This window comes from Hydra viridissima, unplaced genomic scaffold, assembly GCF_058129835.1.
Source record: "Hydra viridissima isolate aposymbiotic clone 2 unplaced genomic scaffold, HvirCarnegie_v1 scaffold_12, whole genome shotgun sequence".
Classification (NCBI taxonomy): domain Eukaryota; kingdom Metazoa; phylum Cnidaria; class Hydrozoa; order Anthoathecata; family Hydridae; genus Hydra; species Hydra viridissima.
This window is the reverse complement of record NW_028324311.1, coordinates 10,879,627-11,114,674: the sequence shown is the minus strand read 5'-3', so window position 1 is coordinate 11,114,674 and position 235,048 is coordinate 10,879,627. Positions and strand designations below refer to the sequence as shown.

General features: G+C 29.1%; 19 protein-coding genes, 5 long non-coding RNA genes, 3 other non-coding genes and 3 pseudogenes across 75 annotated transcripts; 15 read left to right on the top strand and 15 right to left on the bottom strand.

The window, feature by feature from the left end:
- The first annotated feature begins 1,315 nt into the window (after positions 1 to 1,315).
- On the top strand, positions 1,316 to 4,776 carry LOC145193931 (mismatch repair endonuclease PMS2-like). Its single transcript, XM_080071483.2, has one exon. The coding sequence runs from the start codon at positions 1,955 to 1,957 to the stop codon at positions 4,439 to 4,441; it is 2,487 nt and encodes an 828-aa protein (XP_079927609.2). The 5' UTR covers positions 1,316 to 1,954; the 3' UTR covers positions 4,442 to 4,776.
- A 48-nt stretch (positions 4,777 to 4,824) lies between these two features.
- Positions 4,825 to 12,894, top strand: LOC145193963 (uncharacterized). Its single transcript, XM_090068316.1, has 11 exons — positions 4,825 to 5,226; positions 6,111 to 6,286; positions 8,568 to 8,731; positions 8,885 to 8,990; positions 9,337 to 9,529; positions 10,482 to 10,577; positions 10,757 to 10,861; positions 10,971 to 11,051; positions 11,446 to 12,433; positions 12,512 to 12,560; positions 12,706 to 12,894. Exons 1-11 carry the CDS (start codon positions 4,900 to 4,902, stop codon positions 12,848 to 12,850), a joined length of 2,430 nt encoding a protein of 809 aa, XP_089924442.1. The 5' UTR covers positions 4,825 to 4,899; the 3' UTR covers positions 12,851 to 12,894.
- Positions 12,895 to 13,107: 213 nt separating this feature from the next.
- Positions 13,108 to 16,451, top strand: LOC145202033 (uncharacterized). Its single transcript, XM_090068318.1, has 3 exons — positions 13,108 to 13,863; positions 14,142 to 14,214; positions 14,538 to 16,451. The coding sequence occupies exons 1-3, from the start codon at positions 13,454 to 13,456 to the stop codon at positions 16,221 to 16,223; spliced, it is 2,169 nt and encodes a 722-aa protein (XP_089924444.1). The 5' UTR covers positions 13,108 to 13,453; the 3' UTR covers positions 16,224 to 16,451.
- A 2,149-nt stretch (positions 16,452 to 18,600) lies between these two features.
- Positions 18,601 to 19,402, bottom strand: LOC149881257 (uncharacterized). The gene is made up of 2 exons (XR_016445461.1): positions 19,281 to 19,402; positions 18,601 to 18,784 (listed from the first exon to the last, which is right to left on the bottom strand). It is a non-coding gene; the product is annotated as an uncharacterized LOC149881257 (long non-coding RNA).
- Positions 19,403 to 20,503: 1,101 nt separating this feature from the next.
- On the top strand, positions 20,504 to 22,418 carry LOC145194190 (skeletal aspartic acid-rich protein 2-like). The gene is made up of 5 exons (XM_080071819.2): positions 20,504 to 20,878; positions 20,961 to 21,199; positions 21,309 to 21,394; positions 21,516 to 21,646; positions 21,909 to 22,418. The coding sequence occupies exons 1-5, from the start codon at positions 20,588 to 20,590 to the stop codon at positions 22,272 to 22,274; spliced, it is 1,113 nt and encodes a 370-aa protein (XP_079927945.2). The 5' UTR covers positions 20,504 to 20,587; the 3' UTR covers positions 22,275 to 22,418.
- A 1,173-nt stretch (positions 22,419 to 23,591) lies between these two features.
- Positions 23,592 to 38,335, top strand: LOC145194221 (uncharacterized; annotated as a pseudogene). Its single transcript, XR_016445598.1, has 12 exons — positions 23,592 to 24,126; positions 30,742 to 30,886; positions 31,226 to 31,491; positions 31,574 to 31,814; positions 31,922 to 32,013; positions 32,171 to 32,286; positions 32,357 to 32,740; positions 32,828 to 33,069; positions 33,247 to 33,326; positions 33,477 to 33,607; positions 33,680 to 33,983; positions 38,097 to 38,335. The product of XR_016445598.1 is annotated as an uncharacterized LOC145194221 (transcript).
- On the top strand, positions 38,297 to 43,783 carry LOC149881256 (skeletal aspartic acid-rich protein 2-like). The gene is made up of 5 exons (XM_090067956.1): positions 38,297 to 38,335; positions 38,421 to 38,662; positions 40,559 to 40,641; positions 42,092 to 42,228; positions 43,514 to 43,783. Exons 1-5 carry the CDS (start codon positions 38,297 to 38,299, stop codon positions 43,781 to 43,783), a joined length of 771 nt encoding a protein of 256 aa, XP_089924082.1.
- A 6,448-nt stretch (positions 43,784 to 50,231) lies between these two features.
- Positions 50,232 to 52,073, bottom strand: LOC145194372 (solute carrier family 68 member 1-like). Its single transcript, XM_080072005.2, has one exon. It carries the CDS (start codon positions 52,029 to 52,031, stop codon positions 50,562 to 50,564), a length of 1,470 nt encoding a protein of 489 aa, XP_079928131.2. The 5' UTR covers positions 52,032 to 52,073; the 3' UTR covers positions 50,232 to 50,561.
- Positions 52,074 to 52,512: 439 nt separating this feature from the next.
- On the top strand, positions 52,513 to 54,185 carry LOC149881255 (uncharacterized). Of its 3 annotated transcripts, XR_016445772.1 has the most exons (4): positions 52,513 to 52,599; positions 53,237 to 53,278; positions 53,414 to 53,583; positions 53,929 to 54,185. It is a non-coding gene; the product is annotated as an uncharacterized LOC149881255 (long non-coding RNA). The 3 variants fall into 3 exon arrangements; XR_016445770.1 differs by having other exon boundaries at positions 53,414 to 54,185; XR_016445771.1 differs by having other exon boundaries at positions 52,587 to 52,774; positions 53,414 to 54,185.
- Positions 54,186 to 57,241: 3,056 nt separating this feature from the next.
- On the top strand, positions 57,242 to 71,552 carry LOC145193650 (uncharacterized). 7 transcript variants are annotated; one of them, XM_090068575.1, is made up of 16 exons: positions 57,242 to 57,266; positions 61,328 to 61,427; positions 61,629 to 61,685; positions 63,866 to 63,893; positions 64,923 to 64,977; positions 65,083 to 65,234; positions 65,467 to 65,589; positions 65,801 to 65,848; positions 65,990 to 66,095; positions 68,796 to 69,002; positions 69,130 to 69,236; positions 69,383 to 69,474; positions 69,621 to 69,647; positions 69,850 to 69,923; positions 70,165 to 70,323; positions 71,130 to 71,552. In XM_090068575.1, exons 2-16 carry the CDS (start codon positions 61,335 to 61,337, stop codon positions 71,329 to 71,331), a joined length of 1,530 nt encoding a protein of 509 aa, XP_089924701.1. In that variant the 5' UTR covers positions 57,242 to 57,266; positions 61,328 to 61,334; the 3' UTR covers positions 71,332 to 71,552. The 7 variants fall into 7 exon arrangements, with proteins under 7 accessions (XP_089924701.1, XP_089924702.1, XP_089924700.1 ...); XM_090068576.1 differs by lacking the exon at positions 57,242 to 57,266 and adding an exon at positions 59,776 to 59,798; XM_090068574.1 differs by lacking the exon at positions 57,242 to 57,266 and adding an exon at positions 60,394 to 60,475.
- Positions 71,553 to 79,538: 7,986 nt separating this feature from the next.
- On the top strand, positions 79,539 to 84,887 carry LOC145194116 (calcium channel flower-like). The gene is made up of 5 exons (XM_090069531.1): positions 79,539 to 80,664; positions 80,842 to 80,914; positions 83,140 to 83,268; positions 83,399 to 83,506; positions 84,463 to 84,887. The coding sequence occupies exons 1-5, from the start codon at positions 80,577 to 80,579 to the stop codon at positions 84,575 to 84,577; spliced, it is 513 nt and encodes a 170-aa protein (XP_089925657.1). The 5' UTR covers positions 79,539 to 80,576; the 3' UTR covers positions 84,578 to 84,887.
- A 4,852-nt stretch (positions 84,888 to 89,739) lies between these two features.
- On the bottom strand, positions 89,740 to 90,409 carry LOC149881254 (uncharacterized; annotated as a pseudogene).
- A 1,071-nt stretch (positions 90,410 to 91,480) lies between these two features.
- Trnas-cga (transfer RNA serine (anticodon CGA)) lies at positions 91,481 to 91,562 on the top strand. Its single transcript has one exon. It is a non-coding gene; the product is annotated as a tRNA-Ser (tRNA).
- Positions 91,563 to 97,138: 5,576 nt separating this feature from the next.
- Positions 97,139 to 99,913, top strand: LOC145194461 (MIF4G domain-containing protein B-like). Of its 3 annotated transcripts, none has more exons than XM_090069796.1 (3): positions 97,139 to 97,357; positions 98,915 to 99,561; positions 99,674 to 99,913. In XM_090069796.1, the coding sequence occupies exons 1-3, from the start codon at positions 97,315 to 97,317 to the stop codon at positions 99,845 to 99,847; spliced, it is 864 nt and encodes a 287-aa protein (XP_089925922.1). In that variant the 5' UTR covers positions 97,139 to 97,314; the 3' UTR covers positions 99,848 to 99,913. The 3 variants fall into 3 exon arrangements, with proteins under 3 accessions (XP_089925922.1, XP_089925923.1, XP_089925924.1); XM_090069797.1 differs by having other exon boundaries at positions 97,203 to 97,351; XM_090069798.1 differs by lacking the exon at positions 97,139 to 97,357 and adding an exon at positions 98,619 to 98,719.
- Positions 99,914 to 105,684: 5,771 nt separating this feature from the next.
- Positions 105,685 to 108,272, bottom strand: LOC149881253 (uncharacterized). The gene is made up of 2 exons (XM_090068624.1): positions 108,072 to 108,272; positions 105,685 to 107,279 (listed from the first exon to the last, which is right to left on the bottom strand). Exon 2 carries the CDS (start codon positions 107,274 to 107,276, stop codon positions 106,326 to 106,328), a length of 951 nt encoding a protein of 316 aa, XP_089924750.1. The 5' UTR covers positions 107,277 to 107,279; positions 108,072 to 108,272; the 3' UTR covers positions 105,685 to 106,325.
- Positions 108,273 to 116,762: 8,490 nt separating this feature from the next.
- Positions 116,763 to 129,182, bottom strand: LOC145193768 (RNA-binding protein cabeza-like). 3 transcript variants are annotated; one of them, XM_090068621.1, is made up of 15 exons: positions 128,329 to 129,182; positions 128,169 to 128,217; positions 127,235 to 127,296; positions 126,656 to 126,708; positions 124,801 to 125,075; positions 120,990 to 121,048; positions 119,754 to 119,774; positions 118,324 to 118,424; positions 118,187 to 118,249; positions 117,901 to 118,096; positions 117,771 to 117,824; positions 117,603 to 117,636; positions 117,409 to 117,515; positions 117,268 to 117,304; positions 116,763 to 117,180 (listed from the first exon to the last, which is right to left on the bottom strand). In XM_090068621.1, exons 1-15 carry the CDS (start codon positions 128,339 to 128,341, stop codon positions 117,144 to 117,146), a joined length of 1,161 nt encoding a protein of 386 aa, XP_089924747.1. In that variant the 5' UTR covers positions 128,342 to 129,182; the 3' UTR covers positions 116,763 to 117,143. The 3 variants fall into 3 exon arrangements, with proteins under 3 accessions (XP_089924747.1, XP_089924748.1, XP_089924749.1); XM_090068622.1 differs by having other exon boundaries at positions 121,002 to 121,048; XM_090068623.1 differs by lacking the exon at positions 120,990 to 121,048 and having other exon boundaries at positions 117,268 to 117,306; positions 117,408 to 117,515; positions 128,329 to 128,441.
- A 733-nt stretch (positions 129,183 to 129,915) lies between these two features.
- Positions 129,916 to 157,213, bottom strand: LOC145195854 (DNA repair protein RAD51 homolog 3-like). Of its 7 annotated transcripts, XM_090068627.1 has the most exons (11): positions 157,090 to 157,191; positions 151,126 to 151,286; positions 150,814 to 151,022; positions 148,471 to 148,541; positions 147,996 to 148,085; positions 146,112 to 146,245; positions 145,512 to 145,643; positions 138,241 to 138,310; positions 135,722 to 135,782; positions 135,087 to 135,147; positions 129,916 to 130,599 (listed from the first exon to the last, which is right to left on the bottom strand). In XM_090068627.1, exons 3-11 carry the CDS (start codon positions 150,993 to 150,995, stop codon positions 130,570 to 130,572), a joined length of 831 nt encoding a protein of 276 aa, XP_089924753.1. In that variant the 5' UTR covers positions 150,996 to 151,022; positions 151,126 to 151,286; positions 157,090 to 157,191; the 3' UTR covers positions 129,916 to 130,569. The 7 variants fall into 7 exon arrangements, with proteins under 7 accessions (XP_089924753.1, XP_089924752.1, XP_089924758.1 ...); XM_090068626.1 differs by lacking the exon at positions 151,126 to 151,286 and having other exon boundaries at positions 157,090 to 157,194; XM_090068632.1 differs by lacking the exons at positions 150,814 to 151,022; positions 151,126 to 151,286 and having other exon boundaries at positions 157,090 to 157,213.
- Trnat-agu (transfer RNA threonine (anticodon AGU)) lies at positions 130,746 to 130,818 on the bottom strand. The gene has a single exon. It is a non-coding gene; the product is annotated as a tRNA-Thr (tRNA).
- Positions 157,214 to 158,622: 1,409 nt separating the features above from the next.
- Positions 158,623 to 168,947, top strand: LOC149881252 (uncharacterized). The gene is made up of 8 exons (XM_090068619.1): positions 158,623 to 159,042; positions 159,200 to 160,115; positions 160,681 to 164,109; positions 165,448 to 165,605; positions 165,882 to 166,026; positions 166,243 to 166,356; positions 166,564 to 166,836; positions 167,115 to 168,947. Exons 3-8 carry the CDS (start codon positions 160,702 to 160,704, stop codon positions 168,765 to 168,767), a joined length of 5,751 nt encoding a protein of 1,916 aa, XP_089924745.1. The 5' UTR covers positions 158,623 to 159,042; positions 159,200 to 160,115; positions 160,681 to 160,701; the 3' UTR covers positions 168,768 to 168,947.
- A 1,264-nt stretch (positions 168,948 to 170,211) lies between these two features.
- LOC145194038 (uncharacterized) lies at positions 170,212 to 175,743 on the bottom strand. The gene is made up of 10 exons (XM_080071616.2): positions 174,899 to 175,743; positions 173,961 to 174,226; positions 173,177 to 173,242; positions 172,778 to 172,977; positions 172,354 to 172,390; positions 171,954 to 172,232; positions 171,394 to 171,734; positions 171,056 to 171,244; positions 170,532 to 170,691; positions 170,212 to 170,443 (listed from the first exon to the last, which is right to left on the bottom strand). Exons 1-10 carry the CDS (start codon positions 175,144 to 175,146, stop codon positions 170,331 to 170,333), a joined length of 1,899 nt encoding a protein of 632 aa, XP_079927742.2. The 5' UTR covers positions 175,147 to 175,743; the 3' UTR covers positions 170,212 to 170,330.
- A 3,496-nt stretch (positions 175,744 to 179,239) lies between these two features.
- On the top strand, positions 179,240 to 181,518 carry LOC149881251 (uncharacterized). Of its 3 annotated transcripts, XR_016445337.1 has the most exons (4): positions 179,240 to 180,344; positions 180,839 to 180,897; positions 181,055 to 181,123; positions 181,214 to 181,509. It is a non-coding gene; the product is annotated as an uncharacterized LOC149881251 (long non-coding RNA). The 3 variants fall into 3 exon arrangements; XR_016445338.1 differs by lacking the exon at positions 179,240 to 180,344 and having other exon boundaries at positions 180,608 to 180,897; positions 181,217 to 181,518; XR_016445336.1 differs by lacking the exon at positions 179,240 to 180,344 and having other exon boundaries at positions 180,608 to 180,897; positions 181,214 to 181,503.
- Positions 181,519 to 184,193: 2,675 nt separating this feature from the next.
- Trnae-cuc (transfer RNA glutamic acid (anticodon CUC)) lies at positions 184,194 to 184,265 on the bottom strand. The gene has a single exon. It is a non-coding gene; the product is annotated as a tRNA-Glu (tRNA).
- Positions 184,266 to 186,607: 2,342 nt separating this feature from the next.
- Positions 186,608 to 194,193, bottom strand: LOC145194498 (uncharacterized). 2 transcript variants are annotated; one of them, XM_090068646.1, is made up of 3 exons: positions 192,443 to 194,193; positions 192,126 to 192,317; positions 186,608 to 186,781 (listed from the first exon to the last, which is right to left on the bottom strand). In XM_090068646.1, the coding sequence occupies exons 1-3, from the start codon at positions 194,062 to 194,064 to the stop codon at positions 186,742 to 186,744; spliced, it is 1,854 nt and encodes a 617-aa protein (XP_089924772.1). In that variant the 5' UTR covers positions 194,065 to 194,193; the 3' UTR covers positions 186,608 to 186,741. The 2 variants fall into 2 exon arrangements, with proteins under 2 accessions (XP_089924772.1, XP_089924773.1); XM_090068647.1 differs by having other exon boundaries at positions 186,652 to 186,781; positions 192,131 to 192,317.
- Positions 194,194 to 194,492: 299 nt separating this feature from the next.
- LOC145193646 (uncharacterized) lies at positions 194,493 to 204,133 on the bottom strand. Of its 3 annotated transcripts, XM_090068644.1 has the most exons (21): positions 203,947 to 204,133; positions 203,685 to 203,798; positions 203,406 to 203,517; positions 203,036 to 203,229; positions 202,733 to 202,878; positions 200,419 to 200,628; positions 199,911 to 200,055; positions 199,763 to 199,833; positions 199,546 to 199,599; positions 199,283 to 199,435; positions 199,025 to 199,168; positions 198,880 to 198,935; positions 198,696 to 198,783; positions 198,343 to 198,426; positions 198,169 to 198,245; positions 197,955 to 198,048; positions 197,134 to 197,203; positions 196,994 to 197,056; positions 196,680 to 196,833; positions 196,476 to 196,603; positions 194,493 to 194,934 (listed from the first exon to the last, which is right to left on the bottom strand). In XM_090068644.1, exons 1-20 carry the CDS (start codon positions 204,131 to 204,133, stop codon positions 196,495 to 196,497), a joined length of 2,325 nt encoding a protein of 774 aa, XP_089924770.1. In that variant the 3' UTR covers positions 194,493 to 194,934; positions 196,476 to 196,494. The 3 variants fall into 3 exon arrangements, 2 of the variants coding, with proteins under 2 accessions (XP_089924770.1, XP_089924771.1); XR_016445582.1 differs by lacking the exon at positions 194,493 to 194,934 and having other exon boundaries at positions 196,418 to 196,603; positions 198,343 to 198,477; XM_090068645.1 differs by lacking the exons at positions 194,493 to 194,934; positions 203,406 to 203,517; positions 203,685 to 203,798; positions 203,947 to 204,133 and having other exon boundaries at positions 196,418 to 196,603; positions 203,019 to 203,120.
- LOC145194482 (protein XNDC1N-like) lies at positions 203,965 to 234,505 on the bottom strand. Of its 25 annotated transcripts, none has more exons than XM_090068656.1 (11): positions 232,473 to 232,573; positions 232,049 to 232,192; positions 228,375 to 228,527; positions 223,718 to 223,904; positions 223,507 to 223,616; positions 223,137 to 223,189; positions 222,830 to 222,908; positions 220,205 to 220,275; positions 211,705 to 211,833; positions 211,510 to 211,571; positions 203,965 to 204,159 (listed from the first exon to the last, which is right to left on the bottom strand). In XM_090068656.1, exons 1-11 carry the CDS (start codon positions 232,483 to 232,485, stop codon positions 204,153 to 204,155), a joined length of 1,008 nt encoding a protein of 335 aa, XP_089924782.1. In that variant the 5' UTR covers positions 232,486 to 232,573; the 3' UTR covers positions 203,965 to 204,152. The 25 variants fall into 25 exon arrangements, 13 of the variants coding, with proteins under 13 accessions (XP_089924782.1, XP_089924783.1, XP_089924776.1 ...); XM_090068650.1 differs by lacking the exon at positions 203,965 to 204,159 and adding an exon at positions 209,059 to 209,885 and having other exon boundaries at positions 232,106 to 232,192; XM_090068648.1 differs by lacking the exon at positions 203,965 to 204,159 and adding an exon at positions 209,062 to 209,885.
- On the bottom strand, positions 205,234 to 206,909 carry LOC149881250 (E3 SUMO-protein ligase ZBED1-like). The gene is made up of 3 exons (XM_090068661.1): positions 206,575 to 206,909; positions 206,008 to 206,416; positions 205,234 to 205,831 (listed from the first exon to the last, which is right to left on the bottom strand). Exons 1-3 carry the CDS (start codon positions 206,907 to 206,909, stop codon positions 205,274 to 205,276), a joined length of 1,302 nt encoding a protein of 433 aa, XP_089924787.1. The 3' UTR covers positions 205,234 to 205,273.
- Positions 206,801 to 208,154, bottom strand: LOC149881249 (uncharacterized). The gene is made up of 4 exons (XM_090068662.1): positions 207,715 to 208,154; positions 207,327 to 207,571; positions 207,151 to 207,224; positions 206,801 to 206,935 (listed from the first exon to the last, which is right to left on the bottom strand). Exons 1-3 carry the CDS (start codon positions 208,072 to 208,074, stop codon positions 207,167 to 207,169), a joined length of 663 nt encoding a protein of 220 aa, XP_089924788.1. The 5' UTR covers positions 208,075 to 208,154; the 3' UTR covers positions 206,801 to 206,935; positions 207,151 to 207,166.
- Positions 212,323 to 212,795, top strand: LOC149881248 (uncharacterized). Its single transcript, XR_016445729.1, has 2 exons — positions 212,323 to 212,556; positions 212,698 to 212,795. It is a non-coding gene; the product is annotated as an uncharacterized LOC149881248 (long non-coding RNA).
- Positions 217,348 to 218,246, bottom strand: LOC149881247 (uncharacterized; annotated as a pseudogene).
- Positions 229,130 to 232,551, top strand: LOC149881246 (uncharacterized). The gene is made up of 2 exons (XR_016445597.1): positions 229,130 to 230,521; positions 230,669 to 232,551. It is a non-coding gene; the product is annotated as an uncharacterized LOC149881246 (long non-coding RNA).
- Positions 234,506 to 235,048: the final 543 nt, after the last annotated feature.

The following is a 235,048-nucleotide window of genomic DNA, read 5'->3' as shown; positions in this document are numbered from 1 at the left end:
TTTGAATGAATTTTTCTTTTTAAAAAGACATTTTACAGTCCTTTTTCGGAACCAACCATATTTTATTTTAAGCTTTTAGCTGCAATTAATTTTTTAAGGTGCGCCCCTCAATATATCAAACACTTTGTAAAAGTTGGGTATCATATTGGAGCAACATTTCTACCTCAAGTTTCCTTAGCTTTGATAACCTTGAGTCTCCTCTATTGATTATTTTTGGTACAGTACTAAATGATAATAACAAAATAAATTTACAATAGATTTCGGAGCGCTTTTTTAATTTAAGAAGTTTTTATCCGTGTTTTTTTTTTACCATCCAACTAGGTATAATTACAACAGGGTTAACTTTGGACAAAAAATCTAAATTTAGTTCTAACAAGTTTGACAGTTACCTCTGTTGTCCCAAATATAGCCGGTTTTACGGCAATTTGGTAGGTTTGGCTTTATGGTGACCTTGTTCTAACCGCAATTTTATAGATAGTAATGCATCCCAATTTATTATTATGAAATAGTAAATGTTTTGAATCAATAAAAAGTTTATATTTTTAGTAGATTCATTGTTCATCACAGTAAATTCTCATTCAACTTCAGCTGAACTAATTTAATTAACTTTACAAATTTTCATAGCTTCTTGAATTGTTTCAGGATTTAGAAAGTGTCTGTAATCAACAAATGCTTAAAATTTATTTTTGTGATAATTAAACAGTTTTAATAAGTTTATTTATTAATGTCTTCTACTCAACTCAAATGGGACATACAGTAAGATTCAATAATTGTATTCAATAAAACTTGATACTTGTAAATAACTTTCAGCATTTTATCAGAATGCTCTTCATGTTGCATAAAAAAACATACCTCTCCATAAACAAATACTAATAAAAATTTTTATTTAAATCCAGGTGGGCTGTATAGTCCTGGAAAATGCTGATTAATTGCTGGATAAGCTTTTCAGACAACCTTTGTTGCTCGTACACTGCATGCAACCTATTAAAAGACCAAATCTTCAATTTTCTGTTCTCGGGCAATATTTTTTAATGCCATACAATTTTTTATTTAATTGATGACAAATAAGGAAACACTTTGCTATAAAAGTTTGAAAATAATTTACATGAGACTTTTATCGCATCTGCTAACTGCATTGTTACATAAACAGTGCCAAATAATGACTCCTGGAAAAGTTTATAGAAAAGACCTAAAACTCGTGATTTACAGTAAAATTATTTCCTTTCAGTGAATAAATATATATTACGAAGTTCTATATTCTTCTTGATATTAAAATGTAAAGAAATAGACAAAAAAAAACTTGATTTTTGTTGCTAGCCGGCCGAATACCAACACTAGTCATAATTTTACGGTACAGATTAATAATTCCAAGGCATCTAAGCTACATTAGAACTATTACTCAATACTTTTAGACGACTTATTTTCCTTGTCTGACTACTTAGAAACGTGGTACGAGTCGTCTTAAAAAGTATAAATCTCTTAAAAAATCACGGTCGACGTAAGCCCACATTAACTTTCAAATTAAATCCCCATTAGTTCGAGGTCATAATTTCATGGTAAAAAATTATATCCAGGCATCTGATCTGCGACCAACTTACGTAAAAGCTTGCTGACTTAATGATCTTAAAAAGCATCAAGTTTGTTATCAAAACTGTTTAACATTATTTCAAAAAAAATTATCATTATCCGTAAAAAGAAAAAAAAGAAAAAAACTATGACAACACATATTTTTTATAAAAATTAAAATTATTTTAATACGATTCATATGAGCTTTCATATGAGCCTCCTCCGTTAGTAATTATCATCTACTAGTTTGATCTCCAGAAATGTTCTGTTATTAGTATAAGTTATTTTCAGGAATTAATATATGTATCCAATTGATATATGTATCCAGGTATATATTTTATTTACGTATAAGTATTATGGTGTTAATTTACTCTGAAAACATTTAGACATGAAGACTAATTGTTCGAATACTCCTTCAATTAAAGCTATTGATAAAGGTTCAGTTCATCAAATATGCTCTGGACAAGTAGTACTTGATCTTGCAACTGCTGTTAAGGAACTAATTGAAAACAGTCTTGATGCTAATGGAAAAATTATAGAAGTCCGCCTTAAAGAGTATGGCAAGGAGTATATAGAGGTCTCAGATAATGGTGATGGAATAGAACAGAATGACTTTGATTCTTTATGCTTAAAGCACTACACATCTAAATTGAGGGAATTTTCAGATTTATCTTCTGTCAACACATTTGGATTTCGTGGAGAAGCACTGAGTTCTTTATCAGCACTGGGTGATGTTGTAGTATTGACTCAATCTAAAACCTCTGCTGTTGGCTCTAAGCTTGAATTTGATCACAGTGGTAAACTTATAAAAAATATATCTGTAGCTCGTGCTACAGGAACCACAGTCACTATTTCTAACCTTTTCTATCCTTTGCCAGTTCGATACAAAGAGTTTCATCGTAACATTAAAAAAGAATTTTCTAAAGTAGTTCATGTTTTATATGCATATAGTTTGATCAACAATGGAGTTCGCTTTTCATGCATAAATCAAGTGGGTAGTAAGAAAAAAACTTTACTTTCAACTGATGGAAACAACAATGTACTGAATATTATTGGTAGTATTTTTGGAGAAACACAAACTAGACAATTGATTAAATTTAAGCCAAATAACAAGTTTGATGATTCAGTGCTGGAAGAATACAATCTCTCTGCTCATTTTGTAGCTCAATTTGATGGGCATTTTTCATTTGATGGTTATATATCAGCAGTTGAACAAGGTTCAGGAAGGAACTTGCCTGATAGACAATTTATTTTTATAAACAATAGACCATGTGATTTTCCAAAATTACTCCGTGTTATAAATGAAATTTATCACACATTTAACAGACATCAATATCCTTTTGTGTTTCTAAATATTTTAGTCAGAAAAGATTATGTTGATGTTAATATTACTCCAAATAAAAGGCAAATAATGGTACATGAAGAAAAGGTTTTGCTTGCATTTTTAAAGTCAACTTTAAAATTTATGTTTAATAGTTCAGCAGGACATTTTGAAGATAATGCTATTTCTACAAAATCTAGTCATGATTTAAAATTTGAAATTTTTGATTTTAAAAGTCCACTAGATTCATTTGATTCTGTGAAATGTGATAAACAGACTGTTTTTAGTCCTTTAGAACGATTCCGAAGTAAGTTTGATAATAGTTCAAACTTACCAGATCAAGTTCAACAAGAAACAATTACGATGCTTTTTAAGAAAGCTTCAAAAATGAAAAGATGTCAAACTGATGAACAATTAGCATCCAATGAAAGTAAAAAATTTAAGTTTAATGAAAATTTGCTTTCAAAAGATTTCAAGCTTCATCTAGAAAACCATGAAGAGATAAACTGTGAATTAAATTTTGAGAATGGTGATGAAAAGCATTTAGGTATTATTCCTTTTCTAAACTTGCCACCTGTGAATGATACAACTAAATTTAATTGTTGCTCTGAAGATATGATTTTAAAACCCATTATAGTTGAAAGAAAACCTATAAGTAATATAGTTACTGAAAATACAAAAGAACACAACATAATATCTATTGAAGAGTTTTTGGACCCTTCTTTTGTAGATGAAAGTGTAGATAAAAATGAGGTAGTTAAAGAGAATAATTCTAATGATTTTAACAAAAAAAGAGAAGATTTTGATAAAGGAAGAGTGGTTGCTTTGTTCAGTTTTGATATGGTAAAAGAACATTTTCAAAATTATACAGATAACAATTTACAAAAAGATATTTGTACTTCGTTCCGTGCAAAAATTATGCCAGGAGATAACTTAGCTGCAGAAGAAGAGCTTATTAAACATGTTTCAAAAGACATGTTTGAGAAAATGGAAATAGTTGGGCAATTCAATTTAGGATTTATTGTTACAAAATTTGAAGAAAATTTGTTTATTGTTGACCAACATGCCACAGATGAAAAATACAATTTTGAGATTTTGCAGCAAAACTTTATCTTAAGAGGACAGCGCTTGATTGAACCAATTTCAATGGAACTGACATTAGTAAATGAGTCTACTCTTGTTGATAATATTGGTATTTTTAAAAAAAATGGATTTGAATTTAAAATTGACAATGACAAGTCTGAGAATCATAGCAGAATTAAGTTATTAACTGTTCCAACAACTCTCAATGGCAATTTAAGTGTGTCTGATGTTGAGGAGTTAATATTTTTGTTAAATGATTCCCCTGGTGTGATGTGTCGCCCATCAAGAGTTAGACAAATGTTTGCCAGCAAAGCTTGTCGATCATCAGTTATGGTAGGAACTGCATTAGACCACTCACGCATGAAACGGCTTATTCAGCATATGGGAGAAATAGAGCAACCTTGGAATTGTCCCCATGGTAGACCAACAATGAGACATCTCATTTGCTTAGGAAGAATCAACTCTAATTGAGTTATAGATTTTAGTTCTTAAAATCTTTCATCTTTTTTATACAAACTGATTAGCAAGTTTTGTTATATCATTATTTTGTTCTTGCATTATAATTTTATAGCCTCATTTTTATAGTAATTTAATTTTTCTGTTATTTGCATTAAACTTAAATAACAATTTTTAAGATATTTTTAACTATTTTTTGTTACAATTATTAAAAGTTTACTACTTACAAGTAGCATATTCAATTTACGTCTTATCTTACATTTCATATATATTTATTTCTGTCTTAAAATCTCTAAAATATTTTATTTGTATGACAAACAAGATTTACTAAGATAGATTGATGTTGTTGATGTGATTGATTTACTAAGATAGACAGAGCGTTGTTTTAAAATTTATTTTAAAATAATTCTCTGATCTTTGGTTGTTGTTTTTTTTAGTTTAAAAACTAAAATGCTTATTGTCAAAATTTTTTGATGTCTGAAAATTCTTTTAATGAAGATAATTGTCTTAATGAAATTTCTGGCTTTTTAAAACAAAAATTACTACCGCAACATGAAGAAAGAAATCCTCCTCCTGATATAAAGTTATCAGTCAGTATGAAAAACGATTCAGAAATATCTCAAGAAAAGTCAACAGACATGCTTAATGGTGTTTGTGCTATATCACAGTTAGAGATTGAAATTAATCAAGACACAGCATGTGCAGGTAGTACAAATGTTGAGCAAGAATGGACTGTTGAAAAAAAGTTGCATGATTTTTTACAATGGTGTAAAAAAAATGGTCTCAACCTTTCACCTAAGGTATATTTATCTTTTCTATTTATATTTTCATCGGGCTAATCAGAAAAGTGTGTTAAGTCTCTTTAAATTATAAGTAGTTGTTGGGTCAGATAATTACTTTTCAACCAATTTCAACAAAACTTTGTGGGACACCTTCTGATTTTCCTGATTTTTACATATCATTACCTACATTATATAAATAGGTTAAATTTTAAATTTCAGAGTTCAAAGTAAGGAAGTTTAGAAATTATAGCCTTGTAAACACTATCAGGTGGCACCCCTGGATTTCTTAGGCCTAACTCTATAAAAGTTTAAACATAAACCTGTCATGTTTAAAACAAAAATGGCAGTTTTTTTTAATAACCCTATTTTTCAATTCTCAGGGTTTAATAGCGTTGTTGGAAACTATTCCCCCTTTAACCTGCCTCCTGGCCCATGTGATGTAACCTATTATAAGTCATTTCTTAAAAAAAAAAGATATATTTGATTGCTTTCTCCTTGATCTGGTCTTTATACTGAATAGGGGCACAATTATTAATAATAATCACCAATTTTAAGACAGAAATATCCAGAAAACAGTTCTAGAAAAAATAAGTCACTTGTTGAAAGTTAGAAAAATGTCATTAGGCCTCTGTTTTTACCATTTAAGAAATTGAGGGATGCCACCTGGTGATGTTTATAAGGCTATAATTTCTTAACTGATGCACTTGAAACACTTAAATTTAAAATTTAACTTATCTACATAATGTAGATAATGATATGTAAAAATCAGGAAAAACCGAAATGGTAATCCACAGGCCATTGGTTGAAATATAATGATCTAACCCTGTTCCTGCAATACTTAATTATTGATTTGTATAAATACTATTAGTCGTTTTTTTTACATATATATCTTTAATTTCCAGGTGAAGGTTGATTTCAAGGGCACTTGCCACCGTTATGGTATGATTGCTACTGAAGATATAAAAAAAGGTGAACTACTTTTTACAGTACCTCGTCATCTTTTACTTAACCAAGAAACAGCTTCTTTGAAAAACCGACTGAAGGAGTTTGAAAAATGGCTAGATTCTCATGGGAAAAGGTAAAATGGGAACAATTGTTTGAATTTTTAATGCCAGTAAATTTAAAAATACCAAAAATATTGCTTTAGTATTTGCATAATTGTTATTACAGACTATAGCATTAGAATATATTATAATAAATTGTTAAATTAATGTATTGATGGAATCTAAATTCTAAATCTAAAAGAATAGAAAAAATCAAATAGATTCTTCTAATTCTTGTTATTTCTTAGATTTTTTTTTTTTCTTCAAACTTTATTCAACTCTTCTAATTGTAATATAAAGTTTAAGGTGTATTTAGTTTGGATTGCATAATTCCATAGAAGGTCAGCCTAATTGATTTCAAGATTGACAGTGGGCTGAAAAAAACACAACTAGCAGTTAGACCAGATTTCCCCTCTTTAAACACTGGTGTATTTCTCTCTCTCTCTCTCTCTCTCTCTCTCTCTCTCTCTCTCTCTCTATATATATATATATATATATATATATATATATATATATATATATATATATATATATATATATATATATATATATATATATATATATATATATATATATTTATATATATATATATATATATATATATATATTTATATATATATATATATATATATATATATATATATATATATATATATATAAAATTATAGTATAGTATATATATAATTTTTAGAAAACAAATATTACAAAATTAATTAGCAAAGTGGTGAGTCTACATATTTTCAAAAATAATTCCTGATATTAATCTTGAAGAAGAACTAGTTCACTCTTTGCAAAATCAAAGTAATTATATTTGGCACTTTTCAAGAAATAGCAACTGCTGAGAATTTAGTGTTCTCAGTATGAACTATTAGGAATTATTATTATAGAAACTATTATTATATGAACTATTAGGGAAGTAATTGAAGAATTGGAAACCACAGTTCACAATCAGAGTTTGTTCAGTAATGTGGTTTGAGATTAACCAATGAGATAAATTTTAAAAATTTAATGCATAAACAGCTAGTTAAGCCAAAATACTGTTAAACAAAGTTTAAATGAAGAAGAAAAAGACTTCTTGGATATTTTAAAATAAATAATATTTATTTAAACTTATTATTTGTAATCATATGTTTATAAAAATGCAGAAACATTTTCAAAATTAATTTACAGAATATGAAAATTCTTACAAACATTTATGCAAAAGTTTAGTAGTAATAAAATTGCCTTATATGGACTGATTCTTATGCTTAAAGTATCTAGTTGAGAAGTATATGGACTGATTCCTATGCTTAAAGTATCTAGTTGAGGGGTACATGGGGACAACAAACCAACCTAGAATGTTTTTAGAATGATTAATGATTAGACTTTCCAGTTGCCACTCTTTCTGCTAATTTTTTTAGGCTGATGGGCTATTACTTTTTATTGCTTTCCCTGTCTCTTGATAGGTCTGGTGTTATCTTTTCAAAATAAGAATATTTTTTTCTGAAAACTAATAAAAGTTGTCTGGGCAAGGTTGGCTACAAAAATTTATTTCCCTGAAAAAAATTGACAAATTTATAGGTTTGATACAATAATACAATGATATTTTTGATAAGGTTTAATAATAATATCTTTGATAATTCATAGGTTTGATACAATAATATCTTTGTTAAGGTTTGTTAAAAGGTTGTTAGACTTGAACTAGAAATATAAAAAACCCTTCAACACCATGGCTTCAGTTCACTATGGGCTTCAGCTTAACAAATTCTAGAAATTCTTCTTTCATCATCACTATTGATGTGACCTAATGAACTAATACTAATATTTATATTATATTTCTAGTATTTAAGGTTTATTTTATTTGTCAGTTGATTCATCCAGAGGGGGCAGGGGGGCAGGACAGTTTTCTAAGTCATTCAATATCAAAAATATTCTGTTTTATAATTTCTTCATCAGTATAAGGATACTTTGCTCTTGCAATATTTCATGCTCTGAGGAAACTTGCTTCTGTCGTAGTACAAAAACCAACGATAACATCAAATATAGAAAGGAAATATAATAAATATAGAAAATTGTAATGACATAAATAGATAAAAAAGAAATTACATTAATGACTAACATTTATTACTTAAAAAAGATTTTTTTAAAAATTATTTGCCTTTTATGACTATGGCAATATTAACAATAAAAAGATTTTTTTTTAAATTAATTGCCTTTTATGACTATGACAATATTAACAATAAAAAAATGTTATCCTCTGTTGAAAGTTATATTTTCTGAATATGGCTGTGTTTTTTAATATGACTGTATTTTGTTAAAATTTGTATATTCATTTAGTCTCAACGACAGCAGTGGCTGGCTTCCTCTCTTGATTACATTAATGTGGGAGTACAAACTAAAAAATTCATTTTGGGCATCATACTTACGTTTGATACCTGAAGTTAGTGAGTTTGGGCATCCTCTTTTCTGGGAAGAAGAGGAGTATACTTCAGAGTTTAAAGGTTCTTTAGTTTTACTTTACTTTAAAAAAAAAGAAAGTCAATTCACTAAAAGTGTTTTGAAAATTTCTTTCAATTTTAAAGGCCTTTGTTAAATTTTATGCCTTTGTTAAATGATATCATTGCTGACCGTGAAAATTTATTTCAATTTTAAAGGTATGCCTTTGTTAAATGATATCATTGCTGACCGTGAAAACATTGAAACAGAGTATGCGGAATTTGTCCTCTTATTTCTCAGAAAAAACAAAGATTTATGTGGAAGGTTTGTGTATTTTTTATTTTTAAATTTATTCAAGGATTCAAAAGTTTTATAAGTTTTATATATTATGATCACATAGAAGTCAGATATTACATGTGTGTGTGTGTGTGTGTGTGTGTGTGTATATATGTGTGTGTGTGTGTATATTTATATATATATATATATATATATATATATATATACATACATACATACATACATACATACATACATACATACATACATACATACATACATACATACATACATACATACATACATACATACATACATACATATATACATACATACATATTTAAAGTATTTTTACAAAATTTAACTTTTTTAATTCTTCATTGTTCTATGACAGTATTGAAGGTTACAGCTTGGATTTTTTTAAACGCATGGTTGCCTTTGTAATGGCATACAGCTTTACAGAGGATGAGGAGTCACCATCTATGGTACCCATGGCAGATATTTTAAATCACCATAGCAATAATAATGCACACTTAGTGTTTCACAAGTCCAATTTGAAAATGATAAGTTTACGAAAGATAAAAAAGGTTTTTATACTTTTCTCCTACTTCTTGATCTGAGCTTGTGAACTTTCATATGTTATATATAGTACAATCTCTCCAATTTTATGGGGAAAAATAAAAGTTTGAGTTAGAGAGATTAAACTGTAGTATTGTGATATTTTCCCAAAAAATCTTATGCATTTTGTTATACTGTATATATGTTATTTTTAATTGTGTTTGCTTTTCATTGATTTGTTATAAAAAATGATAAAATATTGTTAGGATTTTTTTCGAGTTGATAGTTTCATGGAATGAGGGTTTAAAATGAGCCACTATGTTTGAGTTGCTAATTATTTTTTGATTAAGTGTTCAATGCCTCATCTCCTTTTTTTGTAATCGTAATAACCTTCAACTAATCATAAACACCAAAGTTTTCTTTTTAAATTAAAGTTTTAAAAACAATGTGTAATTATATTTCTCCAATTTTTGTTGTAAGAACTAAAAAGTTAAAGTTTACATTATTTATTTATACAAAAATTTAAAGATGAACATAAGGATTTTTTTGTTTTGTTATGATTTAACTTAAAAATTGCAAAAAAATTTGTTTTTGCTTAACTCATTCAGCATTTTTAGGCTAAACATTTGTTATAATAGAAAAATAAGACCATTACTTAAAGGGTAAATATTGAAAGAGACCATTGTAGATGCTACCTTCATCATTTTATTTGAATTTTTTTATCACAAAAGTCTAAAAAAGGCGCCATGGAAAGCTTTTAGTCAGATAATATCAACGTTAGATGAACGACGAAGAGAAGTGGTCGCATTTGAGGCGTTTTCGGAGAGTGCCGTGCGAATGCCATGAGAAAGAGAGAGTGCCATGAGATCCATGCGAAAAAATGACGCTCTAATAGAATAAAAATGTTTAAAAAATTTTAAGTTAAAAAAATGCTTTGTAAAGCCGTTTGGCTAAAATTGATTTGAACTATTTAAAATAAAGGGAGAAGAGATCTTCAACACGTTTGGAAAGCTCGGAAATACTGAATTGCTTCAAATGTACGGATATGTTGAAATGCCATCCAATCAGTATGATTCTGTAAGTGGTATTTTTAAATGCAACTCTCTGAAAGCCATAATGTAACGATAACATCAACTAAATGAGTTAAGTTGATGTTATCGTTAAATTATGGCTTCCAGAGTCCCTTAAGCCCCTCGCACCTCGTACCTCGCCCCTCGTACCTTGTATTTAAATGAATTGTCTTACTGTTTTTTCAGTTGTTGCTTCCTGTGAAAGATTTTTATAAAATTATGACATCAAAGTATGGAACAGCAAACGATGACCCTTATTTGCTCGCTAAAATCAATCTTCTCAATCGCACTGTAGGGCATTTATAAAAAAACTTGTGTACTTCTTGTTAAATTACTTCATTTTCAGATCAATATTCCGTTAGCCGCGTGTGTATTTTAAATGGCTTGTTTTATTATTTAGGGGATCGCTCAAGTTGATACCTTCTTCATGTTTGATAAAAATGGATTGCGCAGCGGTCCTGACTTAATTCAGTTTCTGAAGGTTTGTGAAAGTAAAAATATTTAGATAAAAGTTCTTTTATAAACAAGCACAATAAAATGTTAATACTCTTTGCTATAAGCTATAAATGTATACAAATATATATAAATACAAGCTTGAAGTACCTATAAACATATACATATAAATATAGCTTCAAATAAGAAACATCTATTAATATAGATAATGTAAGTATAAACAAAAATACAAGGCAAACGACGTCGAGTAAATATTTCCTAGGGCGATATTTATTATTATACAATACTATAGTTCCACAATATATGCTATTAATACCTTGGTTCTTAAAAATAAAGAACTTTCCTAGGTGGTTTGTACAAATTGCTACGAAAACTAATGTTTGATCATATTTGCTTTATCCAATTTGTTATTGCGTTTTTAGATATTCCACGCTAGCGATCGTGACTTAGAAAAAATATTAAAAACTCGTGCTGGTAACCGTCCAGATTCTTTTTATCATAAACTTTTGAGAAAACTACGTTTGTCAAAAAAAACAGATGTCTCTTCGGGTGTGGCTGTCATTGATATTACAGAAGATGATGTTGAAAACGAGGGTGATCATCATAATAAGCGCAAATATATTGAACTTGAAGATAGTGAAGGTAGCAGTAAGCGACTTTGCCATAGTAATTTTTGCGGCGAAACGTTGAGCTTAGACACGTCTAGTCAGCAAACTGGTTTATCTTATGACTACTCGGTTGCTGAGTTCGACGCTGGAAACAGTACATCAAACGCCATCGAAATTATCGATGAATCAGATGAAGATAGTAAAGATAAAAGCTTAAATGGAAAAACTTTTAATTATCTAAGATGTGAAAATATTTTGGATTCAGCAAATACTAAACAAGCTGAACTTTCTGCTTGCACAATAAGTACATCGTTTGTTCATCAATATGCACAACAGACGAATGAATCAGAAAATCCTTATTGTGACAATACAGTAGACAAAGTAAAATGCGAAAAGAACGAAATTCCCCAATCGTTAATTTTTTCGAATAACCAGAAGCACGTTTCTGCTTCGAGCGAATCTGACAACATTGACAATATAAGAACACTCTCTAACAAGAAGAGACAAATTGATCACTCAAAAGATCACAATGTAGATAAGAATAATCCTGACCTTGTTGCTGGGGTTTTAATAGAAAATCATTCTTGTGAGAAAAGTGAAAATGATCGAGTTATAGTTGAAGTTGGTTCTTCTGTTATTCCTAATAGTACTTTGCAAACTTCGTCATCTGTTTCTGTTGAAGGGAATTCAGATGATTGCTTTACACCTCATGAGCAGACTACTTTTGATGTGCCAAGTACAGATGAATCAGAAGAAGATATAGAGTTTGTAAATGAAAACATTCCTTGCACGATGTCATACAGTAAGTATTTTACCTTTGTCATTCCAAATTATCTAGGGAATTTATTTTGGACAAATTTATAATAGCTTTTTTTTCTAGATAAACTAAAAGAACTTATTCTACCAGAATGGAAGGAAACAATTTTATTGTGAGTGCGAGAGATTTTATATCCTCTTCATTTTTTCCCAATCTTTTCCGTTATTTCTCCTAATTTTTTCCTAACTCGTACTGCGAGTTGTAATTTTTTAACTGTTAACTTAGTGCGCTGTTACTTTATTATTTCCTGATTTTAGTGTACTCGATGTACTGGCTAAAAACATGAAAAATGATGAAGATGTCACTTGTCCCAGCGAGTTACCTCGAAACTTACAAAACGCTTTTTACGTCAGACAGGGACAGCGTGCCATTATAAATTTGTTTAGATCTTTTATGACGTAATGGATTTTCTAAACGAAGTAAATAAAAAAATCGTAAGACACAGAGATGCACATGTTTTTAGATTTTTTTTAAAAAGCTTTAAATACTTTTTATAAAAAGATTATAAGAATTTATTTTTAAAAAAATTGATTTATATAAAAAGTGGTGTGCAAAAGTTTAAAATTCAAGTCAAAGTAAGTTTACTTGTGGTTAACAGATCTCAACTGAAAATTAATGCAGTTTTATACATGTAACTTAGTTTACATAAACATAATCAATAGGCCACTGCCAGGATTAAGATTTAATAAGAGTCACCCTGGAAAATGTTCTTATGCTATAAATAAAAAAATTCCAATAAATATAAATTTAAAAAAATTAATGACTATTTAGGGATTTGAGTTCAAATAAATATTGACTCATCTGTTTTAGGGATGAGGGGCGCTAGCAATTTTGATAAACAAATAGTTTCATATTTAGAATTCCGAAGTCATAATTAAAACACTTTAAGCTGGAATTTTTGTTTTTAGTATTTATGTCATTATTTTACACTATTTCTAATGTAGTATTAAATAAATGTGTGTGTGAATATATATAACATATATATACACACACACTTGAAGGGAAATGCCTAAAATAATAAAAAACCTAAGAACTCGTAATGAAAGCAAGAGATATGCTGGTTTGCCATCAGAGCTTCCAATAAATGATCTTCCAACCTACAGACAAGTGATTCAATATTCATATCTTATTTGTAAAAATATGTATGAAGTTACAAGTATTAGTTCTCCAGAGATAATTTCAAAAGTTACAAATGAGTTGATCAGTCTTTGGAGTAGAGTAAATCCTAAGCTTCCTCTGATCCATGAGAAGTCAGTAGCCAAAAAAATTTCTAGACTTCTTAAGAGAGTTTTATCTGCTGAAGGAAAATGCAAAAATGCAAACAAAAACAAGGAATATCTTGATTGCAACTTTGAGCATTTGTTTGATTTGTCTTCTTGTGGTTGTGGACTTCCAGTAGTAGCTTGCAATAATAGGTTAGAAAAATTGTTAATTTCATTTTTATATGCAATACTTATTTTTAGCTTGTGCTAAACTTTATACAAATAATTTTTTATAACTTGATATGATATTTTTTATAAGTTAAATGCTAAATTAAATAGATTGCATTGGATAGTTTTACATAATTTTATAATTTTAATGAGATGTTTTTGTTTTCAGTTTTTCTGTAATACTTTTTTATAAAAATGATATTAAAATTATTCTAATAGATTTTAAATATTTTTATAATGCATGCAATTTTTCTTATGCATAGATCTGTTAAGTGTAAGAATCCTTTGAATTGCAAAACAACACACTTTGCTTGTCTCTGTGAAAGTGGGAAAAAGGTAAATAATTTTAATTTTAAAAATTAGACTTTATTTAACTCTTTAATCTGTAGTAATTTGGAGAGCTTTGAATCTGGTAGTAACAATCAAATACACGTCAGAGTGAAAAAATAGTATACTTTTCTTCCATTTTGTCAGCTAAATACTTTATTTTGTTTTATTATTAATAAAAAAAAAGCCTATGTGATTTTCTTAAGTGTTTAGGATATTGTAAAATATATTTGAAACTATTTTATTGTATTTATTCTATTCTAGAGTTAGTTTAACATGTTTGTTATTGAACTGAGTAAACACCTTGTTAAAAAAGTTTAAAATTGTTTTAGGTACCACTATTGGATAGAGAATATTTAAAAGATCAAAAATTGAAAATTGGAATAACAGGAAGATTTCAAATTGGTACAGTAGATAAAATAACAGTTGCCAGAGAAAAAAGGAAGCAAGAGAGAGAAACTAACAAGCAGATAAAAAGATGTATTAAGTTGCCTGCTGTGGAAATTCAATGTGATTCCCAATCTGATTATACTGAGTTATTTGATAACAATAATAAGTTTGAATCTGATCCAGACTTTTCTATAACCATGCCAGTTGAAAAAAATTATACTCATTTAATAAATTTGGCAAAAGCTGCTATACGATTTGAAATAAGTGATGTTGCAACAGCTGCATTAGTAACAGCTGTATTAATAGACTATGGTATTGTAAAAAAATTTAATAAATCACAAATAATAACTGAAAAAAAGGTTTTTGGAGAAAAAAAACGAATCAGCACTATCATAAGTTCTAAACACTTATCTGATGTTAAAGAATTAAAGGTTATTGGAATTGATGGAAAAATTGACAAGTCTACATTAGTACATTCTGTCAGTTATAACACTGATGAAGATCCTATTATTGTTGCTTCAACCAAAGAAGAACATCATCTTACATTTACAGCAGAATATGGACCAACAGCACAAAATTATTTGACTCATGTAGTTATACCTAATGGAACTGGCGCTACCATGGCAAATGCTACTGCAGATGTTTTAACAGAATATAATAGTGTTCAGAGCTTAGTCGCTGTTATTGTAGATAACACAACTTCTAATACAGGTGCAGATAACGGTTTGGTTGTAAAACTGGAAAAAATTCTTAAAAGAAGTTTGCACCTATTAGGATGTTTGCTTCATCAAGTTGAACTTCCACTGCGACACATCATATGTGAATTAGATGGAAAAACAAATGGTCCTAAGTCTTATAAGGGGCCTATTGGAGATGCTGCATCTCATCAAACTCTTCATGAACAGGTATTGGTTGAGTTTGTTCCCATATATTCGGAAATAGAGTTGTTTGTTAGCAGTGAGGTTATAAGCAATCTTAGTACAGACCAGCGAATGCTTTATGAGTACTGTGTGGGTATCTCAAAAGGTTTTATATGTAAAAAATTTCTTGCAAAAAAACCTGGACCAATTTTTCATGCTAGATGGCTAACTCTAGCCTTAAGAATAATGATGGTTTATGTTAGGACTGATAAACCATCTCCTGAATTATTAGTAATGACTAAATATATTGTCCAAGTCTATTGTGTAATGTGGTTTGCTATTAAGCGCTCTGGAAAATACAAAGATGCTTGTCAACTTCTGTATAAAACCATTCAGTTAGTCAAGCTTCAAGACAGCAGGATTCAGAGCATTGTTTTTAAGAACTTACAAGGAAATTCATATTGTTGTTTGCAAGAAAATTTCCTGTACTGCATGCTGCTGGATGAAAATCTGAATATAAGAAATCAAGCCCTCAACCAAATCCTTAAAATAAGAGCATTGAAAGAAGACACTACTTTTAAACCAAAGCTTAAGTCGAAATCCATAATGAAAATAAATTTTGATGCTGAGTCTTGGGATTATCTTGTTTCTGTTGATGATATTCAGGTTGAGCCCCCAACAACTCTTTGCATAACATCAGAAATTCTGAGAGAGGCTATTAAATCAAACCTAAAACTTTGTGTAATAGAAATGCCTAACAATTCTTAATCTGTGGAGAGAGCAGTCAAATTAACCTCAGAGGCATCTAAACAGGTTTATGGTTACGAAAAGAGACACAAATTCATTTTGACTAAAACCCTAAGTCGAAGAGAGAATAAAAGAAACGTAAAAAAGTGTGACTATTTTATAAAATGAATGTCTAGTATGTTAGTTATACTTTTTGTTTATTTGTTTGTTTCTTTAACTGCTGAATGAAATATTTACTGTAGTCAATTATCTAAGTATAGTTCTATTGATATTAATGTCCTAATTACATCGACTTCCAGGGGCGGTTTTCTAGGGAGGGGGGCAGTTGCTGAAAAGGAAACAGGCTTCACGATTTAGGGGCCCCCAAATGCTAATGAACTTCCTATTGAAACTTTTTTTTTTATAATTAATTTAACAACTATTCAAAATAACTAAAAATACACATAAAATTATTGTAATTATTAAAAATTTGGTTTAATCTTAGTTTTCGATAGTTTTTCTGTTTTTTATCTTTGAAACCTTTTTTTTCAACCAACTGCAAAAATTTAAGAAGGCTGTTAGTATAAAATTATATTTTTATCTGTGAGCTCCTAAAATTATTATTGCACCCGGGCACCAGAAGTAGTAAACCGGGCTTTTAGACCACTAAAAAATAGGCTTTAAAACATATCAAAATGGCTAAAAAGTGTGATTATTAAATCCAATTTCCCGAAGTGAAAATAACTTTTAAAAAAGTAAATCTTATTGTTTTGTGTTATTAACATTGCAATAAACAAATGCCAGGGTGACTCTTTATGATTTAAAAAAAAAACACCTAGTAGGCAGTGGCCTAATAATCAATTTCTCTATAATTACGTAAACTAAATTACGCAATTATTATCATCCACTATTATTTAATAGTAGATAGTAATAACCGTTACTATCTGCTAACTGTAATTATTAATAACCATAACTATTACGTAGACATAACTCAATCGTTTTCTCTCTATAATATAGCAAGCTATTGTGACTGTGTTCTCCGAATAAAAAATTGAAAATTGGATTTTGTCCGATATTTTTGTGTGTCATGAGTAAAATGAAAGTCTTCTGAAAGTAGGTGTTTGTAAAAAAAAAGCCAATTCAATTTAGTGCAGCACTGGTCATTCTTTTAATTTTATTGCAAGTACTATTAGTGTAAATAGCTCAATAATGTCCAGAATCAATGAGCGTGGTAATTATTAAATTGCAAGCAAAGAAAGGAAAAGAATACTTCAAACTAATTGCCATAATCACTGATATAAAGTGCACAAGCCATTTACAACTTCAAAAGAGATAATTATTCGGTCGCCGGTTAAGTTTTGTCAAAGAAGAATGTTAATGACAGGTTATCTTCTTGTAAGCGATAAAACTGGACAGTTGATGATCGGCGTAACTTAATAATCTCTTATGAGTCAACGTTTTAGTAAATTTGAAATTTGTTGGGGCGTCATTGAAAATTGTTGGGGCTGTATGAAGGACAGAGTAATGGTGAGTCTGCCAGACCTCGGTATCAAGCATGTTGACTATCAGAAGCTGTTTAATTCAATGCCTCGTTGTATTGTTTCTTGCTTTGAAAATAAAGGCTCACAAAATACGAACTTTTCATCTGATTTTTTATATTTAAGCTAAAAGTAGTTGATTTTGTACATTATGCAGAAATAAATTCATATTTATGGAGAAATAAATTCATTATTATGGAGAAATAGATACATTATTATGGAGAAGGATACTTTTCTTACTGAAGTTTAACTAAACTTTTGCACAGCACTTAAAATAAAGCTAAATTGAGTATATTCTTTTGATGAGAGTTTTAATGAAAGGTTTTAAGAGCAGGACCCTACGCAAAAGAAATTTGTTGTTAATAATATCGGTAATCAAATAAGGTAGCGTAAAAGCGGGTAACTTTAGCTTAGTATAGTCTTTTGGGTCTTTTAAAGCGCATTGAGTGGTATTGAGGCGCATCGCTTAAAAGTTGATTAAAGCGTCTTTTCAATGAAATATTATTTCACTGAAAAAAGAAGTCTCATAGGAAAAATGTGTTGACCTCTTCCTAAGTAAAATTCTAGACCAATTCTGAGTTCTCTTTTTAAATAATTTTTTAAATAAACGCAACTTTATAATTCATAAGATGTTCATAAAGTGCTCCTATTTCAAAACTTCAAAAATGTAAGGAAGAATTGTAAAATTCAAAATTGCTCAAAGATAGCTCTTTAATTTAAAGAATGAAGTGGCAAACGCTTTTAGAGCTATCATCAGATTTCTTACAGTCATCACAGGGAAAGATTTTCTTGATATAAACTCCACAAAGAGTAGCGTATGTTTTTTACCAGCATCTACAGGATTTGGGGTTCATCCATCTTTTAAAAAAAAATCACACGAATCTACCTATCCAGATTTGACATCATATACAAAGCTGTTTATCAAACACATGTCTATCGTTTCAGCCAACATTTTGGGAAGTTCTGCTGTGTCTTGCTTGTACACCATCGTTTTTTAACAGCTTTGGTATTAAGTTTTAATCGATGTTCGGCGGTCTTGTTTTCTCAGCATTCAATTCCTAATATCTAATGTTGTAAAAGTTGTATAATTGATATCCAATAAACATAGATTTGTCTTTACACCACTCTTTAAGCATCTTCAAATAATATTTGAAGAGCGTTGTAAAAACAATTAACTACTCCACATTTATATATATATATATATATATATATATATATATATATATATATATATATATATATATATATATATATATATATATATATATATATATATATACCCAAAGTTTGTTTAAGTTAATGCCAAAATGCCTAGCTAGATAGAAAACGCTACCATTACACCCTATTAACGCGCCATCACATATATATCACCAAAGATACATTACATAAATAAACAAATCACAAACCCCCTCCCCCCTCACAATATGTTGATTCAATCGCTAAATTGCTTCAGCAAAACCTTTTACTGATTATCTTTTTTAAAACATTAACCACCTTTTCAAATTTCTCTTACTTTGGTAAATGAAGAAAACTCATTTTGTTTCACAATCGCATCACTTACTTTGAATACGAGTTCTTTCTTTCAGAAGTAATACGTAAGCACAAGGATAAAATGAAAAGTAGGCAAACGCGAAGAAATGTGGTTTTTCCTGTATCTTGATATAATTATAAAAATATATAACTATAAAAAAAAAACAAATATTAAAATAGTTTTTAAACATATTTAATGTTAAACAAGTCAACGAAGCAAGAATTCATATATAAAAAGTTCTAATTAACTTCAAAAAAACGATTCTAATTTTCAAAATGTCTTTTTGATTTTATTTATAGAGTTTAAACCTAGTAAAATATTGTTTAACATCAAAAAATATATATATATTGAAGAAAAAATGAAGAGGTTTTTGAAACCAAATCAATTATATATTTATGTTTTTTGTATGGAATCTAACAATGTTATGTGTTATTTTTATGCGAAATAAGTTTTTTTTTTATTCATTTTCCTATTAAACCACACCCACCCATCCACCTACCAAGATTAAATTGTTGGTTCACCTCTGATAATAACCATAAATGTTTCATCAAAAAGAGTATGATTTAATGAAATAATAGAGTTCAGTGACCTTCCCACATAATTAGTCTAGCATAATTAATCTCGCATAAATTAAAATCAATTTACTTTTATGAACTTTCTTTTTTTAAATATTCTCTCTAACACAACTTTTGGTTTTTATTTGAGTTTATAAAAGCATTTTAAATTATCTTGTCAAATGAAATACCAGATTGTTTTAAAATTTGCAAAATTTAGTGAACTCACTGTAGAAACACGCTAAAAATATTTCATCAAAGGTAACAATGAAAGAAACAACTAAAATCTCCTTGTTGTAGTCGTCTCGTCGTGAAAATATTTTTGTTTACAATAAACTTTGTCCTCTGGGTGATGGGCGTCTTAGTGTATTATATAATTGCCACATTTATAAGATAAAGTTAGTAAAAGGTTTTCTACCAATCGAAAAGCTGGAAAGACTTCTATTGTCAGGAAATAACGAATTTAAGTTTTATTTTTATGATGAGCAACTTAAACATTTAACAGATCGAATAAACTTACAAATGATTAACAAAATTTTTAATTACCAAATCATTAGTTAAATGATTTGTATTCTACGATATACCCCTATTTATCTGTTATCCTTTAAAGTTCTAATGAGCTTTAAAAACAAATAACTTCCGAATATATTGACATTTTGAAATTAATTGCTTTTTACTATTAACACATATCCTATAAAAAAGGAAGCACACATAGCATTTAAAGCAGTTCGAAGGACGAAAATTTAAATCAAGTTTAAGTTTTCAGCGAACGCACTTCACAAGATGAAACCTACCTTGTTAATAGTAACAGTCATAGTATGCTGTTGCCAAATTGTGAGTTCTTTAAACAGCGTTGGATTGGTAATAAATTCTACGAGCTCCATGACGAATTCAACGATCACAGCAAACACATCCAGGCCCGACATCGAAGTTACTTTTAATGAGTTTTTTGTGCAAGTCAGACGACAATCTGGATTGATCTCAATGCTGAGAATGAATAAAAATAAAACCCAAGAAAGAGTACTAAATATCAAACTGGATGCAATCTATGAAGTGGATAGTGCAGGGAAAAAGGTGAAGCTCTTTTTTAGTTTTCGTTACTTTATGTCAATTTTTCTATTTCGGAATTTTTCATATTATCTGGAAACATTTTTAGATCAGCGAGAAAGACCATTTTGTCACTGCATTTGACAATCAGTACTTCAATATCTCTGTAAGTTCAACAACCATCAGATATGGTTTATCAGTTAAACTCTTTAACTTTACATCATTTTTGGGTTTTGCGTCAGTGACTGTGGAGTTCATGATTTTTACTACATCTGGCAACATCACGGTAGAATCTGGCGAATCGTTTTACATAAAAGCTGGCACAATGAAGTTTAATGTTGTTGTCAAGTAATACTGTCAATGATAATTTTTTCCAAATATACCTCCACCATTATTTATTTTTGTAATAATAATAGTAAAAATATTTATTTATATGTAATTGTCTTTTTTATTAAAGGGATTGGATATTTTGTGGGATGGCCTCTGCTTCTTGTAAAAAAGGCGTCGTCGGAAGTTATCTGGATGTTCAACTTGAAGTTAAAGGTTCGAGTTATATTTATTCTTTATTTAAAAAATTATTAAACAATTTACGTTTATAAAACTTTTAATACGAAGTTAACTAATTTAAAAAGTTTTCATTGATTTTTTTATTTTATATTTAAAGCTGAAAGCGATGGCCAAGAAGCTAAAGAACCGAAGATCTCTGGAGAAATCAAAGGAAGGAAATCTCCCAGAAGTAAATACAATCAAACATCTTATGATATAGGTGTATCATCTGCCACTTTTTCAACGATGGTATGAACTTAATTGTAAATAGTTCATTTGTAATTGGTTAGTTACTAGCCTTAAAAAGTTGCTAATATTAGGCAAGCATAAGTAATCGTTATTTCATCAAAATAGTTTATTTAATGTATGAATATAGTTCTGGAAAATAATCACAATTAAATATCATTAAAACTATTTCATAAAAGTAATAAGAATGAATTATTTGTAAAAAAAATAGTAACAACTAATTGTTTTAAAAAATAATTTGAATAAAATACTTCTATTTCTAAAGGTTTTAACAAATGGTAACTGGACAGACATGCCAGCTGGTTTTCCCCGGTATGAACTTCAAGAATCTAAAAATATTTTTATCATACGTTTTCTACAATCGACATCTGAAATGAAATACGATCCTATTATCGAACTTCAACCATCAAGTGAAAATAACTCATCCCTTGTTTTGGAGGCTCAGCCAACAAATGCATCTACCATATTCTTTAACTCAACAAATACCACTCCACAATATCCAACAACTACGCTCTCTGGAGTCACATTAAACAATAATTCAAAGCTATCAAACGCGCCTGCAAACTTGAAAAGCAATTTAGCTATAATGGCTCTTTCTTTAGGAGTCTTTTACATCAGCAAAATGTGCTAAATTTTATCTGTAATTGTATAAATATAATTTTAACGCAGACGTTATTCGTCGAATTTTATCAACTTATGTATCATTTTTATAGAATTCTAATAAAGATATTTGTTTGTAATTCACCAATAGAATGAATTATAAATACTTAATTGGTATTGTTTTATTTTAAGTTTTATTACCAATTCGGTATGAACACAAAATTAAACCTTTCGAAAAATAATATTTAAATAATTTATAAAGGTGAAAGTGAAAAAATGAATTTCTTACACAAATAATTTATAAAGTTAGATTATAGTACATTGTACCAATAATTTAGGTACCCGTTTAAAAAGTCTAAATGGTATTAGGACGTTAAAAAAACAATATTAGTAATAACATTTGAATCTGTTCTATTGAGCGATGTTGTTTTTATACTAGTAGTTTAACATTAGAGCACGAATATCTTATGACGTCATTTGGGATAGTATCATGGTTGTTGATAACTTCTAGTTACTAACAACCACAACTTTAGTAAGTTCGTGACATATTACACATCCATATTACACATCCAAATTAGCATTTTACGTAAACTTTAACTCTAATCCACTATTCTTTGTTTTCTGAGGAACAAAAACAATAGTTTAGTTGTAGATTTTTAATCCGCAATTTTGAATTTTCGAATTTTTAAAAGGAATCCCTTACCCAAGGAATTATTTTCTGTTGATCGGACATCTTGTAGCTTCTTGTTTCATTTAAAATGTCTGATCTTTCATGCTCAGTAGAAATGTTACAATCTTTTACAATGTGATATGAAAGAATTGTAGACTGTAGAAAACTGTTTACTCTGATCTCACAGGATGCCATTCTATGCCTATTGATATTAAAATTCGGGCTAAAGATTTGTAAAGCGAAAATAGAACACGCTGGACTTGTACTGTTTTTGAATCACTAATTCTAATTCGAAGCATTGAAATTGTAATGACCAGAAATATCTATACGTCAGTAAATTAAAAACGGAACATAAAAACTTAATGTCTTTTTTGCACCGGGACATAAAAAATGATTAAGTCTTTTTAATTTAACAAAAGTATTCAAAGAACCAGAAAGGAACTATTGTTTTTTTAAATAAATTTCATCAGGGTGTTCCAAAAATTCAAAATTCTAAAATTACTAATGCTCTGTCCTGTATGTGGTACATATGTTTGTTGAACTTTGTTAGATTTTTAGCATATTTACTAATCTGTCGTGTTACTTTAGTCTTACAGGAAAGGCCGGATGGGGTGGGGGTTAAAAATGGGTTTAAACCTTCGAAAATAGAAAAACGTCCCATAAATTCCGATTTTAGAAAGTTTATAAAATTGATAAATTTTGTGATTTTTCGAAGTTAAATACTTAATAAGACGCATTAAATATTGCGTACACTTGCACTTTGTTCTCTTAAAAACAAAACAATGAAGCAAAATAATGTGGAAAGCTCTCCAAAAAGCTTACTACAACAAAGCCTACTACAATAAAGGCTACTACAACAAAGGCTACTACAACAAAGCCTACTACAACAAAGCCTACTACAACAAAGCCTACTACAACAAAGCCTACTGCAACAAAGCCTACTGCAACAAAGCCTACTACAACAAAGCCTACTACAACAAAGCCTCCTACAACAAAGCCTACTACAACAAAGCGCAAGTATATCAAATCAATTATGGATCAATTTATACAGTTTAAATGCAGGAAATTATATAGTGGATTCAATATGATGTGGAAACTGAAAAAGGTTGATAGCAGCGCCGCACTACACTAAGAGAAAGCTTCTAGTTGTATCTTCACTGGCTGATAAAAAGCGTAGATAAAAAAACCTAAAGAAACACAAGCAAGTTTTCCAGTAAGTAAAAAAAATGAGTTGTTGAAGAATGCATCAAGGATTTATTGTTTGATACTACTGCCTCCAACGGCCTTAACAAGGGAGCAATAATATAAAGTATTGATGATTTTAATGAAAGCGCCGCTTTTCTTTCTAGCCTCTAGGAATCAAGTATCTGAGATCATTTTTATAGATGCTTAGTATCAGTTGTTTTAAACTGATCTTAGACCAGAATGTAATTTTTTTGCCAACGTAAAGGATTCTTGGGGAAGCTTTACTACTAATGGCAACTGCAGAAACCACTATGTCTGATGATGTTGATGTAAGTGAAGAAGTTCTTGATTTCTAAAGAAAACTAGTTATTAAGAAATATAAGAGATGACTACAGAGACTTAGCAGAGTGTGGGTTGAAAAATAGTGCGGTGGAAACCTGGAGCTCCAGGTTGTCACAACCCCAGATTTTGTGCTTTTGGAACATAGGTAGTCAAAAGAAACTCTGCATATTCCTCTGCATTATTTATATTCCTCACTTTCTCTCTGCTTCCGTTGGCTGTGATGCAACTCTTAATGATCTGAACTTGTTAAAGAAGCTGTTCAGCTATAGGAACTTAGATCCTCTAGTTGTTGAAGCTGTATTGACTGTACTGAGAAAATACAATTGGTATTTAACACCAGAGATAATTGTGTTCTGTCTATTTTCTGCCAAGCTTTTTTCTCACCAACCGAATATACCTTAATTCTACAAACTTAAGAAACCTGTATCACTGGTTGTTTCAGAAGCAACTGAATTGCTTGACCTAATTTCTTCTCATTCATTCATTTTCTTCACCATCCTTGAAAGGGATTTCAAATGCCTTGAAGTTGATCCTGAACTTTGAGACTGTGATCAGAGCTTTAAGGCAGCAAGGGATTTTATTAAGATAGTCAAAGTTATAAACGATGTGACAGAGAGAACCCCAAAGATTGCACAGGACTGTTACAAAAGTCTGATAAGGGATGACAGAGTGAGATCCGAGATCCTCCAGGGCCAAGAGAGCAATATAAAACTGCATCCTGATTTCAAAAAGAATTCACTGAGTTCTTAAGTTATTGATTTTTTTTCAAGTCATCACGCGATTAATTGAATAGTTTTGATTTACAAACATTTTTTCACTCATGTTTCTTTTATAAGTTAAGTGTATTACAGTAAAATTTATCATTCTGTTAAAAATTTAATACTCTGCCCAGTGGGCAAAGCGACGTCGGAACAACGTCGGATCGACGTCGGAGCTGACGTCGGATCGATGTCGGATTTACGTTGGAAATGGAAAGGTTAGGCGACGTCGAAAAAAAGACATCGGGCGACGTCAGAATTCCGATGTTAAACCAACGTCGAGCGATGTTAAACCAACGTCGAGCGATGTTAAACCAACGTTGGAACGAGGTCAAAATACTGACGTAAAGACGATGTCATTATGTGGTAGAGCAATGTTAAACCAACATAATAAATACAATTAAAGAATAGCACATATTTTCTGGCGTAAAAGAATTCATTACAAAAAACAACTTTCTATTTTGCATCAGTATCTTTCTAGAGACGCCCACCATTCCTGCCAACAACTTTGCTAGAGCCTACCGCAATACCTTGTGAACTTCCGCTTTGATATCGACTACCATAACTTCGCTTCTTTTCGTCATGACACAAGCTAAATAAAAGTTGAAAGTATAAAGGCATAAATATATAAAAACCAACTTTAATTAATTTAGAATTTCAAATCATGTAAGTAAAGTTATTTCGGTTACAAAAACAAGCAACTAATGAAACTTCAAAAACATAATCCATTAACTACCCGACAAGAACAGCTTAAACTGACTGAAAACGTTAAAAACTTTCAGAAAAGTTAACCAATTTACCATCCTTACAGGTAAATAAAAAAAAAACTTTTTATATTAAGTCTGTTTTGTTACTTCAGGTTTTCGTCAATGTCGATATCAGCTAAATTGTTGTCAACTTTAGTGCAGTAGTAGAATAGTTGTAAGAGCGCTCACCTTGTATTCATGAGGTTTGCAGTTCAACCCTTTCCTACTTCTCTGAAAGTACCGCACATAATTCTTTTTTCTGCGTAGAGACCAATTCATATTTCTAAGTTAAGAGTTGAACAAAATGACACAACTCTCATAAGTGGCCACACATCTCTCATGAGATGTTGTCATTTCTCACAGATACAACAAAATCAACAAAATTTCTGTTCCCTAATAATTATAGCCACTAAAACTGTTAACTCCCTAAAATTAGAAAAATGAAATCAACAATTTCCTCTTATTGACTTTTATGGAGACTAAAAAGATGCTGAGAAATTTTGAAGTATATTTTAATGTTTTACAAATAGTTTTTTTTTTGAACTTTGCATCAGCAGATGTCATTTTTTTTTACAAAGTTTGAAACTCTTAGTGGTTATCAAATATCTGGAGACATGAGTGTGCTACAGACAAGTATATGACATATTTGGTAATTGATCATGTCAATGTGATGTGTAAAAAAATTTGAGTACCTATTTCTCTTTCATCACCTTGTGCCAAATACTTTTTAAACTTTAGTCAAAAAAACTCAGCTCAATCAATCAATCCTTAAAAAGTGCAAATTTTGGTGCAAAGTGTTGCGACTGCCATAGAGGCCTAAAAAATTTTTTAGGCCTCTATGGCAGTCATTTTTTGGGTTGTATCCATTTCATCATCAAAATATATCAATAAATAAATATTCTTAATTATCAAATATGCATGGAAACTTACATCAGTTCTCATGGTTTACCCAATATCTTCTTTAATAATTTTTTAGTCTGCATAAAAGAAATTGTTAAAAAAATTAACACCATGAACTACAATAGCATAGACAAATAAAACTTATAAACTTAAAAGTTACTCTACCTTTAATACGCTTTGAAAAATTTTTGTGTTTGTTATTATGTTGCACATTTAGTGTTTACTCAGTGCTATCGGTCCCCACAAAAGCATCACAATATTACCTTTCTAACATGTTAATATTTTCTTTTAATTTAATCCCACCATCTCTTGAAAGACGGGCAACCTAAAAGAAAAGCATTAAGATACTATTGATATTATGTTTTACTTTTTATCTTAATGCTTGTTTTACTGTAAATAGTATAAAAACAGATATTTTTATTGTACAATTTGTTAATAACTTTAAATTATACTACCAAGACAGAGTTTTTATGTCTATTCACCCTAATTTTTAAACCCTAGTTTTTATGGTTGTTGTGATGTTGATTTGATATGATTTGAGGATGTATTGAACTATTTTTTTATTAGGATGACTAATAACTTAACAAAACAAAATTAATAACACGCAACATAATTCTTAAATATTTTAATATGTATTCTAAAGTCTACCCTCTTTACAAAGTCATTCACAAACTTAGATCCCTCAACTGTACAAACTGGTTATTATTTTATCATTATTATTGTATTAGGGTGAGTGACCCTAATACAATAATAATGATATTTATTAACAATGATAAATAATGATCAATTACTGCTTTTAGCTGACTCAGAACGAAGAGATTCAACTTCATTGTTAATAAATTATAGATTGTCATCAGAATCATTTTGCAGAGCATCATTAATTAGATTATTGATTTCTTGATTCTGTGCTCTCCAAGTATTAATGTAAGACATCTAAAGAATAATGTTAAAAAGCTGTTGAAAAAGTTTTAGATTGTGATACCAATCCATTTAATTGCATTTTTGAATATTAATGATTATCCCACTATGTGCCTATCCGAAAAGATTAACATGGAAACAAGAAAGTGGGACAAGATCATGGAAACAACAGAGACAAGATCTGTAAAGCATGATGAAACAGTTAACACATCTAACAAAGTGTATATTGGCATAACCACAAACATTTATTCACAAAAAGCTCAAATACTCAACAACTCTAAGTATTTGTAGAAAATAAAAGAAAAATTCACCACATTCCATTATGAAACAAGTTCCCTCATTTAACTATTTAGAAATAGTTTTTAACAGAAAAGCATAACATACTTTTTACCTGATGATTGCAATAAGCATGAAACTTAAAGTAGTAAAAATTATGTAGTTTTATTTTAAATTTATCACATAAAATAAAATATATTACTCTGATTTTATTTATTGAGCACTCTTGTTGAATTTACATACAGAAATAAACTTAAAAACATTGCAGTAATGAATTAACAAAATAAGTCAGATAAATATTTTTTACTAATTTACATACATACATACATACACACACACACACACACACACACACACACACACACACACACACACACACACGCACACACACACACACATACATACATACATATATATATATATATATATATATATATATATATATATATATATATATATATATATATATATATATATATATATATATATATATATGTATGTATGTATGTGTGTGTGTGTGTGCGTGTGTGTGTGTGTGTGTGTGTGTGTGTGTGTGTGTGTGTGTGTGTGTGTATGTATGTATGTATGTAAATTAGTAAAAAATATTTATCTGACTTATTTTGTTAATTCATTACTGCAATGTTTTTAAGTTTATTTCTGTATGTAAATTCAACAAGAGTGCTCAATAAATAAAATCAGAGTAATATATTTTATTTTATGTGATAAATTTAAAATAAAACTACATAATTTTTACTACTTTAAGTTTCATGCTTATTGCAATCATCAGGTAAAAAGTATGTTATGCTTTTCTGTTAAAAACTATTTCTAAATAGTTAAATGAGGGAACTTGTTTCATAATGGAATGTGGTGAATTTTTCTTTTATTTTCTACAAATACTTAGAGTTGTTGAGTATTTGAGCTTTTTGTGAATAAATGTTTGTGGTTATGCCAATATACACTTTGTTAGATGTGTTAACTGTTTCATCATGCTTTACAGATCTTGTCTCTGTTGTTTCCATGATCTTGTCCCACTTTCTTGTTTCCATGTTAATTTTTTCGGATAGGCACATAGTGGGATAATCATTAATATTCAAAAATGCAATTAAATGGATTGGTATCACAATCTAAAACTTTTTCAACAGCTTTTTAACATTATTCTTTAGATGTCTTACATTAATACTTGGAGAGCACAGAATCAAGAAATCAATAATCTAATTAATGATGCTCTGCAAAATGATTCTGATGACAATCTATAATTTATTAACAATGAAGTTGAATCTCTTCGTTCTGAGTCAGCTAAAAGCAGTAATTGATCATTATTTATCATTGTTAATAAATATCATTATTATTGTATTAGGGTCACTCACCCTAATACAATAATAATGATAAAATAATAACCAGTTTGTACAGTTGAGGGATCTAAGTTTGTGAATGACTTTGTAAAGAGGGTAGACTTTAGAATACATATTAAAATATTTAAGAATTATGTTGCGTGTTATTAATTTTGTTTTGTTAAGTTATTAGTCATCCTAATAAAAAAATAGTTCAATACATCCCTCAAATCATATCAAATCAACATCACAACAATATATATATATATATATATATATATATATATATATATATATATATATATATATATATATATATATATATATATATATATATATATATATATATATATATATATATATATATATATATATATATATAGCAGACTATTTGTTAATGGCTCTCAATAAAGTCTTATGTATTAAATTCAAATCTTCCCGATAAATATACTTTTTCAATAATAATAATTTTTATTATTATTAAATAACTTTTTTTTTTCCAGTAAGATGTTTATTTTCCGGTATTCAAACTTCCAGTTAAAAAAAAATATTATAAAATTACCGTGGTGTGACCTACCGTGGTATGTAAATTTTATTTATTAATAAATAAAATTGTCGATTTACGTCGTATTTATGTCGAAAGACATCGCACGATGTCAGAACAACGTTGGTAAAATGACGTCATTTTGACGTCGTTTCACGACGTTATAACAACGTCGTAATAAGTCGGTTGACATCGCCGATGAAAACCCAACGTAAACCCGACGTCGGATTGACATCGCGTGCCCACTGGGTGTTCTATTTCTCTCTTCTGTTCAAATTTATTGATTCCCGCCATTAAAGTACCTATGTAATAGTCTTGTCAAAAAATGCAAAAAAAATTCACCAAATTTATCTGATAAATTGTCTAAAATCTGTATTTACGGAACGTTTTTCTATTTTTGAAGTAAAGGGGTACCACGAGTCGTTTAAACCCATTTTCAAAACCTCTCCGGCTCTCCTGTTAGAAAAAAGTAACACAACAAATATTTGTAAAAGTCCAACAAATTCAACAAACTTCAACCTTCAAACTTCAACTTTTGGGGGTATTTAAGAAACTTTCAATTAAATTAACTATTAAACTTTTATCATCTTATATACGTATTATATATATATATATATATATATATATATATATATATATATATATATATATATATATATATATATATATATATATATATATATATATATATATATATATATATATATATATATATATATATATATATATCATTAATGTATATAGGTAGCACCTCCAGGTTAGAATTTTTTTTAAAAAATATTTTTTTGGGACACCCTAATATTTCATGCTATTTTTTTTTTTTTTCAGTGCAACATCAAATTCTCACAATTTTTTCATTGCAGAAGTATACTCTTACGAATAATAAAGTTTATTCTGTAAAATGTTTGCTACATTATGTATATGTTATGGGGAACATCATTATCAAAAAACATTAGAAAGAGATAACAAAGCAGTTACGTCATTTATTTTTAAAGATTTTTTGATTGTATTGATATTTCTCCCTCGGGAGCAAGTTTTAAGTACTTAAACAAAATAATAACTTGTTTTGTTTTTTTAGCTTGTTATCTTTAGCACCTTTTTGAAATTATGAAGTAACAATTACCATAGTCTTGAATTTAACAAGAAGTTGTTAAGTTCTGCATTAGACATAATTTACAACATTCAAATTATGCCAGGAAATGCATTAAATAATTGTTATTTTTTAAAAGCATAAAATAAGGACAAAGGTTCCAACTAAGGTTGTTGAGCATCAAAAAAAGAAAGCCAAAATTATCTTTATCTTTTCTTACAGAAACATGTCTTTGCTAATTTTACTGGTGGTTATGGCATTCGCAATTTATTGTCGAACTACAAATGCCACATTTAATCGATCAAATTTGGAAAAAATGGAAAACAAGACTGAGTCACCATTTGTTACTTCTGTTGACGACTATTCTTTGGAAATGGCAAAGGGTTTTGGGAAATTCAAGCTTATTAAAGGAACGAAAAGGGAGAAAGTCATGCTAATGCAGATTGCAATTGCAGAATTAGGTGAAGTAGATAAAAACGGGGTAAAGAAATGCAATAATTTTGTTTTTTAATAATTAAATCATAAACTGTTGCACTTTCTAATTACTTTATTTACCTCGTTATTTATAGATAGACTCAAATGGGCATTTTTACAAAACATTTGCTAATGTTAGCTTTAATGTGTCGAACGAAACTGTCGTAGAAAGATACGGATTACCAGCTCTATATAGATCTATTTCACTATCATTAAATGATAATGCTACTTTAGAGATAGGTTGCCTGTTATTTAAACTAGCTGGAACTATTAAGACACCATCTGGAGAAGAATTTCCAGTCAAGAAAGGAAGTTTTAAGTTTGATATATCAGTTAAGTAAGTAGCTGTATACAATTTATACAAAAAAATTTTCTGAAATTTCTTTGGACTTTGTTTGATTTGTTACTCTAAATAAACATTGTTATATATTCGTTTTTGAGCAGAAGCTGGAAATTTTGCGGACCAGATACAACTTGCATGATAAAAAATCAAAATCTAACAGCAAGTTTTTTGGATATTGGATTAGAAGTCACGGGTAAATGTTTTTAAAAGTTTGCTTTGTTATAAAAAAATCTTTTAATTGCAAGAACTTCCTATAAATTTTTGATAAAAGTTGTTTTTTTGTCTGTTTATTATCAATTTATATTTAGAACTTATATTTATTATAAAATTTTTTGTGATTGAAAATTTAGGCAGAAATTTAGTGAACCCTGTATTAGCGCGTAATCAAAAAGGAAAGAAGCCGAAAAATGGTGGACCTTTGCAAACATTTCAAATTGAGGACGGGGAACTTATATTTCCTTCCATGGTAAGTGGGATTTTAAATAATTTACTTATTGACTTCTATATTAAGCTAACTTTTATTTGGTTGGTTTTAGTATCGCAATGGGAGTGGCCATTGGGTAAATTTGGATGCAGAATACCCAAAAATGGTTCCGAACGGACAAAAGAATATTTTTTTGGTTCGTTTTCCAGCCTACCAATCAGAATATTACTATGAGCCAGTTGCCGCAGAAATCAATAATAATAAAGTCAATAACTCAAACGTTAGTTTTTTAAATAGTATTAGCAACGTCATTAAGACGAGCAGTCAGACACTGACACCGCCTGATATTGAAACTTCATTTAATAACGTTTCTGTGCAAATCAGAAAGCAATCTGGCTCTATGTCAATGATGAGGATGAGACAAAATGGTGTAAAAGAAAAAGTACTTGATATCAAATTTAATTCTATTTATGAAGTGGACAATGCGGGAAACAAAGTAAGAATGTTGCTTGTGCATATAGCTTTGGTTTATAAGTTTGGTTTTCATGTTGCTATACCAAAAACATATTTACCATTTGTTTAGATCAAGGAAAATGGACACTTCATTAATAATTTTACAGATCAACCCTTCGTCGTTTCTCAACAAGTCACAAAAATAATAAAATATGGATTAAACGCCAACGTTTTTATTTTTGCATTGTTTTTGGGAAACGCATCGGTGACCGTGGAGTTCATTACTTTCACCACGTCGGGCAACATCACAGTAGAATCCGGAGAGTTGTTTTACATAAATGCTGGCACCATGAAGTTCAACATCATCATCAGGTAATGATTTTTTTTTTTTGAGGTGAATAACAATTGGTTTCCGGTATTCGATATACTTTAAAAAATGTAAAGGCAAATGACAACCTTTTTAAATTTTGACCACCTAACAAAAAACCAAATTAATGTAATTAACACCTATGCAAAAGTAAAAAGAATTACTTTTTTCTGTTTCTGAAGAGATTGGATGTTTTGTGGAATGCATAATGTATCGTGCACAAAAAACATCAATGGAGCTTAAACATCAATAGAGATGCGAGGTTTTTTTTTTATACACATTTTTGTACAATTAAGCTATTATATAACTTTTTATTTAATATATTTTCTTAAAGTACACAAATAATCTAAAAATGTTTTTCAAAATCTAAAGATATTTTTCATATTTTTATGCTATAAATATTCGTTTACAGCTGAAAAAAATGGCCAAGAAGGTAAAGAGCCAAAACTCTCGAACAAAGTTAGAGGGAGGAAGGCTCTGAAGAGCAAGTATTCTCCTTCAACTTATGATGTTGATCAGTCGACAGCTACATTCTCAAAAATGGTAAATTAAAGTAATTGAAATATTAAATTTATAGACAGAACAAATATTAAAGCTGTGTATTTTTGTTTACAGGTTTTAACAAACGGAAATTGGACAGATATGCCAGATGGCTATCCGCGTTACGAGATACAAGATAAAAAAAAGATATTCGTCATACGCTTTATTTCATCGAAATCTGAAATGGTATACGATCCTCTAATTGATGTATTACCCGATAGTGGTGCGAGTTCATCTGCAAAGCTTATGTCAGGAACTTTAATAGCTTTCACGTCATTTACGTTTGGTTATTTTTGTAAATTATAAATTTTTTTTGCGATATCGTTGTGCATAAACGATATAAAAGACGGAAATCAAAGGAAGGAAAAATAACGCTGTAGTTAGTATTTTAATAATAATTATTAACATTTTAGTAAAGCACTAGTTTTTATTTTTGTTTTATTGCATGTAATTTAAATAAAATGCATCATATCTGCTGCTGTGGGTCATTTTCTTCAATAAGAATGAAAAAGAATATCAGAACTTGACTGTCAAATATTTGAAATATTTGAACTCGCAAAACTTGAAGAAAGAAATTGACTGATTCCTAAAAATTCGATAAGTTTGATTCTCTAGCATATAAAATTCGATTAGTTTGATTCTCTAGCTTATAAAATTCGATTAGTTTGATTCTCTAGCATATAAAATTATTTGATATTTTTTAAAATCAAGTTTAACGAGTTTTTTTTTATGTTTTCTTGCTAAAAAGTTTTCTTCTTTTTCATTTTTACATTTCTCTTACAAGAATAATTTAGTTTACAGTTTTATTTTATATATATATATATATATATATATATATATATATATATATATATATATATATATATATATATATATATATATATATATATATATATATTAAAACAATAACAAGATTACCTCAAAAAATTTTATTACTATTACCGTAGTGTGACCTAACAAAGTCCTACGCATTATGAAAGTCCTACTTTAAGAAATGACAAATTTCGTATGCATAAATAAACGTTTGGGGAAGGTAGCTTAGTTACTTTAACTAGATATCTAGTTTAAGTTAAGATAGATTGAAATTGACTGTTTCGAAAATTTCTATTTCTTGGTATGAATTTACAAAAACTGAGAAATCATAAATTTGTTGTTAAAAAAGAAAAGTTTTCAATTTGTTTAGATTTTTCGTAACAAAAACTCAAGTTAACAGTTTTCTGTTTACCCCCTGTCAGCTCTGCGCAACCTTTCACGACGGTATTTCCACCTGTCAGCTCTGCGCAACCTTTCACGACCCCAGAAAGCACACAAATAACGTTGATTAACGTCGATCAACGTTATTTCAACGTTGTTTCAACGTTGTGTGCTTACTGGGACGGTATTTCCCTTTTGGTATCAAATACTTTTTTTACTCTACAACAAAATGAGTTTTTTCTTAAAATTTCTCTTTTCACTACAAGCTAGAACTACAAAGAAATAAACAAAAATAATATTTCATAACCAAGTAAAATGCGTTAAAAGTATAAAACAACATCATCTCAAACAATCCAGAAAATTTTGTGCACTTATCTCTCCATTCTCATCCAGGTCATCTTAGTCTATTATAGTAGCTTTTTTTTCAGGTTTTTCAAAGTTCAAACAAAAAAACAGAGGAAATACTTCACCCTGCACAGCTCGAAAGACTCCTTTTTTTTCTTTCTTTAATAATAATAATGATATTAAATAATAATAGTAATAATAATAATAATAATAATAAAATAATAATACAACAAAAATAACAAAAAATTAAATATTGATTGTTTTCATACACAATAAAAACTTCGACATTATTTTATCTCTCACAATTCAATTTTGATGCTTTTTTGATGCTTTTATGAGAATTTGTCGCTTAAAACATTTCTCTTTGATCAAAGAAGTATTTATAATATACTTATCTTTTAAAGGATTGTTAACTTACAGCTAACTTGCAATTAACTTGCTACTAACCTATTTCCTATACAATCAATCGGAAAAAAGAGATGAAACTCAGCGGTTATTTTTAATGTACGAAACAAGAAAAGCGTACTTTGTTAAACAATTCCATTTTTTTGCAGCTTGATGTTCTTAATAGCGACACATTTCATTCAACGAAATTCATTATTGAATAATAGAGATTTAAAAAATTCATCATTTTTCATTTATTTCAATACTTCGTCGAGTTTAGACGAAATATTAATATGGCTTATTTTAATATTTTGTTGAGTAATAGTTTATTTTTGGGAAAATGAGAAATTTTTTAATTCATTTCCTTCGCTAAAGTTTTAATTTGATTATTTGCGTTTTCGCTTTTGACCAATCGCTAGTTTTTGCGTGATTTCTTGCGAGATTAATTGCTTTTTAAATCAGTGAAAAAAAAAAATCAAAGAAAAAAAAAAAAAAAACAGAAGAAGAAAAGTTTATGAAAACGACAAATCCGGTAAGTGATAACTTACAAAAACAAATATAATTTACAATGTTTTAAATAAAAATATTTTAGAGTTTAAATTTTTTTTTTTTTTTTTTTATTAATAAAAAATTTTAATACACAACTGCCATATAAATTTTTTTACAGCAGCCTGGAAACCTTTTACATATAACACAGCTAGAAAAGAAAAATAGAATTTAAAGTGAAAAACTCCTACTACTTTCATAAATTTTGTTGTTTTACAAAGAATTCCTAAATCAAAACAGCTAGTAGCTCCTCAGAGTGATTAGTAATACATCGCAAATCTTTTGCTTACGTCAAAGCAGATTCTTTTCTCATGATTAGATAACATTGAGTGGAAAGAAACAAATCTTGATTTCATTAAGATTAAATCGAGATTTGTTACGTAATTAAGCAGTGATTAAAATCAACATTGACTAATGCCGTCGGTCAAAACGAAGAGCTAATTATATCATGATTTCGTAAGAGTTCATTTTCCAAGATAAAACTGAACAGACAACAAAAATAAGATACTATACTGAGTGAGCGAGCAAAAAAAGCAATACTAGAAGAAAGGGAGAATAAGAAAAATAAAGTTAAAAAAAACTTCAAGCAGTTGGAAAAACCACAGGTAGACTCTCAGCTGAAACTCAATCATTTCGAACTCAATCCCCCCACCACCACCACCACCCCCACCACCACCACCACCCCCACCACTTCCACATAACGTGAACATGATTTTGGATTGAACCAAATCTTGATTGTTACTTAAAATATATCCAGTTATCGCAAAAAAAGTGTTTGAATCTGTTTAACATACTTGTTGCCGAACTTTTTTTAATAAAGTGGTCCACCACGCCCACTAACTTTTACATATTAACTTAAATGTAAAAATATTTATTAGTAATATATTTAGTCTACAAAATTCTTTTTCAATAAATTCAAGGAACATAAATATACTAGGATTTTAATCGTATTGTGACGTAAATAACAATAGAACTTTCATACAATATAACCCGTAGTCGGTAACAGAGGTGTTAAAATGCTTTAAATAATTTTCACTCTTTAGAGGAATCTACAAAGGACAAAACTGAAAGCTACGGAAAAAATGGGTGTTTTTTTTGTTAAAAACGATGTTTTCTATTTAAACAAAAATAGCTATATAAAATAATTCCTACATAAAGTAATACATATATAAATTAATATCAATATGATATATTACTTATACAATATAATACATATACAAAATCATTAAAATGGATCATCGTATTTCACGTCTATAAAAGTAGTTTATAAAGTTGCATTAGCCAATCAGCTCGTAAGTTTTATTCTACAATACATGTGTGTTCTTTCAACACTTCCGTTTTTATTGAGTATATTTTTACAATTTTTGATGATATCAGAGTTTCTTTTAAAAAACAAGCACATTAAAAAAAAATTTAAAAGAGTGGTGATTATAAAATATTGAAAAGAAAAGGATGTTATGTAATTAGCGAAAGAGCTTTTTTTAAGACAAAAAAAAATTTTTTAATCATCATTACAAAGAAAGTTTCAAAAAGTATATTTAATCACGAATCACGAGTTGGAGATTCGTTGCAATAGTTTTACATAGTTAAAAAGATTCTCTTTTCAACTCTTTTTTTTGTTTGAAGTCTCTCTACCTAATTAAACAATTGACAATTTATCCTTAAAAATCCGAACACTAACGAACACTTACGAGTTTTTTTCATTATCTTAAGTAATCCACCTTCTCTCTTTTTACATTTGTCAGTTTCAAGTAATTATAAACAATGGTATTCTACGCTGTGCAAGTAAGTACCTCTACATCCATTAGAGTAACAGTAGAATTACATTTGAATTAATCCATGGAATCATTTTGAATAAATCCATGGAATCATTTTGAAATAATCCATGGAATCATTTCAAAATGATGTACTAAAGACTTAAAGATAGCTTAAATAATTTTTGTTTTTTTTCAATTTTTATTTTAAAAAGTTGTTTTCCTCCCGTGTATTACATAAATTTATTGCATAATTTTTTTACATTTAGTTTGGATTTTAAAAATGTTTAATAAAAATATTTTTGTCGGGCTGTTGCTATCTGCTGTCGTGATAAGCAAAGTGGTTTCTGATGATCCTGAAGTGAACGTCACAGTAAACAACATATACCTTAATGTGAAGGGGAAGTCGGGCGCAATCGCAATGTTTAGAAGGGATAAGGGAATGAGAGAAAAAATCATCGACATAAAAATGGACTCGATATATGAAGTCGATGGCTCGGGAAATAAGGTATTGCATAATAACTTAACACATCTAAATTTTAGATATTTTTATTATTAACTATTTGTAATTACTTTTATTTCTTTAAACTTAGATTAATGAAAAAGGTCACTCATTTAACAATTTCGCTAAAACAAATTTTACCGTATCACAATTAACTTCTTTAAAAAAGTACGGATTATCCGCGCAAGTATTCAGCTGCAAAAGCTCTCTGGATAATGGTGCAAGTTTGGAAGCGGAGTTCATTATGTTTGGAGAATCCAATAACATTACAGTCGAATCCGGTGAGACATTTGAAGTAGCCACCGGCACTGTAAAATTCAATGTCATTATTAGGTAAAATTTAAGTTTGTTTGTAATCTGTATGAATTTTATTATTACCAAACTAAGTTTTTTCTCTAGAGCAGGAGTTGAAGACTCATATAAAAAAACGGCCAATTAAACTGGACCAAAATATACACTGCAAAAAATATAAAAAATGAAAAAAAGATAAATTTCTTTTTGTTTATTATTTACTGCTTTGAACTGCTTCCTGGATAGCGTTTTTTTTTTTTTTTTTTTTTTTGAATTTGTTTAAGTCTGGTTTGAAAAAAAATTCAAGTTTAGGGTGTATATGAAGTTTCAATGGAAAATCCTGCACCGGTTTGTGTCATTTGAAAATAGAGAGATTTGAAAATTTTCCTGCTTCTTTAATGTTCATTTTCTGAGCGAATCGCTATTCACTATCAAAATGCCGAGTTTTATTTTGCAAATTTTACTCCTAATAATTGAATATCTATGTTAATACTACATGGCTATGTTAAAAATCCATAGCAATGTTAATAATGTTTTTGAAATAATCACTCTAATACGTACTGTTTGTATTTAAACTGCTGTGGTTTTTAATTCAAAAGCTGACCATAACCGGCATTTAAGATGGTAGTCGCAAATTGATTCGAATCCTCATTTGGGAGTTAGCTTAATGGAGACTTTGCCATCGAAGAATTCATCAAAAAAGATAAGAAAGTTGTTTCATTCACTGCGTCATCAACGGAATGAAGGCGACCTTCAAAACCCTTTTTGGACAGAAGAAAAAAAGGGAAACGTGTAATACTGCCCCGCGTATGGACGGTGTGAAAATGCTACGTCCCTTCAAACGAACTCATTGAACAAACCGTGTTGAAAATAAAAGTAAAATTGCAGGCACTTTTGAAAAGTACAAAGTACAGTAGAACAAATCGTTAAAATGATTTATGCAGAGGTACCGGTTGAACACGATGAAATTCAGCACCCTTTAATTGTTAATTTCTCGAAAGCTAGAAATTAAAAAAGGAAAGATTTTTTTTGTTTAGTGTAAAAAACAATGGTCAAGTATTTACAGTTCAGCATTATCTATTAAAAGCTATAGAAGAAGAAAAAGTGTGCAATTCTCTTTCTTTGAATAAAACTACTTAAGATCTTTACTAATGTAAAGCCTCTTCTTCTCAGCTCAATGACATTGAAGAATTCCAATCAAGATCTTATAATCCAAATTTAAACCTTGGGTTTTCATCGTTACCTATATATCAACTCATAATGTTTTTACATACGGCAAGGGTCGAAATTGAAAAGCTTTTATTACCAATTGGTATGATGGGAGAAGATGCACAGGAAAGTTGCTGCAAATATGTGAGGTATTACAGGGAGCATAACAATTAGACCATTATCTGTAAAACAGAAGTATGAATTGCCAACTGAAATCTTTAATCCCTTAGAGATCCCCAAGGGAAGCTAAATGTAATATCAGATGAGGATAAAAATAGTGCATCAAAAAAAGACAATTTCAGTTCATAGACAGTGTTTTTTACTATTTTACATTAGAACTACAATCCTCAATTTCTAAATTGTTTCTCTAAATATCAAAAAATTTTCACTGTGCGCTGAGTACCAAATGTGTTATTTACATGAGAAACCAATTTTGGCTTAAAAGTGAAACAAACAATAATAAAAATGATTCCAAAACTTCAAAATATGAGAGTATAACAATTTACAAAAAATTGCATATTTGTACAACAATTTTTTAAAAGATGTAAAATATTTTAATACTGCAAGACTCTTTTAGGTCAACAAAATTGGTCTTGCAGTTTGATACCCCCTCCTGCTCTAGAGATGCTAGCACTCGAACTTTTTGAATTTAGAAAAATTTTTGTATGAGCTTTCATTTGTAATGTGGCGTAATTACAATTTCTTATAAATAATTGTTTCTTTGAATAGCGGTTGGAAATTTTGCGGAATGCAAGATACAACATGCAAAAATAATGGAAGCTACCTTGATCTATTATTGGACATCAAATCAGGTTTTTACCTTATCTTTTTTTAACAAAAGGTTTAAAATATACTTTTAGGTGTTTGTGACTGCTAAACGTATTTCTTACGTTCATCGTGTTAACACAGTCGTATTTTGTTAAGAATAATACAAATCTGAACCTCGATAATTTTAGCAGTATTAATCAGCTTTGATAACTTTTCAACTTTGATAAACTGCCTCTCTCAAATTCATTAACCTTTCGGACTACTCCATTTAGCATTTTTCAACTAATTATTAAAACTTCATTTGTATTTTCAGTGAGAAACATTGTTAGAAACTAAATTTATCAAAAACACGTCGAAAGACGTGTTTTTGATAAATTTAGTTTCTAACAATGTATTCACTGCACACCAAGGTTTCACGCAATCAAACTTTTTATAAAACTTTTGATTTACGCGGTAGTCTTTTAAATTGCAAAAATGGAGCCACCACTTCCTTTTATCCTATCTAGTATTAATAAAGTTTGCATATACAAAAGTTATAAAAATATTGTTTTTATGTACTACACGAGGAACACATTTAATGTACTCTTTGTGAAGTTATTACACGAGCAAAACATTCAAACTATAATTAGTTTAAAAATATTTAAATCCACAATTCTCTTCCCCTTTTTTAAAAGAGGTTTCGGTACCTGTTTCTTTTTCTTTTTTCTTTCCTTTTTTTTATTTTGTTGTAAATTCCGTTGCATCCAGGTGCAGAACATTTAAGCAAATTGTTAAATAACAGACGAAGCAGGTATAAGTCACAAAGAAGGTATAAACTTAAATACAACATTACATCAGGTATTCCCAGAAGATTAAAAACTCCTATCTCCAGACAAAAAAAAGAGAGTTGGTGCTATTAGAGAGAGGCATATAATAACACTGTCGACGAAAAATGTAAGAAAGAGCTGACAAACTAACGTCAGACAAAATATGCAGGAGAAATCTCTTTTCTAATTAAGAATTTTAAGCTCTTCATTCAACAATTTTATTTTAAACTTTTCTAGTATTATTCAAACCAAAAGAAAGCTAAAAAAAGTTATGTATTGGATTATTTTTTGTTTCGCCGTTGATTTTTTAATTTCGATTTAAAAAAACTTAAATTAACTGTAAAAGTTAGCTCATTAATTTCTCAATTTGATTTTGGAAAAGGTTATAGATTTTGGAAAAGGTTAATTTGTAATTAATGAATAGTTTTTGAAAAGTTTTTGTTCATGGGATGTTTTTTAGTACGCAGTTTTGCGGGATGCTTCATCCTTTAGTACTTTTGTAGAATGTTTTTTTGTGGTTTGTAGTACTTCAAGATTAGTTTCTTGATCAGTAGTTTAGCTTTTCTTCCGGAGATTTTTTTCTTAAAAAAGACTGGAATAGAACCATATGTATTGTCAAAAATTGTTAAAATGCTTAATTCTGGAAATTAGATGCTGATATTGAGGTTGTATATTTTTTTATATTAAGGTGATTACATTAATGCTACGAACGATCGGTTACCGAAAAAATCTCCCAAAAGTAAGGGAAAGAAATCAGCTAATGCTTCGAATGTGCCTGTCACCTATATTGTTAGCAATGAATCTTTCGCTACATTCTCTACAATGGTAAGTTGAAAGTGCAGTTCATGCATCTTTTAGTATGTTAAATGAGGATTATTGAGAAAACAGGTTACATATTTTAGAAAAGTTTATTTTTTAATTTAAACAAGTTTAAAAATTGTTTTTCTTTTTAACACGCCGATATATACAGGCTAACGTTTCCGGTCACTATCTATGAGATTGCAATGCGCCAAGTAATCGATCAACCATAATTTTAAGAGCATTTTACGCTCATTTTAACATTTAAAAAAATTAAAGTTACTTATGGAAAAAGGATACTCTATATTTTATTATAAATGCTTGCAGCCGCTGTGGTGTTTTTTGAACTGAGAAAAATTTGCGTAACTTCTGTTGGAGTGTTGTTTCATTCTTTTTCGATGATGTAAATTTTTTTTTTTTATCTCAATTGACTAATCTAAATAATGTTCACTTGGATCTCATAGGTGTTCAACTGAATATTGAGGCGGCCATTGAATAACTTCTTTGATGCTTTCTAATAATGATTGCTTAACATTTCGTGCAATGTGTACTTAGAGTCATCATTATGCAGAAAAAAAAAATTTGGATTAAATGTTGAATTGTTATAGATTTTATTCGAAGATGTCTTCGTCGGCATTAAAATTATTTTTCCATCAACGAAAACTAGTTTTTTCACAGAAGTAGTTATACAAGTCCACACCATTATGTAACCCCTTTGTTCAATTGTTTCTGTTAAATTTTTTAGCTAAAGTGTTGTGCCTGACTTTTGCCACACTTTGACTCGGTATAGCGAATATCTCGAAACTTTCATCTCATTAAATAAAATTATTTAAATGATTTCGGATTATTTCAAAATGATTTCGGATTGTTTGCATGAATTAAGCATAACAAGCCGGAGTTGCTATATGATTTAGTTAGGAAAGTCAAATAATGTACAAGCTGCCATCAATAGAATTGATAGTATGGATTAGGTGATAAAGTATTCAGCCGACGTTTCTACTTCTGTTTTACAATTCTGACGAGTGGCATACTTTGTTAAAATATTCTGAATTATTTTGCTTCATCTTTCTCAAGCAATTTTTTGTTATCATAGGTTACACCATATGTTACATGATATGTTACATCTTATATTGCAAGTTCAAATTTTTTTTATAGGTTACCATTTTATTATTATGAAATAATTCTATTTTCTCTATTTTATTATTATGAAATAATTGCTATCTCTATTTTCTGTATAAACAGTACAGCTGCTTTTGAACAACTCTAATTACAGAATGTGGTATGAAGATTTTCTGATACCATTTTCTTTTAGGTATTAAAAAATGACAATTGGACTGAGATGCCATCTGGATATCCGAAGTTTGAAATACAAGACGGAAAACCAATATACACTTGTCGATTCTTTGCGTCAAATTCTCTAATAAAGTACGATCCATTGATTGAAGTAGTACCTTCAACTGAACCAGACGCTCCTGAGCCAGAAATGAGCAATGCATCTGTAAACTTAAACGTTAACTCTGCTACTCTAGTTCTTTCAATTACAATCTTACTTATTTTCAAGTATATATTTAATGCTGATTGATAATTATATTTTAGCGGCACCACATCATACTACTTATCAACTCACTTTTATGTAACCATACTTTAATTTACTATAAATATTAGATTTTTTTTTTCGTAACAATTCACACATTAATTTTAAGATATGGTACACATCTTACTATTAAAACTAAAACTTGAAAAAATTTTATTTTTAATGGTTAAAAAAAGTTGTTCGAATTCAAATTCAAACTAAGATTAAAGTTATCTGAGTTTTGATGATTTATTTGCAAAACTAATGTAAGTAGTGCTTTATAGTATTTGACTCGTAAGTACTTTTAGTACTTTTGGCTTATGAATTTTACTTTTGCTGAACTTATGGAGTATATTCTATTTATTATTGCTACTAAAAAATGTCTTTCTTCCTTTTCACCTAACTTCATTAATTATAAAACTTCAAACCAAAGTTTTTCAGCATCTTAAATGTATGCTATTTTGATAAACTTTATTTTGAATTGTTGTATGTTAACTGCACTTTATTCAATTGAATTTTTTATAATTGTAGTTAGTATATAGCTCTGTTCTTAAGTTTATAAAAAATTTGAAAGTAATTTTGATGTATTTATTTCAACTCTGTTATTTAATAAATGTCCTTTTCTTGAGAGAGTTTATACCGACCATTCTTTGTATTAGAAACATTTTTTTTGAAAAAAAATGTCTACCAGAAACGGTTTGCATTCTCGAAACTACCATACCATATACAGCTGTAATTTTGATTTTGAAAATGTTCTGTCGGTGTTTAAAAAAAATAAAAAAAGTTTAAAAAGTGGGTCTAGGGTTTTTGGTTCAAATTTTACAATTTTGTTATATAAGAATAACTTACAAAAAAATTACGGTAATCAAAGCCTGTGAAAATTAACCAGAAAATTTAGGTCCCCCTGTCCTAAATGTAGAATAAAAATTAAACTTAAAACCAAACTCTCGCATACACAAACACAAAGATTTGAACCTATTTATCCTAATTTTTCCGGTATTATTCTTCCGGTATTACTTTTCCGGTGATTTTTTGTAAAACATCTTTATATACATCAGTATGAATATACAAAAGTTTAAAGTTTGCACCATTTCTGGAGGTTACCTATCTTGAACAACGGAAAATCATTGAATAGGTCTTATGGTATATATTCTTATTTTATTGAGCAAGTCCGCATAACAAAATTTAAAAATTTAACAAATTACATTGTCGTATTTATGTCTAAACAATAATGCAAATTCCAACTTGTGAGTTAAAATAGGAAATGTCAATAAAATTAAATACGCAGAAACACACTATAAAATGCAATTAAAAGAAAATATTATGAGGTGTCTTATTTCTATGATCAACACTGTATAAAAGTTTACATATATATTTATTTAGATTTGAAATCAATAGAAGTTTCCAAAAGATACTCATACATATTACAATACTTTATTTTATGTTTGGCTTAAGCTATTTTGAAGAAGGTCGGGAGTTGAACGTAAAAATGACTTTAAGCAAGTTTGCGGATAATCTTCAAGGCTACTAGAAACTTTGTATCTACTCTTCATCATAATGAAAAAACTAATCAGATCAAAAACTAAATCCTATATTTGGATAGAACTTTGACTTAAGTGACTTCACATGGATGGTTGACTAGAGCATGCACTTTTGCAGTGTGTCCAGAAAGTTTATACAAGGACAGATTTTTTATTGCACTGGTCTAGTTTTTTGATGATAAAATTGTAAAAGTAAAAGTTTTTTTTTAAATCTTTTTTTGGTAGTTATTTTCATTAACTACAGTAAGAGCCCCTCTATTTATTGAGACCTTTTTTGCTAACGTGCGGTACTTCCTTCTCTTCTATTTATAATTGATCAATTAGTTACCAACTTTTTTCCCTGAAATAAATGGCCATTAAGTTTAAAGGAATCATGTTACATTTGATTTTGTTTAATCTATCTGACTTCCTTTTCCTCTGAAAATGATAATACTTGTTATTTATTAATTAGATAATACTCTACCAAAAAATATATCATGAAGTATTAAACAATTTTTAAAATAATCAATGCCAAATCCGGTCTGATAAAGTAGTGACCAAATGTATAAGAGAAGTATTTTTGAGAGCGTTAAATGACAATTGTTGGTTTAAATAAACAAGGAAATAAATTTAATATTGCTATAGCAAAATTAGTCGGTGTTTCAAAAGGCTGCGTTCGAAATACATTAAAAATGTGTAAAGAAACTGAGACTGTCAAATATTATCCAAGATCCGGTAGGCCTTCAAAGGTAACTGAAAGAGACAAAAATGTCATTTATCGTAGGGTTCGATCAAACCCTAGGATGAGCATTTAGCCAGAGAATTCAATTCTCCCTTAAAGAATTCTCCTCTAAAGAATGTTACAATCGGCCAAGAAACAGTAAGAAAGGTGTTCTCAACAAAGGCATAAAATCAAATAACCCCTATAAAAAAAACCACCTTTGACTGTAAAAGACCGCCTAAAACGATTGAAATGACACCGAGAAAGAATTAACTGGTCTGTTGAAGAATGGTCTTGGGTAGTTTTTATTGATGAGGCTAATTTTGAGGTAATAAATCACAAAGGAAAGGTGTATGTTATAAGATGCAACCATAAAAAGTATCCATCTCGCTATTTTATACCAAGGTTATAAGGAGGTGGAAGCACGGCTGGAATATGGGAATGCATACCTCATAAAGGTTCGGGTCTTGGTAATATATATACCGGAAGAATCAACAATATAGCGACAAAGATACTCTAGAAAAGGTTTCAAACAGTTGGCAAAATTGTTTTATGGAAGAAGCAAAAGTTGGATATTTCAGCGGGATGGCGCCACACCTCATGTTGCGCATTTAAATTAAGGTTGGTTCAATCAGAAAGGCTTCAAAGTTATTCCTTGGTGTGCTCGGTCGCCTGATTTAAATTTGGGCAGAATTACCAAAGATTATTGCACGAGATTGTTTGAATCCATGCCTCGTCGCATCCAATAATGCATAAAACCAAAAGAAGGCTACTTTAAATGTTAATTTATTATTTTTTTAATAAAGTTTTTTTTTTATTCATATTGTTTAAATTTAATTGTCGTGAAACTAATTTAATAGTTATATATTGTTCTTGTGTTTTACATGATAGGTGACAAGTGCCATTTTGCAGCGGACAAAACAAGTGCAACTTTTTTGGTTTGTTTCATTTTCTTAAGTCTAGTCCGTGTCAACGTCACGGAAGTTTTTTAATAATTAAAGGAAGTATCCAGAAGTTTCCAGAAGCATGCAGAAGCTTCCAGAAGTTTCCAGAAGAAGCATCTGGAAGCATCCAGTAGCATTCAGAAATATTTATTATTTTTATGACTTCAAGTGCAAAAATGGCTCCCGACAGTCTTGGATTGGAACTAAGAAAGAAAACTATTGGCGATTACGTAAGTGGAACGTCACAAAAAACTATTTCTGATAAATATCGCGTGAAAAAATGGACCGTATCAAGACTATGTTCCAAATGTCGTTCTATGACGAAGTTGGCAGCAGATAACAAAGGTGGAAGACCGCGTTCCACCACTTCTAGAGAGGATTCTATGATCGTCAGATCCGTCAAGAAGGATCCCTGGATATCATCAGTCGAGATACAAAAGCAATTAGAGCTGCCTGTATCGGACCGAACAATCAGACGACGTGCTGTTGAAGCCGGATTGTTTTCTCGACGCCCTGCAAAGAAACCGCTGATTTCACTAAAAAACCAGAAGAAAAGATTCTTGTTTGCTACATCTCATATTGACTGGAATGTGCAGAAATGGCGAACTGCCCTGTTCAGTAATGAATCGAAGTTCAACATGATTGGGAGCGATGGCATTTACCGTGTACGTCGACCAGCCGGAAAACGCCTCGATTTACGTTACTGCCAAAAGACCGTGAAGCATAGTGGAGGCAATGTAATGGTCTGGGGGTGTTTTTCTGCTAACGGTCTAGGTCCAATACATCGAAACGATGGAATAATGGGCCGTTTCATGTATAAAAATTTCCTGAAAGATGTTATGTTACCTCATACTGAATGGAATATGCCAATAAAATGGGTTTTTCAGCAAGACAACGATCCGAAACACACTGCAAAAATAGTCAAGTAGTGGTTTCAAGACAACCACCTATCGGTGATGGATTGGCTGCCTCAATCTCCGGATCTCAACCCTATCGAGAACCTGAGGGAGATCGTCAACCGCAGAATTAATCGTGAAGGTGTTCGTAATAAGGATCAACTGTTTAAACAAATCCAAAAGGCCTGGGCAGCGATTCCACAAAGTTTCATTGATCACCTAATCGAATCTATGCCTCGAAGATGCAAGGCTGTGATCGACAACAAAGGATTCGCCACGAAACATTGATAGCGAAATACAGCTTGGTCAACATTTTGTCGAGTTGCACTTGTTTTGTCCAGAAGGAAATCAACTTTTTTTAATACTTTTGATTAATTTATTAATTTTCGTGTACAAATAATGAACTTTGTGATGAATGAAACTTGAAGAACTTTGTCTCTAAACAGTTACATAGTTATTTCTCTAAATTGAAAAAATGCAGCACTTTTATATAAAGAAACTAAATTAGCATTATTTGGTTGCAAATGTTTTGTCCAATACTGTATATATAAGTTTATAAAATTCTATTGTAACAGTTTTTTGTTTTTTTATCTAAAGGTTAGTAAAGATTACTTAAAAATATATCTTTTTTAATCTTTTATTTAAACAATTTTATCATCAAAAAACTAGACTGGTATCACAAAAAAGTTTGCTCCAGTATAAACTTTCTGGACACATTATGGGAATCTTTAACCAAGTTTGACGTAGATCTCTTTGTAATCGTTAAAGCTTGATGCATATTCAGGTAAGAAGCTAGATTTAAGGCATGCAACTTTAACAGATTTTAAAGATTTAAGGGAATCAACTTTAGAATTGGAATGTTCATCTTCTTCCAGGTTCGATGAATTTAATAGATCTTCTAACAAACGAATATTTTTCAGCAGTTTGAACATTTTTCGCTAAAATTTGCATCTTCAGACTCCAAATGTTTTTCAAGATTGTTGTAAATTCTATTTTTATTTCCACTAAGTAGATGAAGCTCCATTGGAATAAGAATTTCAAAAACAATTGCGTCATCAGGCCAATCAACTAGTGGAAGGTTTACGCAATTAAGATAAGATGCAATATCTTTTGCATGTCTTATTTTTGATTGTCTATTCCTTCCTCATAGCTAAACGATCTCCACCTTCAGAATCCTTTGATAGTTTGATTTTACTTTCATCGGTCCAGGTGATGGACCGATGAAAGTAAAATCAAACGCCAATAGGAAAATGTTCATTGTTTAGATCAAATGATTTAAAAAAGAACCTGCATATTCTGTTCACTGTCGCAGTTCCTTCTTTAATTTCTGTTATTCCTAATCTTTTTGGAAAAAAAGAAAAAGAAGAAGAAAAAAAAAACAAAACAGACCAAGGTTGTATTATGGTCGTGATATTTTTTAACGTTTGGCATTTTGAAACGAGCTGAGAAATACTAAACTATTTGTGAAATGTTTTAAGTTTTTAAAGTTACCTATCTTTAACACCAATATGGACGTCGACAGAATATTTTCATAATCTAAGTTACAACTGTACATATTGGTTTCAAAAATGCAAACCATTTCTGATTGATATTTTCTTTTTTTTTTTTTTATAAATTATTTCCATTACGGTGTGACTACTTTTTTAGAGCAATCCTAATTTTATAATCATAAAGTTAAAATACTTTATAAATATTAGTTAATACAGCCATCAAAGTTTTATTTCAAAGTTAATATGAACTTAAATACGTTGAAAACGTTGAATAATTTAAGATAACGTAAAGTATGGGTTCATGAAATTTTTTTTAAGTGCTCACCAAAATTAATTTGCATAATTTTTATCTTTTACAAAATAATGGTCTACAGAAGAGAGTGGTCTACTTCACCACATCATTCCATCACAATAAACGTAATAAACTTCATAGGATCTTATAATAGAGTCAAAACTAAATTATTTTTGTTCTCACAGTAAAATAAGAATGCTGATTATGAACGCCAGGATAAAGACGAAAAAGCTGTCACATTAATATGGATAGCAGGACTGTTTGCAGGTTCTAAAGCAGGTTCTAAAATTTGATAGGGGTTTTTTTTTTTTTTGTACAGTAACAATCTAAAGTGTCAGCATCAGGACAAATTCTAGCAACTAATTTCACTAACGGACAGAATAATTGGTCACTACAGGAATAAGAACTAAAATTTTTTTTTTTAAATTAGATTGATGTCTAATACTGGAAAACTTCTCTTTTTTACATTACTTATCCAAGTCATTAAATCTTTTTCTTGAGCAGTTTAAGATGATTTCTGTACTTATCAATAAGCGCTTATTCCGTTAATGGCGAATTGGATCTTATTGTTACTTTAAGCAATAGGATATTGAATATTCTGATCTCACCTTTTTTTTCAAACTTATTTTGATAGCAAATTACATATCTATATTTTTAATACAAATAGTATAATGTTTCAAAAAATTTATATATAAACTACATGTATGCACTCAATCAAATATTTTTCATACTATAATATAAATATCTCTTCCAAAAGTAAAAATACTCAGTGTAATTTGAAAAACTTTAAGGAGAATTTTAATGATTGCTCAAAATATAAATGTCTTTAAAATAATAGAGCCTTTTTAAAATATAGCCAATTAGTATTTATTTAATTAGTATTAATATAAAATTTTACGAGGGAGGAATTTACAACTCGTTAACTTAGACTAAATTTAACTCACTATAACCACTCTCAAACAGTTCTCGATCAAGTTTTATCTTTATCAAATATTGTCCATGTAAGGTGAAGAAGTGCCATGCAAATAACTGAAGTAAAGCAACTGTAATCGGAACAAAAACTATTAGTGAAAAAAAACCATCTCGAAATGTTTCAAAACCGATGCTTCCTATACTATTGTAAGATAATTTTGAAATGGTTTCTGATGTTGTACCTTCAGATATAAATATTGATTTCCCTGTTTTAAGATAAAGTAAATACATGCCCAGCAGAGGTGCTAAAGTTTGCCCTGGTTTTGAGAGTAATGCAGATGTTCCAAATACAAGAGCAGAAACTGGTGACTTTCGTCTGAATTTTACAAAATCTTCATCAACAAGATCTGATATGACAATATTTAAAAGCTTGCAAGTACCCTCTGTAAATACACGATTACTTACAATAAAAATACATAAAAAGTACCAAGAGCTTGTACCAAGATACCATGCAAATACAGCAAGAGCTAATTTTACAAAAAAAAGGGTTTGAATCACTATATATGAACCATATTGCTTACACAGTTGTAAAAAATAAAGATTATTGATATGAGGAGCTAAAAATGATAAACCAAGCAACATAGCACCACCACTTGAGCTGAGAGTATGTCCTAGTAAATATTGGATAAATAAAGGGAAAAAATTGCTGTTAAAATGACAATGAAACACTTGAAGCAAATTCATTATTGTAAAAACCAAAAAATTTTTGTGTCGAAGTATTTGATGAATATAGGTCTTTGCAGCTATAATAGAGCTATCTTGATCTTTGGTTTTTGATGATTCAACAAGCATCTGTTTTGGGAAACTCTTATAATGGTAATCCATAGATTTACAACATATATGAAACCCAATGTAAGCAATTATAGACAGTGTCACACAGAATATTTGGAAGTTTGTAATATCTTCATCTTCCCATAACGCAAAAGCAACAAATACAGAAAAAGAACCAGCTGCACTAAAAACTGAACAAAACAAATTCAATCTAACTCGATCATTAGCTTTTACTGCTAAGTCAGCAAGTAAAGCTTGATGATTTAAATCCACCATAGTGAGAAACCCATCATATAAACAGAGGGCTAATGAGAACTGCAATCCAACAGGAAAAATATGAAACCAAAATAGCAAAAAGGAACAAGCAAACAAAGGTCCATGACGTTTTAGTGCCCTAATACGCATCAATACAACATCATTGTGGGATACTTTTTTGCCAGCAAGAGTACTTCCATCACTGATCCAACCAAAAATGGGATCATTGATAGAATTCCAAATAAGAAATATTGTTTCTCCTATACAGAATGATGTACTGTCTATTTTAAAAACCTTTGTGAAAGTTGTAACATAAAAAAGTATGAACACATTGTTTAGCAGCGAAATAAGCAATGATAATGCACCATATGCAATATGAACAGATAGCAGTACCATCACTTTTTTGTAATACTTGTGAATAAAAAGGTAAATTATATACAGTAAACACAAATGGCTCTTTAACTTTTACATAATATTTTATATTGTATAATATTATTACATTATTAACATTAACAATAATACAATAATAACCATTATAATAACTAATAATAGCTAATATAAATATATATTAGATATTATTAGTTGTAACTAATAATAACAACTAATAATAATAATAATTCTTATAATATTATTAATTTACATATTTTATAATACTTTGTAACATTGTTAGTATATAAACAGCTGTGATAACCACAATATATTACCCTAACTAATACTACCCTTAGAGTAGCTATATAGCTATTAAGGATGCTTTAATATTATATTCGAAATCTATGTAGTATATAGATAGTTAATTATGCACTAAAAACCAAACTAAATATAGTTCATAATAAATTATCACTAAATATAACAGAATGTTTCTATGGAGATGATAATCAGAAAACGCTGTAAAAAGAATGTTGTTTAATCGGTTGGTTAAATGGAAACTAAACCAATGTATAAACAAAGCGAACATTTAACATGGGTAGTTTTTACAAAAGTATTTTTTCTTCCTTTTATCTTCTAGTTTCTAAGTGCTTTAAAAAAATCACAGAGAAGTAAGCGATCGCTATTTTAACTTTAATCATTGATCTATTGAATTTTCCCAGCAGAAGTGATTTTGTAACAGCGCGCAATGCCTCAAAATCCTTAAAGCATGGGTAAAAAAGAAATTAAAGAAAAGGCTTTTAGATGCTGACGAATTTTAACTCATTTTACACAGTATTAATCCAATTTGTTAATTGACACTTTTTTAATGTCTGTTTGAAAAGTAGTAGGAACCCTGAAAGCCACTCCGTAAACAATTTATGTTGTTTACCTTTGGCTCTTGAACAAATTACAAAACAAGTGGCATCTCTAGGGTCACTATTACAAGATACTATGTTAAATGAGCATTGTTTGGAGAGAATTAGCATTTAAAATCAGCATTATTTTTTAAAAAAAAGATCTCTGTACCTTTAAACTAATACAAAACATTTATAAAAATTATCAAACTATTTTTTGATTAATGAAATTTTTAAATTACAACAAATATATTATTATAATTTTATATAACTTTATTGTTATTATACTATATATATATTGTTATATTAAATATATTGCATTTATTATTTTTTTCACAGGAATTAAACTAAAAGTTGGTTACGTAAAAGATCGAGGATGAAGTAAGTTTCTAAATAATAATCAAGATAATAGAAAATATTAAACTTACGTATTGGTTAGTATGGCTTTACAATATTCTTTATCAAGAATTGACATCCAACGATACATAGATTGAACGTTGTCTAATTTACTTTTAGGCATTTTGTTTTTTCAATACCTTTGGAATGGATGAAGTGTAGTGTCTTGATAATGTCTTATCATCTTTTGTGTTATGTTAACTGTATTAACAACCCTACTGCATGTAAGCAGTTAAAAATGAGTTCAAATATGGATTTGTTGAAGTAAAGAACGCATGCTTTTATAAATGGTATCCATTTGTTCTTCAACCCAGACAATATCTTGAAGTTAAAAAAATCTTTGTCACTTATTTGTTTGATTCGATATGGCCTAGCAACACCTACAAGTAACAGTAATCTTATAAGAGAGATTGAGGACAACTATTCGCGTCTGGAAAGTACTTTATCAATGCAAATATGAAATTAGATATTTTATCACTTTCATAGTGATAAAATATCTAATTACGCGGGTTATTTTTCTATTAGGGTTTTGTGGAAGAAAATTATCATTTTACATAATGAGATTCGTGAGTTGTAAATTCAGAAATTTAAATGACGTAGTTTACCTTTTAATTAATAGAGAGATTTGTTTTCAGGTTGAATGTAGCGAACTTACTGTTATAGAAGAAGTTATTCACTTCAGTTTTTGATCAAAAACTCTCCATATTGAAGGACAAATTTGGAACCTGTCCTTTTCTGCCAATCTCCCGTGATACCCGCCAAGCTTGCTTTTCAATGTTGTGTTTTTTAGTTGTTTTTTTTTTAGTTTCAAAAAATTCCAATGTTACTTAGCTTTTTTGGAGTTAATTACCATCACTTTGCTCAAACCACAACATTAAACTCGCTTTGCTCAAACCACAAATTTCAACTTGCTCAAACAATTGGTAATTTTTCTTTTGTAGATAAAAATCAATTTGGTTCAAATACTATTTGTGGCATTCAATTGTAACAAGACGATCTATTTTTTGAATGACGATTTTATTTTGTAAAAGAATAAAACGCTTGCTCATCAAAACATTTTCTTTTTTTGCAATAACGAAACTGAATCCTATGAAACTGAATCCTATGAAGCTGAATCTTATTAAACTGAATCCTATGAAACTTAATTGCTCATGAAACTAATGCACACAGCATCAATCGATAAGGTTATAAGTTGAATATTGTAGTTATGCAAAAAACGTTTCTCAAATTATTGCGAGGTTAGAATTATTTTGTTCTATCTCCAAGTTTAAACTTTGGGAGAAAGTTTTTGATTTTTTTCTTAAAGCAAAAATTATTTAAAATTTTAGCTTTATTTTTTAAAAGAAACAATACCTTATGCTTTAAATAATTTATGTTTAAATAAGATATATAGAAAAAAATTGTAAAATAGAGCATATTTTTAAAGCAATCATTATTTACTAAAATTAATAACTCATTTTCTCCCAACTATTAAAATAGGAGATAGAACAAAATAATTTTAACCTCGCGTTATGTCAACCTGAAAAGAAACAGCTGAAATCAAGTTAAAATCTTCCAGTGAGTTAGTACAGAATTTACATGAAACAAAGTGTTTACAATGTGTATATACAGGGTGTATACAATGGTATATTGTCAATACAAAATTCATTTCAAAGACCTTAATTAGTAGAAAATTAATCTTAATTGGTAGAAAAAAAATCGATCTTAATTAGTAGAAAAAAAATCGTTTTAAGGCTTTTCCTTAACACCCAAAAATACTGGCTTCTTCTTACGCCTAAATCAATTTCTAAGGAAAGAATCATCAAATAGCATAATTGCTCCTAACCCGTAAACCTAGATAGTCCTTAATGATAGCCAATTTGTTAAATCTCTTGTCTTCAGACTCGGAAACGGGTGGTTTAAGATAAATTCGATGTGAAACACACACTTCACGAAAAATTGAATGCAGGGTCTCCACATGAACCTTGTTTAAAAGTTCAAGAGACTTTTCACTATTATATTTCTTCTTATTGAAGAAAATTGCAATTTCTTTTTTAACTCTTGTCTATTGGTTAAAGATCATCAAGATATTTGGCTTTTGTACGTAGTTAAAGTTCTGTTAAAGATTTTGGTGAAAAACAAAGGAAATAAAATCTTTTACTCTTTAATTACTTTAAACTCTCGTTTGACCAGTAAGATCGTGTGCTACATTGAACACATTGCATTCAAAGCTTTTTTTTTGCAATTTCTTGACAGTAAACATGATTTCATTAAATTTATAGTTCTGTGCAACTTCTAATGTTGTATTCCCTGTGGAAATATGCCCAAAAATGCATGAGGCCAAACTCGCCACAAACGTAGTGAAATGCGTTGGGCATCATATATTTAACCAAAATGACAAGCTCAAAAGAATTCAAACATTTTAACAGAAAATCGTCGCTAAATTGTTCTAAATAAAAAAGCGTTCATAAAGTTTCTATTTTATTGCATTTATGGTATTACTACCACGGATGTTTCGGAATAGAGAAATCACCGAGTCAATGAAGGAGTTTTTGACAGAGATGTGCTGCTTAGAAAAGTATCTTAAGAATGATACAAATCACTCTATCAACCTTCCACCTTGTATAAGCATCTCTTGCTTCTTTTATTGAAAGGAAGCAGAGATCCTTGGGTGTTTTTAGTGAAAAAACTCTTTACAGAAAAACAAAAACAAATCAAGAAGTTTGTAAGGTCAGAATAAATTACATATAAAAAAGTTATATGATATAAAAATGGTAGACACATGTTTAGATCCTCAAACTCATGTATGAGGATCTAAACATGTGACAACAGTGCTGATTTTAAACACTTAGTAGTTTCTCTGTGTGACGCAATTAATGACTTTTAGCTGGAAATCTTTGTAAATGTAATATGGGCCGTTTTTTTTATATGGCGGTATATGACAGTATAAATTGAATACTACAACAAAAATTTAAAGGGAAGAGTTCTTTTCATGGAAGAGAAAATTTTCGCTTTCTCGCAGCGAGCACAACGTTTCTCGCAGCGAGCACAACGTTGCTCGCTGCGAGAAAGAAACTTGTTAAGCAATTTTAGACCAGATATCATCTTTTGTTAGTTTTGAGACAACTGAAATAAAATATATAAAATATCAATAAAAACCAACAAGTGATTCCATTGTCACATTTACCTACTATATTAAATTCTACTTGCTGACTTTCACTTATTATTATTATGTTAAATTCTTGCTTACTACAAATCTTTTTGACTGGATGGAATAATAATGCAGCTTCATACAAAAACTTGACAAAACTCTCAGTCTAAATTTTCCTGTTTTTGTTGTACTGTTGAACCAAAACAAACAACTGTGTCCAATTTTCAGAACTTTTTTTTAAACCTCCACTTCTGACACTAAAATATTCAAATACTATTTTTAATATCAAAACCAAAAAAATACACTAGTGTACTTTTTTTCTTATGTTGTATTATTTGCACTATAAAATTTTGTTTGTCGTAACCTTCCATCGGATAACTGAACAACTTACTTGTTTATATCAAAAATCTATAAATAGGAACTTGTTATTTGTGTATTTATACAATAAAGTTAGTTGTAAGGTTTTTAGTAAAATCAGTAGCAATTAGTAAAAAAGCAGCCATAAAACATTGAAGTAGTTTCACTGTATTTGTGAAGTTTAGTTCATTAACAATCATTAAAAGCTTTTTGTTATGTTTAGACTACTTCTTACTACTTGATATATAGGGGAACATGACGTAAGATGACGAATCTTTATCTTCAAAGCTCAACTAAATATAAAAGCTGATTGTAGCTGAGAGGGAAGAAGATTCTATCTACTAGATTTATTTACGCTTTCTTAAAAAATATTATTTTTAGGATAAAAGATAAGTATTAACAAGGTTTTTCGAAATATTACAAAAAAAAAAAAAAAGTTTATCAACTTATACTTGATTTATCTCATCACTACATCACCAGCTGAAGGTAAGCAAGAATTTCTCATTCAGTTTGTTCCTTTTGGAAGCCATACAAGTAGTATTAAGCTATGATAACTTATTTATGCAGATTCTAAATCATTTTGAAGATTGTGTAGCCGATGGGAAAGATGAAGGGGGCAAGATGACTTTTTTGTCTTTCGCCAAAGTACATATTTACTATAAACTTGTTCTGTAATAACTTTTGTGCAGCTTAGTCATTATTACAATGCTTTATCATGCATTAAAATATTTTGTGTGATATTTGATATTTGATTTCGATGAGCTGGAATTTGCAATGAACTAACTAATGGGCTTTTTTTGGCATAGCTCTAAATAATTATAAAGTTTAATTATTTTAAAAACTACATAATCATTTACATTCCCTATTTTATTAACTAGAATTTATATTGTGTTATTTAAGAAGGTAATGGTATCATGGAATTTTCTTTTTTTAAAGTCGCCATCTTGCCCCGAACATGGGGCAAGATGACGATTTGAGTTAACACTGGCTAATGAGTTTTTCCAGGCTATTTTCAGTTTTTATAAGGTTTTTTTTGATACATCAGTGAGGCATATTAACATTTTTTACTTCTTGATAAAGTTTTATTGAAACAGTTATTGACTAAGATATAAGTGCTTTTCAAAACGTTCGTCATCTTGCTCCATGTCAAAAAAATGAAAGTATGGTTTCCGCGACCTATGCTGAGTCATGCAAGTATCTCAGCTAAGGCGTTACGAAAGTTTTGTGAATGCCCATCCAGGAGCCCTGGGACTGTTGGAAAGGTAGTGGGAAGGCTTTTCAGTCGCCAGCTCTCTTGAAATCTTCTTCAGAAAAAGTTTATAAAAGTGATTTAATTTAAAATAAGTTATTCAAATTTAATTTTAAAAAATTACGTAGTAATTTCCCATTAACCAGTGAAAAAAATTGTTTGAAAAAAAGCTTTTTTTTTCATCACTCAATTTTGTTGACCAACTCTCAGTGTAAGGCGCAAGACAAAATCACCACCCCTTCCCTGGCCACTTCCCCCTTTTGACGGGCATGACTTAAAGTATAACAAAAAGTTGTGTTTCTTTCATGTTGTACTTTTAAAAATTTCACACCCACCATTTTCTACTAAAGGGTAGGGCGGGGCTAGTTGAGCATACGGGCAAGTTGGGCAACTAAAATATCTCAAAAACTACGCATCAAATGACAAAACATGTAATGAATGAAAGATAGGTATATATAATGGTGATACAATGCATATCAAATGGTTGCTGGACCGCGGACAATTGAGATGCACGGGCACTTTTTCGATTTTATACCAAAAAAGTAAAAAAAAAAATTTTGCTATTTTACTCTTAGATTCTTAAAAAACATTTATTTGGCAGACTTAAATGTTGAGAGTATACCCATTTATTTGACTTTCGATTATACTTATGCATTTTTCCCTTAGTATTATAGCTCTTTTTATAAGCTAATTTTTGTGTCAAAACACCATATTCTGTTATTAGAGCATCCCGCCATCGGAAATTGCGTAAATGCGTAAATTCCGATGTGAGAAATAGTTTATAAAGGTGACTCCGATGTGATTTAATCATTTTATTTTCCGATATTTTTCGATGGTTTGTGGTGGCTTGCAAAATTTTGCTGTAATTTTGCGAAAACTTCGTAAATATAGACAAATACATCGTAAATACCACAATATTACGAGTTTACACTTTAAATACGATTTATTGTGAAATTACGCGAAAATATCGTACGATAATGCATAAATCTCGAAATATATCGGAGAGTGCATGCAATTCTCCCCATCGGCCTCGGACTACATCGCACCCTCGATGTGATACTATTCCTCACCATCGCATCACATCGGAGTCACCTTTATAAACTATTTCTCACATCTGAATTTACCCATTTACGCAATTTCCGATGGCGGGATGCTCTATCTGTTATTAGTTGAATAAAATATAACCGAGGCAAAGTAATGCGCTAAAAATTAAACAATGAAGTTCTATTATAAAACCACCGTAAGCCGAACGCTAATTTTTTAAGTTGGTTGCAGTTTTCTTAAGCATTCCTTATAATGATTTTTTGTCACTTAAATGGGCATAACTTTTTGTAGAATCAATTTTCACCATTGTAATATTGATTTAAAGCTCTTTACAATGATGTATAATAATTATTTGAATAGTTTAAAAATTTTGCACATGTACCTACATTATCGGATACGGAGAAACAAATTTCGTTAGGTAAACATTTTAAGGTCCATAAACACATTTAAATTAATCATTATTAAATACTCTAATGAATTTAAAGTAATATCTGAAATCCATTTTTTTTTTTTTTAAATACGTTAATGTGATTTTAAACTATTAAGTTTTTGCTTCTATTAAAAATATTTTTACTTAAATATTACTTAGTCGATAAAATATGTAAGTCAAAAGTTCAGAAAAAAGAGTTTTAGCTTACCTTAATTATATATATATATAACTAAACGAAGTTCAAGAGATCACGTTGCAGTAGTATCGTTTGCATTAATTATGCTTATGAGATTCGGTGCGTTTTATTGCATTTTTTTTGCGTTTTTTTTTGTTTTCAATAAAAAAAAGTAAAAGATATAACGCCAAAAAAACTCGCTTAATTACCAATAAAATCGTAGTTATCAAAGGTCGATGAGCATGTTTGTATGTAATTTATATAATAATTAGCGTTTTGTAAAAATATAGTTTTAGAGGAGATATCAATTTTGAAAAGGCGCATTCCATTTAAATACATTTTTTTACCAGAAGTTTTTCAAACGTTGCACAAAAAACTCGTTTAAAATATAAATGATCGAATCGAATAGCATCTTAAATAATAAATTTGAAATGAATTTTGGTGGCAAACGTAAGTGATAAACTTGTTTAAACGTAAGTCTCGATATCAACAATTTCAATAGCTAAAGATTTTTTGCGTGGAGAATCTTGTTGTTTTTGACAAAGAAAATAAAATAAACTTTGTTTTTGGAACTATAAACCGGAGTTTATATAACAGTTATTACCAATACCATCAAAATAATAATCAATAAAAATTGACATAATGATAAATAAAAGATTATTTAAGTTAAATATTATTACAACATAATGAAACAGTTTGAATTTTTCAAGCGTTTATTAAGTGAAAAAATAACATGTCAACTGCATAACTTGTGGCTGATTTTATTTCGGCGAAATATTTTTAAGCGACATTATAAAGTAATATATTTATATTATGCTTTGATTTTTTGCTATTTTCTCGTTACTCTGCTGTTTTTTTTTATTATTGTAAACAAATTTAAAAATAAAAACCAAATTAAAATAAAAAACCCAAAAGGAAAAACCAAAAGATTTTATATTCAATTTGCGTTTCATCGTATTCTATTTTTTTTTTTTTTTTTTTTTTTTTCTAAATAAATAGCTATGGCTATTTAATCTTTTCTATATATTTTTTAAAAATGTTTGTTTTTTTTATTTTTCTACTTACGTCATGTTACTTCCAGTTCTGCTGGGTAAGCACAAAATTTATCACACGATAGAAAAAACCGGTTTCTACTAGATTTTAGATAATACCTGCAGATATTTTTTTCATTATCGCGATTGTGTTCAAGTCTTTTTGCAATCGTCATCAGGATTAAATATTAATCAATTGGTTAAATTTTTGTGTACTATAAAACTAAAGGAAGAAAATAATTGTTGTTTTAATGAGTTCCTGATAGCTTTAGTGAAAAAAGCTTTCATGAGTTTTTGAGACTTAGGTGTCCTTTAAGAAGACTAGATTAAGACTAAATCCTCATTTTTAATCAATTATTAAATGTTAACTTTAGTGAGTTGTTTTACCAATGATAAAAAAGGTACATAATTGGTTAAATTTTATTGGATTTTTCTTTAAACATATTGTAAAAAAAAAAAAACACGACAAGCACAAGTAGTGAGTGGAGTTTGTAGTTGAAAAAAAACAACTGGAAAATTGCAAAACTGCCTTAGTGTTGAGGGAAGAAACGCTTTTTAAAATTTTCGAGCTTTTTTTAAATAGTTAATAAGTTTAAATGGTTTGGAATTTTAATTTAGTTACAAAATGAAATTAACTCAAGCATTGAAAAATGCCATATATGGTAGTGGTGTAACTCCTTTGCCAATAGGAATCTGCGTTGTGACCTACTCGCTTATGGTAAGCAGGTGGAAATTTATAAAAAAAATAATTTAAACAGTTTAAACTAATTTTTTCATAATAATTTAAAGTACCTTAATAAACTCCGAACTCTCCTTTTTTTTTTTAACTTTATTTTCATTACGATGTTTCTTTTAAAACCAAGAAGAGAGCTTTGTTTGCAAATTAATTTATGCTGGTTGAGAATTCTCTTTTAATTAGTTATTTAACGGAATGGTGACGACAAATCTTTCGTCATATTTACCTCATCTTGTTAAGGTAAGAACTTTTCCAATAATGTACTAACAAATAATGTGCTATCAAATCGTATTCTATCAAAATAAGAATCCTTTTCTGAAATAAAAGTATAAATGTATTCTAAAAGAGTGATCTTTTTTAGTAATTACATTATCAATTTACACTTGAATAGATTTTTATTGAATTACACATATTTTGATTAGCTTAAATTACTTTTATCTTAGTAAAAAAAATTATCATACCATGTTGATACTTTTAGTTCACCTCACTTCCTTTAACACCATGTTTATTCTTTTTGGGATACTATTGAACAGTTTTTTTACAGTCTCAATTTTTAATCACTCATTTGGTAATTTTTGTAATGTCTATTCTATAAAGAAGTCAGTTAAAGACCTCTTTAGTAGGTCAGTGAAAACTGTCCCTCTTTTAAGTAATGGGTTCCATTTGCGTTGAACGCAATTCTATATTTTACAAATATACAGTAACTGTTTAATATAAAAGGAATGGTTTCATGAACCACTTTCAATAACTCTTTTTTAAGTAAGCCGAATTGAACGATTTGATTTAAATCTCTTAAAAGAAGAATTTGTTCTGCTTGCATCACGAATGAAGAAGATTATTACTCCTACTCGGCACAAAAGTAACTTATCGTAGGAGGAAAAAGTTTTTTTACAACAAGTTAGAGTTGACAATAATATTATTTAATTGTCATGACAAATCAGGTTTGCTGATTAGGAAAAAAACACTATAATTGTTTCATATGAGATTTACTCATTTTCAATGTTAAACTATTTAGTCAACAAAACGGATATTAAGTTATGTCTTTGTGCTAAACTTTAAATGCAACTTTCTAGGCATTTGTTAATGATGCGGAAAATTGACTTAACGAAGTGCCAAGGTGAAAATAGTGACTTATTCGGAAGCTGTTTCTTTTTAGCTTTTAATCAAAGTTAGAAAAGCTTAGAGAGTTTAGGCTATTACCTCTTTTAGGACCTAGTTTAGAAATCAAATGTATGGCCTTATGTTCAACAATAACACTTACTACACAGTTTGGCTCGATAACTTTCAAAACCTGTCCAGCTAAATATTACAGAAATCGTCACATTAGTTGTAATGCTAAAAGCATTTGTAAAAAAAACTTTTTTTATAACTAATGTACAAAACCGCAAATAAACAAAACACCTTTACGTTTTGTACATACGGGAACAATTCAAGAGCCCAATGACGTGAGTTAAATATTGGAGATTCAAAAATAAACAAACAGTAAAGAATCATTTTCCTCTGCGCATCAAATTAGGTGTAATAAAGCACTATGTTAAACCTCTCAACATAGAAACTGATTGTTTAAGTACATATTTCCCAGACTTATATCTAAAGAAATAAAAGTAAAAGCTTATGGCATGTTTATAGCTAAATATTAGAAAGCTGCTTAAAGATCACATTTTTACAAACTCTATGATTAAAAGAAAAATCATGGAGCTTTTTTAGGACTTCAACATTCAGTACTAATAAAGCTATTGAAAATTTTGCAAAGATTGAAAAGAAAATATAATTAGTTCTTATTTTCTTTACAACAAAATGAATGTCTATGATGATCAATGAACCATAATGAAAGAAAATAGTTTTTTTTTTGAGGATTTGACACACTACTAGTAAGTATCTTCATTTCATCTAATTTTTTATCCAATTTTTAATGAAAAGAATTTTTAGATTTAAAGTTGAAATACTTTTAAGTACAAAATATACACCTAAAGGATAATATTTAAATTTAAATTAAATTGCCATGTGAATAATCTCAGATATGAATCATTAAAAAATTTTAAGTATAAAAAACTACATTAGGTTGTTGCAAAGTATTGAAGTTAGAACAAAAATCATGAATCTGGCTTTAAAACGTTTTGCCAAACATTTATTGTAAGTTTTTTTAAAAAAACTTAAAATGCACAGCTGACATACATACACACATACATACATACATACATACATACATACATACATACATACATACATACATACATACATACATACATACATACATACATACATACATACATACATACATACATACATACATACATACATACATACATACATACATACATGCTTGCACACATGCATGCATGCATGCATGCATACATACATACATGGTATACAATAGCATTCACTGTATGTTATTTGTAATATATTTATTTATTTTATAGGAATTTAATGTCACTGAGGAAAATGCAGGTTTGTATTAAATATAGTGAAACATGATACAATATGTAAAAGCATTGGATCTAGTCACAGAAAATCTTGATTGATTTTAAATGTCAAATAATTTTAGTTTTTTTGGAATTATTTCTGAGGGATGATTTCTGTATTTAGGTTATAGATCAAATAAATTAAGTTTGTTTTTTATTTCTTTTGCTCCAAGTATTTCTTTATTTACAATTATTTTGTGGTATGTTTCTTCTTGTTCCATTATTTGTTATTTCATAACATATAGAAAAACAGCACATTCTCCATATAAAAGTTAATGTATTAAAAGCTGTTTGTGTTATGAAAAGTAAAGATAAAGAAAATTAGCTTAAGTTTAAAATAAAATTTTATATACGAATAAAATTTTATTAAGTCATTAAAGTATGTAAGAAGAAATTAAATTGTCTTTTTTTGAAAGTCATTTTTGGGGGATTGGTTAGTCTTTTTGCTAGCAGTTATTTTGTTCGCAGTAATTTTTAAAAGCATCAATAGTCACAGACCAATGTGTGTGTGTATGTATGTATGTATGTATGTATGTATGTATGTATGTATGTATGTATGTATGTATGTATGTATGTATGTATGTATGTATGTATCTATGTATGTATATCTTTGCCATTATAGTTTTGTGATTATTTTTTATCAGCAATATAGATATGTAGGAATTAGTATTTAATTTTTTATTTCAATTTTTTAATTTAAAAATACATTTAATTAAATGTATATTTACTGGTAATTTATCATATTTACTTTTATTATATTTGCTACAACTTGTTTGTATCCTTATTTAACCATAACACTCTAAAAAGTTTGTTTTATGAATGTCAGGCAAAAGTACTTATTGTCTAAATATAATTGCTATTATTGTCATTTCGCATTCTTACATTTTAAATTTCAACATTATGGATGAAGTATAGTGTTCTTTATATTTTCATATGATATTTATATTATTTGTGGAATGTTTGGAAGCAAACTATTTGATATAAGTTATAAAAAATGTTTTGTTTTTTTTTGTAGGTAAGTATGCAGGGATTGTATCATCTGCAATGTCTGTTACCAGAATTGTGAGCAGGTTGTTAATTATGTATTTATGATTCAAATTTTTTTTACCATTAATTTTTTACTGTGTATTTTATTTATCAAAGGTTTTTTAAATTTCAAAAAACATTTTATTTAGTATAATGTGGGGCTACATTTGTGACAACTATGGAAGAAAGCAATCTCTTCTTTTAGCTGGATCAAATCTTGCAGCTACAACATTTTTGTTTGGTTTTAGTTACAACTATGTGTGGACAGTGGTTTCAAGGTCTTTACAAGGTTTTTGCATGGGTTAGTAACATAAGGTTTCATTTTTGTTATATTTATAATATTAGTATTTAGAGCAGAAAATAGTATTAACTTAGAAAAAACTCTTTACCCTGATGCTATAATACACGCATTTAAGTTTAACCAAATATGTAGGTTTTTTTACACAGCATAATTTCATTAAAATTATTCCACATGCTATAGTAGCTAAGTTAGCCAGTTGTATAATTTGGAAAAGGGTACTCTTTTTTATTAGGTTTGATTGTTATCACAAAATCCGTGATTTCTGACATTGCTGATGATTCTAATCTTGCTGTTGGATTAAGTTTAATATTCTCAGCTAATAATTTGGGATATATAATTGGACCAAGCATGGCTGGTAAGTTAAAGTTTGTTAATATTTTTTTATTTATTAAAACGTATTTTAAAGTGTTTTAAAAATTTTTAAATGAATTTAATCTTGAAAAGTTTTTTTCTAAGAATTTAGTAAATATTTAAAAATATGATTTTTTAAAAACTTTTTTATGTTATTTAAATATTATGTGTAACTTATTTTATCCACATATTTATATATATATTTTATACTACAGGGTTTTTGGTATTTCCAACCCACAAGTATCCAAAGACTTTTTCTAAAGGTTGTTTTTATGACTTCTGTTCATAAAGATATCTTTACAGTATCCTCATTAACCTTACCTATAAACTTAATTCCTTTCAATTTAACTTAACACCTATAAGTTTCACTTACCTATATACTTAATTACTGTGTAATAATTTAGGTGGATTTTTTGATACGTTCAAGGTGTTTCTTCCAAACTTCATTATTGCTTTGGGAATGTCAGTTGCACTTATCATTGCATTTGTTATACTTTCGAAAAAATTCAGGTAAATTGTTTTACTTATTTTGCTAACTGTTATTACATTAAATTAGTTTGTTTTTTTTTTGAATTTTGTCATATTAAATTTATTTTATTAATTGCTATTATGTTAAATTTTACTAAAAGAAATCTTTTGTTAAATCATAATGAAAAATACTGAGCACACAATATGATATTCACTAATACCTATGTTATTAATGCAGGAATGAAAATAGCTAATACTTTTTTTAGGTTTAAAATATTAACTTTAATTTTTTTTTTAAGTTCAAATCAACAGAAATAAATGTCTTACTGCTATGCTTAAAATAGTTTTTTTTTAAGTTCAAATCAACAGAAATAAATGTCTTACTGCTTAAAATAGTTTTTTTTTAAGTTCAAACCAACAGAAATAAATGTCTTACTGCTTAAAATAGTTTTTTTTTAAGTTCAAACCAACAGAAATAAATGTTTAATTTACATAATAACAACATTTCCTTTGCGATTTAGTACCTCAAAATTAACTTCGTCACTAAAAATTACCTGCGACCATTCTTCAACAGACCAATTGATTCTTTCTCGGCACCATTTCAATTGTTTTAGGCGGTCTTTTACAGTCATTACATTATAGTATATGAAATTGTATTATATTATATATGACTATGCTTTATATCATATTATATTATTGCGTATTATATATTATAAATTAATATATTATATATATTATATTGTACGTTATATAAAAACAAATTTTATATAAATTTTATATAAATTTTTATTTTTAACATGGCCATACTCCTGCCTGATGAGAAATAGTCCTTTGCTTTGCATTGAGAAAAAAGCACCCCCAAAAAGCAGATAGAAATATTTTAATAGAAGCGCTATTAGAGAAACGTATAGATTTTAATTGTATACTCAAAGTAAATGATTTTTGGAGTAAAATAAATACTTTTAATATAATTTAAATTAATATAATTTAAAATAAAAAAAATAAGTAATGACTTATTTTGTTTATGTTAAATTAATTTTTTTTGTTTTTACATAGTAAAAAAAAAAATAGTTATGAATTAGTTTAGCATATCTTAAAACACTCAAAAGACAAGAAGTTGCATCTAGAAGATGTATGAATTAGTTTAGCATATCTTAAAACACTCAAAAGACAAGAAGTTGCATCTAGAAGATGTATGAATTAGTTTAGCATATCTTAAAACACTCAAAAGACAAGAAGTTGCATCTAGAAGATGTATCAATTAGTTTAGCTCATTTCACTTTTTCAATTGTAAAACCACTTGTGTCAGAATATCAACGAATTTATGCACGTCAACAAAACTGTTATAAAGAGGGGTGGGCGCAACACGCATAACATTTGGCTGATGAAAGTCACACTAAGAAAAAAAGCATAAAAATATTGTGGCTTCTTTTTATAAATCTGTATATTTATTGTGTTAATAGCATAAATAGAGATAAATTAAGATATGCTAAACTAATTCATACATCTTCTAGATGCAACTTCTTGTCTTTTAGTTGTAGCATTTTCACACTCATAAATATTTTGATTATTCAAAGAATGGGGTTTTCAGTCAAGGTGTTTAGTACAGTACAGTATCCTTTAGTACATATCCTTTAGTATCTTATGTAGTATGTATCCTTTAGTACGGTATTGTTTATTTTCAATTACAGCAGGACAATGATACTGTGTCGAGCCTACTAGTTGTGCACATCTTTCAGATTGTATGGCATATCAAGCCAATCTGATAACCTTCCATAGTTCCATTACTGTAATGGGTTTCTTTTTAAAAACTGCTTTTTTAATATCATTCTGTAAGATTTCTATACAATTTAATTCTGGTGACTGGACAGGCCAGTTCATAACTTGAATCTTATTTGAAAACAATTTTTTGCAGTTTTGCTTGTCCTACAGATATTGTAATAGTATTTTTAGAGTTTTAGAGTATTGGGTAGCAACATCTGTAAGGTATTCATAGTATTTTTAATCCAAAATATATCTCTAATTCTATAATGCAAGAAACAGCCCCAAATATATATTTTTGCTTTATCATGCTTCACAGGCTGCAAAGTATTCTGGAGCTTGTAAGCTGTTTGTGGCAGATTAGTATTGGCCTTTGAAAATGGTACAGTTTAATTTTAGCCTGACAAAACCAAAAATGACAGTTTTGCATTTTTCAGACTGAAATAAATTTTGCCATTTTTCAAAGGCCTATACTTATTTCTTTTCAACGTTTTTTTTCTCAGAAATAGTGCTTTCCTACAATCAACAACCTCAATACGAGAATCCTTGTTCTTATTGCCAGAGTACTAGCAGTCAAATTCAAATTCTAATTGATCTTTTTTTTTTTTTTTTTGATGATGATTTTGTTGAAATAACTTTTGGGTTCTGTTTGGCTAAATGTACAATGAAATGAAATTTTGATCTTGTCTAGCAGTTCCTTTTGTTTCACATTTTAATTTCAATTGTTGGCAACCATGGTACAAAATTAAACAATACCTTGAATTTCTTTATAGGTTTTACCTTGTTTACTTAGGTTTCTGAATAATAAATGTTTTTTTGGACTGCAATTCTTTCCACAGCCCATTTTAAAAGAAATTTTTTCTTACTTTAAATGTATCTTCTTATAAAAGTATGTTCATTAGCAAAATGCTATTTATAACAGTACACATTTATTTAGTTATTTTTTCTGGTTTTGAATTTTATTTCATGATTAATTTTAAGGAAAGAAGGTATGAAAGAAGAAATGAATGTAATGAGTGAAAACCAATCTGCAGAATGTATCAATACAGGTTTGCAAGATAATTCTAGTTTAAATGATGAGGTTGCTTTAATTAATGATGAAACAGATGTGGAAATAATGTCAAAGCCTTCTAATGCTTCGCTGCTCTGCTGTGTATCAGAAAAATCAAAATACAAGAGATTATTTAAGTAAATAATTTTATTAAAAGACTGTTATAAAAATAATTTTTAATATACATATCTATAATTAACTAATTTGTGCTTGTTTGTGTGTGTTTGTGCGTTAGCCTAATATATGCATCAAAATATTTTTTAGGAATAAATGTTTTTTGCTATCGATCAGTTTGTATGGGTTGTATTCTATGATAACTGTTGGTTATGAAGATTTGTTTCCTGTGTTTGCATCAACCTCTGTTCTATACAGTAAGTTTTTATTCTACACAGTTGTAATTTTACTGCATAGTTGTAATCTGTATAACAACCTATTTTATATTTTCCTAAGTACTATGCAGTGACTGAAGATAAAATTTCCAAAGTTGCTAAATGATCATTGATTTTTTTTTTTTTAGATGGATTGGGTATGTCAACATCAGATATCGGTTTGTTATATTTAGTCACTGGTGTTACAACAACAATCCTACAATTTTTAGTGATTAACAAGGTATTCTAAAGTTTCTTTTTTTTAAGTTGAAAATCTTGTTGTTCTTTTTATAATCATGGGGATTTATTCTTGCTATCATGGAAATGTATGACAAAAATTAATTGTGATTAACTTTTATCTGACGTTTTTTGTATTCTTTCTTACAGTTGGTCAACAGATTTGGGGCAAAAAAGGTGTTTTGTGTTTTTTGCTTAATTTCTTAAGTTAAATTGCTTTGAATTTTATTTATCATAAAATTTCTATATTAAATTTTAATATTTTTAACTGTTTTGAATTAAAATAAATGATTGTGCAGTTAATTAGTCAGCTAAGGCTGATATTAGTAATGAAGACTGATCTCATATCAGTTAATGATGACTTATCTTAAATAATTAGATGTTTTGTGGAACAACGTTGCTGTTCAGTTTACTTGTTTTCTTGCTGCCAACTGATGCACTCATAAAAAATAGGTAGCGTTTTCATTTTTTTAGTTATGGTATCCTAATTAAATTATTAGAATTAACATCTTTAGGTTTAGTAAGTGTTTTTTCTCTGCTTATAGTCAGCATCTGTTTATGACACCAATTTAGTTTAAATACGCGGTTTTAAGATTGCTTTGCAGAACAATTCTGTTAAAAAAAAATTGTAGTTTGGGTTAAAAAATTAATCAGTATGTTTATTTTATTTTTATTTATTTCTTTTTTTTTTTAGAACGAGTTTGTGGGTTGCATTATGGATAACTCAATGTCTAATGAGATCATTGTACAGCTCTGGAATTTTGTGTGTTAATGTTTTTATAAATAACTCTGTTGAGTCCGATCTTCTAGGACTGGCAAATGGTATAGGCTTGTCTCTGGCTTCAGCTGGAAGGTAATAGATAAATCATAGTCAAAGTTTTTAATTGCGCGATATTCAAAAGTAATAAAATTGTATGCTGAACCACGATCGTCGCTTGCCTTACACTGTAGGCTTAGTATGTAGTTTTGCAATGTAGGCGTCGATGCTTGTGAGGTTAAACACAGAATTATTAGATTTTTTAAGTTTGCTGTGAAGAAAAGTCATAATGATATAAAAATGTCTGCCATCCAATGCTATTACAACCATGCACTTGGTGATCTCTACCCAAATGTCGCCCTATGACTGTTAGTAGCATTACTAGTTGTTGTTACTTCTTGTGAGGAATATTTTTCAAAGCTAAAGATAAGTTTGTTAGGATAAGTTATGGTAATAAGGCCCCCAATTCATTTTTCCCAGAAGAGCTGCACTGTCTGCTCAAGTACTTCATCTCTCTGTTTGCTTTAGCTTCAGTATTTGCCTCATAATCACCGATAGTGTTGTAGAACTGATTGCTTGGTACCTAAGATGGATCAACTGGGCAATAAATTTCATCGTCCATATTTGAACGTCGCGCAACTAAACAATATGTTTGATTAGTTGTATAAAATTTTTTTTTTCTTACAAGAATAACTTTTGTTAAAGCATTTACGTTCGTCTAAGGTATGATTGCTATTCTTGATATTTATGATTTTATAAATGCTGATTCAAACAATGTGCATTTGCACAGTCATAGATTATCTCTAATCGAACTTTGTTATTCAAATTAAAAAGTGTACTTTCAGAAAAAAAAAGTATTTTTCTATTCAATTTATTTTTACATCAAGTTTCTTCTGTTGTAGGTCTATTGGTTCAGTAGGCTTTGGTATGTTCTACGCGTGGTCAATGGGAAACATAAAGATCTCCAAGGTTGAAAATAAAACTGTAAGTTTTCCGCTGAACGAATATTTTGCTTTCACGCTAATAGCATTCAGTGGGTTAATTGTTGTGATTGTTGCCCTTTGTCTACCGCAGAGCATAAACAAGAAGAAAAATTCAACCTAACTAATCTATCTTTGTGATGTGATGTTATTACATCAGTGACATTTTTAACTTTAAGCACGATGTTACATACACATTTGTTGTAAAGAAATCTTTTTTTGACGATGGAAAACCCATTATAGTTTTTTTTGAAGACAAATTTATAACGTCTATTTATTATTTGACAATAGTGCAACATAATTTTCGTTATTTTAACATTTTAAATATATATTTACATATAAAAATCACGCTGTGTTATGTTTTTTCACGGTTGGTATCACTGATCTCAAAATAATAACTGGATAGCAGATTCTATTGTTTTGTGTAAAAAAAAAACAATAGAATCTGCTATTCCGTTATTATTTGTACATTTGCATTATCTATCTACACTAATTTTATATTGCAGTCATGTTTTTAATATTTTGGTGTTAGTATTTATGTGTTTTTACTAAGAAATATTTTCACGAATGAATTCGATGAACTTTTTGGTGAAAATCTTTATTAACGTCAGAAACATGCTTCAATATTTTAAAAACAAATCTCTTCATGCCCAACCCTTAAGTAGCTTCTTCATGGTTAATTAAAAACTAGTATTAGTTACATCTTGCTTATAAAAACACACACTGAAAATAACACAAATAGATATGGCAAAAGATCGGCTGGGGTTATTCCATATGAAGTGGTTGAGAAGTCTCCATACGACATTTACAATTCATGATCCAGTGTCTTCATGTGAACGCTTGTATCTAAATAGAATTCTTTGTTTTTCAAATGATGAAGGAGCTCTTTTGTAGAAAATCTTTTACACATTTTATCCACTATTGATCCACTTACTATCGATAGTATAACTATTTTGAATCGTAAAATCGTAAAACTGATTATCAAGCTAAATGCAACAAATATCACGAGGTTTGAATTTATAATTGCTTTTATTTAAAGTTAGTGTCAATAAAATTATACCAACATAAAAATATGGTGATGATATGGAGCCAAAATTAGCTCTTAAAAATATCCAAGTTGTTTTAAATAAATATAGCGCCAAAAGTGAAATACCCTAAAATGGCATTTGCGGTAACCCCTAGAACCTTATGTGGGCAGATTTTTTAAATTTATTTTTAATTGTATTATTTAAAAAACATTTTTCTACTTTTTAGATTTCCAGAAACAATAAAAATCATTTTGGTGAGATTAGTTCTATAAATGAAAAAAATTGTCAATTAATAGATCCTTTGCGATTTAATTCTAAACTTAAAGATTTATCATATTAAATCAAAAATTCTAAGCTTGTTTTACCCAAAAACAAAACACTTTGATGTACAAACTAGTATTTTAATATTTGCTTTAGTTATTTTATAAAACATTTTCGGAAAAGTAAAAAAATCGACAAAAAATGTGTAGCACAATATTTAAATAACCAGGTTCCAATCACATATTTCAAATAGTTTCAAATTCGGAATTGATTTCTCAAATAACAACTGATGTTAAATTGTAATATAAACCTATTGCAGAACCCAGATGACTGAATCTAGGATAACTGCAGTAATTTGCTGTTCCATTATCCAACAAGTATCCATGCTGCATTACCAATAAAATGACTGAGCCATACCATGAGGATGCATAAAATCAATGAAAAGATTTTCGTGTTCTTCTGAAATTTCACGAATTTCACCTATTAGCCGACATGCAGCGTTAATATATGCAACAAATTTTCTAGGATTAATATGGAATAGTGAAAAAAATTTAATTGAGTTGCTGTTGTTCAATTTAAGTTGTTATTGTAGTTGTTGTAACTGTTGTAAGTTGCTGTTGGTCCATTATTGTTTGCAATAAAAGAGGTGTTGTCATTGCAAAAGGTAATCAAGAGATTCGTTTTAGTACAGTGTTTCCAGTACTAAACCATTTCTCTTGATTGCCTATACACTTTCCATTTCATCACAAGCAACATGAATAAATGTAATACCCGACAGACTTTCTTTGTAAAAATCATATAAATTTGGTTATTGATTGGCCGTTGAAGACTAGCACGTGCTGCTAAACGCTTCGCAGTTCCTCCAACTCTATCACAGGCAAATTTTCCATGACAATTTCCAAAGAAATTCTACTCTGCACAAATGCTACAGCCTGTTTGATGGTAGCATAAATTCACAAAATTTTTATTTGCGCAGCTAACTAAATAATGAATCAGTTCAAAAGACAAACAAACTTTAAGTTCAGCAATCTTCAAAATTTATCAAGATACACATAAACAAAATATTCATCATGATGCATGCAATCAAAGTAACATTTATTTTGAAGTACGTCATTCAGTTTGCAATAAACAACGGAAGGACACATCAAATAAAAAATTTTTCAGAAAAATCGAATTATTTTAACTTAGTTCACTTATTGATGATCGCAAATAATTTCTTTGGTTTTTGACAATAAAATAATACTTAGATAAAACTGATATTTTTGAAATAAATCCTTACAATTTCCAGCAGAGGATATTTTACAATTGCTAATGGATTTTTGAAAAAATCTATGAAGTCCTCTGCTGGCAATTGTAGTTCACTACGTTGTTATTTTCGATCAACTGTCTCTAGAGTAAGAAATAAAATTAATGCATTTTTTTTCACGTGACTCTTCACATTTTATCCTTCAATTCTAATATCAAATTTGAATAGTGAATTCTCAACGTTTGCACTTATTGAGTTTTTACATTTTACATAACCAGCATGATCTCTCTTATGAATACGTTTTACATAACCAGCAGTATCTCTCTTATTATCTCTTTTATTAACACGTTTTACTCTTAAAAGTGAAATTCCAATTTAAGAAAAACTACTGTTAAGAGTGTCAATTGAACATTTTATATCATTTACATCATCAATATTGTCGATTTTTTCAATTGATTTATTTGCAGTGTTTGTGGATAAATGAGCTATGCGGCAACTTGAACACAATTTTTGACCAAGGCAAACGATTTTATTTTTCAGCTTTCACAGATAGTCTGCAGCCTCTAGATCAATATTTTGCAAACCTTTAAATGAGCAATGATTGACCATTGCAAAAGGATATGAAAAATAGCGCTCCAAACACGTGTATTTAACAAACAACGATGAATTGTGGTAAAAAGAAATTGAATTAATATTTTTAATCAAATTATAAGTTCGTCTAACTATCCAATTCTATTCCTCATTCGAAAGAAGACCAAAAGTTTTGTTCAGCAGACATTTCAGGATGTAAATAAATTTAAAGTAATTCTTGTTCTAAATTTTATACTTATGTGTAACTTAAAACCTTTAGATTAAACTTACAAAATTAATTTAAAAAGGCTCTTAGTTACGAAAATTAGTTCTGCATGCCATTAGTTATTTTACTGACCCACATAACGTTTAATTATAAAGGGCATTGTAGTTTCACTCATGTAAACTCAATTTTTTTCGTTTAAAGGATAAATCTCTTCAAGATTGAAAATGTTCCTTGAAATTTGAAATAAGTTTTTTCCAATTATGCAGTTAAAAAAAAAAATCTGCTTACATAAGGTTTTAGGGGTTTACATACATGCCATTTTAGGGTATTTTACTTTTGGCGCCATATTTCTTTTGAAATAACTCAACATGGGCATTTATAAAAAATCTAAATAATACCAAATCTGAGATGGTTGAGAACGGCTGGTTTCTGAAATCGGACCGTTTGGCGTGGAATGACCCACTGTTAACTTTATTATACCGTTGTAATGACTTTCCCGATTTTCAACCTCATCGTGGCCTCTATATATACAAAAATGAAAAATGTATCGCTTACGAGTATTAGTATCGCTTAAAGATTTTGCTCTGAATATAACTTACTTAATGGAATATAAACAATTATATGGATATGCTTTAACTTTTGAATTATTTTATGATAAACATATTTTTGTATACGACGAGTTTCCTATAACTGCATAATTTATAAGGTAAGTATGGGTATTAAGGCCCACCTTTGTCGAATGCGCGGTAAAGAAATGCTGATTTTTTTTTGCTGCCAGTGATAAAACCAGATAACTCTAATATTTTAATGTCGAAAAAAAGTTTCACAATTTATTTTTTCCCTAACTTTGGATTAGTGGGCCTTATTACCCGCCGGGCCTTAATACCCATACTTACCTTATATGCAAATAATTATATTCATCTACCAATAAAATATAAAATATGAAATATTAAACATTTACAAATTCATAATTTACATTTTATTGATAAAAGAAATAACAATTAATTGCTCATTTAAGTTTACATTCCGTTTTCTGTTATTTCATTTGAATTTTAACAGTAAAGTTATAAAGATAGTTTATTACTAAGAAACGTTTTAAAAGCGTTTAAAAAATATAAATGCTAAAAAATAAAATGAACTGCGTGAATAAGGACCGTTAAAGTTAAATCTAGAAAACTAGATTTAACTTAAACGAAGTATAGGCAAAAGATCAATGAGGAAACCATGGCAGAATTCTTTAACTTAAAAAAAATCATAAAAAACAATAATGCATGCTACAGTCTAGGCTTTTATTTGGTTTCCATTGATTCGCTATATTCACTTGTTTTGCTTTTTCATAAACTATAATTCTCAGTTCAGATCTAATAGTAGGTTCTAATATCAATATCCCAGGGGGGATCCTTCATGACTAATGAAATCCTTAATGTGATAGAAGACGGTGTGAATTTTAGTTGTTACGCTTGCACCAGTTATCATTAAACAACACCTTTTGAAAGTCCGGCTGTAGGATGAATCCAAAGCAAACTTTGACAACTAAATTTAAAGTTTTAAATGCTTCAATTATGTGAAAGAGATTGGGAACCAAGTTTGTATCAGCAAGTTGCCGCAGCACATCCACATTTTTAAGAAACTTTCTGCATTCGTTTTCGTCGAACTGGCCCCCATTATATGGGCTAAGTTGAATGTGGAGGGCAGCTGGTTACTTAAAAGCTTCTATCCAAGCAGTTTTAAGGATCTTGAAAAGATGATTGACAACTCCTAAGAGGAGATGGAATTTCATCGGTATGATGATTTCCAAAATAAGAACATTGTTAGGCCGGCTGATGATTGGCTTTCGAATGACATTTCAGAACAGCTTTGAATTAGCAACATCCCCGCCAGATTGCTGAAAAGACTCAAGGCTAGATTTGATTGAGCCCAGTGTTCGCAAGTTTCCAGAATCGGTAAAACACTTGGATTTGAAGTAACACCATGTACAAGGGTGCATACTTGAATGGGTTTGAAGACCACAAATTAAATTTGTAACTTTCATATTACAAGCCAAAATTAGCTGATACCGCAACAAGAATTTGTCTCTTGACTCCAGTGTCTTTACCAGTCCTTTGAGTAAGAGGCTGTTTTTGTGGCGGTAAGCTGGTTTCATCCCTGAACGCAGTATCGACAATGCTTAGACAAAACTTGAGAAAACATTTGCCACCATCAAATCCAAGTTTAACAAAATAGCCACCAGGAAATTTATGAGATTGAATAACATGATTCACAAGACGTGATAAATCATTGCAGTGAGCAACAATCCGAACTGTACCAGAATCTCCTTTTCCGTCGGTGATTTTTAAGTCACTGCAAGTGAAGAAATCAAATAACTGTTGAGCTGCACTTAGGGAAATTCTTATAAAAATTTGGATCTACCACTTGCAGCTTGATGTTTGGTTTATAGTTTTGACCAGTTCTTTTAATCCGTTGTTTGACAGGCCCATATTTAATTTTACATTTACAAGTGCTGGAGTGGTCAACTTTGGAGCGCTTGATGGTGACAGGGCACTACTTTAACCTGAAACCAAAATATGGATATTTTATGTTTATAATAAACTTTGTTTAGGGAGTTTGGTAGAGCTTTTAAATCATTCATTTTTAAAGAGATTAGAAGCTTGTAAAAAATATAATTCTTGAAATCTATCTAGTCTCACTTATTAATCGTCAAGACTTTCTTTCAATATATGCATGTAAAAATTGAAAGTGGAGGCCCGCCATATGCTTTAGCAAGTCGAATAGTTTCTTCCGGGGATAATTTTTTATTGGAAATAACTCAAGATGCAATTTATTCGGCTGCTTTGGTATTATTTGCTGCTAAAGATTGAAGGTTTTCCTTGTACTTTATTTGAGAGTATTGGTGTGGCAAACGTTTTCCTAAAGGGCTGAGGCATGTGCTGTAGCGCACACTTGGTTCTTTCTCAATGATGGTTTACTCTTCAAAAGGATGTTTTTCTTGCAGCTTAGAATGACCAATTTAGCAGATTAGGCAATGACACATCCTGCCTCTTGCTTCAAATCTCACTTGTATTGACTTGAAATCAAATAAAGGAGGGCGTGCAACTTCTTTCCCCTCTCTTTTCCTGCGCAAAGTAGTTCTGCACGATTATGGTACCCGAGAATCACTGATATTGATCTTGGTCTTGTACAGCTGGCATATTCGATCTACTTGAAAAACAGTAAGCTGACTTAAACATTTTTTCAGACAGAGCAAGCACACAAACTTTCGATTTTCATCATGAATCTTTGCTTGATTTGACATTGTGTTAATTCACCAATTCTAACTTTACTAAATCAAACTCTGCCTTTTACAAAATTTAATTAAATTTATATTGGATAACAATCCACTTAACACACTTACAATTATTAACATACCTGTAATTATTTTAATTAGTAATACTTCTTAACAACTATTACTTTTAACATACTTATAACTATTTAAATCAATGGTGCTTGTCACACTTAATGACAATTTAGAAGATCTTATCCGATGAGACAGTCCTTCAAACGATTTTTACTGCTCTTCAAATAACTATTCTGCCCATTTCTTTCTTCAAAAATTATTACACTTTTAGAAAACTTTTGATAGAGCTTTTCTCTTTTTGTGCCTCTGCAACTATTTTTATAAAGTCAATATAACAAATATTTGGTTTTTTTCACAGTTTTTCTGTTTTAACAGAAATAAAATTTTTTTATTTTTAATGTAGGTATCCTTAGAAAAGCTTTTCAATCATTTTTTAGCATTTTTATGCATTTAGGCAGTAGTTTATACCTTAGGAAATGCCGAGATATTCACGCTGTGCATAAGCCAAGTCAAATCACGCTTTAAATAGCAAAACAATATTTTGGTCTATAAAATGAAAATGGTACACGTAGCAATTAAACAGTTATAATCAAAAATTGTTGGTATTACATAATAGAACACTCGTGTAACCATAATTTTGAAAATAGTGACCGAATATCACCGTAATCGGTTACGTTTTGAGATATATTTAGCAAAAAACTAACAAAGTTTAAATTAAAACTGCCATAAATCCGTAACCCGTGAACCAATCCGACTGAAATTTTATGCAAAGTTTGGTGTGGCTATAGGCAACATTTGCACCAAATGTTATCAAATTGTATAGAGTGGTTCTCATTCTACAGGTGTTTTTATTGGTGCACTATGATGTCAAAATTTCACTCAATTTGATCATTCAAATGAAGTTATTTTCCGCGGACAAAATAAAATGGTTTCAAAGTTTACACCACAGGGTACTTTGATGTGTACGCTATCAATTCCATATAAGTAGCGTTCTTGGGTCAGTTAGGTTGGCATTATCGTGATCCATAATAACCGTGAATGGCTAAGAACTTGTTACCATGGTGTAATCATTAGGACCCATGGTGAAACTATTGGGACCTATAGGAAAGATATTTCACAGGTAGTTTTTGGACCATGAGATAACAACTGGGACCCATGAGATAACAAAAAGACGCATGGTGCAATCTTAAAGCCCTTAGTGTGCAACAATACGCATCTTCAAAGGTAACCTAAACGCTATTATGAGATTCTTATTCAATCTTCTCACAGTTGAAAACAAAAAGAAAATGCTCGACAGTCATATTTTAGCAAACGATGCCCCACACAGTTGAAAAACAGTTGAAGAAATTCTTCAAAAAAAAAAAATCCTTTAATCTATATGCATGTGGGGTTACCTCAAAGACCGTGTATACTCGCTTACCAATCGATTGAAGATTGAGCACTTTTGTGTTCAATCTTCAATCGATTGGTAAGCGAGTATACGCGAGAGTTCACCTGTTTCTGAGGTATTTATTCATATCTCCGCTGACATGTTGCACTCTTTCAAGTAAAGATCTCATTCTACACCGGTTGCAAATAAAACTTCCTGTATAACGAAAAAATATTAAAGACCAGATTTAGTTTTTTCTCAACACGCTTCAACGAGTAAGTTCAATACCAAGCATGTGAAAAGTAAATGTGTTACCGAACCGTGCCTAACGTAATTTTCAAGAAATATTTAGCTAATATTTATGATTTTAAATCCTCACAAATATCTTAGATATTTGCGAGAATTAAAAGCTTAGGCTATGACACGATTAGATACTCTTCTAACTTAATCTGTTAAGACTAATTGTAACATGCAAAAAAGATAAAATCACTTGCATGAAACCCAAAAACCACGACAGTTCGAAAATATTTTTGGAATAACCCTAAGAACGATTGTAATTGTCAATTCTCGCGCACAATTTATCCATGAAAGTTCATTGAACGTAACAACTGTTCTGATATTATCTGAACCTTTTGCAAGTTTTATTTTATATTGTAACAGGGTTCACCTGCATATGCAGTGATTTCGCGCAACTATGTTATAATAAAGCATCTTAATGTCGAGTTTGCTATCTGTACTATCATGATATAACAAAAAACTGTTTTTTTAGAAAAAACTATTGTTGTTAATTTAATAATTATTTACAATTGGTATTGTATGAGGATTACTCAGAGAAAGAATAGAGATTTTATTTACACTGATTCGCTTTAGACTCCCTTATATTAAATAAATTGCAAAAATATTTTATTTATCCAACGTAGCTAGGTTAAAGCGTTAACATTTTTGTTTCAAGTAGGTGATAAGTTTATGTCAAATTTCCAAAATTATTATTTAGAATAAACTGCAAAGATAATTTGATTACTTATATATGAGATAATTGCATTAAAAATATAAATATTATCTGATTTGGATTTTGAAATAGAAAATTTTTTCTATTTCATTTTTTGAAAGCTTTGTTTGTATGTTTTGTAATTTTAAGATTTGTATTTAAAAGTATATATGTTTTTATTAAAAACATTTTTTTATTGTATAACAGCATTTGAAAGATATGACATGCAATTTTAAGTTATATTTTCAATATATGTAGTTTATGCATGCATATATATAACATAATTATTTTTACTTTTTTAAATGAAAGTCATAACTATAAAAATCTTTTTAATGTAATGAAAAACTATGGCTGAAGAAAATTATCAAAATAAAGAGAATGTTTCTAAAACCCTCCGTTTTTTAGTGCGATTATGGGGTTTAGTTGCTGCTATCTGTAAGTGTGTATTCATAGTTTTAAGAAGTCATACCACTAATATTTAAATTTTGACATAATGTTTGTACTAAATATAAGCTATATTTTGTGACCTACCAATCTTAATTCATTAATAATGTTAAGATGTAAGTAAGAGAAAAATAATTTTAAATATTTGTGATATATGGTTTTTTTTAGCATCAGTTTCTACAGGATTATTTGTATTGCTGACAATTAGTGGAAAGTGCATGATAGCAGGAATTGTTCAAATGTAAGTTGTTTTTGTTTTGCTTTTTATTTTCTTTTAAGAGATAAATAACTTTCATATGATAAAATTGTGCATAAATTGAAATAACAAACTTTGTATATTCAACATATTCCTTAACTTTTTTGATTTGATTTTGTTTATTTATTTATTTATTTTTATTTGTAAATTGTTTTAGTTTGTAAAATAATGACCAAGTTTTTTTTTTTTACTTTTTTTCAAGAACATTTTAATGGTTTAAAATGATGTTTTTTAGTGTAATAAATAGCCTAAAATTTTACTGTTTCTTCAAATCTGATGGGTAAATACAAGTAAGCCCCTTAATACATAAAGTTTTTGCATAAAAAATTAGGAAAGTTATTCTGGCTGAAGCAACTTAAATTGGTATACTTTTACATCATGATTAGAAAGCAGAATTTTATAAGAAATCAAAAATTGAATGTACTGCAAGTTCATTGAGTTTTTGTTTTTTTTAAATAGTGAAGATATGATTCAAGCAATTTTAATGATATTAAGATTACAGATGTATAAAGTGTAAAGGTTGCATTTTTCCCCTGTATATACAGGGTTGGAAAAAATGGGTTTTAATGGGTTTATTTGTTGTTTTTTTTTTATTTGTGCCTCTGGAAAAATATAAGACAAGGCCATTCTTGTTTTACATTTTTCTAAATGTGCAATAATCATAAACTGGAATATAATGTTGAAAACTCAATGACCAGTAGCAGTGTTGCTACTAATGTTTCAGATATATCGATTGTGTTGTTTTCTGAAAGTTCAATATCCATCCCAACTTAAGCAAGTAAACTAAAACCTATTCTAGATAATTTTGTTATCAGAACATCTAGCTATCAGGAGAATTCTTTAGAGAAGCAGGTTCACTTTTTCTTTAGCTCTAACCTATCATTCAACTCAGTTAAGGGGCCAAATTTTCAAAAGCTTTGCTTACTTCTACAGTCTGGGTATATTTCCTAAATTGTGAGGAATTAAGAAAACAATTGCTTGATGATGTGTACAATTATCTCTATTAAGATTTACAAGGAACTTTAGAATAAAACTACACTTGGTTCATCTGCAAAATGAGTAAACAAGCATTCAGAATGATCATATAGATGCAGTGTTCCTTTTATGAGTTTGCTAAAAAAAGGTATTGGCAATACTGCCATCTTGAAGTAGATAGTAAAATTCAAAATTATTTCAAAAATGTTTTCCTTGCCTATGGACTGTTAAAGCATAATTACTTGAATTTATCCAGAATGTCTATCAAATTAATATCAAAGTAATGTGAATACGAATTTTCCAAAAAATAGATTAACACAATCATAGATATCAATTTTTTTGAATCTGAGACACTTTAAAAAAATCTGGGTGTCTTAGTCTTTGATGATTCAAAACTTTTGAATAAAGAGCTCTGATCACCTGAATTAATCTAGAATGTTTATGCAGTATAGTTAGATAAACTCCAATATGGTTTGTAGCATTTCAAAATTTAGATTTCAAGAATGAACTCTTTGAAATCACAAAAGTCTGGTAAGGAAAATTTTAAGCTTAGTCTGTCATTATGGAAAATTTTTTAACTAACCTGTTTCTTAAGAACCAATTAAATATTAAGATGTATTTTTAAGATTTGCTTGTCTCACCTATAAACACCATCCCAACAAGTTTCTTCAAAATCTGAAGTGGTTATGTAATACCATTATGTAAGGCTCACTTGGCATAAAAAGACCTATTTGAAAAAAAAAAAAATCATGCTTGAGTTTGTAATTTATTCTGTCAGGTTAAACTCCTATATATTTGATTGTGCTGTCTGTTCTAGATCTTGCTTTGAGTTATTTTTTTGAAGCTACCATGCTTTCCTAAAAATTTCATCGTCTAAAGCTAGATCCTTGCTTTTCAAAAAAAAAATAATAATAATAAGATTTTTTTTTGTAATAAACAAATAAATTTCAATGACTCACTGTTTAAGACATTTTGGAGGATTTCCTTCCTTAGGTTTCAATTGGAAACTTTCATTCTGTTAAGATTAGCTGTATTTAAATTTTCTTGCAAGGTTTCTTTTGCAAGAAAATTTAAATGCAGTTTTTTTATTTCGACTAAAGAAATGAAAAGTTAACATCCTGTAAGGAATTTCATATTTTCAAACCAAAGATGATGTATACAATTTGTCTGCAGTTGTTGATTAAGCAGGTTACACCCTATTAAAAAAAATTTTTTTATACTTTTTTTCCTTATAGATCATTAGGAGTGTTAGTTTTGGCTTTAGAAGTACCTGTTTGTTGTGCTTACTTTGATACTTTAGTTAAAGTGAGTAATTGGGTTGAAAATCATTTCAAGTTTTGGATGAGAGGACTTTTGTATTTAAGGTATGTTTTGTTAAATTGCTTTAGTTGGCTCAATGCTTAATTAATTGTTAGCATGAAATAAGTTATAGTTTTAACAAGTATGTTTCAAAATTTATACAACATTATGTGTAATTAAATATTATTTTTTCAGTGGAGCGCTTCCTCCAATTATTCTATGTCTAGAACTTTCTACTATTCTTGGTTCTGGAAGTCTACTAGTTTTAGCATCACTCTATGGTGTACTTTTTATTGGTAAAAAGTGAGTCACTTGTTTAGATTTACATATTTTATTATGTTTAATCAATTGGAAAATCATACAGTCATCATGTTTAATCAATTGGAACATTTTACAGACCAGCTTCATATGCAATCATTGTTTCTCTATTCCAGTACTCCCACTTTCGGAAACGTTCTTTCACGATTATCATAAAAATGTATTTTCCCTGTTCCAAAATACTGTTCCGATTTCAACAAAGACTTAGAATAGAAATTGAACATTATTTTGAGACAGGTAGTATTAATCTTTATGGTATTTATATAAGGAAGTCAGCGGTTATTATGAACTTTCTTTAAAAATTGCTAATTGCTTAAAGATTTGTTTCTACTTTCATCTTCTCTTCATATTATATATTCAATATTTATGAGATGAATTCAGGGTACTCACTGACTTATAAAACTAACAGAATATTTATAGATAATCTGCAAGCATGCTTTAACAAATGTTTTGTATACATGCAATAATCAAGTTAATATTTGATAGAAAAGTGCGCAAATAGACGTTTACTATGAGAAATATACCGAATGTAGGACTAGGTCCAGTTTGTATTCAAGTACACTATTAAAGCCTTTTTTTTTGTAATAAATATTTTTGTTGTAATTTTATTTTTTGAATAGAAATTGAATAACAGTTTCAAAACTGGAAAAAAATTGTTTCCTTATCCTTATAAAATACTCACAACCTTTTGGTTATTAATAAGTGAACATTCCTAAAATGTTACTTTTTATTCTCAAGGAATTTTTCCGCATAGTTCTAAATTAACATCACCACAACAACTTTTCGTGCAGTTCATTAAGCACGAAAAGTTATTGTGGTGATTACGCACGAAAAGTTATTGTATGATGTTAACTTTAAATTACTTCTATCGTGTATATGTAAATGTAAATGTTCGATTTTTGAACTGTCAAATATTAATTCATTAGAGTTTTTGTTTTCAGAGGTGCCGACAAAGATAAACCAATCGCAAAGAAAAACAACAAGTCAAACGACATCGAAGCTAAAGCATTACTGAAATCGAAAGATAAGGAGCGCGTGGACTTGAACACTTATTGATTGCGTATATTTTTTACTTTTAAACAGACGATCAAAGGAGTTGTATTTGGCTTTGTAATTGAAAAAGTGATGTTAATATTACATTAATTTAATTATGCAAACTTATTTATATATTTATAGGCGAAATAAATTAAAGAAATATACCTGATAATTTTGTAGTGATTATTTTTAATTGTTTTTTTTTATAAATACTCTTAATGTTGAAAATCCATTTTTAACATTAATTTTTTTGTATTTTTCAATATTCAAAGATCGATTTGTATTCACAGACTATTTACAAATGCACCAATTGATTTTCAGTTGTCAAAAAGTGTTTGTTTTTTCAGCAATATAGTTTTCCAGCGTTAGTAATATCTAATCTTTTATGTTTGAGCTTTAGTTCTATTGAAACGAAACTGCCTTAAACGTGTCTTCAAACGTCTCTACAATATTTATAATTATATTTGACAATATTAATCAATTTTTATAACTTCTTGGATCACCTGCGTATTTCTATATTACACCTACTAAAGCTCACATTTTAATGGTCGTCAATTACCCCGAACAATTTTTCCCTCATTCTAACTTGAATTGTAATTTGCCACAGAGTTTTCCGAAGCTATTTACATTTCTCCGAAGTTTTAATTCTCTTTAGCCATTTCAATGCACTAGTAAATGTCCTTTTTGGTAGAATTCCAAGATTTTGCATTCTCCATTCTGTGACTATGTCGGTCCAAATGTCTTTTGCAACATGAAAACATAAACAGAAAAATACTAGGTCTTATATTTGTGCAAAATAGGTGCAGTTACAAACAAATGATGACGAAAATGTCCCAGCTATAAGGTCAAACGTGGTTTGTGGCTGTCCAAAAAAAGAATTATCAGCAATGGGAAATGTTCTTAAAAAAAAAATTTAGTGAAAGGTCCTATGTAATCATAAAATTTTTGGGACATCTGGTAACCTTTAGCCAAAATTACCCATATCTTTTGGAAAGTCAGGTGCATTTTCTAGTGGAATTGGCCAATCGTATGGATACAAAACCAAAGGTGGTGCAGATAAATTACTTGCATTTACCGTTATCATAACTGAGAAATTTTCTTTATCACAATTTATGGTTATGTCATACAATCGCTTGTTTTTTTTCCAATTGCATTTTTATTTGATGGACGCAAGTCGAAAGATTACTCGTCAAGGTTCTGATTTCGAAAAGGATTCTCAAACACAAACATTTTTATCCATATACTCCGCTATTTAACATCTTGTTTGTAAGCAAGTGTTCTGTATTTTTTATCCATATACTCCGTTAATTAACATTTTGTTTGTAAACAAGTGTTCTGTGTTTTGGAAATGTCAGAGCCTTTCGAATCTAAAGTGTTGAATGTCTCTTTAAAAAATTGCGTGCCTAACGGAAGCCAATTACTTTTTAGTCAAAATTCATTTTATGTGCTAAAACCGATATACTTTTAAGAAGAAGTTTTATTGTGACTGGCATACCGACATTGGCCATATCAAGTAGCCAATTTTTAATTTTAAACTCTACGGGTTTATTAAAAATTGTCTGACGTTGACTCGCTTTACAAGGGTTGTCTTCGGTATTTAATTAAATTTAGATGCTGCATAAACTTTCATGGTTTTTTTTTTTATTTATCCAATCCTTAATCCATGTCTTGTTGTTAATATGGCTTGTAAGATCTTTTTGGGCCTAATACAATAATATAAAAGGTTTTTTTAAGGCTAGGACTTTCTTTTGTATGTGGTAAAAAAAAGAAAAAAAGAAAGTCATATCAAATTTTTCGTAAAAATATTCTTTTTTACATGTAGTTAGATGCAAGTTCTAAACTTATCACGTTCATGCGCCATTTTATAAATCAAAATGATTTTTAACAATAAGATTTTCACAATAAAAAGCCTAATTCTTCACCATACAAGTTTTAACGAAATGTTCAAAAGGCACCAGCATAAATTGACTATATACATCTCAATAAAACAAACACTCTGGCCGAATCCTCCACTAATCCGGTCAATTTTTTTATGGAAAATTTTCTATAAAAATATCTAGTTAAAATAACAAAATCATTTTCTCCGAATATTTATTTTAAAATATACAAAATTTATTATTTGTTACATCAGGACTTTCGGCATTGGACTTTGTTCGGTCACACCACGGCACACAGTGAGTTAAAATTCAAAAAAATTGGCAAAAAGCCCCAAAAAAACAATTGCTATGAATTAATAAATTGAGTTATAATGTAACTAATACCACCAGAAAACTGAAACTAATTGCTTTTAATTTTTAAGGATTTGCCAACTTTTGCCCGTCTTCCTTAGTCACATTTTATTTATTTTTCATTGCGAAACTTGCGCACAAAATGTTCGCTTTAGTGTCACTCTTTAAAAGTTGATACGGGTAAAAACAGTTCAAAATTTAATTTTTATACATTTTTCACTCTACATTAGAACTACAGAGGAAATTTGTCAAAACTCAAAAGCCAACATTCAAAAACTTAGCTTAAACACATTATGCTAATTTTTAAACCTCAAAAGCCAAAATTTGCATGATTTGACGTCTACTTCCTGAATTAAACGTTTAAAAACAAGACTTGCATACAAAATAAAGAATAACAGTTCATTACTTACATTCATCATGGACCTTCTCTGCGCTTCTGGAACATGAACGAACCTGGTTGGATAAAGAATTTACAGTTAATAGAAAAGACGTTGAAGCAGGTCCAGGTAGAAAGAACAAGGACTAGGAAGTGAGAGAAGCGAAAGATCTAAGGGAGCAATAAATTAATTAAATTCAAATTAATTCAAAAAGTAATTTACTTACTTAAATGTAATCTTGTTTAAGGTTGCCAAGTTGGCTAAACATCCTGCTGAAGCATTGGCATTAGCTTCAATAAGAAAAGCCTCCGAAGATCCTACTATGAAAGATTTTGTTGCTATCATGAAAAATGCTATAAATCCTGGAAAAGTTAAAAGCATGGAAGTTAGTTTTCCGATAAAAATGAAGATTGAAGATGCTTTGAGCTTAAAAATTCAGTGTGATCTTTCTGATGAACAGTATTAAATAATCAGAAATTCATCCATAATACAGAATGTAGATATTTATCCATCACTTAATGAAATTAAGAATGAAAGGCAGAAATATTGCCCTAAGGGTGTAGAAATGTTGCCCTAAGGGTGCCCTAAAGTTGTGACGGAAACATTTGCTTCAACTTCTCTATGTTTAATCATACTCTGGCTATGATACTAACTTTTACTAAATTTTTAAAAAATTTTTTTAACATTTTTTTAAAATTTTTTTGTGTTTTTTTAAAAATCTAAGTTATTCTAACTACTACATGTCTGCGTTTTAGTTTTAGGAACCCAATTTTTTTTATTTAAATCAATTTTTGTGCGCGTAAAAAATTCTGACACGCATACGAGAGTGTAATGCGCGCTTTAGGTACACGTAAAGTTTACTTTAAAAATACGTTATATAAAGTTTATGTGGTACTATATCGTCGATTGACAAGTAAAACTCATTAAGTGCAATTAGCTGCAGTGTCACGAGCTTTACTCGCCAATAGACCATATGATATTTGGGATAGATTCAAATTTTTTTATTTAAATCATAATTTTTTATTTAAACCATAATTTTTTATTTAAATCATAATTTTTTATTTAAATCATAATTTTTTATTTAAATCATAATTTTTTATTTAAATCATAATTTTTTATTTAAATCATAATTTTTTATTTAAATCATAATTTTTTATTTAAATCATAATTTTTTATTTAAATCATAATTTTTTATTTAAATCATAATTTGCACGGATAAAATTTATTTCTAATAACAAATTTAAATTTTCTGACCCAAAAATACTGGAATTGATGCATCACATTTTCATATTTGATATCATTTTTGCCGTATTTTCACCTTTCTGATTCACTGTGAGGCATTCGGTTTTTATTGTTCAGTACCGTAAAAGTGCCTAACTTTGCACAACCGTTGGTAACTTTGCGCAACAGTATGTCAAAGATGTTTTACTCTCTAGCAAATAAAAATTTGAAATACAAATGCAAGTCACTTTAGAATCCGACGGTTTGTTTTAGTGTCAATATGAAAGTCATGTAAAATAGTTTTATAAACGCGATTTCTCACAACACGAGTCGTTTTGTGTAAACAGAAGTAGAATACAAAAATTATGTCTTAAAACTTTTATCTGTGCAGCAGATCAGAATTGAACTCAAAAGTGAATAAACTGCTTAAAGTGTTTATTATGGTATTGATTTGAAGTATACTAAGTGTTTAAACTAATATCAATAAAAAAAAAATTAAAATTTAACAGTCTTGTAAATAAAGTACTTTTTCGGCAGAATTTGGGGTAACTTTTCACAATTTACAAAGTTCACCTTAAATGTCGTTGGTCATCCAAAAGCAATACTTTCTAAATCTTCATGCAAATATTTTATATAATAGAGTTATTTCATACTTTTTTATAGCTTTAAATAAATTCTTGGGTAACTCAAGGTCAAACTACCCGAGAAAAAAAAACCGGCTAATCCTGTTAAGTACTTAATAAGTTTCCTTCTAAAACTTAGTAAGTTCCTAACGAGTACTTACTAGGAACTTAAAAGGATTAGCAAGTTTTAGTAGGAAACTTAGTAGGATTAGCAAGTTTTCGTAGGAAACGAAAAAATATATTTACGAAATAACGAAATTTAAAAAAATATTAACGTAATTCAACAATTTAATAACATATTTTCCAATAAAAACGCATTTTTAACTCACCATAATTTTAGAATGATGAAAAGGTTTCATTATCATTTCTCCATAGCTATAAAAATTAAAAATATAAGTGTGTGTGTATATATATATATATATATATATATATATATATATATATATATATATATATAATTTATTTTATAAATAAGCGTCCTCATTGCTAAGGCAACTAGTTAAATTAGATTTGTTGGGTTATTTTTTCAAGAATTCTATGTTTAAGTAAAATCTGAAAAATAATTATATTTATATTTTTACTAAAACATACATATTTCTTGAAAAATAACCCTGGTAATATAAATATGAAATCTTTACTCAAATAATTCAATAAAACCTAAATAAAATATGAAATTAACTAAAAAAACTATTAACTAATCTATTAACTAAAAGTATAGTTTTAGTTAATAGATTTTAGTTAATAGTTAAGTTAATAGTTTTTTTAGTTAATTTTATATTAGGATAAGCAAGTTTTAGTAGGACCTTAAAGCTGTCTTCTAGAAATTCTTTATCATAAGATTCTCTTTCTCTAAATTTTGTAAGAAGTTCATTGACATTTACTGGATAGGCACCGCACTTTCTAAAACCTGATTGTAAATTGCTAGCCTGATTTGGCTCTACATCAGACATTAACTTATTAAAAAGTTCTGGGAAATGTTGTTTGTCAAGAGATGTCTTTGTGCAGCCAACAGGTGAATCTTTATACTCTGTGATAATTTTACGCCAAGCTGTTTTCAAAGGTTTAAAGAAAGCTACATCTTGAGGTTGAGTTATATGTGTACTATTAGGTGGTAGACAAATAAACTTTATTTCATTTTCTTCACAGTCTTCAATAATTTTTGGAGAGATGTGAAAGGATAGGTTATCGCCTAAGAGAACTTTAACTCCTAACTTCTTTTTCAAAGGAGGTAAAACTATAGAAAAAAAACCACTCTTCGAAAGCTACTCCATCAAACCACCCACTTTTAGTACTGAAGTATCTGGCTCCTTTAGGACCTCCTACACACCAAGTTGACCACAGATTAGTAGCCTTATAAACCACAAAAGCTGGTAAAATTTCACCTGCTGCAGTACCTGATATCATTATAGAAATACTTGTCTAAGAAGTGTTTCTTATATTTGTGGGGTATTTATTGCCTCTTTTTACCAAGCACTTTTTAAGCCAGGGTCATCAATTAGATTTGTTTCATCATAGTTGTATATGTTGCCTGGAGGAACATCTTGTATGGTTTTGGTAAGATGTTGAATATATTCTTTTAGAATTTCTTCATTAACATTTGCTCATAATTTTTTTATGTTTTGGCACAAATTTATTTGTTAGTTCTGGATGTCTTTGTAAAAATGATTTGATTAAATCAGGTGTTAAGTTACCCGAGAAAAAAAACCCAGCTAATCCTGTTAAGTACTTAATAAGTTTCCTTCTAAAACTTAGTAAGTTCCTAACGAGTACTTACTAGGAACTTAATAGGATAAGGTTTTCTTACAAAACAAATTTAAATCTTTGGAATCTGTAGGAACTAATAAATGAAAAAAGAAACTTTCTGTTCCTGCAGGCAAAAGTGTTAGCATTAAAGATCTAGAAAAATTTAACGAGGGTTGTGATTTTGCCTCAAAGAAAATTGCAAAGAGGAAAAACTAAGCAAAACTAGGAAACTTTTCAAAGTACCAGAATCAGGCTTTCAGTAGGGCTTTTGAACTGTGTTTTGTTAATTTTGATTTTTTATTCAAAAAAAGGGAAATCTTTAATTATTTTAGTTTATCTAAAAGTAATCTTTAATTATCTAAGTTTACCAAGATACAACTGAGCTTTTTTGTGTTTTTAATGAGGTTGTGTTCAGTTTTATTTTATCGTAGCATGTTATATTCTTTATTAAGCATAATAATGCTAAAATTAATCTTTTGTTGTTTTTTTTGTTAAACTACCCTTTGAATTATTTTTCCTTCAGAAAGTATGAAAAAAGAGGTCACTTTGCACCAATCCCATACATCATAAAGCTATTCTAATTTTTTTTTTAAGTTGTGCAAAGTTACCCAGACCCCTGGTTAACTTTGCACATTTTTTAAACAATCTTGAAAAACACTTTTACGGTAATCAGTTTGCACAGATTTTCTTTTAAATTTTAAAATTAATAGTTTAATCTCTCCTGGGGCGAAGGCTGCGATGGCCGAGTGGTTAAGGCGTTTGACTCGAAATCAAATGGGATATTCCCGCGTAGGTTCAAATCCTACTCGTAGCGAATCTATTTTATTCAAATGAGAATAAAATTATTAAATATAATTGTTTGATTATTATATTTATATTATAATTAAATGTTAATACGTATTACGAAATAATGTTAAATAACTTTATCTTGGAAAAAAATATTTGGTTTTAAACATCCGAAAATCTCGGATTCCTGGAAAATCTCGGATTCCTGGAAAATCTCGGATTCCTGGAAAATAAGGGGCCAATCTTATAAAGCTGAAATTGCGTAAATTACGCATTTTTCAGCTTTATAGGATTGGCCCAAGGTCAACTGTAGTTCATGAAACTGTTTGTCAAATCTTTTTGAATTTTAACTTCATAAAATGATAAAACAAAACAATCTCTGATAAACATTTAAATTTGATGCTGATTTAATTAACTCCTCTATAATATCAGAGATGAAATCAGCAGACAGTTTCATTATTGTATGCCCAAGTAGCAGCGCTCGTATGGGCCAGTGTCGGCTACGCCAATTCTGGCGATCCATTTACGGGACATTAAAGTTCCATGAATGGCATGCCGGAGCCGATATGAACCATTGTTGTACCGTAAAAGATTCACCAGAGCTAGTTTGCCAGATAGCAACTGTCATGTGGTCCTTTTGCGGCATCCCAGTCCTGGATATCCAGTAACGGGTCTGTATGTATACACAAATGGCACGCCAGAGCCGGTTAGCTGGACTACTGTACTACTGCTCAAAACATAACTGAATAGCGTTTACGGCAATTTTTTTGAAGAAAGTTTTGGACTCCCAAGATGGCGACGGAGTAAATGAACGCCTATATGAAAAATATAAAGCTGATTGTAATGAAGTTTTATATCTTGAGTTCAAATATTGATAAATATATAAGTTTCAAATAAAAACCTGTTTTTTTTGTTTAACAGAACGTTTTTTTTCGCAGTTTTAAATTTAGACCAAAGAAACCTGTTAGAAAGAAAGCTGTTATATAGGTCTAAAATGATAATTGCTAACCAACTTACAGCTGTTAGGAGCTGCCAACATAGTAATTTATTAATTGCTTGTGTATAAACCTTAAATTTCAAATAATAGTAAGTATAACAGTATATAATATCAATAAAAAAGTATAGTAGATGATTTAAATATTTCTTTATTCAAAAATTTATAATATAATACATTATGAAAAAAATTAAGGTCTTCTTACATCCATTTATATCTTTATAATATTAGTAATTAAATACTTTATTTCAACAGTTAAACCGTAAAATTTGCATAAAATAGGACGAATATTTATTAAATAAACTTGCATTTCTTTTGTACTTCTTATATTCTATAGGCTTAGTTTAGTAGACCGAATAAGCTCTCGAATCTATTCATCAGGATTTCAATTAGTTTTGGCGAATGAGCAAAGTTGGAGAGCACAGCGCAAGCTATATAGAAGCGCTAAAAAACGGGGTTGTTGCTTACAACTACAAGCACTTTTAAAGTAGCTTTCTATTTGCAAGATTGCAGTTTGTAAAAAGTAAAATTATAAAGCTCCTATGAACAAACGTTAAGTATGATTTTGAAATGTAAAATATCAACCATAATTTTAAATGTAATAAATAATTGTAGCAAACCCTACTCGACCCCTAGTAGCCCTCCCCTAGGGTATGGTTCCTAAAAAAACCTTTTCAATTTTTTGCAATTGTTTTATATCAGACTAGATCAAAATTCATCGACAGATTTCAAACCACATCAAAAAAAAAATTTAAAAAGACCATTTAAAGTTATTTCAAGGGGTAATTAGAGGTCATCTTAAGCTTTGCATGATTATAAATCTTAAGCGAAAAGAGATTTTTTGATGAAATTTGAAATCTGTCGATGAATTTCGATCTTGTTTATGATAGAACAAAAAACAAATTTTACGATTAAAGGAGACGTAGTTCTAGGAAGGGGGCAGTTAGGGATCGGGGCGGGGTTGGTTTAGCCCCAATTACCTTAATTTTCCTCATTTGCTACCAGTATTAGTCATCCTCATTTGCTACCAGTATCAACATACTAAAAACTTGAGTATGCCCCATGCCTCTTAGTTACCTATCTTGAACAACAAAATTCCTGGGCATTCCCCTCAAATATTTGATTTCTCCCTGTAGCATATAGATTTTGCTACAATATTTGCAGTCATAAACAGTTTTTTTTATGCGTTGATTGTTCTTTATTTTAAAAAAAAATCTGTATATATAACTTCTTTTTCACCTGATAGCATTTTAGAAAAAATTGAATATAAAACAATGATAATTTTTCGAATGTATATTAATAATGTAAACTTTAATCTTTAAATTAAAATTTTAATTTAAAAATTAAAGTTTGCAAAAATGAAACAACACTGCGCTTAACGGTATAAAATCCCGTCAATTATTATTATTGTTTTATGCGATAAGATTTTTTAATCTAAATATAATTTTTTTATCATTTAATTATTAAAATAAGTTTAAAGATTAAAATATTGTTATTATTATTATCATTTATAATATCATTATTCTTATTTTTTAGTAAATATAATATTACTGTAAATGTGATTATATATGTTACTTATGGTTGTATTGAGTACAATACTATATCATTTACTGGGTGTGCTTAGTACATGCTTATATACACACATAAATATATATTATATGTGTGTGTGTGTATGAGTGTGTGTAATTTGATGCAACTAATTTATTTTCAGAACTTATAGTAAAATAAATAATAGCGCTTTTAAAAAATTTTTATTCTTCTAAACACACACAAAAAGTTATAACGAAGTTAGTTTCTGAAGAAGCTTTTGTCATAGATTTTGACGATAGTGATGTTGATAGCGATAATAATAGTGATCTTGAGAAAAGAAATATAGAAAAGGATTTGTGCATGTACAGTGATTTTACTTGCTCAGAATCAGAGTTTAGTGTAGATGAAAATTCTGATGATGAAAGTATCAATAATAAAATGACTTCAGCAAATAAATTTCTTAATCATGTACATTACACAAACAAAGTCGTTGTAGGCAGTGTGGAAATGATTTTACTTTTATTCAATGTATGAAATGGTAGATAAGCCTGTATTTTTTAAAATAAAGAAATTTCTTTAATGAGCTTCATGGAGTCAACCAATAGTTTTTAATGTTTTAATCCACTACCAGGGGCCAATGCTATAAACAATTCGAAGTTTTTTTCGAGAAAAAAAATCTTTCGTAAAAACGCAATTTTTCACGTACGAAAAAAAGTTCGAAGAATTTATCGCTGTTTGTATTTTTTTCGGCCATTCCTATAAAGCATAAAACGTAAACGTCACTAAAATTCACGAACTTTTTTTATCCGTAATATATAGTAGTAATATAATAGTAATTTTTATTGTAACTTTTATTTATTAGGCCTACTTAATGAATTTAATTAGTCATTAAGTATGCTGTGCTGTCTATTCTATTTTTATGAATATTTTTTAATTCTAGTATTTGGTGTTTAAAAAAACTGTGTAAAATTAAAGTAGAAACATGAATTTACTTTTTTCGGATGAAGACTTAGATTTCGAAGTTGCAGAAAATGAGCTTCGCCTCCGATTGCCTCGAGAGGTTGGTGTTTAAAACATTACTTAAAATTACTATATATATATATATATATTTTTTAATGATTTTTTATCGAACAAAATCAGAAATCATACTAAATAGGCGCAGAAATTATATTTTTGTTTTGTTTTTCAACATCATTTTAGTTTAATAGTCGCTTTTTTAACGAAGATGTTTCTGACAACGTTTTTCGAGAGCAGTATCGAGTCCCAAGAGCTGTATTAGATTTTTTAGAAACTAGGCTTAAAGATGATTTGCAACATTATACTAAGCGAAATAAAAGCATTTCAGTACTTTTCCAAATAATGGTATTTCTTCATTTTATTGGCACAAATATTTTTTTTCATGTTCTCAGAGACTGTCATGGAACCTTTACCAACACAATTTATAGTATTATACAGTGTAGGAGAAGCTATTTTCAATGTTAGTGTATTAAGTTAATAAAACTATTGGAAGTATATATATACTTACATATATATATATATATATATATATATGTATATATATATATATATATATATATATATATATATATATATATATATATATAAAATTGATATATACTATACATTACATCATGTTATCATTGTTAATTTTATATACTGTAATATCTCTGCTGTTTTTGAATAGAATGATTAAATTGCCATTATTAGTACCCTTGTTATATATCATTAGCACTGTTAGTAGTTTACTTTACATTAGTTTATAACTATTTGTATATAAACTTGAATGTAAAATCTTTATTTAGAAATATGATTGATTGATTACATACTTATACTATGTTAATATATACTATATATTACATACTTATACTATAACATTTGTAAATATATATATATATATATATATATATATATATATATATATATATATATATATATATATATATATATATATATATATATATATATATATATATATATATATATGTATGTATGTATATATATATATATACATATATATACATATATATAAAATATAATGTAGCAATACATTTTTTTATTTAAATAGTTTGCTAATTAAAACATACTAAGCTTCCCAAGACGAACCTCTTTGTTTTCTCTGATTTATATTGCTAGTAACATTTTAAGTTCTTTAAACAGCATTTTATTTTGTTGTGTATTTGTGTATTATTTTGTTGTGTATTTGTGTATTATATGGCATATTTATCGACTATTTATACTTTTCTTTAGTCAAACACTATGAAAAATTTGTTTAACCAGAATTACTATCGAAAACCTTCATAAATAAGTATCGAATTTTAAATTCATGCATGCATTGTTAACGAAGCACAACAAGGAACTGAATAATCGATTAAATGCAGATTTTAAGTAATTAGTTAATTATGAAGTTACCAAAATCCTTTCAAGTTTTATCTATAAAATATCTGCATAAAAACACAAACAAAGAATGTTCAATGATTTTTAAGCGCTAACGTTGTTCCAACAATGGCCGCCAAAAATCACGAAGAAAATATCTAAAATTGAGATCAAAAATCTTTCTGAAGTTTTTTTTCGAAAAAACGCATTTTTTATCTGAAAAGGCGATTCCCTTGTTCGTTTATAGCATTGGATTTAATAGCGAAGTTTTTATCTTAAAAACGGAATTTTTTTGAATATTTATAGCAATGGACTTTTTTTTTCTTCGCTTTTTACGGTAAAAACTTCGTGTTTTACGGAAAAAACTTCGTTTTTTATGTTTATAGCATTGGCCCCAGTTATTTTTTTTGTTGTTTGTCAGCATCCCTCTTTGACTGTTGTTAACATCCCTCTTTGACTGTTTTTTTATTTTAATTTTATTACTGTTTTAACAAATGTTGTGTAGAATTAACATTGCTAAAACTCAAAAATGTTTGTTTGTTAAAAATACACATTGGCGGGCAGTGTTGTTTTAATAACAACAAATTCAAATGACATCTTCACATAATTTTTTCCTTTTTTTATGTCTAATTGGCATAAATGAGGTTTAAAAAAACAAAGTTTTGATTTTTTTAAGTTATGGGAAAATAATTGGAGCATGAAAGGGTTAAAAAACCGTTTTGTTTAGCAGGTCACGGTTTTTTTTTAAATAAAAAACTTGTATTTTTCAAAATAACAACCGGCTAATTATGAGAACGCATAGTGTCAACCACTATTTATCGAATTCGCAAGTTTAGTGACTTGAATTCGCTGTAAAAGAGTGGAACTGCCACTTCAGTGTGAGATGTCTGTTACTGGTCGTGGAAGAGGCAGGGGAAGAGGTCTAAGTAAGCTTAAGTTTTAATAAACATATCCGATTAAACGAAAGTAAGCTTAAGTTTTAATAAACACATCCGATTAAACAAAAGTAAGCTATCTAAGATTTTGAATAAAGTAAAGAAAAATATAGCTTATTATAAAAATGTTGAGAATTTAGGTTTTCGTTTCGACAGTTTTATTCACTTTTTCCCAATTTAATTTGTCTGTATCTGTAGCTCAGTGTTTTTAAAAAAAATAGTTTTATCAAATTAAAAAAAACTGTTTTTTGTTTAATTCTTGTTTAATTGAAACTATTTAAACTATTAAAAATTGCTAGAAAGGTAACTTTGAATTTTAAAAAATGAGCCATGCATTGGGCAAGTTTGGCATAAAGAAAAGCCTTTATGCCTAACCTACCTACTGCATGGGTTAGTTTTTCTCAAATTCTCTTGATATTTGTATATTACTTAACTTTAAAAACTAACTTACCTACAAATAAATGGTATGGTTAATGTTACAAATAAATAAAAATATCCATATTCTACGCAGGATTAAAGGTAGTTAAATAATTATTTAAATAGTAAAATATTTAAAGTTAATATTTTTTAAGAATCAAATCTTTCGCATATTATTTCAATAAAAACAGCCTTTTAAAGAATGCCAAGTTGTAATTCTTAAGAATAGAAAAAAAAAAAAAAAAAAAAAAATCTAAAGCATAAACTATTTATCAAAGATTAATAAAACCTCCATAGGAATACTATTTATTTAGCAGCATAAAAGTAACTGATACTTCTGCTGTTGACTTTGGTTGAAAAAACCGAGTGTTTGGTAGACTGCAGAATCAACCCTTAAATTGGTTCAATTAATCTCTAAGTTGCCTATAGCATCTTGTAGTAATTCAATAAGTTTGTACTTAAAACTCAGTTTTTTAAACAAAAAAATAGCTATATTAAAAACTTAAATTTTTTTCTGAAAAAATATTTGTTTTTGTTTTTGTAAAAATTATCACAAGAAAGTTACTTTAAACTAGTTTTAAAAAAAACCTAAATTAACTGATTTTAGACTGTTATAAAACTTGTATAATTATCTATAGAATTTGAGGAGTAACTTGAAATGAAACATAAATCAAAGCAAAAACCATTTAGAATTGCTAAGAAATAACTGCAAATATTTTGTGAGAACCTATGGCATTCTTTACATCATTGTAACCCTTGGCATCCTTGGTGTTATTTTATTTTATTTTTTTGCGCTAAAAAGTAATTTTGAAAACTTACAATGATTATTTGTTTAATTCATTTTTTAGCTTATGAAAACTGTGTTTTTATAAAATTCACAGGCAGAGAAAAAACTTAACGCCAGGTTTGTTTTGGCTTTTGAACTCTTTGAAGAAAGTAAGTTTCTTACCAAGAAACAATACACTGTTTGTAGTATGTTTCTAATAAAGAAATGTATTTAAACAATAAGCTTTTTAAATCATGAATAATTGGTTTTTCAATAATTTGTATTTCAGATTTATGAACTTTTATGTTTTTAAACTTTTTAAAAAAGTTGTTTTCTGTATAAAATGTTCTTTTTCTACAATTTAGGTTTTGAAAGCCAACCTGGATCAATAAATAATGCACATCAAACTGGACCAGCTCAGGAATATCCTTTGCCAAATTCAGTTCTTTCTCAGAAAAGTATATCAGAAAACTCCCCAACTAAATCTCCATCAGTCAACACAACCCCAAAACACCTTAATTCTTCGATATCTATATTCAGCTTGGTCGAAAATATGGATAAGTTAACTGAAGCAGAAATACTGTTAACATACCCTAGCCAAATAGATGCAATAAAATCAGAAAAATCCATAGAGGAACTTGTTAATTTGCTGTGTAAAAAGGCATTGCTTCAACCTGACTCTGGACCTGGTATTGCAAAGCTTTTAAATTCAATCTGGGTTTCTGAGTCTATGCATAGTTTAGTACGAAAGTCACTACTAAAAACAATACAAGATAAATATATTCAAAGAAATCCTAAAAACCGTGATGTCTTCTATGGGCTTTGCGTGCTTTTATGTGAACTTTACAAATTACTTCGTCTAAAAAACCTTCCCCTTAAACCGCTTACAAATCCTATATGCCAAATGCTTGAAGAACTTTTAGGAGAATCAAAAACTCCTTCACCAGAAGATGTTTTTTATTTCTATCAAGAGCTTGAGAGCATAGGTGATATCATTGAAAAGGATTCCCCTGTGAGTAACTTTTTATTACATCTTATTTATGCGTTTGCGAGTTACTTCACCAAATTAATGTTAAGTATTAACATAAATTTCATTTGTAATAAGGATAAGGTTTTTGAAATAGGAAAAGATGGATAGCATTATTAACATGGCGCGTCATGTAGCAATATCTTCTTCTGTTTCTCCGTCTGCAAGATGTCGCCTCTTACAGCTAATCGAACTTCGTGCTGGATCTTGGAAAATGAGTGAAGATACTAAAGCCATTTACGAAGATATCTTTATGGATCTCATAGAGTAAAATATTTTTATGGATCTCATTTAGTAAAGTATTTATTATTAAAAAAAAAAAAGTTCATCTTCAAAAGTCTCTGCAATGGACGGTATAGTAGCTTTTATGCTATCTATAAACCTATTTGTAAATAGTTTGCATGATTCGTTTTTCCCTAAGGGGAAAACTTCGCACAGCGAGTCAGAAAGAAGAAAAAACGGAAAAAATTACATAACCATCAAATGTAAACATGTGGTACATCAATACTAGTAATTTTGGGTCAGAAAATTTAAGTTTGTTAACAGAAAGAAGTTTTACGCATGTCTAAGACGCGTATAACGCGCGCGTACGCATCTCAGTATCATTTACGTGTGCAAATAATCATTTTAAAAATTTTGGATTCCTCGATCCCAAATATCATATAATACCACGTATAAAATATGAGCCACGTATTTTTTAAATAAACTTTACATTTATCTAAGACGCTTACGACACGCGTATGCTTGTTAGTGTCTTATGTTCACAAAGGTTAGTTTAAAAAAATTGTATTCGGCATTTTGGTTTTCTGAATCTAAGTTTTTTATTTTAATTAGTGTGCGTTTTGTTTGAGGAATTCTCTTACTAGTAAGAGAATTCCTCAAACCAAAACACGTCATAGAAGAGTTAAAATTAGCAAAAACAGCTTTATTTTGTTATTACATCATTAAAAAGCCAAAACATCAGGGGAAGTGGCTTATGAAACTAATGCGGTTAATGAAACCAATATTTTCAGGGGTTGCCTTCTGCTACTTCTAACTTTGCCTCAAACTTGACTCGACTTTTTAATTCTGAACTTATCAAAAAGGAGCCAGAAAAGAACTGAAAAAATAATTTCGCAACTATTTTCTTTGAAACTGTTTTTGGCAAACAATTCTCTAAAATGCACAATACCAGGCAAAAGTTGTTAACACGTTGACGCACAGTAGGAACTAATAAAGTTCGAAAATTAACACCATATGTTTTTGTAATTTTTAGAATATTAGAAGTATAGTTTTACTTTTTCTGCTTAAATAAACTAAATTTTGATTAATTCAGCACCTTTAATTAACTTGTGGCTTAATTAAGTCGATTCATTACAGATTTAAGATGTTCATCTTCATTTCTGATCAACTCTTTCGTTTCTTTTTGATGTTGGAGATGTATATAATAATGATGTGTACTAGAGGGCTTCTTATTTAACCATACTGTTTCCTTTACGATGGTTAATTTAAGTGGAACAATAGTCTGAAAAAGACTTGGTTCGTTAATTTGGGCCTCACCATTATTTGTATCAGCATATTTTTGTTTATGCAGACTTAGAAGACACCATCATAATCCCCTTTAAAGTAACACCTTCAAACTTTCCCCGCTCTCAGCAAATACTCTCATAGAGTCTTGGCATTCAGTAAGTGTTAGTATCCTTGTCAGAGGATGATTAAACATAGTCTGTAGAAGAGTTGAAGCAGATATTTCTGTGAGAACTACACCCTCGGGCTAACGTTTCTGCCTTTTATTCTTAATTTCATGAAGTAAAGGGAAAACATGTGCATTCTGTATTATGGATGAATTTCTGATAACTTGATATAAAAATGAAGATTGAAGATTCCTTAAGCTTTAAATTCAGTGTGATCTCTCCAATGAACAGTATCAAGTTATCATCTCAGTGTGATCTCTCCAATTAACAGCATCAAGTTATCATCTCTTGAAGTTTTTCTTATTGAAGCTGCCAATGCTTCAGCAGGATGTTCATCCATCTTGACAACCTCAAACAAAACGGTACTTAACATTTAAGTAAATAATTTTTTGAATTCCATTAATTTTATACTTTCAAAATGAATGTAAGCAATGAACTATTATTCGTTATTTTGTATGAAAGTTTTGTTTTTAAACGATTAATTAAACGATAATAGGCAATCAGATCATCTCAATTTTTGTTTATGAGCTTTGAAATCTACCATGATTTGTTTGAGCATGAGTTTTTGAATGTTGACTTTTGAGTTGTGTAATATTACCTCTGTAGTGCTAATGTCGTGTGAAAAATGTGTGAAAAACAATTAGCATGAAATTTTACATTTGAGTTTTTTTAAAAGGTTGAATATTAAATTGGGGCAAGTTCGGGCAACTGATTTTTTTTTGTCCTGCTTTCATATAACCTATCATTCGGAAAATGTTAAAACTACCAAGGAATCTGGTGGAATCACTTAGTTTTTCAACTAAACTCTTGATTAAACAAACAAACAAAAAAGTCAATTTGGGCTTTTTTTTAAAGATCTTAGGAATGAGAATCTAAAATCAAAATGCAGTGTCAAAAATATTATTTATAGTTACCAAACATCTGAAACGTATGCCTTCAAATTAAATTTTAAACTGTTTTTACCCGAATCAACCTTAAAAGAGTGACACTAAAACGAACATTTTGTGCACGTTTTTTATGCGCACTCACAGTGCTTCGGCAGCTTGCGAACATAGTTAGTAGAAGCAAGTTCTAGAAATTTCAAATTTTCCAGACCCAGCAGTAATAGATAAACAACGGAAAAAATATAAACTAAACTGGGGGGTAACTTTGACATATTTTTAAAAATGTTATCGTACAAAAAAATCTTAGAAAATCATTATGTTGGTTTTTTTTTCTATTGTTTAGAATCTTTTTTTTCTATTGTTTAAAATCTTAGAAAATCATTATGTTGGTTTTTTTTCTATTGTTTAGAATCTTTTTTTTCTATTGTTTAAAATCTTAGAAAATCATTATGTTGGTTTTTTTTCTATTGTTTAGAATCTTTTTTTTTCTATTGTTTAAAATCTTAGAAAATCATTATGTTGGTTTTTTTTCTATTGTTTAGAATCTTTTTTTTCTATTGTTTAAAATCTTAGAAAATCATTGTTGGTTTTTTTTCTATTGTTTAGAATCTTTTTTTTCTATTGTTTAAAATCTTAGAAAATCATTATGTTGGTTTTTTTTCTATTATTTAGAATCTTCCGATTGCAATTACATACCGATTCTAAATTTTTTAAAGCGATAATTAGTATCATATTAACCTGCTCAATGTGTATATGTTCCCCCAGGCATTAGAAGAATAATGAGATCAAAATTTTTATAGCTGTACCATTTGAGAGATCATATAAAATAGCAATTATTTGCTAATTTACATGATCTTCAGATAACAACAAGTAACAATAACAGGATGATATAGGGTAATGTTCCTTACGTCGTACATCTTTTGAAAGAATTCGATTAAAATTTTGGATTTGTTAAATAAAATGTGTTACTTAAAACTTGTATTGTTGTTATGTTGTTAAGGATATTAAAAAATTTAAAAACTTACATAGGAAAATCTAAAAACTTACTAAAGGAGCCTGTATCCTAGTCAGACCGCCTATAGCCTAAACCATACCTAAGAATTCTATTAAACAACAATAAAAATTATAGAGCTTTTTTATTAATCTGTTAACATAAAACAATTTTTTTTTTTTGTTCTTTTGTCAGCTTCGGAGCATAAATCGTTGCGCCCATGATTTGACATTCATGCATTGAGTTATGTTTTCCTGCTAATCTTCTCTACAAATAAAAAAAAAACCAATCGCTTTTTTTTTATCTTACTTTTCAATGCCGATTCCTTTTTGTTCATCACTGCGTTTCTTTTATTGGGGGCATTTTTTATGTTTTCTTTATTCTGCGTTGACGTTATTTCAACTGACGAGGGAGCGTCAACAGAATGCTTTTCTTTGGTTATCTTTGGAATAGGATATAAAACATTCAGTAGCTGTTTTTTAAATTTACAGACGCATCCGCTTCTTCCTCATTGATTTCTTTACTTCTTTGTGTAACCACTGCAGGATGCTCTTCTTGATTATTAATGTCTAAAGAAGGAATGAATAAAAAGTCAAAATCATCATCAAATTCATGCCTGTTGAAAGGCCAGATACCAAAATCCCCATTAGTTTTTACACAGTAGTTTTTTTAATTGTGCTTCCGGGATTTCTTCTTAACCCAGAAGAAATCATGGAAGCACAGTTAAATAAACTACTGTGTAAAAACTATTGAATATACTACCACTAGTGCTTCTTTCTTTAAACAGACCTTCATTCGACTACGTTTAAATATCATCTGAGGAGATTTGATTCTTTCTTTAAACAGAACTTCATTCGACCACGTTTAAATATCATCTGAGGAGATTTGAATTCACCCGAAGCATTCAAACAGTAGTGATACAAGCATTCATACTAGTAGTGATGAAATCTCTTTCACTACTTTTAAGTGCACCAGTTTGATGTTTGTCATTCCGAGCAATTCTTTTAGAAGGTTTGAGAACAGAATTTTTTTTTACGTAGTATCGATGAGCAAAATTCAACGATCAAGAATTTAATATATTTAATAACATAAAATTCATTAATTGTCTAGTTCGGTGTTTCATGCAATATATGATTGTTAATTTTAAAGCCAGAAGTTTTTTAAATAATGCTCCAAAGACATTTTCGATCAAACTTAATGATCTCTAACTGTAATTGATATCTCAAAGACGTGTTTGTAGAATATGGCATCCGAATTTTCCAACGCATAAAAAATCATTTGTTTTTGATTTAATGTGAAAAATAAGTGAGGGGTATTTTTTGACAAATTTTGTAGGTTTTTACCTTACAACCATATTTTTTTATTTATGTGGATCTCGACCATAAAAATCAGATGACGGTTGCCTTACAAACATAGGTGATTCTCAACCATAAACTTAAACGATGCGATGACGGTTCATTGATATTAAAATTCAATTTAAACGTAACATTTTTTTGCGAGATTTTTTTAAAACATTTAAAAATTAGCTCAGGTTAAAAAAAGATGGTTGAAACCATTACAGTTAAAGTTTTAGTTAGTTGTATTTTAAAAATTTATAGATAAATAAGAAAAATTGCATTCAAATATATTTTTAAAAAACTTTCTTTAAGGTTTTTATATAAAAGCCTCTTAGAATTTTTTAAGTTTATTTTACACTCCTGGCCTTAATTATATAACTTCGTTACGTTTACTTTTTGAATTTTGTGTGCTGCTTCTCTTACGACACACGCAGGAGCTCCCCTTTTTTTTATCGCTCCCGCCATATTCCAATTTAAATCTTGGGAAATAATTAAAAAATTACGAAAGTTTTAAAAAATAGATTTTCTATATACCAGTTTCATCTTTTTCTATTGAAGCTGCTGATAAATTTGAAAAGCCCTTAGAGTCGATAGATTTGAATTGCACTTTTTATTGAGAACGGAGCAGCGTTTCCAGTAAGATGACTGCACACATTTCTGTTAAAAAAAAAAAGCGTTCCGCTAAAAGATCTATTTATCGTTTATAATAAGACTTCTTCAATTTATTTTTTTTTTTTCAAATTTATTATTACTTTTTTAGTTTTGCTTTGCTTCAAAAAATTTCTTTACAGTTTGTTTTCTAATTAACAAAAAATGTTCTGTGGGAAGCTGCAAAGTGCGATACGACAAGAACGTGTCGTGGGCCACTCACTTTTCTTAATGGAACTCACTTTTACTTCAAATAACTAAAATGCTTAAAACTTTTTTTCTTACAGATTATTCAAAGTACTTCAGAATGAGAACCAATAAAAATGAAGAACTTAAAATGAAAACCAATATAAACGAAGGACTTAGAATGAGAACCATTAAAAATGTTTTGAGTGATTAAATTTAATTAATATGTAAACTGTTTAAGATTGTCTTATGTAATCTTAATAAACTCAAAAGATGCTCTATTACATCTATTAATAAACTCAAAAGATGCTCTATTACATCTATTAAAAAATTTACTGACCAAAATACCTATCGACATAAAACAAATGACTGCCTAAATAAAAAAAAGAGGGTAGAAGAAGACGGTAAGAGGATAGAAGAAGCGGTAAGAGGGTAGAAAGAGATGGTCAGAAGGTAAAAAGGATAGGTAAATAAAAAGGTAAACTACAAATTTTTTCTTTAGAAAGTCTATTCATGAAGTTTTTATGCAGATGAAAATGAGACAATAGACATTTCAAATGTCCGCTTTTTTGTGGGCGGACTAAACTTTGTCATTTGACAATGTAGACAAGTCGATCCTGTAATTTGAGAATTCTTAAACAGGATAGAAAGCCGAGGATTATTTTCTTTGTCTTAAAGAAAAAAAAATTAAAAAAATTGAAATAGTGCGTTTAAAAATAACAAAAAATTTTTGTTAAAATGACAAATTTTCATAATTTTCATAATTTTAATAATTTTCATCACATGAATATATTTTAGTTAAGTTTTATATACATTATAATAAAAATAAATGTAATAAATAATCAAAACTTGTAACACCGAGTAATGAGGTGTAACAGCGAGACCACCATTATGAACAACAATATATCCACAAACTTTATTCAATATTTTCTTTCTCAAAGGCAACATGCAGTTTCTCATAAACCTCATGTTCATTTTTTGTTGTTGTTGTTGTTACAGCAACGTTATTACTTTTTTTTTTTTTGTCCTATTAGCAAATTGCCATTAACAGCGTAACCCAAATCAAATATGAATCGTTCTCGAAAGCTACGGTTAAACACTCGTCCCTGCCAAATATTTTTTGACATTTTACTGATACGTTAAGACTTTCGTTAGCTTGACAATTTATGATACGAGTTGCAATGTAAGTTGTGACAACCACTTTTTTACAGTCTTTTGTCATTTTTTGTAACCTGTCTCTTAAAGAATTTGAAATTTCTGCACATGAATCGGACAAAGAAATCTTATTGTTGACTCGGTTATCCAAAAATTCGAAAATAATTTTTTCTGTTACATCTCTTACTTGATTTCTTATGCTATTGTTCTTTTCAAAGAAAATGTTTGGTATTTGAAGGTTTTCTTTAGAAAAATCCCGCTCCGAATTTGATGTAACCACTCCTTTGTAACAACTTTTGTTTAATGGAACGGCTTCAACTTTTATGTTAATCACATTATTGCCAAGATCGTCCTTCACGGTACTTATTTCAATGTTTTTGTTTTGAGTGGGGTTTTTTCCACCGGATTCTACTGAATTGATACCATTTACAACTAGGTATTGGTTCTTACTCTCGTTTTTTTCTTTATTTTTGTTAACCTCATCTTTCTTGCCCTCAGTTGCACTTCTCTGTCGTAAAATAAACTGAAGCTCTTTATCGACGTCGTCACCGATGACTGGTGATGTAGGGGTTGACGAGGAACTGTTAGCTTTGTTTAAGTCAAATGGATTGGCCCCATTATCATTATCGTTCCTTAGACGCACAATGAGGCTATGGAGCTTATTTTTTTTTAACGCGTGAGGAAAATTGGATCGCTCTTTTTCTCCTGTACGATTACTTTGTTTTTCCAACGGCATTTTTTTAAAAGCAATTGAACCGTCGAAGCTAACATAAATTGGCTGAGTTAACTTTTTGTCTCTCGATACTGATATGTTTGGCTTAAACATCTCCTGTTAAAAAACCCTTCAACAGTGTAAACAATAACAATACAGAATTTCATAAATTTGAATTTTGAGACAAATTTGCTAAAAGCTATGCTTTGCAGCTCTCGCTCTCAACGTTGGATTTTTAAAAATCAGTCAAAATAAGGTTAACCAAACACATTGAATCTTTGCACAAAGCATCTGGCGTCATTGAAAGCATGCGTTTTAAGTTTTCATGCGCGCTTAAGATGTTATTGTTAAGAGTGTGTTTACGTTTAAGATATATTACTCTTATATTGGTTCAAAAACAGCTCAATTGTCTTTGAAAACATTATTTTTTGTTTCATTAGTGAATAAAAACAATTACCAATGAAGTTTAAACAACAGCCGAAGCCACAAGAAATAAAATCAGAATTCAAATTCATAACTTTGCGCCAATTTGGAACGCTTTTTGTTTTTTCTTTCTTTGGATGTTTAAATAATTTTAATTTTGAAAATCATTAAAATTTTTCTGTCTCTAAAATTCAACATAGTTTTTAAACCCTAAAATAAAATTGGATGTTGGATCAATCTAAAAAATATTCGAACAACATAAAAAATATCCGAAAAATATAAAAACGGATATCATGAGGGACCTGAACTTCAGTTTAATCAAAATAAACGTTATGCACTTTAATGTATAACATTTGATTTGAATCCGTGAAAAGTTTTTTGTTTGGACGGATTACGAATAATCAAATGATTCTAAATATGAAGTGTTTACTACGCGTGCGGTAAAACAGTTGATAAAAGGAAAAAATATTAGAAGCAGCGTCTTACTGTCACGTTTTGTCCGATGTAAAGTTTTACTATCCAAATGGAATGATGAGAATCACAGGCTTAAAACAAAAATCTAAGCTCAAACTTATGACCAGTCATCAATTAGTAAAATAGGGGAGAAGACAAACCAGTAATCAGCGAAGTTCTACCAGAGGATATCATCTTGGTGGGATACTTACAGCCCTATTTAAACCGACGAATTAGAGTGCCAAAACTCAAAAAATAAGTAAATAAATAAAAATTTAAAAACTTTAAAAAATTTCGTCGACTGTTTTAGTTGTTTAGATAAACGGAAATATTTTAAACGAAAAAGTAAACACTCCGTAACTATGAGTAATAAGCAAAATAAATCTCAAAGTAAAATTAACATTCAAAATAATCTTGACGTAATCATCGAACTATTTTTGTTCAATCTTTTTTCATTTAAAAGCAAATTTTTTTTTTTTAATAAAAAAAGATTAAACTAGGACTGAATGAAGTTTAGTCTTTAACAACAAGAAGTCATTGTTTGATTAAGGCTTGGTGAAGGTATGCGATGATGAGTGAGTATTATAATTGATTTAAGATTAAGCCCTAGTTAACAATTTCATCAAATCTTTTCATTTATTGAAAACTTTTTATTATTGTCACTGTAATTGAACTTTATTCCATTTACTCAGGCTAAATTTTTTTTTTTTTCTCAGGCTGAGTTCTTAATTTTAATTCAATACAATTCGTAATTTCTTTTTTGTGGACTGTTAATGCTGTATCTCTATATAGAATATGTATATAGAATATGTATATAGAATACGTATATAGAATATGTATATAGAATACGTATATAGAATATGTATATAGAATACGTATATAGAATATGTATATAGAATATGTATGTACATTGTCTGTAAAAAAAAGCTTTGTCGTTGTTTAAAAAAAAAGGATAAATCTTAACTTCATACATTAGTTTTTAAAATAAATATAAATATCAGTATAATTTTAAAAAAAATATTTGACTGGGTAATAAAAATATATGGAACATGTTTTAAAAAGTTGTATCTGATGAATAAACAGAGTATTACGTTTGGAACTTTGTTAGTAACTTTGCAAAGAACAATGCTAAGAAATATGCAATATACGAATAGACGGAAATTTCTGATCAATTGCAGTGTTGATAAGTCATGCGCTTGAAAAAACAATCGCCCGAAAAAAAAACATTTGATAATTAAGTCTAGACTGGCTAGTAGTACTATGCAAAGGATATTAACAAATTTTGAAGCTGAAAATAAATTCCCTAAGCATTATGCAAACACATTTTGTTATTTATTCAATATATAGTTTGTTCGATCCTGAACAAATTGCAAAACCTGTTTTCGAATTGTTTTCCAAAGTTTAAACAACTCCCACAAAATTGTTATTGAGAGTTATCATTCGTCGCGAGAATAAAAAATAATATAAAGTTGTTAAGATAAGCCATATTATTTTATATTTCACGTATTTCAAATCTTAAACGACAGTAAATTTAAAGAAATTCAGCTCTTGACTTCATGTGTTATTTTAACATTCGGTGCCATCATTTGTGTTCAAAGAACTTTAAAGTTATGTTTTTTGTACAACGGTTATCTGTTTGCGAGCGACAAGAATAACTTTTAAGTGATTTAAGCTTCATTTGTTCATTTGAAAGATTGAGCAGTAGTGATAGCTGTTATTCAAATAATACTCGGCAAATTTGACTTTTTAAAGGCATATTCAATTGCACCCTTATTTACTTCGAAATCATTCTACCAATCGATTTAAAGTTTACTATAGATAAAATTTTGGATCGAAATTTAATCCCATCGAACTAAAAGAACTTGCTGTCACCCGCTATCAACAACAGACATGTACTTCCTAAAAGGAACTGTTTACTCCGTTTGCACAGAATTTTAGCAGTTCAAAATTTAAATAGCCTTTCTACACCTTCTTCTAAGATTTGGATTACTCTACTGAACTTTGATAAAGTAATGGTTGATTTTTTAAAAAATAAAAGTTCATTATAGGTACTGAATTTATTAGTTTTGATTCACGAGTTACTTAAAGCAGCTTCTGCCCCATTTATTTGTTTTATCACAAACTGCTATAGCAATATTTTGTCATTTTTTTTTCGTAGCATTTTAACTTCTTTGCCGAGTTTTTTTGCAAACATCTTACTTGTGGTTTACTGATCGAATCCAGAACTGAAATCCAAAACTAAATAACTTTTTAAGCCTAGAGAACTTTTCATGATGACCATTTTTTGTCATCGTGAAAAATTCTTTAGGCGCAAAATTTGGAAAAGAGTTTTTAGTAAATGTAAATTTTCTTGTTATGTATATACCAAATTATTTATTTGCAACAGGTCTTTTTATGTGAATCACTTAACTGTTTCTGTTAAAATACTTTCTTTATTGTAGAGTTCTTAGAATGTCATTTGCTGCAAGTGCTGCCCTTTCATGGACAATAATATGTATACATAATATTACTTTAGTTTTCAAATAACCGTCATATTGGACACCCAGTGTCTATATACATTTAGTTAAAACAGGTATAAGGCCCAAGTTGTGCTAAGGAACGGATTCATACCAAATCGTCGAAATTACAGTATCAAATACCCTATATATTCTGATACTATAGGGGAAGAATGGGGCAAGATGATGACTTACTCATATCTGCGAAACTGAGCAAATAATAAAATCTTGCTGTCATTGGTTGTAAAACAGACTATAAATGCTATATTAGCTAATGCTCCCGTTTTGTATGTCAATGGTGTAAATAAAAATTAACTTGGTTTTATTTCATCGTACATCGTACCAACTGAGACAAAGCCATTATTTCTCATTAAGGTTTTGAAACATGAAACATTTTTTTTAACAATAACTTTATAATAGATTTTTAGTAAAAAGTAGCAATTAAAAAAAAAGGCTTGAACAAGAAGACGGGGGCAAGTTGACAATTTGTCATCTTGCTTCGGTTGAGATGCTAATAGTTTAGCTGATTCTTTAAACAAACTTAAGTTTCTTATTAAATCACTTAGATGTTCTTGGTTTAATTGTACTGGTTAATAAGAAGCACACATGTCCTTCATCGTCCTTCATCGTCCTTCATCGTCCTTCATCGTCTTTCATCTTCCCTCATCGTCCGTAACTTCATCGCTTTGAAATGTCTTTTATTCTAAAGTTCAGCAGGGATATCAGGTTCCTTGAACATTTTCCTTAAAGGTCAATCTGCAAGACACAGATGGAATTGCTAATGGGAGATTTGGTTCCCTCAGTATTGCAAATCTCTTTGCATTTCTAGAAAAGTGTACCCATTACTGCAAATGTTTCACACAGATTTTAAATACATAATAACTTATCTTTATCTTCGAGTTTAATTTTAAAAACTTTTTCGAAGAAGAATTTTAAAATACGTCACAATTTAACAAAACGATGTAATCGCACAGTGTAATCGCACAATGTAATCGCCACAAATGTAACAAACAGGAGATTGCTTTTATTAAAAATAGAATCATGAATATAACATATGGTTTAAATTTAAAAGATTTCTTTAAAAACTTTTAAGTACTACGTTATATCAGACTGGTTGTATGTTAAAAAAAAGGAATACAAATAACTCGAGAAATACTTAACGAATTAATTCCAAATTTTTTTTATATTTAAGTTCATTGTATCATTTAAAGTTCACACTTGTCCGAAAATGAGAATAATTACTCTGAAAAGTACCAGAAAAACCCTTTGGTGGGAACAATATACACACCTTCCTGATAAGAAAAATCTAAAAATTGAAATCTTTTTGACCGTCAGAGAAAAAAAATTCAATTTGAAATTTTCGGCATTGTCCAAAAAGTTTGCAAAATGGTACAATGTGTATCTTTGGAATAAAAATCGTAAAAATAAGTCAGAAATTATATTAAAAACATTTTGTTATTATTACAAAGCCCTAGTGAGTAATATTTAATTCTAAACAATTTTTGTAATTCCAGGAAAAAGCAGTTTTTGTCAAGTGTTAAATTCTGCATGACAACTTTTTTTAACTTCAAAGCAAAAATGCCAAATTCTGTTAATAAACATGATGACTGTAGGAAAACAGTTTGTTTCCTATGTTTGAACAAATGTACTAGAAAATTGACAAGTTTTTTGATTGAACAAATCAAGAAATCAGTTTCATTCACACTTCACTTTTCTGACTCACGAGTTCCAAGTGGAATATGCAATATCTGCAGGGTTCTTTTAGGAAAAAAGTGCAAAGGTGAAAATGGGGCTCTCCCAAAACTTCATGATTTCAAAGAAGTCCTGGTAAGACAAGAGACACGTGGTCAGCTTTGTGATTGCATTATTTGTCGAATTGGTCATTTGAAAGCACTTCAAAAGCACCCTTTGGACAAATCAGAATCTTCAGGAGCTTCACAAAATCAAAACCTTGTTGCAAGAGGAGTGGCACATCAGCGCAATCAATACACCTTTAGAGAAAATCTTAAAAAACTTGCTTCAAAGGATCCAAAAGCCAGTGAACAGATTGCATCGACTGTTCAAATTTCTTTCCTAAATGTCCTTCAAAACCCAAGAGGCTGTTTGGTGACGTGCCACTTCTACGAGCTCAAGATCTTGTCTGCATACAAAACAACACTGGACTGTCAAACAACAACATCAAAAAACTTGCGTCTACATTAAACCAAATCACAAATAGAAAAGTTGTCGAGCCAAGATTTAAAGAAAAGTTTCTTGACATTGGAAAGCAATTGGCAGACCACTTCTCACACACATATATATCTATTTCAAATGACAAGCAGCAGTCCAGAAATCAACTTGTGGTTCACTGCAAAAATTTGTCTGAGCTACTGAATGATGTCTTGTTGCAACGTCATGTTCAAGGTGACTACTTGGTAAAGTTGGGCATCGATGGTGGAGATGGTTTCCTTAAGGTAAGTCTTGGCATTCAAGAAGAAGAAACAAGACTTCCATCCATTTCATCACCAGGCAAAAAGGCTGTTTTATTTCAAACACTCAGAGACAGTGGAGTTAAGCGCCAACTTCTCGTTGCAGTTGCTGAGGATGTTCCTGAAAATTATGATAACCTCAAAAGCATCTTATCTTTAATTTGTCCAAGTGGAGTAGATTTTTCTTTGTCCCGTGACATGAAGTTAGCAAACCTTGTTTGCGGGCTTCAATCACATGCCAGCTCTCATCCATGTACTTGGTGTGATGCGGATCACCGTAACTTGTCACAATGTGGAAAACGTCGCAATTTTGGCCCAATAAGAAAGTGCTTTGCTGCATTTCAAGATTCAGGTCTGGACCACAAAAAGGCCAAGCAGTTTCAAAATGTTGTTCATGATCCACTCTTAGATGTGCATGACTCTACTTTTGTTCTTGACAAGATCCCACCCATGAAACTTCATCTCTTACTTGGTGTGGTGAACCATTTGTTTAAAAAACTGAAAGAAACCTGGGATAAAGCTGATGAATGGCCAAAAGCACTTCACAGCAAGCTTCAGCCATTTTATGGAGGCCAGTTTGCTGGCAATGAGTGCCGAAAACTTTTGAAACATGTTGATCTTCTTCAAAGACTTGCTGAAGAAGACTCAGTATTCCAAGTTTTTCCATGGATTAATACACTCAGAAAGTTTGATGTAGTTGTGTCCTCTTGATTTGGAAATCAGTTGCAGAGTAACTATGCTGAAAAAATCATACAGTTCAAATATTCCTTCCTTTCTTTGCCAAAGGCAAGTGTGACCCCTAAAGTCCACGCCGTTTTCTTTCATGTCAAGGAATTCATTGATTACAGGAAGGAATCTCTTGGCAAGTACAGTGAGCAGGCCACAGAGGCATTGCATCACAACTTCAGAACACATTGGGAAAGATACAAGAGGCCAAAGAACCATCCAGAATATTTTCTACAAAATTGTCTTGTTGATTTCAACAGCAAGAACTTGTGAAAGCATTGGCTCCTCTTGAAAACCTGTTGAAATTTTTCAACAAAATCATCATTGAATTTAAAATTCTGATTAAAATTTAAGGAATACACTGTTTGTTTTTTCAATTTAATTTGTGGAAAGTGCTGTGAAGAAATTTTTGATTACATAAGAAAAAATAACCTTGTATTTATTGAGAATAAAATGTTCAGAAAAGCAAAAATTGTTATATTATGATTCTCAAAGCAGTCAACATATAATTCCTGACTTATTTTTATGTTTTTTTATTACAAACATAAAAAATGTTACATTTCCAGCATTTTTCAACTTTTTGGACAATCCCGAAAACTTCAAAGTGAATTTTTTTCTCGGACGGTCATAAAAGATTTCAATTTTTGGATTTTTCATATCAGGAAGGTGTGTATATTGTTCCCACCAAAAGGTTTTTCCGGTACTTTTCAGAATAATTATTCTCATTTTCGGACAAGTGTTAGTTTTTAATCAGCTTTTTACAGATTTCAAAGGTCGCTTAGAAAGTAATTGAATTTTTTTTGAGAGTAGGTGCCATCATGGCCTGGATCTTGCTTTTAGTGACCTTTTTCGATGCTGCTGACCATTTTTGCTTAAACTCTCATTCATCTTTCGCTGATTCGGTGCTTTTCAATAAAATTCCTTTTACAAGTGCCTGGTAACTCTCGATAACACTCTGATCAGGTCAATTTGGAGGATTCGCATTTTTCGGGACGATTTCAATGCCATTTTGATTACATCTCTCCTTTGTCTTCTTGGAGTTGTGGATTGTTGCTAAATCCAGCCAAAGATAACTGCCTTGCTCTGTTTGTTAATAAATGGCAAAAGACGTTTCTCAACAGAGAATATACTTAAACATTTTGCTGACATAGATACCTTTTGACTAATAATAATATTGATGGCTGGGGAACAGCGAGAAACTCTATTTGCAGAACGTTTCGGTTGAAAAGTTTGATGAGCTCCCTTGCGCGACGAATCACTTTTAATTCTCCACCCGCTTCGGAATTTTTTTCTTGGTGTAAACCTTCAAACCCTTGAGTGCTCTTGAGTGCTTTTCTGACAAGGGAACGACAGCATTCGAACTTTTTGGCGAGATCTCTTTGGGGTTGGCATGGATTTCTTGTAATTGACCGGATGATTGAATTCACTTTATTTTTGTCAACAAAACCTTTCTTTCTTCTATCGCCCCTTTTTTCTCTCGATAGTTTGAGTTTCCTTGTATCTGCTCAATATGTTTTCAACTAAAGATTTAGCGGCTTTTAACAATTTTTCAATTTTTAAATGTGAGGTTAGATTTTGAAGAAAAATTTCCAAAACCTTTTTCCGATTCAATTGTTTACTCATTTTGGGCTGATAAACTGATGGCATGAGTAAAACACCAATACAATGAAATAAACTGATGGCATGAGTAAAACACCAATACAACGAAATAAACTGATGGCATGAGTAAAACACCAATACAATTAAATAAACTGATGAACTAACTGATAAACTAAAGGACAGTTGTGAAAAAAAAAAAAAAAAAAAAAAAAAAAGGATTTAAAGAGAAATTTAAAGCAAGATCATTTGCTCCTTAAAAAAATTTAAATGCAGCCGAGCTTTAATAGGAAAATCTGAAGAATATAAAGCACATCATAAAAAAGAAAACTCAAATCGATCTTTTTATGGAGAATTTTGAGCAATTCGTTGTTCAAAAAATTTGAGCATAACTGAAAAAGATGAAATCTATTGCAAAAAAGACTTTTCTCAGTTTTCAACAATATTTTTATCAGGTTTTTTTGGAGATGCCATTAGCAAGTTTAGGTTCAAATAGAGAAATTTGCTCCTTAGTTATTTCTATGGCAAGAAATCTGCTACGGTGGTTTGAAAAGTGCATTGTAACTCGTAAGACTTTCAGCTAAATTAGTATTCATGTATGCAGATTTTCCATATTGTCCTGAGCAGCGAGTTATTGGTCAATTACAAAAGGAATCCTATTGAAAAGCAAATTAGTTTCAGATAAAAAAAAGACCTAAAGAATTTTCTTTGTGGATATGAGCTTCAAAAAAAGTAACTCAAAGCAAGATCCTGGAGATGATGTCAAGTACTTGTAAAAATGTTCGGTGTCTGTCTAAGCGTCCAATTAAAAGTGTAAAAAATGATTGAAATAAGCATAGTAAGTTTTGTTGTGTTAGAAAAATAAGTCCTTTTCGATTAATTAACGACTAAAGGCTAAAAAAAAGCAACAACTGAATTCGTGTACAATGCAGTCATGTAGAAAGTTTGTAAACACTTTATTTTTTTTATTTCCTGCAGCAAAACGTGTTGACCAGTGTAATCTAACGCGACGATGAAGCTTTGTGTAGGGCCAAGGGTTGTAAGTTGCTGAATATAGAACAGTTTAAAGATTGATCCTAAGACATCAACAGAAACAACAACAACAAAAAAGGATTTTCAAAGAAGCATCTAATTCCGATAGGAGTTGCAGAAACATTTTATAGTTTTTCTAGACCACCTCAAGATTAACCGCTGATAAAAAGCGTCAGCAAATGATTTAAGTCCTCCAAAAGACTATTGACTGACGATGAAGCTTTTGATAGCGGAAACTGCATAACTTCAAAGATAGAGAAAGAACTTTGAAGCTATGGATAAAATATCCATGACTTCAAAGCACTTCTTATTTAAACTTTAATTTCGAACTTTTTCGGTAGATAGGAATTATACAAAAAGTGTTAAAATATTTCCGACAAACTTCCGTGGCTGAGAAAACAAAACTATCTAGTGACAGATTTCTTTGCAATAAAATAAAATTTATACAAATAGCCAAAATAATGACAGCGAAGAATCAGTAACATATGGCTGATTTCACAGCGCAACTATTATTGGGAAGCCACGCCTTAAGAAAATCATTAAATATGGCTTCAGTGGAATTTTCGGTTGTTACTTTAGTTAAGTGCATCTGCAACACTAACAATTTTTTCAAGTTGTTAAAATATAGTATTTTACCACGTCAATATATCTCTTACGTTAAAAGATGGCGTCTTATAATATATAACAACAGTTAACCCATGTCCATAAAAAATAAGGCGAATCCATATTTACAAGTGCCAAAACGTTTAATAGCATATCAGTAGCTAGCCTATCGTTTTGAAAAGTATTTAATAAGGACGCGGTCTACGATCTGATCTATCATTCCTAAAACAGTAAAAGTTTTAAAGTCAATAACTAAACGTAGTGAACACAGAAATGATGAAATATTAAGAAGTGTTAAGAAGTTATAACCTGTCATGTCCTCCTCCACGACCACCACCACCATAACCTAAAAGGTCCTCAACATTTATTTCTAGTGTCTTTGTAATGAAAAGCATCTGGCACAATTTTCTTAAGTTAATCAGAAATGAAGTTGTTAATGATAAAAAATACCTCCTCCACCACCACCACCGCCGCCATCACCACCACCACCACCTCCTGGTTTGCTTTCTCCACATCTATTACATTCGCTTCGTCGAGCAAAATTTGAATTATCACATCTAGAGAGACGAATCTCGACGAATAAGAAATTAGAAGAGAAACAAAGGTTTTCTTACAAAAAAGTAAAAACCTGAAAAAAAACTTACTTGGGACAGTTCCAATCACCTTCTCGGCTTTCACCTATATTTAAAATTACATTTCACATTTTTATGTTAAGAAAAGTTTATTATTTATCAGACTTAAAAAAAAAAAAATTGTAAGAACAAAAGTTATTAGTCAAATAGAAAAGTCGATAAAGATAAATCAATATTTACCTCTACCACCACCGCCACCACCTCTTCCACCACGATCACCCCCACGACTAAACCCTGGAGAGAAAAAATTAGAAAAGTAGTACAAAAAAAAAAAGTTTACAAAATGAACATGAAAACAATAATAAATTACCTCCATCACCGCGCCCTCTGGAACCACCACCGCGTCCCCCACCGCGTCCCCGACCTCTACCGCCAAATCCTTCTTCTGGAGCTTTTCGTTGAGCAATAGATACTTTAATAGAATTTGAACCAAACTGTTTGCCATTAAACCAATCAACCGCTGCTTGACTTGCTTCGGCATCTTCATATGTCACTGTACACTCACCCTACAAAAATTAAATGCAGAATATTGAAAAAAAAAAAAAAAAAAAAAATCAGTAAAACTATAAAATTATAAATAATGGGAGTTTTATTACCTTTCCAGTTCCATCACGATGCTTATAAATCCAAATTTTTGGTTCTCTGGTGCGTTTGTCAGTCTGAAACAGAAAAAAAAGTAAAAGCAATAGTTGCATGTTTATTTAGCAACAGAAAAAATAAAAAAATCTGTTACCTTAATTATTCCAATTTTTCCAAAGAAATCTGCTATTTCTTCAACAGTTGCTGCTGGGGGCAAACCTGCCACAAACACAGTGTCATCCTGGATAATCATTCCTAGATAAGCAACATTTTTATATCAATTTAAGTTTTGACAAATTATAACACATAGCAATCTTTAAAACCAAATATAGACTAAAAGAAGCTTATAGTTTCTATTAGCATTCACTTAAGAATTTACCTAATGCAGGCTGAAGATTGGAAAACTATTTTTTTTCAAAACTAGGTTCATAGAAGACTTAGATAAATTAGACTAATGTGGAACCCCAATATAAAATTCAGCATTGGTTTAAGATTTTAATCAAAAATGCTGCTAACAAGCATCTATACCTGTATCTGATTGCTTCATCGCCACAAACTTAATTAAAAGAAAGCTTTTAGAAATTGTTTTTCTATAGTTGACCAATATAAATGTAAACAAACAGGAAAATTACATCTATGATGCTGTTGAAACCTTTTCCAAAAGTTTCAAATGCATCATAGATGTAATTTATCTGTTTACCTAAAAGATAAGTAGCAAAAGTGTATTGTTAGTTCCCCTTAAAAAGCAGAATAAGGAAGAAAAAAAAACTATATCATGTCATATATCAGTATTAGTCATAGTGCAACTCCTTCTATCTCCATAAATAAACATAAAAGTCTCTCTGACAAACAGTACATCACAAGATTCTTTACCATGAAAAAATATCAGAGAATGAATTTTCTTGAGATAACACAGTTAAAACTAAGATTTCATCCCATTCTTTTCCCATTAAAACTAAGATTACATCCCATTCTTTTCCCATTAAAACTAAGATTACATCCCATTCTTTTCCCATTAAAACTAAGATTACATCCCATTCTTTTCCCATTAGATGGGTTGCTACATTGAAAATAAAATGGCTGTTTGAAACAAGCAAAAAAACTTATTCATAAAGTACTCCTATCACACTGTGCAAACTGCAAGTTACAACTCAATGAATGATGTCTTCAAGTTACAACTCAATAAATGTATAATAATGCTAAAGAAACAAAAATCTCCTATTTTCAGAGACCTTGCACCAATTCCGTAAAATTTGGTCTTTAAATTTGCTTAAAGGCTGTAGAGTTCAATTTCAGAAAATATTATACAACTAGATTGTGCACTTTAAAAGAAGCCTATTTAATTCTTACTTTACCTTAAAACTGTGTAAAGCTTAATATTTTATAAGCTTTACATATTTAAGTAAGCCTAAATAATTTTATAATTTCCATGTGACCAAGCAATCAATACAATTTAACTGTTTAATATACAATATTTGTGATATAAAGCTTGTCTTTTTAACTAATAATTAACAAATAATTAACCTTAAGAGATAATTAAAAAACTGAAATGTAAAAAAAGACTCCTAAGATATTTCTACTTACCATCTTTAACTTGGTTGCTACCTAAAATAAAGCAAAAATGAAAATATTAGATATAAATTAATTTTTTTGCCATTATGAAAAATATTATAAACCAAGTAGAGAATCACTATAAAATAAAACCTTATATGACAGGTAAGATTAACGCATCAACATTGAGTTATCGACAATACCTTTACAGAAAGTCCAAATTCATAGCATAAATATTCAGTCAATTAAATTTGCGATCAAAAAAGGACACTATGAAAATTTTTTTAACTAGCATTTTATTACTTTGTTTTAGAAGTAAAATACAAAAAGTATTGAAAACCAATTAAAAATATGCTCTTCAAATCTTTTTTTTTTTTTCTTATTACAATCTTCAACCAGTTCATAATAGACTAATACTCTAAAGCATTGTAATTTCATTAAGCAATAATTTTGTACTAACTTTTCTTTTCAGGGACCAGGGTATTAATAAGCAAGATTTTAATTTATAATTATAGAGCTATATACAGTAAACAAAATAAAGAAAAAACTTATTCACTGAAAAATGCCTAAAGCCACTCTGCACTGGTTTACCAAAAGATAACCTGTCATTTTTTAAAGTAATTCTCCTATTAATTCCCAATCTTTCTCTAACTTGAAACTTAATTTTTATCTGTAATTGTTAGATAGCGTAGCAATCAAAGGATGGTGCTGAAAATAGATTTTTATCTTTTGTTTTTAAATTTATAATTAGTAGATGCTAAAAGATATAATAGGTGTTTTCAATGAAAAAAAAAAAGTAAGCGCTGATTCTTATAAATCTGTAACCAATCACTGCATATTATTTAAAAGTTCAACATTTTCCTTTCTTTTCTACTAAAACTATATATAGTAACTATCATTAAATAAAGACTAATAGAAGCACATAATTTCTATTAGCATTCACTTATAATTTCTAAAATTGAGACCTGAAAATTTACTCAGCTGAAACACAAGAATAATTAAACTCAAAGAGATTGTTTTAAATGTTAATTGATATATTTAGAAAAACAATGCAAGTGCTTGGATAGCATTCTTAGAAATACACTTTTTGGAGCCAGGAATTTTTTGTTATTAATTAGAAAAGGGTGTTTGAAGTAGCATGATTGCCTTGCTGATTGATAAATGAATGCAGTTTTAGATTTTGAAGGAAAATTTTAAACATTTTACACAAAGATAGCCATTATAACTGGACATTATGCAAGCTTTAATAAAAGGAATTATGTACCTCACTTTTTAACTTACCACCGTAATTAGAACCTCCTTTTGAACCTCCTCGACCACCATAACCACTGTATGGAGTTAAAAACACAAGTTTACGTTACAGCATTTACATTGGGATAACCAATATCCCATGACACTAAAACTCATCAAGTCAGTATAAATACACAGGCCAAACACAGAAACATTTTGTGAAAATAACTCAGAGGGGAACTTTATAATAGGGTAATTTATAAGTCAAATGATTTTTAAGTTTACTGAAAGATGAGTTGTAAATACCCATTACGAAACAAGAAAAAAAGAAAAAGAAAAGAAAAACTTGAAGAGTAAATTTGTTTTTAACTTTTGTATTAAAAACAAAGAAGTTCATCTAATTCTAATGTTATATTTTCACAAAATATTAGTTTAAATTGTTTGACTTTATTAAAAATCCCCTACAAATAAAATACCAAAGTCCATTAATTGCCTAATTTTTAGACAGCATTGATAATCGGAATAACTAAGAAAATCAAAAAACCTCTTTTTTTTTATATATACAGGATTTTAATTATAACTGTTAGATATGAAAATGGCTGACATCTCAAAGTTTTAAACAGCTTTCTTTTTTTGTATAATTATTATTTCATAACCAAGATTTAACAAACCAAAAGCATAACTTCTATAAGACTTTGAAAGAAAAAATATTTCCTGAAATAGTAGTGTTTTTAACTCTTTCCCTACCACAAACCACTGACAACGGCTTTTGTTTTTTAATTGTTTTGACCACAAGCTGCTGGTAGCAGATTTCTGATGTGTTTCATTATCATGTTTTGAACATTAGTACAATTTATGATGAATTAGACTGATTTATTCAAAAAGTGTACTTAATTCTCTGCATTATTAATAAAAACAGAAATATTGTATAAATTATAGCAAGATATTATATTACAAAGGATATGATTTTTTAAACCACTATCAAAATGGAGTTGTTGAAAGTAACATAGTGTCAATGAAGCTTCTAAAATAATGCTTGAATAGTTAATGAAGATCATTGTGAATCAGAAAGTAAATCTCAAAGCAGTTTTAGCTTAAAAGGTTTAGAATATTCAATTGTGGAAGAAACTGTCTCATCCCCTTTGATTATCAAAGGCAACAAGACTTCTTTCACAGAAGTTGCTCCTATAAATAAAAGAAAAAAAAAATTTAAAGCTGTGCTAATGCTAATTATGACAATTTTGATTCATGGGTACTTCTTAGAGAAGATTACAATGGTAGGCCAACACATTCGTTTCGATTTTGTCCTTATAATAGACCTGGAGTCAATTCATATCTTCATGAAAAGTTAACTATTTTAGACTGGTTTAAAGAACTTCTTAGTGACAAAATTCAAGATAAATCAGTTGGATTTATTAATTCTTTTGCCTCTTACAAAATGCAGATAAATAATCCATGTTTAAGTTAATTTATATTTTCTTCTTGGACCCCCAATAATAAATATGATCTTGTTAAGTTTATCAGTGTCATGATTGCAATGGGATTAGATAAAAGACCCTCAATTAAAGACTATTGGTTACTAACTGATATATATTGCAGTCCTTGGTATAGCTATGTTTCCAAGAAATAGATTTGAAGCAATATACCATGCAATGCTTCATGTTGCTCCACCTCAAGAAAGCCATACAAAAGAAAAAACTGAACCATTTATGAAAAATCTTATTGCAAATTATCAAAAAGCATTTTATCCAAAATCTTTTTGATGATTTGCAAAATATCTTTGAATAATTACTTAAACCTCTTGGAAAAGGTCACCATATTTTTGCTGATAGATATTACACAACACACTTTTTGATATCTAACATCAAAATCATTTCACCACACTGGAACCAAATTGCAAGAATTTTCCAGATAATATCAAGTTTCAAAAAGGTTGTAGAATGAAATCTACAAACAAATTATTATTGCAGTGAATCTGGAATTCTACTTGTTCTATGGCAAGATAAAAAAAGCTAAAAAACCAGTTGTAGCTGTTTCTACTAAGTTTGCAAAAAATGTTGTTGCAGTATCTTCTTGTAACAAAGGAGTCAGGGAAATGCTAGAAATTATTCACTGGTACAATTTATCAATGAATAGTTGTGATTGTTTAGACCAATTTGTTTCATATTACAGTAATCTAGATAGAAAGACAGTTAAGTGATGGAAAAGAACTTTTAATTGGCTGATAGAAGTAACTCAAGCTAACTCTTACATATTATATTTGTTAACTCATCCAAATAATTCAAAAAGAATTACTCTAAAAAAATTTAAGGAGAATCTTGTTGAAGAACTTGTTAATTCTTGTATTACCATGATGCCTGACAATTCTACACCTTTAAAAAGAGTTCAACAAGTTTCAAATCCAGTCTTAGAAAGATTCAACAACGCAAGACATTTGATTAAATGTTGAAACTGATAGAAATTGTGTGGTCTATAGTACTCCTGTTGATAGAAAGCGCACAAATTTTATGTTTTGACTGCAGTAATGAACCTCATTTGCATCCTAAAGATTGTTTTTTGATTTACTATTCCAGATTTTTTTTTTTTTAAAGCACATTTTACAAACTATTTGATTTTTTTCTTTTTAAATTTTCAAAATTCAGTTCTACAAAAAAACTGGTTTAGCTTTTTTCTGTTCTCAAAAGAAAAGTAAAACTACTTTTTATTACTTATGATAGATTCCATTGTCTATGTAAGTTGTTGGAAATGTCTTTTAAAATATTTTATTCTTAAAATATAAAAGAATTTTGTTTTTGATTTAATTTTTTTTCTTTCAATAAAAAAAACATTTTTGAACTCCTTGCATTTTTCAGTATGAAACGCTGTGTATTTAACTTTTATATATATTTAAAAAGATCTTTTGTTTAGCTTTCTTTATATATATATAGTTTGTTATGTTTTCAAAGAGATTATTACTTAAATTCCTATTAAATTTGAAAAATTTGTCATCTTATGTTTTTTTTTTTAAAAAAAAATTTAGAATGGTCACGTCAAAAAGTTTTTTTGTGGTAGTGAAACTGCAGTAGTGAAAGAGTTAAATCAGAGTAATAAACTAGTGGTTTAAGTTTAATTAATGCGTATCAGGGTAAAAATTAATGGATGAAGAAATACTGAATATTTCATTTCCAAAACATAGTCTGCTTCTGTTTTAAAAAAATACTTGTAGCTTATATGATACTGTAAGTATCTAAATATGGATATCTGCAGCACTTTTTGTACTTTTTACAGATTTTGATCAAAAATGCATTTTACTTTCTTAGTGTTCTTTAAAGATGGAAGTATGTGATCATAGAAAATACTCCTGCTGTTTTTTTTCAAAATGCAATCAGCCAATTAAGTTAATTTTTAATTTATTAAGAATTTTATTAGAATTTTATAAAACATTTTATTTCACTTAATACTTAATCCATTTTAATAGCAACTTTATATTGCTGTTAAAATGGTTTTAAATAGTATGTTTTAAATAGTATTAAGTTAAATAAAATATATTGTTTTTTAAAAAAAAATGTTGCTCTAGGTTCATTTTTTCATTTATCACTTAAGGTAACCCAGAATCCTGATACGCTATACTTTAAATATTTAATTCATACCCCTTGCCTTAATAAAAAATATTTCTACATTATCTATCAAGCAGAGATATCAAAGAGTTTTAACAGAATATTTTAAATTTAATTTAAACATTTACAAAAGAAAACTCCACATTATTTTTGATTCAAGTTTTACTTTTGAATTAAAACCAAAATATTGTGTTTTGCTATGCCACCCATTCAGCAGAAAATGCAACCTTATCACATTGAGAAAATTTTCTTACCTGTTACCTCCACCTCTTGAGTTATAACCACCACTTCCACTACTATCACCATCAGAGTGATCCTTATAACCACTGTTATATCCTCTGTTGTTACCCCGACCACCACCCCTGCCTCCTCCTCCACTACCATAAGAATTATAACCATCCCCACTTACTGCATCATCTGGTGAATAACTATTGTAATTTCCTCCTCCACTTGAAGAGTTATAATTTCCTGTTGAAGAACTGTAACCACCTCCTCCATAACCTTGCTGGGGTGGAGGCTGGTAGTTAACCTACAATATACACATTTAAATTTTCATTACAAAATTTAAAACATTTTAACTCAAAATTGCAATTACTTGAAAGAATATACTAGAATGATCTAATGACAAAACTAACAAGTAACCCTCTCAATTTAGTAGTGATACATGCAAAGTTGTCTGTTAAAAACTTGAATAGAAATGTTTTTTTTTTCAATTTAAAATTATTTTATTTTTTGATCTCATTAAGTCTTTCAAATTATTTGCTTATAGAGTGAATTAAAAGAATAAGTTTTTAACAACAAAAGAAAAAAGTAGCCAATTTAAAATTATAAACCTAAAAGGTATTATTTTGTATTGCCTCTCATCTAACAGAAATAACTTCCACTAAAAAAATACATAAAAGTTGGGAAATAGTTTTTTAGTAATTTTTATACTGATAAAAATGTTAGAACTTTTGTTGTATACTAGAAATAACAATAAATATACTATAAATGTCATAATATAGTAATTCTACTGTTATGTTTTCAATAAACAAACCTTGAGCTTCAGTTATGTTCATACCTAAGTACCATTCTGTAGTTGAATTTTTAATTAAAAAACAACAAAAAACAATGTATTATCTAAATTTGTCTGATTGGAAAACTAATTTTCCTGATGACAATTATGTGCTTAAATCTACATTCAAAAATTATCTAAGAAGTTGTTTCACTAAGAATATAATTCTTATGAATATAGAAGGCTGGACAGGGTTTTTCTTTTTAAAGTTAAAGTTTGAAAATCATCTGAGTAAATTTTTTAAAAGTAATAGGGTTTTTCAGCTTTTTGTTTTCAGAGTTGCTTTACTTGTAATTTTAAATTAACTAGAATAATCTGATTTACAAAAGAAAAAAATAAAATAAAAAAATAAAATAAAAAAATAAAAAAATAAAAATTTAGCAATTTAAAAGATATTTGATAAAGATTGAACTTCTATTACTAATCTGGTTTCTCCTGAAACTACACATTTCTTAACATCACAGTTATTATAAGTTCTTAACTAGCTCTTTTCAAAAACTTAATAAAAACCTTTCATTCAGACAAGACCAATTAATTTAATTGTTCAACATGTTTAAACAACCTAGTAAATGTTATTTTAAAAATAACAATAAATTTTGAGTTAATATAATTTTTCAAACCTTACTAGGTTATTGCAAGTATATAAACTAGTGATAAAAAATATAAAAAAAGATTAGAAATGTGTAGTAAAGTTGCACTTTTACTCAAAATACTGACCAATAAAGATTGACATTATAACCTGCGTGTATTTATATATTAAAACAAATTTCTTTACTTAAGAAAGATATTAAGAGTTTTAAAATCTTATTATAAATAAATATAATAAAAAAAGTAAACCTTATTAAATTTTTAAAACCTTTTTAAGAAATCCTTATTTTCTTTTGTTCAAAAACTTTATCAATATTACTTTTTTGGCAGTCTAATATATTTGTTTTTCAAGGGGTAAAATTAATTTGATTGATCTTGCCTTTAAAAGGTTAAATTTTAGAATTAACAATAACCTCCTTCGTGTTTGATAAAATTTTAGAAAACAAAACAAAACAAAAAAACATTACTGCTTGTGGATATGATTGCTGATTGAAGGGCGGCTGTTGTAGATTTGGTTTATCTTAAGGGAGAAAATAAAAACATTAATAAATATTTTTTCAAAAAAAAGCTCAAATTTATTACAATAACTCATATTTTAAAGCTGTTAAATTTAAAAACTCTTATTGCGTACAATATGCAACCTATTGCATACTGTTGCATATTAAATCATAATATGCAACAGAAGTTTTTAAATTTAACAACTTAAATTTTAGCTGTTCAACATAAAAAAATCTGTTGAATTTATACTTTTGAGCTATTAAACAATAATTTTTTGAAAAACAATCAAAAATTTTTTGAAAAACATTCAAACAATTCATAAATACTAATTCTTCTTTAACAATCATGAGTCAATTTTAAAATATCACTACAATCAGTACAACAATTTTAACATACTTTCTACATTTCAAAAGAATATGGAGCCATCCATATATTATTCAGTTTCAAAACAGCAAATTTTAATTACAGCTTTTTTTACTGCTCATAAATTTCTTAGAGCCAATAAATAAATTAAAAAATTATAAAAAATAGTCATAAATATTTCCTACCATAATTTTGTCCTGATGGAGGACCATAATTACCATATCCACCTGGTGGTCCATAACCAGCACTAAAGCCAAAACTCATAAGAATGTGAAATGCTTTATAATAAAACTATCAAAAAGAGAGAAAAAGAATGACAAAAATGTGTAAATTAGACTGAGAGTTAGGTAAAGAACCATTGTTTGGCATAATCAAGACAGAAAGCCACCTAGGGCTTAAAATTCTATAAACTTATTTGATTGATCATTTCTAATTTAAAAGTTAAAATGGTTTTAAAGTCTTCAGGCTTTTACAGATTGAGAAATATCAGTCAGTTATAGTATTTTCAAAAGAATAAGTTGACTGAGATGTGTTTTCTAATAAAAATGCTAATACTACTAACATTACTAATAATTGATATCAGGATAGTTTTCCAAATTAAAATTTAAGAGTAACTTATCACTTATCAATGTTCCACAATTAAAGGAAGCTAGTTTTTTTTCTCAATTTAAAATGATAGCCTAAGCAATCACTTTTACATATAATCATTATATATATTTCATAAGTATAACTTTCTGGATTTTTTTTTCTTTCTTCTGCTGATGTATTTTTCAACATTTCTAAGAGACTGGCATATTTTCAATTTCTAAAAACAGAATGTGCCTTGATTGATTAGGTTTCACTCAGTCTAGTGCAAATGCAACAGTCTTTTCTTTTATAAGCCAGGTTTACATTAACGAAATAATCTGACTGACTTAAAGATAATAAGTTAAAAGTCCTTTACTAATAAGTAATGCTTTCATCTTTTTTTTAAACTTCTTCATAAACTATTTCTTTTTTATTTTTTTGTGTGATTATTTTCATTCTATTTGTATGACCTGAGGTTCTTTAATATAGTATTGGTGATTTACTTAGGATAATAACTGTTTAGTTAAAGAAAATTCACTAATATAGACATACCCGGGTCCAGGTGATGGTTGGGCACCTCCATGTGGTGGGTAAGGAGAATCTGGTATTATAAAAATATATCGAGTATTGATATTAAAACAACTCAAAGAGTTTTTTATTTTATAAAAAAAGTGATTTACAATCTAATAATGTAAATTATATGAACCCTTACACTGTTGGGACATAACGATTGCTGTTATTAAAGAAGAAGTTTGTATATAGCACTGTCTCCTTTCCCTAGGTACAGCGTGCAAGTTTCTCAGATCTACGTCAATGAATGTTTTCCCAGCATGCTCGAAATAATAAGCGGGTTTTGAGTGGCGCGAGAGCGATTTTGATTTTATGACTAAAGAATTGTTGCAGTAAATTTTATGTACATTTTAAGACTATTTCAATTCCTTCAAGATATGCAATAAGCACAAGCTTAGGTTAATTTGGATAAGATAAATACTACGGCTTAAACATTCTTCACAGTAAACTGTTATTCATTAAAAATCAAACCAACTGTTGTATTAATAATTTTGTTAATTAATGTTAGTTGAAGAAAATGTGAAATTTTAGATGCACAGAAGTAGATTGAAAAGCAGTATGTGAGGCAACAAAGTACTAGATAATAGGTATGAAGGATGGGTTTATGATTAGCAGCAAAGAAGTAGCTAGTAGATTAATAATTTTTAAGAATTGCGTCAGAAATACTTTGAAAAGATTTTAAACGGCGTTTTTTCTCTAACGTCATTCTGGATGCGGAAAGTCAAAAAAAAAAAAAAAAAAGAAAAAAAAATTACTGAGCACTAGAGCCAAAACCTTCAATGAAACCCGTGAAAAATGTGTTTTTCAAATACTGTTGCAAATATTTTTTATGGGAAAAACTTTGATGTTAATTATGATGAAAACCAGAGGCAGACTCTCAAAACTAAGGTATTAGCAGAAAATTGCCTTCTCTGACTTTTAGTCAAGCTCCGAAAAAGCTTCATTAGAAGTTAAAGCTTTTAAGAAAGAACAGTTCCAGCTGAAAGTTGCAACAATCTTTCATATACTTTCAAAAACTGGTTTTGGTTTTTATTGCTGTTGCTTCAATTTTGATTTATCAGAGTGTATATTGATATATTTTATATATAAAATAAGAAAATATCTCTTTTAGTTTTTATCTTATTGTATTTTAAACAAACTTTTAAAAAGAAAAATCGTTATGCATCTGCTTTTCTTTGAAATCACTCTATAGTTTATTTTAAAAAACTATATCATCCAATCTTTCTCACTTATCTTTAAAAATAATCTGCCTTCTTTCATGCAAAATAGAAAAGGTTATTGGTTGTCTTGGAGCCCTATCAAATGAAATATTATCATTCGCATATTTACCATTTGAAAAATTATAGTAGGATATCAGAACACTGCAAAATTATTCAGTTCAGTTTTCAAAACTTTGTATGCAAGCTATTTTTTTGTAAACAAAAAATGCTTGAGTGTCTCATTTTTCCCCTCATAGATCTTAAAAGACCCCAATCGTCATTCTACCTATGTAATGACATTGTATGAAATGACCTAGTATGGAATGACATTGGGGTCTTTTAATATCTATTGTCAAAAATATTTTTAAATAAAAACTTTTTTTAAAACAAATTTAGATTACTCAACATCATGACCAACATGTTTGTGCGTTCAATTGTGTAAAAAGGGAATAGAGTCGAAATTTAGAAAACATTTATTTGTCCCACATTTTTAATGCTCATATGAGTGTAAGACCATAGTTATTTTCTAATTTCTTTTTTTTTAAATTTTTTAAAAATTACTAATATATAGTTGAAAACGGATAGAAAATTAATGTAAATGTTTCACAGGAAAAACTATAAAATATTATGGTTTACTATTTACGTCCTAAAATTTATTTGTCCTAAAATAACGCCCTAAATATAGACAAATGTTGAATATTTGAGGCAAACTTTTTTTAAGTGTTAGTTTTAAATTATAACATAAATATTTTTTAGTGGTATAAATGCTTTATTAAAAAAAATTATTTGAAATGGGGTTGACCACCTTAATCATTCAGGAAAAAGTTCTAGTTTTATATTACTCTGGAAAATATCCTTTGTGTAAAATAGTCTTAAGTAAAAAAATATTTTACTTAAAGACTATTTTTTTATCGAGAAAAGTGTCCTTCCTTCATTTCCCCTATTGTGCAGGCGCTTTTGCCTTCATATGACTGCCTAATTTTTCAAAAAAGTATCAACATCGCCAATTCTCCACCAAGTACACCCTTTCCACTGAAATTTTTCTGCAGGCGCCCATGTCTTGAAGATTTGTTAATGTGACAGATTCTCTGGCGTCTGTTTGCTCTCTTGAACTTTATTTCGACAATTAAATACTTGGAAAAATATTAATTTCTTGGTTATGACGCTCTGCTTAAAGCCAGAATTCAAGTTTGTGCGTCACGAATACCGTCCTTCTAAAGTTATTATAATAAAAATAAGACATAAACAGAAGACCAGAATTTTTAATCTGCTAAAAAATAATACTCTTCACTAAACATTTTTTTATACAAACTTTAATAATATAATACACCTTGCTGGATTTTCTCATTCAAACAAAAGTAGGCACTGCCCGGATTTGAACCGGGGATCTCCTGTTTACTAGACAGGCGCTTTAACCGCTAAGCCACAGCGCCGATGAAATGGGTAGAAGTAATTAAGTAAAAGTAAAAGCTTTTTAATAAAACCATTGTTCTTTTTTAAAAAGAGATCACGTGTTTTGAAGACGATTAAAAATCAAGTTGTTGCGTGTAAGGGTCTGCGTATCGTTATTATTTTGAAACGATAACGATATCAAACGATATGAGTTTGTCTATGAAACGATAATTTATCGTTTGAAACGATAACTAAACGATAACTTGTCGTTTGAAACGATAATATCAGCTTTTTTTATCGGTTTATATAAAAATAACGAGAGTACACATATTTATCAGTTTAATAACGATATTTCTTACAATATTCCAATTTTTTTTGTTTCAAAAAATGCAAAATTTTAGTTCAAATATATTGTAAATCTTCAAGTCGAGTCAAGAAGTCATTTTGTCTATCTTTATTGATTTTACAAGTTAATCCTTCCAAATTATATGTATAAACTAAATGTCTAACTTCACAAAAATTCTGTAAAGAAAAAGTGAAGCAACTCTGTTCTCCAAATTGACCCCCAAGTTGAAACTCTCCCCACTCCTGATTTTTTAAAATTTAATCAATCATATGCATTAGTAAACACAATATATGTTGTCAGAAAAATCTGAACTAAGTGCTAAATATGTATACTTCCAAAATTAAAACGCATAATTTTCGGCTTTTTTTTCTTCCAAAGTTTTAATAAAGTCAGCCATTTTGGTAGTCAAAATAACCCATTTATATATATATATGTTAAAGTAACTTTGATATACTCTCTAGCCAGTATGTGTGTGTATATATATATATATATATATATATATATATATATATATATATATATATATATATATATATATATATATATATATATACATATATATATAAGTTATCGTTTAGTTATCGTTTCAAACGATAAATTATCTTTTCATAGACATACTCATATCGTTTGATATCATTTACATTTCATATCGTTATCGGTTCAAAACATCGGTTCATACCGATATACCGATAACGATACGCAGACCCTTAGTTGCGTGCAGCCGAGATTTCTCAAATTGAAACTTAGGAATGTCATCGAGTCCCGTTCGGCCGCCGATTTTCAAAAATATTTTCGGGTCCCGAACCCGTTTGTGTATAGATTCGTTAAATACCCGATAGCCAGAGCACCCAAAACAATGACCGAACAGGTTAACGCGCAAAGACAGTTAAGGCAAAAAACCGATAAGTTATCATGTACCCATTCGAGTATTGAATTTTTAATACCCGAAAACCCGTACACGGTCGGTTTTTGGTTTCTTCACTGTTCGGGTCTCAAAAGTTACTAAAGATTTTTAAAAATTGCAAAAATTGAAAAAATCGATAAGAATCGTTACAAGTGATTTGCTACGAGTTGCTATGGAACTAGGGTAAATTTTGCATCTTTGGAAATCAGTGAAATATATAAACTAAAATTTAAAAAAAGTACTAATAAGTACTTATAAGAGTGGGAAGTTAATTAATGGAGTAGTTAATTAAACAGACAGAGTGCATAGTTAACTAAACAAACTGAGTAAATGAAACAGGTTAAAAGATGTGAAAACAAATGCAGTTTTGATACAAAAAGTTAGTTTTCTAACCATAATTTTTGCCTTAGTTACCATAGAAATAATACACAAAATAAACATTTAAAATTTGAAGATGTACTGTTTGTTTTCATGAATTTCTTAACATGAAATAAATTGAAAGAAATCGGAATCAAGTTTTAAAAAATCATTTTTTGTCTTCTTCAATGTCATGCATGTCTAGAACATTATTACATCAACAGAGGCTTCCTCGATCTCATCATCCAGCTCCTCATTTGGAGTTGATGAAGAGATTTTGGTTTTTGGGCAGAATTTGGGCAACATTTTTCGATGAAGACTAATTTCTCACCCTTCAAAGAATCTATGCAATTTCTTCCCTTCGTGTCTGTTAGGCTGGCAGCGCTGAACAACCGCTCTGAGGATGCTGAACTTGCAGGAAAGCTCAGGATAGCAAAGGCAGCCTTGGGAAGAATTGGATAGACGTTCCGTTTTGCCACCCAGAACTACATTTGCTTTCCCATCCATGCAGAAACTGCCATCATTTTCATAGGGAAAAAGTTCTCCTTTGAATCCAGTTTTCTTCTGATTCTTTGGCTGGATAAAGCTCTAAAAGAAGCTTCAAAATTGCGAGTGCAGAAGGTTGTCGTCGACAGGGAATGATTCAATCTCGCAGTGGTCTTTTTCACTTTTGCCGAACAAAGTCCTTGACAGCTTCTTCGGGATTCTTTGCCGAATTCTGGCGACTGAATTCAGTTTACTTAAACTTGGCTTTCAAGAATTAGACGTATTGGTCTGAAAAAGATAAAAGAGAATTAAAAATGTCTAACTTTTATGGGCTTTTATGGCCTCATGTTCGGTTCTGCTTAAAACCTGGAAATACAGTTTGCCAGTGCTCCTCAGCAGAAACAGGTATATCGCATTCTAAATATTTTAAGTGACTAAGTAAACAAATAAAATCTTTCTCTTGATGTTCTGGTGATACAGCAGCATTAAATGCCACCGAAGGAGGTTACAGAGTTGCTACTTGAGGTGTATGGCAGGATATTAGCCGACACTCTCGCTTTTTTGCTAGATTGGACAACGTAGCGATTCATAAGACCATCGGACAAAGTGAACTATAAAATTAGATTGAATTATAATAAATTATACGTAAAAAGTGAACTATGAAAAAAGTCCTTCACTATAAACTAGTCAGTGTGGCAAGCTTTTGCAGAGTTATAGAATGCTATGCATGCAGATTTTTGGCAGTAATAAGGAATTACATCGATTATTAGTTATTTTAAGTAACTACAAGCGATTTACAGCGATTATTAAAGGCTTTAAGTAACTATAAGCGATTTATATTAAATTTAATTAACTATCGGCGATTTGCAGAAAATATCACTTATTATCAAGACTATAAGTGGCCGTAATTATCAGTGATTATCAATCAGTTTCAGTAATTATATATTAATAACAGCACAAATTATTAAATTATTTAATTTAAAAAAGCAAATGGCCTTAAAGTTTCTTTAATTGATTTCTGAGCTTTCAAACAAACCGAGATGTTCCTTCGGATGATGAGACTGAAGGTGGCACCAATCAGTCAACTTCAATGAAAATTTAGGCATACTAATTTACCATGTAAGTAAAATTAATTTTGAACAAAACTTTAAATGCTTCCCATTGTCTCTTGATTCTTTGCAACTTTAAGTAATACTTGAAGGTATTTAGCACCCTACATAAAGTTTACAGGCACTAAACAAAAACGTTAAAGTAAATAGTATTGGATTAATTGGTTTTTCGGCTCCGCTTTCATGGGGATTGTCATCTGGATCTGAAGATAGTGTTGAAATGTCTTTTTCACGCTCACTTCATTCTTCATTTTTAGTATCTACATCACCTCGATTTTGTGATGACTGATCATTTAACTGACTTTCTAACATTTTTGAAATGTTTTGTTCTTTTACGCATATCCAATTTTGATTTCAAAATTTTAAAATTGCGGAAAAGGAAACAATTCTGAAAACACACAATGATGCTTTAGGATCGTTTTTGCTGGTTTCGGCTTACTTGGATTTTTTTGTAACAACCAATTAGAGTCGAGCATTTCAAATAAAGGGTGAGATACACTAATTTTGCCAATCAGATTGCACGAATAGCGTGACAAAATATGTTAAATTTAGTTTAACTGCCAAAATGCCAAGTGAAAATGCTATTATTGCGATTATTGGAGTTAGATTCCTCTATTGGTAATTTTTTTAGAAACATCAATTATTTTTTAACAAAACGGACAAAAATGAACAAAAATTTTCACAGGATACCCGACAAAATAACCGTTCGGGTATTACTTTTTTAACGAATAACCGGGTTCGGGTAGCGATAGGTTCAATAACTTTCGGGTACCGATAATTTAAATTACACGAAAAATCGAGTCGGGTCGGGTATGAAAAAACTCATAACCCACCACACTCGATCTTTTGTATAATTTAAATTATCCGATCTTATTGCTTTGTCGGGTAATACCCGTTCGGGTAATCGGGGTCCGATAGAGTTTTTTATGGCTGTTATTGGTGTCCGATACTTGTTTGAGTCGGGTCTCGTTCGGTTCCTATCGGGACCCAGACATTCCCTACTTTACCCTCGTGTTTTTTAGGCAGAATTTGTTTTAAAACTTTAAAAATTTTATAGGCTTTTTTAAAAACTTTTCTTAAAATTTTACAAACGAAAATTTTTCTTACTGTAACTTCATAAGGTGCAGTGGCTTCTGGATGGTTTGGTGACTTTATTAAGTGAGCATACCTGAAAATTTTCAAATGAAAGAACAATAGTTTACGAAAAAAGTTGTATTTTAAAAATCATTGACAAAAAATCCATCGAATGTTAAATTAGTATCTGCTATATATTTGTCTTAACTATAATAAGAATAAGATCTATATAAATCAAAAAGTTACCTTTTATTAATCAATATAAAGTTAATATTATTATCAAATTGTTTTAATTTTACAATTATATTGTTATTAACTGCAATAAATAACAACTTAAATTTCGGAATTTTGTTTATCAAATTTGTAAAAGAAGATTTTTGACTCAACACAAAGTTACCATAGTGTTTTGCAGCATAAAAACTTAAAACCTGAAGTTTTTATGCACTGTTTATTACTTGTTTTTTTTAATGCTTTGGCGCTGCATTACTTGGCCAAATGCTAAAAATACTGCCAAATATAATGTCAAATTATTCAAAATCATTATAGAATTATGCTTTAATTTTAAGAAACAAAGATGATTTAAATGTTAATTTAAAAGATAAGAGAAAATATTAATAATTTTTTCAATGAATGAAACGTTTAAACTGCAACGTTTAGAAATACCTTACTTTTTTCCGTTCACACTGTTTAATAAAATGCGATTTGTACAAACATGAGCCCAACTTTGACCTATTTTTAAAATATTATTTTAACAAGAACACTTCATACTAAAATAGTAATTTAAAAAAAAAAACGACAACAACAATAGAGAAAAAAAACAACAACAACAATAAATAAATATTCAAACAAATAATTAAATAGTGATAATAAAACAATGATGACGATGGAAGTAAAAAAAAAAAAAAAAAAAAAAAGAGTGAGAAGCGATGTCAAATTCCAGCAATAAAAATGTCAAAAAATATTTCCAATTAGTCTATATTTTGAAATTTGCTTTTTTGGACATAACTATTGCTCTTTCTAAGCTTTTGATGTTTGAGGGGCCAGCTTTTAATAAAAAAAAATTATCACTTCTTTTATGTGTTTAAATTTTCTGACGGTGTTTTTTGTAGATTTGATAGACTTATTAACTAAGTCTTAATAATATTTTACAAAATGAAGGAAAATACAAAGAGGTTCTAACGGGTGGTTACTAAAAATCCGGACTAACTTTAACTGAATTTTAAATGCCACAAGCTAAATCTTTTTTTTTCATGCTTATATCCAATTTAAAGCTTATTTAATTCTCTATAACTTAGTTTACTTGTTTTTAGATAATTAATAATAATTAAGAAAATAATGATGGCCAAGCAAGAAGAGGTAAGAAAACGGATTTACGAGTTCTATTTGAATAATAAATTGCAAGGTAAAAAGTTCACAGTAGCTCACCTCAATGCTGAAAAAATACCAAGAAGCACTATCTATGATAAAATCAAACATGTTGAGAACGATTCTGGGTACAAAAGAGTGCAAGGAAGTGGTCGTGTGGCAAAAATCATGACCCCTAAGAGTTTCAAGCGCCTGAAAACCATATTTGATCACAGTGACCTAGTTTCAATGAGGCAAGCTGGTCGAAAATATGGATGCAGTCATTCACATATCATTAAAACTCTTGCCAAATACACTGATATCAAAAGTTATAAAAAACAGGATATACCTCATTAACAAGAGAATCAGAATTAGCGAATCAAAACCGGCATTGATCGTCTTTATCGTGATTTTAAAGGAAAATCGGTCATCCTTGACGACGAGTCTTACTTTATGCTGTCACACTCAACAATTAATGGAAACAACACCTACTACTCTAGCAACAGAGACAAGACTCCACCAAGTGTTAAATATCGCAAAAAGCTCAAGTTCGAACCCAAGGTGCTTGTCTGGCTGGCCGCTTCTGACAAAGGTATTTCAAAGCCATTTTTTGTCCCCAGCGGCCTTGCAGTCAATAAAGCCATCTATGAATTTAATTGTATAAAGAGAAGATTAGTGCCGTTCATCATCGCTCATCATGCCAATAGTAATTATATATTTTGCCGGACCTGGCGTCATCGCATTATGCCAAAACCGTGACCAACTGTTATGAGACTCATAACATCAATTTTATCAAAAAAGTTGACAATCCGCCAGCCATACAGGAGTGTTGTCCAATAGAAGACTTTTGGGCTATTTTGAAAGGCAAGTGTATGAGAGTAACTGGCAAGCAAAAGACGTGAAGCAACTACAAACCAGAATAAAGGTTTGCCTGAAAAAAATTGACCTTAACCTTGTATTTTCACTTTTTGGGTCAACTCGTGTTAGAGTTGGCCGAATCCGAAGAAACAGACTGGTTGAAGACAAACTTAATTAAATTAAATAAATAACTAAAAACTCTTTTTAATGATAGTTTTATTTAATCTCTACCATAAAAAATATGGGAGTAATTGCCCATGAAAGTTTGTCCGGATTTTTAGTAACCACCCATTATGTAGAACAGACAAGTCTGCTGATTGTGTCTCTAAAATAATTGTTTCGTTGTCATTGAAACATGCTCTTTTAGTAATTCAGCTCAAAGCTTTAAATTTACTTCGTGAAAGAAATCTGTTCCGTTAACTTAAATAAATTAGCACCTTTCAATTCTACCATTTTACTTTAAAGACAATTAAACTATAACTTATTGCATAAATAAATGTAATTAATGTAAAATCTATTTATATATTTATGATATTTAGTTCTTTAAATTATTTTAAAATAATTTAAAAGATTTCTTTTTGCTTTTCTTATTAGAAAACTCAGCACATCACAGAAATCAATCGTTTCTAATTATTTTAATTCATTAGTTAATTAGTTGTTATATTATTTAAACAACTATGGAACATTGTTGATCGATGAATGTTCTTACTCTTTTAAAAGTGAAAACTCAACACATCACAGAAATCAATTGTTTCTAATTATTTTAATTCAATAGTTAATCAGCTGTTATATTACTTAAACAACTATGGAACATTGTTGATCGATGAATGTTCTTACTCTTTTAAAAGTAGAGAATGATCTTTCAGCCTCCCAATTTGCAATGGGCATAGTGAGAAACAATCGATATGCTATATAAATATTGGGAAAACACCTACCCCCTCCCCCTCAATTCAGTAAAAAATAAAAACAAAACATCATCACATACCGAGGGCTGGAACCAACTTAGATGGATTGCTCTCTGTCAATTTGGTTGTCAATTGATTCATAAAGACAATCTAAAAACAAACTTTATTTTATCTGCTCAATATAAATAATTACATACATATATATGTATGTTAAATTTTATGCTTTAAATATTTAAGGTCGAGTTTGGTTGATACCAGATGTTACCTGCTCCAGACATCTACAAAACCAGACCAAACCAATTTAAAACCAAAATGCGAAAAAAAAAAAAAGAAGCATTTGGAACGTTTTATCTTATTTTATGTCCAATAAAACGATACAAGATTTCTCTTAGTTTTTGTGTCAGATCTTCGTGATTTTGATTTTTAATTAAACGAGTCGGTATCAAACCATTCTTGGGTAAAATCGTTTATATAAACTGTCTATAAAACTAATTGATTTAATTAAACTAACTTAATTGAACCTGTTAAGTTAAACTGCTTAATTAAGTTAATTAAAACAATTGAATTGAAACCTAATAATTAAATTAATAAAATTAATTAAAATAAATGAATAATAATAATAATAAATTACAAAATAATAAATAAAAATAAAGTAATAAATAAATTAAATAAACTAAAAAAATACTTAGTTAAATTAGTTAAAATAAATTGAAAACTAATAATTTCTAATACAATTTTTATTTTGATGTAGAAAAATAAATTTTCGCAGTTTTTTCATCAGAATTTGTTAACTGATTGTTTTCGTTATACGTTTTTGTTTTTGAAAAAAGACAAAGCATTTTGAATTTTTGATGGCGTCTGGGAACATTTTGAGAACAAAACGAAATTAAAATTCTGTTTGATTTGAAATGTTCTCCAAAATCTCATTTTGGGATGAAGTGAACTTCTTTTCGAAATGTTTGGTAAATGCGTACTTTTCGAAATCCAGTTTAAGAATGGTTTCAATGGACAAGTTTCCTTTTTGATTTCACCACGACAAGAGTTACCTTCATGAACATGAAAGCAATATTTGATAAATAAATGGTAAAGGAGTTTATCCATACAGAAACTAAAGATGTTATCTGTAACTTTGAAGATAAATATAGAGATTTTTTTTCCCTGCCAGAATTTTAAAAAAATATCTTGAGAAAACCTTTTATGGATTTACTATCATCAGATTAAAAAAAAAGTTAAACTACAACAAATAAACATAAGGCAATAAAAAATATCTTGTAAAAACTTTTTTAAATAAATACAGATAAATCTTATGAATTTATGGGTACTGAAACCATAACCGTGCTGTCACAATGGGACTTCGATTGTGTTTTAGATTGGGGCAAATGGGCTGCAATAAAAGCAATTAAACTTAGTTGATACTGTACTTTTGTTTAACTTAACACACCATGTTTTTTTTTTTTTACAACCTCACCACATATGTAACAAAAACGGTTAGGAAAAATTTTATAACCACGGTTAGCCATGCTTAGAGCATTTGCAAAAAGCTGAAAAGTGAGTTTATAGCACTGATTTCAAAATATAACTGGATAGTGTATGAGGCAAACTTTTTGAAGCCAGCTTTGGCCTCTTAAGATCGCCGCAGAACTAACGCTGTATGAAAATTTAGAAATTAATTATAATGAAGTTTTATATCTTATGCTCATATGTTAATAAATATATAAGTTTTAAATAAAGATCTATTTCCTTGGTTAAACATAATATTTTTTTCTTAAAAATAATGGAATATTACGTGTTTATATAAACTTCAAAAACAAATATGTTTTTTTGTTTAACAAAACATACAGTAGCATCCAAAAGTAATTTGACAAACACCTTTTTGGTTATATTTTTTCATTGAGTTAACATTTCTAAATGAAATTTTGCATAAGCATGTCAAATTATCCTACAATTATGAAAAAGAAAACAAAAATCCAAATTTGGGAATAATTACTCAAAATTTTAATAAAAGAATGGAAATGATTGGCTCAAAAGTAATTGGACAAACTAAGTATGTTGTTTAAAAAAAAAACTTTCTCAACAAAGGATAAATTTTCAGCATAATTTATGAAGATTTCTGTTAAATAATATATATAATGTTATATAGTGTTATATTCTGTTACATAATGTATATAATCTGTGCATAATCCTAGTACTTCATTGGAAAACCTTTTGCCGCAACAACAGCATTACATCTACGTGGCATTGAATCAACCAAATTAATTAAAACATCAATTGGTATTTCCTTCAAAGTGCGCTTAATCAACTCAAACAAATCATGCTGATTAGATGGTTTCTGAACACTAATTTTTCTCTCAATATGTTCCCAAAGATGTTCGATTGGGTTCAGGTCCGGAGATTGTGACGGCCATTCCAAGATAGGAACTTTCTTTTGAGCTAAAAATTCCTTTTGCATGTGGCAGCATTATATCTTTAATTATTCCTTTATACATGTTTTGGTCCATAATGCCTTGAACTCGATAGATTGGACCTACTCCATCACAGCTAAAACATGACCAAACCATTACTGAACCACCACCATGCTTTACTGGTACTTAACTTGGTACTTAACATCCTTTCGAAGACCTATTGGATGTCGAACATTTTTAATACCATGAGAACCAAACATACTAAACTTTGACTCATCACTCCAAAGTATTTTCAACCATTGGTTTGCTGTCCAATTTAGATGTTCTTTAGTGAATTTTAACCGTGCTCTACGATTTTTTGCAGAAACAAAAGGTTTTTTAACAGGACGATGGCCAAAAAGGTTGTTTTGTCTTAAGTGACGCTTTACTGTTGCATAAGAGCAAGAAATTTGATGTGACTGTGTAAATTCTCTATAAAGATCTGTCTTTGACGATCTTACTAACATTATCTTGGCAAAAAGTTGTTGATTTTGGGCATCCTGACTTTGTTGAAAATTGGAAGTAATTCCGTTGTTGAAAAACTTAAAATGTATAACCAACTGTTGATTGTGGAATATTCATATCTATTGAAATTTGTCGCACAGTCTTACCGTCATTAGAGGCTTGTACAATCAGCTTTTTCTCTGCCTCGCTTAAATATTTATTATGTCCCATTGAAAATTATTGATCATTGAATGTTTTTATAAAAATCTTTAGAAAAAGAAGTTAAAATAGTCTAAGTTATATCAACATTGTTAGAGTTTAGTTTGTCCTATTACTTTTGAGCCAATCATTTCCATTCTTTTAGCAAAACTTTGAGTAATTATTCCCAAAAGGGAATTTTTGTTTTGTTTTTCATAATTGTAGTATAATTTGACACGCTTCTGCGAAATTTTATTTTAAAATGTTAACTTAATGAGAAAATATAACAAAAAAGGTGTTTGTCCAATTACTATTGAACATTACTTTATTCTTACAGTAACTTGTTGTATATTAACTTTTCTGTTTTCGTTTTTTAGAATAAATATGATAAAATAAAATAACAATTCTCAGTAAAACTAAGAATAAATTTTAATTCTATTTTGTTTAAATTTAGTTCGTTTAACAGTAGTGAAGAAAAAGTATATGTTGACAATTGCAATTTTACTATGTTATCAAGTTGGTTAGCAATTGTCATTTTAGACCAAACAAATATAGTTATTTGGTCTAAAATGATTATTCCTAACCAACTTGCAACTGCTAGCAGCTGCAAGCATAGTAATCTATTAATTGCTTGTACAGAAATCTCAAATAATTAGCATTTCTTATGTAATATATGTACCTTTTAATTCTTAATTACCCATAATGCTGTGTGTTAGAAGGTTAATAACACAACTCCATGGTAGGCAGCTGAGTTTCTTTTTATGATAAAACATTTTGGCAATTTGACATTGTGATAAAGTTATTTAATTTCTGTATAACTGTAACCATAATATATAAAAGTAAGTACAACAGTATATAATAGTATATAACATAGGTAAAAAAGTAGAGAAGATGATTTAAATATTTCTGTATTCAAAAATTTATTACACAATATATTTTGAAAATTTTTTAAAGTTGTTTTTACATGCCATTATATCTTAAAGTAGGATTGATTATTCCTAAACTGTAAGAGTTGATTCATAACACTTAAAGATGTAAACTTATATGTATCTTAGATTTTTTGATGACATGCATAATGAAAAGATTCCCTTAATTTTTAAAGTCATTTTGAATAAAAAGTCAAAAACAATTGACTTAATTATTGAGAGCTGGAATATTACAAAGTATAAAATAAAATTTTGTATTTAATATTCTTATTAACTAATATATCCATTAATTACATTCATGTGTTAAATAATCCTAGAAGGAACCCCTGAGTTGTGTGTACTAACAGTCCTCAGCTAATAGTTCATGCAGCGTGTACATATCTGGTATTTTTCTACAAAAATTGAAAATATAAAATTTCTCAAAATTGTAAGTAGACATCACTGCCGCTTACCATGCAGCTATGTTATCAACCTTCTAGAACACTGCATTGGGTAACTAAGAACTAAAAGGTACAGAAATTATACATAAATATAACTTTTAATCATAAATTGCACTTAGTATATTGAATATTTTGAACTTTATATTTAAATAATTTCTTTCATTGTCTAATTTTTTAAAATCATTTCATTTCTTCCAATTTTTTAAAAACCTATTTCATAGTCTAGTTTTTCTTACATAAATAACTCTAATTATTATCTTCTGTATTTTTGTGAAATCTTACAAAATGTACATCGCTCACCGCTAAGAGCTCTGATCGCTGCCATCTTGAGAGACCAATTTTGGCTTTAACTTTTTTTTGAAAAAAAAATATCACACGCTCATCCAGTTGTATTTTGAGATCAGTGGTTTTTAGTGATTGAAGCAAAAAAAAAACAGTTGTAAGCATAGAAGATGAATAAGACAGCAAATAAACAGCAGTACTGAAATTGGCATTTACTGCCAACTTCATTTAGATTTACTCTATGCTTTAGTATATAAGAATACACAGATATTAGATTTAAAAAAAGGTTTTCTAATATTTTGTGTATTCAAATGTAAAAAAAAGGGTGATAGGATTTTTTTTTTTTTTTGGACTCAGAAAACCCAAAAAAATAAAAATCTTTTTTTAAGTATCAATTTTTTTTAGAAATTAATGAAAATATCACAGACGCTGTGCTATTTTAAACTCTAGACATATCATATTATACAAACAATTATATATTATAATATATTATATATATAATATATTACAATATGCAAACAATTTAGGCTTAAACACAGCAGAAGCTCATGTTTCTGAGTTCCCAATTCTTGGTTTGTAAAAACCACAAAGCATTTTGGTATTCAGATTCCACTTAAGAATAAATAAAAACTTTCGTTAACTTTTAAGCAAGTAAATTCTTTTAACCTTTTCAAATGCTTTCAAATATTTAATGATCCCACCAAGAAAGTTAACTTCAAGCCAACAACAACCAAACGCAGTTGTGGTGGTGAGAAACCATGAGAAAGGTTTTAAAAGAACTAGGAACATAATCAATAGTACTTAAAGTCACTTAATATTTTTTCACAGATAAAAATGCATTCAATAACATTAACATCTAGAATTTAGAATACAAAAACCAAGAAGAATTGCGGTTTTTAGTGTAGAGGGAACCCAGAATTAATTTCCTTCATTTTTGAAATCCAGACACTTACAAAATATTTCATTAAAAATCCTTATTCTGCTCTGTTTTTACAGCCACTCTCTGAATTATAGGCCCTTTAATTACTGGAGGCCATGAGAAATCAAAAGCAAATAACAGGGTGCAGCCAAAAACAATAACTTCTGAGTAATATAAACAAAGAAAAGTTTGAGATAAATGTATTGTCTATATTTAAGATTGGAGTAGACATGGACAAAAGGCCTGGCAAATACTGATGAGGTAATCCATTAAATTAGAGCTCCAAGCTCTTTTAATGTATGACTTTCTTCATATTGAATAATAAAGTGGATTCAGTCTAGGCTAGAGGAAGGCTAAAAATCTTTAAGTCAAAAATAGCTGATAGTGTCTTTAAAAAAATGATGTGTCTTTTTGACCCCATGGCTTGGAGCTCCATCATTCTGAAATACATAAATTCCATCTGGGAAGGTCTTCATGAGCCATGTACCACATTCTTTTTCAAAAGGCTGATATAAACTTCTATATTTTCTTTCTCTTTAATTTAGATGGGTAGACATTTTTCACCATTTGGAACACTTAGCATCATTATAGACTGATGATGCTTTAAATGGCACACAGCTCCATAGACACTTTCACCATTCTGAGCGATAAATCATCACTTCTTCTGTTCAATAATCGCTTCAAACATCTGAAAAGTTTTTTACTATTGATGGACCATAACTCTCTAAATGATTTAGAAGCTTTTTTGATTGTTTTAATCTGAGAGCTTTGAGCTTTTTATCAAAGGTTAGTAAACTGTCAATACTAAACTTCTCAAGAGCCTTTAGAGCCTATCTCACAGTTTTTTAACTAATTTAATTTAATTAAACAGTTTGGCTGATCAATCAACACAGCCTTTCTAATGGACATGCTAGGATTTTTTTCAACATCCTTCTTAAGTTGTTCTATAAACCTCTTGTCAACTTTTTTGCTCACAGGAGTTGGCATCTGAGCACTATCATATTTTTACAAACTGTACTTTTAGACACTCCAGATAATCACTTTTCTTGTAGGTAAACCAGTATAGATCAAATTTAGCACTTCTTGCATTGTCTTTGTCAACTCAGGTCTTTTTGCATTGATTTTTAAACTTTTTAAATCAAACCTATTGTTGTTGTCAAAACTATGTGGTTAGGCATCAAGGAAACACAAAAAAATACAAAATTGCCAGTTGTTTTGAGTTATGCAACCTCTCTAAAAATTAGTCTGCAAATTATTGCTGCACCCTGTAATAATAATTTAACAATATTTTTTTTATAATTCAAATAAATTTTTACTTTTAACATCACTTTTTAAAATTTTGATTGAATAAAATCATTGCATAATCTGTTTAATGTTCTTAAAAGAATCATACACTGTTGTATTAAAAATATTGTTCAATAAGCTTCCACCATGAATCAAACTTTTAAGTGTTTTTCTAATCATTTTAAAACAAATTTGACTTAAAATGAGAAAGCAGTCTTAAGGTTCCATTTATGTTCAGTAAATAAAACTTGAATTACCTTTTTAGACTATGAAAAAGAAAATTTTTTTCAAATTTTAGAAAAAAAAAAAAACCCTAGAACTCTCTAGGATCAATAATTTTAAAAAATATGGAAACTTTTAAACCCTTATTAGTAAATAAATGTTTTTAATACTTAAAAACAAAGGTATGGTACTTACTGCAAGCTTGTAGTCATATGCTACCTTCATGAAATTTTGAGCTAGAGTATGAAGCAGTCGAGTACGTAAACCCATATCTTCAAACTCATGCCGGAAATGAAATGCGATGCTATCCACAATAACCACTTTCACCTTAAAGTTTATAAACAAAATTTTATTTTTATTATAACTGGAAATTCTTTTGAAAAACTTTATTCAAAAGAATTTTGCTAAAGAAAAAATTTTCTTCAAATCTTACTACTTTGTAAAAGTAGAAATTTGAAAATTGATGCCTTTCATAATAAAAACTGTGGAAGGAAATGCTCTCTTAAAGTACTGCCTTATTATTTATTAAAAGTAGCTAATACTACGCAGTTGTTTGAACTGCAATATTGACATTAGCAGAACTGTACCTCAGTACAAAAATCTGGAGACATCTTTTCCTACCTTTCGATGACGTACTTCATATCTTTAATTGGTATGTCAGGATGATTTTTTATAAGAACCTTGTCAACTTACTCTTTTTTAACCTCTTTTTATTAAAAAAATAATAATAATAACTTTTATAACACAGAATTACTAACTTTGTTTTTAAAAAAAGTCATATTGTGAATAAAGTACCTTTGGATGTTTTAGAATTATATCAGACAAGATATAAGACATAGCAACTAACTCATTATAACTACGACATTGTCCAACATGGACACCATTCATTATAGAGTCTGTAGTAAACTCAGAAGCTGCACTGCATAAATCTAATAATAAGATATTTAATTACTAACAAAAGACTATATTAGGGGTACAAGAAAGTTTTGAAGGTTTTTTGTAAATTTGAAGCTTTATTCAGAGAAATTGGTACAATTTTCTATATTCAAAGATTTGTTAGTTATAACTTTCCTTATCTTTCAGGCAACATACAGATTCTGCTGTGAAAAAATGTCTCATTTTTTGAGGCAATCTAAGAACCAATCTAATGATAGGCTTCTTTATAAGTAGTGAAATGCTTCTTGATTATGCCATGAGTCATCCAGAGAAACAAGTGGTAGTCAGAGGGATACCTGGTGAAAACAGTATATAGGGTAGGACATCCCATTGAAACACCTCCAAATTGTCCTTGACAACTTTTGTAACATGTGGCCGAGCATTGTTGTGCTGAAAGATCACTTTCTCATGTTTTTTTAAATATAGGGGATGTTTGAGCTTTTAAGCTCTACTTAATTGCATCAATTAGTGTTGGTAACACTCCCTAGAAGTGGTTTTACTAGGATGGACTACACTCTTGGCCTTGAGACAATTTGAAATTACTTGTTGAGTCAATACCAAAGTTTTAGCAATTTTCTTTTGAGTTTGGCATGAATCTTGGTCTAATAACTCCAACTCATCATCTTTAGTTTAGCAATTTCATCTATTACAAATTCTTCAAAACTTATTTGTACCACCATATATATATATATATATATATATATATATATATATATATATATATATATATATATATATATATATATATATATATATACACATAACATGTTGTGGCAAAATCTGGAATGGTTATGGTACTTTATGATATTTAAATGATGGTGTTATGCACAAAACCATTTATGTTGTTTTGTTAAGCTTTTTCATTTTTTGTTAAATTTTTTCCCTGTTATTGCTGGATCATTAATGACAAATCTTATTTCACACTCTCCCACTCCACAATCAACAGCAACAACACTTTCTACACCCCTTACATCAATATTTGACCACCCAGTGTCAAATTTTCTACCAAAAAGAAGTTTGAGAAGAAGGTTCTGGTGTGGCTTGCCATCAACTAAATGGATGGTCAAAACCATTGATTAAGGAGTTGAATTTAGTCATCAACACCATTGTCTACCTGGAGGAATGCATTTAGAAATAACTTATTATGTACATTAGGGTCAAGAATGATGACAACTACATATTCTGGCCCAACAAAACCAGTTCCCATTGCATCAAGTGGTGGTGGAACACTTGGAACAGAATTGCATCATTTTTGTCACCAGAAAAGACTGCTAACCTCCCAGAGGCCAGATCCATCAAGGATTTTTGGGCTAGCTTAAAAACCCATGTCTATGTAAATGACTGGAAGGCTGGAAACACTTGTCAGCTCATTATAGGATCAAGTTATGCCTGCAACAAATGAACATTAATCTTGTATAGTGCCTTATGGAGAGTACCAAAAAGAGAATTGATTATATTAGGCAAAATGGTGTAATTGAGAATTGAATGTGTGTTATGTACAATTTGTCTTACTGTTTCTAATGATATATTCATTATTGTTGTACATTAATAAATTGTTATTAAATTTCTTTATTGAAAGAATTTCTGATTTTGCCGCATGTATGTATGTATGTATGTATGTATGTATGTATGTATGTATGTATGTATGTATGTATGTATGTATGTATGTATGTATGTATGTATGTATGTATGTATGTATGTATACACCTAGAACATTTGAGGTAAGTGTAGAAACTAAATTACCAGTTTCCCCTACAGAAATATCCTGTATATGTTTTGATGCAGCTTCTGCAATTTCTAAAACACGCTCTGTGATGAAACTCCCTTCTGTATCTGTTAAAACAAAAAATAATTCAAAATGTTTAAGAAAATAATTCAAATTGTTTAAGAAAATAATTCAAAATATTTAAAAAAATAATAAAAAAACTGTTTTAAATATTGAAAAAATTGTTAAAAGAAGTAAAGTTGAAGAAATTATTTTACTTTAATATACTGAAGGTTTAAAAATCTATTACAAAGTTAAAATTATTTTAAAAATTGTTTGTAAAATTTTTATTAACTATTTTTTTTTTTTTTTTATAAATTATAAATATCATTTTTTTGCAAAATATTTATTAACTATTATTAACTTTTATTAAATATTCTTAACATGAACATGTGCTTCACAAGAACACTCTCTAATATGCAATATACCAAAGTAAATATTAGAAAGGTTTACCAATAAATAAAGCTTCACCCCCTATTCCACCAAATGCTATTGGTATTTGAGCAGCAACAGCAATTTGCATTCTAAGAAAGTTAATTTAAACTTTTTAATAAGAAGAACATTAACTAGTTGCATAATAATTGAATTGAAATAAGAAAAGAAAAAAGAGTAATAAAACATAAATATCATTATCAATTAATAGTACAAAAATATAAAAGTTAATTTAAAAAATATACAATAAAAAGATGAAATTTTCTTTTAATCGTTATTCTTTTTTTATTTTATTTTGCTTTCAATTAAATTTTTAACTTTCACCATACATATTTTTCAGCTGCCAAAATTTTCAATTATAGTGCTTCTCATAAATATTTTTAATAAAATACTGCTACTATTCAAAAAAAAATTTAAGCTAAAAAATTATTTTTATTTTACTATTAAAAGTAAGTACTAATACATTATGTAATATGTATTATATGATAATATATTATGATTACTTTGAATTATTTGTAACAACATATATTAACAATTGCTGATTAGTAAATCAAAAAACTGGTACTCAAATATTGCTAGAGCAAAACAGTTATCCCCAGGTAAATGAAGGTCAATCAATGAGCTTGAGAAAATTCTAATAAAGCTATTGCTATTCAGTTGGAAGTATCCCCATCAGCTGTATTTTGTCTTTTTAAAAAAAAGATAGTCCAACTGATAACATTAGGTTTCATGCCATATACAAAGAAGAGCAGAAAGAGCAATAAAACCAAACCTATTTATGTCATCACAGGTTTAACAACATAGTATTTCTAAACTGCATGTTTTCCAGGCCATTCATATCAAACAAAAATCTTAATTTAACAGCTGTCAAACCCTTAAAAAAGCTAATGATGTTCAAAAACCATATCTAAAAGACACTCAGGTTCCATCAACAGCATAAAAATTGACACCAAATCAATTGTTCACTATGATGTAGAGTGATGAGAGTACCTTTGAGCTATTTGCAGAACAATTTGCTTAGTTACCTCAGTTCAAGTTCCTGTAACCAAATCTGCACCAGCAGAGGGAGCAACATGCTATACAACTATAGTATGGATGTTTAGCCATTATTATTGAAACATTTATATATTCTTCAAATTCCCTAGACTTAAACTCCATTAAAAAAAACAACTTATGAGCAGCATCTCATAAGCATGACATTGAAACATTCAAAATCAATTTTTTACAACTTATACCAACTGCTCAGTGGTAATCTCTGTAACTACTTTTTCTTCCTTTAATTTCATTCAAAGATCACACCCCTCCTGCTTTTTCCACAGACCATCACAAAGAAAAATTCATTGTGATGAGTTTATGTAAATTTTATCAATTGCTGAGATTTAGGCTCAAATAACATTAATAAAATAACTTTAAAAGAAAAGAAAGAAAACTTTAGATATATTTTCATAAGAATTATTTATATTGAATGCATTTTCAGCACCTGTAGTGGCAACAAGGCAGAGAGTGGGAAATAGACATCTTAAAGTAAAAAAAAAGTTTTCACAGAAGTCAAGTTGCTATGATAAAAAAGAAAAATTGTATAAAGAATACAAATAATTTGACAAAACTGTTTTTAACTTTTTTTACCAAGCATCTTAGACACAACTAAATTCAAGTAAAGTTTCAAAAAAATGTTTTCAACTGAAAATTATTATCAAGATTTTATATCAACTATATTAACTCTGTAACAAGGCTCTGATTTTAATAAGACAAAATATTACAAAGAGTATGGTTAAGAACTTTCAATAATAAAGTAAACAAATGACAGAATTTAACATTCTTTCACTCACTTGAGCTGACAAAGCTGTTTATACTGAAGATTTAAATTTTTTACTGGTTGTATGCTGCTTTTTTTAGTAAACTTTTTGAATTACCTACACAAAAAAGCTTTTATTTTTTTAAATTTAAAGCTATTTTGTACAGATATTTTAAAAATAAAAATTCCATCTGGGTTCTTATCAGAGTTTAACAGCATACTATATGCTATTGTTCTAAAGGGTAAAAAAAAACTAAGTTACAAATGACTAACTGGATGAAGTTTGAGGTTTAAGAAACAAAAGGCTTTAAATAGCAAAAATAGAATTGGCTGCAGATATAGAGTGAATTCTACTTTTTGTTTTCTTTTAAGGAGACACAAAAATAATGTACAATAAAAAAAAAAATCTAAGAAAGTGGTGCAAAAAAAATCTCAGGAAGTGTATTATAGAATATTACTTTTTTATCTTCCTTTTATATGGGATGACTTTATGGCCATTTACTTTATATGGGATGGTATTTAGACAGTTTTCTAACTGAAATGATCTCTAAAAATATTTTTTCACTTACCCAAATTGTGTTTTCCCTAAACCTGGAGCTCCGCAAATTTCAGTAATTTTGCCAATAGGGATACCACCTCCTATCATATTATCAAAAGCAGCTGAAAATGTAACAATAGGTGTTTGTATTTCCTCCTCTTTTAGCAGATCATATGCAGATTTTTTATGTATGTTTTCTTCAGAATTAAGCATTTTTTTTTTCTTACCAAGGTAAATATTCTAAAATCATTAAAAAGAAAATAAAAATACAAAGATGTTTTAGAACAAAAGTGTTTAGAACATGGACTTATAAGACAAAATTTGGCAAGCTTTAAATAATTACTATGATTGTGCTAATCTGTAACCAGTTCGTAGGGGAATGGAACAAAGTACAAAGACTTGAGGTGCCTCATTGAGAGAGCTCAATAAAATTCCAGGACTTTTTCACAATTTTTTATCATACTTTGTAAACATCAGGATTATGGTAAGATATCATAGCTGAAGCTAATATAGATTTCAATAAAAATTATAAACTTTCATAAGATAAACATTTAAATGAGATAAGCATACAGACCTTGATACACTTCAATATTTTTTTTTTTTTTTTTTTTTTTCAACTATGAACCTTTGATATTAACAGGTCAACATTTTACAGAAGACAAGTGCTTAGGGTTGCCAACTTCTAAGAACATTGTAGACACTACATAAATTTATAAATATTTAGTATTCAGAATTATTGTCTGAAATTGGAAACCCTACTTATGCTAAATTGACAAAAGCTTTCTGAAAATGTATCAGTAGTGAGCAGCAACACCCTATTAACTTGTATGATTGGGATGTAAAACTGTTATAAAAACATAGTGAGCATACAAATATTGCATACAATATACATGTATATTGAGAATCAAATTGAGCTTACTTTAACAAGTTTTTTCAAGGGAACCCCAATAGTTACATTTACTTTTTGAATATTATAAAAACAACCCTAGGTCACATATTTTCACTTTAAAACAACAAGAACAAAGTTAATGACTACACTATTAAACTATTACTATAATGATGAATTACAGAGACTTTTCATCTCATATAAAGCAGCTCTTATATGAGAATGGGAACAAAAACCAGATCCCAAAAATTTATATTTAAACTGTATATTCAAATTTATCATAAAAATTTAATGGATTGTTAGTAGCTATAAATTAACAAATAACTTGGCAAAAAAAGTTTTTTAAAATTATGATTTACTACTTTCCAGTATTTCAATAGACTCAGAATATTTCAATATTTATATTGAAATATTCTGAGTCTATTGAAATACTGGAATTATATAAGTATCTGTTTCTTTAATATAAATTTGAGATATAACACTTTCAATAAAAGGTATATCAAATCATTTAATTTGGTATACATAAATACATACATACATACATACATACATACATACATACATACATACATACATACATACATACATACATACATACATACATACATACATACATATATATATATATATATATATATATATATATATATATAAAAGAATATATATGCTGAAAAGATTAGCATCAATCTAAATTGTTAATGGGTTAATTTATGTAGGTATGCAAGATAAGAAACTTTATTCTCAAGGAATACCCCAAAAATGACAACAAATATTAGTTGATCTTAAAATATATAGGACAAACAAACTTTTGAAGAAAGAAAACAAACACTTAGTTTTAAGTAAAAAATTGTAAATTAGAAACATAAGAAAATTTAAAATTTTGACCATATGGTCTCAGCAAAATAAAAAGTAGTTTCTATTTTATATTAACCTTAAGTTATGCCATAACCATCACAACAGGTAAGTAATAGCAATTCAGTATTAAGTATGTATTTTGTTAAAAAATAACATAAATCAGATTATTATAAACAAAAAGAACAACAGGGGGGAGGGGGATACTTTTGTTACTTTTAAAATTAGGTGTACGAGTTTTTTAGCAGCGAGACTTTTAAACAAGCATAACGCTTATAAGCATATCTAGGCTAATACTTTGTTAAGAATTAAGTATATGATAAGCATATTGTTGAGCCTTTCTCTAAATGTTAAGCACGTTTTTGAGTACAATTCTTTCATTACAAGGATTTTAGATTTTGCATAAGCATGCTAGAGCCTATTTCAAAAGTTTCATATGCTTATTATAAAAGAAATGTATTTTAAAATTTTACATCAAGTTTGAGATGATGAAAAAATGAAAATGAATGATTGAGGTATATTAACCAAGTTTATATGAAAATAAGTCTATAAACTGTGGCTAAACCAATGTAAAAGATCAACAAAAAAAATTGGTCTTTTGGCAGAATGTTACATTGCCGCCGGGAGGCATTATCAACTCTGTTGTTAAATAAACACACGTTTAACTTCCATCCTCCCCGCAATCTTGAATTATCGCCAAGGGTCAGCAACAAAATTTGAATTAACCGTCCATCTCTTGTAAACTCACAAACATGGGTTGTTTTTTTTAACGACTTAGGAGGTTTGTAGAGGCGTTAAAAGAAATTTTTTTCAGAGGATATTACAAAGTTGTTTAAAGGTTTTACTTTAACAACTGATACAAACAGAAACGACGTACAATTAAATCAATCGTTTCAATCATGATAAACCTTGTGCTTAAAAAATATTTTAAGAGTAATTAGCAACTTTTTATGATATTGAACACTACAAAAACCTTTTTCTATTATAAACTTACAAGAAACTAATTTTGTAAGATCTCATTTTAGAGGACAAAAAAGATGACATTAACAAACTAGTTTTCAAAATTGTAAAACCTTTTGTTGATTTTTAAAAAAATGTTTCAAATATTGAATGTTTATTATACAATATTCTGGAAAGTAGGCGTAGAAAAGAGAACCTTTCCCATTTAGACGCCTTTCTCAAAAAAAAAAATGAAAAAGAAAAATCTGTGTAAATCTTTCTGTATATAAAAGAGCAAAAAATTTGATTTTTAAACAAAATAATGCACTAAAACAACAAAATAGTTTTCTAAAAAATTTAAACTGTTGAGTTTCTTAGGAAAAACCTCGCAATAAAGAATAGAATTTACTTTTTCTCGCATAGACCTTTTTTAGAGGCTCTCACGTTCTAAAATTTTTTTAGAGGCTCTCACGTTCTAAATTTTTTTTAGAGGCTCTCACGTTCTAAATTTTTTTCAGAGGCTCTCACGTTCTAAATTTTTTTTAGAGGCTCTCACGTTCTAACATTTTTTTAGAGGCTCTCACGTTCTAAAATTTTGAACATATCAAAATGTAGACTTTCTCCAATAATCTGTCATAAAAAAAACAATTTGAATTGTGAAACCTCTAAAAAAAGTTTATATTGTAATATATTGTATATAATATATTATATATTGTAATACCTATACAAGTTCTGCATTGTGATCAATTTTTCTGTGTTGGGAGGTGGAGCTAATTTTTTTAAAAATAATTTATGACGTCATGCACAACTTTTTTTTTAGATCTAAAAAAAGGGATACTTTTTCAAATTCTGATTTCTTGCGAATTGTTTGAAAACATTACCTTTCTTTAATAAATTTTTCCTTTAAAAATCTTTTCCAACACGGCTTTTTAACCCGTTGGCTCGCGATATTAAAAGTATTTCCTCTCAATATTTCACTGGTTGTCATTTGCAGATTGCTCTTCACCAAAACTTGTCTGATACCAGCTTTTAGGATAATCTTTCTGATGAATCAAAGTTTATAAGAATTTTATTTAAGTTTTTGGAATTACCGTTTAGATGATATCAAAGGTGAAAAACTCTGAATAAGTGTTGGGATGTGTGAGGCTTGATCAAATAATTGTTATATCAGCGTTAATCGTATTTTTATAGCCCATCGGACCATTTTTTCGTAAATTTCAATTCATTTAAAACGGAATGGTGAAGTTGAAATTAAATTTTTTATTATTCTCTTAATCAGTCGAGAGATTTCATTACGTTCAAATTGCTTTTGTTGATCATTTTATACGAATTCGATATTTTAAAGTACTTTTTTAATTTCAATTGATTTCTATTGTAATTTTTATGTCTTGACTAATAATAATGGGTCTTTACAGTTACTTTATTTTTTAAAGCAAAAAAACTTCATGAAATAACTGAGAATTTTTTTAGCTATTGCCAATACTTCGTAGATTCGTTTTCCAAAAAAAGCATTAAGTACATTTATGTTTGTAAATGTAATTGTAATATTAAAACAAAATGTAATTATGCTATTAAAACAAAGTTTAATTCTAATGTTAAAACAAAATGTAATTTTAACAGTGCATTTTGTTTATAGAAATACTTTAAATGGATTGACAAAAAACTGTCTACTTTTCAGTCTGATTTATTTAAACGAGCATAGTTTAACAGATTATAAAAGTTTTTCTGTTAGTTTGACGTTAAAAAGACTTTACAAAAAGAAGTCAAAATATTATTAAGGCTGAACCTTTAACAAAAACAGAGCTTACAAATAGCTTCACTTGACGTTAATCTGAGTGTTCAAAGGGATTTATTTATACTCTAAATATTACAATAACAACTATCATTAGACAAATAGTTTCTGATTTACTTTTAGAAGAGTGCTCGGAGAATGACTATTTATCTTCGTAAAAACCTGTAAAAATAAAAAATCTTTTTAGCTTTTGTGATGTGACGGGGGTATGTAAGAACCAAAGAGGATATCTAAATATTGAATATCGGAGCACTATACTTCAAAATTTAATTCGTTCAATTTAATTTAAAGTTTGAAATACATTTTTCCAAATATATACCCCTTGATAATATTCAAAAATAAAACTTGAGTAACAAAGTTTTTCTAAAATTTAAAACGTTGTTTTACTGAGTCAAATAAATTACAAAATAAAAACAAATAAAAACAACAGCATTATTGAAAACCACAACAACACCAGCAACAACAACACCAGCAACAACAACACCAGCAGAAACAATAAATTGTAAAAAAACTTGCAGATCGAAAAAGTCTTTATAATTACATAAATGCAACAAAAATATCAACAACTTTGTAAAAACAAATACGGTCGAAAGAAAGTTGTAAAATTAAGAAGGTTATTACAGTTAAAAACCAAAGTTAAGGTTACGATGTTGCTCATGGAACGGAAAAGACAATCAAAGAAGAATTTAGATGATATTTTAAGATACCTTGTTCAATTTTTAAGTATGTTTTAGACAAGCCAACGTCTTAGAAACCCCCTGATAGTTATCTTTTATATATCGGTAAATTTCATTATCAGGGCTGCAAAGCTCAGGTTAATTCAAATAAGACATTCTGCAAAGTTTTGAAATAATTGCCGACGACAAAATATATTGACTTTTAAAAAGATATCTTAACGCTTGTAGACCGATGCGTCTTTTTAAAAAATGATTGTAAGGAGAAATGATGTTCAGTGTAACTGATTGTTCAGTATGGCTTATGGTTTTAAAAATGGCTGATTGTAAAATGGCTTTATATATGGGATGATTGAAAAATGACGGTTTTTTAAATCTTAAATGCAGATCTTTATGCTGTTTTCGATTATTGGGATGTCAAATTAATTGAAACTTTATTGAAGGAGGAAATATTTTTAAAATAAGCATAATGATTTTAAAATAATTTCATTTATTTGCTTTATAAACAACGACAAAAATTTTCCTCTCTTGATTTTTTTTTTTTTTTACTTTAAAATATTGTTTGATTTTTCAGTGACTCATTAAACTGTCAGATAAACTTACAGTATTTACATATTTGTAGTTTGAAGAAAAAAACTAAAAAAAAAGATAATAACTTTTTAAACCCACACGCTAAAAAGTGGTTCTCATTCAATGAAAATTTTACGAAAGTTTTACTGAATGAGAATTTTACTAAACTAAACATGATTTTACAAAAAGTACCATCGCCATTAATCTTCACAGCTTCAGCTTTCGCCGCAAACATTTGTTCAAAATATTTAATAGCGTTTAAATTAAAGTGCTTAATACAGTCACAAAGCACTTAATAAGTGTTTAAATTCACTATTCCTATAGGATAAATTATGATCAACGTTTATCATGATATATTTAAATTTAAATTAAATACAGTCATATATATACAATATGTTTTTACTACGCTCTACAACATATGTTAAATATATATTAAATATATTCACGCTATGTAGTATTAATGCATAATATAACAAACGATATAGAACTTGAAAATCGCATTTGTTTCATATGTATTTTTTAAATTTTTTTAATGTACAAAACAACTGAAGATAAATCTAATTGAGTCTTCTAAGCGAATTTTATGCATCTCACCTGATTACTTGTCGAACCTTTTAATGCTGCATATAGAAATATATAAAAATTATTTTGAAAAAATAACTTAAGGTTTAGATAATATTGTTAGCACATTGATACTTCGCATATTAAAAACGACATTTGGCGATAAAACCACAGTCACTAAATATGTACGAGATAATGTTGTGTCATGTCAGAGATGCAAATGACGTCTTTTCACAATTCTTATTTAAATTTTATGTGTTTAAACTGCTTCATGAGTTTCTTTGATTTTTTATACCATAAACTTTATGTATTTTTAGATAGGAATAAACATGGCGTTTTTTCTAAATGTTTTTATATTTAAAGTTATCGTGGTATGTTAAACTTGGTGAGGTAATTTTTTTAGTTCTGTCTTCATGAAATCGTTTTTTAATAAACTATCCTTTAAAAACAAATTTATTGAGCCGCGGGCACATAGCACTTTAGAAATTTAATTTTGATTTAAATCAAAGATGCCTGTTGGCATCTTCAATCTTGGCTTCAATAAATCTTTTGTTTAGCAATGACGTCATCTATTTTTCATGAGTGTAAACTTTTGTATGTTTGCTAAATTAACAGACTAAAAAAATGTCAAAGGATAACTTGATAGCTCTTTAAGCTCTCCATCGTCATTACCTGTTACACTTACCTGATGTTACTCTTCCCAAATTGTTTTTGTTTCTAAAGTGTTTGTTTAAGCTTTCGGTGACGTTCGTTATTGCGTGTCGGCCTGCTTGGACTGATTTTGTATGCGATATTGTGTATGGTCTATTTAAATATGCGTGTGGGAACACAGTGCAGCGGTAAAAAAAATTAAAAAAGATTTTTTTTTTTTAAAAAAAATGTCACCCAGGAGAGTTGTTAGAAAAACCGGGCTGTCATTTTATTCCACATTTAGAGGAAAAGGGTTCTAAGGAACTATAAAGGTCTCTCCGCGGAACTTGTCACAACATGCGTAAAGTTAGGAGATTGTTATTAATTTATAATCATAACAGATTAATAAATCTTCGTATGCCACAGTGAAGTAAACTTCGAATACTGTCAAATTGACCGAAAAATTCAAAAATCTACGCCATTAATATGCACAGCATGTCGTCTTACAAACTTTGAATAACTTTATTGATTTTGTACTTTAATAAGAAACTTATCTGTGAAATGAAAATAGCATTTGTAAACCATCTAGCGACTATTTCTGTTTTTTTCTGCTTCTTGTTTTAACTATGCTGGTATTTATACAAAATCGAATTTGTTTGTTTAACGGATTTCCAGTAATAAATCTTTTTGTTTTATGTTTATTTAAATGGATTTGGAATATTAATTACCCAAGAGGCATTTTTTTAGTTGATGTTGTTACAAGGTTGTTATACGTTGTTTTCGTTTTGTTAATGTTACTGTTGTATATTGAATTGCTATTGTTGTTGTTTTTTTTTTGGCTATTGCAGTTAGTGTTCTTGCTATTGTAGTCCACAAATAAGAAAAATGTTGAAATGTGGTTGACCTATCTCAATGAATACTATTTCTTAAAATTGTTATTCAGTTTTTTAAACTAATGATTCGGTAAAAAAAAAGTAAATAAAAATAATGTTTCGTAAAATAACTAAAACAAGGTGTTCATGTTCCGTAAAAAAGAAATGGAAAAAGTAGGATAGTTGTTTGGTTGAATTGGAACAGAAAATAAATCCTACAAAGTTCATCTAGTAATTAAAAATCGCCAAAAAAATCATTAACAAAAAAGGTCATAAAAAATAGTTTAAAATGGGCTTCATGGTGTTAAAAGTTCTTTCTGAGAGAAGAACCAAACGAAAACTTCAAAAACAGATCGGAAATACGATGTATTACAACTTCCTCGTCACTGGCTCTTGGATTGATTTGTAATATTTGTCTACTATAAACAAAAATTCAATTACTATTTGTCCTGTCTGGTTGCATTTGACGATACTATGATTGGTGGTATCAATTTTGTATTGTTTTAAAAATTGCTTTTCGTATTCCACATATATATATATATATATATATATATATATATATATATATATATATATATATATATATATATATATATATATATATATATATATATATATATATATACTTCTCTGACGCTAAGCTACAAAAGTTCTATTTACCAAACAACCGTCACAAGAAAGTCATTTAAACGAGTAAAAAAAAGAAAAAAAAGCAGCTCGATGCACCAAGCTTTGCTGGAAAGCTGATGAAGTTTTTAGGCATAAAATGTACGTAATTTTAAATGTGCGTATGTCTAGGTGTGTGTATATATATCTGTGTGCGTGTTAGTATGTACGCTTATGTACTTATATACAGAAAGAGAGAGAAAGAACAGGGGCTGGTTAGAGATACGAAATTCAAATATTACTGCAGCTATTACAAATCAACGGGCTTCATGTCTTGAATGTTCTAGCTATAAAGCTGACGAAATAAAACTACTTTTAATCGGGTGTTGGAAAAGTAAGCTGACCGGAACATAGGATATAGCAAACTAGATTAGTTTCAGACAATAAAGTTTTTCAACGTCTAATATAAAGTAACGCGACAGTTGTTTCCATCTCTGTATTTTACTGATTATGATAAATGGCGATTAGTTGATTAAAACTGTTCTATTCGCACAAAGTGTATTTTGCTAAGGTACAAAGAGCTCGGTCTCAGTAAGGGATTTATTTAAATAAAATTCTCATAGCCACAGTTGTATGGATTGACTAGTCATAATTTCGCATCACTAAATTTTATGCTGGAAGTCATTTATAAGCCTAGTTTATCATCATTTAACAAAATGAGAATAAATCAGATGAAAATTTATTTTAAAAAAAAGAGGAAATGTATGAATAATTAGAGGGTATTCGCACGCATATGGTTTACATGCATGCGTAGTTAAGTACTATACTCCTACTTTTGTTCTTATATTTTAGAACTAAAAAATATATCCAACATCAACATTCGCTCTTTATCGTTTGAAGTTGTCCACAGTGGTATAAAAAATGTTGCATTGCAATCTCCATTATAACTTGGTAACATGCTACCGTTTTTATTAGAAATGGGTTGCTGGTTTTTTATTTATTTTAAAAACTTAATTAAAACCTTTTTTATTTTATAATGGTAGCTTGTTTTCATATTTAATTAAACAAAAAAATATCATATGCTCTTTTATAAAAGGATCAGCAAGTACCGTAAAATGCGATAAGGATAAGCGTATGTTTTTTCTAATTTACTTAAATTTTCTGTTTAATGGTTTCCGTAACTTTACATTTAAGCAGAATTTGATAGAAAATGGCTGATGCAAAAAATAAAAGAATCAAGTGAAAAAACCAATCGGTAATTTCTATAAAAAAAACGTTAATATAATTGCTATTAGCATTTAAATTAACTGCTAAGTTGAATTTCATAACAGAAATAACAAGAAAATAAGATTTAGTAACAACTTTAAATGTTTTAGGGAATTGTTAAATTAAATGCGCACGCTGTACCTAAATATTTTTTAAAGAGCATATACAAATGATATTTAGCAATTTTGTTTTTAAAATTTTTTTTTCTTTTTTCAGTAATTTTGAACTATCCTTTTTTGCAATGTTTTAGGTTCGGCTTTAACAAACCACTATGCAATTCCATGGTCTAAACAATTTTCTGCTAAAAACCAATACTGCAGATCGTCCCTTAAAGCATCGCGTTGTAAAACCGAGACAACCAGATCCAAGGGGGACTTCTTTAGGTCATCACGGAGGAAAAAAAGCAGAATTAGAAAAACTATTGCTTAGTGTCAAACTTGATACAGATACGTCAGATGTGCCTTTGTATTCTGAATCGTACGAACCCTCCGTTTGCCTTCCGTCATCTGGATATAAATCTGATCCAGAGAATGTTCGTAACCGTATAAGGACCTGCTATTCCGCAGACGAAATGTCACCTGATCATTCGCCAGTTAGAAAAACTACTCGCAACACATACTGCGATGAAAACCGTCCGTCTATTCGCCGCACTAAATCGTTAAATCAATTCTCCGTAACCGATCGAGTATCGGAAATTAAAAAAAGGCTTCAAAGCTCAAAAACTAGACTAGAGGAAAATAATCCAGTTGGAGAAATACTCAATCTTAAAATTCCGTCAGAAAACTATTCTCTTAATATCTCAAAAAAAACTGAAGCTCGAATTGAAAAAAAACTATCGCAATATCTGAGTAACAAAAAATTGAATGTGGTTTCTGTCAAGAGAGCTCGATCATTTAATATTGGTGATAATAATAAATTAGCTAGCTCAAAAAGTAACTTACAATCAAGCACTTCTGAAACAACTCGATCTAACTTGGATGAATTCAATCAAAAATGTGGTAAAGAAAGTAAAACTAATTTAACGGAACGTCGGTCACGGTCATTCAGCTCGTTACAAAATGCGTGGGAAAAAAGAGAAATTTGCTCTGATAATTTAGCTAAGAACAATGAGCTTGAAAACGACGGATTGAAGCAATTTTGTGAAAAAAGAAGATCTCGAAAGTTAAGCTGGGATCGTTCTGATTCAGAAACAGAAACCGAAGAAATTCATCTCACAAAAGCCGCTTTACAACGCCTCGAAAGGCGGTCACGTAACCACATTCGTAATAGTGATAGATTTTTTCAACAAAAATACTCTTATGATACAAATAATAACGACATAAACTCAAACTTATCTGATAAAACGCTTGACTCTGGTATTTTTGATTTAGCGGTGAACAATTTATCTCAAGGCATCCAACAGTTATCGAAGCAATACAATTTTGAGGATTACCATATCGACGACGCAGTAAGCTTGAACTCAGGCTACAGCTCTGCTTCAGATAGCATTGCCGAGAGCATATCAACTTATTACGAAAGCCCTGACGATGAGTTTGAATCAAAAAAAAAACAATTAAACAAACCTATAAAGCAGTTTAACAATTCTGCAAAAACAGGGTTACCTTATCTTGCATTCAAACTTAACAAACTAGCACCGACCAGTAAGAATAACGAGAAACGTTTGTTGACACAAGAACATAGTAAAAAGACACCGACAAAGAATCTGCAAATGACTGTTACCGATGAAGAGCTAATGACGAAAACAAACAACGTAACATTAGCGATACGCGCTAAATTAAACAAAAACTCTATATCAAACGCAGTTGAGAACGGTAGGAGTGTTAGGAAATTTATGCCACAAACGTTGGACAACACTCATAAAACTTTGTTAGAAAAATCAAACAACAGCGACGTCAGCAAAGCGAACGTTGCATGTTGGAATAAACAAAAAGTTGCTGAAGAAAAAAAAAACTCGACTAAAGATGTGACAACAGCGTTAAAAAAAGTTAAAGAAAATACAGAAAATTCTCACACAGATTCTGGGGATAGGATTAAAAATTTTGACTTATCTAAAAATAAGCAATTATATGATAATCAAAACAAATCCGCTTATCCTAATAGCACAGAATCAAGTCATTTAAAGAACTCCACTGAGGCGGAACAAACGATGAATGCCAAAAGTGCCGATTTTACCGTCAGTTCAAGCATCTCAAATTTATCGAGTCACGAAAACAATCCTGTAGTAAAAAAGATCGATGGTGTACAAATAAAGTTAGCTAAAACAGTAATCGCACCATCGTTAAAGAGCTTATTAGGCGTTCATAAAAACGACAATAAATCAAACGGTTTGGAAGTGCAACTTGTAAATCACAAGCAAATCGATTATAAGAATGATGATAAGACAACAAATCGCGACATTTTCAGAATCGAGCAAACAGATAAATTTAGTGTTCTGTCTAACAACACTTTAACAAAAAATCTCACAAGTGATAAATCCGACTCAGATCTTAAAAGCAAGAAAAACTTCGTAACTCGAGGCGACTCTTTAGAAGTTAAAATAAATTTTTCAGCCACACAATCTACGTCAATTGACACAGTAAGTAAAAAAGTTTTAAATTCACCGAATAAACATTTAGCAAAACCCCCTCTTTCACCTTTAAAAAGCCCAATAACTCTAAAATCTGTAGGAAAGGAAATCAGCTTTGGTCCACAAATTAAAGAAACTTGCGAAGAACTTTTAGAAGAAATTAAAGTAGAGACTGATACCGCTATTAAGCAACCAAATAAAAAAGCGGAACCACTTCAGACTTTAAACTGTTACTCGCATACTTTAAACAACAAAAGTTCGAGCGTTAATCGTGGTGTACAATGTTCTTTGTTAAATGACGCTATCAGTACCAAAACATTGTTTACAGAAGTTTTAGTCTCTGATAGCACACAAAAACACTTTATTTCTAAAGATATAGCTGATGATATAGGATCTGATATTTTACAGGATATTCAATTCACATATCCGCAGTATCTCATACCACCCGGTGAAGAAATTGATTGCACTCATTTCTCTGAAGAATTCGATTCAAAACAGATTCAAATGGAAAACGTTAGGTTGCAAACGGTTTTGTTGGAAGTAGAAAAGGCACGCATGAGCAGTGTTAAAGCTTTACTTCACGTCAACAATGCTCTTAATAAAGTTCAAAACGATAACGCGCAAATTGAGAGCGAGTTAAAAGTTTGTTTACATGAAAAAGAACTTTTAACTGAAAGTATAGACAATGCAAACCGAAATCATCATAAAATTCAAATTAATAACGAAATTATTCAGGATAAAGAAGAATTTGAAAAAGATAGCCAAGATCCTGCCGATCTATCCCATAACGCTTTATCATGGAAGAAGGAGAAAGTAGAATACGCTGCTCAGGTGCAAAAATACAAATTAGAGTACGAAAACGCGGAAAAAGATGCCATTCGTTTAAAGTCACTGTATAAGAAGGTCAAAGAGCAGCTGGAGCACTCAAACAACGCGTTCACCATAACACTGAAAAACAATCTAGAAGCTGCAAAGAGAATGGAAGAACAATTACAGACCTGCTTAGCGGAGAAAAAGCAGCTGGTCATCAAATGCAACGAAGGATCAAAAATAGCAAAGGAGCTGGAAAAGGTGAAGCAAGAACTGGAGGAATTAAAGAACATTCAAGAGGAGGTATTAAAGAGTAATTAGCATTTAGGAATTTATAAGACTAAGTTAGGAAGTAAATATCATTTTTAAAATCAAAATTGTCTAATGTTGTATTCTTAAGGATTTTTTTTTCTTGTTTTTTTCATTAGGAAAAAAATTTTTTCGATGGATAAAGCAAAAAAGAATAGGCCACGGTTATTATGTCACTAAACTGAGGCTGAAGTGCATTATTTAGAAGTGCATTTTTTAGAGCAGCTTTGCTGCTGATTTAAAAAACATTTTTTAAATTCATTGTCAACATTCAAAAATCTGAATGATGAATAGGGCTACGAAAAATTGGAGGAATGAACTTCCCGTTTAGTTTTTCAGGGAAAAAAAAACATCCGAAAAAAATTTTCTTCTAGCGATTGATTACAAAAACGAAAACATAGAACGATAACAGCTTGTTATACAAATATTGACGGTTTTATTTTTATTTGCTATCATATAAAATCATTGATAACCAATCTTAATATATTCAAAGTACATGTTAAATCTTTCGAGTAATTATGAATTATGTTTTTTAATTAGCACCATCCTAAACCAAGAACCTCAAAAGAAAAGATGACAAAAAAAATTATAAATAAAAGAAAAAAATATATATTTTTTCAATTATTACACAATCCAAGAAAAAATGATCTAGCAACTAACTCAGCTGGTTTATAGGTTTTTTGATTTTTGAGTGCTGAAACCATATCTAGCATCAGTTTTTTTGCTTCGCACACAGTTCTCTAACAATATGACCTCGATTTTGTATTTTAAAATGGGGTCAATACGCTCTATTAAAAAAAAGTGAAAATAATAAGCCGTAAATGTTCTTTTATATAATTAAAGATTTTATTTAACTTAACGCGCCATGTTTTTTTAATTACAACCTCACTACATATACAACAAAAACTGTTAGGAAAGTTTTTACAACCACGGTCAGCCATGCTTATAACACATGGACAAAAAGCTGAAAAGTGAGGTTATGTCGACTAAAAGAAAATAAACACCTGTAAGCGAAGAAAAACAACGAGTCGAAAAAACAAAGAGCAGTACTGAAGGTACAGTTTACCACTCGCAAAATTTCATTTAGATTTACAGCTTTATGTTAAAATGCACAGAGTTTTAAAAAATGATTTTCTCACTTTTCGTAAGTTCAAATAAGAAACAATGGTGGTTGTTACAACTTTTTTATTATTTTCTGACTCAGCACATAACACAAAACATACAGATCAGGCAAAACTGTTAAAAAAAAAAAAAACTTATTGCTGGTCAACAAACTTGAAAAGTTTGTTATGAACTAATTACACTTTCGTTAAAACTTTTGAAAATTTTCAGATTGAAGACGAAAAAGACGAACTGGAAAAAAAATGCAAACATTTAGAAAAACAAAAAAAACAGTTGTTGTTAGAACAAGAAGAACTTCACGAACAAATAGGTCACTCTCAAGAAATAATCGAAAAGCTTACTGAAGCAGAAGAAGAACTCGAGGAAAGGTAAGATTTTTCACTATTTTATTGTTGTTTTCTTAATACCTTAGAAACTGTATATTAATGCAGATGTTTTTTATGGAGAGATAATGTAAAAATTTACTAATACTAATTAATATTTAACATTTATATTATAAATATTTAATATATTTAAATAATAATTTAATAATATATGTTATCTACATATGTAGAAATTTAGATTTATAATGTAGAACTTTATTAATATGTATTATTTTTCGAAAAAAAGCTGAAGAAAAAAATAATAAATATTTTCTCAAACAGGTTGGAAAAAGCGATAAAAGATAAAGAATATTTGCAAGAGTGTCTAGAAGATAATGGACAGATATTGTACCAAATGCAACATCGTCAGAAAGCCCTTATAAGCGATAAAGATGCACTTTCGGACATTCTTAATGCAGAAGTCGAGGTGAATGATGTTTCTGTTTATTAGTCCCGCCCGTCCCCTCCCCTCTTGCTTTTTTGAGGAAAGAGCATTATTCCAAAGTTAAACTCTTATTGCTTGCATTTTTAATGAAATTTAAAAGACTAAATGATGACTGTATTTCGGAGGAATTAGTGTTAGAGCTAGGTGATGAAGGTGATTCTGTATTGATACTATATGCTTTTATTTGAATGCTTACAGGAGAAAGAAACGTTACAGAATACTCTTCAAGTAAGAGCAGAGGAACAAAAGGAATTATGGGATAAACTTCAGGACATCACCAAAATTCATTCAACGGTGACAGAAAGTTTACAGGTACAGTAAGAAAAAAAAGTCATTTTTTCATTCGAAGTAAAGTTTTAATTCAATCAAATTATGAATTTAGATTCTTGAAAAAATAAATACTTTTGTGATAAAAGTAGTTGCGCTTAAAATTTGTTTTATAAAATATGGATTCTCAAAGTTTATTTCTAAATTTGAAGTTAAATCTTGAAAGAGTTTTTTTTTTTTTTTCTCTTTTAGCAAGCAAATAAAAAAGAAAAAAACTACCAAGAACAAATCGAGGCTCTCACGAAAACCAACCACATTCTTCACTATTCGCTCGAAAAAGAAAAAGAAGAACGAAGCGACTTGCAAGAAATATTCGAAGTAATGGAAATGGAGCACAAGAAATTCAAAATGGAAACAGTCGGAAAAGTTAGAAGCATGGAAACTAAAATTGAAGACTTAATGATGGAGAATTCTAAGCTGACGCAAATGAAAGATGAGTTGGCATTGAAGTGCGATGAACTACAGGTGAAAATTGATAAAGTACAAAGAGTTTTATCGAAGTCTCCAACTATAACATATTTTTAAGTTTAAGAAAAGTAATACTAAAAAAAAAAAAGACACAAAAAAAAAAAAAAAGAATTTAGGGAACGATGTCATAATAAGAAAGGTAATTTTTTTTACACATAATCCCTTAAATGATTAATAATGTAATCCCCTTAAATAGTCAACTGTGAGTGCCGATACATAGAAGAAACATTCCTGCGATTAATAAAAAATCTAAAATCGTAAGCATTTATATTTAGAATTCAGTAGCAGATGCTGAGGAGCGAAATGCAGCCTTAAAAGAAGAAATCAACTCCGTTGTTCAGTCAAAATCGACTATTGACAATGAGCTGACAAACCTTCGAGAAAATGCAAAGGAAACTGAAAAGAACATCTTTGAAACCAATCAGGCTTATCACAATGTAGAAGTGAACTTAAAAAAAGAAATTGAGAAAACGGAATCTCTGACTCATACCTTGGAAGAAACAGAGAGTGCACTTGAAGATGCCACCAAAAAACTACACGAGACAAAAACAAAGCTGAATGAAACAAAAGCAGATTTAGACGATTTAAACAAGATTGCTAAAGAGCGATCTCAAACAATTCGAGAGCTTGAAAGAAACCTCGAAGTCTCTAAAGAGCAACGAGACAAATACTTAAACAGAGTTCATTTCTATGAATCTGAAACTAAAGAACTACGAAAAACTATTAACGATCAAAAGGACGAAATTGGAACACTTAAAACCGATGTACAACGCATTTCTCGTGAAAGGGATGCAAACAAACGCAATTACGATATGTCGGTGCGAGATTTCGAAGCGCATAAGATTAGATGTGCAGAAAACCTGAAAAAATTGAAAGAGGAGATTCTTGAACTAAGTCACAAAATTATAGAAAAAGATCGATTGCATTTGAAGCAAAAGTCACAGTATCAAGACCAAATTGATAACACTCAACACGACTTACAATTTTTAAAGCAAATACTTGAAGAGGCTGATCTACGCAAGCAACAAGCAATGCAAAAGTTACATCAAGAAATTTTAAACGATGATAATTTTCAAGAAAAAATGGATTTTAATTTTTTGCGAAAGTCGCATGACAAGTTCCGCGATGAATTTCAAAGCCACGTAGAAAAGCTGGAAGATATTTTGAGAGATTCTAAACAGTCAGCTGACTCAATAACTGTGGTTCAAAGTCCGATGTCAAAAATAAAACTTGAAGAACTAAAGCAACTTCGTAACGAAGTCTATGATCTCACTCTTGAAGTTAACAAGGTGAAAGAAAGACTGACGCAATACTCTGCTAATATTTCTCTTTTAAAAGTTAATATACGTTCAAGGTCATTTAACACGACACCAGATGATTTCTCATCAACAGAAAAGAATGAAAAAATTTTTCAATTTGATTCTGAGCTGTCAACTTTGATGGATCTGATGACAAAAATAGAATGCCGTCACAAAGGCGTAATGAGCCGAAACGTTATTCTATTGCAGCGGACGCTTGAAAAAGAGGATTCGATTTCAAAAGAACTGGTCAAGAAGCTTCAAGTTGTTTCACTAGAAGGAGAAAATAAACAGCTGAAGACGCTGTTGGGGATTTTAAAGAACAAGTATAATTTCGACGAACATGAATTAGCCACAGAATTGAAGCTGGTCACCGATGATAGCGAAATATTATTAAATAGAGTAAATTGCGACCTTGATGACGTAGTATCAAGCTCATCGACAAATAAAACATTTTTGTCTCCTAATGGGGAAAATATAGCTTCTAAAAGAGATACGCCCACGATAAGAGTGAATCAAAACAATTCAACAAGTTCGAAGGTATCTTTATATAACTCTGAAGATGAGGATCCCATTCCTCCTCACCTACCAAAGAGAAGCTCTTCGCTTCGTGGTAGGCTGAGGAAATAGTATATTAAGATTTTGAAAAAAATACAATTGAAAGATACGGATTAGTTTATTTTCAAGCTGCGTCGCAGATAAAGAAACTATAGAAAAAATGAATTTTTTCATTTCATTTCAGAGTTTTATTTTGTGGATAAAAAATGTTATTGACTCTATCAAATTTCAAATATAAGTGATAGCCTTTTATATCTAATTTCTTTATGAAATAATATTAATGAAAATATAGAAGAGAATTATTGAGATGCCAAACAATTGTAGTAGTCCGCTAACATCAGAAATAAATTTCTTCAAGATGACGTAATTAGGATTAAGTCACTGGTCAAACTTTTCATATATTTGCTTAAAGTCAAACTTACATAATTTTTTATTCAAGATTTATACACATACTTTATCTGTCTAAATGGATTACTTTGATTACGATGAAAACGTGACGTGCAAATATCTAGGAATGCTTAGAAACTCACAGCTGATTGATTTCCCAGTTGAATAAAACTAGAATTGCGGAAAAAATCTACACGATGCAAAAACTAAACAACATTTTAGCATGCTGTCTTCACTGCCTTCAGTCCACTTCTGCTATCTTCAGATTACTTCTGACTAATAATCAACTAACTTTCTTCTCTTTTTACAGGCCGAATAACTAAAATATGTTCCTCCACGCAGAGCAGCCAATCTAAACATAATCTAAACTAAGAGTATAGATCAAAATGACGTGTTGCGAAATAAGTATTAAAAAACATTAAACTTATAAAAACTTTTCACAAACAAATGAAGTCACGTCTACTTCTTACATTAGGGGGCTAATCTGTTACGCGTTTTGATTTATTATGAGAGAGCTTTGAAATGTTAAAGCTTACGCTTAATCCATTTTAACACCCATTATTCTATTCGCCTGGAGATTTGTAACTTGTGGTGTTAAAACCTGTAACGCTAACTGCACAAGCAGGCACAACGCGGATATATTCGCCTTATAATCATACCAAAATAATTATTCTCATTTAGAGTGGAAGCCACGCGATCTTATATTTTTTATACCTGCAGGAAGACAAAATCCACTGCATCTTGAACTTTCATCAATAGATTCGTGTTCGTAATAATATTGTACTTCGTCACGTCATAACCCCTGATATATATAATTCATTATTGATTTTTTTTTTTTAAATCTTTGAATCTGAAGTGGTTTAGAACTAAAGATTGATCATAACAAGGCGGGAAAACACAGAACAATACGGAAAGTGCCATTTACCAAAACTGACAACCTAATTTCATTTAGTCTTACTGGATGCTTTAGTATAGTATAAGAGTATTTATTAGATAGGGAGGGGCGGGGCAAATTTTGTTTGAGGGACCCCACCTGTTGGCTAATATGACACTGATTGAATCATTTTATACAAAAACTTACTTCTGAACTCTTTAAATTATCAATAATTAGACATTAAAAAAGAGCGTGTTAAAAAATATTTATATTTTTTATGCCATTCTTATATGTACAAGTATAAATATCAAATAAAATTACCTCAGCTACTGCGATATCTCAATAATTTACTATAATTGTTATCATATATATTTTTATTTATTTTTGGGGGTAGAGCGTCCTTTTGGAACAGGGCTGTTTGCAGCTGGTGTTTTCTTGGAATCTGCAGGTACTCTTTTGGGTGACGATTTTGTAACTGGCTTCGCTGCTAAATTTTGAGATAAGATAAAACTTAAAGATTTCAAAGCTGCAGAGTTAAATGAATTGATATGTAATTAACACAAACAAATAAATACCAGAACTTGTGTGAATCGGTTTACTGTCGACCTTTTTGATTTCCTTAGCTTCCTGTAACTTTTTAGCTTCTTCAAGTTCTTCTTTTCTTTTATCTTCGACTCTTTTACGGAAGTCACTATCCTCATTCCAACTTTGAGCCTCATCTATCATAGCTGTAGTCTGAATATGCATTAACATTTATCAACATATACATTTACATATATTTACATTTACTTGCTCATAAACACATCCATATGCAAATGTAAAAAAAAATAGTTGCATGTCAAAATGTTAAAATGGTTAGTAGTCAATGAAAACCTTCTAGATTTAAAAGCTAATAATCGTAATATGTTTAAATACATTTGATATAATGCCACTATATAAACAAGTTAAAAGTATATCAAGCATTATTATTCACAAAAAAAATTACTAAAGCTGAAATGTAAGAAAATAATTTCTCTTCTGCATTTTTTACTTCAAGAATTTTAGAAAAGATTGAAAATGAATATGTGCAAAAGTAAAGCTATCTTTCAAATTCATTTACCCAAACAAAAAACGTAGCAGCTCCAGCACTGATTTCAGTTATTGATATAAGATCATGCTTACTGAGATACTTTTTCTGTGCCAGATAAGCTAAATCCATGTTAACTTTTGAAGCTTCTAAGGATGAGACCATTCTTTTTAAGCTTTCCTTTCCAGTTCTACCTAGGAGACCTTGAATGAACTTCCATGACTATACAACAACAAATGGAGTAAGAAGTAAATACAAACTTTAGATCTTTGTTATCATACTTGAAAAAACATAGACATTACTTATAAAAATATGCATACACAGCAAAAGCATAGATACTATAAATTAGAAAGTAAATTTAAGAAACTTACCTGAAGTTCCTGCTCTTTAAAGCCAAGTAAAATATAAACAGAGATCATGATTTCATGTATTGCTGGAATTGGTGTTTTATAACTTCTAATCTCTGATATAGTTCGTTGATCTAAAGCTAAAATATCTTTCTTTATCCTCTCAAGTTTTTTGAGCTTTTCAACTAAAACGTCTGCAGATTTAAGTTCTTCTTCATACTCTTTTTCATAACCACATGTTCGTATTGTTTTTACACATTTTTCAACATCATTTAGATTTCGCTTAATCATTGCATTCTCAAGGTCCTCACCACATTTTATGGAACAAGATGTCTCTTCTGCTACCTTGATATCTGGTTTTAAAGCTAAAAAGAAGAAATACATCTCATACAGTTAAAAATCTTTTCCTTTACACCAAACCAAAAACAGCAGGAAAAAAAAAAAAAATGAAATAATTCATTTGGTGCAAATAAAATATCTCCAAATATAGAAAAGTTAAAAACATTAAAAGAAAACTGCTGAGTTACATAAAAGTCTTAAAAATGTATACAATATTTTTAATATTGTGTCAAAATAATAAATACCTAATATTTGTGCTTCTTTAGCTTCAACAACAGTAGCATCTATCTTCAGTCTTTTTCGTGTCTTTATTGCAGCATTTAGTAACAACCGTAATCGCATCTCTTTGTTTTCTAAAATATTCTTTTCTGCTTTTTCTTTTTCTTCTCTTGCACGTTTGAGATCTTCTTCTGTTGCAGCTTCTTTAATTCGCATTTCTGCCTCATAAGCTTCCTTTTTAGCACACTCTTCAGCTTCTCTAGCCATAATAGCATTCATTTCTATTTGCTTTGCTTGTTCTTCCACTTAAATGATCATATACACATACATGAATTATATACATGCATGTACTGATTAGATAAGTTTATGCATCACATAATAAATAAAGAATTTAGGACTTAAAAAAAAAGTTATTTGAAATATTACAATATTTTCTTTTTTCCTCTTCTTTTCTAGCTCTTTCCTAAAAACAACAAATTTATTACTTTTTCTTTTTAAGATTTTGTTTTTAATACAATTAGTTTAGACTTACCGTGGTGTGACCTAACAAAGTCCTATGCTTTAAGAAAGCCCCAATTTAAGAAATGGCAAATTTCATATATATAAAAGAAACATTTGCGGAAAATAACTTTGTTGTTTTAACTAGATATCTAGTTAGATAAAATAACTAAATTTTTATTTTATGTATATGAAATTTGTCATTTCTTAAATTAGGACTTTCTTAAAGCATAGGACTTTGTTAGGTCACACCACAGTACATACAGCTCACTTTAAAAGTAAAAAGAAAATTGAGAAAAAAAATCCAAGAAAGTAAAAGACATTCAGGCAATTCCTGAAAGCATCAAATTACCTGCTCTAACTCAGCTTTTTTTCTTTGCTGTTCCATTCGAATTTGTTCATCTTCAAGTTCTTTTTCTTTTTTAATCTTTTCTTCCAATTCTTTTTGTTTTTGCATTTCTGCTTGTTTCTCTTTTTCAAACTCTGCTTCTTCTTGTTTTTTCTTTTCCAGTTGTTCCATTCGTTTTTTGAAAAGCAATTCAACTTCTGCTTCTAATACCAAAAAAAAAAAAAAAAAAAAGTTTTGTGTTATTTATATTTTATATATTTAGCTTTCTTAAAACTGAAGAAAGCTAAATATATAAAATATAAATAACACAAAAAAAAAAAAATTCCTGAAGAAAGGATTAAATACAGATGTATTTGTCAAAAGTGGTTTAAACAATGCTTTTAAAATATTGAGCAATCTTACCTTGTCTCCTAAGATCATCTTCTTCCTTTTGTTTAAGGATTATATCTGCTTGAAGTGCATCAGTCTCTTTAAAGATAAACAATTTTTATTTAAAAGAGCAGCAAAAAAAATTCTTTTCTTTACTAATAATATCTATGTGTTAATAACTTATGTATTAACAAAAATATAATAATCATTAACACATACTTTAGATATCTTATCATGTCACTTAAAAGATAGTGAATGAATCTCTTGATTATTTCTCTCTTTTTTTCAAATAATTTTTGTATACAATATTATTTCGATAATAGCCTAATATTTGCTTGGTAAAATAAGTGAAAGATATTTTTTTTAAAACATTTAAACAACTGTCTTTGGTTTTGTTAGCAAGTCAAAATTATTTGAGTTGTCACTAAGTAGTATCTATATCCTAAAACTAGCAAATCCTTTTGAGTAAATTATCTTTTTGGTGAGTGATTATTTATTTGGTGAGTGATTAGCACAGAATGATTTTAAACTTCAAATACTTCAATAAAATTTTGAAATTAATGCATTGTATAAATAAATTTCATACTACTTAATTGACAAAAAAAAAGTGTATATTTAATTATTTAGTTATTTATAGATTATATATGATTATATAGTTAACTGTAATTTTATATGATTATATATTTAAGTGTAAATAGCAACATGGAGGAAACAATTTTCAAAGAAATAATAAAAGGAAGTTTAAGGATCAAACGATAGGAAATAAAACCATATAAATTTTTTTTTATAAAATTCCATAACTAAAAAAATTATATACCTTTATTATGATTATCATTAGGAATAAACTGCTCCTCAAACCAATCATTTGTAGGTATGTTACATAAATCTACTTCAATCTCCTCAAAAGTGATATCTGAATTGGGAACAAGGCGATTTTTTATAAATAAGTCAAACTTTTGTTTTGAAAAGAATTCTCCATGAACCATTTGGAAAAGAAACATAGCATCAGACTTGGGTATTGCACCTTTTCTTTGGCGATCCAACATTGCAAATTCCCATTGTAAATCACGAGCAAGATAATATCTATATATAAAAAAGCTAATAAATTTGTGATTAACATTTAAAAAATTTAAATCAAAGTGATAAACATCTGGAAATGGATAAATAGATAGAAAATAACAGCAGATATAGTTACAACTTTTAAACATGTCAAAAGTTTTCTTTTCTTCTTTTTTTTTTACACTTTCAATAAGTTTGTGCTCTAGCCTTCATAGCAGTTTTATATAACAACTTTATAATGCAATGAGCTATTAAATTTTTTAAAGCAAAATGGCTTTAGCTATTCTTACTAAGAAAAAGATTTTTAAACAAATCAAAAGTATTGTGAAGTAAAATTTATAGCTTTTGTTTTTGCTTTATAGTTTTTTAAAATTTTTGGAAATAAAACTTTAGAAAAAAAACTGTTTTTTAATGGTACTAAATAAAAAAATACTGATAAAAATTGTTTATGTGTTAATGTCTACACATCAAAGGTAATAGCGTTTAAATAAATTAACATTTAAAAAGAATAATGCCATATTATCTGTTGAAAGAAATACTTCTCACATGTTTTGACGTGACAAGTACTTCTTACAAAAACGTTTCATCACTCATATTGATAAAAAAAATCTAAAAACTTTGAAATTAAAAATGCATATACCCTTCAGACTTAAGCTTTATCACTATGAAAGATAAAAACCCACTTTTGCTTCCTACCTTCGATCCATTTCTTTTAGGACATCTAAAAGTTCTTCTCTATCACAAAGAGAAGGGCAAGCACAAACATAATTTGTAGAAGCTTCGATTTGAGGTAAACACAATGTTCCGTCCCTTATTCGTCTATAAAGCGATTGAAGTTGCTTAATAGTTAATCCATTGAGTTCTTCAGTCTGAAAACTGCTGTAAATAAGATCTAAAACTGTTTCTTTCTCATCAAGTTGGAAAATTTCCATAGTATCATCCATTTTAGAATTATTTTAAGTCTGTCTTGACTATATATCATAACATTATTGATTTACACCTTAAGATTTTGTTTACATATACGCGTGGTGACCACCATTTTGTTGTCAAAATCAACTTCAAAGATTTTCGACATTGCAATAATTAAACAACAAAAGTATTTCGCAGAACAGTTTAAACAACAGAAAACTTCCACCGCGGTGGGAATAGAAAAATAGCTTGAAAAACATAGCTAATTCTAGGTGGCATAGATAACGAAAATGGAGATTTTTGAAGTTCAATTAACCAATATTTACAGACTAACTCGCATCTAAAATATTCTGTAGAAAAATGAGAAAGTGTATGGCAGAAAAATGTAGCTTGAAAAATGTTTAAGCTTCTGGCTCTTAATCTAAGAGAATCCACTTCACATGATCCATCAAATGATCCATCAAATGATCCATCAAATGATCCATCAAACCCAAATTTCTTGATTTTCAGCTAATAAGTAGTGAGCCATGGCAGCAGTAAATGTTTAATTTTTTTTTGAATTATTGCAAGTATTTCATTACAAAATTTGCAAATTTAAAACCGTTTTGTTTATCTGTCCGTTTCATATCTATAAGAAAATTTCTTATCAATAATAGAAAAGTATATGAAAACCTCTTGTTACCCATCTGTTCATTTATTTTAGGAACATTTTTTTAAAAAGGTCTAATCTTTTCTTTTTCTAATTTATAGTTTATAAATATGTTAGAAAGATGTTTTGGTGTTGTAAACACTCTGAATTTGACCGAATTATTAGATGCAATATTTTGGCTGTATATTAATTAGCATTTGCAAAAAATTTTAAAATTGTTCATCATATGCTTTTGATGATTAAGCAAAATAGGACATTTTGCCCCATTTTATCTTAACTGTGATGATGGGAACAATTATCACTAATAAACAAAATAGAATCGAGCCCAAACTGGAATTTAAGTTTGATAAACAAACAAACAAAAAATCGTAATATTTTAAAAAACTAAAACATTTTGCGCAGCATTAAACTCTCTACGTCACCTCCTCCATCATGGTTTTAACCATATCTGTTCAATAAAGATGGTATGCTGCGAAATGTGGAACTCACATGGTTTGTTCTTATAAAGTACCTAAACAGAAAGATCGTCATTGAATTCTGCAACTAAGAAAAGTAGCGAAATAGAATTTGTTTTGCAAAAAAAAGAAGATAAATGTTATTATCATTATTAAGTAATTTACAATTCTAAAATTAAACCATTAAGGTTATGTTCAAAGTGTTTAACGTTAAGTTCAGCGAAGAAAGTTACGAAAGAAGGAAAAAAGCCGCAATTAATACAAAGCAATATTGAATTATTATGCCACATTTAAATTTAATTTTAATGTACTATTCAAAAATGATAAAAATCGTGTACGAGGTTGCTGGTTAATTAAAACATTCTTCACATCAAGGAATTGCAAAACTTTATGCTGTTATCTCTGCTCATCAATTACGACGATGTTCTAAAAGATCATGGAGAATGAAAAACCGAATGAGAAGCTGTTACATTTTTCAAACTTTAGTAAAGCGGATATTAGTTTTATTGATTTTTGCACTGCTTTATTGAAGCTTATGTTTATCGTATCAAAACCCAAAAAACCAACAAAACTTTAACTAAATACATGAACGGAACTTAAAAAATAGAGGTCAAATCCTATAATAGTGCGGTCGGTTGATGTTTTTTGACATAACAATATTTCACTGTCGGACACCAACAAATCCTTTTGCACAACTAAAGGTTATATATTCTTGTATATAAAACAATCGAGACACAAACCGTTAAGCTAATAAAAGTTGTTTTATTGGTCTTTAAAAGTAAGAAAGATTTTTGTCTTGTTGACGCCATTATATTACGTTATGGTCGTAATAATAACCAAATTCGGACAAATAACGGAAGAATAAATATAAACATGGCAGGTTGTTAACGATTGAACTTGGTAGACGCTTTTTATTAACGATTAAAAACATTAAATTAAGCAAATGGTAGACGCTTTTTATTAACGATTAAAAACAATTATTTAAAGACTGAAAAAAGAAAAAGAAAAATCAATAAATCAGGAAATATTTTCCTTTAGTTTTTCAAAAATAAAATCAATTATAAAGAAAAAAGGAAATATCTAAAAAGAAGAAAAAAGAATGAACTATTTGAAAGAATATTAAAAAAAAACTACAAAAGTAACGAAAATAAAAGTAAACAAAAAAGTTTAAAAACGAATGAAAAAGGAAAGAAAACATTCGAAAATTTGGGAAAACTCGGCACAACAAGATTTTATATTGTTTTTACTTTTTCATATTTTGGTAGTTATTCATTTCATATTATGATTTATTTTAAGTTAGTTTTATTTATCTATGTAATTATATTTTCTGTTATGTAATGATATTTTCTTTTCTTTAGTTTTTAATATATGTAGTGCATATAGTTTTACTTATTATTTGTTGCTAATTATTAAAATCATTTGCTAATAATTTACTAAAAAGTCAATCCAGGTTCCAAACATAAAACTAAAATCACTGATCTTAAACATGACTCCAACTACTTTTGTAAAATGTATCTAGCAAGTCAAAATCGTGTTGGTGATGTCGAGGATTTCTTTTCACACGAAAATAACTGTTATCCGCCGTCAATTTCTGAATTTGGAAGAAAGCGTAAGGCCACCAGCAAATCAGATGACCATTCATGGACAGACTTCTGAGATACGTGCAGCTCCTTGACATTGTTTTTGATAGGGATGTCCCAAAAAGCTTGAAGTCCGAAACGCGGGAAGATCGTGGATCAGGGCAATTCATAAACGTACACTTTTTTCAAAAAAGTTTGACAAAGTCTTATCTGTGGACTTGAATAAAAAGCAACTGTTCGGCCTTATTCCAGATTCGTTTTAACGCAATCCGTAGTTGAAAAAGTTATTTTTTGTACCATTCAAGAAACTGCATGTGCCAGTCAACAAGATTTAGAGGTATTTTCCATATCTCCATGCAGTGCTGAAGAGGCAGATGGCCGTTTTTTCTCCATGCTAATCATGCACTGAAAAATGGCAACTTAACTATAACAATACGCACTGTGGACTCCGATGTGGTCATTATAGCTCTCTCTGTGTTTAGCCAGATGATTGAAGTGAAAGAGTTGTGGATAGATTTAGGAGTTGGAAAAGGAAGACGAATGATAGGAGTTCACCATCTACATCAACACATTCCAGATAGTGTATCATCAAGTTTACCATTCTTCCATGCCTTCACTGGATGTGACACAGTATCAACATTCTGTGGGATTGGAAAACGAACGGCATGGAAAGCGTGGATGAACTTCCGAGTAGTTGATGCTGCGTTTCACAACCTTTCAACGTCAGACTTAAAAAATGATGTCTTAACTGATACGGCAATAAAGGCCATTGAGCGATTTGTAGTATTGATGTACGATCGATCATCAACCGCTGATGACGTTAACGAATGCTGCCGTATCCTCTACACCATAAAGAATAGAGCAATTGAAAACATTCCACCGACTGTAGACGCTCTTCTGCAGCACACAAAGTGAGCAGCACTGCAGGCACACTTATGGAAAGAATGCTTTTCTGCTGTTACTCCAGGATATGTACCCACTGCCCAGCTAGCACACATACGTTGGGCCGACGTTGGGCCAACGTCGGAAGCGTTGGCCAATTTTATTAACTTCGCGCTGACGTTGGACCAACGTCGGGCCAACGTCGAAATACGACCATTTTTAAATGCGTACAGTGTGATACCGGGTTTAGCGTTAAAAAAGTTTTCGTCCATTTTTAAAAGCTGTGTGGCGCAACTTTTTATTAGAGTATTTTATTGCTTTGAATTTCATGATTTGATAATAATTTCGTAGTAATTGAGTATTGAGTAATTTCGAATTTAATATCAAATCATTAAAAAAATAAATACAAACATGCTAATTTTTATATCTATTAAGATGCAGTTTTTAATTTTTCTTTAAAACAAGATTTTGTTTAATTAAATTATAATGTTTATAATGTCATTATGTGTAATTATAATGTTTATAATGTTTATAATGTCATTATATATAAATTATAATGCTTATAATGTTTTTAGTTTTTAATGACATTATAAACTAAAGTTAAATAAACTCTTGTTTTACTCTTGTATGTACTACATACATTAATAATTTATGTACTGTACATACACATAAATTAATCGTATATACGATTAATTTGCATGATATCATGCATTAATTTTAAAAGTCATGTAGTTTGTATCAATAACATTATGTCATAATGTTATTGATACAAACTGTAGGATTTTTAAAACTGATGTATGATACAATCAACTACAATGTAGTTAATTGTATCATCCCTCAGTTTTATCTAGTTAATTTATCTAGTTGAATAATATCTAATTAATAATGTATGTACCACATACAGTACTAATGCATGTAGTACACACATTATAAATAATAGTGTATGTAGTACATAAACATAATGTATGTAGTACATAAAAAGCATAACACTGTCTATACTATATAGACAACTACTGCATGTCAAACACTGTATGATACAGTCTGTATCATAAAATATGATACAGTGAGTATCATATAGTATGTTACATACAATTAAAGAGTTATTAATTACTAAAGACTTAAGTAGTTAATAACTATACAGTCTATACAGTCTAAATAGTTATTAACCACTTAAGTCTTTAGTAGGTCATTATTTGGTAATACTTAATAAGTGTTACCAATTTAGTGTTGCATTTTGTTATATGCATTTGTGGTATTCTACAAAATGAATGCAATGCCAACAAATGTACTGATTAGTATTTTTTAAATCACATTTTTTTGCCATGTTTATGCAGGTATATTGAAAAAATTATTTTATTATGTTTTATATGCATTTTATTTGTATAAACTAAATATTTTTTGCATGTGTTTGTCATTAACTACTTTTTTACTTCAAATATAGATTTTTACTTTGATATAGATTATTTATTGAATATAAAAATATGTAAATTATGTTACTGTTATCTACAAACACAAATATATATAACCTATTACCTATAATTTTAACAGTCGTTATGTCTAAAGCTCATCAAATGAAAGATGCAAGTTCAAATGTTTATATAAAGTTGTATAATGAGGAGCATTCAAACGTTAAAGTTGCTTTCAAGCGAAATCAATATGCAAGATTTGTAAGAATGCTAAGCTGTTAGAATGAACATTTTTATGTTTGAATATGTGTATAATTTGTACAAATATTTTAATATAATTATAATTATTGTTACAACAAATTTTGATTTTTCTCTGTGTTACAAAGTTAAAGATGCTTCTTTGATCAGCATTAATGTTAAGTATTTATTTATTAGTAAATCCATGTGTTTAACAAAGATAACATATTTTTAGTAGATGGTTTTGTTTTACAAAGATGTTAGTAAATGCATGTGTTTTACAAAGATAAGATATTGGTAGTAAATATACGTGTACCTCATTCCTGTATTATAATTCTTATCTGCATTATAATTGTATGTTGTTAAAATGTCCTAAAGTTATAATATATTATATAACTTCTTGTTTCTGTATAGTTTTTGTATTTTATGTTTTTATTATTTATTGTTTCATTATTATTTTTTGACATTTATAATTATTTACTGAATGAAGCTTTTGTTTAAATTGTTCTTTTTTTCAGTTATGTTTAAAGGGGCGTTTATTTTTTAATTCATTTGGCAGCTGTTAAAGAGGGAGAAGGTAACAATTATTTGGTAGTGTATTAATTATATATATTTGTGGCATTTTAATGGTAATTGGAATTCTTTTAGTAATTTTATAGTAGAGTTTTGAAGCTTGTTGTCTCTAATTATTGCAGTGAAATACTGAATCTATTATTCGAAAATTTTCTGTATAGACCATGACTTGAAAAAATGAATGCAATATCAACAAATGAACCTTATGTTTTTTCACCATTTTTGTCCAGGTAATACATAAAAAAAATTATTATATTTTTATTTATGTGCATTTTACACTCACACAAATATATATAACATAATACTTATAATTTTAACAGTAGTTATGGCAATGCCTAAAGCTCATCAAATGAAAGATACAAAATCAAAGATTATCAAATTAAAGATTATCAAAGACTATCAAATTGTATAACGAGGAGCATTCGAATGTTGTAGTTGCTCTCAAGCGAAGTAAAGATGCAAGATTCGTTAGGATGCCAAGCAGTTAGAAAGAGCATTATTATGTTTAGATATGTGTATAATTTATACGATTATTTTAACTTTATTATAATGATTATTATAACAAATTTTGATTTTCTCTGTGTAATTATTAAATTAAAGTTGGTTCATTAATCAGCATCAATGTTTACTTTTGTTTCTTAGCGCCAAATTTTATTTTAACTTATTTGGACATTTTAACAAACAGAAGAAATACTTGCGCTTTATTTAAATTAATAGTTGCACTTTATTTAAAGAAATAGCTGCGTTTTCTCTAAAGAAATAGTTCCACCTTAGTTAAAGAAATAGTTTACTAATTAAAGAATTAGTTTTAACTTGTTTGCAAAAACTATTGATTTAAAAGGTGTGCACATCTTTTGAATCAAAAGCAATAATTTTGCAAACAAATTAAAACTATTAATAGTAATATTTAACGTAATATTTTAGTAATTACTATTATTAAAATATTACGTTGGGCCAACGTCAGAATGCGACGCTCGCCCAACGTCGAAATCCGACGTTGGGCCAACGTTGGCCCAACGGTTGGTTTCGACGTCGCGCCGACTACCAAATCGACGTTAAGCCAACGTCGGTTACCGACCATCGGCCAACCAATTTTTCGACGTCGGCCCGACGTTGGCCCAACGTATGTGTGCTAGCTGGGTGATTGGGGATGGAAAGATACTGCTGACTGCAATAAACCTCCAGATCTCCTTCCATGACGAATAGTAATCCAAAAGTGTATTGTAAATATGTAAATACTTGAAAACGTTATTCTGTTTACAATACTGCTGTTATACTTTACCAATTCGCTCTACCATTACACAAAAGAAGTTCGTTTATGTCTTATTGGCGACCAATGCTTGCTCACTTTTTAATTCCTAATTTTAACAAATCTAACAAGTTTTGAGATTTGTCTTATATTTTCTATAAAGAAATGATGAGTTATGTAATTGTTTGATCAGCATTCCAGTGTGTTGTTTTTCCATAATTGTTAACGATACCAAGACCTCATTATTTTAAGATGCTTCCTCTGCATATTGTCAACTCGTTCCTTACCCAATGACATTGTCATAGTCCTTTATCAATGCTATCTTTTAATTGATTTCATTTAGTATTTACTGCAACTTACTTGAAGTGCATTGCTTGAATACTGTGAGTATGTAGGTAACAAATGTGACATTATTATAATGTAATGATAAACAAAGTCATAAAATAACCGTTATTTGATGATTTATGTTTCAACAGATGTCTGTCATTAACTGGAGAATTATAAGAACCTTGGAATCCTGATGTTTTATTTCTTATCGATTATACTCGGTCGTTGCTATTGATAAGTGAAAGATTTCATTGTCAGTAGACTTTTTATCAGCAAGAACCAAGTACATTTAACAATTTCATCAACGAAGTACGTATGTATCATGAACTTTAATGTATTATTACTTATTCATTTCCATATAAATATGAGTTTCTTGTTATATCATCGAACAAGACGTTGTTTATTTTAAGTGGATGTCACTACTAGTTCTAAAGTTATGACCATTTAAGAACTTTCAAGATAGCCGATGGCAGCCATCTTGAAATTTCAAAACATCGATTTCAGTCAGTTTTATGTAACTTTTCTTTTAGAACAAATCGACGTTTATTTGAAATGGATATCACTACTGGTTCTACAGTTATGACCATTAAAATACATTCAAAATGGCCAACATTGGCCATTTTGAATAATTCATCTGTAAAACGATTCCAGATGCATAACAAGTTGTGTCTCGCTATTTTTTTGTAGCTCATACCGTCCACTATCCCTATGCAAAGTTACACGCTTGTGTCCAGAAGTGAAATATTTTTATGATAGCCAGCTGTACTATAAATGAAAAACATATGAATTCAAAAAACAAAAAAGCATATGAACTAAATTTTAACTAACCACATGAACCAAACTTAAACAATGGGAGTCAAATCCTACCAATGATATGTTAAATATACTAGATGTCTAACTTCGATCCGAAATGTGAAGCCGTGGGAGCCATTTCTAATTCGGGCAAAAACGTGCATTTTTAACTTTTATTTCGCACGTCGGATATAGTTTTTGCCCTTATTACAAATGGCGGATATAGTTTTTGCCTTTATTACAAATGGCGGATTCAATTTGTAAACAAAAAAAGCGGCTTCACTTTTCGTCCAATAAAATCCCGCAAGTTAGACATCTAGTATATAATATATACTTTCCACGTCTCTGTCTTTCAATTCGTGTGGAACCCAATGAGACATTTTTTGAATCATACCCTTGGCTTTGAGGCGTCTGGAAACTGTTGATTGTTCAACTCCTAACGATTTTGCAAGGTCCTCTTGCGTTTGACAAGAATCCTGATCGAGCAATGCTGCCAATTCTGCATCTTCAAATTTTTTCGGCTGTCCTGGTCGCTCTTGGTCTTCCAAACAAAAATCACCACTTTTAAACCGTGCAAACCACTTCTGACACGTTTGCTCAGCTAGAGCATGGTCACCATAAACTTCAACCAAAATACGATGACTTTCGGTAGCACTTTTCTTCATGTTGAACTAATGAAGAAGAATCCCCCGCAAAAACACTTTATCAGGAACAAAAATCGACATTATCAGTTAAATTAAAAATAGTGTTGTTTACGCTTAAATCAAATGATTTATAATGAAAATGATGCGCAATAACAGTGATCTTCGCACGCATGCGTGGCCAAACGAAACGCTGAGACAATAAGCTAGTTTCGTAACCCTTGTCAAACCGCACGAATTAATTCCTAGACCAAATATATCATGGAATCCTACAAAATGAAAATTTGTTATCTCCCGTGCGGGGAATCGAACCCCGGCCACGGCGGTGAGAGCGCCGGATCCTAGCCACTAGACCACACGGGATATAATCCTCAAAAACAATAGATTAATTATATTACATTACAAAAGTTCTTTAACTTTTAGTGAAATAAATTGAATAGCCCTCTAAGCATGCGACCTTCGTCCAAAAATGATCTTCGAATTCGAAATTTGAAGAGAAAAAAATTCAACTTCGGCAAACTTTGAACTTCGTCCAACCCCTGTTGGAACTCCGTCGAATTCAGACAAAGTCGTGCTAACTCTGAAAATGAAGTTTAACAAAGTTTAACTAAGTTAGATAATGTTAAACGAAGTTAGACAAATCCGAAGTCGAATTTGAAGTTGACTTTGAAGTTCAATTTGAAGTTGAATTTAAAGTTGAATTTGAAGTTGACTTTGAAGTTGACTTTGACCTACGTAAAGGTTTAGACGAAGTTATCGGCGGTTTAACGAAGTTGAAAACTTTGAAAAATACTTCGAACTTTGGAACTTCGTATCGGTTTACTTCGTTAAAATTCGTTCCCTAACTTCAACAAAGTTTTTCTCCCATGCTTATTAGTTCCCATGCCCACAAAAATAAGATACAGTTAGATAACTCGATAAAGCTTGAATCAAGAAAAGCTTTTTGTGATGTTGTGATGAACTTTCAGCAAGGCTAAGAAACTTAAAAAACTTGTCACCAATATCCTAATTGCTTTTGAAAACCTAGAATATTACATAATCATTAAATTGAATTGTTTTTTAAATTGAAACTTGCTCCACCATTTGAATAGGTTTCTTGAGAATCTTGGATTAAAGAGTAATTTTTCAAGAAGCAATAGTTCTTTTAGTTAAAAAAATAGAATCCCCCTCTTAACCTTACTCATTAAAAAAACAGATTAAAATCATTAAAAAGATTAAAGATCTTTAAGATCTTTAAAACGATCATCGGAATAAACTAAAGTGAGATTTAAGAAAATAAAAAAGTTCTACAGGTTTTTGCACCCTAAAAACCACGTGAAAGTAGGAGAACATAGAATGTTTTTTTGAATAACGTCAGACGAAAGTTGTTAAAAATTGAAAAGGTAATTTTTTAAGACCTAATAGGGTATGACGGATTTTTTCATATCTGAAAAAGGAGAATATCTTTAAAATTTGAAAAAACAAAAAAAAAAAAAATCAATAAGCACAATCTTTTCAGTAATGTTCATTCTAGTACATTTCGATAATTGTAATTATCCCCTTGTAAAATTCAGTGATTTTCGGTGCAAAGTCTTCAGATTTTACTCTGCCGTTTGAAACTCGTCCTAAGCTTTGTTGAACAGTCATTTAACTCGGTGCAGAGGTAATTGGAAAATACACATAATATATATATATATATATATATATATATATATATATATATATATATATATATATATATATATATATATATATATATATATATACATTTAGCTTGACAAGCAAGGAAAGTGTGGTCTGGTTCCTCTCTCACTATTTCAATGGATTAATGTTAATTTTTTCCACAAAATTCCAATTCGATGCCCAAATTTCGATGATAATACCTAACACTAACGAGGTTGATCTCTACGTAACATATACGTAATTTTTAATATTTAATAATTGTATTCTTTACTGAAGTACTTGAAAGTCCATTTTCCCCCTCACAACAACCAAGTTCCTCCCTTGTTCGGCGTTAGATTACGTTAGAAAACTCTGCTCACGGTGCATAGGAACATACTTTAAGACATTGCAACACATCCCCAGAAAATCTTTTTTTTTTATTATCATTAGAAAAGATTTCCTCATTCAAAATATGTAAACGACAACTTTTTTAGTGGGGCTTGGGGAGAAATCACATATTTTAGGGGAGTGCCCAGGAATTTTGTTGTTCAAATAGGTAACTAAGAGGCATGGGGCATACTCATATTTTTACTATGTTGATACTGGTGTCGAATGTGGATGACTTGCAAAAAATTAGGGTAATTGGAGCTAAACCAACCTCCCCCCGACCTCTAACTGCCCCCTTCGTTGAACTACGTCTGACTAATCGTAAAAAAATTTTTTTTGTTCTATCATAAACAAGATCGAAATTCATCGACAGATTTCAAATTTCATCAAAAAATCTCTTTTCGTTTAAGATTTATAATCATGCAAAGCTTAAGATGACCTCTAATTACCTCTTGAAATAACTTTAAATGGTCTCAATTTTTAATCGAAAAATATTTTTTTGATGTGGTTTGAAATCTGTCGATGAATTTTGATCTTGTCTGATATAAAACAAGCAAAAAATTGAAAAGGTTTTTTAGGAACCATACCCTAGGGAAGGACTACTAGGGGTCAAGTAGGGTTTGCTGCAATTATTTATTACATTAAAAATTTCAAAATCATACTTAACGTTTGTTCATAGGAGCTTTAATATTTTACTTTTTACAAACTGCAATCTTGCAAATAGAAAGCTACCCCATTTTTTAGCGCTTCTATATAGTTTGCGCTGTGCTCTCTAACTTTGCTCATTCGCCAAAACTGATTGAAATCCTGTTCAATGGATTCGAGAGCTTGTTCGGTCTAGTAAACTAAGCCTATAGAATATAAGAAGTACAAAAGAAATGCATGTTTATTTAATAAATATTAGTCCTCATTTATGCAAATTTTACAATTTAACTGTTGAAATAGAGTATTTAATTACTAAGATTATAAATTATTGTTTAGCAAATTTAAAAATTATTTATTATACTGAAGACTCCACCTTTCATGTCGATGAATTCGATAATATGTTGCTCAACTATGTGCACCTTCAGAGGAATTAGATTTCTATAGCTCCTAGAAAACTCCTCTAAATCTTTAACATATGTGGGGCTTAATGATTTTCCAAAACAACCAAGGACTATTTTTTCAAAATCTCTTTGTACCTTTAATATTTGACAGCGGAAACTCCAAGACTAAACTCCTGAAAAACTGTATAAAGCTGTCTATGTTTTTAAGCAACTTATTGCAAGCATAGCCTTCCAAACAATGCTGCCCTTGGTAGGACATTCTGTAGATGTTTATCTTAGACAAATATTGGTTAACAAACTGTAACCCACACTCCTTGTTTTCAAATAAATATTTTTCAATATCTTTTAAAACTTTGTCTACAACACCTAGCAGTTATATGCAGACCAGGAATATTTACAAGTTCAAGTATTTTTTTGTTTTTCTTGCCAGTTAACTCTTTATGGGCCCTTGTTTTGTTGCCATATAGCAACAAAAGAAAAATGAAAGTGTACCTCAAAACCTGGTCATTAATAATTCCTCATTTAAGACCAAAGCTGCCAAGTTACAACAATTATTTTTAAGAAATAATTGTTTTCAGGAAAAAAAAAAGTTTGAACTTTTTTTCTTAGACCCTTAAGTTTTCTGAAAATATTAACAAACGTTTTTTAAAAAGTTTATTTTTTAATTTGGCCAATAATAAAGGGTTAATAAAGGGTTAATAAAGGGGGATTAACAACACAGTAAAAAAAGTAAGCTAAAAAAAAGTTAATGTTTTTTACAACTAAAGATCAGTTTCCACCGGAGGAGGACTAAATCTCATCGGAGGAGGATATAGTAAAATACTTTATCAATTATTCTGATGATCATCAGTTTTTGTTATAATTATAAAGTTTTTCTTGTAAAAGTTCATTCCGTTTATCTGAGTTGTCAAAAATGAATAACGTTATAGCTTTTAAATAATCAGTTGATTAAAAGAATTTAGGTCAGAACGTGTTATTCCGTAAAATTTATTCTTATCTAAATTCTCCAAACTTATTCAATACTCTCGGGATATTTTATATGACTTCTTGATTAACTGAATTTAAATCGTTGTAAGAAAAGTCTTAAAATGGAAGTTTGATTAAACAAATATATTCAAAACACGTTTGTATACAAAAATGCAATTTTTTTAAAAAGATTTTTCGGTAACTTATGGCATTTTTGCGGAATAAAAACAGATTTTTTATTACAAACTGAGCCAAAATTACGAAACGAAATACTGTATATATATGCATATATATATACAGTACTTTATATATACTGTATATATATACATATATATATATACAGTATATATATACATATATATATACAGTATATATATATGTATATATATATATATATATATATATATATATATATATATATATATATATATATATATATATATATATCGTCGTTAAGCAAACCACTTAAGTCAAAATAATTGAAGCAAATCGCATATGTCCAAAATTTTCAAAATACCGTCTAAGTTAAAAAAAATTGCTTAATTACATGTTGCAATGGTTATTGATTTCACAAAGATTTATCGCTGATTACATGATGTTGACAAACAGTTTTTTGTATCCCCTGTAAAAATTAGTTTTTTGGACTTACATGTTTTGCTCGCGACAACGACGATACATGCTCGACAACGACGTGCAAATTTCGCAGCTCGCCGTATAATCTACTACCACTTCTTCCTCTTCGGAAGATTCAAGAAACGTAAATTTTATCTTTTACAAAGATTTGAATTTAACAAATAGAGTGATCCTTGTCGAATAAGCATCCGAATCAAATGTAAAAGGTGATCAATGAAAGAAATATTGCGCACAGTAAATGTGCGTAAAAACTTGGTTCATTCATATCGAATCGCTTGTAATTCACAAAATGAGTTGCAGAAAATTAAAAATAAAATTAAGACCATTAGCATAAAATTTCCGTATATTATAAGTACAGAGGAATTTTAAGGATTGCTTTTAACAGGCTAATAAAAAAAACAGTACATATTCTCAGGCCTGTGTTTACAAGGTTCTTTAAGCTTCATAGGATTAATTTTTTAAAAGGCCTCAATTTTTGCCGCAGTGGCGTAACGATGAGCCATGAAAAAATAATTTTTGAAAAATTAATAAATGTATAACAGAAAAGTAAGCAATCGGTATTTTGTTTTGTTTTTCGTTAATAACAAATAAAGTACAAACTTCTACGTCATTCAAAACAAAACCGATTTAAACACACACACACACACACACCACACACACACACACACACACACACACACACACACACACACACACACACACACACACACACACACACACACACACACACACACACACACACACACACACACACACACACACACACACACACACACACACACACACACACACACACACACACACACACACATTATTATCTTTTTTATTATTATTATTGTTGTTGTTGTTGTTGTTGTTGTTGTTATTATTATTATTATTATTATTGTTATTATTATTGTTGTTGTTATTATTATTATTATTATTATTATTATTATTATTATTATTATTATTATTATTATTATTACTATTATTATTATTATTATTATTATTATTATTAGTATTATTATTATTATTATTATTATTATTATTATTACTATTATTATTATTATTATTATTATTATTATTATTATTATTATTATTATTATTATTATTATTACTATTATTATTATTATTATTATTATTATTATTATTATTATTATTATTATTATTATTATTACTATTATTATTATTATTATTATTATTACTATTATTATTGTTATTATTATTATTATTATTATTATTATTATTATTATTATTATTATTATTAATATTATTATTACTATTATTATTATTACTATTATTATTATTATTATTATTATTATTATTATTATTATTATTATTATTATTATTATTGTTATTATTATCATTATTATTATTATTATTATTATTATTATTATTATTATTATTATTATTATTATTATTATTATTATTATTATTATTATTATTATTATTATTATTATTATTATTATTATTATTATTATTATTATTATTATTATTATTATTATTATTATTATTATTATTATTATTATTATTATTATTATTATTATTATTATTATTATTATTATTAATTGATACCATCACAGCTTATATTACTTTGTTTCAAACTTTCAAGAAATTGTGAGAATAAATCCGTTAAACTTATTTTTCAAAAATAACAAATTATGTATAAATATAAACAAATCTTTTACAACATTAACACATAAATAGTTCTATTTTAGTAAACTACAAAAAATTAAATTTATCTTTAAAGGCTGATGTAAACGTTTTTGTAACTTTATCCGTTATTATTCGTTATTAACAGAAAAACTTAACGCTAATGTTCACAAAAGAGCACATAATCTCTTTAAAATCGATAAATTTTCCTAAATCTATTTGATAAATTTGATTTTATGAGAAGGACATTAAGAAAATTAGATTTTTTCTTGATAACAAAACCACAAAAAGCGTAAATAGAAAAAAAGCGTATTAGTTACGTCATTATGGAACAAAATAATTTTAACGCAAGCCAAAACTGTCAATCAAATAATCGTTATTATATCAATGTTCTAAAAGATTGTTTGAACCGACCAATAACATATACTAAAAAAATCCCTACGAATCTTGTACCGTTGTTATAACTTTTAAAATTAACTAATTAATTGTGGAATAGCGGAGAAGGTAATTTTTTTTCAATCAATCAATATCAATATACTTCGTGTTAAGAAGAATGTTACAAAACAGATCATTGCAAGTTCTGATTCATTAATAAAACACAATACCCTAAGTAAGATTAGAAAAAAATAATGTCTTTTTTTATGAGAACTTTGTTTGACTTTTCTATGTTTAAGCAAAACTTACCGTTTTAGACTTTTAAAGGTCTAAGACCATACTAACGGTTTATCGATGCTTTTTTCAAAGTATCTCAGCCTTGAAAGCTGATCAAAGCTGCTCGTTTTTACCTAATGCAACGCTCCTTTAAACATCCTACTTTTATTTGGTCTTTTTTAAGCTGCACTTTTAGATTGCATCCTACATCCGTGATTGTAGATCACAAACTTCTTCAAGGAGAAATAGTTTTCAAAAAAATACGTGAACAATTGCTGCACTTAAAGAAAACAGTCGAATTTTTAGTTCGACAACAACGTTTTATTTTTGCATAAATGCGCCACCGCCATTGGCTCAAACAATATATGACGATATCAACATTGAATTGCACAATGTCTATGTGCAAACTGCACGAGTTAATGAAAAAAGAACTTGAGGAACGATTTTAGCTTGTTTTTTTTTAAGATTAGATTTTACAAATTTAAAAATTTATCACTGGTTTATCACTTTGTTGGAAGACATTTTATTTCAGGATAAAAACCCTTTAATTACGTAAATAAATATTGACGTCTAGATTTTATGAAAAATTTTTTTTTTTTACAGTATTTATCATGTAAATGAATATTAAAATATTTTGATTCTTTGAAATGAATTTTTTTCACCTGGTTTGGACCTTACATCTATTTTTAATTGCCTGCTTTAGTGGAATGGTTAAGTTTTTATAGGTGATTGATCTAAGATTATGCCAACAGGTTGTCTTACTGTGAAAGTATTCATGAAATTTGGTAGGAAGGAGACCGTGTTGTTGATCACAGACAAACGAACAACTTATGAACTGGATTAAGTCATAGAAACGAAGAATTTTGGGTGTAAAATACAGGATGTTACTTGGGGAATTTATTGGGTAGGAATGCAGTTAACTTAAAGTAATCATCATTTAAGTATTTGTACACCTTGTTGTAAATACAAGTTGTTGATTATAATTTTGCTTTTATTTTTAACTTTGCTGTTTTAAAAATATTTTTAACATTACCAGAAATAAATTACAGTTTACGCTGTATGAAAAATGTTGTTTCCATACTTGATGGAAAACGCAATTTTTAAAAATTTGAGCATATAAACTGTAACATTTCTGCATTTCAAATTTTTAAACAAGATTGTTTATTTTAAAAACATATCGCTATATATATGTATATATATATATATAGATTATATTTACAATTTGTATGATATAAGCATATTTACATTAAATTAAAGAGATATTTACCGTACATTTATGGTCGTATTAGCAAAAAGTAAAATTCCGAGCTGTCTTTGAGATCCCTCGTACCTCGCCATGGAACCAATGCATGTTTCATACTGACGTTTACTTAATGTTCTAGGGCAATGCTTTGGATGCCAAATATGAAAAAGGCTCGGATCAGGCGCTCTAACCACCCTATAGCCTTTCTTCAAATACCTGATAAAGAAAAAAAAAACACTGTGGCATTGTTTTTAAAATATGTCATTTACCGAATTGTTGAAAGTTGATGATAATAAAAGAACATAATAAATTTTATCTTTGCACTCGTATTTTTCTCTTACCTATAGTACAAGCTGACGTCTTCACCACCCCACCCTTGAATACGAAGGTTAAACCCATGAACAGCCAAGTAATCTGGTCTATACGTACAAATCATTCCATAGCCCAAGGTTCTCCATATACCGTTGCTTTCTGAAATTTCGAAGTACTTTGCGTCAGAATGCTTTTCTCCGTTAAATATAATTTTTGGATTGTATAAGCTAAACAGTACAGGAAAGTAAACAGACTTTCCCAATATTGTCTGCTGGCGACAGCGTTGCAAAAACGAAACATCGAATTTGATGTCTACGTCGCACAAAAACATGAGAACGTTTTTATAACCGTTCCAGCGTTGTATGCCGTCGTGCAAAGCTCGTCCTCGGTTAAATGGAACGTTTTTCTTTAATATATCATATGTTTTGAAGTTATTATCAGCACTAAACTTTTTTATTGTCTTTTTTATGTCGTTCTCTGCATCTGCCCCATATATAACAATGGTTAAAAATATATTTTCCCCGCTGTTCTTTGCAACACGAATATTCTCTAAAAAATCATGAAAGCGTTGTGACCTTCCGGAAACTGGAACAATAACATTTATAAGTTCTTTTTGTTGCGCTGTATATTCGGTAGCTGGCTCATGTAAAATTTGAGGACCAAATGGTTTCACAACCTCAACGCTGAATGGACGAGTTTTGTTATACAAAAAGCTTATCTTATACTCAGCGCCATGTATTTCGTCGTATTTTACCAAAGCGTCTTTTACTTGGAAGTACTTTGAAGGTAACTTGCTAACCTTTAAAACTTCTTGTAGACCAAAACTGACAGCTCGCTTAAAGTCTATATTTCTATGATAACTTTTAGACTTAGAATTTTGTTTTTCAAGTTTATGCCAAGGAAAAGTTTCATAAAAAAAGCCATTAAAAAATGTTTGGTAAATCGAATACTTCTCAGAATGTCTTGTGATGTTTTTTATATCTTGGATAAAGTAACTGCTGCAGTTTTCCACAGCGAACCTTTGTTTTTCTTGCTCTGCAAGTTCGTGAATTTCTTCTGTTATGTTCAAATTTTGAAAAACCGCAACTTGTTCGCGGAGCTCTTGAGTTGTCTCCATATATATTCTCAAAATATCAGTCATCCTCTTTAAAGCCAAACAACAAGGACGCGATGGACGTTCTACAGAGTCACGCAGATGGGGCGGAAAAGGCGTCGATTCGTCGAACTTTTGATAAAATGAATCTTCCTTTTTTTCTTTTTGTGCTAAACTAACTGAGAAATTCTTAGCAACAAGAACTTGAGTGAGATTCGCCAATGTTTTTGTCAGTACCGAATTTGTTGCATTTAAATCCTGTACAAGAGTTCGTAAACTTGCAATCACTTTTCCTCGGTACTTAAGTAGCTTGTCTTTTTCTTCGATCTCGCGTTGCAACCCCTGCAACATGCGTTTGTTAAGTTCGCAACTCCAACTTGTAAGAAAACCTGAGTCAGCAAAATCTCGAACTTTGACCACATGACCAGTTGTTATCTTAGTTTTCTGAAGCACGCGCAGAATTCCGAAACATACTAACATAAAAATCGATATCTTTAATACCATACAGATCATGAAGCCAACTCCACTTCTCAATTTTAAACAAGTTAAGCAGCGCATTTGATAAATGTTCCAAAATAAATAGGAAAGGAAAACAACCAATGCTTACACCAAGTTGTCATAAAAACTTAAAATTACTTATTCATATTTAGGTAGAAAAGCCAAAAGATTGATTAGGTATCTATAGACAAAACTATAACTATATATTGTGTTAATTTTTTTTTAACCAGATGTTAAAAAGCATCGAACCTATGGTTAAAAAAAAAAAAAAAAAAAAAAGAAAGAAAGAAAAAAAAAAAGAAAAAACAGAAACCTAAAGTACAAATGTAGAAAAACACTTTATGTTGGAATTAAGTAATTACTAAGATTTAATCCCCATTTTATGTTAATATTTAACCATTTATGATTATTGAACTTTAGAAATATTTCAACGAATGATAAATATCTTTTTTAACTTAACGTTTCGAAACTTAATAAAAACAGCTTGCTAAAAGGCATATACTTATTAATCAATTAATACATAATATCTACGGAAGATAAATTATACAAACTAACTTACAGAAGATAAATTATACAAATTATTCTGTATTGCACTATAATATCTTCTTTTCAAATATAAAAAGCGACTTTCAAATATGGCTTTGCTTTGTTCTCCCCGAACTCAAAAGTTTGTAAACCATATTTATGTTTTAACTTTTCTGTTAGAAGAAGGAGAGTAGTGTTTCATGCTTCAGCGGTTTTGCACAGAGATCACTAATTACTTTATAGAAGTCATAAGCATGGGGCAAGGAAATTGATACGGAAAAAGTGGTCGTAGATTGATAAATGGTCGAATTTAAAAAGTTTTTGTCTTTTTGATATTAGTGACATATTTTCTAACAAATGAATATAGCGGAAGTCCGTCATTTAACACCCATTGCCATTTATCGACTGAGTAAAAATATTAATTTTTATTAATATTAAACATACTAATACTTTTATTGTTATTATTATTATTATTACTATTATTACTATTATTATTGTTATTATCATTATTATTATTATTATCATTATTATTTTTATAATAATAATAATAATAATAATAATAATAATAATAATAATAATAATAATAATAATAATAATAATAATAATAATAATAACAATAATAATAACAATAATAATAATCATTACTATTATTATTATTATTATTATTATTATTATTATTATTATTATTATTATTACTATTACTATCATCATCATCATCATCATCATCATCATCATCATCATCATCATCATCATCATCATCATCATCATCATCATCATCATCATCATCATCATCATCATCATCATCATCATCATCATCATTGTTATTATCAATGTTATTATCATTATTTATCATTATTATTATCATCTTTCTAATGATTATTAATTTTATTGTTATCATTATTATTATTACTATTATAATTGTTTTTTTATTTTACTAAAACCTTTTTTTGAGATGTCCCATAAAATATGAGAGGAAATTTAATTTGCTGTTTAATGAAATATCAACTTTTTGACTGAAATATTTCCTTTTTTTTTTTGTCTGAATTTTATTATTTAGACAATTTTATAAAAAAAAGACGTTCATTCAAACTGAGCAAGTTGAGGATATGTTTTTGCAATTTTCTCCCTTCCCTTTTTTATGGATTAAGTTACGGTTACCGGTTATGGTGTGTTATATATATTATAAAGTGTGTATTCGGAAGGAATAACGACTTTAGGCACCAACGGTCAACGACAAAGTTTATATCAAAAAAATAGCCAGTAGTTCGACAATACAGCAACCACAGCAAGACGGCGCAACGGCACCTATCACCTTTCCCAAAAATGATGCACAGACAATTTTCCAATCGTTACCAACAAAAAAAACAATTGGCCACGAAAATCTCCGGACCAAATCTTTAAACTACTTTGTTAAGGAGGAATTTATTCACCAAATAAACTGAGATAAAGTGAATAAGAGAAAACGTTGACGAATTGAAGCTTTCAGTGAAACAAATTAGATTAGAAAAATTTTTAGAAAATTCTGCTTGTTTGACAAGCAAATCGTCGGTTAATTACTTATATCGATGCAATATGAATGCTATGAAAATGGTAACATCAATTTTTATAATAACATCCCTTATCAATCTCTTGACCAGTCCACAAAGGATCTTGTCCTTTTCTTTTTTTTTTCTTTTTTTTAAATAAACGTTAATGATCTCTGGATGGCGCCAAAAAATAGGTCAAACGGTCTTTTTTAGTTAAAAAAGATTAAAAAAAAACAAAACAAGAGAAAAGCGAAAAAATTTGGCCAATATTTAAAATATTTCTTCGTAACACGGGTGTTACTAAATAACTAAATATTTCTTCGTAACACGGGTGTTATTAAATAGCGAAATAAATAAATGAATTGAAATAAATAGATATATATTTAAAAAAACTAATAAACCAGATAAAACTTTTTTTACGTCAATTTAATATTTTTTTCTAGTGCACAAACTCTTTCTCGTATACCTCCTCCACAAAACAATCACAATTGTTATCGAGCTCTCGTGTGACATCCGCAAGAAGCATATCTAAAAGTTCTTCACTCAGTCTAGAGAAAAAAATAAGAATTGATCAACATGCGATTTGAGTTAAACAAGCATATTTAACCATAATAAATAACATACTCTTCCGACATTTGGTGAAGCGTTACACCTAGGGAGTCCTTCACGTTCTTTTTTTGGAAAAAGTTTTTGTATCGCTCTTTATGAAAGTTTACGCTTTCATATACACCTTGAGGAACACTAATGACCAAATTTAATGGCGGAGAACTCTTCAAGGCTATTGATACACAACAGAATTTTTACAACTTCAATAACGTTATGTCGACTATCAAAAATATCATTTAATTAGATAATAAAAAAAAGTACTATTTAATATAATAATAAAAAATATTTTGATAAATAAAAAATATTTGATTAAATAATAAATGCGAAAGAACCTTGCTTTAAAGCAACAGAAGATTTGTTTTCAGCTGTAAAAGCCATTGGTTCAATCGATGAAACTAAGAATATAATTAAAAAATAAAAAATAAGCCTTTACTTTGAAACATTTTAAAATTAAAAACTTCAAGTTTTTCACCTGAGTTACAATTATTTATAGAAGTATAAGTCATTGTTTGCCAGTGTCTTCGTATTTCTTCTTCCTCTTTCTATAAAATATAGAACAAGTTACAACGCATTTTAAACCCAACATTGATGCCAGAAATCATCAAGCAAAAAGTTTTTTATGTATTTGCGTCGTTGCTCGAATCATTTTCTTTATTCTTTTGGAGTTAAAGTAGACTGTTGATAGTTTATTTTTGATTTGAACGATTTCAAAAATTTGATTTTTTTTTCATTTTTGAATTAAGTGATCTTAGAAGAAGAAATGTTGCATCATTTCTTTGTAAAAATATTATAAGTGGTTAAACTTATTTTACTGCAATAACGTGAGATAGGTAAAGAATCGTGTTCCACTTTGAAAATGTCAAAGTGTAACACGATCCTTTACCTATCTCACGTTCCTCAATTTAAGATTAAAAAAAAATTTCTTCAGAGCAGCTTTTCAGATGCCTACTTAAAACATTCTTTTATATCATGATATCATAGTATCATGATGATCATCATAAACAGTGATATCATGATATCATAAACAAATGATATCATGATATCATGATATAAACAGTGTTTTGATGAAGTTTTGATAGGAAGTGAGATTTTTGATTTTGATTTGTTCCAGTGAGATATTTGTTCCAGTTTCATTTACATCAGTTTGAAATTTTAGTTGTGCAAAAAAACCAAATCAAATTGAAAGCAAGCTAAGGAGCAGTTTGAATGAAATTTCACAATTCTTGTTTAAGAAATATGATACAAATATAAATTGACAGAAATTTATTTTTAAATTACTAATCAAATACGCACCTCAAAAGTCTGAAGTCTTTGTTCAACTATTTCTAGGTTTGGACGGTCATGAAAAAAGGCTGCATTTATTTCTGCCTGATTTTCAAAATCTATTCTAAATTAATCAAAACAAATCAAAGTGATTCAAAAAAAATCTTATCATTTTCAAAAAAATTAAAAATTCTAAAACTTTTCGGTTTTTTTCGGTAAAAGTTTATTAAAGATTAAAACAAACCTTTGAAGATCAACAGCTGCTTCTAACAAAAGATCGTCCAGAATGTATTCTGCTAAACGTTCACCTTCTGACATTGCCTAAAATTATATATATATAAATAAAAATACAAATAGTAATCATGAAATCTATTTTTGAATATATTTTAAACAAAGCATGGTTAAAATTTTATAAAACCTTTTGTGAGGCCACGTTAGCTAGTCTGCGATAAACTGATGTTTTATATTCTTCATGGCGCTTTGCTTCTTCCTCTGCAATAGCCTGAAATTTTTATCAATAAAGTACAAGTGCTTCATCAATAACAACTGCTACCTTTACAAGAAAAATATACAAAAAGTTACAAAAGGTTGCTTCATGATTGAAATCACAAACAGTTGAGTGGCAAAAGCAAGAACTACTCTAACCCTTAATTAAAAAACAGGCTCAAAAAAAACAAAGAAAAATACACAAGTATAAGTAAACAAATTCATGGTTATAAATGCAAACAAATTCATGGTTACAAAATATTACAAATAAACTCTCCATCAAACCTGAGCTTTCTCCAACAAAGGCTTCAACTTTTCTTTAATTTCTACTTCTGCTTTAAAAATGAGTGGGTCTGTAATGGTCAACTCTTTTCTAATAAAAAAAAAAAAGTATTTGAAAATAAAATTAAGCTAACAAATAAAAATGTTGCAATAAGAAAGTAACGCAATAAAAAGGCAAATAACCTACTTCAATTTTTTAAATTCTCTGCTTGTCATTTTTGACATATGGTTTAATCTTTGTAACTAAAGGATCAATATTTTAACAAATTTTACATTTCAAGTTCAAATAAAAACCATAAAAGTTAAAACAAAAAATCTTTTAAAAATCATACTTCATGGTTCTGTGATTCATCAATCAAAGATCTCTCGTTTTCGTTATCTTTAAATTGAAATATCTCTGTCTTATTACTTTTGTCAAGAGAGGTTCCTTGGACTTTGGATTTTACTGAACCTGAATTTATAACAGCTGCTTTTACCTTGAAAACAGAAAAATGTTAAAAAAAGCTGTTGTCAGAAGAATCATTTTATATTATGCAAAGAAAAGCTTCAGCAAAAACAAACTAAGAGTTATCAGAGTAATCCAAGCTTACTATCTGATTATCTCTATCTTTATTTCGCATGTGATACTCATTGTGCAGTTTTTCTACTGGTGGTTTTTTGCGTATTCTTGATGCAACAGTTGGTGCAGCAAAATTCATTTTTGAAGCTTCAGTATTAAGTAATGCAAAACGATTTCTTTTTTTCTTTAAAAAAAAAATTGTACAAATACACAAAAAAATAAATACCAACAACAACAACAAAAAACTTAAATTGTTTTTTGTTTACAAAGTCATAGAATAAAGCAAAAAAATACCTTTTTTAATTTATGAGGAAGAAGAACAGAAGCTTTTTTAACACCATCATTGGACTGTGAAGAAGGTAGACAGAAATGTAGATTTAAGATAAAACATAATGACTGACAATTATTTTATGTGCGGTTCTGACAACTATTTTATGTGCAGTTGAAAAGAGGCCAGTTGCATTGAAAAAACTGCTTTTGGATGGAGAAAAAAAAAAAAAAAAAATCTCACATTTTTAAACTCTGAAGAGTCTTTATCTTTTGTGGTTGATTGATGAGTTGCCACTCTTTCAGCATGTTCTTCTAAAAAATACACATTTTCTTAAATGAAAAGAAAATTTATTAAAAATATTAAACAAAAAAAGCTACAGAGAACAAACTTTCTCTTCTTTGAAAATGCAGATCAGCTGCTTTTTTCACCAACCAATCATCTTTGCTTTTTAGAAAGTTTGCTTTATTTGATAAACTTGATTTCAACCCGGAGCCTCGTTTAGCAGTTGCAGCATCCAAAGAATCTATCAAATTCTTTTTAAAAAAAATAGAAAAAAAATGTTGATAATTTATTTCATTTTTAATAAAGTAGATTCTTAAAAACACAAATACATATAACAAAATACATTCTTAAAAACTATAAAAATATGTTTGACTTTTATTAAAAAAGCACAATTAAAAAAATATTTGTTAATAAAGATTTTAAATTTAATGGTACTCTAATTTATTTACACTGAACACAAGATATAACTGCAAAGTCAAATCTCTACGCAAGATATAGCACTACAAAACAACTTAAAATAATAGAAATTTATCATCGATTGTTAAATGAGGTTTCTAATTTTCCTAATACTAAATTAACATAATTGAATTTTTCACTTTCTTTAAAGAACTTACTTCAACAGCTTCAAAGGACTCTCGTCTTGATTTACTAACTAGAACGTTAGTTGAAAGCAATGATAACTGTTGAATAAGCAAGCCAAGGTCTTTATATATAATTGGCAAAGTTCCATTTGTGTCATAATATAAAGGAACTTGTGAAATAAATGTCTGCAAAGCACGTATTGCTGCACGATGAACTAATGCAAGGTTTTCTAAAAATTTACTCTAAATTAAAAAGTTACAAATTTGAAAGATATTTAATTCATACCAAATAAACTGAATTACATAACTTAACAAAATTTTAATTGATAATACAAATAAATGTTTCTAATTGTTATAGCAATCATTTGTTATAATTCTTACAATCATATCTTATAATTCTTAAAATTGTTACTTATAATTATTGCAATAGTCTCCTGGTCTTTTAATTAGATGAAAATCACTATCAGTAGTTGTCATTGTTAAGCACAGTACACATCAGCACACAAAAAAAAAGAAAAAAAAAAGTTAAATCAGGAAAAACTGAAACCAAATATCACAAACTCATTTATTAAAAATTTGAAGGAAAACATGTTTAATTAGACATTGGATGATATACAAACTTTCTGTTGAAAAAAATGTTAAAATTCAAATTTTATCACTTACTTAGTCTTTGAGGTCTTTTATCACTTACTTAGTCTTTGAGGTCTTTTATCACTTACTTAGTCTTTGAGGACTAAATAACTCTTCTAGCTATAACTTTTTTTAAATATGAGGACTCATTTAGCACAGGTATAACTGTTCAACCAATAGATTTATGTAAATATATTTAATAGTATTCAAAAAAACAAGACTTTTTTATAAACTTTTTGCTTTGTACTTTTAAAAAAAAGATTTAATCTTTATAGTAGGTACTTTGTTAGTACTTTTTTTTTTTTTTTTTTTTTTTTGCTTCTTTATTTTTAATGTGGTAAAAACATTTAATCGAAGTTGCACCAATCAAAACAATCAGTCCATCAAATTTGTATTTTTTTTAATTGTACTATACAAGGAACTATGACACCCTAATTTTTTTGAATAACTTTAAACCAATAAACTATAAATTGCTAAAAGGCCAAAAGAAATCTTTAAGTAGAAACTGGAGCTAACAAGAGGTTTTAACAGACAGAAGTTGTTTATGCCATTAAATAATTTCAAGAGCAAGGTAGTGTATTAGTTAAGCAAAGTACAGAATGATCTTGTATTAAAAACAAGAAAAAATAGTATTACCACAAATTTCTAACTAAGAAAAACCATTAAAAAAAAAAAAATTAGCTAATGCTGTTAGAACTGTGAAATAAAATCCTTAGAGTCATAAGAATGGAGTCTTGACAAAAAATCATTGATTTTTTTCAAATATTGCTTAAAACAAGTTTGTGTAATGCCATCTTTACTGGAGATCAAAAAACTGAAATTACATTCTCAGGAGTCAATGGGTGGGGATAATTTATAGGGTGGGCGGTGGGAGCTGTGGGGTGGCAGGAAAACATTTTTTTTTTTTATCCTAAGCTGCAGATACTTACAAATTCTGATAAATATTTTATTAAAAGTTTTTTAAAATTTCAACAGTTAGAAATAAGTAAGAAAAATTTTTCTTTTGTTGAAAATTAAATAAATTAGTAATAAACTAATAATAAATTGATAAAAAATAAAAAATAATTTTGATTAATGGTTTAACAGTGAAGTTCTAACAGTGCATGAGTCATTTTTATTTTTAAATTCACAAAACTTAAAAGGAAAGGATGTTAGTTTAAAGTTTATGAGTTTATGAACAATACATTTATCAAAATAGCAAACCTTTCATCAGGCTTTCATCATGGTTTTAATTTGAGGTATAATGTGAGAAAAAGTTTTCATTACCATGTGACAAGTGTGCTGCTAAAACATGACCTTTAGCTAACTTATGTTTTATTTCTTTTTTATTTGATTACTGCCAAAACATGCAATGACAAAAATAAAAATTGGCATTGAAGTTGTAATAAATTTGTAAATGTATTAAATTTGAAAGTTTTGCATAAAGAGAATTAAAAAAATTATTTTTTAAAAAAATCCTAAATACATTTATGAAGCAAAACAGAAAGTTATTATTTATTTAATACTTCATGACCTGTTTACATGACATGTCTAGATTTGACAAAATGAAATAATAAAAACTTAAGATATTTGCCAAATTCATCTTAGTAGAAATACAACACACCAAAAAAGATTAAAACATGGTTTTTGAAAAAGACAATGCTGCAGGGTTTTTTTATACTTTCATTTTTAAGTTTGCCTCTTTTTACAACAAAAAGCTGAGAGCAAAAAAAATAACCTTTTTTGAATGATGAACATCTTTCTGTAAATCTTCTTCTAATTGCTGAATATTCTTTTGCAACATATAAAGCATTCGAGATAAACGATGAGTTTGCTCTTCAGCACGTGTTATTTTCTGCTTTTTTTCTTCATCAACATCATTACCTAAATAAACATAAGGTTTTCAAAAGTTCACAAAATTTTTACAAAATTGTTTTAAAGCTATTAAAAATGAAAACAGAGTGACTAATAGAAGAAAAAACCTTATAGCATAAATCAATAAAATCAAACATTGAATGCTAAACTTTTACTACACTCATACACGGTTGGGTGCTCAAATTTTTAATAACATCCCCCAAAGCTTTGGCATAACTCATCAACTCTTTGCGTAGGCGGGGTATTTCATTTCCTTTCTTGGAAAAAGGATTTTGTGTAGATTTATCTTTTTTATTTCCAGATGGTTTTTGTTCTTTAAAATATGAAGACTTTGCTTCTGGATATATATTTAAAGAGTATCTGAAATGAAAATGCGCAAGAAAAAAAAATGAAACTTTCATTTTTTTTACTTAATTTTTTACTTAATATTATCACTACTAATAGTGTGTTATCACTATTAATAGTGTGATATCACTATTAATAGTGTGTTATCACTTTTAATAGTGTGAAAAAGTAAATAAAATGAGGGCAAAAACCGTTGTTTCATTTCATCTGTTGTATGAGCCTGCATTTTGCTCTTTTTTTTACTCAATTTAGCTTTGTTAGTTTCAGTCTCTTTTTTTTGAGTGAAGTCTGGCATCAGCTCAGCTAAAAAAGATTTTTTCAAAAGGAAACTTTACTAAACATTTTATATGTAAAAAACAAAACAAAACAAAAAAAAAACAAAAACAAAGGACAAGAAATTGTAAGTTAATAGAAATTGTAACTTATTATATAATGATAGTTAAATCATTTTCTTGTGAATTTTTACTCACCTTGGCATGGATCTAACATAACTTTCAACTTTTTTATATCCATTTTTGCGAGCTCTACAGCCATTGCTAATTTATCACTAGATATTACACTACATAAAGATGAAACCATGTTACCTGATAATGAAATACCAGAATGCAACTTACTAAGCTAATAAATGTTAACAGGCTATCATAAACAAAATGTATTCTATGAATTAACATTATGCAGAATTAGTTTAAAGAGTTTATAAATATTGTAAAAAAAGATAAACTAATTTCTTACCTTTGGGAATTAAGCTGGATTGAATCTCTGTAGGGCATGGCTTAAGTTTTTCGATTACAATTGGACAAGGTTTCCCAACATGATTCATATCAAAGTTTGGTGTAGAGTTCAGGTTAAACTTGATTTGGGTAAAAGGTTGATGAATATTTTGAAATGAATCAAAATGAACTTGGCTCATGTCATGCATTGGCTTTTTTTAATATTGATCAAGAACTATATTACAATGTAAGCAATTTTAATATAGAGATATTTTAAGAGATTATAAAAAAGAGATTTTAAAAAAGAGAGTATAAAAGAGATTATACAAAATGAATAGTTAAAATAAAAAATGCAAGTTTTTTACTTTTTTCTAATTATGTATTAGTTTTTCTAATTAAGTATAAAATAATTTTATACTTAATTAAAAAAACTATTATGGTAAGCAATACATTGGTAATATTAGAGTTGCAAAAAAACGCATTTTTTTCCTCTTGCGTTTTTTTGGGTCGAAAAAACGTGTTTTTTTGGTTTTTTTGGTGTTTTTTTGTTTTTTTTTGGTGTTTTTTTGTTTTTTTTGGTGTTTTTTGGTGTTTTTTTGTTTTTTTTTGGTGTTTTTTTGGTGTTTTTTTGGTTTTTTTGGTGTTTTTTTGGTGTTTTTTGACTTTTTAAACAATTTTTTTCTTTTTCTTGGTAAATAATTTGGAAGAGTTTTTTTTTATTCTCTCTGTTTATAGTATATGATAATTATTATCACAAATACAATATATAAACACCAATTTAAAGTTAATGTTTTAATAAAAAACTTAAAAGAGCTATTTATTAAGTATATTCATTAGGCAATTTAATATTAAGTTAGTTATAAATCTAGGTATATTGTATGAGAATGTTTATTTGTCATGTTTTACTTCTTAAATATTGTTGTACATCCTAAATATTACACTCATTATTTACAGAAACTATACTTGTCCATGACAAAATAACCATTTTTATAATTTAAATATACTAATATACAATATCATGCTTATTTAATATCAGATTTCAAATCTTTAAAGAAACAGAAAATCCTAATATTTATTATGTAATAAATTGGTCTTATATTGTTTGTTACATATGTTGAATTATATTGCCAGTAAGCCCTTATAAAAAAAGCTCTAATTTTATTTAATTTACATAATCTGATATTTTTTAATAATAATGTTTTATTAGTTTTAATTGGTTATTAATTTAGTGCTAAGTAGTGTAGCACTGTGTAGTGTAGTATACACACAATTAAAAAAAGTGTAAATATTTAAGCAAAAAACTCAATAATTTAGTAATTTTAACATTTATTTAAACTATAAAAGATATTCTAAATGGATGTGCTTTCTGAGTCCAAGTCTTCCCACCCTAGACTACATTCATCTAATGATTCATAAACAAAGTCACTGTCACTTTCTACGTTAACTGCTTCAGACTCTGACCAAGGGATTGAAGTGCTAGGAACTTTATTTACACTCAAGTTATTAATTTGAGGAGTACTTATGCTTGTACCATTTTCATAACTGGAGTTTTCAATATTTTCAAGTTTTAAATTTTGTGAAATGAAAACTAGTTTTCCAGCCCTTTCAGTTGTTAAGCGATTTCTTTTTGCACTATGAATGTTAGAATAAGTACTAAAACTTCTCTCACATGCTGCACTTGAAGCTGGTAGCTGAAGAATTCTAGATGCAACTTTTGATAGTTCAGTAAAGGAACACAACCCTTTCCACCAATTTATGGGTTGAGTTATTCCAACTGCAGTCCAAATAAAAGGTTTGGAAAATATGCCACCCTTTGATTGGTAATTAGCCAAGTCAAACATCATAATTTCTTTGTTTACTTCAGGCATACTTGCAGCAATCTTGTGTATCGCCTCACATGCATCAATCTATAAAAAGATTTCTCTTTCAATAATTTTAAAATTACTTTAATTATTTAAATAGTATTTTCAAACTTGAAAATACTATTTAAGATAATTCAAAATTTTTCAAAAATTTTACTTTTATTTATTTTACTTTTATGTATTTGGTTTTAAGAATCATATGAATTATGTGTAGTAAATACCTTTTGTTCTCCAGTCAAGACTCTGCCTTGAAATTTGGGATCTAGTATATTGGCAGCCAAGTGAATTTTTGTTAAACAAAAATCTTTTCTTTTCTTGAAGACCTTTTTGGCTTCTTCTTCCTTTTTTGAGAATGGGCTAACTGTTAAGTTTTTAAAAATGTGGTCTTCCAAGAAGTGAAAAGTTTCCACAACAGAAGATAACATGGGAGTGTTTGATTCAGTTTTCTTTATTGCATCAGCTATTGGTGACAGCAATTTGAAAAAACTTTCAACCCTGTCCCAAAAAACATCTGATAGAAGAATAATTTTTGTTGTTGAATTAAGTCCACTGTTTTCAGAAATAGCCAATGTTTTTAATGGTTGCTTATTTTTCTGTATGCTATCTAAGCATGCTACAGTTGATCCCCACCTTTAAATAAAACATAAAAAAATTACAATAACTTTGATAAATTTAGAGTAAAGTAATTTACTAAATGAAATCTATTTTTATGAACGTATAATAAAATTAGTTACATAGTTCAATTTTTTTTGTAATATACAGTATATTTATACTTTTAGTTGTATTACCTAGTTCGTACTGGTAGTTTCAAGGAAATGCATGTTACTACACTAGCTGATTTTTTTTGTATATCTCTAAATGCTGCAACAGATAAATGAGAATTTTTTATCTCTTTAACAATATCAGTTACTTGTGACATCAAAACACTTAAAGTTGTCAATTTTAAAAAATCTGTGAACAGCAAATTTAAACCATGTGAAATGCATCCATAGCAATGAAGATGGGGATAACAATCTTTTAGACGAGTCCATACATTTTTCATATTTGCAGCATTGTCAGTCACAATGCCCAAAACTTTGTTAGGATTTATTTCTTCTAAAACTTTCTTTATTTCATTTGCCATATATTCACCAGAATGGTTTAATGTTCCTACAAAACAGTTTAGGATATATTATATATACTGTACTATATAAATATTATAAACCAATTAACTGATATGTTATTTCTGCTTACTGAAATGGTTTTCAGTGTTGTTTGTTATAAACTTAATATCAAAGTTAATTATGAAATAGTATGCATATTTTAAAAGTCTACCAGTCTGTTAAGTAAATCCATTGTATACAGTACTAGAATTATGGTTTTACCTGTAGGCAATGTCTTTCACAAAATGGGTGATGAAGAAGGCAATGTCATTACAAAGTTAATGATAGCTTCATTTCTGTAAAGAAGAAAAAACATATAAACAAATATGATCTGTTTATTAACTAAATAATATAGCTTCAATTGCATCAACTAATATTATAATAAATTGTTACTGTACCTTAAATTGCTCCATCCATCACACATCAATCCAAGATAATCTGCAGTTGCTACCATCTCTTTAACATTTGCTGAAATCCTTGAAAATTCATTATCTAATAACACATTTGACACATCATGTCTTGATGGAGGCTTATAAGCAGGACGTAACTTGTTCAAAAAGATTTTCCAATAGTTATTTTCTACTATATGAAGTGGCAATCCACTAGCATATATTGCTCTGGCTAGGTGTGTATCAATCAATTCCTGCAAAAGATAATGTCATACTGGTACATCAGTCAATCATAAAACAAATCTAAAATCTATACATCATGAACTTTTAATAAGCTAGTTGCCAAATCAGTTAATCACTCAAATAAGTCTTAAAATTTAAAAAATACAATACACACCTTTTCAGTTTTTGTCATGCTGTCAAACATGGAACTTGGTATTTTACTTCTACAAATTGAATTAGAAAAGGATGTTCCAAAAGAATCAGATCGTGGATTTTTTGCTTTTGGTTCAGCATCTCCAGGAGAGTCTTGCTGTTTTTGACAATAACCTGATTTGTTTGCATATAGACTTTTTACTTCATCAGGACATTTTCGACATTTTTCAATATGCTTAGTCATTCGAGTTCCGTTTTTAGACATTATGTCAAAGCAAAAGGAGCATTTAACTCTTTCCATTTTGCTAATTTGGTTCATAGTTATAAATAAATTGGCAACTACAGTTTTATTTCTCCCCCCTGTATGGCCTGCTTTATTCATTTTTATAATTAAAATTTACAATGTTAAGCAAAATATCTAAAATTTAAATATAGTTAAATATAGAACATAATTGATTATTAAAAAGAGCATTTAAACTGCATATAACTTTTTATTTGCAACTCAAAACTTTATAAGTACAGCAAATTAATAATAATAATAATAATAATAATAATAATAATAATAATAATAATAATAATAATAATAATAATAATAATAATAATAATAATAAAAATAATAATAATAAAAATAATAATAATAATAATAATAATAATAATAATAGAAATAATAGTAATAATAATAATAATGATAACAATAACAATAGCAATAACAATAACAATAATAATAATATACACATGTATATATAATATTAATTAAAATTGAGTAAATGTAGTTAAGTATAATAAATTTAGATAAGAAGTCTTTATTATGTCAATATATAACAATAAAGTCAATAAAAACTAAATAGAGGAAGATAAAATTAACTAATAATTTTTTATACAGGACTGCTATAACCGTGTTAACCTAAAAATTAACAATAAAACAATTACCTTTAAGCATATTAAAAGTAAATGAATTTTAGTCAAATTCAGCCTTAGTTTTCCTATATAAATCTGAAAAGAAAATGGGTTTAATAATATTTCTATTAAATTTGAATTTAGTAGCTTAAATGATGAATTTTTGAATATTTACCAAAAAAACCGAAAAAACGGACCCCTGTGTTTTTTTTCCAAAAAAACAACCAAAAAAACCAAAAAAACAAGAACCAAAAAAACCTGTCACATCTCTACGGTAATATGGTACAGCATGGGTAATATGGTGGAGCATTAAAAGACTTCAAATTTTAAGCAAAACTTTAATAAAAACAAAAAAAAGACTTCAAATTTTAAGCAAAACTTTAAATAGTTAAAATATTTAAAGATAAAAAATTTATTTATATTCATTCCTTTTTTTATTTCTGAAATCACAAAATATACACAAAAAACTATATTTATATATGTATAAACATTAACAAATTCTACATAAAAAATAGTAATACATAAAATACTAATATAAAAACAAGAAATTAGTTTTTAGAAATCTTTTTTTATTTCCTTGTCAAAACTAAATCCTTCTCTATCTTCAGAAATTTAATGAAATTTTGTTATTAACAGTCCAAACATCTGTCCAAACATCTGTTAACATGTTTTTCAATTGCTTTTTTATCTATTGCTTGGCTACAGATAGGGCAGTTCATAAGCTGGATCTTGGTTGTTAAATATTCTGATTGATGTCTGCTTTTGGAATCAAAGTTCTGCTTCTGATGCACTAGTGCAGATAACTCCTCTATCTTTCCATTGCATAATGAAGCATGTACAGCAATATTATACACTTGAATCTGTTCAAAACACAAAGGGCACTCTTGAGTTAGGCCTACATCATTAAATCTGTCTGAACTATTTTCACTCGAAATAAGTAAACTATCAGTTAAATCTATTTTCACTGGTGTAGGAGAATTATTAAATGAATGGGGCCTCTTTCTCACAAATTGTTTTGATTTGCTTAATGATGACACATCTTCATTAATCTGAATTGGAAAAGCATTAGGAATATTTAAGTTACTTTCTGAGTCAGTGCTGGTGTCAAGGTCAATTTTAATTGCATAGCTTTTTGGAGACAAAGCAGACATTTCAAGAGCATCTTTAACATCATAGAGCAATGCTTTATTGACTGAAGTATTCGTAGCACTTTGAACTAGATCGAGACACAAACTGTTTCGGTTTCTTACTCCTTGACACCTGTCTTCATGTATTTTCAGTACTTTAATTGGCAGCCTAAAAAAATCAGAAAATGTAACACCTATAAGCAGAAACTGATCACAAAGAAACCATTTGTGTTTGTGGCAAACTCTAAGCTTGTTACAATGAGTATCAAGATTTACTTTTTACAGTAAATCCCTATTTTGCCTTTTATGATTTCAGAAAAAAAAAAATTTGTTAGAGCTGCGCACAGAGTTTCATTTGTAAAAATATAAATTTACTTTATTGAATTATTTTTAACATTTTGGTGCTGCTTCATGTATACTTTTAGCACTGAATCATTGTTTATACTAAATCTTGTTTATTTTTAGAACTTCTGTATTTACATTGATTGCTTTTAAAATGATCACATTGTGGCTTGTGCAAGATAAAGTTAAATTGCAATATCTTCTTTTTGATTGCATTTATTTTTTTTTGAAATTTAAACCTGCATTTCTTAAGATAATCATATCTTAAAGATCTCAACTTCTTTTGTTACATTTGTCGGGAATATACATTTAAAAACTGTAGGAGAAGTATTATACCCCTCATACAAGAATTTTTTTAAAATGACACTTTTTTTGTCTTTTTCTTTTTTTTTTTTATTTCTTTAAAATAACACACCAAGAAAAAAGGTTTGCTCCACATATTATCTGTAAAGATTGCAGTGACAGGTTATCAATGAACAAATGAATTTTTTTACTGCATACTTTGAAAGGATAAGCATTGAACAGTGAAAGGTATTGCCAAGTGATCAGGAGTATTAAATCATTCTTACTATTCAAACATTAGTGATAAAACATTCTTATTACTTTTTATAGTACTATTTTTTTTACAACTGTATTACTTTGTCATGAGACAAAAACAAGACACAACTATTTTTTTGGGTGCTTAGCAGGTCAGCTCACAATAATTGGGCAAAAATGTTAATTTGAACAATATTTACATAGACATGATGACAGGTGGCTGGAGTAATGGAAAATGAGGCCCAATAACTTAAAAGCATTCCTTGAAAAGTAAATATACAGAGGAACCAGTAAGTACTTTTTTTAAATTACTTTTTCTTTATAACTTGGAAAATCGCTGTTAAGTAACAACATTTCATAACAGTAGTTGGTTTGGATCATAATTATGTGAATTTTACATTACAACAAAGGAAAAAAAATGTTTTTTTCTGCCTCTTTACCATGAAGAAATGAACTAAGTTAAATCAGTACTTAGATACAAACCATTGCCTTTTTGCATTACAAACAGCCAACAACTACTCAGTTTGGACTTCAGAAGCTTAATGAAGAACTTTACAACAAGTTTTTTTTATTTTGACAAAAATATCATATTTGGTTTTCTTGCTTTAAGTTGTTAATCTTATTTTGAATTGCATAACTGACTGGTTTAATACCAGGATGTGATGTGATGGCAATTGATTGGATTTAATGGATTATACGATATCCATTGGTTGGATTTTAATTAATGAACAGTATTATCAGATCATCATGTCAGGAATTAGAAAAAAATTGAATCTTTAACATATTACCATTGGGCAACTCACAAAAGTTGTTCGCATTTAATTAATTTTTGGATTTTATGGTATGTTTTGGTTATTATTATACTGATTGATCTGTCTAAGTGATCTTTTATATTACAAACTCATATTGGATACCTTTTTTTGCAAAGATTGCAATGTTGATCTTTAAACTCAGTTAATTGTGATTTCAAACAACTCTAAACATAGAACAAAAGCACAAAAATATTTTGTTAGACATAAATCTCCATGATTAATGTAAAAAGAACCTTCATTAGTTTAATAGCATAAAAATTATAACAGTAAAAGCTGATAATGAAAAATAAGATTTACTTCATCTTTCAGGTTCTCCTGGTCAATTTGCTCAACACTTTTTTCACTGTCTAATTTAGGGCTATTTTTAAGACTAGACCAGTGATTGTTCACACTTCCTTTGTTATCATGGTACTTGCCAGTAACAACCTTAAAAAAAGATAACTGATATTGTAGCAGAACACAGTTCAACTAATGAAAAAAAAAAAAAAAGAGGATAGGATTTTTTGGCAAATAGTTAAAAATTATATAAAGAACTCAACTAAACAGTCATAAAATTTGGTGGTAATCAAATACTCTGCCAGTTTACTTCTTATACCCAATATCACAGTTTTAAAGATAAATAAAATTGTTAGGTTTTCATTTTAATATTACAAAAGAAAGTTTAGCATAAATAAAGTAAATTTGTTTTGAAAAAATATAATTCACTTATTGGTATATGGTGATATACACCTTATAAATAAAATTTAGATTTTATATAAAAATCCTAATTTAATTTTATATATTCACTAACTATAATTAATTTGGAATAAAATAGAAAATTATGAATACAATATATGAAGGGCTCAGCGGAAAAGTGGTCTAACCCACATTTTTGAAATTTTCTGGATAATCACTGCAAACTGTACATAGTAGTATGTAGTTTGTTGTGGAAAAAGTGCCAAACCCCAAAGCCCATCCATACAGTGCTACTACCTATAATCATATTTACTTTAACAGAAAAATAAAATTTGAATTGTGGAAAAGTTGCCTATCCAACAATCAACATGGCGAAAATGAACTGCTCAGATTTGGAAGAGTTTCTAATGAAAAGTGATTGTGATGATTCAGATGCAGATAACAACACTTCTTTAGAGGATGATGTTAGCGAAGGTATGTATATAATTAATGCAGCATCAAGATATACTTTTCATTGAGTTTATCATACAATAATATAGTTTCTAGCCTCAATGTTGTTTAGGCAGGCTTTCCTCTTCTAGATTTTCAAAACCGACATGCACTTTATTATTTTAGTTTCAAGTATTGGGGATCAATATGTTGAAGAAAATGCAAGACCTATATCTATACTAACAGGAGTTAATGGTATGTACAATTTGTCTAAAACTAAATAGGCTTGTAAAAGGAATTTTTTAGTCCTATTGATATGGCCTAGGACTGATTGTTTACTGATTGTGTTAGGTCTAGCATTAGACTAGCTAGGGCCATTTAGTTTGTTTTGTTAGGAATTCTTTTCTTGTTAGAAAATAATTTTTACCTAACATTTTCATTGCAGATTCAAATGTCAACCTTGTTGGAGAAGCAGGAGAGGACGACAGCTTTTCCCAGGAAGTACAAGGAGAAACCCATAGTCATAGACATAGTCGTAAGCGAGTTGCCCATCCAGAACTACACAAAAGAAATATTTTGAAACAGAAAAGGTCAACAGGGAAGGGATATGTTACATCAAAGGGCAAAGTAGTTGAACCAAAGATTTTTATTAACAAAGATTGTGGTTACAATCTAGAGTGCAGCAGTAAAATAACAGTAATCAAATTTTTTCTAACTTTTACACCATGAACTGGGATTTAAAAAACGCCTTTGTAATGGGTTCTGTTAATGTAAAAGAAAACACAGGACGTATACTGCATCAAATAACTACCGTAGGGCAAATAGTTGTTCCTATAAACTAACTGATGAATGTGGAAATGTTAAAAAGATTTGCAAAACTTACTTCAAAGACACATTGCAGATTTCTGATGGGACAATAACAAATATTTTATCAAGGAAAAAAACAGATGGTACACCTATCGAAGATCGCAGAGGTAAATCAGCTCCACAAAATAAAAGTAGTGATGAAGACACAGAATATCTTCAAAGATTTATTTGCTTATTTCCAACGTACCAATCTCACTATAGCAGAAAAGACAACCAGTACAGAAACTAGTTGCATCCAACTTTACGAATGTCAACGATGTACGCGAAATATGTTTGCAATTGCAATGAAAATGATCGCACCCCACTTTCAATTTTTGTATTTCAACGCATATTCAATACAAAATTCAATTTACATTTTCACCATCCGCAATCAGATACATGTCAAAAATGTGATCTATTTAACAATAAAATCAGGTGTCTTTCAGAGGGTAAAGAAAAGAACACTGTTAGGAGGGACCTTATTATTAATCAAGAGATGGCTGAAAAGGCAAAAGAAAAAATGAAAGAAGATACACTAGATGCACATACAAATCCAAACAAGAGGGTATTAGTTTTCGACTTACAAAAAACTCTACCGACACCAGTGCTTAGTACAGGAATAACCTACTATAAAAGGCAAATGTGGACTTACAATCTTGGAATCCACGATGAAAACTTAAAGACAGGTTTTATGTATGTATGGAGTGAGGAACAAGCATCCAGAGGTACTTAAGAGATAGGTTTGTGTATCCTCAAGCATGTTTTTCGACACATACCAGAAACTGTGACCCATTTAATATTGTATAGCAATAGTTGCGGTGGACAAAATCGTAATATAAAAAAAAAACCATTGAACAGAAATTTTTTGTACCAGGGCATAGTTTTTCCTCCTGCGACCGAGACTTTGCTGTGATTGAAAAAGCCAAAAAAAGGAAGGACCAAATTTTTGTTCCAGATCATTGGATAGACCTTATTAAAAATGCAAAGAAGAGGGCACCAATATTTATTGTAAGAAAAATGGAGACACATGAATTTCTCAGTACAAAATCATTGGAGAGTGGGATAACTAATAGAAAAAAATTAACGAATGGCGAAAAAGTTTCATGGCTAAAGACATGCTGGATAAAATTGGAAAAAGGATCACCACGCTCATTTCAAATGAAGCAAACACATTTAGAAAGTGACACATTCATGTTGCTGGACGTAACAAAGCGAAATTGTGGACGGCTATCTACCACTATCAATGTTGAACTTGAGCCCTTGTACCACAATGGTAGAAAACTCACAAGAGAAAAGCTAAGTGATCTTTTTGAGCTAATACAATTCATACCACCTGTCCATCATCCTAATTATCTTGCTCTTAAAGGTGACGAGGAGGCAACTGATTTGGGTCTAACAGATGATTCTGGTGAGGAAGACATAAATTAGTGCATGCTACATATATAAAAGAATCATTAACAAGTCATAAACAAAACATCCATTTAGCCTAAACAACTCTATTAACAATATTTTAAAAATTTTGAAGAGGCAAAGTTGCCTAACATTTTTTTTATTATTTTGTTATAACATATATTAACATATATGTTAATATATGTTAATATATGTAATGTGTTGATATTGACTTTACACAAGTTACAAAAAGTACTTCAGCACTTTTATAAGTTTTGTGTATTGTTTTAGTTTTGCTTCATGGAAATTCATTTTCCTTCAAAATTAAAAGAAAAATAAAGCAACAAGAAAAAATGTAAATATATAACTAAAAAAAAAATAAAAATGCAAATGTATAACTAAAAAAAATAAAAATGCAATTTCTTTTCATCCAATTATAAAAATATTTAAAAAATTTGTAACTTTACTTAAAAGGTATCAATCCCCTTTTTAAAATAATATTTTTATAATTTTTACTTAAAAAAAAAAAAGAAAAAGTTCACACAGATTTAAAACAAAAAGAAATCCTTGGGACAGGTTAAAAAGTGGTGAATCATGAAAAAGAAAATGCAGGTTCTAATCATTCTGACTTACTATTTTAACTTTGAAACTGCATGTAGGGGTATTAGTTCTCCCACACTAAACCTCTAATATAAACCTTTAATCATTTCTGTTATCACAGAAGGACAAACATTGAATATGACAAATCTAAAAAATTTACCTATACTTTGAAGAAGATCCAGGTGTGGTGTGTTTCTGAAAAAGGTTAACATTTTCTTTGGCTTTATGACAAAGATAGAAAAGGCATAACATTCATTTTGGAACATATGAATCCTTATATGAAAAATTTGGAGTAAAAAGTTAAAATTCCCAAGAGTATTAGGCTTTGACAGACTCTTCAAAAACATTATAAACTTTTATTATGGGGGTTGAGCTCTATATTCTTCCATCACCAAAAAATATTACCTTTTATTTAGTTTCTTTTTACAGCTGTATTGTACTTATTTTTATGAAGTAGAAATTTCTTTGTTCTTTTCCTTTTCTTGTTTACTTTTAGGCCAGAACTAGATGATATAATATGGCAAAACCTGGTTCACAAAGGCAGTCTTCAGCCTACAAAAATACTCCATTTTTGTAGACTGAAGAAGAATTATAATGAAGAATACCTTAAAATAGAAAGAGAGCAAAAGAAAACCAAGTTAGAAATTTTGAAGAAAAACACAAAAGAATATGAACCCAAGTTGCAAAAAGTTTTGAAAAGGAAACAAGTATATAATTGATTTTTCAACTATAAGTGGTTTACTTTGATTGAGAGCAGCCTTGTCTTTATGGAAAAAACCTGCCATTATTCTTTGATTTTTGTTTTTTATTCATCATCCTGACTAAATAATTTTATCTGACAGTGAATTTCTTTACTTGTTCATTAACAAATAGTTTCTTGGGATATGAATGGTATTTTCTTTTAGATGGAAACAGTACAAGATGGAGCATTGACTCAAGTGTTCGGTCACTCAGTAGCCAAATTAAAATGAGCTTCAAAAAGAATAGTACTGGCAAACAAAAAAAAAAATTGAAGTATTTTGGAGTAACCAAATAAAAGATACAGAAAAGACACTGCTTCTTGCGGAAAATTAAATGGTAAGGTAATCCATAAGAAAGTGGGACAAATAATTCAGGCCACCATCTCAGTTTTTCTAAATACTTTGAAAAAAAATGATCGCTCACATCACATAGATTACTTTGCAAAATTTCAGCACTGTAATCAATTAGTTTTTGAGATATTGTTTCTTTAAAATCACAGTTTTGGGGGATTTTTTTCATTTGGTGGTCATCATGTATGTTTATTGTAAAACCATACATGTGATCAAGCTGAAATTTTGCACCTAAATAGTTTTGAAGATGAAGAATTAGAATGTTTATTTTTTATAAAAACAATAGGAACAAGGTAAAAATAAGCATTGTATTTCACCTATATCCTATCTGGGAAAATTAGATAGACTAAGAAAGGTGGCCTGGGAACCATGGTAGAATTACATCTTTGAAAATTTTTTTTTCTCTTTTTAAAATACCTATTTTAGATACCTTTTGATAAAAAAAAAAATGAGAGATCGGTTTTCTTGAGATTTTTTTTAATAAACAATCAAATAGTTTTCAGCAATAAAATACGTTTGGGTGTTAGAAAATACTTCTTTAGAAAATCTTCCATTATCAATAGTGTACTACTGATTTGGTTTTTTAGTATACTGCTAATATTTAAGAATGAACCTTAGGCAAATTCATTTATTTAAGAATGAACCTTAGGCAAATTTATTTATTTAAGAATGAACCTTAGGCAAATCTTTTGTGTCTATCTGGTAATTGTAACCTGTTATTGAAAAAGACAGTGTTTTAAGCATAGTTAGGATATCAGGTTTAGAAACCCAACAACAACCATCTCTCTTGGGCCAATTGAATAAAGTGTTGGGTAAATAAGGAATTTTACAAGAACATCCTCATTGTTTTCATCAAATTTTATTACCAAGCCAACCCACTTAAGCATATCATATATGCAGATATAATATTTTCCTGCTCTAATTTGTTGGAGATATTGTATTGATGTTAAATTGAATTCCTCCTGCTTAAAAACTCTTTGGAATCTTGAGGAATAAATTAATAGAAATTTCTTGTACCAGGTAAGGTCTTTGCATTATTGAACTAGGGAGTAAAAGATTTATGGACTGAACAAATATCTTCAACCTTTAAAAGCATGAAGTGGATGCTAGATATGGTGTCTTTATAAAAATTGAACATTTCTACAGCATTTTGAATTTGAAGATTAGCATTGAAAACAAGTTTTTTAACCATCACACCAATGCCATCATATGGTGACTTTCCATGTGATGTCGCAAAGAAATTCCATTCACATTGCATCCCAAAATCATTTGAATGATTGCATAGATTTAAGAAATGCTTGCAATTTTTGTACTGGCCAGCAAAATCATCAGAAAAACAGTGGATTTTAATTCTATTGGGGAATATTTCTTGCACAAATATGAAACTTCTTTTCATAACACAATAAACAAATCCAACATCATGTGCTAAGTCATCAGATATGAAACATAAAGACATTGGTTGAATTTCAGTAGCACCCTGATCATGTTTTGTATAAATAATTACAGAATATAGTGTGCATTGTTGTTGGCTCCAGTGCTAACTCTGGATTTCGTCTTGTATGAAAAATCTGCAAAATCAACCAAAACAATAATTTCGTTTGGGGTTATGGAGAACTTTAATTTATTCAAGTATTTACCTCATGCTTTAACAATATAAGAGTGGGATATTATGGTATCAAGCTTCTCACAAAGACTTTCTATGAATTCACCTACTGTAGATATCTAACTTAGAAGCTCTGCTCTATCTTTTGAAGTACAGTATTTATACTCAATTGTTTTATATTCATAAACTTCATCAATCTCTTCAAATTTTCATCAATCTCTTCAAATCTTTCATTTTGTAATAACTTTGCAGTTACAATATCACTCTGAATTCCAGGGCAACTATTGCATTGATGGACCATGTTTTCAATAAACTTATGTTAACTTTTCTCTGGTTTAACAGCATAAGCTTTAGGTTCTGGTGCATCATACAGATGCATACAGCATGTGTTCTTTTTTGCCCAGCATAGATATACCATTTTGGCTTCATCTGAGCAAATTCAGAAAATCCTATTTTGAATTGAGGGTTTTGTAGTTTAAATTCAGCATATAATTCCATAATACCATAAAGTAATCGTTTTTATACATGTATATTTTTACCTATGACATCAAGAATAAGTCTAACAATATAAGTTTTTTCTGGAACTGCTTATATTGACTTTTCAGCTTCAAGTTTCCTTGCTTTAGTTATGGTTGACTTTGATGTATTAAATACTTCAGCTGATTTACTGCTGGTGTAACATATACCTCTATAAATTTTTTTCACTTGGGTAGTCTCCTAATATTTCTTTCTTTCTTTTAAGTTTTTTTAAGTACTAAAATATGTAAGGTAGTAAGGAGCCTACTATAGTGAAATATTTTCCAACAATTCAAAACATCTAAGTTTTTCTTGTATTGAAAATATTAACATATCTAGATAATTGGCTTTCTTCTGTTTGAATCATTTTATTTCTTCTTTTGGACACTTTTTTTTGCAACTTCTATCTCTTCGCCAAAAAAAGTTTGCTCCAGAGAGCCATCTTCATCAAGTCATCTTAATCATTATGATTCTGTAATGCAGATCAATATATATTGTTTGTACATTTTTGAGATGAAAGACACATTTTAAAACCAAGTGTTATACCACACCAATTAAACACATATCTTTAACCACTTGAATATTGATTTCTCTCTAGCCAGCTATATTATACTATTATTAAGATTAAAAATGGTCTACGAAAGTAAGAATTATAATTTAGGAATTGAAAAAAAGAAACTAAAAATTTTATAAAATACTTAAAAGCATAGTGAATATACTCTTTGTAAAAAGAAGTTGCACAATTAGTTAAAAACATATAATTTTACCTTTTATATTGATTTTATGCCTTTTAAATGGGTCTTTTGGGAATTAGCAAATCTGTTAAGTAAAGGTTGCTCATGATCAAAACAGATTTTAATGTTAACATTTAATTTCTATCTCAACAATAAATTCCTATCTCTCTCTGAATAACTTGATATATCTGTCAACCCAGTTTATTTAGTGTATACCATTTTATGACATTGATCATTTGATAAAATACCAACTGTACATAAGCCCTTGTCCATTTTAGACTACTTTTTATGTGTCAACTATAAGTAAACACAAAATACACGGACGGATACACAGTTTTTCACAGTATTTCAAACTGAGAAAAACTGTTATTAATACTTTTATATATTGGATATGTATTGTAAATTTATTGAAAAGCTTGTTTTTGATTTTAACAATTACCTAGGGAAAAAGAATAACAGTTGACTAGATGACTAATCATCTGTCTAATCCTAAGTCTTTCAGTTTTAATTTTTGTTTGTTTTGTTTTTTTTTATTTTAGCAAAAAGTCAAAAGCATCTAAAAGGAAGCAAATGTTTATTGATTTTAATAAAAGCCTCTTTAGGGAAAACATGAAATAAGTTTTGTCAACTGTTTTGTGTAAATTTTCAGATTTGATTAAGAAAAAGGAATAAAAAACACATACCCACAATACTATCTTTTAAGAATTAGATAATTCTCAATGATTGACTTGGGATGAAAAGAACAGAGAAGAAGAGATGATGATGATGATGATGATGATGATGATGATGATGATGATGATGATGATGATGATGATGATGATGATGATGATGATGATGATGATATGGCATAATGACAAATACAGTACTTTTCAACCTGTCTCTCTCCTATATGAACACAAAAAATTCTTAAATACCCTAATAAAAAGCTTTTTCTCCTGTTGGCTTAGAGCACACTTTCTTTGTTTTTCCATTCTTTTGCATAAGTCTTAAAGCAAACAAAAAATGTTTTCAGAGCCACAATAGTGATTATTTTTTACCTGAATTTTCAAATTGAAATTAGTTCAAAATAAAACAATAAACAATTATAGAAATGGCAAAGTTACATTAAGTATGTAGGTCGATAACATTTTTATAACCTTGTATGTCAGCATCATTAACAGGTAAACTTTGTTTCCTGGAAGAAAATAATTTCTTTTTGCTTAAATCTTAAAAAAGTGTCCCCTCCAGATGCAAATTATGTAATTTACCCTTTTCTCTAATGTTTTATCATACAAACTTAATAACCACTTTTAATGCTGTAGTAATAGAATTAATTAAAGAACTCATTTACTTACATTAATCAAAAATTTGGAATAATCTTTATTTCTTTTAAAATAATCTTGATTTTAAAAGAAACAAAGGTCATTCCAAAGACACTTTTATTGGTTAGGTATCAAATTCAGACTTTTACTTTTTATTCACCTTTCACTTTATTGTTCAGAAAGGTAATTCGTTGTATAGCATTTCTAAATTTAATTTTTGTAAAAAGTATAGAAGACTCAGTTTAACTACCAATTGTTTTTTGCAGAGCCTAAAATAAGATTTGTTAAACAAATATGGAAATGGACTTCTAGCCTTGAGTTGTTATAATTGCAAATAAAAGCATTCCTTTAAATTTAGTAAAATATTTTATATAACACAACTTTATAAGATACAATGTCATGTAAGAAAAGTGCTACAGAGGCAGACAAAAGTAAAGAAATGTGGAGCACTAATTTGGTTGACTATGAAACGTCATTAAAACAAAGAAGACAAATTTCTATAGTGGACACTTTACTATCTAGTAGAAATTGCTTGGTAAAGTATTACTGGAAGATATTTATTGGAAAAGATGCCAAAAATAGAAAAGAATGAACTAGCAAATGAAGTGATGAGATTGTAGAACAAATTGATGCATCAAATTTATCATTTATCAAATCAAATGATAAGTGAAATGGTGGATAATCTTTTTAAAAAGTATGATAACTGCATTTGTCGCTATAATTATGGCAGTCTTGGTCAACTGTTTTGCCATAGAAGAGAAATTCTTATACAACCTTCAAAAAGGACCAAAAGACTGTTGGTTATTCCACTGGAAAACTAGTAGCCATTTTTTCTACACATCTATCAAAATGAAAAAAGATTAAGCATGGCCAGGATGGTTTTTCAACCTACAGCAAAAACCTCTTTAAACTTTTTTTAACCTTTAAATATCAAAGAGAAAATATCACCAAACTATGCAGCAAATTAGTTACCAGTTTGAGTTTATTCACTCATAGATTTACACCTGTTTGTAAGCAACTGTCAAACAACGGAATATTCCAACTCTTAGTCAATCAAGCATATTCCAATGTCTTTAGAATTAGGGAAAAAGTTAATGAATATGAAAAGAAACTAAAACTTTGCCTGACAACCTTGTCACATTTCCATTGATAGAAAACATTTTGACAAAAATGAGTGGTTAGTCACATTTCCTTTGATAGAAAACATTTTGACAAAAATGAGTGGTTAGTTGTGATAGTAAAAAAATCCTGAAATAGAAATAAATTTGGGAGCTCTTTGTCTTGAAAGTTTAACAGGAAAAAATATTGCTGAAGTAATTAAGATGCTATTGGAGAAATGTAGTCTTTAAAATTGCATCAAAGTCATTGTTCAGACACAATCAGTGCCAATACAGGATGCAAAAGTTTAGTCATGTACCTACAAAAGATGTTTGAAAAGCAAGGTAATGATAAATCAATGTTTATTGGAGGTAAGCATCACATATAAGATAAAGTATTGCAACATGTCATGAATGAAGATCTGAATCCTGGAAAAACAAGATAACCAAATATCAAATAAAATTTTACACTAGAATAGTTAGAAAATGATAACTGAAAACTAAATAAAAGTAAGGCACTCCTGAACCTCCCCAAAAAAAGACTGGAAAGATGATATGAAGTTTTCTTTATTTTATGAGGAATAATAGAACATTACCTAAAGTTAATTTTCAAAAATTTTCAAAATTGAATACTGCATGCTGGAAACCCAAAGCACCTTAAACATTTGTTTTACTACCAAAAAACTGCAAAAAAATTCTTTATACTCTGTAAGCTTATATTATACACATGGGTAGATTATTATTTAACGAATAAGGATCCACAAGCCTATGAAATTCTTTCTACTGTTTTAAAATAATATACTTAAGTATAACATGCTTATTAAGTAAAGAGTAAGGTTCATGATCTCAATACCAAGATTAAAGTCCTGAGTGTGCTGAGTGTGGTATAAAATTCATTCAAAAACTTTATAAAGATTTCAATAAGAAGGAGAAACTACCTTTACAATTCATCAAAACATCTTTAGACTAATTCTTTGTTTTTTTCCATTAAAACTACATTAAAAGAACTACTTGTTCCTTAATATGTAAAAGTTAATCATTTAATCATATAGGACATTAGTTTATTTATAAAAAGGTTTCAATGTGATTATTATTGTAGATGTTCTGTTATTAAAAGAATTCAAATATAACACCAACTTACCAGATATTTTAATATCCTGGTTAGCTATTGTCTCAATAAAACTGATATCTTCTAAAAAACAATTCAGCTCTTCCATAAACTACAACAAAAAATAATTTTACCGCACATAAAAATACACAAATAATTTCTAAATGTTTTAAAAAAAACAAACCTTTTTTTAAAACATTTAGAAATTATTTGTGTATTTTAAGAAAACTTGGACTAGAAGAATAAAAAGCCAGTAGTGTTATGTGATTATTGTATGTGATTCTTTAAAAACTATTTATAACCTGTTAGCCTGCTACTACATAGCAAAATGATAACCTACCTGTTTCTGCAAGCTTGCAGAACACAGCTGATTTTCTTTAGGAGAAGGGCAACCTAAAAAACATAACTTTAAAAAAATTGTAAAACCATATTGCTTAAAAACTCAAATCAAATCATTGGTATTAAATATTAAATTCTAAATATTAATATCAGTTATTATTTTTGAATTGGTATTAATTGTGTAGAATAATCTGTAAAAGGAAATTTCAATCTATAAAAAGTAAATTTTTTTCGTCATAAAGTTTAATCATTTATTTTATAAATGAATAGAAAATATTTGAAGTAGAATTTATGAATAAAAATTTCAAAGGAAAGTCAAGAAAACTCCAGAAAAAATGAATGACAATCAAATAATCAGAAGCTAAACAAACCTTTGAGTAATGTATGCTTCCTACCTTTGAGTAATGTATGCTTCCTACTTATAAACTGTTTGAATTCACATAGCCCATTTTGGTTTTGTTTTGGTACAGAATGTGGAAAGCTAATAGGCAAATAATAATTTATTTTGTAACTTTCTTTGATTAACTAATTTTATTACTTTAATTTACATATTTCAAATACAACCAGCATTAGTTTAAATACCTTTCAACACCTTTAAAAATACTGTTTAACTTTATCTGATTACCAAGGACTTCATTTTTATCAAGAAGTGAATTACATGTTTTCACACTAAGAAAACTGAGTCCAAATTGAAACGTATTAAAAGGCTGTCGACAAACAACTTTAATTTTATCCCATTTCTGAACTTGAATGTCAGTAATCATTTTGTCTAAATATCAATAATATAATTTATGTAATAATATAAATATTATGTCCATTATTTTAACTGTTAACATATGAAAAAAAACTTATTTCCTGTGTTGATAATAATTCTTACACTGTAATATTTAACAGATTTTTTAAAAAATAATAAAATCTATTAATTAAATAATGGAACTTGAATGCAGATTCCATAAATTAATAAACTGATTCAAAATGGTAACTTTTTGGAGGTTAAAAATTCTATAGCCAAATATCTGGAAAGTGTACAAGCATTAGACACCTGAAAAAAAAGTCTGAATTCTTTTAAGCTTAAAACTTCGGAATGGGGGTTTTGAATAGAGAAAAATATTAAAAGAAAAACGGAGAAATTGACATTACAGCTGCAGAGGACATTACAGATGTAAACAAACAGATTAAGAGTTAATGTTTGCAATGCAAAAGAATGTTCAGAGTGTAAGGTAGCAGGTTAGGGTACAATTAGTAACAAATATGTTAGGGTACAATTAGTAACAAATATACAGCATTAAAAAACTAAATTTTGATTTTTAAGAATTTAGAACTAATTGTTAACACCATTTAAGTAATTTATATTGGCTTGAATTCTGTGCTGTGTTTAAATTTGTCTAATGTAGTAAAAACATCATTATTTGAAATTAACTTTGAAGTTGAATCTACTTGTAAAATAAAGCTTCCTTGGTCAACTTTAAGTAAACTTTTATATCAATAACACAGGTCAACAGCATTTTTGGGGCCAAAGATATTTCAACGAATTTAGGGTAACTTTGGGGTGCTGATTCTGAATGTCATCAGTTTTGCCAGATTGGCTCAAGTTTTTGAGGGCAGTCACGCTGTAGATTCCAGCAGTAATCAGCCATCATATGTCTGTCCCATCTGCCTTGGTACCTTTCCTCCATCACCATAATATCCTGATGAAATCTCTCCTCTTGTTCTTCGCTAAAATCTCCAAGGTTTTCTGGAAATCTGTCCAAGTGACTGTGAAGATAATGCAATTTAATGCTCATGTATACACCCAGATTTCTAAATCTCAATAGCATGTTTTGTACCAGTTCTTCATAATTGTCTGCCTTTTTATTTCCCAAGAAGTTCTTCACTACCAACACAAAACTACACCATGCAGCAGCTTCAATGTCATTCATTTCCTTAGGAAAATTTGAATCTTTAATGAGTTTCCAAATTTGAGAACCATCAAAGATTCCTGCCTTCAATTTTTCGCTACTAAGACCAGGGAAAGATCTGCAGATGTACATGAAGCAATTACCATCTTTGTCTAATGCCTTTACGAACTGCTTCATTAATCCTAACTTTATGTGAAGTGGTGGTAGAATGATTTTTTCCCTGTCCACCAAAGGTTCGTTCACTATGTTTGATGCTCCTACTGTCAAGGTGTCCCTTGGAGGCCAATTCAGTTTCTCCCAGTGCTGATGTTTTGCTCTACTATCCCACATGCAGATGAAGCAAGGATACTTTGTGTATCCACTTTGCTGTCCAAGTAAAAAGTTGACCATTTTTAAATCAACACATATCAGCCACGAATGTTCATGGTAGCACAGTTTCTCCAAGACCATTTTGACATTTTTGTATTGTTCTGCAAGTTTAGTTGAGTGAGCTACTGGAAGAGATGCACACTGATTGCCATTGTTCAACAAAACACATTTCAAACTCCTTTTAGAACTATCTATGAAAAGCCTCCAGTCTTCAGGACGATATAGTTGTAAACCCATTTGCAGCATCAGGCCAGGAGTATCCTTACAATATACAAGTAGGTCATCTTCACAGAAAAATTGAAGAAGTGCTTCTTCTCTGGTCCTGTAAGATGTTATTTTAGTTCCAGGCGTCAGACAATTTTTTTCACTTAGCCTTGAAGCTAAAAGTTCAGATGCACTTTTTGAGAGGTTCAGGTCTCTTATTAGATCGTTGAGCTCTCCTTGGGTAAATTGCGTAGGTGTTCTGAAACTTCCTTCATATTCTGGTTCACTTCCAGAACTAATGCTTAGCTCCATACCCTGCATTTCATCATCATCAGGCAGGGGAAGGTCAGGTAACATGGTAAACACAGGTACAGGCACATCTTCACAATGAGGGACAGGCCTTCTTGCAGATTCCATGTTAGGATACTCCCATTTTTGTTTCTTATGCTTATTAAATCCTTGCACTTGCACTGCACAGAAATAACAGTCATCATGATTATTTTTTTGCTCTCTCCACACCATTGGAACACCAAATTTGAAGCTTTTTCTTTGTCATTTGCTCCATTTTCGTAATAATTCGAAACATGCTTTGCACACTATGTGTGGTGCCCAAGACTTGTCTTGGTCCCCAAGCATAACCCCAAAATAGGCCAAATACACTTTTTTTATGAAGTCTGTTATGTTTCTTCTATGTTTTTGCAATGTATATTCACCACAAATGTAACAGAATGAGTCTGGATCGTTAAGACAACTTCTTCTTGATGAGTTCATGCTTTTCACTGGAAAACAGACAACAACATAAAGTTAGTGCAAAAATCAAGCTATGAACAAACTGTTAGAACACTAATTAACAAAAAACTATATTGAGAACTGCTCAGTTCAAGTGCTAATCCCAAGAAATTAATGAGATGATGCGTCACATTTACCAACAAGTGTTATAAATAAGATACCAAAAATATCAAAAACTTGAGCCAATCTGGCAAAACTGATAGCATATTCAGAATCAGCACCCCAAAAATATCCCAAATATTTTGGACACCAGTAAATTTTTTTTTTTTGTTGACCTGTGTAATTATTTCATAGTTATATAATTATATACTAAAATATAATAGGTCAATAAAATTATACATGGAAAGAAAACATGGTATTTAAAATTTCATAGATAGGTGTAAAAAACTATAAATATTGCCAATTTTGCAAGTTATAAAGGACACATCTGTTAAAATTTAGAAAATTTTTTACTGGATAATTCCATACAAAATATCAATGGCAAGTACCCAAGAAAAATAAGTTTGCTTTATTTTCATATCATAGAGTCCCTTATGAAAGGTTGATACCCTTAGTTAAAAAGTGAACCTAAATTTAAAAAAAAGGCTCCCAAGATATGGCTATCCAAAGTTTGATATAACTAGAAATGGCTATCCAAAGGTTGATATCACTTAGCAATTCTATTTTTAAATTTACTCTTACTATTGTGATGTATTACTATAAAATGAGGTAAATAGAAAAAGTGTATAAAGTTGTTGGATGAAAAAAGGTGAATGAAGAAGTGTATAAAATTGTTGAAAGAAAAGGCGATAAATGAAGAAAGAGTTCAAAACCAAAAAACATTTTTTATGTGCACAAAACAACAAAAATATTTGTAAAAAAAACCCTTAAAATTTTTAATTTTTTTTTAAATTTTAGAGGGAAGTAAAAATATAAAAATAAATATGTAATGTAGAAATGAAAAAAAAAAATGTTTTGCAGCTATTTACTTGAAAAGTAAAAAAGAAATTTAAAATAGTGAATACCATAAAAGCAAAATTAGACATAAAAAAAAGTTCTTGGCGGACTTAACAAAGAACTTTGGTGAACTAAGAAATCAAGATACAGAAATTAATGTAATATGCAAAGTATCTAAAAAATAAATTAAAAACATTAAAAATCTCTCCAAATTAAAAAAAGTTGTAGGATAAAAAATTGTGTAAGATTGAAAAGAAAAAAAAATGTTCAAGTATTTAAGAAGGAAAAAACTCAGCATATATATAATATGCTTAAATACCATAAGCTAATATATTAGCATATATACAATATAACAAATTTAAAACTTTCTAAGTTTTGTAGTTTACATACTGTTGTATCAACCTTCAAAATACGGTTTTGTTGATATATGCAATGAAGTTAAGTATGTTATAAACATTTATGCATTTATGATAAACATTTTATAATCTACATATTGCATTCTGCTGAATCATAACTTAAAATCAAAAGCAAAAGAGAGGCTTAACATTTATCTTTTTCATTATGTTAAATGATTAAAACCAAGATGCTTTATTTAGGAAATTTAAAGACTTCTCACTTTGACAAAAAAAAAAAAAAAATTCCCTTATTTTTACTTATGAGATGATAGTGATAAATGATAGTGTATTTTAAAAGGTTGAACTCTTAAACTTGTCCAGAAAGATCAACGAATAATTATATTGTAAATTTTAAGTTTATAGTGATTTTGATGTACCATAACAGCAACACATTTGCTTAGTAACTACATTAAGTACAATATATTTATTTTGAAAAAGAATTTTTCGATTTCTCAGATCTATTGCAAACTCATTAGTAATTCAGAATTTAATGCATTTTGTTAGGTTTGAGAAAAATTGCAGAGTGAAGAAAAACTGGATTTTTTTTCAAAAGAATAACCACAAAAAAACAACAAACAATTCAACAGAAAGATTGTAGAAAAAATGAAAAAATATAAAAAACAAACTCAAATATGATTAACTGTTCACCTTTGTTTAATAACTTGACACCTGTTTTGCTTATTTGTTGCTTACTTTCAGCTACAGTGTTGAAAATAAATGCAGGTACAAGGGAGTAGAACACTCCATTAGAACGCATTGAATGAGCTACAAGAATTTCCACTGAGTGGCTATTGAAATTTCCTAGATAAAAAAAAAGTAGCACAGTAAGAAAATTAGTACTCTATTTGTAAAACAATTATAAAATTTTTTAAATAAAGACCAGTTTTTACTAATATTGTATAAAAACTCAAAAATGTTCAACTGATTTTCTGTTTTGAGATTTTTTAATTTATATGCATAAAAAAATAAAAAGATAGTCTGCACCACATTCTATTGTCTAGGCTTGCAAAGACTTAAAACTCAGATGCTACTTCAACTTCTACTTCACTTTTCCTTTGGTTATTCTCATGTAGAAATAAACTTTCATATATTTCTCATGCTAGTTTAGCAATTTCATTTTTTTGGGGTACTTTAAAAGATTATCTGATGATTCTGAATCTGATTTATAGTCACTCAGATTATCTAAATAGCAAAGTAAACCAACAATATTACAATTCCTTCTTTCATTAATTCTCTGAGAGATAAAAGTAAATAAATTTTGACCTATATTAGTATTTTGATCTCTAAGGTTTTGTAGTAAAAACAAAGTAATTGTATTAGATTTTATCAGATCACAGTCTCTATTCCCCAATGTCATAACACTTAGCTCTAGAATATCAAGAGCTTGAACAACATCAGAGATGTTTTTTTTTTTATTTCTTCTTCTTTTAAAGTCAAATCTGCTCTGGATATATCCACAAGAGCTTTTCCAATAACATTTTTTAATTCCAATAATCATTTTAACATACTTATTAGAGAGTTCCATCTTGTTTTAACATACAAAATAAACTTAAGCTCTTTTCCCAAATCAGCTCTACAGATATCTTGAAGAATATCATTTTTAAGTGGTGATTTTCTAAACATCTTGACTGTTTTACAAACTATTGATATAAGAATACCATAGTCCTCTTTAAACTGGATTCCCTCATCAACAGAGCTATTACTTTCTTCACTCCAGCATTCTTTATTGACATTATCAAACCAGGATCAGAATCAGCTTCATTTTCATTATCCTTATCATTGATTAGTTCTTCTTGAGTTGTTTCAATTGCTAAACTTTTTTTCTTATAAAGAATATCACATGCTGCAAGATGAATGCCATGGGAATGGCAATGTAGGTGGATAACTTCCCGTTTTCTTCATAACTGAAGCACCATCAGTGACATATCCAAAAATATTATTGGTCAAATTCAATCACAATTCATTCAATTTGTCAGTAACAATAATAACTGCTCTTTCTGAATGCATTGAACCATTTCTTCTAATCATTCCAAGGCCATAATGACATTTGTCTGAGCAATGAACATTAAAACAAAAGCATCTTCTAGTTCCACCTGAAATCTACTCAACAAGAGAAATTGAAAATCTTTTTCCATTTAATTTTTTTTTTTTTTGCTGAAGTTCTTAAGCAGTTTTCAACTTTATTGAGTTTCTATAGTTCATAACAATTTTTAGTCCTTAGGTTTCTAGCCAGTTTTAATATCTTTACTATTGGCCAAAGTTGAAAAAGAGATCTACAGCTGTTAAGCAAGGTAATACCTATTCAGCTTTGTTACCTATTTTATTAAAGTAAGGCAGCAGAACCTGACTGTGTAGTTTTTGACTTTTTTGAAACAATATTCTGGTTGACAAAATTTTATGCTTGTCCTCTAAAAGAAAACAAGAAACTTGAAGTTGATGAATGGAATTTTAACTGAACAATGTTTGCACATGAATATTGATTTGTCTTTGTTTTCTGATAAAAAAAATGCTTCCAAACTTTAGAACAAATTTTTACAGACAATATTTTAAATGGCAACAAGGCTATTTGTACTGCTGCTCTTAAAACTTACTATTTGTTTAAATTTCTCAGTGGTACCAGATAGAAGTATAAGTAGTTCTTGTTTGCTTTTAAAAAACTATCCAATGTTAACACCAGAGACACAGACAAGAATCTGGCTCAAGGATCATTGAAGAATTCAAGCTTAACACAGCCTTACAATACACTGGGATGAAAAGCTGATGTTTGATTTGGTTGGAATGGAAATAGTGGACAGGTTACCTATTCTTGTCATAATGATAGGGCATTATGACAAGAATAGGTAACCTGTCATCAAGTCATAATCATATCCAGTGAGCATGATGCATTAACCTAGGAGCTCAAAAGTTATTTTTAAATATAAAAAGAACTTTTAAGATCCTAGGTTAATGCATCATGCTCACTGGATGGTGAAGACCTTTAAAAGTATCAAGGTTTGGATATTTTGGGTGCAGTTCAAGCTTATCTCACAAGAATCTCAAGGCCTTTCCCATGTAAATATATTTCTTGCTAAAGTTCATATCAAGTTTTGGTTTTTTGCACCTTTGCTTCTAAGGCAGATAAAAATGATCTAAAACAACTCCATGCCTACCCAAATTGAGAGATTTGTGTAATGACATTGCTCAAGATTGCGGAGCACCTATGGTACAAGTATAAGGATTTGATAGTCTTCAGTCTATTCAATCCTTATGTGGATTTTAACACAAAGCAAAAAATCATAAAAGTATCTAGAGAAAAAAAAAGAAAAGAGATTTAATTAAAGTGTATTCAGTTTGAATTGGCAATGGTGCAGCAGAAGACACAAGCTCATTTAGCATCAAAAAGAAGCAGGAACCTGTTTGTTATACTTCTCATGCCAGACAGATTCCTAATTGAAGATCCTGAATCATTCAATGGGAAAGAAGACTTTAGGTTGCAGCTACAATTACAAAAAGACATAGCCTACAATCAATGACCATGTAGAGTGTAGGATTGCTCTAATCTAAAATCCTCTGGAGTCTGGTTGCCACAAAAGTAAAAAGCAACTCTAGTATACTTTGAAAGTTATTGAACAGTCAGGGCATTATTTCCAAATGAAAAGAAACTAATGCTATTATGAATAAGTGTTAATATAGAATAGATTGCTATTAATGACACTCTTTGTACTATTCATATTTGTTATTTAATGAAATTGTGGTTCAACTGCAAGTGATGCCAACTTCAGCCATAACCAGTTAAGTATAAACAGAAGAGGATTTTATGATAAGGAAAAATTTCCCTCAGTAACTGTTGAGTTTAATAGAATGTTGGCATGTCTACAAACAGAAACCATCAGACCAAAAATATACCTACATTGATAGATTATCAAATCATTCAACAAACATCTAAGCATTGAACAATTTCAAAGCTAAACTTATGTTTTTACAAAATGGTGTTGCAGCACATACTTTTCAAGAATTTTAGGAGAATCCCAATTTGGTAAGAATTTAATGAGATTTGTTGACTTAAGCTAGCTATGCTTCAGCAGGTTTTTAAAACTATATCTAAACCCTAATACTGAAATTTAGCATTATTACAATACCTCACACAAAAGAATAATAACTTTAATGAACAAGCGTTTAATAGATAGGTTATAATTGTAAGAACATGTACCATAAAATATCTTGCAAATATTGACTACACTTATAATCAAAATCATCACATTCTGCCCTTAATCACGTTATAAATCAATCTAGCATGTAATCTTATAACTTAATTATATCTAGTAATAGTAAGAACAGCATACCCACATCAATAAAATAAATAGTAAACTCTTTTGAAAAAGACAGCTCAACTTCTATACTTTGAGAAGTGTTTGCTCTCGAGCAAAGCCATTTGCACTTTCCATTTGATAGTTTATTAAGAAGATTCTTAGCAGGGTGAATGTGTCCTTGAAAAAATTCATTTAATTTAACAGACAACAGTTCTAATAAAAATCTAAGTAACACTTCTGTAAGCATTATGATAAAGTGAAATACTAACTCTTGTTAGTGATTGGAAATATTAGGCTGAAATTTATCTTAAGCTAAAGTTAATTAACAAATATGGGCAAAATCTACTACTTCAAATAAAACAGTCAAAAAAATAAGCTCTTTTTAAACCTACTTTTTACAAAAAATTGTAATAAACTGTATTTATAGGAAAATGCTTTTCAAAAAATCATGACAAACCTCTGAGCTGCATCTACTAACTTCAGCCAAATTTATTTCACTCATATTTTCTACTTAATGTATTAAATTTCTTGCCACTGAAAGTCAAATTTAATGATAAATATTTAGTTTTATAAATCATCAGTAGTCAAAGATCCCAATTTAAGAAATTTACCAGTTTTAATTTTGAGAGAAGAAAAAGATTAAACACTAAATATAAATGTCAAGTTATTACATTTTATTAATAATTAATTTGAAAATAAATAGAACAGCTACTTTAGCGACTGCATTACATTATAGAGTCAACTTTAATGGCCAATTTTAATGTATAAGATCATCTAAAACTGTTAATATATCATCTATTACACCTGTTACAATTCTGTTAGACCAAGATTTGTATGGCATCAAAGTATAGTATAAAAAGTAAAACCCAGTGATTATTTGAACTTCTATAGAATATTAGGTTTGAATACTCTTTTGGCCACTAAATACATGGATTATAATGATTTTTTATTAAACTTAAAAACGAGATTAAAAAGAGACTTTTTTTAATCAAGAAAAAAATAAAGTGATATTAAGATCTCATTTTGGTTATATACACACGTGCAATGTTATATACACACGTGGAACGTTGTAAAATATTGCTCATTTTTTACATGCCAATATTTCACTTCTTTTAAATTAAAAAGTGGACGATTTGTTTTTGCTATTTATTATGCAGTCAAAAATATACGGTAGATTCTTTCATACTGATTCATCTCCATTTACAAACAAAATATCTTTAAAGCGTTTTTTTAAACTTACTTTAAAATTAATTAGACAAGCATTTTTATGCGCAGCTGATAAGTTATGACGCTTATTATTTACAGATTGCTGCTTCTTTTCCCCTTACTCTTTAATATTCTCAATCGTCCACTCACTAATTTTAATGAGTCTTATCTGGGTCTAAATAATTATGAACAAACAGAATAACCTATGCCAGTTTTCAAAATGGTTAACCTCTCAAATGTCTTTAATTTTTCCTTCCATCGCATCTCCGACCAGTATTTTGGAAAAAATATTTTGTCACCTGGTTAATTACTTAAACAATTGCTTTTTCTTTATAAAATTCTGTCACCATCTGAAATGGTTTCACAACTTTCACTACTTAGTTTTCTTTTCTTTTCACTTTTCCATTTTTTTATTTGGTAAATGGTATTTTATAAATTATTACTTGAAAAAAAAAACAAACTATATTTTGAATTAGAAGTTTTTATAATCAGAAGAAACACGTGACGACACGTCTTCACCAAGAGAAAAAAATTTTTTTTTAATAGATTGCTATCAATTTTTGTCGTTTTTCCATCATTCTGCTAAAAAACAACGAAAGGTGGCAAAAATAAAAAGCCTTCCAATGGCAGTTTATAACAATGTGAGGGTGGCGCTTTTAACGTTTCAAGTTATTTATTTAATTTATTTTTTTTTGTTTAGTTAAGGTAAGTGTAAGGGTCAGAGTTATGTGGATTAGGTATATGGAAGTTGGGATCGAGGTTAGTGGTCTGGAGAGTACTTGGTTAGGAAATGGTAAGGTTTGAGAATAGTTTGGTTAGGAATGGGCAAGGTTTAATCTAAAAGGGCTAAACTTATATTCGCCGTCCTCAGTATATTCTATAATGTAAACTCAACAAATGTTCTATTAATGTGTAATGGTTATAACTTTTATATAATACAATTAATATTTTCTTACGCTTCTTGCAGTGTTCAATACTGTTTATATCAGTTACTCCTCTTCCTTTTTTATCTTCTTTTTTTACAAATATCTCTTCTTTAATTAAATCTTTTGGTTATTCTCCATCAATCAATAGCAAAATCTTCTTCTTTTTTTACGTCTTTGTTCTCCTTTTAAAACTCTCCTTCTAAAGAGACGACCGTACTCATCAGTCGCTCTAATCCCTCTATCTCTTATTGTCTTAGACTCTCTTTTTTCAGCTTTTACAGTTTTTTGCTTGTTTTCCAGTTGCGATATCTTTTCATTTATTTACATGGCATGTTGATGAGTCTTCGCGTTTACGTCTTTTCTCAGTTGTATTTAACTTTTCTTCTAACGCTTTATCACTTATTTATGTGAAGAGTTGGTGAATCATCTTATGTATATTTTTTTTATCAATCGTCGTTTTTATTTAAGTTCTCCCTCCTCTCAATAATAACCTTAATTCGGCAATGATTAAACACGGTTCAAACTCTCTGAAAATTTTCTCATCGTTGTAGTGGCATGTTTCTCATAATTTATTCCATGTTTCTTATTGTACAAGGTGTCCATAATGGTTGGGTGCAGCTTAAAAATTATATAAATTATAAATTAAAAAAAAAAAGTTATATTATCTAAATGAAATCTGTTACTTTCCTGGCACTCTTCTAATCTTGAGCAAAGGTTTCTAAAAACACGTTGGCACAGAGCCTGACATAATGAACAGTGATCAATCAATGAACGTAGTTGGTCTCCTTCAAGTCCTGCACTTGTTAAATTTTATATACTTAAAAGATATAAGTTGCGCTTTAAGATCAGCAGAAATGATTTTTTTAAGTTCAATGCTTGATTTCAGTTACGAACAGACAAT

What these genes read in the sequence shown, in the direction of transcription:
- LOC149881249 (XM_090068662.1), bottom strand. Translation starts at nt 208,074, where the DNA reads ATGAATAAAGCAGGCCATACAGGGGGGAGAAATAAAACTGTAGTTGCC. An exon ending in GCATGACAAAAACTGAAAAG is followed by an intron (nt 207,572 to 207,714) that starts GTGTGTATTGTA and finishes TATCTTTTGCAG; the next exon opens with GAATTGATTGATACACACCT. An exon ending in GATGGATGGAGCAATTTAAG is followed by an intron (nt 207,225 to 207,326) that starts GTACAGTAACAA and finishes TCTTCTTTACAG; the next exon opens with AAATGAAGCTATCATTAACT.
- LOC145195854 (XM_090068626.1), bottom strand. Translation starts at nt 150,995, where the DNA reads ATGCTTAATTCTGAAGAAAACATACATAAAAAATCTGCATATGATCTG. An exon ending in TATTTCTGTAGGGGAAACTG is followed by an intron (nt 146,246 to 147,995) that starts GTAATTTAGTTT and finishes TCTTATTATTAG; the next exon opens with ATTTATGCAGTGCAGCTTCT. An exon ending in TAATTCTAAAACATCCAAAG is followed by an intron (nt 145,644 to 146,111) that starts GTACTTTATTCA and finishes ATAAACTTTAAG; the next exon opens with GTGAAAGTGGTTATTGTGGA.
- LOC145194461 (XM_090069796.1), top strand. Translation starts at nt 97,315, where the DNA reads ATGTCTGTTACTGGTCGTGGAAGAGGCAGGGGAAGAGGTCTAA. An exon ending in AGGCAGGGGAAGAGGTCTAA is followed by an intron (nt 97,358 to 98,914) that starts GTAAGCTTAAGT and finishes TCTACAATTTAG; the next exon opens with GTTTTGAAAGCCAACCTGGA. An exon ending in TCATTGAAAAGGATTCCCCT is followed by an intron (nt 99,562 to 99,673) that starts GTGAGTAACTTT and finishes TTTTTGAAATAG; the next exon opens with GAAAAGATGGATAGCATTAT.
- LOC145194482 (XM_090068648.1), bottom strand. An exon ending in TATTTATTTTATTGATGTGG is followed by an intron (nt 228,528 to 232,048) that starts GTATGCTGTTCT and finishes TTTTTTATCTAG; the next exon opens with GAAATTTCAATAGCCACTCA. An exon ending in ATTTTTAAAGGTGTTGAAAG is followed by an intron (nt 223,617 to 223,717) that starts GTATTTAAACTA and finishes TTTGCCTATTAG; the next exon opens with CTTTCCACATTCTGTACCAA.
- LOC149881256 (XM_090067956.1), top strand. Translation starts at nt 38,297, where the DNA reads ATGGACTCGATATATGAAGTCGATGGCTCGGGAAATAAG. An exon ending in AAATTCAATGTCATTATTAG is followed by an intron (nt 38,663 to 40,558) that starts GTAAAATTTAAG and finishes TTCTTTGAATAG; the next exon opens with CGGTTGGAAATTTTGCGGAA. An exon ending in ATTATTGGACATCAAATCAG is followed by an intron (nt 40,642 to 42,091) that starts GTTTTTACCTTA and finishes TTTTATATTAAG; the next exon opens with GTGATTACATTAATGCTACG.
- LOC145194498 (XM_090068646.1), bottom strand. Translation starts at nt 194,064, where the DNA reads ATGCGCTGCTTAACTTGTTTAAAATTGAGAAGTGGAGTTGGCTTCATG. An exon ending in GACGTCAGCTTGTACTATAG is followed by an intron (nt 192,318 to 192,442) that starts GTAAGAGAAAAA and finishes TTTCTTTATCAG; the next exon opens with GTATTTGAAGAAAGGCTATA. An exon ending in AATACGACCATAAATGTACG is followed by an intron (nt 186,782 to 192,125) that starts GTAAATATCTCT and finishes TATATTCTATAG; the next exon opens with GCTTAGTTTACTAGACCGAA.
- LOC145193931 (XM_080071483.2), top strand. Translation starts at nt 1,955, where the DNA reads ATGAAGACTAATTGTTCGAATACTCCTTCAATTAAAGCTATTGATAAA.
- LOC145194372 (XM_080072005.2), bottom strand. Translation starts at nt 52,031, where the DNA reads ATGGTACTGCTATCTGTTCATATTGCATATGGTGCATTATCATTGCTT.
- LOC145193650 (XM_090068575.1), top strand. Translation starts at nt 61,335, where the DNA reads ATGAAATTAACTCAAGCATTGAAAAATGCCATATATGGTAGTGGTGTA. An exon ending in TCCAAAGACTTTTTCTAAAG is followed by an intron (nt 65,849 to 65,989) that starts GTTGTTTTTATG and finishes GTAATAATTTAG; the next exon opens with GTGGATTTTTTGATACGTTC. An exon ending in ATCAACCTCTGTTCTATACA is followed by an intron (nt 69,237 to 69,382) that starts GTAAGTTTTTAT and finishes TTTTTTTTTTAG; the next exon opens with ATGGATTGGGTATGTCAACA.
- LOC145193646 (XM_090068644.1), bottom strand. Translation starts at nt 204,133, where the DNA reads ATGCATGACATGAGCCAAGTTCATTTTGATTCATTTCAAAATATTCAT. An exon ending in ACAGATGAAATGAAACAACG is followed by an intron (nt 203,230 to 203,405) that starts GTTTTTGCCCTC and finishes TTTTCATTTCAG; the next exon opens with ATACTCTTTAAATATATATC. An exon ending in ATGTTCATCATTCAAAAAAG is followed by an intron (nt 200,629 to 202,732) that starts GTTATTTTTTTT and finishes TTTTTAATTTAG; the next exon opens with AGTAAATTTTTAGAAAACCT.
- LOC145194190 (XM_080071819.2), top strand. Translation starts at nt 20,588, where the DNA reads ATGAAACCTACCTTGTTAATAGTAACAGTCATAGTATGCTGTTGCCAA. An exon ending in TGTTCAACTTGAAGTTAAAG is followed by an intron (nt 21,395 to 21,515) that starts GTTCGAGTTATA and finishes TTATATTTAAAG; the next exon opens with CTGAAAGCGATGGCCAAGAA. An exon ending in CTGCCACTTTTTCAACGATG is followed by an intron (nt 21,647 to 21,908) that starts GTATGAACTTAA and finishes CTATTTCTAAAG; the next exon opens with GTTTTAACAAATGGTAACTG.
- LOC149881250 (XM_090068661.1), bottom strand. Translation starts at nt 206,909, where the DNA reads ATGGCAAATGAAATAAAGAAAGTTTTAGAAGAAATAAATCCTAACAAA. An exon ending in AAACTACCAGTACGAACTAG is followed by an intron (nt 206,417 to 206,574) that starts GTAATACAACTA and finishes TTTTATTTAAAG; the next exon opens with GTGGGGATCAACTGTAGCAT. An exon ending in TCTTGACTGGAGAACAAAAG is followed by an intron (nt 205,832 to 206,007) that starts GTATTTACTACA and finishes ATCTTTTTATAG; the next exon opens with ATTGATGCATGTGAGGCGAT.
- LOC145193768 (XM_090068621.1), bottom strand. An exon ending in TAGCAACCAAGTTAAAGATG is followed by an intron (nt 118,425 to 119,753) that starts GTAAGTAGAAAT and finishes TTGCTTATCTAG; the next exon opens with GAATGATTATCCAGGATGAC. An exon ending in TGGTGGCGGTGGTGGTAGAG is followed by an intron (nt 117,637 to 117,770) that starts GTAAATATTGAT and finishes TTTTAAATATAG; the next exon opens with GTGAAAGCCGAGAAGGTGAT.
- LOC145194116 (XM_090069531.1), top strand. Translation starts at nt 80,577, where the DNA reads ATGGCTGAAGAAAATTATCAAAATAAAGAGAATGTTTCTAAAACCCTC. An exon ending in GGGTTTAGTTGCTGCTATCT is followed by an intron (nt 80,665 to 80,841) that starts GTAAGTGTGTAT and finishes GGTTTTTTTTAG; the next exon opens with CATCAGTTTCTACAGGATTA. An exon ending in ATAGCAGGAATTGTTCAAAT is followed by an intron (nt 80,915 to 83,139) that starts GTAAGTTGTTTT and finishes TTTTCCTTATAG; the next exon opens with ATCATTAGGAGTGTTAGTTT.
- LOC145193963 (XM_090068316.1), top strand. Translation starts at nt 4,900, where the DNA reads ATGTCTGAAAATTCTTTTAATGAAGATAATTGTCTTAATGAAATTTCT. An exon ending in TCAATCTTCTCAATCGCACT is followed by an intron (nt 10,862 to 10,970) that starts GTAGGGCATTTA and finishes TTTATTATTTAG; the next exon opens with GGGATCGCTCAAGTTGATAC. An exon ending in TGGAAGGAAACAATTTTATT is followed by an intron (nt 12,561 to 12,705) that starts GTGAGTGCGAGA and finishes TCCTGATTTTAG; the next exon opens with TGTACTCGATGTACTGGCTA.
- LOC145194038 (XM_080071616.2), bottom strand. Translation starts at nt 175,146, where the DNA reads ATGGATGATACTATGGAAATTTTCCAACTTGATGAGAAAGAAACAGTT. An exon ending in TAATGATAATCATAATAAAG is followed by an intron (nt 173,243 to 173,960) that starts GTATATAATTTT and finishes TTATCTTTAAAG; the next exon opens with AGACTGATGCACTTCAAGCA. An exon ending in AAAAAGCTGAGTTAGAGCAG is followed by an intron (nt 172,391 to 172,777) that starts GTAATTTGATGC and finishes TGTTGTTTTTAG; the next exon opens with GAAAGAGCTAGAAAAGAAGA.
- LOC149881252 (XM_090068619.1), top strand. Translation starts at nt 160,702, where the DNA reads ATGCAATTCCATGGTCTAAACAATTTTCTGCTAAAAACCAATACTGCA. An exon ending in TAAAGAACATTCAAGAGGAG is followed by an intron (nt 164,110 to 165,447) that starts GTATTAAAGAGT and finishes GAAAATTTTCAG; the next exon opens with ATTGAAGACGAAAAAGACGA. An exon ending in TTCTTAATGCAGAAGTCGAG is followed by an intron (nt 166,027 to 166,242) that starts GTGAATGATGTT and finishes GAATGCTTACAG; the next exon opens with GAGAAAGAAACGTTACAGAA.
- LOC149881253 (XM_090068624.1), bottom strand. Translation starts at nt 107,276, where the DNA reads ATGTTTAAGCCAAACATATCAGTATCGAGAGACAAAAAGTTAACTCAG.
- LOC145202033 (XM_090068318.1), top strand. Translation starts at nt 13,454, where the DNA reads ATGCCTAAAATAATAAAAAACCTAAGAACTCGTAATGAAAGCAAGAGA. An exon ending in GTAGTAGCTTGCAATAATAG is followed by an intron (nt 13,864 to 14,141) that starts GTTAGAAAAATT and finishes TCTTATGCATAG; the next exon opens with ATCTGTTAAGTGTAAGAATC. An exon ending in TCTGTGAAAGTGGGAAAAAG is followed by an intron (nt 14,215 to 14,537) that starts GTAAATAATTTT and finishes AAATTGTTTTAG; the next exon opens with GTACCACTATTGGATAGAGA.